General features: G+C 44.3%; 13 protein-coding genes, 1 long non-coding RNA gene and 1 pseudogene across 32 annotated transcripts; 12 read left to right on the top strand and 3 right to left on the bottom strand.

The window, feature by feature from the left end:
• The first annotated feature begins 14,840 nt into the window (after positions 1–14,840).
• On the top strand, positions 14,841–32,033 carry LOC124015658 (acyl-coenzyme A thioesterase 1-like). The gene is made up of 5 exons (XM_046331040.1): positions 14,841–15,377; positions 15,989–16,194; positions 21,842–22,234; positions 25,393–25,613; positions 29,053–32,033. Exons 1-4 carry the CDS (start codon positions 14,843–14,845, stop codon positions 25,603–25,605), a joined length of 1,347 nt encoding a protein of 448 aa, XP_046186996.1. The 5' UTR covers positions 14,841–14,842; the 3' UTR covers positions 25,606–25,613; positions 29,053–32,033.
• A 47,296-nt stretch (positions 32,034–79,329) lies between these two features.
• Positions 79,330–150,175, bottom strand: ntn1b (netrin 1b). The gene is made up of 7 exons (XM_046332068.1): positions 149,938–150,175; positions 148,575–149,619; positions 96,230–96,418; positions 91,069–91,218; positions 89,896–89,949; positions 86,676–86,750; positions 79,330–80,892 (listed from the first exon to the last, which is right to left on the bottom strand). Exons 2-7 carry the CDS (start codon positions 149,587–149,589, stop codon positions 80,573–80,575), a joined length of 1,803 nt encoding a protein of 600 aa, XP_046188024.1. The 5' UTR covers positions 149,590–149,619; positions 149,938–150,175; the 3' UTR covers positions 79,330–80,572.
• Positions 150,176–154,336: 4,161 nt separating this feature from the next.
• Positions 154,337–163,179, top strand: LOC124016003 (phosphoinositide 3-kinase regulatory subunit 5-like). Of its 8 annotated transcripts, none has more exons than XM_046331520.1 (8): positions 154,337–154,501; positions 158,143–158,253; positions 159,034–159,107; positions 159,547–159,615; positions 159,797–159,899; positions 160,235–160,304; positions 160,456–160,633; positions 162,628–163,179. In XM_046331520.1, exons 2-6 carry the CDS (start codon positions 158,214–158,216, stop codon positions 160,240–160,242), a joined length of 294 nt encoding a protein of 97 aa, XP_046187476.1. In that variant the 5' UTR covers positions 154,337–154,501; positions 158,143–158,213; the 3' UTR covers positions 160,243–160,304; positions 160,456–160,633; positions 162,628–163,179. The 8 variants fall into 8 exon arrangements, 2 of the variants coding, with proteins under 2 accessions (XP_046187476.1, XP_046187475.1); XR_006835282.1 differs by lacking the exon at positions 159,034–159,107 and adding an exon at positions 161,443–161,505 and having other exon boundaries at positions 154,340–154,501; positions 159,547–159,687; positions 161,633–163,179; XR_006835283.1 differs by having other exon boundaries at positions 159,547–159,687; positions 160,456–163,179.
• A 2,170-nt stretch (positions 163,180–165,349) lies between these two features.
• On the top strand, positions 165,350–177,770 carry LOC124015712 (phosphoinositide 3-kinase regulatory subunit 6-like). 7 transcript variants are annotated; one of them, XM_046331127.1, is made up of 20 exons: positions 165,350–165,543; positions 167,324–167,408; positions 167,621–167,707; positions 167,867–167,958; positions 168,090–168,158; positions 168,441–168,576; positions 168,706–168,805; positions 169,089–169,266; positions 169,404–169,548; positions 172,531–172,617; positions 172,732–173,095; positions 173,375–173,468; positions 173,590–173,709; positions 173,890–174,000; positions 175,279–175,384; positions 175,497–175,570; positions 175,809–175,899; positions 175,997–176,049; positions 176,351–176,451; positions 176,604–177,770. In XM_046331127.1, exons 2-20 carry the CDS (start codon positions 167,396–167,398, stop codon positions 176,752–176,754), a joined length of 2,172 nt encoding a protein of 723 aa, XP_046187083.1. In that variant the 5' UTR covers positions 165,350–165,543; positions 167,324–167,395; the 3' UTR covers positions 176,755–177,770. The 7 variants fall into 7 exon arrangements, with proteins under 7 accessions (XP_046187083.1, XP_046187079.1, XP_046187082.1 ...); XM_046331123.1 differs by having other exon boundaries at positions 167,324–167,412; XM_046331126.1 differs by having other exon boundaries at positions 165,350–165,547.
• A 2,380-nt stretch (positions 177,771–180,150) lies between these two features.
• mfsd6l (major facilitator superfamily domain containing 6-like) lies at positions 180,151–182,251 on the top strand. The gene is given in 2 exon segments (XM_046330546.1): positions 180,151–180,517; positions 180,805–182,251. Coding segments are annotated over 2 exon segments (1,491 nt in total). The 3' UTR covers positions 181,929–182,251.
• Positions 182,252–183,910: 1,659 nt separating this feature from the next.
• On the top strand, positions 183,911–199,784 carry zgc:171844 (uncharacterized protein LOC100151763 homolog). 2 transcript variants are annotated; one of them, XM_046329945.1, is made up of 6 exons: positions 183,911–184,165; positions 194,038–194,158; positions 196,579–196,652; positions 197,824–197,938; positions 198,939–199,009; positions 199,168–199,784. In XM_046329945.1, the coding sequence occupies exons 1-6, from the start codon at positions 184,087–184,089 to the stop codon at positions 199,287–199,289; spliced, it is 582 nt and encodes a 193-aa protein (XP_046185901.1). In that variant the 5' UTR covers positions 183,911–184,086; the 3' UTR covers positions 199,290–199,784. The 2 variants fall into 2 exon arrangements, with proteins under 2 accessions (XP_046185901.1, XP_046185900.1); XM_046329944.1 differs by having other exon boundaries at positions 194,035–194,158.
• A 7,182-nt stretch (positions 199,785–206,966) lies between these two features.
• Positions 206,967–217,085, top strand: LOC124016322 (target of Myb protein 1-like). Of its 4 annotated transcripts, XM_046331872.1 has the most exons (17): positions 206,967–207,023; positions 207,323–207,450; positions 208,763–208,847; positions 208,949–209,027; positions 209,139–209,288; positions 209,406–209,540; positions 209,693–209,821; positions 210,073–210,189; positions 210,330–210,463; positions 210,547–210,574; positions 210,684–210,807; positions 210,894–210,957; positions 211,527–211,596; positions 211,920–211,988; positions 215,140–215,199; positions 215,439–215,478; positions 215,633–217,081. In XM_046331872.1, the coding sequence occupies exons 2-17, from the start codon at positions 207,399–207,401 to the stop codon at positions 215,728–215,730; spliced, it is 1,434 nt and encodes a 477-aa protein (XP_046187828.1). In that variant the 5' UTR covers positions 206,967–207,023; positions 207,323–207,398; the 3' UTR covers positions 215,731–217,081. The 4 variants fall into 4 exon arrangements, with proteins under 4 accessions (XP_046187828.1, XP_046187830.1, XP_046187829.1 ...); XM_046331874.1 differs by lacking the exon at positions 209,693–209,821 and having other exon boundaries at positions 215,633–217,085; XM_046331873.1 differs by lacking the exon at positions 211,920–211,988 and having other exon boundaries at positions 206,975–207,023; positions 215,633–217,077.
• A 1,590-nt stretch (positions 217,086–218,675) lies between these two features.
• On the top strand, positions 218,676–224,154 carry gcat (glycine C-acetyltransferase). Its single transcript, XM_046330720.1, has 9 exons — positions 218,676–218,971; positions 219,668–219,798; positions 219,906–220,007; positions 220,140–220,286; positions 220,664–220,818; positions 220,970–221,052; positions 222,489–222,660; positions 223,231–223,352; positions 223,785–224,154. The coding sequence occupies exons 1-9, from the start codon at positions 218,752–218,754 to the stop codon at positions 223,934–223,936; spliced, it is 1,284 nt and encodes a 427-aa protein (XP_046186676.1). The 5' UTR covers positions 218,676–218,751; the 3' UTR covers positions 223,937–224,154.
• Positions 224,155–224,482: 328 nt separating this feature from the next.
• LOC124015491 (DNA replication licensing factor mcm5-like) lies at positions 224,483–229,260 on the top strand. Its single transcript, XM_046330718.1, has 14 exons — positions 224,483–224,810; positions 225,126–225,252; positions 225,444–225,572; positions 225,712–225,884; positions 226,025–226,180; positions 226,317–226,486; positions 226,584–226,758; positions 226,853–226,964; positions 227,192–227,335; positions 227,423–227,665; positions 227,782–227,894; positions 228,053–228,181; positions 228,266–228,536; positions 228,729–229,260. Exons 1-14 carry the CDS (start codon positions 224,641–224,643, stop codon positions 228,828–228,830), a joined length of 2,214 nt encoding a protein of 737 aa, XP_046186674.1. The 5' UTR covers positions 224,483–224,640; the 3' UTR covers positions 228,831–229,260.
• Positions 229,251–231,843, bottom strand: LOC124015493 (heme oxygenase-like). The gene is made up of 7 exons (XM_046330721.1): positions 231,695–231,843; positions 231,537–231,588; positions 231,237–231,348; positions 230,857–231,072; positions 230,501–230,773; positions 229,672–229,720; positions 229,251–229,585 (listed from the first exon to the last, which is right to left on the bottom strand). Exons 2-7 carry the CDS (start codon positions 231,584–231,586, stop codon positions 229,470–229,472), a joined length of 816 nt encoding a protein of 271 aa, XP_046186677.1. The 5' UTR covers positions 231,587–231,588; positions 231,695–231,843; the 3' UTR covers positions 229,251–229,469.
• A 2,005-nt stretch (positions 231,844–233,848) lies between these two features.
• Positions 233,849–237,869, top strand: LOC124015376 (annotated as a pseudogene).
• A 3,909-nt stretch (positions 237,870–241,778) lies between these two features.
• Positions 241,779–244,325, top strand: LOC124015768 (ankyrin repeat domain-containing protein 54-like). Of its 2 annotated transcripts, XM_046331230.1 has the most exons (8): positions 241,782–242,427; positions 242,729–242,776; positions 242,890–242,988; positions 243,117–243,188; positions 243,365–243,412; positions 243,500–243,624; positions 243,720–243,827; positions 243,979–244,325. In XM_046331230.1, the coding sequence occupies exons 1-8, from the start codon at positions 242,049–242,051 to the stop codon at positions 244,051–244,053; spliced, it is 954 nt and encodes a 317-aa protein (XP_046187186.1). In that variant the 5' UTR covers positions 241,782–242,048; the 3' UTR covers positions 244,054–244,325. The 2 variants fall into 2 exon arrangements, with proteins under 2 accessions (XP_046187185.1, XP_046187186.1); XM_046331229.1 differs by having other exon boundaries at positions 241,779–242,427; positions 243,365–243,624.
• Positions 244,326–244,565: 240 nt separating this feature from the next.
• On the top strand, positions 244,566–250,458 carry hmgxb4a (HMG box domain containing 4a). The gene is made up of 13 exons (XM_046331121.1): positions 244,566–244,639; positions 245,363–245,444; positions 245,595–245,731; positions 245,823–245,898; positions 246,014–246,607; positions 246,744–246,947; positions 247,080–247,276; positions 247,465–247,546; positions 247,647–247,711; positions 247,853–247,952; positions 249,101–249,276; positions 249,446–249,568; positions 249,740–250,458. Exons 2-13 carry the CDS (start codon positions 245,408–245,410, stop codon positions 249,782–249,784), a joined length of 1,836 nt encoding a protein of 611 aa, XP_046187077.1. The 5' UTR covers positions 244,566–244,639; positions 245,363–245,407; the 3' UTR covers positions 249,785–250,458.
• A 1,808-nt stretch (positions 250,459–252,266) lies between these two features.
• LOC124016358 (GTPase IMAP family member 7-like) lies at positions 252,267–255,043 on the top strand. The gene is given in 4 exon segments (XM_046331918.1): positions 252,267–252,627; positions 253,257–253,384; positions 253,386–253,400; positions 253,505–255,043. Coding segments are annotated over 4 exon segments (1,038 nt in total). The 5' UTR covers positions 252,267–252,602; the 3' UTR covers positions 254,375–255,043.
• Positions 255,044–257,515: 2,472 nt separating this feature from the next.
• LOC124015469 lies at positions 257,516–259,847 on the bottom strand. The gene is made up of 3 exons (XR_006835165.1): positions 259,660–259,847; positions 258,925–259,008; positions 257,516–257,893 (listed from the first exon to the last, which is right to left on the bottom strand). It is a non-coding gene; the product is annotated as an uncharacterized LOC124015469 (long non-coding RNA).
• Positions 259,848–264,442: the final 4,595 nt, after the last annotated feature.

Below are 264,442 nucleotides of genomic sequence, written 5' to 3'. Positions count from 1 at the left end.
ACATACCTAGTCTACTGATGTAAAGAAATGATGCGAGGAAAATGTATATTCTATTTATACACAAAACACTCCCTCAGTGAAAAATAAAGAAAAAAGTGTGTTTCTTTGAAAGTGCTGCAGTTTGATCCAGAGTCCTGAACCTAAAAATCAGGTCCAAACTTCCATCATGAAGACATATGGATTGTACTCATGAAATATTTGATTATAATAATACGAAAACCAAGCCTCAAGAGAAAATGATCTCTGTGGAATACCTCAAAATAACAATATTTTATGTGATGTTAGTGTGCTACTCAATGGATTGCTCTGGTCCACCAGTGAAATATATATGTTTTAAGTTAAACAAGGAGAGATCATTTTCCAATGAGGTTTTTCTGTGAAGAAGTAAACATCATCCTAGATGAAGTGGGTGACAGAGACCATCTGGTTGCCTGAGTCATAGCTATGCCGTCTGCTTTAGGAACAAACAATCCCTTAGCAGAGAATACAATGCATTGTCATTGCATTACGCTACTATGACATCTGGCGCTAAAATATGACCAGTGGCAAGGAGATGGCGTTCACACACAACTCACTCACTGTGCGATCAATCATCCATTGTGTTTCAAAACTCATGGAAATAACTGTAAATAAATACTATGGTAGTCATTAACCCAATCAGAGTTGAATTCTCCCTCTACTTTAGTCTGTGCCACAAATGAGTCTGACCTCAGTAAATGCTCTTCTATATCCTACTGTGGTGGTGGGTGTACCTTTCTGTCTGTGTCACTAGTGATGATCTGGTACTCCTCAGCTGTTTCTGCTGTATCTCTTTGTTTCACTATTTCACTGTTTCACTGTTAGTATTTGATTATATTTGTTAAACTATTAGTCCTTTCTTCATATCAATAGCATTGTAACCAGATTCTGTTATGAATAAACATGAGCCAAGGCATGCAATGCTTGTGGTTTTTGAAAACGTTGTTTATCTGGTAGGCCCTAACACAGTGCAGTGGTTTCATGCCCACTAATTACCTTCTACGGCATAAAGGTATCTATAATAAAATAATTTGGTGGGTGCTTATTGTCCTATTTCATGCATGTGTGTATTAATATGCATGTGTGAATTGGAAATATGTATTTTTGCATATCCCAACCCTCCTCGAGACACCCTCGGAAAGTGGGGTCACGGCCAGGGTTTTCCATTATCTATGGTGAACATATTTGCACTTTGTAATGCTCATGGTTCTTTATCTCCATCATTGTTGTTTATCTTTATCTCCATGGTGCTTTATCTCCATCATTGTTGTTTATCTTTATCTCCATGGTGCTTTATCTCCATCATTGTTGTTTATCTTTATCTCCATGGTGCTTTATCTTCTTGATCTTTACCTGTCCCTCCCCTCCCGCTGGCAATCGTCTTGCATCCTCTGGTGGTGGCAATGGCTGTCACTCACACCCATGCTGTGCACAGTCATCATCAGCCTGCCAGTCTCAGGAGTGAAGCCACAGATCTTACCATCATTCCAGGCTGAAAGAAAACAACACAAAAAGTCAATGACTGGGAGAAATTCAAACATGAATGCGTGACAGAAAGTGTTGCTTTTCTTTCATCCGAGTTAAAAATGGCACAACTGTTGTTGCCCAACTAAATCACCACCAGAGGAGTGAACAGAGGAATGTATTTGCATTTCCAGACAGCAGACGCGGCTGATAATAGAAAGCCCCTGAGTTTCTGCTACTAAGAAATGGAATGGGAAATCCACCACTGATGATGCTCCTGCCATCAATCATGAATTCCACAGTGTTGCAGCCAGGTCATGTTGGGCACATTGATATGTAGCACTTCTTTAGAGGTCTCCGTATGCCACGTCCAGATGTCATTCTCAGAACGTGGCAAAGAGCTCAGATGAGCCACTGTTAGATATACATCAAGATATATATGTTAATTTAAAACACTTATTATCAGCCCATAATGAATTGATCTAGCTATTGACCATGACTATGATAAATATCATAGTCAGGACACAGGACGTGACTTAGAGTAAATGATAGTATAGCCCCCTCTACTGGTGTCATTTAAAAAGGCAAATGGGCTTCAAAATGGACAGCCAGTCAAGCAGAATCAGTTCCCTATTTGTATTCAGTAGGGGACTGAGCCTGCACACAAATGGAATGTGATGCCGTATATTATGTGACCTTTTAGCCTGTTGTGTCACTCACATTGTTCACGGCGCTGTTATGGCTGGTGGTGATCAGGTGATAAACTCCTCTTTGAAGTCAGTGTAGTTGAAACAGTAGATCTGTGTTGTCTCTGTGCCCACGGAGAACTGGTGAACATCACCATGGGGCGCTATGGATGTCACACCTTCTCCTGCTGAACCTTCCTGCCAAAGAGAGTAGAAACCAAAGAATACACGTACAGGAAGTATTCATTGAGTAGTACAGTGGTGTATTAGATGCTTTTAGAAGATGCATACAGTATTCCTGAAGTGAGAGAATAACTATAAAAGTGAATAGAGACCTCCATTCCAGACACTTGACTCACTTGATGTGTTTGAAGTTGGATGAGGCTCCTGAACAGAGGGAACGTGCCATCTCCTGAGCCGACAATATGTTGCCTGTCTTCATCACAGATTGTGTTCACCCCATGTAGACAAGGGAAAATGCATTCTGAGGTTTGTACTGCAGTCTATCTAACTAAGCCAGATATTAAACTCCTCCAACTGTGTTCCTTTTTTGAAGCCACCTTGCTGAACTTCTGCTTCACTGGGCCACGGCCCATTAAGAAGCTTAGTCTTGAGATTGACACTCAGGATATCTCCACTGGTGCCACAGTAGAAATGGTATAGCTGATAGTATAGTATCCCAGCCTTCCTCAGGGATCTGTACCATGAAGCAATTTCAAGTTATTCAGGCTGAAAACATCAGAATGCTGAGGGAATAGCACTCTCGCAAATGTATCAGGGCTCTACAGACTACATTTTTCAACTTAGGTGCTCCTTGTATGAAAGGTCAGCGTAGAGCCCTGTGTATGTGTTAGTGCACTGTATGTTATGATATTATAATTAGTATAGAACAAGAAGGCCCGCACTCTGTTAAAGCTCCCAATTCACAGATTTATTGACAACGTTTCGATCTGAAGCGGATCTTAGCCGATATATGACCTAACGAAGATCTGTTTGGGTTCGAAACGTCAATAAATCGGTGAATTGGGAGCTTTAACAGTGTGCGGGCCTTCTTGTTCAATACTAGTATTCTTTATCAGCCCAGCACCTGTGTTTTTAAGAATGTGGTGGGACCACAAACTCTTCTGATATTGTAATTACCCAAATGTATTTCACAATTGTTTTCAGCTGCCCTGTCTGACATTCAGTGGACCTAATCTTGTGGGTAAGATTACATTCCCAAACGCGTAGTGTTGCTACAAGAAATTATCAATATCCTTATAGGCTTTTAGCTGTGACATTTCATTAGAAGGTGTGCCAAGCCAAAATTATACAAAAATAGCTATTTAAATATACATACTGTTCTGCCTATACAAAGATGTTGTCACTTGTGTTGGAGTATTGCAGAGTAAGGCAGTGACCACCACTGTGGGCTGAGGCCAGGCTTACAGAAATGGATTCTGTTTTCTATATTCCACACCACTATATGGAAATTACAGACACACACAGTTATTCAGTTAAAATGTATGAATATGGTTATTTGTACCTATTATATTATATATATTATATCAAATGTCAGTATTTCACAAAGTTTGACACACTATTGCTATGGCTAGTACCTGCCACCATAGTGACCCCCCCAAGGGTTGGGACTGCTTGGGGGGGGGGGGGGGGGGGGGGGGGGGGGGGGGGGGGGGAGTGCTTACTCCTCCATTGTAAAAAAAGATTTTGGAAGCTATAGAAATGCATTTTTTAATGACTACATTCGTTTTGACACATTTATTTTGTTTACGGACACCTTAATGCACACTTTAAAATTATATTATGTTAGCTAAACATAAAACTACTAAATACAAATAAATATCACAACATTTTCATTAAAGTACTTTTTTTGTACTAATGTTACTATCCCAACTACAACAAGAAAACACTTAAATACATGTAATTTTGTGCTTTAAACATTTAATTGAAATACTATATAATACCATTCATTTCTATGGTGGACTGCTCCTACTGGGTAGTGCCAATGTGGCCAACCGGTGGCTTCAAAGCCTCTCAATGGGCAATACATAGCATTAGCAATTCAGGGTTTATACACACATCATTGGGTCTAACGGTTATCTCGCGCCAAACTGCGCATGTGCATCCGTCAAATCAAAAGGCACTCCTTCGATATAAAGTTGTTTTTGACGAAAATGAAAACGTGTCAGTTTGTCACATTGGCGAGGTTGGAGTAATAACATGTTCACCTACACAATACATTGTCTCGAATCTAGATTGTGCCTTTACATTTCGAGAAAATTAACAATAAGGAAGAATATTTTACATCTCTCATTGACTGCTCAAACCACGGTTTGGTCTGCGGAGCCTGCTTCACAAGCGTTCCCGGAAGTCTTGGGAAATTTAATGGAGTTTTGTAGGATCCACTAACTATGTGATATTATTCTGGATTTTTTTCTGATCGATTGATGAACACAGTAATCAGTTCAGAAGAGATGACTAGCTAGCTAGCAAGGGCGTACCAGTATAACCAATAACTGCATCAAGATCAATAAGTGAAACATTTTGTGTATATCCAACCTACTGGTAAACGTTTACGAAGCACTCTCACTTTTTAGCTTCGACACCGACTGCCAAAAAGGCTTTTTTTCACAGCCCTCCAGGTAGCAACGCTTGGCCCAGGAGCACCTCTGTGCATGCGCGGTCAAAACATTTGACCCATATTTGACCCCGTTGAGGGAGAGATTACAATGTTTCAAACCTTTCAGTGGACTCAACTTTCTCTCATGATTTTGGCCAATATCTCATGCAGCAGCGTGAAATGTGTGATACGTTTGACTGAAACTCTGAAAATAATACATTTAATTTATATAGCGCTTTTCATTGCGTTCCACCATCCAGGCAAGCACACTCTCCTCGCTTCTCCTTCTATGGCTCCTCCAAGACCCAGAACTAAGCAGAATTAAGCATTATATAATAACTTATCCTTATGGCTGAGTTCATACCTATTCTTATATCATCAGTGGAATGCTCTTTTCTCTGTTGGAGTTTTGCATAATGTGTTGTGACTCAGTGCCCCTTGACACCTCAATAAAAGTGGTCATGCAAGAGCAGCCACTGTGCAGTGTAGGGGTCTTCATTGGGGTCACATCTGGCTCTGTGTGGAAGACACCCATTTATGACCATGTGAGCTGGATCGCAGGCTTTTTTGCCATTGATGACAAATGAGGGAAAACGGTAATTATCCTGTCATGGTCATGTATGACCTTTGGCACCTTAATGAAAGAGCGTATTTAGTGAAAAGCTTCAGTTGACCTCTAGAATCGCATCGTCGGGAGAAATATGACTAACATCGAAGATACAAGACTCACTCTTTCTTTAGAATGTCTCACACCAAAGATTAACTTCCTCTGTCCAAGTATTTGGTATCGCCTAATACACACCTCTTTATGCAGACCTTTGCCAAACTGTGTTTATTTCTTTTTTCCCCCCATTTCCTGCAGAGGGCAGTATTTTGAAGGAACTTATGGGTTCACTGAATTGTTTTTCATTATGCAGATTTTGTGACCACAGTGTCAGCACAAATCCTGATGAATGAGCTCCCTGCTTGTTATGACTGACATGGGACTGTGGCCAAAGACAGACACCAGTGGAAGAAGATTGTTGCGGCAGGTAGCCTAGTGGTTAGAGCATTGGGTCAATAACTGAAAGGTTGCTAGATCGCATCCCTGAGCTGACAAGGTAAAAAATATGTCGTTCTGCCACTGACAAGGTAGTTAACCCACTGTTCCTAGGCTGTCATTGTAAATAAGATTTTGTTCTTAAGTGACTTGCCTAGTTAAATTTAAAAAAATGTCCCGCCCAGGACGAATAGGACTAGGTAAAGACACTGACACACCTTCTCACTGATTTTCAATTTCAATTGTCAATTTTAGTGTCCATTGTCTTATTTTGATAGTACTTGCTGTTAAAGAGAAAGCAATGTTGTGCCATGTCATTTTTTGTTGCAACAATGACAATTCAGTCCAGAAGATAAAACCGGAGGACAGCCAGAACACAGCAATTCCTGCAGATGGATGTGTAAAAAGACAGAAGAGGTGTAGGACAATAGGACACCATGTCGTCACTGAAATATCTAGATCAACAAAACATAGCCGGATCTTAAACTGATCCCCATAGAATTGAAAGTGAACAGACAAATCCGTCATATAGAACCCTTCGAAACCTAAACCTAAAAACAGTGAAACCTAAAAATCGCAGTGTTGGGTCTCCGTGTGCAGTGGTGATGTTACAGTATTTACGCTCTAGTAATCTAAGCTTTCCCCCCCTCTGATACCGTTGTTCAAGAACTATTTGAGGAACAGCGTGTTCATTGAAGAATAGCCAGGAAAGAGAGGAGACAGGGCTCCACCCATTCTAAGACATTGTAGTTCCCCCTACATGGGCAGCCCTGAGACCCTCTCCTGGCAGCACTCCAGTGTGACCACAGGCTTTAGATGGGCCTGATTGGCTCAGCAGGTCTCGGCAGGTGGCTAATTGGATAAGCTTTTAATCTTCACACTATCGCCGCCCTGCTGGATCAGAGGCACAGGGAGGCAGAGATCAGTCCTTTGGTTTAATACTTAGTAAACATTTCAGGACTTAGTAAACATTATGGACAACAGAAACATGACTCATTAAAGATAACTAACAAGATGCATTCAAATGATAATGATTTAATCTGATTTGTGAACTGTGGAGTATGTGACCATTTTGACCTCATGTAAGCATATTTTTTAATCATGTTTTGATTGGAATCAGACATAATTAAAATTAAATTAAATTAAGAGATTTAAACAAATCTGAAAGGACAATGTAGACAAGTGTTGAAGTCTCTGTTATTCTACTTGGATTGCCTCAATTTACATAAAGTCCACATACTGTGAAATACAGTTGTGTTTTACCAAACCACAAATAAACTCTTTCTCATCTGGCTTCAATGGCCCTGCACTGCCTGTAGACTGTCATTCCAGCAGCCTTCTCTGAGACAGCACAGAAGTGTTTATAAAGTATACCCACACAGGCCAACAGAGGAATTGATCGCTCCTCCACTCATCCGGGAGCGACTATAGCCATAAATTGTACAGATGTTTCCATATGAATCTGGAGTCCGTTCACACATAGCCTATCACACATACTGTAGCATACAACCATGCATTACTGATAAATGTTAAACTATCAGTGTTACACAGTGGTGGCTGAACATGTTGGCAAAAAGGCATGGCATATACCAGGGAAGAGGACACAGGGGGGTATCTGTGGGTTTCCGTTGGGGTGGTGGTTTGTTGCCGGCTGTTTGACCAAATGTTCAACTTCTCCAGATGGTGGAGATGTCTTTGTGAATGTGTTTCAAATTAAATCAAATTTGATTTGTCACATGCGCCGAATACAACAGGTATTTGTACAACTGGACCTTACAGTGAAATGAATACTTACAAGCCCTTAACCAACAATGCAGTTAAGAAAAAAAGGGTTAAGAAAGTATTTACAAAAAATAAACTGAAGTAAAAAAGAAAGAAAGAAAACAAAAAGAAAAAATAAGGAAAAAAGAAAAATAACAAATAATTAAGGAGCAGCAATAAAATAACAGTAGTGAGGCTATATACAGGGGGTACAGTACAGAGTCAATGTGGAGGCTATATACAGGGGGTACCAGTACAGAGTCAATGTGGAGGCTATATACAGGGGGTACCAGTACAGAGTCAATGTGGAGGCTATATACAGGGGGTACAGTACAGAGTCAATGTGGAGGCTATATACAGGGGGTACAGTACAGAGTCAATGTGGAGGCTATATACAGGGGGTACAGTACAGAGTCAATGTGGAGGCTATATACAGGGGTACAGTACAGAGTCAATGTGGAGGCTATATACAGGGGTACCAGTACAGAGTCAATGTGGAGGCTATATACAGGGGGTACCAGTACAGAGTCAATGTGGAGGCTATATACAGGGGTACAGTACAGAGTCAATGTGGAGGCTATATACAGGGGTACAGTACAGAGTCAATGTGGAGGCTATATACAGGGGTACCAGTACAGAGTCAATGTGGAGGCTATATATAGGGGGTACCAGTACAGAGTCAATGTGGAAGCTATATACAGGGGGTACCAGTACAGAGTCAATGTGGAGGCTATATACAGGGTGTACCAGTACAGAGTCAATGTGCAGGGGCACAGGTTAGTCGAGGTAATTGAGGTAATATGTATATGTAGGTAGAGGTAAAGTGACTATGCATGGATAATAAACAGAGAGTGGCAGCAGCGTAAAAATGGGGGTGGGGGAGCGGACAATGCAAATAGTCCAGGTAGCCATTTGAGTAACAGTTAAGCAGTCTTATGGCTTGGGGGTGGAAGCTGTTAAGGAGCCTTTTGGTCCTAGACTTGGGCGCTATGTTACCGCTTGCTGTGCGATAGCAGAGAGAACAGTCTATGACTTGGGTGGCTGGAGTCTTTGACCATTTTTGGGGCCTTCCTCTGACACCGCCTAGTATATAGGTTCTGGATGTCAGGAAGCTTGGCCCCAGTAATGTACTGGGCTGTACGCACTACTTTCTGTAGCGCCTTACAGTCAGATGCTGAGCAGTTGCCATACCAGGCAATGATGCAACCATGCTCTTGATGGTGCAGCTGTAGAACTTTTCAGTCGTGGGTGAACAGGGAGTACAGGAGGAAACTAAGCAGAGTTGAGGATCAGCGCGACAGACCTGTTGTTGCCTACCCTTACCACCTGGGGGCGGCCTGTCAGGAAGTCCAGGATCCAGTTGCAGAGCGAGGTGTTGAGTCCCAGGGTCCTTAGCATAGTGATAAACTTAGGTGTGCCTTTTGTCCAGGTAGGAAAGGATAGTGTGGAGTGCGATTGAGATTGCGTCATCTGTGGATCTGTTGGGGCGGTATGCGAGTTGGAGTGGGTCTAGGGTTTCTGGCATGATGGTGTTGATGTCAGCCATGACCAGCCTTCCATCAGAAATGAATGTACTTCTGGTGTACCAAAATGCAATGAGGCTGTTGTGCATTGCAGTGCTTTCTGTGTGGTGCATACGTTGGATTTATCAAATGTATGCATGAAATTGTATGTGTAGATTGCTTGACAGAAATGGTAGCAGAAGTTGAATGTTGAACTTCGTTTCACACATATCCAGATGATGTTGCGTACCATTTTGCGCAGTGATGCTGTAGGTGTGATTAAGGCATAACAGAATGATCCCAGTGACCTGGACATCCTCTGATATATGTGTAAGGTGTCCCTTCACAAAACCCTCCATCGTAGTCCTCTGAATCCTGCGCTTCAACGTCTCCTAACTGGGTAAAAGTGCCCAACGTTTAGAGAATTTCATTTACAAAACTCCCCAAGGACTTAAATGATTTATTTCGATAAAGCCGTCCAGGTGAGAATAATGAGAATTCCTCCCAGGCATGATCAATCAGTCACTTGCATGAACCCAGTCGAATAGGGTATTAGAAAAGCAAATATAAAACTTTCCTTCACACATATTCAAGAGAGGAGGATGGCATTGGCATTTCTCTACAAGTAGGGTGAGTCAACATGTTTTGCTACTTGCAAGCATGGACACACGCACAGACACACAGACAGACATCAGTTCCATGGACAGCCACATCATATTTAGCTGATGTTGATTGGACTAAATTGTTTAAGGTATATTTTGATTGGCACTGTATTAGACTAAGCATAGAGGATTTGCTGATTTTGAAATGGTGCTGGACTAGTGTAGGCAGCTCCTATTTTTCTTTGCGACTTGCGGTAACTGTCTGTGGTTCAAAATCAATAGTTGTTTAGTAGTCCAAAAATGTCGGAAACATGAACTTGCTTGACCATGCTGTAGGTCACAGAACTGTTTGTTAGCCTATATGCAATATGCTTTGTGGACTTCACCTGACAGATGTTGCTCCCTGCTCTGCGGTTTTGTGATGAAACACTGGTGTGGTTGAATTTGTTCTGCCACTGTGTCTTTTATTGTCTTGGCCTTAGGCCTATATATTACAGTGGCAAGGCATTTGAACAAGCAGGGTATAGAGCAAACAAAACACAACACACAGTAGGTTGTAATATGGCAATTTTTTCCTGGCTTGGTTTCCCCAGTGGTGTAAAGTACTAAAGTAAAAATATGTTAAAGTACTACTTAAGTAGATTTTGGGGTATCTGTACTTTACTATACTTTTTATATTTTTGCCAACTTTTACTTCACTACATTCCTACAGAAAATGATGTCCTTTTATCTTCATATATTTCCCCAGACACATAAATATCGACAGAAACATGGTAAACGTTGTTTATAATCAATTCTCAAGGTGTTTTTCAAATATCTATTCGATAATATATCCATCGATTCTTAACCGTTATGTCATTCAGCCTCGATAATCACGCAGGGGCGCAGAGTACCGTCCTTCTTTTTAACAAAAAAGAACCCGCCCCGGCCGGAGAAGAAGAAGGCACTATGGCGGCGTCAAGAGAAAGACAAATAATCCTCGAGAGCCCTTACGTTAAGGTCACATCCCGTGAAGGGAGACATGGAATCCAGTCTGAATGCCTTCATGGACACAGACATGAAGACATTCAGGTTCTCTCCTAGACAATTAGTTTTTCAGTAGGACCGATTGGAGTAATGGCTACCTCTGTAGTTTACACTAGAATCTCTCTGGGAGCATAAGGTGACCACTTGCGCAATGTAGCCGCTTACAGGTATTCTTCAACATAAATGTGTAAAACTAGTCACAATGCTGTAGACACCTTCGGGAATATGGAGAAAGAGTAATATGGTTGATAGCCCATTCACTGCTCAATAGGGACTCATTGGAACGCACCGCTTTCAAAACAGGAGGCACTTCCGGATTGGATTTTTCTCAGGCTTTCGCCTGCAACATCAGTTCTGTTATACTCACAGACAATATTTTTACAGTTTTGGAAACTTTAGAGTGTTTTCTATCCTAAGCTGTCAATTATATGCATATTCTAGCATCTTGCCCTGACAAAATATCCCGTTTACCTAGGGAACGTTTTTTTCCCAAAAATGAAAATAGTGCCCCCTAGTCACAACAGGTTAAGTAAAAATATGTTAAAGTACTACTTAAGTAGATTTTGGGGTATCTGTACTATACTTTTTTATATTTTTGCCAACTTTTACTTCACTACATTCCTAAAGAAAATTATGTCCTTTTATCATATATTTCCCCAGACACCCAAAAGTACTCATTACATTTTGACAGGAAAATGGTCCAATTCACGCACTTATCAAGAGAACATCCGTGATCATTCCACCGTCTGGTTTTCTTAAGAGAATGCTGAGAGTGTGCAAAGCTGTCATCAAGGCAAAATGTGGCTACTTTGAAGAATCCAAAATAGAAAATATATTTTCAGTTGTTTAACCCTTTTTTTGGTTACTACATGATTCCATGTGGGTTATTTCATAGTTTTGATTTCTTCACGATTATTCTACAATGTAGAAAATAGTTAAAATAAAGAAAAACCCTTGAATGAGTACTGTAGGTGTGTCCAAACTTTTGACTGGTACAGTAAATATGTATATTTTTTCTCACAAACGTAGAGCACTGGGCCTTTACTAGTAGTAGCGGACAGATATACAGTGAGGGAAGAAAGTATGTGATCCCCTGCTGATTTTTTACGTTTGCCCACTGACAAAGAAATGATCAGTCTATAATTTTAATGGTAGGTTTATTTGAACAGTGAGAGACAGAATAACAAACAAAAAAATCCAGAAAAACGCATGTCAAAAATGTTATACATTTATTTGCATTTTAAAGAGGGAAATAAGTATTTGACCGCCTCTGCAAAACATGACTTAGGTCAGACGTTTCTTGTAGTTGGCCACCAGGTTTGCACACATCTCAGGAGGGATTTTGTCCCACTCCTCTTTGCAGATCTTCTCCAAGTCATTAAGGTTTCGAGGCTGACGTTTGGCAACTCAAACCTTCAGCTCCCTCCACAGATTTTCTATGGGATTAAGGTCTGGAGACTGGCTAGGTCACCTAATGTGCTTCTTCTTGAGCCACTCCTTTGTTGCCTTGGCCATGTGTTTTGGGTCATTGTCATGCTGGAATACCCATCCACGACCCATTTTCAATGCCCTGGCTGAGGGAAGGAGGTTCTCACCCAAGATTTGAAGGTACATGGCCCCGTCCATCATCCCTTTGATGCGGTGAACAACATGGTTGGTTAAGGCATATTGACTAGGGCTAGAGGCTCTACAGTGAAATACGTCAGTAATCACTAACCAGGACAATAATGGACGAGGCATATTGATATTAGAGAGAGGCATGCGTAGCCAAGTGAACATATGGGTCCAGTGAGTGGTTGGGCTGACTGGGGACACGGCGATTCAGACAGTTAGCAGGCCGATGCTAACACGCTAACAGTTAGTAGGCCGGGGCTAAACAAGCTAGCAGTTAGCAGACCGGGGCCAGCAAGCTAGCAGTTAGCAGCCGGGGTTAGCAAGCAAGCAGTTAGCAGGGGCTAGCAGTTAGCAGACCGGGGCAGGCAAGCTAGCAGTTAACAGACCAGGGTAGGCAAGCTAGCAGTTAGCAGACAGGGGCTAGCAAGTTAGCCTTTGGGGGACGTCGCGATGGGGGTAAGTCTGTTTTTGCCTCTTTGTGTTGTGACGTCGATAGACCAGTCGTGGAATTAGTAGGGTTCCAAGTAGCTCTAGGTAGCTAGCAGGCCTAACAGGTTAGCAGAATGGGCCTTCAGCGGGCGTCGCGCCTGAGGGGCCTGTTGGAATCCTCAGGCAGATTATGTCGGTACTCCAGTCGTAGAGGATCGGTGGGGTTCCGTGCCCCGTATCGGCAGGGTCCGGATATTGTAGCCCAGGAGTGGGCATCGGTAGTAGCACAGGAGCCCTGGCCGCACTAGCTTCAGGCTAATTGGTGCTTGCTCCGGGATGGAAACGCTAGCCAGGAGTGGTCACCCAGGATTGCGGTTAGCTAGTTACGAAGATCCAGATGAAAATGTTCAGAGTTTGCGGTAGGAATCCGGGGATATGGAGAGAAATCGGTCCGTTGTGCTCTGGTTTGAGTCATGTTGTTCGAACTGGCGAGAGCTTTTCGAGCTAAAGGTTAGCTGATGACCGCTAGCAATGGTTTGATAACTGATAGCTGGAAGGTAGTTAGCTGGCTAGCTACAGTTGAGGGATTCCAGATCCAAAGTAAATAGAAATACTTTAGAAAAAAGCAGATCCACGCCACATTGGGGGAGGCGGGTTGCAGGAGAGTAGTTAGAAGTTGAGGTTTAGGAAAATATTTTTAAAAGATATGTGAAGAAAAGATGTAAAAAGATATATACAAGGGACATGACAGGACAAAGACGTCTTACTGCTACGTCATCTTGGAAGTCCATGAGATGACAAGCCTATGTTCAATACAGTAATGTACATTTACATTGTGGTTTGTAAGGATGATAAATGAATACTGCATAAAAAGTGGGTGTTTTCCATGTTATTTGATCAAGAAAAATATTGAATTTGATGTGGATGTTTTGTGTCTTTTCACCTTTTCATCTTTTAATGTAAATGTTTGAATGTTCGGTTTTGTCCTTTCTGGATTCCATTAGAATGACAATCACAGCGAAAGGGACAGTGAAAAACAAGGGTAGGTTTTAAAAGAATCGAAGGACCATGAATGTAATAAGAAACCTTAGGTGCTGGCTTAAGGCCGGTTTCAACCACTACAGAATGTCCGGTTAGAACAGGGATGAGGCGGATGTCCAGGTTAAGGGGAGTTTAATGGAAGAAAATGTCCACATTCACACACACACATCTGACCACTCATGGTTCAGATAACTGAGAATCATGTCCAGTGAGAACTGACATGAATTATGTGGTTGTTCAGATGCACGCACAATTAAACATAAATAATTAAAGTGGCAGGTTAGGATAATTCGGTTACGGTTAGGAAAAGGGTTAGGGTTAACTAAAATGCAATTTCTACAAAAGCTTGACTCCTTGCCATGACTGCAAACATACCAAGATCTGATCATGAAGAGAGAGATACAGCTTTTGACAAGTTAACGTCAAAAGTCATTAAAAAAAATCATTTTAGCTAACCCCAAATCGTCTCCTAACCTTAAAGTAATTATCCTAACCTGCTGCGTAAATTCTCATAAACCGCTACGAAAAGTTAAATCTGACGTTAATTTGACAAAAGCTGGATTCCATCTAGCCATATGACCCCAATATCGGTTGAATGGACGAGCTTCGCGTAGGAGTGACACGAAACTGACGTAAGACTATGATCGTGTTCGAGAGGATCAAAACCGCAATGTACCATTGAGTTCTTATGATGCAAGGTGATTTGTAGATCCGGCAGTCAACAGCTGTCATTTTGATGCTCTCGAACACGGCCAACGATACTTCGCCATATTTGGTGGTTCGTGGAAAGGTCATAGCTAGAAGGGATGTAGCGAAGACAGTATGCTGTGGCTACAGCTTTTGTCAAATTAACGTCAAAAGTGCATATTAGCTAACCCTTAACTATATTCCTAACCTGCTATGTTAATTCTCATAACCTACGAAAAGTGAACTATGACAAAAGCTGTTTCCATCTAGTCATAACCGAGTGGAAATTTCAACCGGATGCTTCAGATTTATACATCCGGTGAAACATCTGGCTACTTGTTCTATCTGTGGCCATGTTGCACCAACGGGCTTACGGTGAAGTTATCTCAAAAATATGGTTTACACAGTTTCAAACAACACTGAGGTCGAGTTCGCAACAGGTTTGCGTCCGGCTTCTCCCTAGCCCTCGCTGTTTATTTGACGAACCGGTGCACGTGAAGGTAGATGGACTTTCTCCCCACCAGAAAGTAGAGTTGAGGTCCAAACTCAAGGACGATAAAGGGGTCATCTTCAGAGCTTCCGCTCTGGTCGCTGCAGATGCTAGCGGACAGGTGGACCTGTGTCGCTCTCCTTCTCTGGGCGGAAGCTACACGGGAGTTGAATCCATGGGCTTGTTTTGGGCCATGGTGGCCGAGACTCCACACAGCAAACTGTTTAAAAAAAATGTTTTGGGTTCAATGATGGTTGACATAGAAGTGCTACATGGGGACACAGGTGAGCTCTTGGCCACAGAGACCAACGAGAGGCGGTTCATGACGGAAGGGGTAAGGAGAATACCGTTGGGCATGAATAAAGGGAGAATACGGGGAGTCCTCTTTCTACCACCCGGTTAGTAGGCAATTCAAAATGCCCTGAAGTTGGATATTATATTTTTGTGTCTATGGGACCAGGATTAAGTTCTAAGGAAATAGAAATCCATAGATTTGTATGTACTGTATCCATACCTGTTTAACGAAAGGGTCTATATTATGATTAAAAGTGTCTGAATATTTTGTTGTGAACTCTCCTAAGAAAAGCACAAATTACAGTTTTAGAAGGCCTTTAAAGTTATTCCTTGATCACACGGACAGCGTCATTGCATTGTGCAAAATGGTACTGTGTGTGCAACAAAAGTTCAACATTCACCTTCTGCTACCATTTCTGTCAAGCCCTCTACACATTCAGTTTGATGCATACGTTCAATAAATCCAACGTATGCACCACCCAGAACGCACTGCAACTGCCTCTGCAACACAATGCTGCAAGACAAACTTCAGGTGTACCAAAATCCAATGACTCTGTCGGTATGATCAAGGCATTAGATAACAAAACCTACTTTGCATTGCATAGGTTTTATATTTTTAGGCCAGAAAGCATCTCCACCTGCAGTGAGTGACAACAGTACAGTACATTTTTGTTATTCTTTCTCCTATTCCTCTTTTATTCCCCAAACCTCACAGGGCAGGGTCCATTCCCCGGTGTACTGGATGTGTATACTCTGGGTGGAGGTATATCAGAGGTCCGGGCCAGTCTGCTGGCTAACAAAGGCTTTGTGGTTCTGGCTCTGGCCTACTATGGCTTCCAGGACCTGCCCAGAACCGTGCCCAAATACTTTGACCTGGAGTACTTTGAAGAGGCTATCACTTTCCTGAGGCAACAGCCACAGGTTAGTGGAGGAAGAAGATCAGTGCCCGTACTCATAACCCATCTGAGTATAGGAGTGCTGATCTAGGAACAGGTTCCTCATGTCCATATAATGTCCAGCACTCTTAACTCAGACACATTGTGAATATAGGCCATTTGTTCCATGAGAAGAAAATGTCACCTTGAGGTTCCTCTCACTATGCTTCAATATTTTGTTAGCTGTGGTAAATGCTACTATCTAGTGGCTTCTATTTGCTCTACACCAGGGGTTCTCCAACTTTTGGGGGGCGGGACCCCATTTGTGTTGGCAAATTCATCAGGGACCACCCAACAGAGGTGAGACCAAGTCCCAAGCAAGTCTTATCTTTCGAGTCCCAAGTAATGATGGGGAAGTCTCAAGTAAAGTTCCAAATTGAATAGCTCAGGTCAAGTCACAAGTCCCTAATTTTGGGTTTTGACTCCTTAAGTCGATGGTTAAGAGTTTTATGCCAATTTAATTCCAATTGCAATACATCATTGATATTTGACCCACATGTTTGACAAACTGCATCCCCCCCCCCACCACAAAAATATTTTGGGGGGCTGATGATGCAGAGGTGGCACCACAGGTTCCAGAGTGGTGGGGCAAATTGTTTCCCCTGGGGCTTTTCCTAATCTGGTAACCTAATCAAATTTTATGAGTCATATTCGCCGACTACAACAGGTGTGGTAGACCCTACAGTGAAATGGTTACATTTACATTACATTACATTTAAGTCATTTAGCAGACGCTCTTATCCAGAGCGACTTACAAATTGGTGCATTCACCTTATGACATCCAGTGGAACAGCCACTTTACAATAGTGCATCTAAATATTTTAAGGGGGGTGAGAAGGATTACTTTATCCTATCCTAAGTATTCCTTAAAGAGGTGGGGTTTCAGGTGTCTCCGGAAGGTGGTGATTGACTCCGCTGTCCTGGCGTCGTGAGGGAGTTTGTTCCACCATTGGGGAGCCAGAGCAGCAAACAGTTTTGACTGGGCTGAGCGGGAACTGTACTTCCTCAGTGGTAGGGAGGCGAGCAGGCCAGAGGTGGATGAACGCAGTGCCCTTATTTGGGTGTAGGGCCTGATCAGAGCCTGGAGGTACTGAGGTGCCGTTCCCCTCACAGCTCCGTAGGCAAGCACCATGGTCTTGTAGCGGATGTGAGCTTCAACTGGAAGCCAATGGAGAGAGCGGAGGAGCGGGGTGACGTGAGAGAACTTGGGAAGGTTGAACACTAGACGGGCTGCGGCGTTCTGGATGAGTTGTAGGGGTTTAATGGCACAGGCAGGGAGCCCAGCCAACAGCGAGTTGCAGTAATCCAGACGGGAGATGATAAGTGCCTGGATTAGGACCTGCACCGCTTCCTGTGTGAGGCAGGGTCGTACTCTGCGGATGTTGTAGAGCATGAACCTACAGGAACGGGCCACCGCCTTGATGTTAGTTGAGAACGACAGGGTGTTGTCCAGGATCACGCCAAGGTTCTTAGCGCTCTGGGAGGAGGACACAATGGAGTTGTCAACCGTGATGGCGAGATCATGGAACGGGCAGTCCTTCCCCGGGAGGAAGAGCAGCTCCGTCTTGCCGAAGTTCAGCTTGAGGTGGTTATCCGTCATCCACACTGATATGTCTGCCAGACATGCAGAGATGCGATTCGCCACCTGGTCATCAGAAGGGGGAAAGGAGAAGATTAATTGTGTGTCGTCAGCATAGCAATGATAGGAGAGACCATGTGAGGTTATGACAGAGCCAAGTGACTTGGTGTATAGCGAGAATAGGAGAGGGTCTAGAACAGAGCCCTGGGGGACACCAGTGGTGAGAGCGCGTGGTGAGGAGACAGATTCTCGCCACGCCACCTGGTAGGAGCGACCTGTCAGGTAGGACGCAATCCAAGCGTGGGCCGCGCCGGAGATGCCCAACTCGGAGAGGGTGGAGAGGAGGATCTGATGGTTCACAGTATCGAAGGCAGCCGATAGGTCTAGAAGGATGAGAGCAGAGGAGAGAGAGTTAGCTTTAGCGGTGCGGAGCGCCTCCGTGATACAGAGAAGAGCAGTCTCAGTTGAATGACTAGTCTTGAAACCTGACTGATTTGGATCAAGAAGGTCATTCTGAGAGAGATAGCGGGAGAGCTGACCAAGGACGGCACGTTCAAGAGTTTTGGAGAGAAAAGAAAGAAGGGATACTGGTCTGTAGTTGTTAACATCGGAGTGATCGAGTGTAGGTTTTTTCAGAAGGGGTGCAACTCTCGCTCTCTTGAAGACGGAAGGGACGTAGCCAGCGGTCAGGGATAAGTTGATGAGCGAGGTGAGGTAAGGGTAAGGGTAAGGTCTCCGGAAATGGTCTGGAGAAGAGCGGAGGGGATAGGGTCGAGCGGGCAGGTTGTTGGGCGGCCGGCCGTCACAAGACGCGAGATTTCATCTGGAGAGAGAGGGGAGAAAGAGGTCAGAGCACAGGGTAGGGCAGTGTGAGCAGAACCAGCGGTGTCGTTTGACTTAGCAAACGAGGATCGGATGTCGTCGACCTTCTTTTCAAAATGGTTGACGAAGTCATGGTTACTTACTAGGCCCTAACCAACAATGCAGTTTAAAAATATATAGATAAGAGAAGTAATTAAAGAGCAGCAGTAAAATAACACTAGAGAGACTATTTACAGGGGGTACCGATACAGAGTCAATGTGCGGGGGCACCGGTTATTTGAGATAGTATGTACTTGTAGGTAGAGTTATTAAAGTGACTATGCATAGATGACAACAGAGTAGGAGGGGATGGGGGGGCACTGTAAATAGTCTGGGTAGTCATTTGACTAGATGTTCAGGAGTCGTATGGCTCGGGGGTAGAAGCTGTTTAGAAGCCTCTTGGACCTAGACGCTCCGGTACCGCTTGCCGTGCCGTAGCAGAGAGAACAGTCTATGACTAGGGTGTCTGGAGTCTTTTACAATTTTTAGTGCCTTCCTCTGACACTGCCTGGTATAGAGGTCCTGGATGGCAGGAAGCTTGGCCCCGGTGATGTACGGGGCCGTACACACTACCCAATGTAGTGCCTTGTGGTCCGAGGCCGAGCAGTTGCCATACCAGGCAGTGAGGAAACCAGTCAGGATGGTCCAGCTGTATAACCTTTTGAGGATCTGAGGACCCATGCCAAATCTTTTAGGTTTTGTCGTGCCCTCTTCGCGACTGACTTGGTGTGCTTGGACCATGTTTGTTGGTGATGTGGGTACCTAAGGAACTTGACGCTCTCAAACTGTTCCACTGCAGCCCCATCGATGAGAATGAGTGTGTGCTTGATCCTCTTTTTCCTGTAGTCCACAATCATCTCCTTCGTCTTGATCACGTTGAGAGAGAGGTTGTTGTCCTGGCACCACACGGCCAGGTCTATGAACTCCTCGCTATAGGTTTTCTCGTCGTTGTCGGTGATCACAGTTCTCTCATCAGCAAATATAATGATGGTTTTGTAGTGCCTGGCCGTGCAGTCATGAGTGAACAGGGGGTACAAGAGGGGACTGAGCACGCACCCCTGAGAGGCCCCTGTGTTGAGGATCATAGAACTGGGGAAGGATAACAAAAAATGTCTGCAGCATTGACGTTTCCCAAGAACACAGTGGCCTCCATCATTCTTAAATGGAAGACGTTTGGAAACACCAAGAATCTTCCTAGAGCTGGCAGCTTGCCAAACTGAGCAATCTGGGGAGAAGCTAAAATATCTATACCTCATTATGTGGTATTGTGTGTGGAATTTTTTCTAAACATTTATTCGGCAATATTTCTGGAGGTGGAAATTAGATTTGAGATTTTGTCAGCATTTTTGTTTTCACTCATTTTGGTGTAGAATATACTTTTAAAGTCATAGTAACTGAGCTTCTCAGTCCTTATACATAGAAATTCCCCCGAGGAGAATCCTGGACCCTAAGGGTACTGGAGTTGGTCAAACTCTCAGTTTAATACTTTTATTCAAAATAAAACTGTCACGTTTTATTGGCCACGTACACATATTTAGCAGATGTTATTGCAGGTGTAGCGAAATGCTTGTGTTCTTATCTCCAACAGTGCAGGAGTATCTAAGAATTCACCACGTCAGTGGCACTGTGTTATCCTCAAAGCAGGTGAAGGTGTTTAGCTTGTCTGGGAGCCAGATATTGGTGTCCGTGACGTGGCTGGTTTTACAATTGTAATTGTATAGACTCTGCTACATACGTCTTGTCTGAGCTGTTGAATTGCGACTCCACTTTCTCTGTACTGACGTTTTTCCTGTTTGATTGTCTTGTGGAGGGAATAACTACACTGTTTGTATTCAATCATATTCCTAGTCATGCTAATGCTGCCATCTATCCACAGTTTGTGGTTTGGGTCAGTTTTAAGTCACCATGGGAACATCATCCCCTATACACTTCCTGATGAACTCCGTCACCGTTTCTTTGTATACGTTAATGTTATTTTCAGAGGCTACACGGACCACAGCCCAGTCCACATGATCAAAACAGTCTTGAAGCATGGATTCCTATTGGTCAGACCAGAATTGAATAGACCTTAGCACTGGTACTTCCTGTTTGAGTTTCTGCCTATAGTAAGGGAGGAGCAAAATGGAGTCGTGATTTGATTTTGCAGAAGGGAGGGTGCTGCAGGCAATCATGAAAGGGTGTGTAGCAGTGGTCTAGTGTTTTTCGAGAGCGAGTACTACAGTCAATTTGTTGATAGAAATTAAGTAGTGATTTCCTCATTTGCTTTGTTAAAATCCCCAGCTAAAATAAATGCGGCCTCAGGGTATATGGTTGCCAGTTTGCATATAGTCCAGTGTAGTTCCTTTAGGGCCGTCCTTGGTATCGGCTTGAGGCGGAATATACATGGCTGTGACTATAACCAAAGAGAGTCCTCTTGTGGGGGTAATACGGTCGGCATTTGATTGTGTAGTGTTCTAGTCGGGTGAACAAAAATATTCAACTTTCTGTATGTTATCACAATCACACAAGGAGTAGTTAATCATGAAACCTAAAACACCGCCTTTCTTCTTCGAGGAGATTTCTTTATTCTTGTCTGCGTGATGAACTGAGAACTCAGCTAGCTGTGTGAAAGGGCACAGTATATCCTGAGAGCCATGATTCAGTGAACCAGAGTATGTTACAGTCCCTGATATCTCTGGAAGGAGATCCTTGCCCTGAGCTCGTCTACTTTATTGTCCAGAGACTGAACATTAGTGAGTAATATACTCGGAAGTGGTGGATGGTGTGCTCGCCTCCTGAGTCGGACTAGACGTACACTTGGACAGTCTCTGGGATAAGTTCAATTGCCCTGGGGGGTAAGAACAAAGGCTCCAATTTGGGAAGTTGTAATTCTGGTGAGTTAGCGCTGCTCTGATATCCAAAAGTTATTTCTGGCTGTATGTAATAACACAAAAAACATTCTGGGATAATGTAAGAAATAAAACACAAAATACTGCAAAGTTGCTTAGGAGCTAGAAGCTGAGCTGCCATGTCTGTCGGCCCCATCATACTCTATCATTAACAAAATGATCCTCTTTCCTAAAACCTTGATGGTCATGACTGTCTACATTAAAGGGGAGGTTAACTTGGCCCCAGACAATCGATCTGTTAATGTTTTTTTATGCTTTAACCCCTGTGACAATAAAACATATATTTTGTTATATTGTTTTTATAGGTACAGGGTCCAGGAATAGGAATCCTGTCCATCTCGAAGAGTGGGGATCTTGCTCTGTCCATGGCCTCTTTTCTCTCTGGCATCTCAGCCACAGCCTGGATCAACGGCAGCAACGCTAATACGGTGGTGCCACTGCACTACAAAGACCTCATCATCCCTTCCATCACGCCTATTGTTGAGAACGTCACCTTCTCCCCGTCCGGCATCCTTGACATCCGAGACGCCTTACCGGACCCAGAGACTGAGTTGAACCGCGGTTCCGTGATCCCAATAGAGCGTTCCAGTTCTAGGTTCATCTTCGCCGCCTCTGAGGACGACAGGAACTGGAACAGCTGTCTCTTCGCCCAACAGGCTGCCGCCCGGCTGAGGCATCATGGGAAAGAGAACTTTGAGGTAAGGAAATAAACCTGAACACAAACATTTTGATAGCAAAAAGTTTAATCACGTACTACTAGATAAACACATGTTTTAGCCTAAACTGCCTTTACTCAATAGCAGGGGTTGAAACTGAAACTATTCTTCCAATAGTTTCGTTCTGAACAGAACCTCTATTTATTTTGTTCTGTTCAATTGTTTCGTACCAGAATAATAAAGTTAGTTTACTGAATTATATACTAGCTAGATGCTTATGGAGGATCGGCTAATATGGAGGAACTTTGAGCGTCAGAGTTGTCTCAATGACGTGATAACTGTAGTATTCTTAACTAGCCTAAACTAGCTGGCAGGCAGCCACAAAGGCAGAGACACCCTTTTGATTTGAACGAAACCTTCCATACATACAATGCCTTCAGAAAGTATTTATACCCCTTGTCTTATTCCACATTAAATGTATTTCCCCCCCACCCATTTACAGTTGGGGTAGAATTATTATTATATAATATATATTAATTATATTTTATAGATTGAACTTGAATATGACAACTTTCAGGATGAATCAAAGCATTTTTTTTAAATTAATCAATATATTTAGTGCGTAAAGACACTCCAAACAAGTTTTGGTTTTTATTCATACAAACTTTCCTAACACTAAAATGTGCCTTAAATAATGTATGTTTTAAATCTAATGGAGACAAATATACATACAGTGCATTCGGAAAGTATTCAGGCCTTATTCTAAAATGGATTCAATTTTTTCCCCCTCATCAATCTACACACTACCCCATAAGGACAAAGTAAAAACCGTTCTATTATTGAAAATGTATTTTTTTAAAATTATTACATTTACAGAAGTATTTAAACCTATTACTCAGTACTTTGAAGCACCTTTTGGCAGCGATTACAGCCTCAAGTCTTCTTGGGTATGAGGTTACAAGCTTGGCACATCTGTATTTAGGGAGTTTCTCCCATTCTTCTCTGCAGATCCTCTCAAGCTCTGCCAGGTTGGATGGGGAGTGTCACTGCACAGCTATTTTCAGGTCTCTCCAGAGATGTTCGATCGGGTTCAAGTCCGGGCTCTGGCTGTGCCACTCAAAGACTTGTCCCGAAGCCACTCTTGCGTTTTCTTGGCTGTGTGCGCTTAGGGTCGTTGTCTTGTTGGAAGGTGAACCTTCACCTCAGTCTGAGGTCCTGAGCACGCTGAAGCAGTTTTTCATCAAGGATCTCTCTGTACTTTGCTCCATTCATCTTTCCCTCGATCCTGACTAATCTCCCAGTCCATGCCGTTGAAAAACATCCCCACAGCATGATGCTGCCACGACCATGCTTCACCGTTGGGATGGCGTAAAGCTGCAGAATGCTGTGGTAGCCATGCTGCTTAAGTGTGCCTTGAATTCTAAATAAATCACTGACCGTGTCACCAGCAAAGCACTTTCACACCACCTCCATGTTTCATGGTGGGAACTACACATGCTGAGATCATCCGTTCACCTACTCTGCGTTCCACAAAGACACGGCGGTTGGAACCAAAAATCTCCAATTTGGACTCATCAGACGAAAGGACAGATTTTCACCGGTCTAATGTTCATTGCTCGTGTTTCTTGGTCCAAGCAAGTCTCCTGTTATTGGAGTCCTTTGGTAGTGTTTTCTTTGCAGCAATTCGACCATGATAGCCTGATTCACGCAGTCTCCTCTGAACAGTTGATGTTGATGTCCGTTACTTGAACTCCGAAGCATTTATTTGGGCTGCAATTTCTGAGGTTGGTAACTCCTAATGAACTTATCCTCTGCAGCAGAAGTAACTCTGGGTCTTCCTTTCCTGTGGCGGTCCTCATGAGAGCCAGTTTCCTCATAGTGCTTGATGGTTTTTGCAACTGCCCTTGAAGAAACGTTCAAAGTTCTTAATTCTCCGCATTGACTGACCTTCATATCTTAAAGTAATGATGGACTCATTTCTCTTTGCTTATTTGAGCTGTTCTTGCCATAATATGGACTCTTTTACCAAATAAGGCCCTCTTCTGTATACCACATTTACCTTGTCACAACACAACTGATTGGCTGAAACGCATTAAGAAGGATAGAAATTCCACAAATTAACTTTTAACAAGGCACACCTGTTAATTGAAATGCATTCCAGGTGACTACCTCGAAGCTGGTTGAGAGTGCCTGGAATGTGCAAAGCTGTCAAGGCAAAGGGTAGTTACTTTGAAGATTCTTAAATATAAAATATATTTAGATTTGTTTCACACTTTTGGTTACTACATGATCCCATATGTGTTATTTCATAGTATTGTTATCTTCACTATTCTACAATGTAGAAAATAGTAAAAATAAAGAAACCCTTGAATGAGTAGGTGTCCTGTGGTGGAATTATTGTAATCAAAAAGAGACTTTTAGATTTCTTCAAAACAATCAAACTTTATTATTTAATTACTGCAGTAATGGAGCTGGTCGGTAATCACCCCTGGAGGTGATCACTAGGAACTCAACTAGCTGGTTTGAGCCACAGCATTTTAAAGCAAGGCCCATCCTCCTTTAGTCTACATGACAAAGAACAGTGTGGAATGGGTCACAAGGTTAAGATTTGTATGAAAGACACTTATAATTCACAAATGACTATCTGCTGTAAAAACTGTCCTCATTGTGTAGAGACCAGGGTCTGGCCCCCCAACTCCATACTGGAGCCATCTCCCCCTGGTACCCCAGTACAGAAACATTAACTCATGCTCTGGATGCGGTATCACCCAAAGACATCGTACATCTCCTGTCAATGTTAAATCTCCCAGAGGCCCACTTTCAGTTCACAGACACAATACAGTTATAAGAACCCTCTATTCTGTTGCATAAACATCCATTTGCTGCAGATACAGCATTATAACAATCTTGCATTTTGCTCTCACAGTCCAAACTTCTGACTGGTACTGTACTATATACATATTTACAGACACAGTATATTTTTACAATAGTTATTTTGTTTGTTTTTCGACCCATCCTTCAGCTACCCTCAACCCCTCCCATTGATCTTTGTAGGGCTTCCAGTTTTTTATATTTGCCATATTATTTTTAAACACTGCTGTTTCAGAAACAGCTCGTTGTTGTGTACGTCTTAAATGCTTTTGACTGCACCTTGACTTGGCGTTGGTTGATGTTCTGTCCTCTTGTCATTTCACCACCAGGTGGTGATGTACCCCAGGGCGGGGCATTTTCTGGAAGTACCCTATATGCCCCACTGCCCGTCTGGCTTCCATTCCGCGGTTGGTCAAGTGGTGGTGTTTGGGGGAGAGGCTAAAGCCCACCATCAGGCTCAGCTGGACCTGTGGAGGAGGGTACAGGAGTTCTTCAGGAAACACCTGGAGGGGAACAACACTGGTGAAAAAGCTACGTTATAGACTAGAGGGTAAGACGAGGGTTTCTGTTAGGAACATTTGGCACCGGACAACATAACCGGGACATTTTAGAAATGTACTGGACATTCGTATGCATTCAGATTCGACTACAAAGAGAGGGGGAAAGAAACTGCCCACCTGGCGAGGCAGTGCCATCAATAAACGAGGGATAGCCTATTGGCCAAATGAGCCACATTTGAATTGTCCTTAACAGCCTATGACAAAATACAAAAACACTTCAGTGTTTTAGATGTGTAGCATAAGCAAACATGTATGGCCTATTGTTTTATTTGGTTTTACTTTACTCCTAAAACAATTGTCCACCTCACGGTTCAGCTGTCGGAGATTTGAGCACTAAATGCATCAGGGCATCGCGTGCATATGCCTATAGGCTTAGACGTCCACCGTATGATATGAATATTTTTTTTAAATACATGTAAAATAAGAAACTTATTCCTTGCCCCAGAGACGGAGAGAGGAGATATGCCAGTGGCATGCTGCGACACCTCCTTGCATTTGTCAGATGGTTACAGCGTCTGCAAGATATAGGTGTACAGAAGGAGGCTTATTCATTCATTTTCAATCAGAATATTTTTTATAAAGATACTCTTATAAACAGTATAATGATTAACTCTGGTAGGCCTAAAATTTTCTCCCTCACATGAACTTCAACTTTCAGAGTCGATTGGAGCGTTGATGCGCACTGCTTTCATTGTCCTGCAGCAGCGAGTTTAATAGGCCTAATAGCTGCACCAAACTTTAACAAAAGTTTCTAAACTTTAACAAAAGTTTCTAAACTTTAACAAAAGTTTCTAAACTTTAACAAAAGTTTCTAAACTTTAACAAAAGTTTCTAAACTTTAACAAAAGTTTCTAAACTTTAACAAAAGTTTCTAAACTTTAACAAAAGTTTCTAAACTTTAACAAAAGTTTCTAAACTTTAACAAAAGTTTCTAAACTTTATTAGGGAAATATCAAAAGTCAAGTCATTGTTTGTAGAGAAAATATGAGCAGATTATTATATTGCGGTAAACACACCATTATACAGTTATATAATTATACATTATATAATTTGGCCATTGAAAAAATAAATACAATTTAACAGAATTTAAACACACTTGTGATGCAATTACCAGCAAACGCTAGTGCCTACCGTACCCAACGAATGACAGCAATAGGCTAATAATATTTATTTTACAACAGGCCCACTTTTTAACCTATTTTAAACTAAATAAGAAGCACACACAGATCGGACTTACAATGAAAATGTCTCAACAGAATAATACAAAACACATTTGACATATTTCAAGAACTGGTTTAGATGAATAAATAGGCCTACACTAATAGCCATATACAATAATAGGGTAATGATAAAACAAATTATTATAAATAAGAAAATAAATACAAGTTCCAAAATAGCGAGTTGCACAGGAGCCTGCATTTGGACGCGCCAACGTTCTTCTAATCTTTGTCTACTACAAGATTAAAACTTGGTCACACAGAGGACATTCCTCTTGTAAGCTTTTCATTGTAGACATACTTTTCCCCCTTCTAACTTTAATTTGACTTAATAACCGACGAAGGATAGAAAAAAATATGCGAGGCACAAACATTCGCTTTGCCTAGCAGAGTTCTGCTTGGAACAAACCAAACCTAGTGTCTTAAAGGTTAGGTAAGGGTAGGAACGTCCCAAGGACCCCGGATGGCACTAACCCCCAAGCAATAATGCGAGAAGAGGACATTTACATTACATTTAAGTCATTTAGCAGACTCTCTTATCCAGAGCGACTTACAAATTGGTGCATTCACCTTATGACATCCAGTGGAGCAGTCACTTTACAATAGTGCATCTAAAACTTAAGGGGGGGGGGGGGTGAGAGGGATTACTTATCCTATCCTAGGTATTCCTTAAAGAGGTGGGGTTTCAGGTGTCTCCGGAAGGTGATGATTGACTCCGCTGTCCTGGCGTCGTGAGGGAGTTTGTTCCACCATTGGGGGGCCAGGACAGAGGACCCCACATAAGATAATTATTGTAGTAGGTGTAGGGTTGCACATTTTGGGGAATATTCAGAGGTGGAAACTTTCCGTTGGAATTAACGGAATATATGGGAATAACGGAAATATATGCAAATTGATATTAATACCATTTTAAATGTAGATGTTTTTTGCATTGATTATATTTACCTTATCATAAGTAGACATAATTGCAAATGATTAAATCCTTCCAATAGAAATTACAAAAACAATTTAGTTACAAATTGAACATTAATTAAATTAGTTGACTCTTCACATGGAATGATTTCACTGAACAACAAACGAAAGGGGACATTGAATGATCCCCAATGATCTATAGCATCTCCTAAAAATGTTTTCAACATTCATCTGTAAAATGATAGTCTACAAACTAAAGCTTTGGTTGTCTTCCTCTCATGCTTCCATGTCTTCTTCCTGGACCTCCTCAATGTCCACCACTTGAACATCCGACTCTGAGGGCTCATCTTCACAGTCACTTTCCAACCATGTTGAGGATGGCTCGTTGTCAGGCTCAAATTTGCCCAGATGGCCACCAATTTTCCAATCCTTGCATTGGTCAGCCTATTTCGTGCTTTGGTGTGTGTGTGTTCCCAAACAAGGACCAGTTGCGCTCTGAGACGGCTGATGTTGGTGGGATTTGGAGGATGATGGAGGCAACAGGGGAAAGAGCCTCAGTTCCACAAAGTCCCTTCCACCAGGTGGCTGATGAGATATGTTGGCACGACTGCCATATTGCATCTCCATCCCAAAGCCCTTGCTTGGATGTGGTTCGCCAGACTGCCAAGAACCTTGCCCTTGCCCTCATCCAGGCCAAGGTGGCGAGATACGTTAGTGATGGCACCATAGGCCTTGTTGATCTCTGCACCAGACAGGATGCTCTTGCCAGCATACTTGGGGTCCAACATGTACGCTGCGGCATGTGTGGGCTTCAGGCATAACTGCAGTTTCCTCTGCTTGGAGCAACAGTGAAGTGGGCAGGGCAGTATGGATTTGTTCTTTTACATCTGCAAGTAGTCTGAACATCAGAACATCAATCCGTGCAATGGCTACTGCTATAGGTTTCAGGAGTTTTAGGCTGATTAACAGTCTCTCCCAAAATACATCATCCAGGAGGATCCTCTTGATGGGGCTGTCCATATCGGCAGACTGCGGTATGGCCATTTCTTGGAGAGACTCCTTCCCCTCCAGGAGAATGTCAAACATGACAACACCACCACAACGGGTGTTTCATTGCAGCTTCAATGTTGTGCTACATTTACATTTACATTTAAGTCATTTAGCAGACGCTCTTATCCAGAGCGACTTACAAATTGGTGCATTCACCTTATGACATCCAGTAGAACAGTGCTCTTATTCTTCTGCTGCTCTAACTTGATGACCTTTCACATACCTAACCATTTCCTTGGCTCTCTTGTAGAGTTTCTGTTGTTTTCAGTGCCATGATGTCCCTGAGGAGCAAATTCAATGCATGAGCAGCACAGACAATGGGTGTGATGTGAGGGTAGGACTCCTCCACTTTAGAGCAAGCGGCCTTCATGTTCCCAGCATTGTCTGTCACCAGTGGAAATGCCTCCTGTGGTCCAAGGTCATTGACTGCCTTCAGCTCATCTGCAATCTAGAGACTGGTGTGTTTGTTGTCCTGTGTATCTGTGCTCTTGTAGAATACTGGATAAGGGGTGGAGATGATGTAGTTCATTATTCCTTGCCCACGAACATTCAACCACCCATCCGAGATGATTGCAATAGTCTGCTTTTTCTATGATTTCCTTGACCTTCATTTGAACTCTGTTGAACTCTGCATCCAGCAAATGAGTAGATAAAGAATGTCTGGTTGGAGGGGTGTATGCTGGGTGAAGAACATTCAGAAATCTCTTCCAATACACTTTGCCTGTGAGCATCAGAGGTGAACCAGTTGCATACACAGCTCGAGTAAGACATTCATCAGCATTTCTATGACTACGTTCCTCCATTGAGTCAAACTTCTGATTCCAGGAGGACCATGAGCTGTTGCTATCGATAAGGAGTCTGATTCATAAGTTTCACCTCAAATAGAAGTAGAGGTACTTTTGTCAGAGGTTGCTTGTTGTGAGTGCTGAGGGAACTTTATGCACTTGGCCAGATGATTCTGCATATTTGTTGCATTCTTCACATATGATTTGGCACAGTATTTGCAAATGTACAGAAGGCTGTTTAGAAGTGTGCAATATCTTGAGAATCAGTTGTACATGTGATGGAAGAATGTACTGTGCATGCAGAGAGTTGCAACTCCATTGAAATAGGGATAGTTTAACCAAAATATGCCACAAGACCTAGAATTGCCTTATGTGTATCCCACAAAAAAGTTCACTGTTATAAGCTAACTTTCTTTGATGAATTTAAGCAAAATTCCCCAAATTCCCGGGCTTAACTTCCCATGGAAAATTCCCGACCCTTTGCAACCCTAGGTATGTGTCATCTTAATTCACAAACACTAACAGATACTGAGAGAGTTTGTTATTTGTGTGAAATATTTATATTCTGGGATAGTTGTTCACTGAAATGCTATCATTAGTTGCTTATGCTATTACAATATAAATAAATGTCTTCTGCTCTCCGTTATAATGTTAGGTCAAATTCACAGGGTAAAGTAGAGGATTAGCCAATCAGTGGCTAAAGACCACCCACTTGCCTTGATTTACATATCCCTTTTATTTTGAACAAGACCATGAAATTATGAAATGGATCATGTGATACAGCGCCATTAAAGAAGTGATAAACGTTATAATGAAAAAATAAATTGGGAAATGCAATGTGTCATTATGAAATAAAATATGGTAACATTTATAGAAAAGTGACACTGAAATAAGATTTCATAATAATCCATCCAATAGTTTCCAGAAGCACATGCTCATTATTTTTCAACCAGGATTATAGTATGCAGCGAGTCTTTGACAATGACTATTATTCATTATTTAAACTTTTTAATTAAAACATTTGTGTCAATCTCTCCTCCTGTTTTTAACATTATAAGCAGATGTATCGTGCACACCAGAATTATTTACCAGCCAATAAATTTGGGGGGGATTTTGACCTAAGTCCTTGACTTTATCCTAATGAGTACTTCACAGTATGCAAATGGTCGCCACTACCGTCTATCAAATAGTAACATGCAGTTAACCTATATTTGTGTGTGAGTAAGCAATAATCATCTCTGGGGTTGGCAGCTGTCTCCTTCCAGCTTTGGCCTCCTGTTGCAATTGTTACTTGAAGTTAGATTTAGACCACAAATAACACATGACTTTTTTTAAACGCAGGTGCCTTTCTATTTTATCTGTCATTGCAAAGTTACACAGAATGTGCTCAGGAAGGGGGGGGGGTTTAGATTGTGTATCCTATGTGATTGTTCCTCAACTTTTCATGAAAAAACACATGCTCCTGTACTGTAGAGTGTAGACATACCTAGTCCTTTGATGTAAAGAAATGATGCTAGCAGAAAGTATATTCTATGTATACACAGAACACTCCACCTCAGTTAAAAAGACATGGCAAAGTGGTTCTTTAAAAGTGTTGCAGTTTGATTTACTGGTACTGTAAGGTCAGCTTTGATACTTTTAATATAGGTTTCTGTTAAACCAGCATTATGTACCCAATGTCATCAATACATTATGGACTGTATTCATGAAGGACTCTGATTATCAATCCCCAAGGGAAATGATCTCTGTGGAATATCTCAAATAACAAAAATAGATGTTAGTGTGCTACTCTATGGCTTTCTCTGGTAAAGCAGTGAAAAAAATAAGCTAAACATGGAGAGAGACTTTTCCAATGTGGTTTTCTGTGAAGAAGTAAACATCATCCTAGATGAAGTGGGTGACAGAGATCATCTGGTTGCCTGAGTCATAGCTATGCCGTCTGCTTTAGGAACAAACAATCCCTTAGCAGAGAATACAATGCATTGTCATTGCATTACGCTACTATGACATCTGGCGCTAAAATATGACCAGTGGCAAGGAGATGGCGTTCACACACAACTCACTCACTGTGCGATCAATCATCCATTGTGTTTCAAAACTCATGGAAATAACTGTAAATAAATACTATGGTAGTCATTAACCCAATCAGAGTTGAATTCTCCCTCTACTTTAGTCTGTGGCACAAATGAGTCTGACCTCAGTAAATGCTCTTCTATATCCTACTGTGGTGGTGGGTGTACCTTTCTGTCTGTGTCACTAGTGATGATCTGGTACTCCTCAGGGTGGTAGCAGACACTTCTAACCAGAGTATATCTGCTGTTTCTATTTGTTTCACTATTTCACTGTTTCACTTAGTATTTGATTATATTTGTTAAACAATTAGTCCTTTCTTCATATCAATAGCATTGTAACCAGATTTTGTTATGAATAAACATGAGCCAAGGCATGCAATGTTTGTGGTTTTTGAAAACGTTGTTTATCTGGTAGGCCCTAACACAGTGCATTGGTTTCATGCCCACTAATTACCTTCCGTAATAAAGGTATCTATAATAAAATAATTTGGTGGGTGCTTATTGTCCTATTTCATGCATGTACAAGTGTGTATTAATATTCATGTGTGAATTGGAAATGTGTATTTTTGCATATCCCAACCCTCCTTGAGACACCCTCGGAAAGTGGGGTCACGGCCAGGGTTTGCCATTATCAACGGTGACCCTATATGTACTTTGTAATGCTCATGGTTCTTTATATCCATCATTGTTGTTTATCTTTATGTCCATGGTGCTTTATCTTCTTCTCCCTCCCCTGCAGCCTCTTTCCAGGCTGAAAGAAAACAACACAAAAAGTCAATGACTGGGAGAAATGCAAACATGAATGCGTGACTGTGTTTTTCTTTCATCCGAATTAAAAATGGCACAACTGTTGTTGCCCAACTAAATCACCACCAGAGGAGTGAACAGAGGAATGTATTTGCATTTCCAGACAGCAGACGCGGCTGATAATAGAAAGCCCCTGAGTTTCTGCTGCTAAGAAATGGAATGGGAAATCCACCACTGATGATGCTCCTGCCACAATCATGAATTCCACAGTGTTGCAGCCAGGTCATGTTGGGCACAGTGATATGTAGCACTTCTTTAGAGGTTTCCGTATGCCACGTCCAGATGTCATTCTCAGAACGTGGCGAAGAGCTCAGATGAGCCACTGTTAGATATACAACATAGGTGGGTAAAGCACATATAAGGTAAAGCACTTATCAGTCCATAATGAATCGATCTAGCTATTGACTATGATAAACTTTGGAGGATGTAGTATCTTGCATAGATTGTTGGTACCGGACCTCACAAGTACGTTTTAGAATTGAATTGTAACTTAGAATAACATTACCAGAATGCACCTGGCGTATATTACCCGCAGGATTTTCCGAGCACGGTTATATGGCATACATTTGAAAGGATAGCATAAAGCAAACCCTGTATTGAGTCGATACTGCCATCTATTGGGAAACATAATACTTAACAGAAATATACCAGGTTACTAAATTATTGTATAGCCCCCTCTACTGGTGTCAATTGGCTTCAAAATGAACAGCCAGTCAAGCAGAAACAGTTTCCTATTTGCATTCCGAAGGGGACTGAGCCTGCACACATGGAATGTGATGCCGTGATCTTTTAGCCTGTTGTGGCATTTGCCAAAGAAGGTCCACATTGTTCACAGCACTGTGTTCACACCACTGGCTGGTGGTGATCATGTGATGAACTCCTCTTTGAAGTCAGTATAGTTGAAACAGTAGATTTGTGTTGTCTCTGTGCCCACAGAGAACTGGTGAACATCACCATGGGGCGCTATGGATGTCACACCTTCTCCTGCTGAACCTTCCTGCCAAAGAGAGTAGAAACCAAAGAATACACGTACAGGAAGTATTCATTGAGTAGTACAGTGGTGTATTAGAGGCTTTTAGAAGATGCACACAGTATTCCTGAAGTGAGAAAATAACTATAAAAGTGAATAGAGACCTCCATTCCAGACACTTGACTCACTTGATGTGTTTGAAGTTGGATGAGGCTCCTGAACAGAGGGAACGTGCCATCTCCTGAGCCGACAATATGTTGCCCGTCTTCATCACAGATTGTGTTCACCCCATGTAGACAAGGGGAAATGCATTCTGAGGTTTGTACTGCAGTCTTATCCAACTAAGCCAGATATTAAACTCCTCCAACTGTGTTCCTTTTTTGAAGCCACCTTGCTGAACTTCTGCTTCACTGGGCCACGGCCCATTAAGAAACTATGTCTTGAAACTGACTTTCAGGATATCTTCACTTGTGCCACAGTAGAAATAGCTGCCTTCCTCAGGGATCTGTACCAAGAAGTAACAAGTTGTTTGGGCTGCAAGACTTCCTGCAGTATGCTGAGGGAATGACGCTCTCACAAAGAGTCATACTATTCACGTGTTTAAATGTATCAGGGCTCTACAGTGCGACTTAATATCTTTGTGTGTGCCTACATTTTTCAACTTCGGTGCACACATACTCCTTGTATGAAAGGTCAGCCTAGAGCCCTGTGTATAGCCATATGTTCTGATGTTATAATTACCCAAATGCATTTCACAATTGTTTTCGGCTGCCCTGTCTGACATTGTGTGTGTGTGTGTAATCTTGTGGGGAAGATCAAGTTCCTAAATGCGGAGAGTGTCGCTACAAGAAGATCCAGATCCTTATAGGCCCATAGCTGTGACATTTCATTAGGTGTGCCAAGCCCAAATTATACAAAAATGGATCTATTTAGATATACATACTGTTCTGCCCATATGAAGATGCTGTCACTTGTGTTGGAGTATTGCAGAGTAAGGCAGTGACCACCACTGTGGGCTGAGGCCGGGCTTCCATAAATGGCTTCTCTGTTTTCTATTTTACACCCCACTATCTGGAAATTAGAGACACACACAGTTATTCAGTTAAAATGTATGATTACACCTATTAGTAACTATTATATTATATCAGAGGATCTGAGTCAAATGTCAGTATTTTTCACAAAGTTTGACACAATCTGCCATCATCGTGACTCCCAAGAGTTACCAGGTACTTGACATTGAGGGGAGAAGGCCAACCTTCCACTTAGGCTTTGTGGAGCTGCAGGTGAGCATATATTCCTCTCTTGGTAAAGTCCCATGTTCAAAGAATGATGAAGACCAGCTAATTATCTTTTATCACAGTTTATTCCCATCCATTTTTCTTTCATCTTTGCATTAGTCCATTACCTTGAAGCCCATGAAAGTGACCTGACCATGAGGCAACATACTTTCCACCTTGTGACACAGACGTTGTTGGTGTGGCCATGCATAAACTCCTGTTTCTTTTGAGGATGATATTGCAGCCCAGTGGATAGATAAGGTGCTCTCTGTTAGAGTTGACTTTTACACCAAAGATTACATGACCTGGTAAACAAAAGACACACAGCGTATTTTGGGGAATTTGTTTAACTGAGACTTATTCAACTGAAAATGGTTTTGTTGGCTAGCTGCTGACTTGTTTTATGGTGGCATTTGGGCATGTCGTTTTGGGAAGAAAGAAAAAATGAGACGAGATCTTCCCATTCTAAATCAACTAATATGGTAGCTTTATGACTTAAAATAATGGTAACAAAAATATTTTAACTTTGTGCAACCAGTAGGAGTAGTAACACCAATGATGAGCATTGAGACATTTGAGGTAAATTAGGATTTTCTTAAATGGAGGCCACAAATGCTGAAATCTAAGGTTGTTCATTATTTTAAAATAATGTATCTTTTTGAGGTCAGTTAAATTTCAGGCCAGTCAAGTTCTTCCATGCCTATCTCGACAAAACATTTCTACCTGAACCTCGCTTTGTGCACAGGGGCATTGTCATGCTGAAACAGGAAAGGGCCTTCCCAAAACTGTTGCCACAGAGTTGGAAGCATAGAATTGTCTAGAATGTATGTATGCTGTAGTGTTAAGATTTCCCTTCACTGGATCTAAGGGGCCTAGCCCAAACCATTATTCCCCCCCCCCACCAAACTTTACAGTTGGCACTATGCATTCGGGTAGGTAGCATTCTCCTGGCATCCGCCAAACACAGATTCATCCATCGGACTCCAAGATGCTGAAGCGTGATTCATCACTTCAGAGAATGCATTTCCACTGTTCCATAAGTCCAATGATGGCAAGCTTTACACCACTCCAGCCGATGCTTGGCATTGCGCATGGAGATCTTAGGCTTGTGTGCGGCTGCTCGACCATGGAAACCCATTTCATGAACCTGAACAGATCTTGTGCTGACATTGCTTCCAGAGGCCGTTTGGAACTCGGTCGTGAGTGTTGCAACCGAGGACAGACTATTTTTATGGGCTACATGCTTCATCATTTTGCAGTCTGGTTCTGTGAGCTTGTGTGGCCTACCTCTTTGTGGCTGAGCCGTTGTTGCTCCTAGATGTTTTCACTTCAAAATAACAGCACTTACAGTTGACAAGTTACAGTTGGCAAGAAAAAGTATGTGAACCCTTTGGAATTATCTGGATTTCTGCATAAATTAGTCAGAAAATTAGATCTGATCTTCATCTAAGTCACAACAACAGACAAACACAGTCTGCTTAACTAATAACACACAAAGAATTGTATTCAACTTAGACAAGAAAAATACATAATTTAAACATTCACAGTGTAGGTTGGGAAAAGTATGTGAACCCCTAGACTAAGAACATCTCCAAAGCTAATTGGAGTCAGGAGTCAACTGACCTGGAGTCCAATCAATGAGACGAGATTGGAGATGTTGGTCAGAGCTGCCTTTCCCTATAAAAACACTCACTAAATTTGAGTTTGCTATTCACAAGAAGCATTGCCTTGATGTGAACCATTCCTCGAACAAAACAGATCTCAGAAGACCTAAGATTAAGAATGATTGACTTGTATAAAGTTGGAAAGGGTTACAAAAGTATCTCTAAGAGCCTTGATGTTCATCAGTCCACGGTAAGACAAAGTATTTATAAATGGAGAAAGTTCAGCACTGTTACTACTCTCCCTAGGAGTGGCGGTCCTAACACGATGACTGCAAGAGCACAGTACAGAATGCTCAATGAGGTTAAGAAGAATCCTAGAGTGTCAGCTAAAGACTTACAGAAATCTCTGGAACATGCTAACATCTCTGCTGATGAGTCTACGATTTCTAAAACACTAAACAAGAATGGTGTTCAGGGGAGAACACCACGGAAGAAGCGACTACTGTCCAAAAAACAAACATTGCTGCACATCTGAAGTTCGCAAAAGAGCATCTGGATGTTCCACAGCGCTACTGGCAAAATATTCTGTAGACAGATTAAACAAAAGTTGAGTTATTTGTAAGGAACACACAACACTGTGGAGAAAAAAAGGCAGAGCACACCATCAAAACCTCATCCCAACTGTAAAGTATGGTGGAGGGAGCATCATGGTTTGGAGCTGCTTTGCTGCCTCAGGGCCTGGACAGCTTGCTCTCATCAACAGAAAAAAATAATTCCCAAGTTTATCAAGACATTTTGCAGGAGAATGTAAGGCTATCTGTCCGCCAATTGAAGCTCAACAGAAGTTGGGTGATGCAACAGGACAACGACCCAAAACACAGAAGCAAATCAACAACAGAATGGCTTCAACAGAAGAAAATATGCCTTCTGGAGTGGCAATGTCAGAGTCCTGACCTCAACCTGATTGAGATGCTGTGGCATGACCTCAAGAGAGCAGTTCACACCAGACATCCCAAGAATATTGCTGAACAGAAACAGCTTTGTAAAGAGGAATGGTTCAAAATTCCTCCTGACCTTTCTGCAGGTCTGATCTGCCACAACAGAAAACGTTTGGTTGAGGTTATTGCTGCCAAAGGAGGGTCAACCAGTTATTAAATCCAAGGGTTCACATACATTTCCCACCCTGCATTGTGAATGTTTACATGGTGTGTTCAATAAAGACATGAACATTTATAATTGTTTGTGTGTTATTAGTTTAAGCAGACTATGTTTGTCTATTGCTGTGACTTAGATGAAGATCAGATCACATTTTATGAACAATTGATGCAGAAGTCTAGGTTATTCCAAAGAGTTCACATTCTTTCTCTTACCACTGTATATCAGCAATGGACTAATGAAACAAATACAAAAAGAAAAAGTTAGTTTGGGGTTTAATTTTCCTTTAAGACATTGGCCTCAAGTCTAGGTTGTACCTTTAGACTTAAACAAGTAACAACTAGGAATATATTTCACTTCTCTCATTGACTTCTCAAACCCGGTCTGGTCTGCCGAGTCTGCTTGGTAAGTGTTCCCGGAAGTCTTGTTATGTTGGCCCTCTGGGTGTAGAAAATTGTACTTAAAGCAATATAGGGCAATAAGATCAAGATCAATAAGTGAAACATTTTGTGTACATCCAACCTACTGGTAAACGTTTACGAAGCACTCTCACTTTTTAGCTTCGACACTGATTTCCTACTAAACTTTTTTCATAGCCATCGAGGTAGCCCAGGTTGGCCCAGGAGCCTCTGTGCATGCACAGACAAAACATTTGACCCATATTTGAGTGTTTTCATTACAATGTTTCAAACCTTTCAAGGGACCCGATTTTGTCCAATGACTCATGCTGCAACGTGAATTGTGTGATAAGTTTGTCAGAACCTCTAACAATATTATATTTTCTATTGTGCTTTAGATTACGCTCCACCATCCAGGCAAGCACACTCTCCTCTGCTTCTCCTTCCATGGCTCCTCCAAGAATGAAGCAGGTGGGTACATTGGCTGACTTCATAGCTGTCCCTTTTTGCTTAATGTGTTGTGACTCAATGCCCCTTGAAGCCTCAACAAAAGTGAGGGTCATGCAAGGGCAGCCACCGTTCAGTGTGGGGATCTTTATTGGGGTCACATCCGCTCAGACCACCCAGCTGTGTTGAAGACACCCATTCATGACCATGTGAGCTGGAGTGCAGGCTTGTCTTTGCCATGATGACAAATGAGGGGGAGAAGTCATAATCCTATGACCTTTGGCACCCCTAATGAAAGAGCGTATTTAGTGAAAAGATGCATTTGACCTCTAGACCTGCATCGTCAGGAGAAATACGAAGAACATTGAAGATACAAGAATCACTCCCTCTTTAGAATGTCTCACACCAAAGATGAAGTATTTGGTATAACCTAATACGGACCTCCATATGCATAATAGCCTGAAAGACCTTTTCTGCCAAATGCCGAACTGTCATGATTTCTGTTTAACCCTCATTTCCTGCAGAGGGCAGTGTTTTAAAGGAAACGATGGGTTCACTGAATTGTTTTTCATTATGCAGATTTTGTGACCACAGTGTCAGCACAAATCCTGATGAATGAGCTCCCTGCTTGTTATGACTGACATGGGACTGTGGCCAAAGACAGGACTCAGTGGAAGAAGATTGTTGCGGCTTTATGTCCCACCCAGGACGAAGAGGACTAGGTAGAGACGTATGATTGGTCGTAATGTGTCAGGGACATTCTCACAATGGTCTCACTGATTTTGTGAGTGTCAATTTTAGTGCCAATTGACTCATGTCCTCTATTTATCCTGTCTTTATTTTAATAAAGACAGGTTTGATATTGTTGAGTCATATTGTTGGATGCAACAATGACAATTCAGTCCAGAAGATAAAACCTGAGGACAGTCAGAACACAGCAATTCCTGCAGATGGATGTGTAAAAAGACAGAAGAGGTGTAGGACAATAGGACACCATGTTGTCACTGAAATATCTAGATCAACAAAACATAGCCGGATCTTAAAGTGATCCCCATAGAATTGAAAGTGAACAGACAAATCTGTCACACAGAACCCCTGTTTTAAGTCAGCCTAAACAGTGGTCTAAAAAACACAGTGTGGGGTCTCTGTGTGCAGTGGTGACGTTACTCACGCTCGAGTAATCCAAGCTTTTTCACCCTCTGATATTGTTGTTCAAGAACTATTTGAGGAACAGCGTGTTCATTGAAGATTAGCCAGGAAAGAGAGGAGACAGGGCTCCCCCATTCTAAGACATTGTACTTCCCCCTACATGGGCAGCCCTGAGACATTCTCCTCTGTTTGACCCAGCTGATCTGGGCCTGTCCGGCAGCACTCCAGTGTGACCACAGGCTTTAGATGGGCCTGATTGGCTCAGCAGGTCTCAGCAGGTGGCTAATTGGATAAGCTTTTAATCTTCACACTATCGCCGCCCTGCTGGATCAGAGGCACAGGGAGGCAGAGATCAGTCCTTTGGTTTAATACTTAATAAACATTTCAGTACTTAGTAAACATTATGGACAACAGAAACATGACTCATTAAAGATAACTAACAAGATGCATTCAGATGATAATGGTTTAATCTGATTTGGGGACTGTGGGGTATGTGACCATTTTGACCTCGTAAGCATATTCTTTAATCATGTTTTGATTGGAATCAGACAATTAAATTAAATTAAGAGATTTAAACAAATCTGAAAGGACAATGTAGACAAGTGTTGAAGTCTCTGTTATTCTACTTGGATTGCCTCAATTTACATAAAGTCCACATACTGTGAAATACAGTTGTTTTTTACCAAACCACAAATAAACTCTTTCTCATCTGGCTTCAATGGCCCTGCACTGCCTGTAGACTGTCATTCCAGCAGCCTTCTCTGAGACAGCACAGAAGTGTTTATAAAGTATACCCACACAGGCCAACAGAGGAATTGATCGCTCCTCCACTCATCCGGGAGCGAGTGGTAATCTCCAGTTACTATAGCCATAAGTTGTACAGATGTTTCCATATGAATCTGGAGTCCGTTCACACATAGCCTATCACACATACTGTAGCATACAACCATGCATTACTGATAAATGTTAAACTATCAGTGTTACACAGTGGTGGCTGAACATGTTGGCTAAGGCATTGTATATTCCCTTGGAAGAGGACACAGGGGGGTATCTGTGGGTTCCCGTTGGGGTGGTGGTTTGTTGCCAGCTGTTTGAACCACATGTTCAACTTCTCCAGATGGTGGAGATGTCTTTGTGAATGTGTATACGTCTGTGTGCATCTGAATGAGTTAGTGTGTGTCTAGAGGTCCTCTGTGGTACGACCATCAACTTGTCAACAGTGAGCATCAACAGAGACTATCATTTAGGACATGACAGCAGCCTGGTGTGGTAGAGCATAATTTAGGACACGACAGCAGCCTGGAGTAGTAGAGCATCATTTAGGACATGACAGCAGCCTGGAGTAGTAGGCATCATTTAGGACATGACAGCAGACTGGAGTAGTAGAGCATCATTTAGGATATGACCGCAGCCTGGTGTGGTAGAGCATAATTTAGGACATGACAGCAGACTGGAGTAGTAGAGCATCATATAGGACATGACAGCAGACTGGAGTAGTAGAGCATCATTTAGGACACGACAGCAGACTGGAGTAGTAGAGCATCATTTAGGACATGACAGCAGACTGGAGTAGTAGGCATCATTTAGGACATGACAGCAGACTGGAGTAGTAGAGCATCATTTAGGATATGACCGCAGCCTGGTGTGGTAGAGCATAATTTAGGACATGACAGCAGACTGGAGTAGTAGAGCATCATATAGGACATGACAGCAGACTGGAGTAGTAGAGCATCATTCAGGACATGACAGCAGCCTGGAGTAGTAGAGCATCATTTAGGACATGACACCATCCTACCACAGTGTGCTATTTGAGTGATGAGTAGAACAACAGTGCTCTGTATTTCTTTAGTCTTGTAGGCCTATTCTTTCATATTACATTCCTGATTTACAAAGCCTCAGGATACCAAAAATAAAATGTGTAATCCTGGTATGACTAGGCTGTGATAACAGCATCTGGCATTGTTCACTTTACTGTTGTTTGCACTTCTCTTACCTTTCGTAGAAATAGGATCATTTCAACATTGCTTCATGTTTTTCTTCTCTTTTTTTTTTACTTAAGGAAAGAAAACAGGCTGTTCTAGGAATTTACCATCGACGATGAACAGGCTGTTACTTAGGATAGAGAATGTCGTTATAAAAAGCTGCAGGGTAAACAAAACACAATCCAAATACATCTGTGTGTTGCACTAGTAGGGACAGGGACTTAAAACTAGTCATCCTACAAGTGGAACATTATACTCTGGAATACCTCGGTTGGTCATTAAATCATTTTTTTGATTTACACAATTTGATTGTCTCTACCTAGTCTGTGAATACCAGACAACTTTTACTACAGTAGCTTTTAGAGAAGCATTTAGAAGCTCTGTTGATGAAATAAGACCTCTGGGCTCAGGCTGTAGATTTAGCTGCATTTGGCCTGGAGAAATATGGAGGGGAGGCTGGGCCCCTGAAGAGCAGGACACAGGGAAGAACAGGATATGTCATGTAGAATAAATGCTGGGCAGGAGAAGGTCTTCATGCAGCCAGACCCTGACCCTGGGACCTGCCACAACGTGAGTTACACTCAGTCCCCACCTCTTTAAGGAATACCTAGGATAGGATAAGTATTCCCCCCCCCCTTTAAGATTTAGATGCACTATCGTAAAGTGACTGTTCCACTGGATGTCATAAGGTGAATGCACCAATTTGTAAGTCGCTCTGGATAAGAGCGTCTGCTAAATGACTTAAATGTAAATGTTAAATGTAAATGTCCTGCAGGTCCTGCCTTTAGGGTGGGAAGGGGGTCTTGGTAGGAGTGAGTGATGCTGGACTGGAGGTACTGGAGAAATAAACTGAAACACTGAAGTATCTAAGGAAATTGGTTTGGCTGAACTGGTGAGCAACAGAGCTGTTAACTGTAAGGTCCAATTATTCTGTTATCTGGCTTTTAATTAACAGCCTCTGTGTCTAGCGGAGTCCAAGAGTAAGTCAACTGTGCTATTCTGATTCCACACCACCATTTCATTGTAATGTAAGCTTGAAGCCATTTTAAAACATCACTATCTGTCTCACATAACTCAACTCTGCAGTGGATAAACTCTCCAAAGTGGTTATATCAGTTCAGAAGTGCTTAATTTGCTCTCGTTATTTTTAAACTCCCGTGGTTATATCTATCCATAAATCACCTGACCCACAGTGCCTAAATGTTCCAGCATCAGCCTGCCTGTCTGACAATGGATTTATGACCTGCGGGTGGAGCGGTGAGCGGCGGCCCACTCTCCTCCGGGCCCGCTCCCCTCTCCACGGCACTCGTGTACATAACAGTGTCGGGTTGTGGGTCAGACTCAGTGGTGGGATGCTGCAGTCCCTCAGCACCTCTACTGGCAGCATGATGAGATACTACTGTACTGTAACAGCACAACTCTCTGTGGTCTCTTAGGAGGGAAATACTTTATCTACATGATCAACTCTGGGTCCCTGTCAGCAAGACAGAGACATTTTTCATGATTAAACAGAGAGAGGGCAATTGTAGAGGCAAGAGTACTGTACTGGGAGTCTCGTTTCTGTTTCACATTTATCCATCTTCTCCAACTATGTGCTTTTCGACAAGGTTTGGCAGAGGGGTAAATGGCAATGAAGAAGGCTTGTGTGTAACATCCCTCTTGCCAAGATTTGGCAGAAATCTTTCCTATAATGATTGTCTGGCAAAAGAGCCTGGATCAGTGATGTCATCCACAGGTCCACAGTCTCTGTCTTTTTCATCTCCATTGTGTGGAGTTTCAAAAGAACAGATTTGGGCTCTTTTTTTCTTGCTCCTTGTCCAACTGTTCCTCTGTCACTGAAAACAATCTCTTTGGTTTTTCCTCAACCCATAAGCAATGATCGGATAGGATGATGATGCTTTACTAGTTGGAGGTTGAATCATACCTCTATCCTGATCAGTCATAGACAGATCTGATGGATGAGTATTTTAAAACTTTCCCCCAGTAGAATAGCAGGATAGCAGATGTTTGCACCACCAGGCTATCACCTCCTCTCGCTCCTCTTCTTGGTTACATCCATTATTGGCAGGTTCGGCTCAGTGGAGGGGCCTTCAGTAGTAGCCAGGGGCTCTGGGAGGGCTTTGGCCCTGGGAGGGCTGTGGCCCCAGGGTCTCCATCACAGCGGCTGAGGTCAGGGGTTACGGAGGAGGTAAAATAGTTGTTGGAAAAGAGATGGACACGGAAAAGGGATCATCGGTCCATCTATCATTCTGGGAGACAGAGCATGTCCAGTGTGTCTGTTGGAGGTTTCAATGCCCTCTCCCTACCACTGCCAGAACATCTGCTAGGTGTCATAGGGTGCAAGGTTTGGACCATTGTAAGACACAGCATGTCCAGTGTGTCTGTTGGAGGTTTCAATGCCCTCTCCCTACCACTGCCAGAACATCTGCTAGGTGTCATAGGGTGCAAGGTTTGGACCATTGTAAGACACAGCATGTCCAGTGTGTCTGTTGGAGGTTTCAATGCCCTCTCCCTACCACTGCCAGAACATCTGCTAGGTGTCATAGGGTGCAAGGTTTGGACCATTGTAAGACACAGCATGTCCAGTGTGTCTGTTGGAGGTTTCAATGCCCTCTCCCTACCACTGCCAGAACATCTGCTAGGTGTCATAGGGTGCAAGGTTTGGACCATTGTAAGACACAGCATGTCCAGTGTGTCTGTTGGAGGTTTCAATGCCCTCTCCCTACCACTGCCAGAACATCTGCTAGGTGTCATAGGGTGCAAGGTTTGGACCATTGTAAGACACAGCATGTCCAGTGTGTCTGTTGGAGGTTTCAATGCCCTCTCCCTACCACTGCCAGAACATCTGCTAGGTGTCATAGGGTGCAAGGTTTGGACCATTGTAAGGCAGAGGCATTTCAATAATCAAGTGATGGCAATTCATTTTCAATACTTTTTTTAATGCCCATTCATTAAACATAAATAATTGCTAAGTTATGAATTGTGTGACTGGTTTAGCCATTGAGTCATTTTCACAGTTTTCAGAGAGAGATTTAGAAGTTTAAAATATGAATAGTAAAATAGGCACTATATGTATGTCCTGCCTTGAAATACCTTTCCATCTGAATACATTTGCACCCTTAAAGGTTTAAGAGGAGAAGAGATAATAGTGGCTGCTTGGCTTGTCTTCCTGTGGGTGCCAGTGGCAAATCGTAACTCAGCGTAAGGCAGTTGTTGGCATGGCCGCAACAGGCTGTGTGCTGGCTCAGCGAGGGGACAGTGTCCCCGATTTCACGGCAGATTGAAGAAAGCGTGCTCCCCTGTTTGACTGGGAAGAGGGATGAGAGGCTGAGGCTGTTGGTCACAGCAGGAAGCCTATTGAACACTATCCAATAGCACCACAGGAGCTCCCGTTGTCCCCCAGGAGCAATGGGGATTATTAACCTGTGATCTAGGGGATTGTTCAGACATAGTGGGGAAGTTACTGGAGGAATGTGCGCAACAAGTTGCTCCATAGTGCAATTCATGAGTAATGAGCTATTTTCATATGGTGCAGATTATTTCTGGTCCAAATGAATCATACCCTACCAAGCCAAGAAGATGACGTGAGTTATGTCAGTTATGTCTGTCTGTGTGTGTAAGTACGAGTGTTTCCTATCACTGAAGAGGGATCTCTCTTCCTGTGCTGATGGGAAGTTGTTTCAAGCGCTTTCTACCAAAACATTTGTATTGGCTGCAGAGCTTGTGTTCACCACAAACAACCTCTCCCAGCCAGCCTCGGTGTTTCCTCAGCTGGTGGATAACCTCCAATGCCTCACGCATCTCTTCTCTGCCATCCATTTCCCGCTCTCCATCTCCTCCTTTCCCCCATTTCAACACTTCAAAAGATGGCCAACATGTTAGCCTATACGCTGGCTCGCTCTGTTCCATGATCTCAGGCTGAAGGAAATTAAATGAATATGATATTAAAGGCATTCCTATGTAATCAAGCACATCAAGCAAAATGCTATTTTAACTACGATCCAGCAAGTGCCAGATTACATTAAGACATGCAAAGCTTAGGGTATAGTATCGGCAACAGCAGCCTCCAACTATATGTATGCATTTGTTACACATCAACAAATAGTGGAGTTAAGGACAAATTAGGTACCAGTAATTTCTTTATTGTATATTATATAAAGAAATATATAAAAATAGATACACTTTAATAGACACAGTATGTGGCATATTGAACAGGATCAAACGACAGTCACCTAACTTGTATATAGCATGGGCTTAGAATGTTGGATTTGTCCTGTGGCAAATAGTTAAAGACAGGTCTGACCTTAGAGGGGTGAGGTCATGTGTTCTTTACTGCTAACGATAGTGGCTCACATCTGTACAGCAGGTTTATCTACCACCCACCTCTGACAGCCAATCATATAGGCATCTAGATGTTGATTTACTAAAAATGAATGGGAGCTGACTATTCAAAGGGATATCTGTATCAGTACAGTCATCTCTCAGCCTTTATTCTACTTCAATAGTATCAGGTCACTGATCAACTCCTGGCTCCATGTTACAAGAATGACAGCTTAATTATCACAGTTTTCCTCAAAACGCCTTGATCAACTGGATCAAAACTGATTGACTTTTGTTTACATTGACAATAGAATATGTTAAATGTCTCTCCATATGAATAAGACTGGTAGTATATCTAAGACCAACACTATACAGCATCCTCCAGATGTCCCAATTCACCTTGTGGTCCAATGCTGAAGACCCCCCTCAGCTTCAAAGTGGCCATACTAACACATAGCTCAATGATTCCTGCAATTATTGTTTTTATGTCTCACTACTCGGTTATGAGTAGGAATCAGCTACATGGTGCCGTGAGGAGGGAAGAGAGAGAAAGGCGAGAGGAATGGGGTGACTGGCGGTACTTTGAAGTTCGGCGTTCTCTGAAAGGGTTAGAAATCACCTGCAATAAAGAGGTCCAGAGACATGAGTAAGCACTGAGCTATTTGTTCTGGTGCCCGTGTGGTTATGGGTCTCCAGGGAGGGCTCGCCCTGCCGCCCTGGCCTTTGTGAGATCACATCAGTGTGGATCAGGCAGGCAGGGGTCCAGCCGGAGGTGGAACTAATGACTTCATGTGTTCACAGACACTTCAGAGAGACACCCTGGAGTTTTCACACCACGTCCCCCAGAGAGGAGAGGGGGCGTGGTCAGGCCTCTCACTTGCACATACTGTAGTCACATACAAATCAGTGTATACACACCCATGGACACACACGCACACACTCTCACGCACACAACACACGAGACACTGATCCCTTGTTGCGTCTATGAGGAGAGTGTTTCCAGACAGTTTTTCATTGATGTGGAACGTGCTCTAATAAATAGGATTCTGGCCCACATCTATCTATTCGATATGATCTGCCTGTCCCAGTAAAAGTCACGTACAGGTTCCGGTGCTTGTGGTCTGCAGTCTTATTGATGCTGTCCTGACCTCAAGGATCTGACATCTTATTTAAAGTGGTTAATGATTCCCATCTTTCAGTGTGTTACAGCTGTCATACCAGTAATCCCCCATTGGAAGGATCGCTCCAAGGGAAGTCAATGTCTTGACACTTTGACCTATGATTCTCTTGAGAAAAGTCCATTGAAAGTGGTCAATATTATCAAAATAGTGCATGACTTCTCCTTGATATAGAAGTAAACAGTGACTCAATGATCTACTCAATTTGGTCTTTGGCTCTTGGAAATATCATAATACCTGGGCTGGGCGCTTGTGAGGTGTTGTGATGGCTTAGGTACAATATGAAACATGCTGCTTAAATGAATGCCCAAACCAGATAGGAGACCAATACTGGGTCTCACAGCACTGTGATGTATTTCTTGGGTGTGAAGTATTATGCTTTCATGCAGTTCTTTGTCCACAAAATCCATTGCCTATTATTTTCAAACAAGGCCAGTTTTTCACATATTAGCCTTCAGTTGAATGTTGTTATTTGGGGCTTTGTGTCCAATAAGCGGCGGCTTACGAGAAATACGTGTTAATAGAAACCTTGTAAACTCTAAACAGAAGTGTGAATAACACTGTCTTTAAGCGCTGGGTTTGGTCACACTGTTACAGACACTCAAATATTTAAACGATGGAGGAAAACAAGGTGTTGTGACTGGAGGGCCAACATAGGAGTCCAACCTCTTCCTTTGAGACAATTGCTTCCTGATAGGCATTCAGCAGTGATGCAGTATGTGGTAATGTTGTGAGAATGCCTCTGTGAGTGACCACAGCACACAGAGTTGGAATGTGACTGTCACTAACCCCCATGTTACTCCAAACCAGACCGGAAGGCTGGCAGAGGCCAGAGAACACAGTGATATCACCCTTTCCTTTTCTCTGTATTACATCCTGGTAATACAAAGGATCAAAGAGGAGAGGCATCACATACATCCTCAGTCAGCCCAAGAGGGTGATTCTCATTGGAGCCTGGCCACCTCCAAGATGTAGGCAGGGGGGGAACACCAGTGGAGGCTGGTAACTTGAAAATTGAGGAGGATCCGAGACCCAAGGTATTGGCACGGAACGCACGGAGAAGACAAAGCGTTTCAAAAATCGTCAAAGACTAATTATTTTAACCTAAAGCATTTAATAAAGAAATGTATAGTACAATATTATGGGGAATGGAGATGAGAGGGCTACATACAGTGTTGGAAAGGGATCACAGCAGTGATTGAATGAGGGTATGAGGCATGAGTTGAGGTGTTCAGAGGCTTGACTTCAGTGCAGGAAAGGATTTGACTGGGAAGACAAAAAACAATAACACAACACACTACACAGTTAAGACAGAAATGCTAAGAATGAGTTCAAATCAAATGTTATTTGTCACATGCTCCGAATACAACAGGTGTAGACCTTACAGTAAAATGCTTACTTACAAGCCCTTAAGTGGGACTATAGATACTTAATGTTACCAATTATTTTACCCTTACCAAATGGACAGTGCACATACTGTAGACTGTATGCAGTTGCTCTTATTAGTAGCCTACAGTCGATCAGACTGAACAATTGTCTCGTTTTCATCCCATACAGCATGTCAGATCTCTAATGTTTAGGTGTAGCCTAGGCTGCTGCAACATTTATGTAAGTAGTTTTTGTTTGTGTCTGTATGGAGTGATTGTGTGTTATCATCTTTGCTAAATAAATACCGGAGGAAAGTGGAAAGCCTACTTGAGCGCGCGCAAAAAAATGCGCTGTGTCAACCTCTCTCTTTAATCTAACTTTTAATGGATGATGCGATGGAAGCTATCAAATCATTCTGAATAGATTTCGACATCCCAGAAAAGACAGTCAAAAGTTCCATATGTTCAGCAAGTAAAGCATCGTAACGTGCAATTACCGCTACAAGCTACTTGCATGCCCAAAAACGCAGTGGTGTTGATAAACCGCTTGAGAAAATCCCTGTTTCTTCTTACTTTGTGTTGCGCTGTTTGAGTACGCAAAACCTTCGTCAAGATCGATGCGGCTTTTTCCCAGAAGCTTACATCTGATGTGGGCTTTTGTATGCTCCCTGCTTTTGTTTAGCCGTTTAGCTGAATGATATATGTTCCACAGACGACTGTACTGCCCTTTCACATAAGGCTCAGACTTACCATAAAGCAGGCAAGGCCAGCAATACAGGCTGCTTGATGAAAGTCTCATTGTTAACCAGCTATACTTTTGATACCAGTTGGTATTGAACGCCCTCACCTTTTCCTCCTTCGTGAAACTGATCTCAGGAAGAGGTCGACACTTGGTTTTAATTCGCACCTTTTCCGTGTACCCCAAAGGTATAAATTGCACTAACTGGGCACAAAAAGAAAATTCTAAAATCATGAAAAGATTTATAATCTACCTCCTCCATCTCCTGTAATTTCAAGAAACTAATTTCAATTGAGTAATATCCCCCAAAAATGCTCAACTATCACTTTTCAATCTCTATCCAATAATTTCCCCAACTCTCCAACCTATCACACATATAATCACCCCCCATAACTGTCATGCAGGTGAAAGAGGACCCAAAAGCGACTTAACAGAAACAGAGTTTATTCAAGTCCAAACAGAAAACGACAAATCCTGAATCCTTAACAGGAAATGTCCAAACAGGGAATAACAGAAATCCTCTAGTCTGTAGAGGGGAATAACAGGAGAAGCGGCCACAGACTGCAGGTCGCTTCGGGTAGGCGCAGGCCGTAGCTGACAGAGACACCTGCTCACACGCAGCATCTGATGAAGGCAAAAACACGACAGGACAGGGCGATACACAATCACAGCACGGTGAATTCTAAACAAGGAACCGACAGGACAGGAACGGAACACAAAGGAAGAAATAGGGACTCTAATCAGGGGAAAGGATCGGGAACAGGTGTGGGAAGACTAAATGATGATTAGGGGAATAGGAACAGCTGGGAGCAGGAACGGAACGATAGAGAGAAGAGAGAGCGAGAGAGTGAGAGAGGGAGGGGGAGAGAGGGATAGAAAGAGGGAAAGAACCTAATAAGACCAGCAGAGGGAAACGAATAGAATGGGGAGCACAGGGACAAGACATGATAATAAATGACAAACATGACAGTACCCCCCACTCACCGAGCGCCTCCTGGCGCACTCGAGGAGGAATCCTGGCGGCAACGGAGGAAATCATCGATGAGTGAACGGTCCAGCACGTCCCGAGACGGAACCCAACTCCTCTCCTCAGGACCGTAACCCTCCCAATCCACTAAGTATTGGTGACCCCGTCCCGAGAACGCATGTCCATGATCTTATGTACCTTGTAAATAGGTGCGCTCTCGACAAGGACGGGAGGGGGGAGGGAAGACGAACGGGGTGCGAAGAAAGGGCTTAACACAGGAGACATGGAAGACAGGATGGACGCGACGAAGATGTCGCGGAAGAAGCAGTCGCACAGCGACAGGATTGACGACCTGGGAGACACGGAACGGACCAATGAACCGCGGAGTCAACTTACGAGAAGCTGTCGTAAGAGGAAGGTTGCGAGTGGAAAGCCACACTCTCTGGCCGCAACAATACCTTGGACTCTTAATCCTGCGTTTATTGGCGGCTCTCACCGTCTGTGCCCTGTAACGGCAAAGTGCAGACCTCACCCTCCTCCAGGTGCGCTCACAACGTTGGACAAACGCTTGAGCGGAGGGAACGCTGGACTCGGCAAGCTGGGATGAGAACAGAGGAGGCTGGTAACCCAGACTACTCTGAAACGGAGATAACCCGGTAGCAGACGAAGGAAGCGAATTGTGAGCGTATTCTGCCCAGGGGAGCTGTTCTGCCCAAGACGCAGGGTTTCTGAAAGAAAGGCTGCGTAGTATGCGACCAATCGTCTGATTGGCCCTCTCTGCTTGACCGTTAGACTGGGGATGAAACCCGGAAGAGAGACTGACGGACGCACCAATCAAACGACAGAACTCCCTCCAAAACTGTGACGTGAATTGCGGGCCTCTGTCTGAAACGGCGTCTAACGGGAGGCCATGAATTCTGAATACATTCTCAATAATGATTTGTGCCGTCTCCTTAGCGGAAGGAAGTTTAGCGAGGGGAATGAAATGTGCCGCCTTAGAGAACCTATCGACAACCGTAAGAATCACAGTCTTCCCCGCAGACAAAGGCAGACCGGTAATGAAGTCTAAGGCGATGTGAGACCATGGTCGAGAAGGAATGGGAGCGGTCTGAGACGACCGGCAGGAGGAGAGTTACCCGACTTAGTCTGCGCGCAGTCCGAACAAGCAGCCACGAAACGGCGCGTGTCACGCTCCTGAGTCGGCCACCAAAAGCGCTGGCGAATAGACGCAAGAGTGCCTCGAACACCGGGATGACCAGCTAACTTGGCAGAGTGAGCCCACTGAAGAACAGCCAGACGAGTGGAAACAGGAACGAAAAGGAGGTTACTAGGACAAGCGCGCGGCGACGCAGTGTGCGTGAGTGCTTGCTTAACCTGTCTTTCAATTCCCCAGACTGTTAACCCGACAACACGCCCATAAGGAAGAATCCCCTCGGGATCAGTAGAAGCCACAGAAGAACTAAACAGACGGGATAAGGCATCAGGCTTGGTGTTCTTGCTACCCGGACGGTAAGAAATCACAAACTCGAAACGAGCGAAAAACAACGCCCAACGAGCTTGACGGGCATTAAGTCGTTTGGCAGAACGGATGTACTCAAGGTTCTTATGGTCTGTCCAAACGACAAAAGGAACGGTCGCCCCCTCCAACCACTGTCGCCATTCGCCTAGGGCTAAGCGGATGGCGAGCAGTTCACGGTTACCCACATCATAGTTGCGCTCAGATGGCGACAGGCGATGAGAAAAATAAGCGCAAGGATGAACCTTATCGTCAGACTGGAAGCGCTGGGATAGAATGGCTCCCACGCCTACCTCTGAAGCGTCAACCTCGACAATGAATTGTCTAGTGACGTCAGGAGTAACGAGGATAGGAGCGGACGTAAAACGTTCTTTTAGAAGATCAAAAGCTCCCTGGGCGGAACCGGACCACTTAAAACACGTCTTGACAGAAGTAAGAGCTGTGAGAGGGGCAGCAACTTGACCGAAATTACGAATGAAACGCCGATAGAAATTAGCGAAACCTAAAAAGCGCTGCAACTCGACACGTGACCTTGGAACGGGCCAATCACTGACAGCTTGGACCTTAGCGGAATCCATCTGAATGCCTTCAGCGGAAATAACGGAACCGAGAAAAGTAACGGAGGAGACATGAAAAGAGCACTTCTCAGCCTTTACGTAGAGACAATTCTCTAAAAGGCGCTGTAGAACACGTCGAACGTGCTGAACATGAATCTCGAGTGACGGAGAAAAAATCAGGATATCGTCAAGATAGACAAAAACAAAGATGTTCAGCATGTCTCTCAGAACATCATTAACTAATGCCTGAAAAACAGCTGGCGCATTGGCGAGACCGAACGGCAGAACCCGGTACTCAAAATGCCCTAACGGAGTGTTAAACGCCGTTTTCCACTCGTCCCCCTCTCTGATGCGCACGAGATGGTAAGCGTTACGAAGGTCCAACTTAGTAAAGCACCTGGCTCCCTGCAGAATCTCGAAGGCTGATGACATAAGGGGAAGCGGATAACGATTCTTAACCGTTATGTCATTCAGCCCTCGATAATCACGCAGGGCGCAGAGTACCGTCCTTCTTCTTAACAAAAAAGAACCCCGCCCCGGCCGAAGAGGAAGAAGGCACTATGGTACCGGCGTCAAGAGACACAGACAAATAATCCTCGAGAGCCTTACGTTCGGGAGCCGACAGAGAGTATAGTCTACCTCGAGGAGGAGTGGTCCCCGGAAGGAGATCAATACTACAATCATACGACCGGTGAGGAGGAAGGGAGTTGGCTCGGGACCGACTGAAGACCGTGCGCAGATCATGATATTCCTCCGGCACTCCTGTCAAATCGCCAGGTTCCTCCTGAGAAGTAGGGACAGAAGAAACGGGAGGGATGGCAGACATTAAACACTTCACATGACAAGAAACGTTCCAGGATAGGATAGAATTACTAGACCAATTAATAGAAGGATTATGACATACTAGCCAGGGATGACCCAAAACAACAGGTGTAAACGGTGAACGGAAAATCAAAAAAGAAATAGTCTCACTGTGGTTACCAGATACTGTGAGGGTTAAAGGTAGTGTCTCAAATCTGATACTGGGAAGATGACTACCATCTAAGGCGAACATGGGCGTAGGCTTCTCTAACTCTCTGAAAGGAATGTCATGTTTCCGAACCCATGCTTCGTCCATGAAACAACCCTCAGCCCCAGAGTCTATCAAGGCACTACATGTAGCACCCGAACCGGTCCAGCGTAGATGGACCGACAAAGTAGTACAGGATTTTGATGGAGAGACTTGAGTAGTTGCGCTCACCTGTAGCCCTCCGCTTACAGATGAGCTCTGGCTTTTACTGGACATGAATTAACAAAATGTCCAGCAACTCCGCAATAGAGGCACAGGCGGTTGGTGATCCTCCGTTCCCTCTCCTTAGTCGAGATGCGAATCCCTCCCAGCTGCATGGGCTCAGTCTCAAAGCCAGAGGAGGGAGATGGTTGCGATGCGGAGCAGGGAAACACCGTTGATGCGAGCTCTCTTCCACGAGCCCGGTGACGAAGATCTACCCGTCGTTCTATGCGGATGGCGAGAGCAATCAAAGAGTCCACATCTGAAGGAACCTCCCGGGAGAGAATCTCATCCTTAACCACTGCGTGGAGTCCCTCCAGAAAACGAGCGAGCAGCGCCGGCTCGTTCCACTCACTAGAGGCAGCAAGAGTGCGAAACTCAATAGAATAATCCGTTATGGACCGTTCACCTTGGCATAAGGAAGCCAGGGCCCTAGAAGCCTCCCCACCAAAAACTGAACGGTCAAAAACCCGAATCATCTCCTCTTTAAAGTTCTGGAACTTGTTAGAGCAATCAGCCCTTGCCTCCCAGATAGCTGTGCCCCATTCTCGAGCCCGGCCAGTAAGGAGTGAAATGACGTAAGCAACCCGAGCTCTCTCTCTAGAGTATGTGTTGGGTTGGAGAGAGAACACAATCTCACACTGCGTGAGAAAGGAGCGGCACTCAGTGGGCTGCCCGGAGTAGCAAGGTGGGTTATTAACCCTAGGTTCTGGAGGCTCGGCAGGCCAGGAAGTAACAGGTGGCACGAGACGTAGACTCTGGAACTGTCCAGAGAGGTCGGAAACCTGAGCGGCCAGGTTCTCCACGGCATGGCGAGCAGCAGACAATTCCTGCTCGTGTCTGCCGAGCATGGCTCCTTGGATCTCGACGGCAGTGTAACGAGCGTCTGAAGTCGCTGGGTCCATTCCTTGGTCGGTTCCTTCTGTCATGCAGGTGAAAGAGGACCCAAAAGCGACTTAACAGAAACAGAGTTTATTCAAGTCCAAACAGAAAACGACAAATCCTGAATCCTTAACAGGAAATGTCCAAACAGGGAATAACAGAAATCCTCTAGTCTGTAGAGGGGAATAACAGGAGAAGCGGCCACAGACTGCAGGTCGCTTCGGGTAGGCGCAGGCCGTAGCTGACAGAGACACCTGCTCACACGCAGCATCTGATGAAGGCAAAAACACGACAGGACAGGGCGATACACAATCACAGCACGGTGAATTCTAAACAAGGAACCGACAGGACAGGAACGGAACACAAAGGAAGAAATAGGGACTCTAATCAGGGGAAAGGATCGGGAACAGGTGTGGGAAGACTAAATGATGATTAGGGGAATAGGAACAGCTGGGAGCAGGAACGGAACGATAGAGAGAAGAGAGAGCGAGAGAGTGAGAGAGGGAGGGGGAGAGAGAGGGATAGAAAGAGGGAAAGAACCTAATAAGACCAGCAGAGGGAAACGAATAGAATGGGGAGCACAGGGACAAGACATGATAATAAATGACAAACATGACAATAACGCTCTGCAGCACAACCCCAATACAACATATTAGGTTAATTCTCTGATCCTAATCCTATGATTGGATGGACAACATGTGAGTTCATACTGAAAAAGCTTTGATTGGTTGGAGGTCGTCATAATTAACATGTAGGTCTGTGGAAGGGCCTGAGGCCTACGAGCCTTCAATATTTTGAAATGAAGTCAGTGTACCCAGAGGAGGACAGAAGCTAGCTGTCCTCCGGCTACACCATGATGCTACCCCAGACAGTGCTGTTGAAGTTACAATAGACCTTCATTGCAAAGCAGTGTGTTTTAATCAATTATTTGGTGACATGAATATATTGAGTATAGTTTTATCTAAAAATGATAACTTTTTAATGTTTCACAATTTTTGGAAATTTCACTGAGGAGGTTGGTCCTCCCCTTCCTCCTCTGAGGAGTCTCCACTGGTGAGCACTAATGAATTCTCTGAGTCAGAAAGGATAGCTGGCTGCTGGATGTAATTACAGACTTAAGTGATCAAAGAGAAAACTAGGCTTTAATGGTTGTCACTTAGATACAAACAATGAGGTGAGAATGAGTCAGGAACAGCCCAGGAGACTGACCCTGAAACACAGCCTCTGCATGCAACCCAGCAAAACACGCACGCACACCTTCAATTGACTGAGTCATCACATGCCCTCACTATAATGCAGTATGAGAATGTGTCTAAAGCATGTTAGAAAACGCTCTAAAACACTCCACACCAACTCATATTACATCACAATCTCTTTCTGAATCATGTCTCTGCACTAAAGTTTTTTTTCTCAAATGTCCTTATTTGCATCTTTTTGTTGTTTGTAAACAGTATCATTCAAACATGGATTTAAGGCACAGTGGAAAATGTTTTCAAAAGGTTAGTGCACAGTCATTATTCAGAATGGGATTCTGATGTACACTCGTAGAAGCATTTCGCTACACTCGCATTAACATCTGCTAACCATGTGTATGTGACAAATAAAATTTGATTTGATTTAGAAAAAAAGCTGTCCTCAGAGGAGAACCCATTGAATAACCCCTTTGGTTCCAAGTCGAACCCTATAGGGTTCCATGTAGAACCCTTTCTACAGAGGGTTCTACATGGAACCCAGAAGGGTTTATATGAGTTGGTGTGGCGTGTTTTCTAATGTGTTAGACATATTTGCATATTCCATTATAATGAATGGCAAGTCAGCAAAATGTGACAATCAATTGTCTATTTAATGAAACTGTAAGGGGTGCGTAACTGGTGGCAGGGAAGTCAGACTGAGGAGAGCAGAACTGGGTAACAACCGGAGCAGTTTAATTATCAAAACCAACGGCTTCCAGAACTACAAAATATGGGTACAAAACCCGTCACGCACCAGTGAAAATGTGCACTTACAACAAACAATTTCACACACAGACATTGGGGGAACAGAGGGTTAAATACACGACAAGTAATGAGGGAAATGTAAACCAGGTGTGTGGGAAAAGAAGACAAAACAAATGGAAAATGAAAGGTGGATCGGCGGTGGCTAGAAGACCGGTGACATAGACCGCCGAACGCCGCCCGAACAAGGAGAGGAATCCGACTTCGGCAGAAGTCATGACAGAAACAAAATCTATATTTTTTAAACAACGTTTTGGGGAATCAACTACAAGCACAGAAAGAATGAAAATAAGGCCACATGTATAAATGGGTGAACTTTCCCTTTAGACTTTGAGTTTCTGCATTTCAATCTCAATGTTATGATCAAAAGTAGTTTTCCATTTAGTGGAAGTTGTTTTACCATACATAGGGTAATAATATGATGCAGCGACTCAGGTGGAGACAACTAGACACAGCTTATTAAGATGCTGAAAGATTCACGCCACCCTTTGTGTGATTAGCAGAACATTGGGCTGAGATGCACCGCCACACAACCGTGCCATCAGAGGGCTTCAGTTCATCAGCTTGCCTCTAAATTCAAATGTTCTGGATGTTGAGTGCTTGTTATTTTCTCAACAAAACAAATAGAATACCTGTTGATTTACGTGCTGTGTACAGTAAACAGATAATATACTGCATGGCTTTCTCCATCATTTGTGTGCGGGCTGGCATGCACGTGTGGCAGGTGTCGCACAGTATCACCCCATGCAGAACCATTGAACTGAAAGGGTTTCAGAGCTGTGGTCTTTCACAAGGATGGACGGGCTGGTATCTTTGAGCCGACAAAGGCGGCCATTTCCCAGGCATGTTTATCACACTCTGTCCTCCATCACAATGGAAAGAAGGAGCTATGTCCAGATGGGAGCCATCAGTCTACATCCCGCTCTCTGTCAGGCATCTCAAACATGACATGTCCAGCACTGGGTGGGACCAGGAATCATTGTGTTGGTTTCCTGACCCTCCAATAGCATTGTAATGACAGAGATTGCCCCGACCACAGCTGGCACCACAGGCCTTTCCCTGCATGAGAAGGGATGCTGGCGATCATTGGAGCAAAGCAATAGGCATTTGAGACATTTGTAAAGATTCCATAACCTTTAACTATTGTAAACTCAGCAATAAAAGAAACATCCCTTTTTCAGGACCCTGTCTTTCAAAGATAATTCCTAAAAATCTAAATAACTTCACAGATCTTAATTGTAAAGGGTTTAAACATGGTTTCCCATGCTTGTTCGATGAGCCATAAACAATTAAAGAACATGCACCTGTGGAACTGTCGTTAAGACACTAACAGCTTATAGACAGTAGACAATTAAAGTCACAGTTATGAAAACTTAGGACACTAAAGAAGCCTTTCTACTGACTCTGAAATCCACCAAAAGAAAGGTGCTGAGGGTCCCTGCTCATCTGCGTGAACGTGACTTAGGCATGCTGCAAGGAGGCATAAGGACTGCAGATGTGGCCAGGGCAATAAATTGCAATGTCCGTACTGTGAGATGCCTAAGACAGCACTACAGGGAGACAGGACGGACAGCTGATCGTCCTCGCAGTGGCAGACCACATGTAGCAACACTTGCACAGGATCGGTACATCCAAAAATCACACCCGCGGGACAGGTACAGGATGGCAACAACAACTGCCCGAGTTACACCAGGAATGCACAATCCCTCCATCAGTTCTCAGACTGTCCGCAATAGGCCGAGAGAGGCTGGACTGAGGGCATGTAGGCCTGTTGTATAAGGCAGGTCCTCACCAGACATCACCAGCAACAACATTGCCTATGGGCACAAACCCATCGTTACTGGACCAGACAGGACTGGCAAAAAGTGCTCTTCACTGACGAGTCACGGTTTAGTCTCACCAGGAGTGATGGTCGGATTTCCATTTATCCCTCGAAGGAATGAGCATTACACCGAGGCCTGTACTCTGGAGCGAGATCGATTTGGAGGTGGAGGGTCCGTCGTGGTCTGGGGCGGTGTGTCACAGCATCATCGGACTGAGCTTGTTGTCATTGCAGGCAATCTCAACGCTGTGTGTTACAGGGAAGACATCCTCCTCCCTCATGTGGTACCCTTCCTGCAGGTTCATCCTGACATGACCCTCCAGCATGACAATGCCACCAGCCATACTGTTCGTTCTGTGCGTGATTTCCTGCAAGACAGGAATGTCAGTGTTCTGCCATGGCCAGCGAAGAGCTCGGATCTCAATCCGATTGAGCACATCTGGGACCTGTTGGGTCGGAGGGTTGGCTAAGGCCATTCCCCCCAGAAATGTCCGGGAACTTGCAGGTGCTTTGGTGGAAGAGTTGGGTAACATTCACAGCAAGAACTGGCAAATCTGGTGCAGTCCATGAGGAGGAGATGCACTGTAGTACTTAATGCAGCTGGTGGCCACACCAGATACTGACTGTTGTTTTGATTTGGACCCCCCCCCCTTTGTTTAGGGACACATTATTACATTTTTCAATGTATGTCTCAGTTGTTGACTCTTATGTTCATACAAATATTTACACATGTTAAGTTTGCTGAAAATAAACGCGGTTGACAGTGAGAGGACGTTTCTTTTTTGACTGAGTTTATATTCACACTGCCTTAATACTTCAGGAACACATGAAACATGTTTATTTTTACTAGTAAATACAACAAAAATATTACTCTTATGGCTCTATTTTAACAAACCTAAAGCAATGGTAAATATAAGTGCAGGAGTTAACTCTAGGTTCAGGGGTGTGTCAGATTTATTTTGGCACACTTGCTGGCGTTGGTGCAAAAGGGCTGGGTTTTGATGAATAAACAAGTTGTGGGTGTGTGTAGGCTTGGCCCCTCACTGGCCAATGAGAACGTGTTCCATGCTCGAAATATTTGGTTGCTTCAAATTGTGTATTTACAGTCTTATGTGTTGTCTTGAAATCAACTCCAATTCTAATGTTACTCTGTTATAGTTAAATGGCTTACAGAAACGAAATAACAACATTTAGACATATCTTTGCTAAATATGTTAACTAGCATTCCACATTGTTCTAAGTAATTGCATGGCTTCAAAAGCCTTCAAACTGATATAGGGGCTAGGCCTACTGTAAATTGTATTATGGCTGAGCATGGACATACCAAACATTGTCAATAAGCAAGATTCAATTATTGATAAGGTCTGAAAAGTGAACTAATAATTCAAATGAAATTTTTAACAAAAACGAAGCAACTCTCACGCTGTATAATGATAGGAGACAGGTGCAGGAATACATAATCATTTTTTTTATTTCTACACCCAAAATAAAGTACGTCATGACAATGACCAAGCCCAAAACAAACACGTGAGTGTGTATATTATATATATACACACACACACACACACACACACACACACAGTTGAAGTCAGAAGTTTACATACACCTTAGCCAAATACATTTAAACTCAGTTTCACAATTCCTGACACAATTCTAAGTTAGGATCATCACTTTATTTTAAGAATGTGAAATGTCAGAATAATATTAGAGAGAATGATTTATTTCAGCTTTTATTTCTTTCAGCACATTCCCAGTGGGTCAGAAATGTACATATACGAATTGAGTGTGTGGTAGCATTGCCTTTTCAATTTAAACTTAGGTCAAATGTTTCAGGTAGCCTTCCACAATAAGTCGTGTAAATTTTGGCCCATTCCTCCTGGCAGAGCTGGTGTAACTGAGTCAGGTTTGTAGGCCTCCTTGCTCACACATGCTTTTTCAGTTCTGCCCACAAATGTTCTATGGGATTGAGGTCAGGGCTTTGCGATGGCCACTCCTATACCTTGACTTTGTTGTCCTTAAGCCATTTTGCCCCAACTTTGGAAGTATGCTTGGGGTCATCATCAATTTGGAAGAACCATTTGCGACCAAGCTTTAACTTTAGCTTTAACTGATGTCTTGAGATTTTTTTTGGCATTTTCCTCATGATGCCATCTATTTTGTGAAGTGCACCAGTCCCTCCTGCACCAAAGCACCCGCACAACATGATGCTGCCACTCCCGTGCTTCACATTTGGGATGGTGTTCTTCAGCTTGCAATCCTCACCCTTTTTCCTCCAAACATAACAATGGTCATTATGGCCAAACAGTTATATTTTTGTTTCATCAGACCAGAGGACATTTCTCCAAAAAGTATGATCTTTGTCCCCATGTGCAGTTGCAAACCATAGTCTGGCTTTTTTTTATGGTGGTTTTGGAGCAGTGGCTTCTTCCTTGCTGAGCGGCCTTTCAGGTTATGTCGATATAGGACTCATTTTACTGTGGATATATATACATTTGTACCTGTTTCCTCCAGCATCTTCTTTGCTGTTGTTCTGGGATTGATTTGCACTTTCCACACCAAAGTACGTTCATCTCGTCTCCTTCCTGAGCGGTATGATGGCTGCGTGGTCCCACAGTGTTTATACTTGTGTCCTGTTGTTTGTACAGATGAACGTGGTACCTTCAGGCGTTTGGAAATTGCTCCCAAGGATGAACCAGACTTGTGGAGGTCACATTTTTTTCTGAGGTCTTGGCTGATTTCTTTTGATTTTCCCATGACGTCAAGCAAGAGGCATGGAGTTTGAAGGTAGGCGTTGAAATACATCCACAGGTACACCTCCAATTGACTCAAATGTTGTTAATTAGCCTATCAGAAGCTTCTAAAGCCATGACATCCTTTTCTGGAATTTTCCAAGCTGTTTAAAACTTAGTGTATGTAAACTTCTGACCCACTGGAATTGTGATATAGTGAATTAAGTGAAATAATCTGTCTGTAAACAATTGTTGGAAAAATTACTTTTGTCATGCACAAAGTAGATGTCCTAACCGGCATGCCAACACTATAGTTTGTTAACAAGAAATGTGTGGAGTGGTTGAAGAACGAGTTAATGACTCTAACTTAAGTGTATGTAAACTTCCAACTTCAACTGTGTGTGTGCATGTGTGTATATATATATATATATATATATATATATAAAACAAAAGAGCGAGGTGTAAACCTCTAAATAATACATGGGACGAGACCCGTAATACCAAGTGTGCAAATAACACATTGCACGAAAGCCGATACAACAAGACCAACGGGTAGCCTAGTGGTTAGAGCGTTGGACTAGTAACCGGAAGGTTGCAAGTTCAAACCCCTGAGCTGACAAGGTACAAATCTGTCGTTCTGCCCCTGAACAGGCAGTTAACCCACTGTTCCCAGGCCGTCATTGAAAATAAGAATTTGTTCTTAACTGACTTGCCTAGTTAAATAAAGGTTAAAAAAATAATAATAAATATCGACAAAGACAATAGGGAACAGAGGGCACATATAAATACACATACTAATCAGGGGGAATGGGAACCAGGTGTGTGTAATAAGACAAGATAGTCCCAGGTTGGTGGTAATGAATCCAGTTCAGTGACGCCTCGAAGGCCGGTGACTTAGACCTCCTGAGCTGGTGAACAGAATGAGCAGCAGGACCAGGGATTGTGACAGCAACAACTTGTTTTAATAACTCTTAGAACTACCCATCCCGGATCCGGGAGAATTGTCATCAACTACACTAATTAGCATAGCGCAATGGTCAAACAATATTACTAGAAAGTATTCATATTCATGAAATCACAAGTGAAATATAGTGAAACAGCTTAGCCTTTTGTTAATCACCCTGTCATCTCAGATTTTGACATTATGCTTTACAGCCAAAGCAAGACAAGCGTTTGTGTAAGTTTATCGATAGTCTAGCATAGCATTATGTCCAGCTAGCAGCAGGAAGCTTGGTCACGAAAATCAGAAAAGCAATCAAATTAACCGTTTACCTTTGATGATCTTCGGATTTTTTCACTGACGAGACTCCCAGTTAGACAGCAAATGTTCCTTTTGTTCCATAAAGATTATTTTTATACCCACAATTCCTCAGTTTGCTTGTCACGTTATGTTCAGAAATCCACCGGAAATAGCGGTCACGACAACGCAGAAAAAAAAAATCTAATTATATCAATAATATCGACAGAAACATGGCAAACATTTTTTATAATCAATCCTCAAGGTGTTTTTCAAATATCTATTCGATAATATATCAACCGGGACAATTGGCTTTTCAGTAGGAGTGAGAAGAAAAATGACTACCTCTGTCTTTTACGCAATAATCACTCTGAGAGCCCTCAGCTGGCCACTTACGCAATGTAGTCGTTTACGCTCATTCTTCAACATAAAGGCGTGAAACTACGTCACAATGCTGTAGACACCTTAGGGAATAAGTAGAAAAGGGAATCTGTTTGATATCCCTTTCAGTGGCCAATAGGGGTGCATAGGAAGACAATGGTTTCAAAACATGAGTCACTTCCTGATTGGATTTTTCTTAGGCTTTCGCCTGCAATATCAGTTATGTTATACTCACAGAAAATATTTTGACTGTTTTGGAAACTTTAGAGTTTTTTTCAATCCTAAGCTGTCAATTGTATGCATATTTTAGCATCTGGTCCTGAGAAATAGGCGGTTTACTTTGGGAACGTTATTTTTCCAAAAATGAAAATAGTGCCCCCTAGTTTCAAGAGGTTTTAAATAGGCTATGTCGCACTTACAGGCACCATAGTTTCTCCCCATGTGCATATACAGGTAAAACATTGCAAAATGTGGATGGTTTACGCACATCCAAACTTTTCACAGTAGCTTTACACAGATCCAATATAAATAGAAAGGGAGAATGTCCACTCACCATTACACTGCTCTCAAATAGACCTGTGTTTTATGAACATAATCAGAATCATTTTGCAGATCAGAAAGCATTCACACATCTCCAGAAGTTGCATTGCAAGCGAGCCACAGATATTGTCACCATAATACCAGTATGGTGAATAAAATGTAATGATATCATAAAATCGGCAGTTTAAAAAAGACACTCATTTCTGTTGAACCAGCCTTCGTTATAGTAGGTCTAAGGGAAGTCTTGGGTTTTTAATACCAGGTTCACCGGTGAACGTAAACTTTATTAAACTAGGCAAGTCAGTTAAGAACAGATTCTTATTTACAATAACGGCCTACCGGGGAACAGTGGGTTAATGGCCTTGTTCAGAACATTGAATTATATCGTGTCAGGTCGGGGATTCGATCCAGCAACTTTTCAGTTACTGGGCAAATGCTCTAACCACTAAGCTACCTGCGTCCCCAGGTTCTCATCTCTCATTTCATGATGGGCATGGACACGTAGCCTACACCACGAAGGGGGATTTACGCACATGCATGGCTAAAATAATGAGGGCCTGCCTACTGTGCATAGATATAAAGGGAATGTCAGCTCACTGTTTTACTCCTCTCAAACTTGATATGTTAATAAAGCTTTGGTGATAAATATGTATTTCCAAGCTGTCTCAGGAGCCAAACCATTTATTCACAGTCTTGACTACTTCGCTATTGCATTGGGCAGACAAAAAAAGCATTAATTGAGAGCAGGGGAGGCCATGCTTGGTTTTAATCAAATAAAACAAAATGGGGAATATACAGGCACCAAAAGCACATTGAACTACTGTTGTTCAATGCGAATATGTGCAGTGTGCATCACGGCTGGATAGGCTGCGTTTCCGCTGTCCAAATTCATGCCATAACCAACTGCGTTGGGAACTAGTAAGTTAAAAAAAGGTTCAATTACATTATTATTATATATTTTTTTAAATAAAACCAGCTTTTGGTTGTTCTTAAATATTCCCATCAGCGCTGCCTGATATTGTACTGTGGATCATGTTTTTAGGGACCATATTTCCACCCCGCCTAACTGAGCCCAAGAGAGCTGATATAAGACAAGTAAACTGCCGAACCTGGTGTTCGGGCTGGAAAATGCCAGTGCGCCAGTTTTTACGTGACAAAATTACAAACTAATATGCGTTTGACACTATCGCTGCCTTAACGGCAGCAAAAATAGATGCCTTAAAGTGCACACATACAGTATCAACTTTTTAAAAATGAATTCACAAATCTGGCAACCAGGCAGATCAAAGTTTCTGGTGCCCTGGTAGTCTAAGGTCATTTTCCACAGACGTGTTTGTTGTGCTCTCAGTAAAGGCAGGGGTCTGGAATTGGCCTTCCCCGTGGCTAAGCCTCCTGTCTGACCCAAGCTTTCATTCTCTGATCCCGTGGAAGATTGCCATCTTAGGTGTTTTTGATGTTATATTGATGCTTGGCTTTTGATGTCAATGCTGTTTTGATGCCGATGCTGAACTTGTATTGGAACATCACCCCTTGTTCTTGGAGTAGCTGCATTAGAGTTGATTTCCAAAGTGGAGGAGTCTGTTCCTCTTTGATCCTGATTGCTGATGTGTCACCAAGCTGACTCTTCAGCTAAAAGGTTTAAGGCCTACCGTCGCCACAGAGCTCTGCACTCTGCTCTATTTCTAAGATAAATCTCTCTTTTACATGAACAATCAATGCAGTACCTGATGCTCTATTCGTTACAGGGACTATGAGGCAGTCAAGTAGTAAAGGAGACTGATTTCCTAGTTCTCCATCGGTTCTGCAGGTACAGTTATGTTCCTTTGTGACAGTTTGATGTCTTCCTGTATTAATCCGACAACCAAAAGGCCTGATTTATTAGCATCCTATGAGCAGTTTGCTTTGACTGTGCTTTTAGTAGGAAGGAACTACAGGCAGACAGTAATGGCAAAACCAGACCCATGCCCCTAAACATACTGCAGCATGGTAAGAGTTTTCTTGGTACAGTTTCTAACATTTTCATTGTATAGTGATTCAATGTGTACAAGTTAATTCTCCACACAGACCATCTTTCCAGATGCTGAGACTGATATCTTCAGCAGTGTCTCAACAATATGTATTGTGACACATTTACTTTATGGAAATCGTAGGGCAGCACTTTTGGAGGCTTTACAAGCATGCTAGAAGCACTGAGCATACCAAGTCACCCTGAGAATATAAGGTTGTCTACCTCGCTCTCACTAAATGTATGCCATGAATCAACTTCACTATCATCTTCAGGCCTTTCACACCATATATACCCAGAGTTGTACAGTGGTTTCTTTTGGCTCCTCGGTGGGGCAACAGCAAAAGGGGAAAAGTGATTGTGAAATGTGGGAGCGAGTGTATTTGGCAGAGCTTGGCTTGTTTGCTCAGTAAACCCCAGGCCTGTGTTTTGCTGAGGGAAATGCCCACATTGTTGGGCCTGGAGACCGTGGTTACAGGCCACCATGGGGCCCAGCCAGGCAGGTCTGGAGAAACAACAAGATGAAGGTCAGCTAATATAGCAGTTAATTCCACTTCCTGGTCCCCATGACACCAAGTGAGGGTTTATTTGAAGATCCCAGACCCCAAAGTCACTGAGTCCATGAGTATTTTTCGCCTGAGCCAACACTTGCGGATATTAATGTATTCTGATGAAGTGAGGGGGAAAGAGGGGGATTCTGGTCCAGGAACATTCCAATTTAACCCACTATTTTCTGACCCTCTTCCCTGTTTTATTTCGGAATGGTCACAGCAGAAAAGTTTAGAAAAGTCAATGTAATTTTCACGTCAATCAGGTGTCCAAAATAGTGGCAAAACATTGTTGATAGTTTCTTCCTTGCTTTGTTTGGTCTCTTGGATAGTCTATTTAAACGGTGGAAGACGAGAACAGCGGTTTACTGTGAGGCAGCTGAAAGGCTTTCCTAGTTGAGCAGATCCTTTCACCACCATTGACATGTTATTCCACTCATACCTACTTTGGCCCTGACAGTGTGTGTGAATAGACATTAAAAGAGCTAGTTTATGAGCTGATTGTCTTACCCATAATTCACCTCGGGCCTCTGAGAATCGTGAGGGGGTGGCTGAAAAATATTGTATACACCATCCAAAAGCCAAGTGGCTTAATCCTATATGGGAATGGTCATGAGAAGAATGAAAACCAACCCTCTCTATGTGCTCTTGGGCACCCAGGCAGGAATGTAGGCCTCTAGTGGGGCTTCTCCAAGATGCATGAGAAAAGCCTTTGTGCTCCAATCTAGTAAGCCAGAAATACAGCTTTTGAACCATAGGCGTTGAAAGAAAGAGAGAAATAAAGAGGGAGATGGGGAGAGAGTGATTAAGTGAGTGAAGGGGGGTCTGAGGGTGTTCGTGTCAAATGCTGAGGGTGTAACATGTTTGGAATCCAAGAGGCTATGTGTGTGTGTGTGTGTGTGTGTGTGTTTGTGTGTGTGAGGGATGACATCAAGTGCTTCTTTGAGGCCTCCCTTGATTTAGACTCCATTAAGGTGCTTCGTTCTCTGTTTCATGGAGTCCCATTCTCCCATGCTTAAGCCTCACTGTGAATGAAGGGTGTGAACGATTGAGGGATGGAAGAGGGCCTGGAAAATAGAAACTGGAAAGGTTGTGTATGTGTATTATTTCTAAACTATTGACTGGTGAATAGACTCGTATTACTGTATTGTAGAATTGGAGGCCAGTGTGTCGCAGCATCTTAACCATGTTACTGTATGTTTACGTGACCTGGTGTGCAGAAGTTCATCAAGGAGACCATACTAGCCAGTCTTATTTTATGTCTGTGAGTTGATATCTATAAAACATTTGCGTAAAATTAGTACAGTAATGTATTTGTAATGGCGTTACAGTGGATAGCAGCCGTTTTACATTCCCGACCAATTCCGCTATTTTTTAAATATTTTTAATGCTGATCTTAACTTTCTCTGCCATCCTTTCCTTATCACGGAAACGGCTTCTGGACATCAGCACAGCGGTCACTAACCTCGATTTGGATGAAGATTTCTACTTCAATGAGTCAGCAGCTCTAAACATTCTGCTTACCAGGTACTAATCCCCGGGACTCGAAGGAGGAAGTGGTGGAGAAAAAGAGGCCTCCTGATGAGATTACATCGCCAAACAAATTGATCGCCATTAGCCTCTTTTCTGTTCATGAATGTACAGTCACTGGAGAACAAACTCCAGTGTATGGAGTGTTCTCGTCCTAATATTGATATATTTCTTAATTACATGTATATATTTCTTAATTCCATTCTTTTACTTTTAGATTTGTGTGAATTGTTAGATACTACTGCAAGGGATTCAACACTGAACCATGCATGAGTGGTACCAGCTGTTCAGGATGACTGTGTGATTTCGCTCTCCGTAGCCGATGTGAGTAAGACATTTAAACAGGTTAACATTCACAAGGCAGCAGGGCCAGATGGATTACCAGGAATGCATACTCAGAGCAGCTGGCAAATGTCTTCGCTGACATTTTCAACCTCTCCCTGACCATGTCTTTAATACCTATATGTTTCAACCAGACCAACATAGTCCCTGAATGCCAAGGTAACCTGTCTAAATGACTATCGCCCCGTAGCACTCACATCTGTAGCCATGAAATTCTCTGAAAGGCTGTTCATGACTCACATCAACACCATCATCTCAGGTTGGCAGTGTGGCTCCAGGACAACAACCTTTCCCTCAAAGTCAGCAAGACAAAGGAGCAGATCATGGACTACAGAAAATGGATGGCGGAGCATGCCCCCATCCACATCGATCAGTTTGTAGTGGAGCGGGTTAAGAGCTTCGAGTTCCTCTGTGTCCACTTCACTAAAGAATGAGCATGGTTTTAACTTCCGGCGCCGACTGAGATGGCCGCCTCGCTTCGCGTTCCTAGGAAACTATGCAGTTTTTTGTTTTTTTTACGTGTTATTTCTTACATTAGTACCCCAGGTCATCTTAGGTTTCATTACATACAGTCGAGAAGAACTACTGAATATAAGATCAGCGCCAACTCACCATCAGTACGACCAAGAATATGTTTTCCGCGACGCGGATCCTGTGTTATGCCTTACAAACAGGACAACGGAATGGATCGCATGCAGCGACCCAAGGAAACGACTCTGAAAAAGAGGGAAACGCGGCGGTGTTCTGGTCAGACTCCGAAAAAGGGCACATCGCGCACCACTTCCCAGTATTCTTCTTGCCAATGTCCAGTCTCTCGACAACAAGGTTGATGAAATCCGAGCAAGGGTGGCATTCCAGAGGGACATCAGAGACTGCAACGTTCTCTGCTTTACGGAAACATGGCTTACTGGGAAGACGCTATCCAGGGCGGTGCAGCCAACGGGTTTCTCCACGCATCAAGCGGACAGAAACAAACATCTCTCTGGTAAGAAGAGTGGGGGCGTATGCCTCATGACTAACGGGACATGGTGTGATGAAGGAAACATACAGGAACTCAAATCCTTCTGTTCACCTGATTTAGAATTCCTCACAATCAAATGTAGACCGCATTATCTTCCAAGAGAATTCTCTTCGATTATAATCACAGCCGTATATATCGCCCCCCAAGCAGACACATCGATGGCTCTGAACGAACTTTATTTAACTCTTTGCAAACTGGAAACCATTTATCCGGAGGCTGCATTCATTGTAGCTGGGGATTTTAACAAAGCCAATCTGAAAACAAGACTCCCTAAATTTTATCAGCATATCGATTGCGCAACCAGGGGTGGTAAAACCTTGGATCATTGTTACTCTAACTTCCGCGACGCATATAAGGCCCTGCCCCGCCCCCTTTCGGAAAAGCTGACCACGACTCCATTTTGCTGATCCCTGCCTACAGGCAGAAATTAAAACAAGAGGCTCCCACGCTGAGGTCTGTCCAACGCTGGTCAGACCAAGCTGACTCTACACTCCAAGACTGCTTCCATCACGTGGACTGGGACATGTTTCGTATTGCGTCAGATGGGAATATTGACGAATACGCTGATTCGGTGTGCGAGTTCATTAGAACGTGCGTCGAAGATGTCGTTCCCATAGCAACGATAAAAACATTCCCTAACCAGAAACCGTGGATTGATGGCAGCATTCACGTGAAACTGAAAGCGCGAACCACTGCTTTTAATCAGGGCAAGGTGTCTGGCAACATGACTGAATACAAACAGTGCAGCTATTCCCTCCGCAAGGCTATTAAACAAGCTAAGCGTCAGTACAGAGACAAAGTGGAATCTCAATTCAATGGCTCAGACACAAGAGGCATGTGGCAGGGTCTACAGTCAATCACGGACTACAAGATGAAATCCAGCCCAGTCACGGACCAGGATGTCTTGCTCCCAGGCAGACTAAATAACTTTTTTGCCCGCTTGGAGGACAATACAGTGCCACTGACACGGCCTGCAACGGAAACATGCGGTCTCTCCTTCACTGCAGCCGAGGTGAGTAAGACATTTAAACGTGTTAACCCTCGCAAGGCTGCAGGCCCAGACGGCATCCCCAGCCGCGCCCTCAGAGCATGCGCATACCAGCTGGCCGGTGTGTTTACGGACATATTCAATCAATCCCTATACCAGTCTGCTGTTCCCACATGCTTCAAGAGGGCCACCATTGTTCCTGTTCCCAAGAAAGCTAAGGTAACTGAGCTAAACGACTACCGCCCCGTAGCAATCACTTCCGTCATCATGAAGTGCTTTGAGAGACGAGTCAAGGACCATATCACCTCCACCCTACCTGACACCCTAGACCCACTCCAATTTGCTTACCGCCCAAATAGGTCCACAGACGATGCAATCTCAACCACACTGCACACTGCCCTAACCCACCTGGACAAGAGGAATACCTATGTGAGAATGCTGTTCATCGACTACAGCTCGGCATTCAACACCATAGTACCCTCCAAGCTTGTCATCAAGCTCGAGACCCTGGGTCTCGACCCCGCCCTGTGCAACTGGGTACTGGACTTCCTAACGGGCCGCCCCCAGGTGGTGAGGGTAGGCAACAACATCTCCTCCCCGCTGATCCTCAACACGGGGCCCCACAAGGGTGCGTTCTGAGCCCTCTCCTGTACTCCCTGTTCACCCACGACTGCGTGGCCACGCACGCCTCCAACTCAATCATCAAGTTTGCGGACGACACAACAGTGGTAGGCTTGATTACCAACAACGACGAGACGGCCTACAGGGAGGAGGTGAGGGTCCTCGGAGTGTGGTGTCAGGAAAATAACCTCACACTCAACGTCAACAAAACTAAGGAGATGATTGTGGACTTCAGGAAACAGCAGAGGGAACACCCCCCTATCCACATCGATGGAACAGTAGTGGAGAGGGTAGCTAGTTTTAAGTTCCTCGGCATACACATCACAGACAAACTGAATTGGTCCACTCACACTGACAGCGTCGTGAAGAAGGCGCAGCAGCGCCTATTCAACCTCAGGAGGCTGAAGAAATTCGGCTTGTCACCAAAAGCACTCACAAACTTCTACAGATGCACAATCGAGAGCATCCTGGCGGGCTGTATCACCGCCTGGTACGGCAACTGCTCCGCCCTCAACCGTAAGGCTCTCCAGAGGGTAGTGAGGACTGCACAACGCATCACCGGGGGCAAACTACCTGCCCTCCAGGACACCTACACCACCCGATGTTACAGGAAGGCCATAAAGATCATCAAGGACATCAACCACCCGAACCACTGCCTGTTCACCCCGCTATCATCCAGAAAGCGAGGTCAGTACAGGTGCATCAAAGCTGGGACCGAGAGACTGAAAAACAGCTTCTATCTCAAGGCCATGAGACTGTTAAACAGCCACCACTAACATTGAGTGGCTGCTGCCAACACACTGTCATTGACACTGACCCAACTCCAGCCATTTTAATAATGGGAATTGATGGGAAATGATGTAAATATATCACTAGCCACTTTAAACAATGCTACCTTATCTAATGTTACTTACCCTACATTATTCATCTCATATGCATATGTATATACTGTACTCTACATCATCGACTGCATCCTTATGTAATACATGTATCACTAGCCACTTTAACTATGCCACTTTGTTTACTTTGTCTACACACTCATCTCATATGTATATACTGTACTCGATACCATCTACTGTATGCTGCTCTGTACCATCACTCATTCATATATCCTTATGTACATGTTCCTTATCCCCTTACACTGTGTATAAGACAGTAGTTTTGGAATTGTTAGTTAGATTACTTGTTGGTTATCACTGCATTGTCGGAACTAGAAGCACAAGCATTTCGCTACACTCGCATTAACATCTGCTAACCATGTGTATGTGACAAATAAAATTTGATTTGATTTGATTTTGATTTGGTCCACACCAATGTTCCCTCTAAGCTGTGCATGGGCGTGCAGCTCCCCTGGGAATAAAAATCAGCCCATGCAGAGAAGCACGAGATTCTTCTCTCAACTTTCTAGTTTTCCCCTTTAGTTAACACTATCAAATGTTCAACTACTGTGGGAATTGACAATATTAGCCACTTTCAATGCATACCAATACATACCGAAACAAAACGAACTATGCAAGACTTAGCATGCAAAAAAACTATGCAAGAGATGTTCTTCTAGGCAGAACACACCAGACTAGCATTCTATTACATTGACAGGCATAATTCTACAGACCGTTGTGACCATTGCCTTATATGGATCTGTGCCATTCATTTTGAACTGGACTGTTTTTACAGAATGAGTGGTCGCAAGTAGATGTGCTTGTTTTGAGATCAAGGTGACAGCTGCATGTAGCCATTTGTGCTCATTTGTTCATGTTATTTGCTACTAAGTGAGTTATGAGCCCAGTTGTAGCTCATGTATAGTCAGCAATGGGGAGTGGTTGCTTCCAAAAAGAGCACAAACGTGTACATTTCTAGCCATCTTTGAAAAGCGTGTCAGGTAAACAGCGTGTTTTCTGTCTTAAAGAGGCAATGTTGTATTTTGAGACAGGCTTAAATAAGCTAAGTAGCCAATAGGCAGAGGGTAGCCTACTTGGCCACTGTTATAACTGTAACTAAGCGGGTACATCCTCAGTGTTCACAATAAATGTGCGCTAGAATAACAGAATTTTCACAACGTTCAAGTTTACGCTCAGCAGACCTGTAATTTGCTCAGATGCAGACATTTCTTTGAGCGAACATTGGTCCACACACCCCAACACAGTTGTGAAGAAGGCATGACAACGCTTCTTCCCCCTCAGGAGGTTGAAAATATTTTTTCATGGGCCCTCAGATCCTCAAAAAGTTCTACAGCTACAACATTGAGAGCATCTTGACTGACTACATCGCCGTTTGGTATGGCAACTGATTGGCATCCGACCGCAAGGTGCTACAAAGGGTGGTATGTACGGCCCTGTACCCTACTCTATACTACTCTATACCAGGCGATATCAGAGGAAGGCCCTAAAAATGGTCAAACACTACATCCATAGACTGTTCTCTCTGGTACCGCTTCTGCTACCGCACAGCAAGTCTGGAAACAACAGGACCCTAAACAGCTTCTATCCCCAAATAATAAGCCTGCTAATTAGTTAACCAAACAGCTACCCAGACTATCTACATTAACCCACCCTTTAGCACTAACTTTGACTCATCACGTCGGGGCGGCAGGGTAGCCTAGTTGTTAGAGCATTGGACTAGTAACCGAAAGGTTGCAAGTTCATATCCCCGAGCTGACAAGGTACAAATCTGTTGTTCTGCCCCTGAACAGGCAGTAAACCCACTGTTCCTAGGCCGTCCTTGAAAATAAGAATGTGTTCTTAACTGACTGCAGTCTACTTGCCTAGTTAAATAAAGGTCAAATAAATAATAAAAATACACTGCTGATACTGCACATTATCTATCCTGTTGCCTGGTCACTTTACCCCTACCTATATGTACCTAGCTATCTACCTCAATTTCTTCGTCCCCCTGCACATGGTACCCTGTGTATATAACCAAGTAATCATTATTTATTCCTTGTGTTATTATCGTTCTATTATTTTTCAGTTTTTCTCTCTGCATTGTTGGAAAGGGCCCGTAAGCATTTTATGGTTGGTCTACACCTGTTGTTTGCTAGGCATGTAACAAATACATTTGGATTTGACAGTGTTCCTCACCATCATAAAGCGATTGTGTCCCTATAGCAGTCTTCATACTGACTGACATGATCCTATCCTCAGATGTTCTAAAGAAAATAACGCTTGATAAATAAGTTTGCTGAGGAAACATTGGGATATATTCTTCTTTATTTGGTTGGCTGTTTGGAAGGGTTTTACGGAGTGTTAAAGAAGATGTAGCGGGGGGGGGGGTCCAGAAACAAGGGCATTGATTGCATCTACTTTTCAGAGAGATGGGGATCAGAACCCCATGGCTCTGGTTCTACCTGATTTAAACACACCCTTTCTCTCGAATAAAATGTGGAGACACTCTTCTAAAAAGTTAAATGAAGTCTCTGTTTCACAGAGTCACTTCCCCTCACAGAGTCACTTCCCCTCACAGAGTCACTTCCCCTCAAGAGAGGAGTGGGGCAGAGGGGGAGAAAGGAAGGGCTTTGACCACACAGTCAGTCAGGAAAGCTAAGGCCAGCTTCTTCAGGCAGAAGTTTGCATCCTGTAGCTCCAACTCCAAAAAGTTCTGGGACACTGTGAAGTCCATGGAGAACAAGAGCACCTCCTCCCAGCTGCCCACTGCTCTGAGGCTAGGAAACACGGTCTCCACCGATAAATCCATGATTAAACTTCAATAAACACTTCTCAACGGCTGGCCAGCCTGCTACTCCAACCTCGGCCAACAGCTCCGCCCCCCCGTAGCTCCTCACCCAAGCCTCTCCAGGTTCTCCTTTACCCAAATCCAGATAGCAGATGTTCTGAAAGAGCTGCAAAACCTGGACCCGTACAAATCAGCTGGGCTTGACAATCTGGACCCGCTATTTCTGAAACTATCTGCCGCCATTGTCGCAACCCCTATTACCAGCCTGTTCAACCTCTCTTTCATATCTTCTGAGATCCCCAAGGATTGGAAAGCTGCCGCAGTCATCCCTCTCTTCAAAGGGGAGACACCCTGGACCCAAACTGTTACAGACCTATATCCATCCTGCCCTGCCTATCTAAGGTCTTGAAAGCCAAGTCAACAAACAGGTCACTGACCATCTCGAATCCCACCGTACCTTCTGCTGTGCAATCTGGTTTCCGAGCCGGGGGTGCACCTCAGCCACACTCAAGGTTCGATATCATAACCGCCATCGATAAAAGACAGTAAGCCGTCTTCATCGTTCTTAACTGACTCTGTCAATCACCATATTCTTATCGGCAGACTCTACAGCCTCGGTTTTCGGAACTGCCTTGCCTGGTTCAAATAACTTTGCAGACAGAGTTCAGTGTGTCAAATCGGAGGGCATGCTGTCCGGTCCTCTGGCAGTCTCTATGGGGGTGCCACAGGGTTCAATTTTGTCCCCCTGCACACTTCTCGGGCCGACTCTTTTCTCTGTGTATATCAATGATGTTGCTCTTGCTGCGGGCGATTCCTGATCCACCTCTACGCAGACGACACCATTCTATATATCGGCCCGTCATTGGACACTGTGCTATCTAACCTCCAAACGAGTCAATGCCATACAGCACTCCTTTATGGCCTCCAACTGCTCTTAAATGCGAGTAAAACCAAATGCATGCTTTTCAAGATCGCTGCCTGCACCCGCATGCATTAGCATCACCACCCTGGATGGGACCTTGAATATGTGGACATTTATGGTACCTAGGTGTCTGGCAGACTGCAAACTGTTTCCAGACCCACATCAAACATCTCCAATCAAATCAAATTTGGCTTTCTACGCAACAAAGCCTCCTTCACTCACGCTGCCAAGCTTACCCTAGTTAAACTGACTATCCTACCGATCCTCCTCAGATGTCATCTACAAAATGGCTTCCAACACTCTACTCAGCAAACTGGATGCAGTCTATCACAGTGCCATCCGTTTTGTCACTAAAGCACCTTATACCACCCACCACTAATGCTCTAGTCGGCTGGCCCTCACTACAAGTTGGCTCAGGTCATCTACAAGTCCATGCTAGGTAAAGCTCCGCCTATCTCAGTTCACTGGTTGATGGCAACACCCAAGGGTTTAGCAGGTGTATCTCACTGATCATTAAAGCCAACACATCATTTGGCCGGGGGTTCCAGTACTCTGCTGCCTGTGACTGGAAACAAGGGCATCGCTGAAGTTGAGACTTTTATCTCCTCATCAACTTCAAACATCAGCTATCCGAGCAGCTAATGATTGCTGCATCAGAACCCCATAGTCTCTGGTAGCCCACCCATTTTCTACCTCATTCCCATACTTTTTTTATACTGTTTTTATTTATTTATTTTTCTGCTCTTTTGCACACCAATATCTCTACCTGTACATGATCATCTGATCATTTATCACTCCAGTGTTAATCTGCAAAACTGTATTATTCGCCTACCTCCTCATGCCTTTTGCACACATTGTATATAGACTGCCCATTTTTTTCTACTGTGTTATTGACTTGTTAATTGTTTATTCCATGTGTAACTCTGTGTTGTCTGTTCACACTGCTATGCTTTTATCTTGGCCAGGTCGCAGTTGCAAATGAGAACTTGTTCTCAACTAGCCTACCTGGTTAAATAAAGGTGAAATAAATAAAAAATAAAATAAAAAATGGTGGCGCTAGAGGCCCTAGTGCCTGCTGAGGACCCTGGTTGTATTGGGTCTGAGAGTTTCTCACGGCACCTCTTCTCTCCAGGCTAATCCACTCTCCAAGCCTCAGACCTCCCCTCAGCCCTTCACCATCCACCCAACCCCATAGCATTCCCGTCGATGGTTTGCATCTCAAACAGCCTCCGAACGGTGTGCAATGGTGTTGGGTGGTGTAGGTGGGAGGCTGGAGTGTGTATGTGAGTCAGAGTTGTATGGTAGTTAATCATGACAGTGAAGTGGTGCTTCACAAGAGGTGTGAACCAGGAGAATGGGGGTTGGAATCTATTCCTGCATATGATGTGAAAAGTTCAACAGCAATGTGCTCAGACCTTATTTCTACTACCTTCTACTAATAGCAGGTGGAGGGGTCCTTTGCTTCATTTAAAACTTTGTTTTAATTTGACCTTCGAACATCACTGTCTCCACAATAACAGAGAAAGGGGAAGCAGATGGTAATTCTATGCACCTCAAATGTTTCAGAGTGAAGCCAGGGAGTAAAGAGTTGAATAGAGATTTCAGAGTTTGAAGCATTTGAATATCTGATTGTGACAAAAAATATGGTCTTAAGAACACAGTCCTCTGGCACTAAAACAACCGACTGGGAACTGAAAACATGGATGGTCATGTGATGGGAGGCTCCCCATTTCCTGTCAGTGGCTGTAGACCAGTGGGGGGCATAGGGACACTGTCCAGCCCTGTCCTGTCATGCTGTTAGTTTGGTCCCTGTCAGACGTGCTGGCGGTAGCCTTTGTTTTCAGAGGAGTCTGCAGCCTGTTAACAGGGAAACAATGGCAGGAGTGTGCCTGGCCCTGGGCTGGATGTTTATGGAATGTACAGGGCTAAAGGCGGGAATCCCACCCTGCTGCAGTCTACTGGAGACTGCCTGCATGCGAGCTGAAATCATTCCACCTCCCAATGTCACTCCACAGCCCTCTCTCTCTGCATCCTGGAGTAGAGCCATGTGTTGCTCCAGATCCTCCTGTTCTCACACTGAGAGTGAGGCTCACACACACCCAGATCCCCTTTCACCTCATTTCCCATCCCTCCCTATTACACAGTGAATAGAGGGAGAGCACATCATAAAACAGTCTGAACTTTTTAGTCTGAAGTGAAAGAGTTGTTTTGGGTGTTCAGGACTGAACTGTGTTTTTCTGGAGGAGGCCTGGAGTTTGGATAGCAAGGACAGTCATCCTGGCAGCCAGCAAAACCAATAGAAACCAATAGCAGCACATAGAGAAAGTAGCAAGAGGCTTGTGCAACTCCAGACACATCACATCTTTTGTGTGTCTGAATGAGCGTTATGAGTTTACACTCATCCATAGTGACCTCATCCTCTGTCTTCCTCTCCTCCACCTTTAAGGCTTGTTAGTTGTGATATTTTTACGGCCATGTTGGCTAGTCATGTTATTGGTTGTGGTCCCTTTCACTAATGAAGAGCACAGCCTTTTATAAAGGGGCGGTTGGTTGGATCCTTGGGAGTATTTTGGATTGTGTTTCCCTTGAGAAGGCCTAGCCTATGACCAATCAATCCTACTGTAGTGTTGGTACAAACTCCCATAACAGACAAAAAACGAACTAAGGACTTGAGTTGGGGATGGGTCATTTGTATGATGATTAAAGCAGGGCTACTTTTGGCCATGAACACGTTGTTGAGAATGAAGTTCAGGATGACTGGAGCTCTTGGGCGGTAATGTCTAATAAATGTTAAATACATTTACTCAGTGAACAACTCTTAGTATTGCTGTTTTCTGTAGTCACCCTCTGTGCTGACTGTACTGAAATGACCTCTTTAACTAGGAACTTGGTGCTGTTTAGATTATTATTGTATATATTTTTTTCAATCTTTATTTAACTAGGTAAGTCAGTTAAGAACACATTCTTGTTTAGAATGACGGCCTCCACCGGCCAAACCCGGACGACGCTGGGCCAATTGTGCGCCGCCCTATGGGACTCCCGATCACGGCCGGTTGTGATACAGCCTGGATTTGAACCAGGGTGTCTATAGTGCCCTAGTCCGCTGCACCACACGTAACGTTTCATTTCATTTTCCCAACTGTAATTCACTGTTATTGCAGGAGGAAAACAGACAAAGGCTGATGCAGTCTCATAGGGTAATGACAGACTGTGGTCTTATTGGGCCACACCATTTAGCCCATAACATTTAGCCCACACCATTTAGCCCATAACATTTAGCCCACACCATTTAGCCCACACCATTTAGCCCACACCATTTAGCCCACACCATTTAGCCCACACCATTTAGCCCACACCATTTAGCCCACAACATTTAGCCCACACCATTTAGCCCACACCATTTAGCCCATAACATTTAGCCCACACCATTTAGACCATAACATTTAGCCCACACCATTTAGCCCACACCATTTAGCCCACACCATTTAGCCCACACCATTTAGCCCACAACATTTAGCCCACACCATTTAGCCCACACCATTTAGCCCATGTCAATCCCAAATGACTCACTGAAGTACAGAACTACCAATGAGACACAGATGAGATGACGAGAAACAGTTGAAAGTCCACAAGTACTTTTACAGAGCTTTATTTCAGATTTACTAGGCTGTTCAATAGCTACAGTCTTTTACTTTTTCATTACAGCCGTCTATTATCCAAAGCAAACAGTAACCAAAAATAAAAACAGGCAAAAACAAAAGCCACATTGTTTCATGTGTCATTAAATATATTCATTTGTGACAAACATAATATATTAGTACGCATTACAGGACATTACACAGACTTTTGCAATGGACAAAGCTAAACAACATTTACAAGCCCAAGTATGAACACAAGCAACATTCAGATATATTTTTGTAGCAGATATCTGGTCATGACTGAGTATCATTCTCCAAATGTGTGGAAAACTGGTCTAACTTTACACACTGGACCCACTGACAGCTTTGATATGTGTAGATCCAGAGATGGATGCACTGGCACAAGAACATTTGAAATGGATTGCAATAAAAATGTCCATACAAATATGTTTTTTTTTAAGTGTGTGTGTATGTGTGTGCGCAGGTGTGCATCTGCTTGCATTTATGTGTGTTATGCATTTCCCAAATATTTTGGGGACTGTTTATTACAGGTTGTAGATAAGCCTCTCTCTGCTGAAATACACCCCTGGGTATGCATAACTTGTAAACAAGAGAAATCTACCTCTTTCTCATTTATTTGTCTACCAATTTATTAAGCCTATGGTATTTAAAACTGGTTAATAACACATGGACATACATCTAGTAAATGTGTAACAAAAAATAGTAACAAACTATACAGCTATATAACATTTAAACAGCCGGTCACCCCTTTTGCTGAGTACCAAGTAACGTCTTGAAAATGGAATGTCTGCCAGGTGTGAAGTGAGAATCAGATGCTGACACAGTGTGTTGATCACACAGCTTGACTCCTGTGATATTTCATCACCCCACAGGTTTTCTTTTACAACATAATGCTTGTATCTTTATACAGCATATACATACTGTACATACTGCCATCCACAATTTGGTTAGCTTAGTCAGCTAAGTAGTCAGCATGCATCTATTATTTTAACAAAACGTAGGTTCATTTTGATAGGTCTTATCAAACTACATGAGGTGATTCACTGTTGAAGACATCAGAATGCCCCCCCCCCATGATCAGTCCTTTACCAGCAGAAACAGGTCAATGCTCAGTGGGATGTTCAAGCAGTACTTCGTATTTTAACAAACGTGAACAGGATAGCAAACCAGATGCATCAATCAATGACACAGAGTCAGTGGACATTAGGTTCCAGGACCAAAGGCCAAAGGCAGCACATAATCAGTGACATGTGTGGTCTCAGTTTGAACAATCATGAATGGACATACATTAGTTCTTTGATGATGTTTCTAAAACCATACAGTATGTTAGTTTGTATCCTGCATGGTGCCATTAAACACTGAACATATCTTATATGTTCTGAATACTGTTGAATACTAAAGGACTAAACATTAAGTGCATGGTCAACTCATCTATTTTAGTTCTTCTAGTTGAGAACAGAGTGCTGTCTAAATACAAATATATTGTATAATTATATCGTGCCTACTGGTACTTTTATTTTGCTGAGGTCACAACCACACTGTCAGGATGGCAAGGAAATGTATGTATCTGAGGAGCAACTTCTTCATGGTACTTTCATTTTGATGACATAGTTAGCAGTAATAATGAGGTAACAACCACATGAGGAGCTCTTAAAGAAGAAAGGTAACTGGCAATAGCTGGCTTGTTTTTGTTTCTGTTTTTTCTCTCCCATTTTTACAAGTATATTCCGAAACCACAGTAAAACCTAGTTTAAATGATCAATTTTAACGTGTTAACACTCTTAGCAGTTTACACAGTTTATCTTGACAAGGCCTGGCAAACAGGAGCCTCTCATTAAACATGAGAGAGATTCCCCTTAAGCCATGCCGTGCCACCTCAGCTTGCTAGAAAAAACTTTAAACAATATATATATATATGTATATATATATATATATTTTTTTTAACACAGAAATGTGATACAGTAGATTTTTTTCTGATGTTCTGTAGAAATGAACTGGAAATATAAAAATAACGGTATCATGAATAAAACAAAAAATAAGTAACTTATCTGAAATATTAGGTGCAAACTCTGCAATTCCACAATGAAACAAACCTTGAAGGACAAACAGAACAGCAACTGTAAAAAGAGCTCCTTCACTCTTTTTTCTTCTACTCAAAGCAGCAGCACTCAGTCACTTCCTCTCTCTCTCTCTCTCTCTCTCTCTGTTCACTTCACCTCTCCCTCTTTCCTCTCTCCCTCTGGTGTTTCCCCTTTCTTTCTCCTCCTCCTGTGTTCCTCAGACTCGAGGTGAGCCCCCTCTCTCTCCTCTCTGGCTCCTCTTAACACTTGCCCCTCTTGTCGCGCTGTTGGAACTTCCTCAGTCTCCGGCCCCACAGGTCCTTCCAGGGGATGAGCAGGCTGCCCTTGTCCGCCACCACGCCACTCTGCCCGGGGGAGTCGTCATCCGTGCCCAGCAGCAGGTACTTCCTGCCAAGCTTGATCTTGGGGCACTTGCAGGCCACGTCCTTGGCACGCACCCACAGGAGCTGGTCACCGCGCCGGATGCGTTGTTCACCTTGCTTGTAGATGGAGATGATGTTCACGGTAAACTTCCACCACTCCCCTGCCTTGTCTCCTTTGAGGACGTGCACTTGGACAGCTGGATGACCAATGAGAAGAAGGAGTGAAGGGGGAATAAGAAAATGTCACAATAAAGCAAGCAACTTTCGAGTATAAGAGATCCAGTTAAAAGTTAATGTACAGTAAAACATAGATCCACTTAATAACACACAGGGTAACTAAGCAGGGAATCCATAGCAGCCTGTGGGTGTCTGTTCCTGGGGTCCAGACTGGCCTGGGGGTGAGCCCTCAGCTGTAAATGTCCTGTTTTACTATAGCTCCAATAACTGCTCCAATGTTTGATTATGATTCAGGAATTGCTGACCCAGTGTGTGGATTGTTCCCCTGGTCCCTCCCCTCAGCCATGACCCCTGACCTCTCCTTGTTGTGTTGGCTAGCATGCTCCGTATTACAGCAACAGTTGCCATAGTGCTCCCCAGGATAAAGACAATGGGTGCCCGCTAGAGTACATTTGAATGAGCACCTCCCTGAGACTGGCTGTAATGTTTGACTGCTGTGGACGTATCCTTAGAAACGCTTTCCTTTCCTCAACTGACAAGCCTGGAGAAAAAGAAGTGGCTGGTATACTGGGTTCAACTCAGAAAGTCCAACAGTGAAAGTGCAGCATTCAACCTTTACTAAAAAAATACCACATCTGTTTGAGGTAAAAGCTCTGAAGCAAAGCCATTCCTGTGCTTTTGATAGAATGGCCTTTCAGCTGTTAAGCAGGACGCTGCACATCTTAAGAACCCTGGGCTAGAGCAACCTGGACCTGGTAGCCATTGATCCTTTCTCCCAAGAATTTGACCACTTAGAGCAGACAGAAATACAGCCCCCCCTTACAGCAGCTCCCCTGTATGGATTCCTCTGTCACATAAATCTACCATTACTTCATCACTCTGATTGCAAAAACGCCTCAGTCATCGCAACAAGGGGGAAACAACTGAACCCACTGGGGTAGGAGATAATCTGTGCTTGAGGTGAAGTGGTTTAGTTGGGAATGTGCTATTTACGATTGGACTAAAGTAGGGGGGAAATGAACCAACCTGAATAGTTTCCACTCACAATTGTTCAAATTGACCCAATTTGGGAAACAGTGTGTGGATGGTGTGAAATGTTTCAAACACACTAATAAATACACACACACAAATTGCATACATGCACCCGCAGACACACAAGTGCACACATACACACACGCACTTGTGTGTGGACTAATGTTAAAAAAATATAGGTGGCTGAAAATAGCACAGGAAGTATTTTTTCTCCTTGTCTCTCTCTCTGAATGCCAACGCTCTCTATTGCGAGCCGCATCGATTGTCCCCCATAACAGCCTGGAACGTTCTAAGAGAACAGGAAGGGAGGCCCTGCTAGTGTGAGCAAATTGTACACAATTTCAGAAGAAAGGAGGCCTGTTGGGCTGAGTAGAGCACGCTCTCACAGTCCTGCCATTCATTAACAATGTGTCTCTGGGCTGGAGCCTACTCCTTCATCCAAACACATAAAGGGTGTGTGGGGGGGTGGAGTGGGCCACTATTTATCTTCCCAGCCACAGAGAGGCTTCCAGAAGAATCGGGATGTGTTCCGACCTCATGAGCTATCCGGGTTCTGCTCCCAGAGCCCCATCCAAGAGCAGCGTGAGAATCCAGCAGAGATAGCCCTCTTCTCTCTGGGTCGCTCTTACTGACCGACTGGCTATCGAGCTCCCCAGGTGAATGGACCAGACTCAGCTCTCTGCTGTCTGACACCAATGCAGAACCTTCTGTCACTCTATGGGCCGCTCAAGAAATTGGTAGTTCTCTAAGCAGATAGTAAAATACTGTTATACTGGACTGAGATTCCAGCACATGACGGGAGCAAAGTAAGTAGTACTAGTCATGGATGTTAGCTGGAAAGACCAAGCAGCTGAGTCCTCAAACCTCTGCACAATGCTTCAGTCCTGCTCCTCACCCAATGAAGTCCAAAGCGCCCATGGGGCTGGTGTTGAGTTGAGCTCATGAATGGAGATCTAGGAAACTAAACTTCTGTTTTTCTGTTAGCAGACAATATGGTATATCAGTACTACTTGGACCATCTTAGCAGGGTAGCACAGAGGAGGAGAGGAGAGAGGAAGAGGGAGAAAGAGAGAGGTTTAATAAACACAATGGCAGCCAAGCCTCCCGCTGGGTCCCCTCTCTGAGTAGTGTGCTGGGGCTTGACCCGCACACCGCCGACAAGGGGGCTCTAATCAAATTAGAGCGTGTTTAATTTCAATACTGAGGCCCCTGTCCCATCTGGTTATCAGCTGAGTGACTGATCTGGGCCCTGCTGCCCCCAGGGTGAGCTAACAGGGACCGCCGGGTGACGGGGCTGTGTGACCCTTCCTTTCACCACTGGCCCTGAACGTCTGCAAAAGCTCTTTGATTCATTGTCCTCCCCGCTGGAGGGGTGTCAGCCCAGAATATAACCCTTTGTGGCTGCCGTCGCCGTAGCTACGGCCACGATGGAAAACAAAAATGAATAAACACAACATATTTCTTTCTCTCCGGGTGGCAATCCGTCAGCGTCGGCCTAATTTACCACCTGTTTGGGCCCTGTGGAATGCTCCGAGCCGGCAGAGTGCACCACTGTGTTTAAACAGGGGGCCTCTTCCCGCGACCCCGGGAGGCCCGCAGCACCACTCACCCAGGGGGGTCATGGCCCCAAAGAACAGAGACACTGTGAACCCCACAAAGGCCCAGGGACAGCCCTGAGAAATGAATTAGATTGAGGCAGAGGAAAAGCCCCCTGAGGATTGGTCTCTTCATAAAGCCCCAGCTCAGCCAAAGGAGAATCATCTGCACTCAGCTGTTTTGATGAACTCTTGAAAAACCAACCTTCTGCTTTTCATGAATCAGTCTTGTGATTTATAGATTTGTCCGTTCTTTTATTGATGACAAGCAAGATTAAAAGAATGAAAATATGGATTCTGATGGCATTTCAGTTTTCTGGTGAACTGAAACAAGGAGCTCACATTATTGTCTCTCTCTGTGTTGCACAATATTGATTGAGAAAAGATGAACATTTAGCCATTTATGCATTGAATTATGCATTGAAACTTTGTTAAAAGTCTCGGATGTGTCGCTCTGTTTGATTGATGAACTATGATTGATGATGAGGCTTTTTGGACATGTGACAGCTATGAAGCGGAGCAGTGTGGCCAATGAAGCTGGATGTGTTTCATTAGAGAGAACACTGAACTAAGTATTAAAGGGATAGTTTGCCAAAATAAAAAAAATGACACAGTGGTTTCCTTACCCTGTAAGCAGTCTATGGACAAGGTATCACAGCAATCCATGCTTTGGTTTTGTTGACTTGAATGGGATTTGTGTCACAAATTGCTAAAACATTGTCATGTGAACAGTGAAAGTAGAAAACAGTGCCAGGGAAACTACATCAAATCATGGACTGTCGTCATTCCTTGTCAATAGACTGCTTACAGGGTAAGGAAACCAATATGTCATTTTGTAATATGGGTGAGCTATCCCCAAACCCTGATTATAGCAGATACGGTCTTGTATGAACAAATCTATTCTATCAAGCAAAGGCTTAACAATTTGAACACCAATTTAATGGGTATAACTACAGAGGAATTGGTGACCAAAATATTCAATATGATATAGGCCCACTGTACAGTTAGGTCTCATGCCAGGAGTCTAAGAGATCTTGCATTGTCTTTTATAAAGGAAACTTATGTGGGTATTTGGCTATACGGAGTACGATCTGTTCTTAAATGCTGGCAGAGTGCTGGACGTGCCTCAGGGTTTGTGCTGCTGCTGCTGCTGCTGCTGCTGCGGTTGGGGAGATTTGTACGGTGGTTAGCAGACATGAATCTGCTGATAGAAGATCTGCACCATAATACTACTGTGATTAATGGAATGGAAAACCCTCTGAGGCGAGGGAATCACTCTCCATATGGAGATATGGAGGCTACACAGTGGGACAGCACAATGAAACACTATATAGGAGGCCAATGATAGGATCCATGGACTGTCCCTAATAATACTACTGTCTCTCTACTGTCTCTCTTATTACCCCCCACCCTTCTCATTCTTTTTTGTCTGTTTTTAGATCTAGTGGTGCTGATTCAGAATATAATGATACAAGTCCAGCATCATCCATCATCAAACTCAAATGTCCTTTTAGCTTCAAGTTACAGAAGTTATTTCATTTGTGAAACTGTTCTAAAATATCAAGCTATGTAAATACCTGTATTTGGCTGGAACATGAATGTTTTCATATTACTCACTTTGATATCTACAGTGATTGGCACATTTGATCAGAAGTTTTTTAAGATGCAGATGAACTCCTGTGGAGTCATTGATGACAGAGTATATTTGTTGTGTGATTTGGCTCATTTTATTCATATGGGGCTTGCTGACAATTCCTAAGGGCCAACTCTGACCAAAGCCTCATGCTCCCAGGGTGCACCAGCCTTTCACCATGGAGCAATAAAACTGGACCCCACTGAGGCTGGCGGCTGAGAGCAGGGATTGCCAGAGACCATGGACAGGGGCCAGGGTGAGCAGATCCACAGGGCTTAGAGGGAGGTGGAAGGGGAGAGGAAATTGTCCGTTAGCTGTAATTGAGAGGGACTGTGAGAGGACGCAGTGGGAGCTTGTTCTGCGGCCCTCTGAAGCCCAGAGGCCTCTCTTTATGAGGTACAACTCCCCTAAGACACACTCTCACACACACACATCCGTCAAGGTGGGACAACAAATCCAAATCGTTCCAGCTAAACCCTGGCAGAGCGGAGCTTTGCAGCTCTCCAAACCAATAGGAGGGCTGGCTCGTCCCACAACCTATCTCTGAAGACAGTTTCAGCTGGAGTGGAGGAACTGATATGAGCTCAAGATGTAGAGGGAAGAGTTGAATAATCCCTTTGTTTCTCTGCCCAGACACTGATGCCACTGATCTCTATCTTTGGTGATAAAAGAAGAGGCCCTGCGGTGACGATGCCCCCAGCAAACACTCTTCTCTCTGTCCAGCTCCCCCCACCTCCAGTGAATCTCACATAGTAATGAGTGTATGTCAGTGCAGGGATGTTAGGATATGTGAGACATAGGTTTTGTGTGTCTAGCTTACAGATGATAGATTAGTAATATGTATATGTTTTCCATGCTAACTAATCAAAGTGTAAGTAGACTGGATTTACTTATTTTATTTTTATTTCACCTTTATTTAACCAGGTAGGCTAGTTGAGTACAAGTTCTCATTTGCAACTGCGACCTGGCCAAGATAAAGCAAAGCAGTTCGACACATACAACAACACAGAGTTACACATGGAATAAACAAACATACAGTCAATAATACACTAGAAAAAAAAGGAAAACAAAAAATCTATATACAATGTGAGCAAATGAGGTAAGATAAGGGAGGTAAAAGCAATAAATGGGCCATGGTGGCGAAGTAAATAAATACAGCAATTAACTACTGGAATGGTAGATGAAGACACATCTGGATACATCTGTTAATGTGCTTTACACCGTCATTGCCCAAACACAGTCGAAAGCTGTCTGGTTTTGTAACACAACCTTCAAGAAATATATAGATTTTTAAAATTCCATCATGTCTTATTTCCCAGAAAGCAGCACTCCTCAGTCTAATACTGGCTGGCCTGTCCATCAGCGGGATCCCCTGGGCTCAGTTCCGAGACCATTTCCCTTTGATGCAATGACTCTAATCCTGGGAGCGTGAATAAGCCACAGAGAGGGGCTTGGGAGTGGACATGCCTGTGATTAATAAATACATCTGACCCTCGACCGCTGGCCGACGACTGGGCATATAATTCCTGCACAGTGGACTCACCATAGTCTTTCTTGCAGTACTTCTTCATGTTGATCTTCAGCTTGCCCTTGGATGCCTTGCAGTGAGAATCACAGTCTGTGGAAGTGAGTGACAAAATGGGTGGATTAGGTTACAGCACAGCCTACATTTCACAAACATCTAGATTTGAATTATTCTCTCTCTCCCATGGTTTATGGACTGACCTCAATTATGTTATCTAATAAAAGCCTTTTAGGTACATCCAAGGGTCTACACTCTACCCCACTGTAAGGGATTGAAAGCTTACATCTATTGCCAGGCCATTGTAGTGTACTTATGGTATACTGTCTCATGTTATGCTGTTATGATGTCCTTGTGGAGCTGGTGGAGGCTTAAGGCTTCCGCATGCTTCGGTTCGGCTGGCACCTAGTAGGCGAACCGAACGAGTGTGCTCACATACTCCCTTGTAAGACCTTCACTTGAAAAATGAGAAAAAGCGGCAATATTACTGTTTGTCCATCTTGAGGCGCCGTAGCCAGTATCCACTTCCTCAAAATAGTTTGAATAAATCTAAGATAACTCAAGAAATCTGTCATTCATTTTGACGTTTTTGCAGAGAAGATCTGAGTCACAAAATCTTCCATCTAACTAAGATGTTTGGTTTAGTATTTCTCAAGTGAACAAAATGTGCATGAAAATTAGTCATCTATCGTTTGATGAATCCCTATTGTTGACCAAAGACCGAAGAAGGGGCGTAGACTTCGGCTAAAAAATGCCTCGAGAAAAAATGTGGTGTGAACGAATAGCCGGAATAAAAACCTTGCCGAAGACCAAAACAAACAAAAACATCACAAAATGTCATAATACACTGAGTGCACAAAAACTGATTGGAAGTGGATTTAACAGGTGACATCAATAAGGGATCATAGCTTTCACCTGGATTCAACTGGTCAGCCTATGGTTTTGTACACTATATACTCACAAACTGTTTGGAGCAGTTTAGGATGGGAAGCATGCGGGCGCCTTTACACAGATCCTATTGTCAGCTCACTCCCACTCTCTTCCTCCAACCTCTCCACACAGAATCTCTAGTCTGTCAGAGTCCTGGCATCCATTGTGTCAGCACTCAGGGTTGGGAGGGTCACTCACAAAAGGAGGTCACTGAGGGAAATTAGCTAGTAGCCTAACAAAAATTAGCAGGGGCCTAAACAGTACCCAACCCACTTGAGGCAAGAAAGCGAATACTCTCACGTTGGCCGGGGCCGATCTCTCTGTGGCCAATCTCTCTGTGGCCTCTGAGAGGAGCCTGTTACAAACCAGTGGCCAGGAAGAGCTCATAGTTATGATGAATTGCTTTCGGGTCTGGTGCTCTCCCTTTGACACCAGGCTGTGTTGACCTGGGCTTGCAGGCGTGCCAAGAGGCTTTATCGATGTCCGCCGACCGTCGTGTTGTCAGGGTGCCAGGCACCTTTTGTAATGGGGAGATGGGTCTGGGACGAGAGGCCAAACTGAAAATGGAAATGGTTTGTTCCCACTTTTCCACTGACTGACACAAATTGGAACCAGAACATCTCCTTGTTTTGCTCCCCCTCCCAGTGTAATAAGCCCCATGCTCTTTTATGGGGGGGCTGGTCGGCCAGGGGGGAATGGGGGAGCAGTTAGGAGAGAGGGGACCTTTCAGCTTGCCTGAATATGGACAAACTTCATTATTTCTTCCAGCCCTCTGTCCAGTCCTCCCCTTTCTTTCCCTTTATACTCTGTGTGAATAAGGTTGCCCGGGTAACAGCGGAGCGAGAAAAAAACGCACTCCCCCCAAAAAGGCGGATTGGGGCGGAGGCAGGGGGATGGGGAGAAAGTGCATGTATGTGGAGAAAACATTTCTAGTGAAACGCCTGGCAGCTTTCGGGGGGGTGTAGAAATGAAAAAGTGAAGGGAAATCCCAAAGTAAAATAATCCATATCGACCACGCCTGATTTCCATTTAAATGTGGCTAGGGCGGGGGGGGGGGGGAGGCCTTCATCGTACCTCCCTTTGATAGCTGGCATTGCCCATTAGCCCAGCAGCACAATCCCAGGACTGGCCATCAAACCCACAGCTCTCATTAAGGCCCCGGCCCCCACTGGGAGGACAAACGTCCCCTTTGTGTGGTCTCTCTAGCGGGGCCACCGCCATTCTCCAGGGTCCCTGGGGACCACACCACTCTTAATTTGGAGGGTGGTGTCTGTGTGGGGTTCCTGACAAGACTCCAAACCCCATTGCAGCTGGTCGCCAACATATGTAGCAGGTTGGCCATTAAGCTCAGTGAAATATGTGGAGCCACACTGTTAGTCCCATGTTAATTATCAAAAGTGACAGAACCTATATGTTTTAGATGCATGGCAATTTAAAGGAATACTTCGGGATTTGGGCAAGGAGGCCCTTTTTCTACTTCCCCAGAGTCAAACGATGTCTCTGTGTCCAGTAAGAAGGAAGTTAGAGGCAGTTTTGCGAGCCATTGCTAACTAGCATTAGAGCAATGACTGTCAGTCTATGGGAATCTGCTGGCATGCTAGTATCCACTTAAGTAGAAGTTGGACCAAAAACAAGTTGGCTTAGGCAACAGGTTTTAGAGACCAATATTTTGCTCCAGGCCTCTCCTTTTCTCCTCATAAGCATGCCAGGGGATCTACCTCACAAGCTTGGACTGAGCATTGACTGAAAGTATGAGCTAAATGTTACAGTGGTATGTCACTTCAAATCAGTGTTGCACTATAGCAAGCAGACTCAGAGCTGTGCATTTCAACAATAGGGCTGTAAATAAGTGAGCAAGGGAAGGGTTCTCTTCCCTCTCAGCGCAGCGAGAGATGATTGGAAAAAAACTGGTGCAAATGAGGCATACAATCAGATTATGGGCTGGAGGCTGAGTGGGAATACATAATGGGAGGCTGGGGGGAGAGAGCTGACCAAAAACTTGGATTTAACATCTCCTGACACAGAGACATCCACTTAAATACTGCAATTATGGAAGGTGAACCTTAAAATACTACAATTATGAAGGTGACCCTTAAAATACTACAATTATGAAGGTGGCCCTTAAAGTACTACAATTATGAAGGTGGCCTTGAACCCAAATAATATGTAGAAATAGAAAAACATAAAAAATAGAAACTGTGGAATGATATGAAATGAGCTCGTACTAAAATACAATACATGTGTTATGCTATGCTTTAATAATTGCCATACCCTGTGGATACCACATGGCTCAGCAGTGTCACAAACTCACCTAAGGGCTCTTCAGAGCTGGTATAGGTGGAGGTGGGCGATGCAACTGGAATCTCTGTAACAGAGAAACCACAGCACAAACATAATGACATTTCACATCACTTCACAGTTTGACAGCTTCATATGTGGAAAAGAGAGCAAAGTTGTTAGAACTTCTTAGTTCAATTTCCTGCTCGCCTTCCTTGGGGCTTAAATGAACCTCAGAGCATTGGTGATATACTCTCAGGTATGCCTTAATAGGTTGTCATGTTATTGATTGATGATTAGGACACAGAGATTGTACTTGGAATACACATTAATAGCCAGTTTCCCATTTGAGTTTCACTCTCTTGTATTCGTGACATGCTGTATTGTAAGGTACAAAGAGCCAGGGCCCCTGGCCTTGTTAAATTTGAAGTTGTCAGGAAGTTTGATATTACAAAAATGTAATATTAAGCTATTAAACCTAAAACATATTAGCTCGAAAATATACGAGAAACCAAATATTTTTAGCTCAATTTTCAAGTCCCCCATGTCCTCCATCTTTTTACACAACATTTGTTACTTTCCAAACGAAATGAAGGAAATCCTATTCTAGTGGGTTCACAGATTGATTTTATCGCTGTGGATCCTGGCCAAGCACACTGATTCCTTTTCCACAATGGCTTTGTTGAATTTCCAAATACAACTTTATCGGAAATGTCACCAATTGAAACTGTATAAATGGTGGCCAATTGTAAATGTCTATGTGTCCCAGCCATCCGAGGTATCTTATCTGGTCATGCCAGCTGTGTTGGCGGTGCTAGCCACCCATTAGCCCATCTCGTGTATGAGGTGTCGTTTATCGCCGAGAGGCTGGAATCTGTGGGCTGCTGATACTGCCAATAAACATATCAGTCATCATTACCCTGGTCTGGCTGGGTGGATTTACAGGGAGATGGGCTGTTAACGGTGCTGCGACTCACAAGGCCATGTTAGCTTAGACATTATGCCCTGTTTACTTAAGCTCTGGTCTAACTGTAAAATATCCATCCAAAGAAATAAAGCAACAGGGGGAAATTACCAGGCCATGAATTCCTACATAACAAGCATGGGGTTTTGGTGCGATAGAGTTCTTGTCAGCGACTACTCCTATTGATGGGGCCTTGTGTGGTCTGTCTGAGGACATTTCTCTTAGTACTGAGGCAAGTCATACTTATGCAGGGGGCGATAGGAGAGCGGCTCTGCTGGTAGCCCTTGGCACAGCGGTTGCAGGTGATGCCGGTCACGCCGTCCTTGCAGGGACACTGGCCGGTGGTTTGGTTGCAGGTCTTGCCGGCTGCGCCAACTGGATGACAATCACACGCTGTCAGGAGGAAAGAGCAGGAGAAAACTGAGATGAGATGACATCAACAAAATGTAGATGAAATCTGTTCGGTCTTCACTAGTATTGGTTTAAAACCAATTAGGCATAAGGCATCCTTTTCAATTCACTCTGCCTCTCGTTCCTCCAATGTTGACTCTCTGAACTTCAAAGTAAGCTTTGAACAAGCTCAAAGTGACTCACAGGCCACCACAGATGGGGACTGGGACCTCAAACAAGTTACAATTACTCCCTTTTTCCTTAACGATTGTAGGCCTTGCCATCAGGCATGAGTATTGAGGAACAGTATATTACATTATCAAATAATATCACATTTACAATTCACTGCACAGTTCCTCTGCCTGGTCTGTTAGCACTTTGAGACTGCACCAGTGTGTGTGTGTGTGTGTGTGTGTGTGTGTGTGTGTGTGTGTGTGTGTGTGTGTGTGTGTGTGTGTGTGTGTGTGTGTGTGTGTGTGTGTGTGTGTGTGTGTGTGTGTGTGTGTGTGTGTGTGAGCTGTGTGTGTGCGTGTGAGCCGTGTGTGTGTGTGTGTGAGCCGTGTGTGTGTGTGTGTGTGTGTGTGTGTGTGAGCCGTGTGTGTGTGTGTGTGTGTGTGTGTGTGTGTGTGTGTGTGTGTGTGTGTGTGTGTGTGTGTGTGTGTGTGTGTGTGTGTGTGTGTGTGTGTGTGTGTGTGTGTGTGTGTGTGTGTGTGTGTGTGTGTGTGTGTGAGCCGTGTGTGTGCGTGTGAGTGTGTGTGTGTGTGAGCCGTGTGTGTGTGTGTGTGAGTGTGTGTGTGTGTGTGTGTGTGTGTGTGTGTGTGTGTGTGTGTGTGTGTGTGTGTGTGTGTGTGTGTGTGTGTGTGTGTGTGTGTGTGTGTGTGTGTGTGTGTGTGTGTGTGTGTGTGCTGTGTGTGGTGTGTGTGTGTGTGTGTGTGTGTGTGTGTGTGTGTGTGTGTGTGTGTGTGTGTGTGTGTGTGTGTGTGTGTGTGTGTGTGTGTGTGTGTGTGTGTGTGTGTGTGTGTGAGAGAGCCGTGTGTGTGAGCCGTGTGTGTGTGTGTGAGCCGTGTGTGTGTGTGTTTAAGCCGTGTGTGACCAGTCTTTCTTTTTTCTCTGTGGAGGGTTGTGATCCACGGCGGGCAGAGCAGAGCCTGTGCTCCTCTCAGATTGAGTTTACAATCTAAAGCTTTTTGGCAAAGAGCTCCTCGCAAATATATCCTGAATAATGTTCCCCATTAATGGGAGAGTGGAACACACTTCAAAGCCGTCTGTTTAAGTTGTTAGTCGGGAAGATCGCACATTAAATGTGAGAATTTAGTTTTGTGCATGTGCTCTGCCAAACGTTTACCATAAAGCCTGTGTTTGAAGTGGAAGCCCAGCTCTCTCCATTAGAGTTGTATGAGTTTTATGTAGCTGAAGAGTCATTTGAAAATAGCTTTAAGTGGTCCAACCAACAGAGGCTGGAGTTGGGTGTTATAAGCTGGGATTCAACGGGTTTCATCAATATTAGAAGTCACTTGTTAAATAAAAAAACTAAAACTTTTCTGTCCTCTTTCTCCTCAATTTGCAGTATAAGTACATCTTGCCAAGTTTGTTTGACACATTTTATTGAGGTATAATAAAATCAGCAAAAAATAATCTTGCCAAAAAAAAAATGAATGAAAAGTCATGTTTCTAATCAAGTCCTCCATCTTTCCCAGCCAGAATGTTATTGTGGTTCGTACGTCAGGAATACAATAAATATGCCCATTGATTTAGAGACAGGATTCTAAACTGTACGGTATATGGACTGAAACTGTAGGCTTGCTCTTGCTTTCTGTTGATTTCATGGGCATTATCTTCTAAAGCAATTCCAAATGACTTTTTAATGCAGGGTGGAACCAACAACAAAAAAACAAAAAACATGAGGTCACTCTTGTCCCTCCCGATGGCATGTGGGTAACATCCATGTGTATTCTAAAGATGTGTGTCTATTTCTTAAGGGGTTTTAAGGGATTGTATTTGAAAGCCACAGTAAAATAACTGTTGTTTTTGTATTGCTTTATATTACTTCTAGAGATGCCACTAACCACAAATCACAATAGAGATGCACCACTGCGTCTCCACTCAATCCGTCCGCCACCATCTAGTCCTCTTCCTCTGAGCTCACACCACTGAATTGTGCTCTTAATGTTCTGATTGCTACACTGGGAACTCACTGGAAACGTTCATTCATTTCCCTGTGCGTGTGTGTAGCTCCCTGCGGTGTGGAGGTAAAGAGTTGCTGAGTGGTTGAGGGGGAGTGTAATTCAGTGGACCGTGTGGCTGCTCCACTGCTGTGGGCTCCCTGGGCCTGGTGAACGGCTTATACGGCGGAGTGGATGAGAGGACTGGGAATAAAACAAACCGTTAGAGCAGGGGGCCGCTGGGGGCCGCTGGGGGCCGCGCTGCGCTCCGAGACCCGTGTTTACACTGCGCTTGATGAGGGATGAAGTCGTTCATCTGGGAAATAAAACATGAGGCATTCCACAACGCTGGTGTTTCGGCCTTTATGGCGGAGGGGTCTATTCTGTAACCTCCACCTTTCAGAGAGTGGTGATCCTCCATTTTGGGGGTTCAGGTTGGAGAATGAAAGCAGACTTCCTCCTGGCTGTGTTGGCACAGCATTGTGTTTCCTGTCCAAAAACAGCAGAGCGAGATGGTTGGCTGAGTTGAACAATAACTACCATGGGCCCTAACTGATGTCACAAAGCGCTGAGTTTGTCACCTGAGGAGAGCACAGCAATCAGGCTGTTTGGGTTTGATCCCAGAGTATGGAACAGAGTAAATGTTGGGACAGATCTGGAAGCCTTCAGGTTACTGATACAGCCCTCTAGAAAGCCTAAGACAGGTTGCTGTATGTGGTTAGCTCATTAGGGAAGGAGAGAACCTCTGTAACACTAACCTGCCCATAGCTTCCTCCTCTGCCCGCCCCTGACTGCATCCCAAATATAGACGTAAAAATGTTTGGACTGGCAGCGTGCAGTGAAACAATGATGCTCCCAACCATTAGTCACTTTCAAGAAGTGCAAAAGATCCATGAAATGTGTTAAGAACAACAGCACAACATGACCTGCATTTGCCCTGAACTCCAATTCGGTGTGAACTCTGACTGCCACCACTGTGAAACGACCCCAAAACAGTCTGAGTAAGTGGCTGACTTTTATATATGATGGTGGACTGTGTTGATACGTTCACTCCGTGAGACTTGGAATAGTCAGTAAGAGTTAAGAGTGAAGGTCCCTTGTGGTCTGCAGTAGGAAATGTAATATGTTGCAGTTCCTGTGACTAATTAGTGGTGGACCAGGCTGAAGGGCACTGGAGAATAGGTACTCTGAGAACCCGCTCTGAGCCAATAGGAATGCAGCCACGGCCGTGGTTGGAGACCACAATATGCGGGTCTGCACAGAGTCACTCACTTGTCACTGAAGCGCAAGCTGGGTCCCAGTGTAATACAGCACATTGAGATGTTGTAATCGGACCGGAAAACAAACTTGAAAACAGACTTGAAACAATATTCTGTCTTTCATACAAGGAGGATATTACACTCTTAGAAAAAAAGGTGCTACTGTATCAAGAACATGAAACGATTTTTCGGCTGTCCCCATAGGAGAAACCTTTGAAGAACGCTTTTTGGTTCCAGGTAGAACCCTTTTGGTTCCAGGTAGAACCCTTTCCACAGAGGGTTCTACCTGTAACCAAAAAGGGTTCACCTATTGGGACAGCCAAATAACTTTTTTTCCCTAAGAGTGTAGGATATTGTAGTATTATATCTCTTTGGAAAGACTAGTCATCCAGTTCAGGGTAATGTGGGATGTTGGTGGATCTGATGCTGAGGTGAAATGGTTGGCTGGTTCAAAGAGACTGTTTGAATCAACTCCTGCACTCCTGAATTCCATGACAGACCTCACTTCTATTGTTAGCCACTCGTCTTGTTTCCCAGAGAAATCCTCTGAGTTCTCCACCTCCCCAGTTACAATTCACAGAAATGTAGGGCGATTCATTATAGCTCTCCATGTTAAGCAAATAAAGTCTAATAAAATGTGGTCACTAGGGACCGAGTGTTGGGATCCTCCCCTGCTTTAGTGATAAAGGTACTTCAACTACATTGTTTCAAAGGCTCTGTCCACAGAAATGCTGTTATTACTGTAACCTGTAACCTCTATTTGAGAGAGATAACTTAAGACGTGGAAAAGAAACAGAGGTAGAAGTTAAAGCATTTGAGGTAAATGCGCAAAATATGCTTTTTATTAATCCACTCACTCAAACATGCCTCAGCTTGTGCTGGTGTTTGTGTGATTGCATGTGTGTCTGTGTGTGCGTGCATGTGTGTGTGTGTGCATGTGTGTGTGTGGACACGTGTGTGTGTGTGCGCATGTAAGTGTGTGTGAGTGACAGGGGCTTGTTTGCTCAGTGCCTCAGCCTGGCTTCTCTCCCCACGGTGCAGGGAGACAGAGGGAGTGAAGCTTTCCTCTCCTCACACACTAATCCTGAACAGCATGGACTCAAACCTGGTTTAGGTGCTCACACCTGTGAGTGTGTGTGTGTGTGTGGGGATGGGGGATGATAGCGAGATCTGTTTCCACTCAACTATACAGCGGATCAGCTCACACATTGTTTTGCTTGTGTTGTCATGGAAATCCCACTAGACTCCAAATACCATAGTCACACAGGTCAGCAACACTCACACTGGCACAAGTGGGAGCTTTTGTCTTTACAACTATCTTTCACCTGTCTCACATAATAATAAATAGTAGTGAAGTAGTGGAAAGTAATACGCAATGAAGTTATCAAAAGATTGTTGGAAGACTTGTTTCGTGCTGATAATTTGTTGAATTTGATGATATGATGGCGGAACAATTCAACTCGTTTTCAAACAACATACAGGTACGTCAAGAAAGTCCCAAACCGAAGCAGAATATCAAACAGCGTGAGGTTTGGATGTCATGCAGCCATTTTGAGTAGCCCACCCAGCAGACACCCAGCCCAGGTACTCTACCTTTGCAGGCCCTCCTGTGGGAGATGGCCTTGGACATGTCCCGGAAGAAGCCCTCCTTGCAGTAGTGGCAGTGGCGTCCGGCCGTGTTGTGACGGCAGTTGAGACAGACTCCTCCGCTCCTCCGCCCAGACAGCTTGTACAGCTCCATGTTGAAGCGACAGCGCCGGGCGTGCAGGTTACAGTGGCAGGCTGCAGAAAGATGGAGAGAGGGGGAGAGAAAGAGAGGCGATGGGGAGAATAACACAGAGGTCAGTGCGTTCGCATGCTTTTTACACAGGTGTTGAGTAATGAAGACTTTGGTCACCTTTGGCCTCCACTTACTGAAGACTTTGGCCTCCTGAACCTCTACACTCAACACGAAAAAACTCCCACCATGCAACCTTGCAGTTTAGCTAGTGCTTCATAAGCTGGAACTGAAAACTGATGAACTTAGCAATTTCATTCACATGTACAGTATATCACGGTAGGGTGTTGGTAGTGGAGGGGAACCAAATAACAGCCAGTGAACTGTAGTGTATGGAGACCCTGAGAAAGTTACTGTTACTTTAATGACATCAGTGGGTCAAAGTCCTCTGGTCAGACATGTCATTTGGAGACAATGAGTTATGAAAACAGATGGATTGGCCAGGCCGTGAGCGATCCAGTTTCTATGAGTAAATTGGTGTGGTCCGACTCCACGCTCTCCTTTCCCCTCCACCTGCTTATAGATTTGACCTCTGACCGATACTGATGTTAGGAGAGAGATTTCCTTTCCCACAGATCTCGCAGCCTTCACTAACTCTCTTAGTTGTTTTATTGTCATAACATTATGAGGGATAACTTCCCAATTAAATCGGGTGATTCATTCATCAGTTCATCAGTTCTCTCTGTGCGTTAGAGCCAGGGTGGACTTTCCACCTCTGTTCTAGTGATATTCTCTTCCAAAGCACTGTGAAAGAACTTCCATTTTTTGGGCTTGCATTTGAGCTTTTCTGTTTTAGTCTCATCCAGGCACGTACTGCTGTGATAGAGCTGGAGGAGGAGAAGCCTGCATGGTTTCTTATTTGTGGATAATCTCTCCATCAGTGCACCCTGCCTTAAGGTTATAGCCACAAGATCTGAGCGATAAGGGCACATATGCTACACGTTCATCAGCGCTCCCAATCACGTACCAACCAACTCACACCTGCCATTGGGGACCAGGGTTGCCAGGTGGGTGGGATTCAGAGCCGCTTCCTCTAAATTGGGGCTTAAATGCACACAGTCACACACAAACCGAGGTGTTTGGCAGCTGTCATGGGCTTATCACACCTCAAATCCCAGGGCCGATCAGCACACTCAGAGAACACCAGATCCCCGGAGCTTTGAAGCGTGCTCCCTCCCTCCTTCTCTATCCCCCCTCCCTTCCATCTCTCTCCCCATTGCTCTTTGCCGCCTTCTTATCCCAGATGTTATCTCCACTTTGGGTGGACGTGTGAGTACAAATGTAATGGGATTTTTTATGAATGGGAAATGGAATGGAATGCTCTTAGTGTTCTAACCAGAGGAAAACATCCTACAGATAAATGCCCAAATAAAGGAAACACCAACATAAAGTGTCAAGGGCATTGAGCCACCAGAACAGATAGATATTCTACAAGTGTCTGGAACTCTATTGGAGGGATGCTACACTATTCTTCCACCAAAAATTCCATCCTTTGGGTTTCTGTTGACGGTGGTGGAAAACGCATCTCAGACGCCTCTCCAGAATCGCCCGTAAGTGTTCAATTGGGTTGAGATCTGGTGACTGAGAGACACACACACACCCTTTAGAAGCCCCATGCTTCTTTGGGACCCCTCTTTTAAAGTCACTGACATCTCTTCTTCTAGCCATGGTAACCAAAATAATGGGTAAGTGGGCTTTTTAAACATGAGCATGAGACGTTATGCATGAGACATTAATTGCTTAATAAACTCAGGGACCACACCTGTGTGGAAGCACCTGCTTTCAATATACTTTGTACCCCTCATTTACTGAAGTGTTTCCTTTATTTTGTCAGTTACCTGTATGCTGGTACTGTAACTTTAATCTTCACAGTGAGCCAGATGAAAGTTGAGAGATAATAAATACCAGGTAAGTATCTGGGCACATGCATTCTGCATGCAATATAGGCCAAATCTCCTATTGCTTTGACAAGCAGCACGTCTTCGGTCTGTGTGTATACTATACTGCTTCAGCCTGTGTGTGACCCACTGTGTGTGGTGTCTGTGTGTGTGAGAGAATGTCTGCATCATGTGATTAATAAGCGTTATCTCCTTGGCTTTCCCCAGCCTCTCCTAATGAGCGCTGTGCTATCTCATACTCACTTCCCTGGCCGGCTCTCCAATCACTCCTCTAATTGTCCCTCAGTGCCAAGGCCTCTAGTACCGAGAAGCTATATTTAGACCAGCTGGCCCAAAATATCCCTCACAGCATCTATCACACACACACTGTTGTGTTTACAACTGGGAAGCCTGACAACAAAACAACAAGTGAAGAAACAAACAAAAATATCCCTAGTTTTCGAATATGTGTTCAATAAGAACGTGCATTTTGTCCAATTACGGGAGGAAATGTGATTTCTGTAGTTTCACATCAATAATAGAGTTCGTAACAGTGGCTACATACCTGGCAGTGTAGCCTATACGTAGGGCCTTTTTGTTGTTATCCGAAGGTACACCATTTCAATCTATTTATTTTCAAGTGTTGTAATACTGCATAGTGAGACGCTGACATGATGAATCATCCCACAGTTTGCTGTAGGTGGATTAATATTCTGTGATAGAATCTCAAGGCCATACATGCCCTGTATTCATAGCAGGTTCTGGATTGTTGCAGGGACTCAGCACCTCGCTGCCACAGACACACATAACCTACCTGTCACCAGGTGTCTGATGTTAACCAAACACTCTGTGTACACGGCTGCCTGTGTTCCTAGGCCGCAGACAGAGGAGTTGTGTGATTTGTATTGAGAGGAATGCTGCGCTTGTTCAAGGATGAAGAGGAAAGGAATTCCAGTGAATTATTGTTTATCCGGGATCAATTAGTCCCTCAGTAAGTGAAGGCCCATAATGATAGTGGCCCATATTATGAGAGGATGCTGTGTGCCAAGCCAAACAAGCCTCTCATCCTCACCCTGTCAGTGATCTGAGGAAAATACAACATCAGTGCCCTGAGCAGATTCATATACCTGTCACATTCTCTCCAAGGTATCCAAATCAAATCAAACTTTATTTGTCACCTGTGCCGAAAACAACAAGTGTAGACCTTACCGTGAAATGCTTACTTACAGGCCCTTAACTAACAGTGCAGTTCAAGAAAGAGTTAAGAGGGTGTGTCATTGTAAATAGTCCAGAAGCCATTTGATTAATTGTTATGTCTTATGGCTTGGGTGTAGAAGCTATTAAGGAGTCTTTTGGTCCTAGACTTGGTGCTCCGGTACCGCTTGCCGTGTGGTAGCAGAGAAAACAGTCTATGACTTGGGTGACTGGAGTCTATGATAATTAATTTGGGCTTTCCTCTGACACCTCCTAGTATACAGATCCCGGATGGCAGGAAGCTTGGCCCCAGTGATGTACTGGCCTGTACGTACTACCCTCTGCAACTCCTTACGTTCAGATGCCGAGCAGTTGCCTTACCAGGCGGTGATGCAACCGGTCAGGATGCTCTCGATGGTGCAGCTCTAGAACTGTTTGAGGATATGGGGACCCATGCCAAATATTTACAGTCTCCTACGGGGGAATAGGTTTTGTCGTGCCCTCTTCACCACTGTCTTGGTGTGTTTGGACCATGATAGTTTGTTGGTGATGTGGACACCAAGGAACTTGAAACTCTCGACCCGCTCCACTACAGCCCTGTTGATGTTAATGGGGGCCTGTTCGGCCCGCCTTTTCCTGTAGTTCACGATCAGCTCCTTTGTCTTGCTCACGTTGAGGGAGAGGTTGTTGTCCTGTCAACACACTGCTAGTTCTCTGACCTCCTCCCTATAGGCTGTCTCATCGTTGTCGGTGATCAGGCCACTGTTGTGTCGTTAGCAAACTTAATGATGGTGTTGGAGTTGTGTTTGGCCACGCAGTTGTGGGTGAACAGGGAGTACAGGAGGGGACTAAGTACACACCCCTGAGGGGCCCCAGTGTTGAGGATCAGCGCGGCAGACGTGTTGTTGCCTATCTTTACCACCTGGGGCTGGCCTGTCAGGAAGTCCAGGATCCAGTTGCAGAGGGAGGTGTTTAATCCCAGGGTCCATAGCTTATTGATGAGCTGTGTGGGCACTATGGTCTTGAATGCTGAGCTGTAGTCAATGAACAGCATTCTCACATAGGTGTTCCTTTTGTCTAGGAATGCCGTATTTCCATGACAGCACTTGATTTTAATAGGTTGATATTTCTGAGCGCTGGGTTTGGCTGTGCATCAGCTCTAACTGTGAGAGACTCCCACATTGATTACTGTAAACCTCCCGGTGCGGTGGCTGTGCATCAGCTCTAACTGTGAGGGACTCCCACATTGATTACTGTAAACCTCCCGGTGCGGTGGCTGTGCATCAGGTCGAATTGTGAGAAACTACCACATTGGTTACTGTAAACCTCCCGGTGCGGTGGCTGTGCATCAGGTCGAATTGTGAGAAACTCCCACATTGGTTACTGTAAACCTCCCGGTGCGGTGGCTGGGCATCAGGTCGAATTGTGAGAAACTACCACATTGGTTACTGTAAACCTCCCGGTGCGGTGGCTGGGCATCAGGTCTAACTGTGAGAAACTACCACATTGGTTACTGTAAACCTCCCGGTGCGGTGGCTGGGCATCAGCTCTAACTGTGAGAGACTCCCACATTGATTACTGTAAACCTCCCGGTGCGGTGGCTGGGCATCAGGTCTAACTGTGCGAGACAACAGACTCAGAGATTTAAGTCTTGTTTATTGAAGTCTAGTTTATTGAAGTCTTGTTTGGCCATGACCCCAGGAACCTAGTGATTTCCCAATTAGAATAGGTGTATACTTTGCACATGTTTATAGGACATTTTATGAGCTATGCAGTTTGTTAAACAGCATTTGTTTCAATGTGCTGGTAAAAACAAATCCTGGCATCATGTGAAGTTAGACCAATAAATGGTTTTAGCTGAAATTAGAGTAAAATAAACTTGTGACATTTAATTCAAAGTGCTTGTTACAGAGCCTACATGATGCCTGCATAATACTTGCATAACACCTGCCTGGTGTGTGGGTGAAGCTTCAGAAAATGAGTCACAATTATTTATTAACATTTATAAAGCACTTATGAAATCAGTGTTCCCACTCATTCCCCCCAAAATATCCAAATCGCAATGTAATATATGAAATCATAGTTAAGTCAAGTAACTATTTAACTAAATCAATAAAAATGACAAGTGACTAAAAGCATGCCTGACTTATGAAAGCATAATGAATCAATGATTATGTTTTATTAAGGATGAGAACCTATAGTATTACAGTATATCAGCATCAATGTGAGGGACATGGAAGTCACTGTTTGGCTCATTAAGAATTATAGCAAAAGCTTTAAGTGGATGATACAATATGTTGCCATCACAACCGGCTCACTCCTACATTACTCTTATGAAGTTCTAATACATCATTGTCACAAATATCTGGTTTAATAGAGAAACGCATATATTATACATTTTGGTGCCAAAAACATGCAAAAATCAGCAGACATGCCTCGAAACACTACTTGTAATTTGCCTCCCTTTCTGTGGACCAAGGGATTTGTCACAGAATTAAGATCCAACTGTGCATCTGGGCTGTTGATACATACTGCGTGACTTTAGTGATACAAACGCCCCTGAACGTCTTCTGTGGGGCACTCCCATTAGATCAGTCACCCTTATGCTCTTAGCTTCAAGCCCCAGACATACTCAACATTTTCCTACAATAAATATTTCGATTGCACATTGCTGGAGCAGCTGCTATTTTGATGAGGGAGAAAAAACAACAAAGGCCTTTTGGAACGAGCTATCCAGATGATGAATCATTTTACGAGTTTCCGGAATGCTTTTGATGACTTGAGCTGGGGTGAAAAGACAGAAACAGTAAGGAAAAAAATGGAACCGTCTCATATTGGGAGGACTGATTCCGCCAACGGCCCTGGTGTTCTTCCATAGCAACCCGTCACCTCGGCGTAATGCTAACAAATAAATAAACAAGCGAGAGTGCAGATAAAGAGCGTATAAAGACTCCGTCTGAGCAGAGCTGACCGGTTGAGACAGACAACTGTTTCAACACGAGGACTTTTAGCATGTGTGATTCGTTATTATTGAGACACACATTGGAGGCGGTGAGGGAGGAGGTTTAAACAGGATGCAGTGATGAACAACCCTGGGGCTGGGGTTCATCTGCAGTGGAAGCAGCACCTGTCTCAGTTCCTTCCTCGGCTATAGGAACTGAATGGAAACTCTGACCTCTCTACGCTGGAAGGTCCAACATCTGCATCGTCCCCCTTAGTGGCCCCTCACACCATACCACTGACACTCGGCATTCAGTAGCTCTCTCTTTTAGAAGGAATGCACACAGGCATTGATGGAAATATTGCTCATCCATGAAGAACATGGAAGAAGTGAACAAGAGGGTCTGCCACAGTGACAGTTAATGGTCAGTTCCTGGAAATACTGCATATTGACCAACACAGTCAATTTTTCACACTTTGACATGGTTGGCTTAAAGGGTAGAGATGATGGAAGCAGATGTGCCCAGGTGGCCTGATTTTACTACAGAGATGTTATCAAACTAAAGTCATTAGGATGGCCAATTAGTGGCAATATGTCTAATCCCTGGGGGGCTATGGCTTGTGCTTGATTATCATGGCAGCACTGAGTGAGACATGATGATCAATCACTCAGCTCACCTTTAACCTTTAAAGACCTGCCAAAGCACACAAGAGTGCACTTTGTGCCCTGAGATGGAAGATGGAAGAGATAAGCCAAGCTAATGAAATGTATTTCTGTGTTATGAAATGGTGTTTGATTCTGATGCTTTTCCATTCGACCCAAGGACCCAAGCATCCTCTTATGTCAAAGGCCAATGCATGGGTCAAAACGCTTAGCCCATTTGAGTCTTCAGAAAGGTAAATGCTGATTTTATCAGTAACTGCTTGCCTTAAACCAAGTCAGAGTGTAAGCTTATAGGGAAAACTCCCAAGGATAACCTTCCAGCTTTAAGCTATCACTCTTGTCTAGAGAATACAACACAAAGAATGTTAAAGACATGCTACTGAAGGTAAACGTAAACTTCAGGAGCCGCTACATGGTCATGTTCCAGAAAACTCATTTGTAAAGGCCCTTTGGCCTGGTAATTTCTATGTTCCAGAAAACTCATTTATAAAGGCCCTTTGGCCTGGTAATTTCTATGTTCCAGAAAACTCCTTTGTAAAGGCCCTTTGACCTGGTAATTTCTATGTTCCAGAAAACTCCTTTATAAAGGCCCTTTGGCCTGGTAATTTCTATGTTCCAGAAAATTCCTTTGTAAAGGCCCTTTGGCCTGGCAGCAAAATGTCAGAAGTGAAGTATGTTGAGCAGCACTGTGTGCCTGAGGACTAATAGGACCTCCTTTACACCACAACCCCTGTGGCCGTGTTTAGCAACAACAAAGCCTCCCTAATGGGCTCCCATTTCCCACTACTAACGCAGGTTTAATAGCAGTGTGTGTGTTCTCTCCCTGCTCCCCATCTCAGTGGGACACCCTACCCCTCTCTCCCTGTGGGCTCTCTCTCACACAGAGGCAGTCTGGGAAGGCATCTCCCCTCCGCCTCGCTACGCAGTGATGTCATGGGGAGCGCTCTCTTTTTACGAGCGCAGCTCTGTGATCTCTGGCGGAGATCAATTAGCTGAGCAATCAGGCCTCCCCTGCTTTTGTGTGAGTAACTCCTCGTAAAACAGAGCGGTTGCCTGGCGACCGGGCACGTGGCATCTCAACAAAAACAGCCACCCAATGTCAGGCCAAGCCGTGCTCTAAGAACGAAGGCAGAGTTAAACCGTGGTTCTCCTGTTCTGAGCATAACATTAGCTAATCTAATGTAACATTAGCGAAAGCTAATGTATCCAGTGTGATGGTTGGTGACTGGTGCCACTGTCAAAACCAGTTGTTAATTGGCCTAAACGATGCCAGTCTACTGCACACAAGATGTCATAACCATTGAGAAGTTGGGGTTGGATCCATGTTGTCTGAGAGTTCATTGGAAGCCTCTCAAAAACCATTGTTGATCTCAATGACAATGTTTGTGTTAGCCATCTTTCCCAAGTACTCCTTTGCTCGTGTTATCAGTTAAAAAGGCATAGCTACTGAATGGTATGCCGCCTTGTCCTTTTAGAATAGCTCAGGTGGAACCGCACATCATCTACACATGAACCCACAGAGACTGCTCTGTATAAAGCCGGATAAAGCACTAAATAAACTTCAGTTAGTGCTAAATACGGCTGCTAGAATCCTGACGAGAACCAAAAAATTTGATCATATTACTCCAGTGCTAGCCTCCCTACACTGGCTTCCTGTCAAGACAAGGGCTGATTTCAAGGTTTTACTGCTAACCTACAAAGCTTGCTCCTACCTATCTCTCTGATTTGGTCCTTCCGTACATACCTACACGTACGCTACGGTCACAAGATGCAGGCCTCCTAATTGTCCCTTGAATTTCTAAGCAAACAGCTGGAGGCAGGGCTTTCTCCTATAGAGCTCAATTTTTATGGAATGGTCTGCCTACCCATGTGAGAGACGCAAACTCGGTCTCAACCTTTAAGTCTTTACTGAAGACTCATCTCTTCAGTGGGTCATATGATTGAGTGTAGTCTGGCCCAGGAGTGTGAAGGTGAACGGAAAGGCTCTGGAGCAACGAACCGCCCTTGCTGTCTCTGCCTGGACCGGTTCCCCTCTTTCCACTGGAATTCTCTGCCTCTAACCCTATTACAGGGGCTGAGTCACTGGCTTACTAGGGCTCTTTCATACCGTCCCTAGGAGGGGTGTGTCACTTGAGTGGGTTGAGTCACTGATGTGATCTTCCTGTCTGGGTTGCCACCCCCCTTGGGTTGTGCCGTGGCGGAGATCTTTGTGGGCTATACTCGGCCTTGTCTCAGGATGGTAAGTTGGTGGTTGAAAATATCCCTCTAGTGGTGTGGGGGCTGTGCTTTGGCAAAGTGGGTGGGGTTATATCCTTCCTGTTTGGCCCTGTCCGGGGGTGTCATCGGATGGGGCCACAGTGTCTCCTGACCCCTCCTGTCTCAGCTTCCAGTATTTATGCTGCAGTAGTTTATGTGTCGGGGGCTAGGGTCAGTTTGTTATATCTGGAGTACTTCTCCTGTCCTATCTGGTGTCCTGTGTGAATTTAAGTATGCTCTCTCTAATTCTCTCTTTCTTTCTCTCTCTCGGAGGACCATGCCTCAGGACTACTCTGCATGATGACTCCTTGCTGTCCCCAGTCCACCTGGCCGTGCTGCTGCTCCAGTTTCAACTGTTCTGCCTGTGATTATTATTATTTGACCATGCTGGTCATTTATGAACATTTGAACATCTTGGCCATGTTCTGTTATAATCTCCACCCGGCACAGCCAGAAGAGGACTGGCCACCCCACATAGCCTGGTTCCTCTCTAGGTTTCTTCCTAGGTTTTGGCCTTTCTAGGGAGTTTTTCCTAGCCACCGTGCTTCTACACCTGCATTGCTTGCTGTTTGGGGTTTTCGGCTGGGTTTCTGTACAGCACTTTGAGATATTAGCTGATGTACGAAGGGCTATATAAATACAATTGATTTGATTTGATTTGTATCACAACCCTTAACCCTTAACTCCAAGAAAAAAAGACCTGACACTATGGAACAGCAAAATGATATAATTGTGCAATCAGTAATAGCCAGAGAGCTCTGCTCCCTCTCCTCAACAACTAGTTGTGGTGCCAATGATAATACACCATGTCTTGTGAATAATAATATATAATGAGCAACATATCTCAGTCCATTTATCCTGCCTGCACAGGGCTGGGAACAGGACGACAGCAGGCAGGAGAACACCTCAGTGGAAATGATCTCGCTATCAAACAGAGCCCAATCAAACTGCTACTCTCCCAATCCACAGACCTGTTCTCATGGCCTCTGGTCTGAATGAGTCACGCTTTATTTAAACACTCCAGGTCCCCACAGTCAGGAGTCCTCATCACCTCCGGGGAGCTACTTATGAATGATAAAGGTTGCTAAGACTTAGCGTGTGCATTAGATGTTAGCAACCGCACTAAGGGTAATTGTGACTTATGTGAACTCTGCTGCTGCCTGGGCGGTCAATGTGGGAAAACATTGGCCTTATAACATTTCCAATGAAAGTATCAGGCTGACGTGCTAGTGGCAGAGCATCCTGTGGTGTCATGAGCTGCTGGGCGGTGGGAGAAAATAAACAAGTGTATATGGGGGGGGGGGTCGGTTTGACGGGTCGTCTGGGGTGCATTTCCTCTTTAGCCTATGTACTGTACAGCACCGGTGAGGAAACACGCCAGCATGAAATATACCTCAGTGCTGGCGCAGCGGTCTAAGGCACTGCATCTCAGTGCTAAGGCACTGCATCTCAGTGCTAGGGGTGTCACTGCAGACCCTGGTTCAATTCCAGGCTGTATCGCAACCGGATGTGATTGGGAGTCCCATAGGGCCGTGCACAATTGGCCCAGCATCGTCCGGGTTTGGCCGGGGTAGGCCGTCATTGTAAATAAGAATTTGCTCTTAACCGACTTGCCTAGTCAAATAAAATATAGGTGATGTAATCATCTTATGAATAATGTCTGGTTTATTTGTCTATATTATGTCTGCGTAGGTGTTTATTTTCATAACTGTACTGTATTACATCCAGTGTGTAAGTGAAGAAACCATCTGACAGGGAGGCTGTTCCTTTCCTTCCCCAGGTTTATTTCTTGGAGTTTATGAGAGAGGTGATGTAAAATCCTTGCTTACTAAGCTCAATAAGCAAAGTTTACACTCTTCCTGAACTTTCACAATGGTCAGTTGATGAGAGGTACGGCTCAAGTTCTTCTTGATTTACTCTAAATGTGTATAGCAACATCCACTACACCAGGCCCAATGCAGCACAATATATATATATATATATATATATACACTGTGACCATATATATATATATATATACTGTGACCATATATATATATATATATCTATCTATCTATATATATATATATATATATATATATATATATATATATATATGGTCACAAGTCAGTCACATAATTTAGTTAATTTACTATTACTGAGTCAAGATCATGAAATGATTAGTGCAATGCTGACGATACACAGGTTTTAGACAGGCAGTTCAACAGATGTGCGGCATTATAGCTCATCCACTCCTCATCTCATCTCTGAGACTTTCCTTCTGAGATCCATGCGGTCATGGTCCAGGGAGAGACCCTCTCCTGGTGCAGATGTCATCATCCTTCATTGCCTTCCATTCCTCTCCCTATGATTTCCCTGTCCTTGGTGGATGTTAACAAGCCTCCACGATGCTTTATTGGAATGCAGCAGCTCCACAGTGGGGACCTTTCGTCAGGGTCATTTACTGGGCGTGAAAATAACTTCAGTTGGTGGTGAGACGGGCATGACATAGAGGGGGGCAAAGAATGTCCACAACAGCCAATGCAGATCAGGAGATTAATGAATTCTGCATATCCATGAACACAACATCTACACACAGCCTCTGTCATACCCTGGCTTAGGTCCCTTTCACCTTTCTTCTTCTTCTTCTTCCATGTCCTGAGGCTGGAGGTGTCAGCGATCAGAATGTAAACAGGCGCTGGTGTGGTGAAGTGTGTGGTCAGAGGGGAGTCTCTCATTCATTCAGTCTCTAGACCAGAGGAGATATACTGGAAAGCTTGCAGTGAACATCTCCTGCCCTGGGCACTCTGGGATTTTGAGGGGCTGCGGTGCGGTGGGCTCCAGGCCAGATTTTTTTAGCGTTCTGCCACACGCGCCCTCCACACTGTCTCCCCCGTGGTGGGTAGCGAGCGAGCAGAAATCCACTGTGCTGTAAATCATAAACGATGATCCATCGTAACCCTGACATGTTTATTGGGCTTTTCTCCCCTTCTCTCCAAGGGCTCATTTATAACCAGTCAAACTCCCGATGTTAAAATCTCTCTCAAATATGTTTTGTGTTTTCGATTGTGTCAGGCCAGCCATTTTATTTCTCAATAATCCGAGGATCATTAAAGGTCCTTATCCCAGTGTTGTTGGAGGCTTTCCTTTTCATGGCTTGTTATCAAAACAGGTGGAAAGCTCATAATGTGAGATAAATGAGGAAATGTTTTAGCACTTTTCACAGCTTGCCTTGGGAAAAGGGACTGAGCAGTTCCATTCTGGCGAGAGAAAAGAAAATGTTATGGAATAATTGTTAATGATTGTTTTCATGGAAACACTGAGAAGTCATTGTGAGTTGTGTTATTTCATACTAATTTCACCCAAGTCCCAAAGTTTGTTCTGGCTGCTAGGTGGCTTTCAGGAGATGGAATTGGGCTGGAGAGGAAAAGGCAGGGTTCCTCCTTCTGCACGCCAGCGTATTGTTATCGTAGGGAACCCAATGAACCTACAGTAACTACGTCCTGAGCCAGATAGAAAATACACCAATCTAACCTGTACGTTTGAAAACCGTCTGGTTCCAATCACTGTCAGATCCAGTTTAATCCAATACATTTCACATAGATTTACATCACATTGATGTCTGTCATTTCTGTCACTTTCACTTAGGTCAGAATTATCAACTTGTCTCCAGATAAGATATCACAGAACTGTCTGGCTTTTCACAATGACTCATTCAGATCAGACAGTTACAATATGTCTATCACTGTAACACTATATGCTACAGGCTTGTTATGTTGATTTGTCTGTCGGTTGTGAGTGATTGGAGAACAAGACAAACTTAGCGTTATTAAAGAAACTGCTCTTCGGCGAGAAGCCAAACCTAGAATGAAACAATAAAATAAGCTTAAAAGTCCACCAGGGCTAGTTAAGGATCATTGCGGGGTTTGGTGTAATTTATGCAATTCCCTGAGATACGGAGAGGAAACCCTTCTGAAGCTACTGGCCACTGTTTTATTTACTGTGTTCATTGTGATTTGAACATGGACATTGAGGTTGTGGCCTGGAAGTTGCTGTGACCTATGAGGTCATTAAAATGGTGGTGTCTCCTTTGAATCATCTCCATCTGTTGATGGGATGGGTCAGGTCCACCATTTTGGGTTTGATACGTGTTGAGGAAATGTCACTCTTGAAGTTCAAAACATTGTGTTACAGAGCCAAGACTCTGCCATTGTTACATCACAGTGTAATCTAACTTGGGCTTTGGTCTCTGTTTGTTATTGGGCCTCTTAGCTCATTCCATTTCCCACCCGTCTATGAGGAAACCAGATACCCTATCTCAAACTCACTATCCTGAAGAAACGAAGCTCAATATCTTGGAAAATAAACCATTTTGCATAAAGAAAAGTGTTGTGAAAAGAGGGCCAATGATCCCCACCACCTCACCAACCCCATGCACACACATTATATGCACACACAAACACGCACACGTGTACACTCAGTGTTCACCACCCAAGACATCAGCAAGGCAGGGAGGATGTTATCTCTGCCTGTGGGTTTGGACCAGCAGGAGTGGGAGGAAGTAACGCCTGAGGGTTTGGGGTGTGTGGAATGACCTTGACCCCAGGCAAGTGCTGGTTCCCTGGCCAGAGTATATGACAGCCTCCCTGGTTTTCATCCATCTTCTCCTTGACTGGAAGACGTATGAAAGACTGCGTAATCCTCTGCCTGTGCAGGGTTCCATGCTCCAGGAGCCAACAGAACAGAGATCTGCTCCACACAGCACAGCAGCAGGAGGAGGAGGAGGAATGCGATTGATGAATCCCCAGGTTTTTACTTCCTGCAGCAGATGGAACTCTGGGATATTTACAGTTCTGTGGGGAAGGAGGGGGGTCTGGTAGCCATTGTCCTCAAGACCTACTGATTATATCCTACTGCTATTTATCCCCCTGGATTTCCCCCTAAATCCACTAAGTGGTTCCTTATTCGGAGAAAGGAATTGGTCACTGGGGTATGGGAGAAAGACATGTTGTGTCGGGGGTGACTGAAATCAATTTAAAAGTACTGAAGACCCCTGGAGAGGCCCAAGCAGAAGTTATTTGGACAAATAAATAAAAGTGGGAACAACTCCATTTCCTTATCACGGCGGTGATTGGGTCTTCTGTTTGTTTGTTTTACAATGTTCTGGAGAGAACTGGTTTTTAATGAGGACGACGAGAAGAGTCGCTGAAGTTGTTCTGAGAAGTAGTTTCTAATGAAGAGGACGAGAAGAGCCGCTGAAGTCGTTCTGGAGAGAAGTGTTTTTGAATGAGGAAGACGAGAAGTGTTGCTGAAGTCTGCACATGTAAACTGAACAGAGATGCGTTTTACAATTAGAAGCTACACAAGCTTTGTTGTATCGGAAGATACGTTTTCCAGCGGATATTATTTGCGTGTTGATACAGCACTACCATGCAACAGTATGGATCAGTCAAACATTTTTACTTTGACTTGTTGGTCCAGTTTGTTGGTGTAAAAGCAACAGTTGCTGTAAAACTCTTTAGCTCTGACACAAACTACATGGTGAAAAGGAAAAGTCTCCTGCTGACTGTCTCAGATTCTAATGAGTCAAGCCTTCGTTCAGCCATAATAGAGCTAGTTGCCATTTGTTGTTTTTGTCTTTTAGTTTAAAAGGTCCTGTATCCACATAACAACAGGGAGGATGGCATCACCCAAGGGCCGTTAGCACGGCTTCTACTGGGAGTTTCTATCCACATAACAACAGGGAGGATGGCATCACCCAAGGGCCGTTAGCTCGGCTTCTACTGGGAGTTTCTATCCACATAACAACAGGGAGGATGGCATCACCCAAGGGCCGTTAGCACGGCTTCTACTGGGAGTTTCTATCCACATAACAACAGGGAGGATGGCATCACCCAAGGGCCGTTAGCTCGGCTTCTACTGGGAGTTTCTATCCACATAACAACAGGGAGGATGGCATCACCCAAGGGCCGTTAGCTCGGCTTCTACTGGGAGTTTCTATCCACATAACAACAGCGAGGATGGCATCACCCAAGGGCCGTTAGCTCGGCTTCTACTGGGAGTTTCTATCCACATAACAACAGGGAGGATGGCATCACCCAAGGGCCGTTAGCTCGGCTTCTACTGGGAGTTTCTATCCACATAACAACAGGGAGGATGGCATCACCCAAGGGCCGTTAGCTCGGCTTCTACTGGGAGTTTCTATCCACATAACAACAGGGAGGATGGCATCACCCAAGGGCCGTTAGCTCGGCTTCTACTGGGAGTTTCTATCCACATAACAACAAGGAGGATGGCATCACCCAAGGGCCGTTAGCTCGGCTTCTACTGGGAGTTTCTATCCACATAACAACAGGGAGGATGGCATCACCCAAGAGCTGTTAGCTCAGCTTCTACTGGGAGTTTCTATCCACATAACAACAAGGAGGATGGCATCACCCAAGGGCCGTTAACACGGCTTCTACTGGGAGTTTCTATCCACATAACAGCAGGGAGGATGGCATCAGCCAAGGGCCGTTAGCTCGGCTTCTACTGGGAGTTTCTATCCACATAACAACAGGGAGGATGGCATCACCCAAGGGCTGTTAGCTCAGCTTCTACTGGGAGTTTCTATCCACATAACAACAAGGAGGATGGCATCACCCAAGGGCCGTTAACACGGCTTCTACTGGGAGTTTCTATCCACATAACAGCAGGGAGGATGGCATCAGCCAAGGGCCGTTAGCTCGGCTTCTACTGGGAGTTTCTATCCACATAACAGCAGGGAGGATGGCATCAGCCAATAGCCGTTAGCTCGGCTTCTACTGGGAGTTTCACAATGCTGAGGTAATAGGGTAATTGCGATAACCAGCCATGCCATTACACAGGGAAGTGCGTGTGGGTGTGTGCGTGTGTGCGTGTGTGGGTGGGCAGGGGGTGGTAACGTCCCAGCACTGGCTGTGTTGGGTGGCAGCACAGTGGGGGAGCTGGTGGGGGGTATGTAGCTGAGCGGTGGTGCGCGGAGCGTGTCATTTCACTGGGCCATTAATCATTCCCAGACTCCCCAGCTCCAGCGCCGCGCAGGGGCTCCATGCGCTCACACTCAAACTAGGTGGTCCTGTTGCCACTGCCGTGGCAGCCCAGGCGGGCAGAGGGTGGCGGAGGTTAAACCCATGTAGGTTAAACGCGCAAACGCAAACACACATCAGGTTCCCATGCCTATGTCAACAGATACACCCAAACAACACACACAGATAAGCAAACTAATACATATTCATTCCATCACACACGGTTAAATATTGTATATTTGCTTGTTTTGACAGAAGTGGCAATCTCTTCCTCGGCTTCTCTTCAGACACTAGAAGATAATACCATCTAGCAAACAGTGTAACACTATGTAACCCCTCTCCATCCGCCACATCCCCCTGCTCTCTACTTTGGAATTACAAGACTGCAGATGTTATTCTGGTGGACAGTTTATATGCCAACACAGGATGGATATATAGTAGACAGGCTCCCAGCTCTACCTGTGTGCTTCCCTCTCCTCTGTTGACCATTGAGAACCCTTGTATATTTAAGCCTGTATTTATTTAAGCCACCCCCCAGCATCACTAATGTACCGCATCATGGTTACCCCATAGAGACAATGAGGTCACAGATTAGCAACGTGTGCAGCTGTTCCATTTAGTTGCCAGACCCACCTGTCTCCGTTTTCACTGTGAGATCTGTGAATTATACAGTCTCTACAATTTCCTCTTGGCTTGTGATACAGCACCTCAAGCATTCATAATGTGACCTGTGATATGTATATTGCAACACTTGTCAGCAGTTATCACGTATTAGTAACACTAGACAATGCCTTGACGGTTTCAGGTCCTGAAGAGAGGACAGTGCCCACCCAGATAAACAGAGACTGGACCTGTATGTCCTCTGACACACTGAAGCAGTGTGAAATGACCCCTCATGGTCCTCTGACACACTGAAGCAGTGTGAAATGACCCCTCATGGTCCTCTGACACACTGAAGCAGTGTGAAATGACCCCTCATGGTCCTCTGACACACTGAAGCAGTGTGAAATGACCCCTCATGGTCCTCTGACACACTGAAGCAGTGTGAAATGACCCCTCATGGTCCTCTGACACACTGAAGCAGTGTGAAATGACCCCTCATGGTCCTCTGACGTCAGAGTCAAGAGAAAAGGAATCCTAAACCAAAGCTACCATTTCCTTCCAAAGGAAGGGCCACCACTACAAACCGCCGTCCACAACATAGCCATAGAATATTTTCTCTATTGTCTTAAAAGGCAGAGTAAAGCCTCTTCGGCTCTACGTTCATGTCTGTCTTGAATTATAAGCTCAACAAAACAAAATCTCAAGAAACATGAAGCATTTGCCCAGAGGACACTGGATTCCACCAGAGCTTGGATTTTGAGATCTCAGTAATATACGTCTTTGTTTTTTAGTCTCCCTGTATACAGTGAAACCTCCCAGCTCACCACAGCCACACAGGCTGATGTGCCAAAAGGACTGTCCTGCAGGCCCACCATATGGAGATACATTGTAGTTTCCACTTCAGTTACGGAACAGAATTAGTCTGGGGATATTTTGGAATGAGTAACAGCCCAAATGTACTGCTATTCATTACCTTGTTAGCATAGAGGTCCATCGTGAGGCCCTTTAGAACTCCTGATATTGACCGCAGGTTCTTTAACAGTTTTTTAAATATACAGTGTGTCTCTACAAACGCGCAGATCATCATTTTTCCTTGAAGAATCACAGAGGCCAAACAATGTACATATTTCCCCCCTGGCACTGTGCTCTATACTCATGGTTTCACATGGGCCTAATGATATGATTTTAGTCTAAGTGCAGTCTAACTGACCTTCTATTCCCAGTGTGGTGTTTAAAGGTGTCTGAGTTTTCATCTGTCTGTTGAGAGACTCCCAATACTGACCTGGCTGCAACCCACCTGCTTCCGATTAACTGCTCAAAAAGCAGACAAAATGAGGGGGAAAAAATTCAGAAAATCACATTGTAGGATTTTTAATGAATTTATTTGCAAATGATGGTGGAAAATAAGTATTTGGTCACCTACAAACAAACAAGCCATTTTCTTTCTCATTTTGTCTGTCATAGTTGAAGTGTACCTATGATGACAATTACAGGCCTCATCTTTTTAAGTGGGAGAACTTGCACAATTGGTGGCTGACTAAATACTTTTTTGCCCCACTGTACTTGTTTTCTTTTATTGGTTATTTTTCTCTTTCATTCAAAAAACATTTATTTAAAGGTCTGCATGGCAAATTTCCTGTTGCTTGGTACCCATAATTGAATGGTGCATTCTTTCAGCCCATGAGACCTTTCTTTGGATGCTGTGTTGACGAATATACACTGTATACTATGAAAACAAGTAACTATTCATACAAAACAAGTAACTATCCATACAAAACAAGTAACTATCCATACATAACAAGTAATTATCCATACAAAACAAGTAACTATCCATACAAAACAAATAGCTATTCATAAAAAACAAGTAAACTATCCATACAAAACAAGTAACTATCCATACAAAACAAGTAATTATCCATACAAAACAAGTAACTATCCATACAAAACAAGTAACTATCCATACAAAACAAGTAATTATCCATACAAAACAAGTAACTATCCATACAAAACAAGTAATTATCCATACAAAACAAGTAACTATCCATACAAAACAAGTAACTATCCATACAAAACAAGTAACTATCCATACAAAACAAGTAACTATCCATACAAAACAAGTAACTATCCATACAAAACAAATAGCTATTCATAAAAAACAAGTAAACTATCCATACAAAACAAGTAACTATCCATACAAAACAAGTAATTATCCATACAAAACAAGTAACTATCCATACAAAACAAGTAATTATCCATACAAAAAAAGTAACTATCCATACAAAACAAGTAACTATCCATACAAAACAAGTAACTATCCATACAAAACAAGTAACTATCCATACAAAACAAGTAACTATCCATACAAAACAAGTAACTATCCATACAAAACAAGTAACTATCCATACAAAACAAGTAACTATCCATACAAAACAAGTAACTATCCATACAAAACAAATAGCTATTCATAAAAAACAAGTAAACTATTCATACAAAACAAGTAACTATCCATACAAAACAAGTAATTATCCATACAAAACAAGTAATTATCCATACAAAACAAGTAACTATCCATACAAAACAAGTAACTATCCATACAAAACAAGTAACTATCCATACAAAACAAGTAACTATCCATACAAAACAAGTAACTATCCATACAAAACAAATAGCTATTCATAAAAAACAAGTAAACTATCCATACAAAACAAGTAACTATCCATACAAAACAAGTAATTATCCATACAAAACAAGTAACTATCCATACAAAACAAGTAACTATCCATACAAAACAAATAGCTATTCATAAAAAACAAGTAAACTATCCATACAAAACAAGTAACTATCCATACAAAACAAGTAATTATCCATACAAAACAAGTAACTATCCATACAAAACAAGTAACTATCCATACAAAACAAGTAACTATCCATACAAAACAAGTAATTAAATAAAGTGAAAGCATTTCAGTGGTTATTTGCTCCCAATATACTTTCACTTAATATGCTATATTCCTTAACCAACAAAGAATTTGTTAAAACAGACAAAATAAAGGTTATTAACATAATAGAAATAACAATCATATACAACTATTGAAAATAGGGATTAATAACTTGAAAAATCAAAACCTACAAACATGTCACCAAATCCAGATGGACCTAACCCCTGGCAGTAGATGATGGCTGCTTGGGGCCGAAGAGTTCCTCTACAAGAACATCTATGACATCATCTTTTCAAGAAGTTATTTTTCCTGTCACATGGGCTACAAAGGAAGCGGAATGAGACCCAGATGGTGAGCAGCCCCGGCCTCGACCCAGCCTGGCAGCCCAGGGGAAGACAGCCCCGGCCTCGACCCAGCCTGGCAGCCCAGGGGAAGACAGCCCCGGCCTCGACCCAGCCTGGCAGCCCAGGGGAAGACAGCCGGACTGGAGTCAGCAGAAACAATGTCAATGGTCCCAGTCAGCCACATGGAGAAAGAACTGAGCTGTCAATGTCAATGGTCCTAGTCAGCCACATGGAAAACGAACTGAGCTGTCAATGTCAATGGTCCCAGTCAGCCACATGGAGAAAGAACTGAGCTGTCAATGTCAATGGTCCCAGTCAGCCACATGGAGAAAGAACTGAGCTGTCAATGTCAATGGTCCCAGTCAGCCACATGGAGAAAGAACAGGCCTGCAGAGAGACTCACTGAGCTGCTGCACACGTAGTGAAGGCCTCGTCAACATGCGGTCAAAGCAGAGGTCTGGGATTTGTTAGAGCCTGTCTCCTCTTCACTTTTTACCAGACAGGTGGGATAGCTCAACCAGAGATATCACAGTTTAAAAACAAAGCTCTGTGTTCTATAACAGGGTCTTTTGACTGAACAACCTCTGCAGTAGAACATGAACTTCTACTTTAAAAATGCTCTCTCTAAACTGTTCCCTTTGAGACATAGTGAACGCAATCCAGTGGGCTTTCGGGGTGATTTAAGAGCTCACGTAAAGATTCAGCACACTTTGACACTATTTTTAGTGTTGGTCCAACACAAGTATGTGCTGGACCGCCCGGGAGGAGAACCTGTGGGATATTGATAATAATCACATCTAATTCAACATCCCTGTAGGTGGTAGACGTGTCAGTCCAAACCAAGAATGACTTCTGTTTCTGTTCGATAGCTGCCAAATACTTTCAACAGCGTACAAAACATGCTGATAACAATTAGAGGGGGAAAGAGAATCTTGTGAGAGAGTGTGTATCCTCTTTCAATCGACATGTAAATTCACTTTTGTCCTTTCCTGTAATACAGTATGTACTATAAACCATAGGGTTGGACAGTTTCTTTTCAATTGCTTTCTCTCTCTGGTTCTTTGTGACAGGCTCTTTGTTATGTTGATAGTTTAGGGGGGTTAGACACATGCAGAGATCTGTGTAAGGCAACAGGTCAAACATGGCGGAGGAGCCAGTGGCAAGTGACTGATACTACCCCTCTGCCAGAGAATCCCAGCTCAGAGAGAAAAGAAGGCTCTGCTGAATTACCAGGCCTTGGCAGGAACTCTCCCTCTACATCAGTGGGCCAAAAGCCTATAACATACAATAAATAGGAGAACATGAAATCAAGAACTAGGCTTGGATGCACAAATGCTCCACAACTGTAAAAGCCCGGTAAGGTCAAAGCCCCATCTCAATGAAATAATAGCGTTGCATTTAACCTCTGTTCAAAACAAAGTTCAAATTGAACAAGTGCAAAATGACACGTATGAGTGACTAAGGCTACCATTTTCAACTAGCCTCAAAAGCCACTTGGCAGGCAAGTCTTTCCCACAGTTTCCTTCACACCCCATCAGTCAACGAAGTGAGGAGAGTAGGTCTGACGCGAAAGGGTCAATGCTACGCTGTGCATGTTTGGAATACAAAGCAGCTGGGATGAATTTAAGAGATGTGCCTCTTCTGGAAGAGAAAACCTGATGGTCAGGGGAGGAGCCAATTCTCTGTGTTTATTTATCTCCTTCATTTATCTCTTCAATGATAAACCAATCACTGGCCTTTGGGGGTGTGGTGGCAACAGATTAAGCTGATCATGGAGATGTATTTTCTCATAGCATCTAAGACGCAAAATGAAAGGCAAATCAAATCAGGAAGATTTTAATTTGGTTTAAATGAACTAACTTGCTTTGCATGCCACATCATTGGATGGGAATGCAATGAGAGGGTAACGGCTGCCAATAAGAATGTCTTTCCACTAAATATGATGGCCTCCCCGCATGCAAAGCCACATGGGAAATGGATATTGTTTTACTTCCCCAGTGCAGCACCTGCAGTGTAGCCAACTACTCACCCATATCCACATCTCTCTCTTTCTCTCCACTCCTCTATTTACACCTCTCTCTCTCCATCTCTCTGTCTCTCCATCACTGTCTGTCTATCTTTCTAGCTCTATCTTTACACTTCTCTCTCTCTCAACTTTCTCTCTCTCCACCTCACTCTCTGTCTCTCCACCTCTCTCTGTCTCTCCACCTCTCTTTCTGTCTCTCCACCTCTCTCTGTCTCTCCACCTCTCTGTCTCTCCACCTCTCTCTGTCTCTCCACTTCTCTCTGTCTCTCCACTTATTTCTTTCTGTCTCTCCACCTCTCTTTCTGTCTTTCCACTTCTCTCTGTCTCTCCATCTCTCTCTCTGTCTCTCCACCTCTCTTTCTGTCTCTCCACTTCTCTCTGTCTCTCCACCTCTCTTTCTGTCTCTCCACTTCTCTCTCTCTCCACCTCTCTCTGTCTCTCCACCTCTCTCTGTCTCTCCACCTCTCTTTCTGTCTCTCCACTTCTCTCTGTCTCTCCACTTCTCTCTGTCTCTCCACTTCTTTCTCTCTGTCTCTCCACTTCTCTCTGTCTCTCCACTTCTCTCTGTCTCTCCACTTTTCTCTGTCTCTCCACTTCTCTCTGTCTCTCCACTTCTCTCTGTCTCTCCACCTCTCTTTCTGTCTCTCCACTTCTCTTTGTCTCTCCACCTTTCTCTGTCTCTCCACTTCTCTCTGTGTCTCCACCTCTCTCTCTGTCTCTCCACTTCTCTTTCTGTCTCTCCACTTCTCTCTGTCTCTCCACCTCTCTTTCTGTCTCTCCACTTCTCTCTGTCTCTCCACCTCTCTCTGTCTCTCCACCTCTCTCTGTCTCTCCACTCTCTTTCTGTCTCTCCACTTCTCTCTGTCTCTCCACTCTCTCTCTGTCTCTCCACTTCGCTCTGTCTCTCCACTTCTCTCTGTCTCTCCACTTCGCTCTGTCTCTCCACTTCTCTCTGTCTCTCCACTTCTCTCTGTCTCTCCACTTCTCTCTGTCTCTCCACTTCTTTCTTTCTGTCTCTCCACTTCTCTCTGTCTCTCCACTTCGCTCTGTCTCTCCACTTCTCTCTGTCTCTCCACTTCTCTCTGTCTCTCCACTTCTTTCTTTCTGTCTCTCCACTTCGCTCTGTCTCTCCACTTCTCTCTGTCTCTCCACTTCTTTCTTTCTGTCTCTCCACCTCTCTCTGTCTCTCCACTTCTCTCTGTCCACTTTTTTCTGTCTCTCCACTTCTCTCTGTCTCTCCACTTCTCTCTGTCTCTCCACCTCTCTTTCTGTCTCTCCACTTCTCTTTGTCTCTCCACCTTTCTCTGTCTCTCCACTTCTCTCTGTGTCTCCACCTCTCTCTCTGTCTCTCCACTTCTCTCTGTCTCTCCACCTCTTTCTGTCTCTCCACTTCTCTCTGTCTCTCCACTTCTCTCTGTCTCTCCACTTCTCTCTGTCTCTCCACCTCTCTCTGTCTCTCCACTTCACTCTGTCTCTCCACCTCTTTCTCTCTCCACTTCTCTCTGTCTCTCCACCTCTCTCTGTCTCTCCACCTCACTTTCTGTCTCTCCACCTCTTTCTGTCTCCCCACTTCTCTCTGTCTCTCCACCTCTTTCTGTCTCTCCACTTCTCTCTGTCTCTCCACCTCTCTCTGTCTCTCCACCTCTCTCTGTCTCTCCACCTCTCTTTCTGTCTCTCCACTTCTCTCTGTCTCTCCACCTCTTTCTGTCTCTCCACCTCTCTCTGTCTCTCCACCTCTCTTTCTGTCTCTCCACTTCTCTCTGTCTCTCCACTTCTTTCTGTCTCTCCACCTCTCTTTCTGTCTCTCCACTTCTCTCTGTCTCTCCACTTCTTTCTGTCTCTCCACCTCTCTTTCTGTCTCTCCACTTATCTCTGTCTCTCCACCTCTCTTTCTGTCTCTCCACCTCTTTCTGTCTCTCCACCTCTTTCTGTCTCTCCACTTCTCTCTGTCTCTCCACCTCTCTTTCTGTCTCTCCACCTCTCTTTCTGTCTCTCCACCTCTCTTTCTGTCTCTCCACTTCTCTCTGTTCTGTCTGTCTCCACTTCTCTCTGTCTCTCCACTTCTCTCTGTCTCTCCACTTCTTTCTGTCTCTCCACTTCTCTCTGTCTCTCCACTCTCTCTGTCTCTCCACTTCTCTTTCTGTCTCTCCACTCTCTCTGTCTCTCCACTTCTCTCTGTCTCTCCACTTCTTTCTGTCTCTCCACTCTCTTTCTGTCTCTCCACCTCTCTTTCTGTCTCTCCACTCTCTCTGTCTCTCCACCTCTCTCTCTGTCTCTCCACTTCTCTCTGTCTCTCCACCTCTCTCTGTCTCTCCACTTCTCTCTGTCTCTCCACCTCTTTCTGTCTCTCCACTTCTCTCTGTCTCTCCACTTCTCTCTGTCTCTCCACTTCTCTCTGTCTCTCCACCTCTCTCTGTCTCTCCACTTCACTCTGTCTCTCCACCTCTTTCTCTCTCCACTTCTCTCTCTCCACCTCTCTGTCTCTCCACCTCACTTTCTGTCTCTCCACCTCTTTCTGTCTCCCCACTTCTCACTGTCTCTCCACCTCTTTCTGTCTTCCACTTCTCTCTGTCTCTCCACCTCTTTCTGTCTCTCCACCTCTCTCTGTCTCTCCACCTCTCTCTGTCTCTCCACCTCTCTTTCTGTCTCTCCACTTCTCTCTGTCTCTCCACCTCTTTCTGTCTCTCCACCTCTCTCTGTCTCTCCACCTCTCTTTCTGTCTCTCCACTTCTCTCTGTCTCTCCACTTCTTTCTGTCTCTCCACCTCTCTTTCTGTCTCTCCACTTCTCTCTGTCTCTCCACTTCTTTCTGTCTCTCCACCTCTCTTTCTGTCTCTCCACTTATCTCTGTCTCTCCACCTCTCTTTCTGTCTCTCCACCTCTTTCTGTCTCTCCACCTCTTTCTGTCTCTCCACCTCTCTCTGTCTCTCCACTCTCTTTCTGTCTCTCCACCTCTCTTTCTGTCTCTCCATCTCTCTCTGTCTCTCCACCTCTCTTTCTGTCTCTCCACTTCTCTCTGTCTCTCCACCTCTCTCTGTCTCTGTCTCTGTCTCTCCACTTCTCTCTGTCTCTCCACCTCTCTCTGTCTCTCCACTCTCTCTGTCTCTCCACCTCTCTCTGTCTCTCCACCTCTTTCTGTCTCTCCACTTCTTTCTGTCTCTCCACTCTCTTTCTGTCTCTCCACCTCTCTTTCTGTCTCTCCACTTCTCTCTGTCTCTCCACCTCTCTTTCTGTCTCTCCACTTCTCTCTGTCTCTCCACCTCTCTCTGTCTCTCCACTTCTCTCTGTCTCTCCACCTCACTTTCTGTCTCTCCACCTCTGTTTCTGTCTCTGTCCACTTCTCACTGTCTCTCCACCTCTTTCTGTCTCTCCACTTCTCTCTGTCTCTCCACCTCTTTCTGTCTCTCCACCTCTCTCTGTCTCTCCACCTTCTCTCTGTCTCTCCACCTCTCTTTCTGTCTCTCCACTTCTCTCTGTCTCTCCACCTCTTTCTGTCTCTCCACCTCTCTCTGTCTCTCCACCTCTCTTTCTGTCTCTCCACTTCTCTCTGTCTCTCCACTTCTTTCTGTCTCTCCACCTCTCTTTCTGTCTCTCCACTTCTCTCTGTCTCTCCACTTCTTTCTGTCTCTCCATCTCTCTTTCTGTCTCTCCACTTATCTCTGTCTCTCCACCTCTCTTTCTGTCTCTCCACCTCTTTCTGTCTCTCCACCTCTTTCTGTCTCTCCACTCTCTCTGTCTCTCCACTCCACCTCTTTCTGTCTCTCCACCTTCTTCTGTCTCTCCACCTCTCTCTGTCTCTCCATCTCTCTCTCTGTCTCTCCACCTCTCTTTCTGTCTCTCCACTTCTCTCTGTCTCTCCACCTCTCTCTGTCTCTCCACTTCTTTCTGTCTCTCCACTTCTCTCTGTCTCTCCACCTCTCTCTGTCTCTCCACCTCTCTCTGTCTCTCCACCTCTCTCTGTCTCTCCACCTCTCTTTCTGTCTCTCCACTTCTTTCTGTCTCTCCACCTCTCTTTCTGTCTCTCCACCTCTCTTTCTGTCTCTCCACTTCTATCTGTCTCTCCACCTCTCTTTCTGTCTCTCCACTTCTCTCTGTCTCTCCACCTCTCTCTGTCTCTCCACCTCTCTCTGTCTCTCCACCTCTCTTTCTGTCTCTCCACTTCTCTCTGTCTCTCCACTTCGCTCTGTCTCTCCACTTCTCTCTGTCTCTCCACTTCTTTCTTTCTGTCTCTCCACTTCTCTCTGTCGCTCCACTTCGCTCTGTCTCTCCACTTCTCTCTGTCTCTCCACTTCGCTCTGTCTCTCCACTTCTCTCTGTCTCTCCACTTCTTTCTTTCTGTCTCTCCACTTCTCTCTGTCTCTCCACTTCTTTCTTTCTGTCTCTCCACTTCTCTCTGTCCACTTTTTTCTGTCTCTCCACTTCTCTCTGTCTCTCCACTTCTCTCTGTCTCTCCACCTCTCTTTCTGTCTCTCCACTTCTCTTTGTCTCTCCACCTTTCTCTGTCTCTCCACCTCTCTCTGTCTCTCCACTTCTCTCTGTGTCTCCACCTCTCTCTCTGTCTCTCCACTTCTCTCTGTCTCTCCACCTCTTTCTGTCTCTCCACTTCTCTCTGTCTCTCCACTTCTCTCTGTCTCTCCACTTCTCTCTGTCTCTCCACCTCTCTCTGTCTCTCCACTTCACTCTGTCTCTCCACCTCTTTCTCTCTCCACTTCTCTCTCTCCACCTCTCTGTCTCTCCACCTCACTTTCTGTCTCTCCACCTCTTTCTGTCTCCCCACTTCTCACTGTCTCTCCACCTCTTTCTGTCTCCCACTTCTCTCTGTCTCTCCACCTCTTTCTGTCTCTCCACCTCTCTCTGTCTCTCCACCTCTCTTTCTGTCTCTCCACTTCTCTCTGTCTCTCCACCTCTCTCTGTCTCTCCACCTCTCTCTGTCTCTCCACTTCTCTCTGTCTCTCCACCTCTCTCTGTCTCTCCACTTCTTTCTGTCTCTCCACCTCTCTTTCTGTCTCTCCACTTCTCTCTGTCTCTCCACTTCTTTCTGTCTCTCCACCTCTCTTTCTGTCTCTCCACTTATCTCTGTCTCTCCACCTCTCTTTCTGTCTCTCCACCTCTTTCTGTCTCTCCACCTCTTTCTGTCTCTCCACTTCTCTCTGTCTCTCCACCTCTCTTTCTGTCTCTCCACCTCTTTCTGTCTCTCTACCTCTCTTTCTGTCTCTCCATCTCTCTCTGTCTCTCCACCTCTCTTTCTGTCTCTCCACTTCTCTCTGTCTCTCCACCTCTCTCTGTCTCTCCACTTCTTTCTGTCTCTCCACTTCTCTCTGTCTCTCCACCTCTCTCTGTCTCTCCACCTCTCTTTCTGTCTCTCCACTTCTTTCTGTCTCTCCACCTCTCTCTGTCTCTCCACCTCTCTCTGTCTCTCCACCTCTCTCTGTCTCTCCACCTCTCTTTCTGTCTCTCCACTTCTTTCTGTCTCTCCACCTCTCTTTCTGTCTCTCCACCTCTCTTTCTGTCTCTCCACTTCTCTCTGTCTCTCCACCTCTCTTTCTGTCTCTCCACTTCTCTCTGTCTCTCCACCTCTCTCTGTCTCTCCACCTCTCTCTGTCTCTCCACCTCTCTTTCTGTCTCTCCACTTCTCTCTGTCTCTCCACTTCTCTCTGTCTCTCCACTTCGCTCTGTCTCTCCACTTCTCTCTGTCTCTCCACTTCTTTCTTTCTGTCTCTCCACTTCTCTCTGTCGCTCCACTTCACTCTGTCTCTCCACTTCTCTCTGTCTCTCCACTTCTTTCTTTCTGTCTCTCCACTTCTCTCTGTCTCTCCACTTCTTTCTTTCTGTCTCTCCACTTCTCTCTGTCTCTCCACTTCTTTCTTTCTGTCTCTCCACTTCTCTCTGTCCACTTTTTTCTGTCTCTCCACTTCTCTCTGTCTCTCCACTTCTCTCTGTCTCTCCACCTCTCTTTCTGTCTCTCCACTTCTCTTTGTCTCTCCACCTTTCTCTGTCTCTCCACTTCTCTCTGTCTCTCCACTTCTCTCTGTCTCTCCACCTCTTTCTGTCTCTCCACTTCTCTCTGTCTCTCCACTTCTCTCTGTCTCTCCACTTCTCTCTGTCTCTCCACTTCTCTCTGTCTCTCCACTTCTCTCTGTCTCTCCACCTCTCTTTCTGTCTCTCCACTTCTCTCTGTCTCTCCATCTCTCTCTCTGTCTCTCCACCTCTCTTTCTGTCTCTCCACTTCTCTCTGTCTCTCCACCTCTCTTTCTGTCTCTCCACTTCTCTCTGTCTCTCCACCTCTCTCTGTCTCTCCACCTCTCTCTGTCTCTCCACCTCTCTTTCTGTCTCTCCACTTCTCTCTGTCTCTCCACTTCTCTCTGTCTCTCCACTTCTCTCTGTCTCTCCACTTCTCTCTGTCTCTCCACTTCTCTTTCTGTCTCTCCACTTCTCTCTGTCTCTCCACCTCTCTCTGTCTCTCCACTTCTCTCTGTCTCTCCACTTCTCTCTGTCTCTCCACTTCTCTTCTGTCTCTCCACTTCTCTCTGTCTCTCCACTTCTCTCTGTCTCTCCACCTCTCTTTCTGTCTCTCCACTCTGTCTCTCTCTCTGTCTCTCCACTTCTCTCTGTCTCTCCACCTCTCTTCTGTCTCTCCACTTCTCTCTGTCTCTCCACCTCTTTCTGTCTCTCCACTTCTCTCTGTCTCTCCTCTGTCTCTCTTTCTGTCTCTCCACTCTCTCTGTCTCTCCACTTCTCTCTGTCTCTCCACCTCTTTCTGTCTCTCCACTCTCTCTCTGTCTCTCCACTCTCTTTCTGTCTCTCCTCTCTTCTGTCTCTCTCTTCTGTCTCTCTCTTTCTGTCTCTCCACCTCTCTCTGTCTCTCCACCTCTCTTTCTGTCTGTCTCCACCTCTCTCTTTCTGTCTCTCCTTTCTCTCTGTCTCTCTTCTTTCTGTCTCTCCACCTCTCTTTCTGTCTCTCCACTTCTCTCTGTCTCTCCACCTCTCTCTGTCTCTCCACTTCTTTCTGTCTCTCCACTTCTCTCTGTCTCTCCACCTCTCTCTGTCTCTCCACCTCTCTCTGTCTCTCCACCTCTCTCTGTCTCTCCACCTCTCTCTGTCTCTCCACCTCTCTTTCTGTCTCTCCACCTCTTTCTGTCTCTCCACCTCTTTCTGTCTCTCCACTCTCTCTCTGTCTCTCCACCTCTCTTTCTGTCTCTCCACCTCTCTCTGTCTCTCCACTCTTTCTGTCTCTCCACTTCTCTCTGTCTCTCCACCTCTCTCTGTCTCTCCACTCTCTCTCTGTCTCTCCACCTCTCTCTGTCTCTCCACCTCTTTCTGTCTCTCCACCTCTTTCTGTCTCTCCACTTCTCTCTGTCTCTCCACTCTCTTTCTGTCTCTCCACCTCTTTCTGTCTCTCCACCTCTTCTGTCTCTCCACTTCTCTTCTTTCTGTCTCTCCACTTCTCTCTGTCTCTCCACTCTCTCTCTGTCTCTCCACCTCTCTTTCTGTCTCTCCACTTCTCTCTGTCTCTCCACTTCTCTCTCTGTCTCTGTCTCTTTCTGTCTCTCTCTCTCTGTCTCTCCACTTCTTCTTTCTGTCTCTCCACTTCTCTCTGTCTCTCCACTTCTTCTCTGTCTCTCTCTCTCTGTCTCTCCACCTCTCTTTCTGTCTCTCCACTTCTCTCTGTCTCTCCACTCTTTCTGTCTCTCCACCTCTCTCTGTCTCTCCACCTCTCTCTGTCTCTCCACTTCTCTCTGTCTCTCCACCTCTCTCTGTCTCTCCACCTCTTTCTGTCTCTCCACCTCTCTCTGTCTCTCCACTTCTCTCTGTCTCTCTCTCTCTGTCTCTCCATCTCTCTCTGTCTCTTCTCTCTGTCTCTCCACTTCTCTCTGTCTCTCCACTGTCTCTCTCTGTCTCTCCACTCTGTCTCTCTGTCTCTCCACTTCTCTCTGTCTCTCCACCTCTCTCTTTCTGTCTCTCCACTTCTTCTCTGTCTCTCCACTCTCTCTCTGTCTCTCCCACTCTCTTCTGTCTCTCTCCCTCTCTTCTGTCTCTCCACTTCTCTCTGTCTCTCCACTCTCTTCTGTCTCTCCACTCTCTCTCTGTCTCTCCACTCTCTTTCTGTCTCTCCACTTCTCTCTGTCTCTCCACTCTCTCTCTGTCTCTCCACTTCTCTCTGTCTGTCTCTCCACTTCTCTCTGTCTCTCCACTCTCTCTGTCTCTCCACCTCTCTCTGTCTCTCCACTTCTCTCTGTCTCTCCTCTGTCTCTCTTTCTGTCTCTCCACTTCTCTCTGTCTCTCCACTTCTCTCTGTCTCTCCTCTCCACTTCTCTCTGTCTCTCCACTCTCTCTGTCTCTCCACTTCTCTCTGTCTCTTCTGTCTTTCTGTCTCTCCACTTCTCTCTGTCTCTCCACTCTCTTTCTGTCTCTCCACTTCTCTCTCTTTTTCTGTCTCTCCACTTCTCTCTGTCTCTCCACTTCTCTCTGTCTCTCCACTCTCTTTCTGTCTCTCCACTTCTCTCTGTCTCTCCACCTCTCTCTGTCTCTCCACTCTCTCTCTGTCTCTCCACTTCTCTCTGTCTCTCCACTTCTCTCTGTCTCTCCACTCTTCTGTCTCTCCACTTCTCTCTGTCTCTCCACCTCTCTCTGTCTCTCCACTTCTCTCTGTCTCTCCACTTCTCTCTGTCTCTCTCTGTCTCTCCACTCTCTCTCTGTCTCTCCACCTCTCTTTCTGTCTCTCCACCTCTCTCTGTCTCTCCACTTCTCTCTGTCTCTCCACCTTCTTTCTGTCTCTCCACTTCTCTCTGTCTCTCCACTTCTCTCTGTCTCTCCACCTCTTTCTGTCTCTCCACCTCTCTTTCTGTCTCTCCACTTCTCTCTCTGTCTCTCCACTCTCTCTCTGTCTCTCTCTCTCTGTCTCTCCACTTCTCTCTGTCTCTCTCTCTCTGTCTCTCCACTTCTCTCTGTCTCTCCACCTCTCTTTCTGTCTCTCCACTTCTCTCTCTGTCTCTCCACTTCTTTCTGTCTCTCCACTTCTCTCTGTCTCTCCACTTCTCTCTGTCTCTCCACCTCTCTTTCTGTCTCTCCACCTCTTTCTGTCTCTCCACCTCTTTCTGTCTCTCCACTTCTCTCTGTCTCTCCACCTCTCTTTCTGTCTCTCCACCTCTTTCTGTCTCTCCACCTCTCTTTCTGTCTCTCCACTTCTCTCTGTCTCTCCACCTCTCTTTCTGTCTCTCCACTTCTCTCTGTCTCTCCACCTCTCTCTGTCTCTCCACTTCTTTCTGTCTCTCCACTTCTCTCTGTCTCTCCACCTCTCTCTGTCTCTCCACCTCTCTCTGTCTCTCCACCTCTTTCTGTCTCTCCACCTCTCTCTGTCTCTCCACTTCTCTCTGTCTCTCCACCTCTCTCTGTCTCTCCACCTCTCTCTCTGTCTCTCCACCTCTTTCTGTCTCTCCACTTCTTTCTGTCTCTCCACCTCTTTCTGTCTCTCCACTTCTCTTTCTGTCTCTCCACTTCTCTCTGTCTCTCTGTCTGTCTCTCCACTTCTCTCTGTCTCTCCACCTCCTCTGTCTCTCTTTCTGTCTCTCCACTTCTCTCTGTCTCTCCACTTCTCTCTGTCTCTCCACTTCTCTCTGTCTCTCCACTTCGCTCTGTCTCTCCACTTCTCTCTGTCTCTCCACTTCTTTCTTTCTGTCTCTCCACTTCTCTCTGTCTCTCCACTTCTCTCTGTCTCTCCACTTCTCTCTGTCTCTCCACTTCTCTTTCTGTCTCTCCACTTCTCTCTGTCTCTCCACTTCTCTCTGTCTCTCCACCTCTCTTTCTGTCTCTCCACTTCTCTCTGTCTCTCCACTTCTTTCTTTCTGTCTCTCCACTTCTCTCTGTCTCTCCACCTCTCTTTCTGTCTCTCCACTTCTCTTTGTCTCTCCATCTTTCTCTGTCTCTCCACTTCTCTCTGTCTCTCCACTTCTCTCTGTCTCTCCACCTCTTTCTGTCTCTCCACTTCTCTCTGTCTCTCCACTTCTCTCTGTCTCTCCACTTCTCTCTGTCTCTCCACTTCTCTCTGTCTCTCCACTTCTTTCTTTCTGTCTCTCCACCTCTCTTTCTGTCTCTCCACTTCTCTCTGTCTCTCCATCTCTCTCTCTGTCTCTCCACCTCTCTTTCTGTCTCTCCACTTCTCTCTGTCTCTCCACCTCTCTTTCTGTCTCTCCACTTCTCTCTGTCTCTCCACCTCTCTCTGTCTCTCCACCTCTCTCTGTCTCTCCACCTCTCTTTCTGTCTCTCCACTTCTCTCTGTCTCTCCACTTCTCTCTGTCTCTCCACTGTCTGTCTCTCCACTTCTCTCTGTCTCTCCACTCTTTCTGTCTGTCTCTCCACTTCTTTCTCTGTCTCTCCACTTCTCTCTGTCTCTCTTTTTCTGTCTCTCCACTTCTCTCTGTCTCTCCACTTCTCTCTGTCTCTCCACCTCTCTTTCTGTCTCTCCACTTCTCTTTGTCTCTCCACCTTTCTCTGTCTCTCCACTTCTCTCTGTGTCTCCACCTCTCTCTCTGTCTCTCCACTTCTCTCTGTCTCTCCACCTCTCTTTCTGTCTCTCCACTTCTCTTTGTCTCTCCACCTTTCTCTGTCTCTCCACTTCTCTCTGTGTCTCCACCTCTCTCTCTGTCTCTCCACTTCTCTCTGTCTCTCCACCTCTTTCTGTCTCTCCACTTCTCTCTGTCTCTCCACTTCTCTCTGTCTCTCCACTTCTCTCTGTCTCTCCACCTCTCTCTGTCTCTCCACTTCACTCTGTCTCTCCACCTCTTTCTCTCTCCACTTCTCTCTCTCCACCTCTCTGTCTCTCCACCTCACTTTCTGTCTCTCCACCTCTTTCTGTCTCCCACTTCTCTCTGTCTCTCCACCTCTTTCTGTCTCTCCACCTCTCTCTGTCTCTCCACCTCTCTTTCTGTCTCTCCACTTCTCTCTGTCTCTTCTCTCTGTCTCTCTGTCTCTCCACTTCTCTGTCTCTCCACCTCTCTCTGTCTCTCCACTTCTCTCTGTCTCTCCACCTCTCTTTCTGTCTCTCCACTTCTCTCTGTCTCTCCACTTCTTTCTGTCTCTCCACTTCTTTCTGTCTCTCCACTTCTCTCTGTCTCTCCACTCTCTTTCTGTCTCTCCACTCTCTTTCTGTCTCTCCACCTCTTTCTGTCTCTCCACCTCTCTTTCTGTCTCTCCACCTCTTTCTGTCTCTCCACTCTCTTTCTGTCTCTCCACCTCTTTCTGTCTCTCCACCTCTCTCTGTCTCTCCACTCTCTCTTTCTGTCTCTCCACCTCTCTTTCTGTCTCTCCACCTCTCTTTCTGTCTCTCCACTCTCTCTGTCTCTCCACCTCTCTTTCTGTCTCTCCACTCTCTTTCTGTCTCTCCACTTCTCTCTGTCTCTCCACCTCTCTTTCTGTCTCTCCACTCTCTCTCTGTCTCTCCACCTCTCTTTCTGTCTCTCCACTTCTCTCTGTCTCTCTCTTTCTGTCTCTCCACCTCTTTCTGTCTCTCCACCTCTTCTGTCTCTCCACTTCTCTCTGTCTCTCCACCTCTCTCTGTCTCTCCACTCTCTTTCTGTCTCTCCACTTCTCTTTCTGTCTCTCCACTTCTCTCTGTCTCTCCACTTCTCTCTCTCTTTCTGTCTCTCCACTTCTCTCTGTCTCTCTCTCTGTCTCTCCACTCTCTCTGTCTCTCCACTCTCTCTGTCTCTCCACTTCTCTCTGTCTCTCCACCTCTCTTTCTGTCTCTCCACTCTCTCTGTCTCTCCACCTCTCTTTCTGTCTCTCCACTTCTCTCTGTCTCTCCTGTCTTCTCTCTGTCTCTCCACCTCTCTTTCTGTCTCTCCACTTCTCTCTGTCTCTCCACCTCTCTCTGTCTCTCCACTCTCTCTCTGTCTCTCCACCTCTTTCTGTCTCTCCACTTCTCTCTGTCTCTCCACCTCTCTTTCTGTCTCTCCACTTCTCTCTGTCTCTCCACTTCTCTCTGTCTCTCCACTTCTCTCTGTCTCTTCTCTCTGTCTCTCCACTTCTCTTTCTGTCTCTCCACTCTCTCTGTCTCTCCACTTCTCTCTGTCTCTCCACCTCTCTCTGTCTCTCCACTTCTCTTTCTGTCTCTCCACTTCTTTCTGTCTCTCCACTTCTTTCTGTCTCTCCACTCTTTCTGTCTCTCCACTTCTCTCTGTCTCTCCACCTCTCTCTGTCTCTCCACTCTCTCTCCACTTCTCTTTCTGTCTCTCCACTCTCTCTGTCTCTCCACCTCTCTCTGTCTCTCCACTCTCTCTGTCTCTCCACTTCTCTCTGTCTCTCCACTTCTCTCTGTCTCTCTTCTCTCTGTCTCTCCACTTCTCTCTGTCTCTCCACTTCTCTCTGTCTCTCCACTTCTCTGTCTCTCCACTTCTCTCTGTCTCTCCACTTCTCTCTGTCTCTCCACCTCTCTCTGTCTCTCCACTTCTTCTCTGTCTCTCCACTTCTCTCTGTCTCTCCACTTCTTTCTGTCTCTCCACTTCTCTCTGTCTCTCCACTTCTCTGTCTCTCCACTTCTCTCTGTCTCTCCACTCTCTTTCTGTCTCTCCACTTCTCTCTGTCTCTCCACTTCTCTCTGTCTCTCCACTTCTCTCTGTCTCTCCACTTCTTTCTGTCTCTCCACTTCTTCTGTCTCTGTCTCTCCACTTCTCTCTGTCTCTCCACTCTCTCTCTGTCTCTCCACTTCTCTCTGTCTCTCCACTTTCTCTCTGTCTCTCTCTGTCTCTCCACTTGTCTCTCCTCTTCTCTCTGTCTCTCCACTCTCTCTGTCTCTCCACTTCTTTCTGTCTCTCCACTCTCTCTTTCTGTCTCTCCACTTCTCTCTGTCTCTCCACTTCTTCTGTCTCTCCACTCTCTCTCTGTCTCTCCACTTCTCTCTGTCTCTCCACCTCTCTCTGTCTCTCCACTTCTCTCTGTCTCTCCACTCTCTTTCTGTCTCTCCACTTCTCTCTGTCTCTCCACCTCTCTTTCTGTCTCTCCACTTCTCTCTGTCTCTCCACCTCTTCTGTCTCTCTCTCTGTCTCTCCACCTCTCTTTCTGTCTCTCCACTTCTCTCTGTCTCTCCACCTCTCTCTGTCTCTCCACTTCTCTCTGTCTCTCCACTTCTCTCTGTCTCTCTCTGTCTCTGTCTCTCCACCTTCTTTCTGTCTCTCCCCTCTCTCTCTTCTGTCTCTCCACTTCTTTCTGTCTCTCCACTTCTCTCTGTCTCTCCACTTCTCTCTGTCTCTCCACCTCTCTTTCTGTCTCTCCACTTCTCTCTGTCTCTCCACCTCTTTCTGTCTCTCCACTTCTCTCTGTCTCTCCACCTCTCTTCTGTCTCTCCACTCTCTCTGTCTCTCCACTCTCTCTCTGTCTCTCCACTTCTCTCTGTCTCTCTCTTTCTGTCTCTCCACTTCTCTCTGTCTCTCCACTTCTCTCTGTCTCTCTCTCTGTCTCTCCACTTCTCTCTGTCTCTCCACCTCTTTCTGTCTCTCCACCTCTTCTGTCTCTCCACTCTCTCTGTCTCTCCACCTCTCTTTCTGTCTCTCCACCTCTTTCTGTCTCTCCACTCTCTCTGTCTCTCCACCTCTCTTTCTGTCTCTCCACTTCTCTTCTGTCTCTCCACCTCTCTCTGTCTCTCCACTCTCTTCTCTCTGTCTCTCCACTTCTCTCTGTCTCTCCACCTCTCTCTGTCTCTCCACTGTCTCTCTCTGTCTCTCCACCTCTCTCTCTGTCTCTCCACTTCTTTCTGTCTCTCCACCTCTCTTTCTGTCTCTCCACTCTCTTTCTGTCTCTCCACTTCTCTTCTGTCTCTCCACCTCTCTTTCTGTCTCTCCACCTCTTTCTGTCTCTCCTCTTTCTGTCTCTCCACCTCTCTCTGTCTCTCCACCTCTCTTTCTGTCTCTCCACCTCTCTTTCTGTCTCTCCACCTCTCTTTCTGTCTCTCCACCTTCTCTCTGTCTCTCCACTTCTCTCTGTCTCTCCACTTCTCTCTGTCTCTCCACCTCTCTTTCTGTCTCTCCACTTCTCTCTGTCTCTCCACTTCTCTGTCTCTCTGTCTCTGTCCACCTCTTTCTGTCTCTCCACCTCTCTCTGTCTCTCCACCTCTCTTTCTGTCTCTCCACTTCTCTCTGTCTCTCTCTCTCTTTCTGTCTCTCCACTTCTCTCTGTCTCTCCACCTTCTTTCTGTCTCTCCACTTCTCTCTGTCTCTCCACTCTCTTTCTGTCTCTCCACTTCTCTCTGTCTCTCCACCTCTCTCTGTCTCTCCACTTCTCTCTGTCTCTCCTCTCTCTGTCTCTCCACTCTTCTGTCTCTCCACTTCTCTCTGTCTCTCCACCTCTCTTTCTGTCTCTCCACTTCTCTCTGTCTCTCCACCTCTTTCTGTCTCTCTCTCTGTCTCTCTCTTTCTGTCTCTCTCTCTCTGTCTCTCCACTGTCTCTCTCTCTCTGTCTCTCCACCTCTCTTTCTGTCTCTCCACTCTCTGTCTGTCTCTCCACTCTCTCTCTTTCTGTCTCTCCACTTCTCTCTGTCTCTCCACTCTCTTTCTGTCTCTCCACTTCTCTCTGTCTCTCCACCTCTCTTTCTGTCTCTCCCTTCTCTCTGTCTCTCCACTCTCTTTCTGTCTCTCCACTTCTCTCTGTCTCTCCACTTCTCTCTGTCTCTCCACCTCTCTCTGTCTCTCCACTTCTCTCTGTCTCTCTTTCTGTCTCTCCACCTCTCTTTCTGTCTCTCCACTTCTTTCTGTCTCTCCACCTCTCTTTCTGTCTCTCCACCTCTCTTTCTGTCTCTCCACTTCTCTCTGTCTCTCCACTGTCTCTCTTTCTGTCTCTCCACTTCTCTCTGTCTCTCCACTCTCTCTGTCTCTCCACCTCTCTCTGTCTCTCCACCTCTCTTTCTGTCTCTCCACTTCTCTCTGTCTCTCCACCTTCTCTCTGTCTCTCCACTTCTCTCTGTCTCTCTGTCTCTCCACTTCTTTCTTTCTGTCTCTCCACTTCTTTCTTTCTGTCTCTCCACTTCTCTCTGTCTCTCCACTTCTTCTCTGTCTCTCCACTCTCTTTCTGTCTCTCCACTTCTCTCTGTCTCTCCACCTCTTTCTGTCTCTCCACTTCTCTCTGTCTCTCCACTTCTCTCTGTCTCTCCACCTCTCTTTCTGTCTCTCCACCTCTCTTTCTGTCTCTCCACTTCTCTCTGTCTCTCCACTTCTCTCTGTCTCTCCACTTCTCTCTGTCTCTCCACTTCTTTCTGTCTCTCCACTTTCTCTGTCTCTCCACTTCTTCTCTCTGTCTCTCCACTTCTCTCTGTCTCTCCACTTCTCTCTGTCTCTCCACTTCTTTCTCTGTCTCTTTCTGTCTCTCCACTTCTCTCTGTCTCTCCACTCTCTCTGTCTCTCCACTTCTCTCTGTCTCTCCACTTCTCTCTGTCTCTCCACTTCTCTCTGTCTTTCTGTCTCTCCACTTCTCTCTGTCTCTCCACTTCTCTCTGTCTCTCCACTTCTTTCTGTCTCTCCACTTCTCTCTGTCTCTCTCTTTCTGTCTCTCCACTTCTCTCTGTCTCTCCACCTCTCTCTGTCTCTCCACTTCTCTCTGTCTCTCCACTTCTCTCTGTCTCTCCACTTCTTTCTGTCTCTCCACTTCTCTCTGTCTCTCCACTTCTCTCTGTCTCTCCACTCTGTCTTCTCTCTGTCTCTCCACTTCTCTCTGTCTCTCCACTTCTCTCCACTTCTTTTTCTTCTCTCTCCACTTCTCTCTGTCTCTCTCTCCACTTCTGTCTGTCTCCACTTCTCTCTGTCTTCTTCTCTCTGTCTCTCCACCTCTCTTTCTGTCTCTCCACTTCTCTCTGTCTCTCCACTTCTCTCTGTCTCTCCACTTCTCTCTGTCTCTCCACCTCTCTCTGTCTCTCCACTTCTCTCTGTCTCTCCACTTCTTTCTGTCTCTCCACTTCTCTCTGTCTCTCCACTTCTCTCTGTCTCTCCACTCTCTTTCTCTGTCTCTCCACTCTCTCTGTCTCTCCACTTCTCTCCTCTCTTCTCTCTGTCTCTCCACTTCTTCTGTCTCTCCACTCTCTTTCTGTCTCTCCACTTCTTCTGTCTCTCCACTTCTCTCTGTCTCTCCACTTCTTTCTGTCTCTCCACTTCTCTCTCTGTCTCCACCTTCTCTGTCTCTCCACTTCTCTCTGTCTCTCCACCTCTCTTTCTGTCTCTCCACTTCTCTCTGTCTCTCCACTTCTCTCTGTCTCTCCACTTCTCTCTGTCTCTCCACCTCTCTTTCTGTCTCTCCACCTCTCTCTGTCTCTCCACCTCTCTTTCTGTCTGTCTCTCCACTTCTCTCTGTCTCTCTCTCTCTGTCTCTCCACTTCTCTCTGTCTCTCCACTTCTCTCTGTCTCTCCACTTCTCTCTGTCTCTCCACTTCTTTCTTTCTGTCTCTCCACTTCTCTCTGTCTCTCCACCTCTTTCTGTCTCTCCACTCTCTCTCTGTCTCCACTTCTCTTTCTCTGTCTCTCCACTTCTTTCTGTCTCTCCACTTCTCTCTGTCTCTCCACTCTCTTTCTGTCTCTCCACTTCTTTCTGTCTCTCCACTTCTCTCTCTGTCTCTCCACTTCTCTCTCTGTCTCCACTCTCTCTCTGTCTCTCCACTCTCTCTCTGTCTCTCCACTCTGTCTCTTTCTGTCTCTCCACTTCTCTTTGTCTCTCCACCTTTCTCTGTCTCTCCACTTCTCTCTGTGTCTCCACCTCTCTCTCTGTCTCTCCACTTCTCTCTGTCTCTCCACCTCTTTCTGTCTCTCCACTTCTCTCTGTCTCTCCACTTCTCTCTGTCTCTCCACTTCTCTCTGTCTCTCCACCTCTCTCTGTCTCTCCACTTCTCTCTGTCTCTCCACCTCTTTCTGTCTCTCCACTTCTCTCTCTCTCCACCTCTCTGTCTCTCCACCTCTCTTTCTGTCTCTCCACCTCTTTCTGTCTCTCCACCTTCTTTCTGTCTCTCCACCTCTTTCTGTCTCTCCACTCTCTCTGTCTCTCCACTCTCTTTCTGTCTCTCCACTTCTCTCTGTCTCTCCACCTCTCTCTGTCTCTCCACTTCTCTCTGTCTCTCCACCTCTCTCTGTCTCTCCACTTCTCTCTGTCTCTCCACCTCTCTCTGTCTCTCCACTCTCTCTGTCTCTCCACTTCTTTCTGTCTCTCCACCTCTCTTTCTGTCTCTCCACTTCTCTCTGTCTCTCCACCTCTCTCTCTGTCTCTCCACCTCTCTTTCTGTCTCTCCACCTCTTTCTGTCTCTCCACTTCTCTCTGTCTCTCCACCTCTCTTTCTGTCTCTCCACCTCTTTCTGTCTCTCCACCTCTCTTTCTGTCTCTCCATCTCTCTCTCTGTCTCTCCACCTCTCTTTCTGTCTCTCCACTTCTCTCTGTCTCTCCACCTCTCTCTGTCTCTCCACTTCTTTCTGTCTCTCCACCTCTCTTTCTGTCTCTCCACCTCTCTTTCTGTCTCTCCACTTATCTCTGTCTCTCCACCTCTCTTTCTGTCTCTCCACCTCTTTCTGTCTCTCCACCTCTTTCTGTCTCTCCACTTCTCTCTGTCTCTCCACCTCTCTTTCTGTCTCTCCACCTCTCTCTGTCTCTCCACTCTCTCTCTGTCTCTCCACTCTCTCTCTGTCTCTCCACCTCTCTTTCTGTCTCTCCACTTCTCTCTGTCTCTCCACTTCTCTCTGTCTCTCCACTTCTTTCTGTCTCTCCACTTCTCTCTGTCTCTCCACCTCTCTCTGTCTCTCCACCTCTCTCTGTCTCTCTCTCTGTCTCTCCACCTCTTTCTGTCTCTCCACCTCTTTCTGTCTCTCCACCTCTCTTTCTGTCTCTCCACCTCTTTCTGTCTCTCCACTTCTCTCTGTCTCTCCACTCTCTCTCTTTCTGTCTCTCCACTTCTCTCTGTCTCTCCACTTCTCTCTGTCTCTCCACCTCTCTCTGTCTCTCCACTTCTTTCTGTCTCTCCACTTCTCTCTGTCTCTCCACTCTCTGTCTCTCCACTTCTCTCTGTCTCTCCACTTCTCTCTGTCTCTCCACTTCTCTCTGTCTCTCCACTTCTCTCTGTCTCTCCACTTCTCTCTGTCTCTCCACTTCTCTCTGTCTCTCCACCTCTCTCTGTCTCTCCACCTCTCTTTCTGTCTCTCCACTTCTCTCTGTCTCTCCACCTTTCTTTCTGTCTCTCCACTTCTCTCTGTCTCTCCACTTCTCTCTGTCTCTCCACCTCTCTCTGTCTCTCTCTCTTTCTGTCTCTCCACTTCTCTCTGTCTCTCCACTTCTCTCTGTCTCTCCACTTCTCTCTGTCTCTCCACTTCTCTCTGTCTCTCCACTTCTCTCTGTCTCTCCACTTCTCTCTGTCTCTCCACTTCTCTCTGTCTCTCCACTTCTCTCTGTCTCTCCACTTCTCTCTGTCTCTCCACTCTCTCTGTCTCTCCATCTTCTTCTCTGTCTCTCCACTTCTCTCTGTCTCTGTCTCTCTGTCTCTCTCTTCTCTCTGTCTCTCCACCTTCTCTCTGTCTCTCCACTTCTCTCTGTCTCTCCACCTTCTCTCTGTCTCTCCACTTCTCTCTGTCTCTCCACTCTCTCTCTGTCTCTCCACTTCTCTCTGTCTCTCCCCTTCTCTCTGTCTCTCCACTTCTCTTTCTGTCTCTCCACTTCTCTCTGTCTCTCCACCTCTCTCTGTCTCTCCACTTCTCTCTGTCTCTCCACCTCTCTCTGTCTCTCCACTCTCTCTCTCTCTCCACTCTCTTTCTGTCTCTCCACTTCTCTCTGTCTCTCCACTCTTCTCTGTCTCTCCACTTCTCTCTGTCTCTCCACTTCTCTCTGTCTCTCCACTTCTCTCTGTCTCTCCACTTCTCTTTCTGTCTCTCCCACTTCTCTCTGTCTCTCCACCTCTCTTTCTGTCTCTCCACTTCTCTCTGTCTCTCCACTTCTCTCTGTCTCTCCACCTCTCTTTCTGTCTCTCCACTTCTCTCTGTCTCTCCACCTTCTCTGTCTCTCCACTTCTCTCTGTCTCTCCACCTCTCTCTCTGTCTCTCCACTTCTCTCTGTCTCTCCACTTCTCTTTCTGTCTCTCCACTTCTCTCTGTCTCTCCACTTCTCTCTGTCTCTCCACTTCTCTCTGTCTCTCCACCTCTCTCTGTCTCTCCACCTCTTTCTGTCTCTCCACTCTTTCTGTCTCTCTCTCTCCACTTCTCTGTCTCTCCACCTCTCTGTCTCTCCACTTCTTTCTGTCTCTCCACCTCTTTCTGTCTCCCCACTTCTCTGTCTCTCCACTCTCTTTCTGTCTCTCCACTTCTCTCTGTCTCTCCACCTCTTTCTGTCTCTCCACTCTCTCTGTCTCTCCACCTCTCTTTCTGTCTCTCCACCTTCTTTCTGTCTCTCCACTTCTCTCTGTCTCTCCACCTCTTTCTGTCTCTCCACTTCTCTCTGTCTCTCCACCTCTCTCTCTGTCTCTCCACTTCTCTCTGTCTCTCCACCTTCTCTCTGTCTCTTCTTTCTGTCTCTCCACCTCTCTTTCTGTCTCTCCACTTCTCTCTGTCTCTCCACTTCTTTCTGTCTCTCCACTCTCTTTCTGTCTCTCCACTTCTCTCTGTCTCTCCACTTCTCTCTCTTTCTGTCTCTCCACCTCTTTCTGTCTCTCCACCTCTTTCTGTCTCTCCACTTCTCTCTCTGTCTCTCCACTTCTTTCTGTCTCTCCACCTCTTTCTGTCTCTCCACTCTCTTTCTGTCTCTCCACTTCTCTCTGTCTCTCCACCTCTCTTTCTGTCTCTCCACTTCTCTCTGTCTCTCCACCTCTCTCTGTCTCTCCACTTCTTCTGTCTCTCCACTTCTCTCTGTCTCTCCACCTCTTCTGTCTGTCTCTCCACTGTCTCTCTCTCTCTGTCTCTCCACCTCTCTTTCTGTCTCTCCACTTCTTTCTGTCTCTCTTCTGTCTCTCTCCACTTCTCTCTGTCTCTCCACTCTCTCTCTGTCTCTCCCACTTCTCTTTCTGTCTCTCCACTCTCTCTGTCTCTCTTCTTTCTGTCTCTCCACTTCTTTCTGTCTCTCCACTTCTCTCTGTCTCTCCACTTCTCTCTGTCTCTCCACCTCTCTTTCTGTCTCTCCACTTCTTTCTGTCTCTCCACCTCTTCTCTGTCTCTCCATCTCTCTCTGTCTCTCCACTCTCTCTCTGTCTCTCCACTTCTCTCTGTCTCTCCACCTCTCTCTGTCTCTCCACTTCTCTCTGTCTCTCCACTTCTCTCTGTCTCTCCACTTCTCTCTGTCTCTCCACCTCTCTCTGTCTCTCCACTTATCTCTGTCTCTCCACCTCTCTTTCTGTCTCTCCACCTCTTTCTGTCTCTCCACCTTCTTTCTGTCTCTCCACTCTCTTTCTGTCTCTCCACTTCTCTCTGTCTCTCCACCTCTTTCTGTCTCTCCACTTCTCTCTGTCTCTCCACTCTCTTTCTGTCTCTCCACCTCTCTCTGTCTCTCCACTTCTCTCTGTCTCTCCACCTCTCTCTGTCTCTCCACTTCTCTCTGTCTCTCCACTTCTCTCTGTCTCTCCACCTCTCTCTGTCTCTCCACCTCTCTCTGTCTCTCCACTTCTCTCTGTCTCTCCACTTCTCTCTGTCTCTCCACCTCTCTCTCTGTCTCTCCACTTCTCTCTGTCTCTCTCTTTCTGTCTCTCTTCTTTCTGTCTCTCCACTTCTCTCTGTCTCTCCACTCTCTTTCTGTCTCTCCACTCTCTTTCTGTCTCTCTCTCTGTCTCTCCACTTCTCTCTGTCTCTCCACTCTCTTTCTGTCTCTCCACTTCTCTCTGTCTCTCCACTTCTCTTTCTGTCTCTCCACTTCTCTCTGTCTCTCCACTTCTCTCTGTCTCTCCACTTCTCTCTGTCTCTCCACTTCTCTTTCTGTCTCTCCACTTCTCTCTGTCTCTCCACTTCTCTCTGTCTCTCCACTTCTCTCTGTCTCTCCACTTCTCTTTCTGTCTCTCCACTTCTCTCTGTCTCTCCACTCTCTCTTTCTGTCTCTCCACTTCTCTCTGTCTCTCCACTCTCTTTCTGTCTCTCCACTCTCTCTGTCTCTCCACTTCTCTCTGTCTCTCCACTCTCTTTCTGTCTCTCCACTTCTCTCTGTCTCTCCACTTCTCTCTGTCTCTCCACCTCTCTCTGTCTCTCCACTCTCTTTCTGTCTCTCCACTTCTCTCTGTCTCTCCACTTCTCTCTGTCTCTCCACTTCTCTCTGTCTCTCCACCTCTCTTTCTGTCTCTCCACTTCTCTCTGTCTCTCCACTTCTCTCTGTCTCTCCACTTCTCTCTGTCTCTCCACTTCTCTCTGTCTCTCCACTTCTCTCTGTCTCTCCACTTCTTTCTCTGTCTCTCCACTTCTCTCTGTCTCTCCACTTCTCTTTCTGTCTCTCCACTTCTCTCTTCCACTTTTTTTCTGTCTCTCCACTTCTCTCTGTCTCTCCACTTCTCTCTGTCTCTCCACCTCTCTTTCTGTCTCTCCACTTCTCTCTGTCTCTCCACCTCTCCACTTTCTCTGTCTCTCCACTTCTCTCTGTCTCTCCACTTCTCTCTGTCTCTCCACCTCTCTCTGTCTCTCCACTTCTCTCTGTCTCTCCACCTCTCTCTGTCTCTCCACTTCTCTCTGTCTCTCCACTTCTCTTTCTGTCTCTCCACTTCTCTCTGTCTCTCCACTTCTCTCTGTCTCTCCACTTCTCTCTGTCTCTCCACTCTCTCTGTCTCTCCACCTCTCTCTGTCTCTCCACTCTCTTTCTGTCTCTCTCTCTGTCTCTCTCTTTCTGTCTCTCCACTTCTCTCTGTCTCTCCACTTCTCTCTGTCTCTCCACTTCTCTCTGTCTCTCCACCTCTCTTTCTGTCTCTCCACCTCTCTCTGTCTCTCCACTTCTCTCTGTCTCTCCACCTCTCTCTTCTGTCTCTCCACCTCTCTCTGTCTCTCCACTTCTCTCTGTCTCTCCACTTCTCTCTGTCTCTCCACTTCTCTCTGTCTCTCCACCTCTCTCTGTCTCTCCACTTCTTTCTGTCTCTCCACCTCTCTTTCTGTCTCTCCACTTCTCTCTGTCTCTCCACCTCTCTTTCTGTCTCTCCACCTCTTTCTGTCTCTCCACTTCTCTCTGTCTCTCCACCTCTCTTTCTGTCTCTCCACTTCTCTCTGTCTCTCCACCTCTCTCTCTGTCTCTCCACCTCTCTCTGTCTCTCCACTCTCTCTCTGTCTCTCCACTTCTCTCTGTCTCTCCACTTCTCTCTGTCTCTCCACTTCTTTCTGTCTCTCCACTTCTCTCTGTCTCTCCACTTCTCTCTGTCTCTCCACTTCTTTCTGTCTCTCCACTTCTCTTTCTGTCTCTCCACTTCTCTCTGTCTCTCCACCTCTCTTTCTGTCTCTCCACCTCTTTCTGTCTCTCCACTTCTCTCTCTCTCTTTCTGTCTCTCCACTTCTCTCTGTCTCTCCTCTCTCTGTCCACCTCTTTCTGTCTCTCCACCTCTCTCTGTCTCTCCACTCTCTCTCTGTCTCTCCACTCTCTTTCTGTCTCTCCACTTCTCTCTGTCTCTCCACTCTCTTTCTGTCTCTCCACTTCTCTCTGTCTCTCCACCTCTTTCTGTCTCTCCACTTCTCTTTCTGTCTCTCCACTTCTCTCTGTCTCTCCACCTCTTTCTGTCTCTCCACTTCTCTCTGTCTCTCCACTTCTCTCTGTCTCTCCACCTCTCTCTGTCTCTCCACCTCTCTTTCTGTCTCTCCACTCTCTTTCTGTCTCTCCACTTCTCTCTGTCTCTCCACTTCTCTCTGTCTCTCCACTTCTCTCTGTCTCTCCACTTTCTCTGTCTCTCCACTTCTCTCTGTCTCTCCACTTCTGTCTCTCTTTCTGTCTCTCCACCTCTCTCTGTCTCTCCACTTCTCTCTGTCCACTTTTTCTGTCTCTCCACTCTCTCTGTCTCTCCACTTCTCTCTGTCTCTCCACCTCTCTTTCTGTCTCTCCACTTCTCTTTGTCTCTCCACTTCTCTGTCTCTCCACTTCTCTGTCTCTCCACTTCTCTTCTGTCTCTCCACTCTCTCTTCTGTCTCTCCACTTCTCTCTGTCTCTCCACTTCTCTCTGTCTCTCCACTTCTCTCTGTCTCTCCACTTCTCTCTGTCTCTTCTTCTCTCTGTCTCTCCACCTCTCTCTGTCTCTCCACTTCACTCTGTCTCTCCACCTCTTTCTCTCTCCACTTCTCTCTCTCCACCTCTCTGTCTCTCCACCTCACTTTCTGTCTCTCCACCTCTTTCTGTCTCCCCACTTCTCACTGTCTCTCCACCTCTTTCTGTCTCCCACTTCTCTCTGTCTCTCCACCTCTTTCTGTCTCTCCACCTCTCTCTGTCTCTCCACCTCTCTCTGTCTCCCCACCTCTCTTTCTGTCTCTACACCTCTCTCTGTCTCTCCACTTCTCTCTGTCTCTCCACCTCTCTCTGTCTCTCCACCTCTCTCTGTCTCTCCACTTATTTCTGTCTCTCCACCTCTCTTTCTGTCTCTCCACTTCTCTCTGTCTCTCCACCTCTCTCTGTCTCTCCACTTCTTTCTGTCTCTCCACCTCTCTTTCTGTCTCTCCACTTCTCTCTGTCTCTCCACCTCTCTTTCTGTCTCTCCACCTCTTTCTGTCTCTCCACTCTTTCTGTCTCTCCACTTCTCTCTGTCTCTCCACCTCTCTTTCTGTCTCTCCACCTCTCTTTCTGTCTCTCCACCTCTCTCTGTCTTTCCACCTCTTTCTGTCTCTCCACTTCTCTCTGTCTCTCCACTTCTCTCTGTCTCTCCACTTCTCTCTGTCTCTCCACTTCTCTCTGTCTCTCCACCTCTCTCTGTCTCTCCACTTCACTCTGTCTCTCCACTTCTTTCTGTCTCTCCACCTCTCTCTGTCTCTCCACCTATTTCTGTCTCCCCACTTCTCTCTGTCTCTCCACCTCACTTTCTGTCTCTCCACCTCTTTCTGTCTCCCCACTTCTCTCTGTCTCTCCACCTCTTTCTGTCTCCCACTTCTCTCTGTTTCTCCACCTCTTTCTGTCTCCCCACTTCTCTCTGTCTCTCCACCTCACTTTCTGTCTCTCCACCTCTTTCTGTCTCCCCACTTCTCTCTGTCTCTCCACCTATTTCTGCCTCCCCACTTCTCTCTGTCTCTCCACCTATTTCTGTCTCCCACTTCTCTCTGTCTCTCTACCTCACTTTCTGTCTCTCCACCTCTTTCTGTCTCCCCACTTCTCTCTGTCTCTCCACCTATTTCTGCCTCCCCACTTCTCTCTGTCTCTCCACCTATTTCTGTCTCCCCACGTCTCTCTGTCTCTCCACCGTTTTCTGTCTCCCACTTCTCTCTGTCTCTCCACCTCTTTCTCTCTCTCCACTTCTCTCTGTCTCTCCACCTCTTTCTCTCTCTCCACATCTCTCACTCCACCTCTAACTCCACTTCTCCCTGTCTCTACTTCTCTCTCTCCACCTCTCTCTCTGTCTCTCCACTTCTCTCTGTCTCTACTTCTCTCTCTCTCCCTCTCTCTCTTTCTCTCCACTTCTCTCTCTCTCTACTCTCTCTCTCTCTCTCTCTCTCTCTCTCTCTCTCTCTCCACCTCTCTCTCTCTCTCCACCTCTCTCTCTCTCTCTCCACCTCTCTCTCTCTGTCTCTCCACTTCTCTCTCTCAACTTCTCTGTCTCTCCACTTCTCTCTGTTTCTCCTCCTCTCGCTCTGTCTTTCCATCTCTCTGTCTCTCCATCTCTCTGTCTCTCCACCTCTCTCTCTGTTTTTCTACCTCTCTGTCTCTCCACTTCTCTCTCTGTCTTTCTGATAGTACTCAAAGTCAGGGGCCAACCGGAATCCCAGAAAGATCATTAGCAGCAGCCATTCTGAGCCCCTTTAGCCAGACCACTGAGCTGGGCTGTAGCCCAGCGAATAACAGCCTCCCTCGCCCATTCCACACAACGAGGTGTCAAGCAACCCTTATTATTCCCTTCCCTTCCCTTGGACTGCGTGCTTATTCTGCCTGTTCTGATGCTTTATCTAATGACACTGCTGACATAGAAAGCGAGGTGGTGAAAGGGGCCTCATTCTGACAGCATGATGGATGCCACAAGTGACAACCTTTTGTTTCAGTAAAACACACTGACATGCCGGCCCTGCACAGGCTAAATGCAGAGGGCAAAGGGGAACAACTTGTTCACTTGTTCTGTGTCATTGAACCAACAATGGCAGTGCCAGAACTTGTTTCTTTTCCAGGTTTTGTTTCACTGTAGATGAGGTTTGTTTTGTGAGGTTCTGTGTATATACTGTGTGGTACTGTTGATAGAAGCGCCCAGATCTGTTGAAAAATATACTCTACTGATGGAATTAAACTTAGTTCTGGTTTCAAAGTACCTCATGTTTTGTCCCTCTCTGAATAGTTGACTTGGCCCAAAGTGGCAGTTTATTCTCTATGTGCCAAAAATGCCAATAAAACCAGCTTAATCGCCCATCCAATCTGGTAAAAGCACCTGCTTACGGAAACACAACATAACTCTGCGGTCTGTCTCTGCAGGGCAATGTTTCCTATTGAACTGCTACTACAGTCAGAAACACAACATAACTCTGTGGTCTGTCTCTGCAGGGGCAATGTTTCCTTCCTATTGAACTGCTACTACAGTCAGAAACACAACATAACTCTGTGGTCTGTCTCTGCAGGGGCAATGTTTCCTTCCTATTGAACTGCTACTACAGTCAGAAACACAACATAACTCTGCGGTCTGTCTCTGCAGGGGCAATGTTTCCTTCCTATTGAACTGCTACTACAGTCAGAAACACAACATAACTCTGCGGTCTGTCTCTGCAGGGGCAATGTTTCCTTCCTATTGAACTGCTACTACAGTCAGAAACACAACATAACTCTGCGGTCTGTCTCTGCAGGGGCAATGTTTCCTTCCTATTGAACTGCTACTACAGTCAGAAACACAACATAACTCTGCGGTCTGTCTCTGCAGGGGCAATGTTTCCTATTGAACTGCTACTACAGTCAGAAACACAACATAACTCTGCGGTCTGTCTCTGCAGGGGCAATGTTTCCTATTGAACTGCTACTACAGTCAGAAACACAACATAACTCTGCGGTCTGTCTCTGCAGGGGCAATGTTTCCTATTGAACTGCTACTACAGTCAGAAACACAACATAACTCTGCGGTCTGTCTCTGCAGGGGCAATGTTTCCTTCCTATTGAACTGCTACTACAGTCAGAAACACAACATAACTCTGCGGTCTGTCTCTGCAGGGGCAATGTTTCCTTCCTATTGAACTGCTACTACAGTCAGAAACACAACATAACTCTGCGGTCTGTCTCTGCAGGGGCAATGTTTTTCCTATTGAACTGCTACTACAGTCAGAAACACAACATAACTCTGTGGTCTGTCTCTGCAGGAGCAATGTTTCCTATTGAACTGCTACTACAGTCAGAAACACAACATAACTCTGCGGTCTGTCTCTGCAGGGGCAATGTTTCCTATTGAACTGCTACTACAGTCAGAAACACAACATAACTCTGCGGTCTGTCTCTGCAGGGGCAATGTTTCCTATTGAACTGCTACTACAGTCAGAAACACAACATAACTCTGTGGTCTGTCTCTGCAGGGGCAATGTTTCCTATTGAACTGCTACTACAGTCAGAAACACAACATAACTCTGCGGTCTGTCTCTGCAGGGGCAATGTTTCCTTCCTATTGAACTGCTACTACAGTCAGAAACACAACATAACTCTGCGGTCTGTCTCTGCAGGGGCAATGTTTCCTTCCTATTGAACTGCTACTACAGTCAGAAACACAACATAACTCTGCGGTCTGTCTCTGCAGGGGCAATGTTTCCTTCCTATTGAACTGCTACTACAGTCAGAAACACAACATAACTCTGCGGTCTGTCTCTGCAGGGGCAATGTTTCCTATTGAACTGCTACTACAGTCAGAAACACAACATAACTCTGCGGTCTGTCTCTGCAGGGGCAATGTTTCCTTCCTATTGAACTGCTACTACAGTCAGAAACACAACATAACTCTGCGGTCTGTCTCTGCAGGGGCAATGTTTCCTATTGAACTGCTACTACAGTCAGAAACACAACATAACTCTGCGGTCTGTCTCTGCAGGGGCAATGTTTCCTTCCTATTGAACTGCTACTACAGTCAGAAACACAACATAACTCTGCAGTCTGTCTCTGCAGGGGCAATGTTTCCTTCCTATTGAACTGCTACTACAGTCAGAAACACAACATAACTCTGCGGTCTGTCTCTGCAGGGGCAATGTTTCCTTCCTATTGAACTGCTACTACAGTCAGAAACACAACATAACTCTGCGGTCTGTCTCTGCAGGGGCAATGTTTCCTTCCTATTGAACTGCTACTACAGTCAGAAACACAACATAACTCTGTGGTCTGTCTCTGCAGAGGCAATGTTTCCTTCCTATTGAACTGCTACTACAGTCGGAAACACAACATAACTCTGCGGTCTGTCTCTGCAGGGGCAATGTTTCCTTCCTATTGAACTGCTACTACAGTCAGAAACACAACATAACTCTGCGGTCTGTCTCTGCAGGGGCAATGTTTCCTTCCTATTGAACTGCTACTACAGTCAGAAACACAACATAACTCTGCGGTCTGTCTCTGCAGGGGCAATGTTTCCTTCCTATTGAACTGCTACTACAGTCAGAAACACAACATAACTCTGCGGTCTGTCTCTGCAGGGGCAATGTTTCCTTCCCATTGAACTGCTACTACAGTCAGAAACACAACATAACTCTGCGGTCTGTCTCTGCAGGGGCAATGTTTCCTTCCTATTGAACTGCTACTACAGTCAGAAACACAACATAACTCTGTGGTCTGTCTCTGCAGGGGCAATGTTTCCTATTGAACTGCTACTACAGTCAGAAACACAACATAACTCTGCAGTCTGTCTCTGCAGGGGCAATGTTTCCTATTGAACTGCTACTACAGTCAGAAACACAACATAACTCTGCAGTCTGTCTCTGCAGGGGCAATGTTTCCTTCCTATTGAACTGCTACTACAGTCAGAAACACAACATAACTCTGCGGTCTGTCTCTGCAGGGGCAATGTTTCCTTCCTATTCAACTGCTACTAGTCGGAAACACAACATAACTCTGCGGTCTGTCTCTGCAGGGGCAATGTTTCCTTCCTATTCAACTGCTACTAGTCGGAAACACAACATAACTCTGCGGTCTGTCTCTGCAGGGGCAATGTTTCCTTCCTATTGAACTGCTACTACAGTCAGAAACACAACATAACTCTGCGGTCTGTCTCTGCAGGGGCAATGTTTCCTTCCTATTGAACTGCTACTACAGTCAGAAACACAACATAACTCTGCGGTCTGTCTCTGCAGGGGCAATGTTTCCTTCCTATTGAACTGCTACTACAGTCAGAAACACAACATAACTCTGCGGTCTGTCTCTGCAGGGGCAATGTTTCCTTCCTATTGAACTGCTACTACAGTCAGAAACACAACATAACTCTGCGATCTGTCTCAGCAGCGGCAATGTTTCCTTCCTATTGAACTGCTACTACAGTCAGAAACACAACATAACTCTGCGGTCTGTCTCTGCAGGGGCAATGTTTCCTTCCTATTGAACTGCTACTACAGTCAGAAACACAACATAACTCTGCGGTCTGTCTCTGCAGGGGCAATGTTTCCTTCCTATTGAACTGCTACTACAGTCAGAAACACAACATAACTCTACAGTCTGTCTCTGCAGGGGCAATGTTTCCTATTGAACTGCTACTACAGTCAGAAACACAACATAACTCTGCGATCTGTCTCAGCAGGGGCAATGTTTCCTTCCTATTGAACTGCTACTACAGTCAGAAACACAACATAACTCTGCGAGTCTGTCTCTGCAGCGGCAATGTTTCCTTCCTATTGAACTGCTACTACAGTCAGAAACACAACATAACTCTACGGTCTGTCTCTGCAGGGGCAATGTTTCCTTCCTATTGAACTGCTACTACAGTCGGAAACGCTGCTCAAACTGCAATTCGGCACTTGGGCACCCGCACTTCCTTTCGGGGAACTCATTTCTTGCCTTTTCTTTCAGGGATAATTTCTGAGAGTTAAATAGAAACCTCGTTAAAGCACTTAAACTACACAGTAATCATGTGTTTTTCATGTCCTCCAAAATGCAAAATGGATAGTGTGCAAAGATGACATGTTAAAAATATAAAAAAAGGAGGGGGGTTCCATTTGTTGATATCAATATCTAACAATTTTACTCTCCAATGATTTCTGTGGTTACATACTTATATCTATGATGAGTTGTTCTAAAGAATCCAAACATGTCATTGGCATGGTTGGTGTCAACTCAGTCAATTCAGGAGATGAAATACTATTCAATTCATGAATTGAACATTGTACATTATTTTTAAAGGGGGATGAAGATAAAGGAAGAGATTTAAATGTTAATTAATTCAAGGCTAGTCAAAAGTTGATGAGTATTACAGTGCATTTTGACATGAGTGTAACATATTATATCACAAAACAACGTTTAAAAAAAATGTAATTAGGCCAACACATTGTGGTTACATTTTTTCAAAATATCTGTATTTTGGTTTTGATTTACGTTTTGCATAAATCATTGCCATGTGTAGCTAATCAGCGTTGCCATGTGTAGCTAACTATGCCATTCCATTTTTGTATGGTGGTTTGAGTTATAAAAACAAAGTTTGAAACACGGACCAGGCCTCACTTTATTCAATTCAAAGCATTTAATTAATTAATTTTTAACAAAATCCATTTTTTACATTAACACAATAAGATGGTTATTGGCGACAACATTTGATATACATTATGCTGACTTTTTCAAATTGGTTGATATACCTGAATAAAATCCCCTCCTCACAATTAATGTGGTTTTGCCATTTTGATTCGTTATCAAATAGGGCATATTTGAACAGGGTAATTCATTTACTGGTGTAATTTACGAATGCGCGGTGCATTAGTTTTATTTGACACAATTAAACGATTTAAATAAAACGAATTAGCCAAAACAATCGGTGGTTTACAAAGCCTAATTCATATTGGATCAATGTGAGATGCTTAAATTGAATTTGAATTTAAGAAACGGAATCATGAACAAATCAGGTCTGCGTTAGACTATGCGTAAATGCGTTTTTATAGGCATAATGAGAAACCTGCGCAATCACACAAAATACTTTAGATCATTATGAGTCTTGCAATTTAGAAAGTATATTTAAATCTCGAAAAAAATACGTTACAGCGCAAAGCTTTGAGTTATTAAGGTAAATAGCTGACTTACCAACACATTCGTTTGCCTCTCTTGCGGTTGCGCGCTGCCAAGGACGGTCATAGTGGAAAGGTTTGCACCTGTCACATTCCGGCCCCGCGGTGTTGTGCTTGCACTCGCATACCAGGTTTCCTTCCCTTTCTTTAACGCACTTTGAAGCGTGACCGCTGCACTTGCACCGCCCGCCAACCTGCAGGTCTGATACCGCGTAAAAGTAGGAATCTCTAGCCAGCTCCGAGTCGTCCTCGTTCTCATCCCCAAACGTGTGCAGTCGGCTGAACGTAACCTTGATGTCGGTGGCTGTCACCCAGTCCTGCAGCACCGGAGAGTTGTCGAAGTCGTGCGCCGAGGGTCTGCCATCCAAGGTGCTGAACGCAATGAGCCCACCTGTCAGCGGGTGCATGTCCGTGTGAGAATCTGTGCAAATCGCCTCTTGTTCATTCTGCTTGGTAATTGCCGCCTTATTCTGCTTGTTATACATCTTCTTACACTGGGTAGAGTAGAATTGGAAAGGAACCCAGGATTTGCCATAGTCCATGGACTTAAAGATAGCCATAGATTCGGGTCGGGGTGAACAGAACTGCAAGCTCACATAGGTGACCTCAAATTTTTTACCCAATGACAAAGTGAACGTGACGTTCTGAGGATACTGGACATAGTTTTCTGACTGCCAGCAGGTGAGGTTATGAGGGTTGTTCAAATCAGTTAAATACGCAGGTGGATGAGTTTTCTTTGGGTCCCCTGAATCGCAGGTGTGGCAATCCCTAGTCCTCTCCTCACCCTTCTCGGTCACGGCGCAGTACCTTGAGGCCGGGGTTCCACAGGTGCTGGAGACGCGCACGTCCTTCCCGAAAGCCGAGTTCACGAAATCGGGGATGCACCTCCGGGGGTTGCCGTTCTCATCATAGCATGGGTCTGGAGGGGACGACTGGGCAGCAAACATACTCATCCCATAACCTCCAAGAGCCCCCTTAACCAGCAGAGAAATGGCCACCGAGGTGACCCAAACCTCTAAAATCCTTATCATTGTAATCCGTGCTCTTTAGTGTCACTTGCGCTGAAATGTAGTCGTAGAAAAAGAAAGACATATTTAAGATGTTTGTTACATAGATTTAGAGGAACATTATCATATCATGCATTACACAATGAATAGCCAATAATATATATATATTTGTGTGTGTGTGTGTGACCATTTATATTTAAATGCTATTTAGCCTACATCTGAAAGTATCCATGGTGAAGACAAACAAGCATAATATTCACACATGTTAATATTAAATCAATAGCCTATGTACATTTCTGTGTTTTGTTCTCCACACATAAACAAATGAAACACAAACAGTCATGCACATGTATGTGAATGAAATCATCTTACGAGACAAAGAAAACTCCACAGAGGACACTACCTCCGAATAACTGTTCAGCCTGGAAGAGAAGTGTTGTAAAACTTAAGAATATAGAGGGCAGCCTACTCTCTTTTTTACGCACGAAAATCTACCGCTAGTTTGCCTTTTCTGGGTTTCTAGACATAAATTGGAAGGACCAGCTCGCTATTAGCTTCCCTGACTCTGTCTTCCACTCAGTCACACCTCCGTCTACCTCTGTCTCTTGTCTGTCCCATTCCCTTTCTGACGCTCTCACTGTTTGAACAGAGAAGTGAGACCCTGTAATCCAGCAGAGCTTGAGGTCATATGGAGATGCTCGCAGAGCTAAAAGAGAGAACAACGACATCCACTGGTGTGTAACAATAAATTATAAATATACCTCCCCTCAAATGTATTTGAAATATGTTTGTATTCAGCTTATTACATCGTCTTATTAAAACAACAATGATATTAGGATGTTTTTTCATCTTATTTGAATTATTCAAAGATCACATAGCTGGCAGGTCCAATGACTAACTTCAGTGTTCTTCTCAAGTTACCACCTGTAACCGGTAAGACCATATAACTGATAAATAATCATACAAAGAAAACGTTTACATTGAATCTCACAAAAGTGCCAATCCAACAGATTTCATCTCAGCCTTAACCGTATTATTGAAGTACATCTGTAGGATACGTTGGAATCAGATTTGCCTCCAATTTTAACGATAGTCGTCCCGCCAAACTTCAGTAAATTACACGCAAGCAGCGACATCGTGCGGTGGCGGGAAGTACTGTTACGATAAAGGAATTCATTTGAATCCATCCTTGAGACAGAACTGCTGACTTTGCCCGCGTTTGTTTGTTGTTTACTCTGAAGCTCAGTAAACGCTTGATTGGGAAAATGGAAAATAATCAGCCAAAAGCAAACCAATGTCACATCCCTGTTCCACACATTTTCCCATATTGAAAAAGTTTTGTGTGTCAAAAATTTTCATTCATTAAAACAGCGAAAAGATGTCGCCACAAGCAGATATGTGGTCATGGCTAGAAGGATTACAACTTTTGTCAAATACATTTTTTAGCTAACCGTACCCTTTTCCTAACCTTAACATAATTATCCTACGTTAATTATCCTAACCTTTCGCGTAAATTCTCCTAACCTGCTATGAAAAGTCAAATCTGAGAAAAGCGGCATCCCATCTAGTTAAAAGCCAGATATTGAGAGGAACGAGGTGCAAGACTTCACTCTCCAACAATTTACATTTACATTTAAGTCATTTAGCAGACGCTCTTATCCAGAGCGACTTACAAATTGGTGCATTCACCTTATGACATCCAGTGGAACAGTCACTTTACAATAGTGCATCTAAATCTTTGGGATTACTTAATCCTAGGTATTCCTTAAAGAGGTGGGGTTTCAGGTGTCTCCGGAAGGTGGTGATTGACTCCGCTGTCCTGGCGTCGTGAGGGAGTTTGTTCCACCATTGGGGGGCCAGGGCAGCGAACAGTTTTGACTGGGCTGAGCGGGAGCTGTACTTCCTCAGTGGTAGGGAGGCGAGCAGGCCAGAGGTGGATGAACGCAGTGCCCTTGTTTGGGTGTAGGGCCTGATCAGAGCCTGGAGGTACATTCCGTAGGCAAGCACCATGGTCTTTAAAACAGCTTCAACTGGAAGCCAGTGGAGAGAACGGAGGAGCGGGGTGACGTGAGAGAACTTGGGAAGGTTGAACACCAGAAGGCTGCGGCGTTCTGGATGAGTTGAAGGGGTTTAAAAGTTGCAGTAATCCAGACGGGAGATGACAAGTGCCTGGATTAGGACCTGCGCCGCTTCCTGTGTGAGGTCACTCTGCGGATGTTGTAGAGCATGAAACTTGATGTTGGTTGAGAACGACAGGGTGTTGTCCAGGATCACGCCAAGGTTCTTGGCGCTCTGGGAAGGAGGACACAATGGAGTTGTCAACCGTGATGGCGAGATCATGGAACGGGCAGTTTTAGTTCATTGAGGTGGTGATCCGTCATCCACACTGATATGTCTGCCAGACATGCAGAGATGCGATTCGCCACCTGGTCATCAGAAGGGGAAAGGAGAAGATTAATTGTGTGTCGTCTGCATAGCAATGATAGGAGAGACCATGTGAGGTTATGACAGAGCCAAGTTAGGGCCAAGAACAGAGCCCTGGGGGACACCAGTGGTGAGAGCGCGTGGTGAGGAGACAGATTCTCGCCACGCCACCTGGTAGGAGCGACCTGTCAGGTAGGACGCAATCCAAGTATCGAAGGCAGCCGATAGATCTAGAAGGATGAGAGCAGAGGAGAGAGAGTTAGCTTTAGCAGTGCGGAGCGCCTCCGTGATACAGAGGAGAGCAGTCTCAGTTGAATGACTAGTCTTACATTTACATTTACATTTAAGTCATTTAGCAACTTACAAATTGGTGCATTCACCTTATGACATCCAGTGGAACAGTCACTTTACAATAGTGCATCTAAAACTTAAGGGGGGTGAGAGGGATTACTTATCCTATCCTAGGTATTCCTTAAAGAGGTGGGGTTTCAGGTGTCTCCGGAAGGTGGTGATTGACTCCGCTGTCCTGGCGTCGTGAGGGAGTTTGTTCCACCATTGGGGGGCCAGGGCAGCGAACAGTTTTGACTGGGCTGAGCGGGAGCTGTACTTCCTCAGTGGTAGGGAGGCGAGCAGGCCAGAGGTGGATGAACGCAGTGCCCTTGTTTGGGTGTAGGGCCTGATCAGAGCCTGGAGGTACTGAGTGCCGTTCCCCTCACAGCTCCAGTAGGCAAAAGCACCATGGTCTTGTAGCGGATCGAACTTCAACTGGAAGCCAGTGGAGAGAACGGAGGAGCGGGGTGACGTGAGAGAACTTGGGAAGGTTGAACACCAGACGGGCTGCGGCGTTCTGGATGAGTTGAAGGGGTTTAATGGCACAGGCAGGGAGCCCAGCCAACAGCGAGTTGCAGTAATCCAGACGGGAGATGACAAGTGCCTGGATTAGGACCTGCGCCACTTCCTGTGTGAGGCAGGGTCGTACTGCGGATGTTGTAGAGCATGAACCTACAGGAACGGGCCACCGCCTTGATGTTGGTTGAGAACGACAGGGTGTTGTCCAGGATCACGCCAAGGTTCTTGGCGCTCTGGGGAGGAGGACACAATGGAGTTGTCAACCGTGATGGCGAGATCATGGAACGGGCAGTCCTTCCCCGGGAGGAAGAGCAGCTCCGTCTTGCCGAGGTTCAGCTTGAGGTGGTGATCCGTCATCCACACTGATATGTCTGCCAGACATGCAGAGATGCGATTCGCCACCTGGTCATCAGAAGGGGGAAAGGAGAAGATTAATTGTGTGTCGTCTGCATAGCAATGATAAGAGAGACCATGTGAGGTTATGACAGAGCCAAGTGACTTGGTGTATAGCGAGAATAGGAGAGGGCCAAGAACAGAGCCCTGGGGGACACCAGTGGTGAGAGCGCGTGGTGAGGAGACAGATTCTCGCCACGCCACCTGGTAGGAGCGACCTGTCAGGTAGGACGCAATCCAAGCGTGGGCCGTCTTGAAATCACACACAGCGCATGTGCATTGGGTTCGCTTCACGCTGTTCACGGCGTATTAGCCAGCGCACCAAAACAGCAGTGCAATTGAGCCTCGCACTTCAACGCTCATAGTTGTTGCGAAAATTGACCCACTGCTGGTCATCACGAGTTACCACAGCCACAAAGTCATAATTATGGCTAAAACACCTCCTATTTTAAATTTTTTTATTATTTAACTAGGCAAGTCAGTTAAGAACAAATTCTTATTTTCAATGATGGCCAAGGAACAGTGGGTTAACTGCCTGTTCAGGGGCAGAATGACAGATTTGTACCTTGTCAGCTCAGGGATTTGAACTTGCAACCTTCCGGTTACTAGTCCAATGCTCTAACCACTGCCGCCCCAAACCTTACCATAACGTTAACCCTAACCTTAACCACACTGCTAATGTTATGACTAACCCTAAACTTAAATTAAGACCGAAAAGCACATTTGTTTTCATGAATTTGTATGATAAAGACCATTTTGACTTTGCTGTGCTAATCTTGTGGACACCCACTATGCTGTTGATTTTCTGCATCTACTTCATATGTCATATCGCTGGGTCTAACTGTAAGACTTCAAATATGCTTTACAGTTTCAGTTGACCAGAAGTTCTCAATGTTATGCAATTTTTCAGACATTATAATCTGTCCAATACTTAGATAGAAGTAGGCCTACTTAATTACTTTGACAAGCTGTCAATCTCTTGACAATATGTTAAATTAGGTAAATGAATTTGAAATGCCTCTGCCCTCATACCACCACAATGCCAACTACCTCCTCAACATGGCTTTCATTCAGTTCCTGTTTAGCTACACATGCTCACTTGACTTTGCATTTGGATCATCTATTTTCGTTGGGCTGTGGCAGCACACACACTGAAGGATGTGGTCACTGTATTCGTGTCCCTTCCACTGGTGAGCCACAGCTGGATGGAAGAAAAAAACTCTGGGATATAAAGCACTACTGAATGACACACCCTTCAGGACAGCTGCAGGTAAGATTTAACAATCTTCACTCAGTGTCTGGTCTACTGCTTTGATGAAATGTCAACAGGTCCTTTCTCCTAGAATAATTTAGACACTGTGCAGGAACTTGTTGGTGTGTGTCGTGACTCAAAGACTTGGGAAAGGAAAATAATTGAAACTTAAGATTTGAGTTAAAACTGCAGTTGAGTGTGTGTGCAGTGTTGATACCCTCTGTACCCAACAACAACACTGATCTCACCTCTGGTGCAAGCCAGGATCAGTCACTTAGATGCCTTAGAAAACGGGCCCATTTAGCAGAAGTGTGACATTTCTAAAACTTCAAAAAAATGTTGCTGCAAAGGCAACGTTTTGCTAAAGCCTTCGTTTCCTGTTCCTCTTTCAACATACCATCCACACATTCTGTCAACAACAGTCTTAACCAAGTCACAAAATGATCGTTGTGGTGTTGCTTCATGTATTCCAACACACTCAGTTATTTTTGCTCCCAGTACAATATTGTTGTCCCTGTGTTATATGGGAGTCCTCCGGCCGGCACCATGGATCACAGGAACAATGTCACAGGGTGACACCTGCTTCCTCTGCTGAGGTTGGAAGTCTGGCCAGGGCCAGTACAGTAATGTCAAGTAGAAAATTGTCAGTAGAATAACCTTACGGAAGAACTCAGAGACTTTCAACGTGGCACCGTCATTGGATGCCCCGTTTCCAACAAATCAGTTAATCAAATTTCTGCCCAGCTAGAGCTGCCCGGGTAAACTGTAAGTGCTGTTATTGTGTGTGTGAAGTGGAAACGTCTAGGAGCAACAACGGCTCAGCCACAAAGTGGTAGGCCACACAAGCTCATAGAATGAGACCTTTGAGTACTGAAGCGCATAGTGTGTAAAAATCGTCTGTCCTCGGGTTGCAACACTCACTACTGAGTTCCAAACTGCCTCTAGAAGCAACCTCACCACAATAACTGTTAGTCGGGAGCTTCATGAAATGGGTTTCCATGGCCGAGCAGCCGCACACAAGCCTAAGATCACCATGCGTAATGCCAAGAGTCGGCTGGAGTGGTGTAAAGCTCACTGTCATTAGACTCTGGAGCAGTGGAAACGCGTTATCTGGCGTTATGAATCACTCTTCACCATCTGGCAGCCGACGGACTAATCTGGCTTGGCGGATGGCAGGAGAACACTACCTTCCCCAATGCACGATGCAAACAGTAAAGTTTGGTGGAGGAAGAAAAATGGTCTGGGACTGTTTTTCATGGTTCGGGATAGGCCCCTTAGTGCCAATGAAGGGAAATCTTAATGCTACAGCATACAATGACATTCTAGATTATTATTTGCTTCCAACTTTGTGGCAACAGTTTGGGGAAGGTCCTTTCCAGTTTCAGCATGACAATTCCCCCGTGCACAAAATGAGGTCCATACAGAAATGTTTTGTCGACATCGGTGTGGAAGAACTTGACTGGCCTGCACAGAGCCCTGACCTCACCCCATCGAACACCTAATCGCCCTATAGCAGTGCTAGATCTCACTAATGCTCTTGTAGCTGAATGGAAGAAATTCCCCGCAGCAATGTTCCAACATCTAGTGGAAAGCCTTCGCAGAAGAGTGGAGGCTGTTATAGCAGCAGAGGGGGGTCCAACTCTATATTAAGGCCCATGATTTTTGAATGAGATGTTTGATGAGCAGGTGGCCACATACATTTGGTGATGTAGTGTACGTGAAAGCTACCATCAAGTTCACACAACACAACTGTAAATATGGTACGTGTGCACAGGAAAGGTTTCGGTGAAAGGGGCAATGTAATTTTATTATTCCATGTCATCACATTCCTGCCTTAAAGAAGCACTTCTGGGATCTTAAGCACAACAAATATGTAACATATTGCGCAAATTGGATTTGTAACACATCACAGAAATTGCTAAATTCGTATGATACTGTATCATACAAATTGCACAATTCCTAACATCACACGAAATAGATGATGTCGTACACAATTCGATGACATAGTACACAAAAAACAGGGACCCGTTTTGGTTCGTGAGCATTATTTTCAAAACTACTGGCTGAAATGATATACAACAGTTTCAGAGTGATCTTTAACTGCCATTACATCTAAATATCTCCTTATCTCATGTAGGGTATGAACTTTACCCTCGGAGTGCTTCCTTAGTCACGTTCCAAGTAGTCATAATAGGGAGGCTCTTTTTCTGTTTGCTCTGCCACAGGTGACCCTCAGTTTCCTATTGACATCTCAGTCCCTGTTGCATGGCAACAGTGGCAGGGCTGTCTTTGGACCCCAGCTGTACTTCACAATGACATCTTCCTGTCTGCACACATTAAGAAAGAGACCCTCCAGGCTAAATATAGGGCCCCATGGGGACCCAGGTCTGTGTGGGAGGTCACAGCAGCTTTACTTATTCAATATACAGTGCCTTGCGAAAGAATTCGGCCCCCTTGAACTTTGCGACCTTTTGCCACATTTCAGGCTTCAAACATAAAGATATAAAACTGTATTCTTTTGTGAAGAATCAACAACAGCCTTTATGGAAGAGTGGCAAGAAGAAAGCCATTTCTTAAAGATATCCATAAAAAGTGTTTTTTAAAGTTTGTCACAAGCCACCTGGGAGACACACCAAACATGTGGCAGAAGGTGCTCTGGTCAGATGAAACCAAAATTGAACTTTTTGGCAACGATGCAAAACGTTATGTTTGGCGTAAAAGCAACACAGCTCATCACCCTGAACCCACCATCCCCACTGTCAAACATGGTGGTGGCAGCATCATGGTTTGGGCCTGCTTTTCTTCAGCAGGGACAGGGAAGATGGTTAAAATTGATGGGAAGATGGATGGAGCCAAATACAGGACCATTCTGGAAGAAAACCTGATGGAGTCTGCAAAAGACCTGAGACTGGGACGGAGATTTGTCTTCCAACAAGACAATGATCCAAAACATAAAGCAAAATCTACAATGGAATGGTTCAAAAATAAACATATCCAGGTGTTAGAATGGCCAAGTCAAAGTCCAGACCTGAATTCAATCGAGAATCTGTGGGAAGAACTGAAAACTGCTGTTCACAAATGCTCTCCATCCAACCTCACTGAGCTCGAGCTGTTTTGCAAGGAGGAATGGGAAAAAAATTCAGTCTCTCGATGTGCAAAACTGATAGAGACATACCCCAAGCGACTTACAGCTGTAATCGCAGCAAAAGGTGGCGCTACAAAGTATTAACTTAAGGGGGCTGAATAATTTTGCACATCCAATTTTTCAGTTTTTGATTTGTTAAAAAAGTTTGAAATATGCAATAAATCTCGTTCCACTTCATGATTGTGTCCCACTTGTTGTTGATTCTTCACAAAAAAATACAGTTTTATATCTTTATGTTTGAAGCCTGAAATGTGGCAAAAGGTCGCAAAGTTCAAGGGGCCGAATACTTTCGCACGTCACTGTATGCCCAATCTGATCATCAGTCTGTGGATTAACAAAGAGCCAGGGGAGTTCACACTGCTGAAACATGGAAGTGTTCTTTTCTGATAGACTTCTCCATCACCATTTATTGCAGCTTTTAGTCATCCACAGAACAAACACTTGTGGTTGCAAGTAATTAAGTAAAAAACGCCAATGTTGTTCAACTACTGAAAATCCTGTGATGCTTCTGCAGGAGATTATCTAAAATGGAGCACACCTCGTGCACAGAGGACCATTTGCACCACGCCCTGGACAGGTGCCTTTATGGCCTGGGCCACAGCTCTCCCAACACAGCCCTGGAACGGTAAGCCTCATCACTTAGATTTACTGATCTAATGGTCTTTGAAAAGCACATCTCTTAAGAAGGAAGTTCAATCATCTCAAAATCCAAATGTAATCTCTGGATATAATTAATCCGTGTGAAATTTCACCACTTTCACGTCTGAATGGTAATGAATGGGGTGCATTGGTTATGTAGTCAATCATCTGTATTTTCATTCATAAAAAATACTCCCATTGTTGTGAAACAGTGTTAAAACGTTGGGTCATCTAGTTTCGCCATGAGTCAAACGGGAAAGGAAAGAGGTGACACATAGGTCACACGTCAAACAGGAAATTTAGATGATTTCTAGGAAATTTCTAGGGCCTAAGTCACTCAAAATGAACAAATCTATGAAGTATCAGGCTCTATCATAGCACTCCTGAGTGACAATCAAGCAATAAGGCACGAGGGGGTGTGGTACAGTGCCTTGCAAAAGTATTCACCCCCCTTGGTGTTTTTCCTATTTTGTTGCATTACAACCTGTAATTTAAATGGATTTTTATTTGGATTCCATGCAATGGACATACACAAAATAGTCCAAATTGGTGAAGTGAAATAAAAAAATAAAAAATAATTAAAATGGAAAAGTGGTTTGTGCATATGTGTTCACCCCCTTTGCTAAGTAGCCCAAAAATAAGATCTGGTACAACCAATTAACTGCAGAAGTCACATAATTAGTTAAATAAAGTCCACTTGTGTGCAATCTAAGTGTCACATGATCTGTCACATGATCTCAGTCCATATATACACCTGTTCTGAAAGGCCCCAGAGTCTGCAACACCATGAAGCACCACCAGGCAAGCAGCACCATGAAGATCAAGGAGCTCTCTGAACAGGTCAGGGACAAAGTTGTGGATAAGTACAGATCAGGGTTGGGTTATAAAAAAATATCAGAAACTTTGAACATCCTAAGGAGCACCATTAAATCCATTATAAAAAATTGAAAGAATATGGCACTACAACAAGCCTGCCAAGAGAGGGCCACCCACCAAAACCCATAGAGCAGGCAAGGAGGGCATTAATCAGAGGCAACAAAGAGACAAAATATAACCCTGAAAAAGCTGCAAACGCTCCACAGCGGAGATTGGATTATCTGTCCATAGGACCACTTTAAGCCGTACACTCCACAGAGCTGGGCTTTATGGAAGAATTATCTGTGTAATTTACTGTAACTGTAATGTAGCTATAATGGAGCAGTAATGTAACTATAATGGAGCAGTAATGTAGCTGTAATGTAACTGTAATGGAGCTGTAATGTAATTCTATATTCTGTAGGTTCTTGAACAGTCCCAGGATGTGCTGGTGGTCCCACTGGCTCTCCTGTTCTCTTCCACTGTTCTGCAGGTGAGCACAGATACAGTAGACCGCCACACCACAGAAACTCATCCTCACCACCAACCGTGACCGGAAACCCACGTGAGGACAGACTCAGTCCAGTCCAATGTACCGTAGTTCTCAGATGATCCAGTAAGTATCTCTCCTGTTTCAGACCCCTCACTTCTCCTCTGACTCTGGGGTGCTGCAGGATGCCTGTGAGGTGTTCCACTGTTTCCTGTCCTGGCCAGAGCCCTGCTGCAGCGCCAGCCGACACCTGCTCTCCCTCATCCAGCAGGAGCTCAGGGTGCCAGGTATTGAACCCTAGACTATACAGCCTTCCTGTTTGTCTGGGTCTCATTTCATCTGTCACTTGTCACTGTCCTGATTCAAGTTCCATTTTCTTCCACATGGAGGCACTATTGTTTAAACCAGGGCTCTCCAACACTACCATCCTGTAGGTTTTCACTCCAACTCTAATCTAGCACACCTGATTATAATAATCAGCTGGTTGATAAACTGAATCAGGATAGTTACTGGAGTTGGATCAAAAACCTACAGGAAGGTAGTTCTCCAGGGACAGGGTTGGAGAGCCCTGGTTTAAACAATACAAAAGGTAACACCATCACTTATACTGTATTTCCACCAGGTATCTAATTTCACAGACTAGTGAGAGAAGAACAGGGCTTGACCACCACCACCAATCACTGCAAAACTATGTACGTCAACACAGACCATCCATGATTAAATCATTCAACATCGCTCCAACTTGAAACATTTAAACACAAACCACTGTTCTCCTCTTTGTTGTGTGTGTGCTCATAATGTATGTGTGTGTTCATAATGTGTGTGTGTGTGTGACTGTATTAGGATGGTATTGTTAATGAGCCTAGGCGAGGATGTCCCTCCCGAGCTCATGTCTGTCTCTGAGCAGCTGAGTGGTGTCTGTCACTCCCAGAGGGACACCTCCATCACCCTGATCAAACATGCCTTCCAGGCTGCCCTGAGGACCAAGTACCCCCTCCAGACACTGCATCATGCACTGCAGGTATGTCCTATTATATGTGATTCCTAAATGATGTGTTCACAGTGTCACGTCTGGGAGAATTTGCATACCCCCTGCAGACTGCCATATAGGCCCTGGTGAGAGAATTTGCATACCCCCTCCAGACTGCCATACAGGCCCTGGTGAGAGAATTTGCATACCCCCTCCAGACTGCCATACAGGCCCTGGTGAGAGAATTTGCATACCCCCTCCAGACTGCCATACAGGCCCTGGTGAGAGAATTTGCATACCCCCTCCAGACTGCCATACAGGCCTTGGTGAGAGAATTTGCATACCCCCTCCAGACTGCCACACAGGCCCTGGTGAGAGAATTTGCATACCCCCTCCAGACTGCCATACAGGCCCTGGTGAGAGAATTTGCATACCCCCTCCAGACTGCCATACAGGCCCTGGTGAGAGAATTTGCATATCCCCTCCAGACTGCCATACAGGCCCTGGTGAGAGAATTTGCATACCCCCTCCAGACTGCCATACAGGCCCTGGTGAGAGAATTTGCATACCCCCTCCAGACTGCCATACAGGCCCTGGTGGAGAGAATTTGCATACCCCCTCCAGACTGCCATACAGGCCCTGGTGAGAGAATTTTACTACATGCGTCATCATAATCTCACCATCTGAGGGGTTCCTGGAACAGATAAGCTGGTCAACTTTGGGCAAACAGGACGGACTGGAGATGATTAGAGAGAGACAGATGAGGAAGTCAAATGTTGAGTAATGAGAAACTCAGTGGCACATACAATGCTTGATCCTACTTGATCTGATTTAGTCTTGGTTCTTTCTCTTATTATTAGGAAATGTCCATGCACTGCCCTTAGCCAAATGTCACATGTACTCCTGGGATAAGGACAACTTCGGTAATGAGCTTTTCCCATTGCTTCTTTCTCCATATCCAAGACAGTAAATTTCAAACCCATACTGTAAAATCTGTATAGCCTTTGTGTCTGTGGATTGTCAATGATGTAATTCTGTGTATTCGTTCAGACATTTTAAAAGACATTCTTCAGAGTGAGCTGGACCGGCTCCCAGTCTTTAACCTTTACAGAGACAAGGAAGAGGAGGATGAGGAAACAAGAAAGAACCGATACAGACCACCGGATCTCCACTGTGTCCACCTGCTCCAAATACTATGTTCTCCGGGACTCCCTGACCTCCAGCTTGTCTGTGCCCTCCACCCTGTCTGTATGTGTGAAAAACATCAGTCATGTGGACTCAATCATCCATTTACTGGTGTAGACAGATGTGCCTGTATTGAATTTCCTTGTATCCTACAATGTTTCACAGTGTATCTGAATGCAGTGTTGAGATGTAGTACCAGTCAAAAGTTGACACACCTACACATTCAAAGGTTTTTCTTCATTTTTACTATTTCATACATTGTAGAATAATAGTGAAGACATCACAACTATGAAATAACACATCATCGAACCCTGGAATGAGTAGGCGTGTCCAAACTTAGAATACACAAGGTGCAATACCGAAATTTGGTTGTGCATCAGCTATTTTTCTTGGTACTGTATATCAGTCACTCAATTTGATTGATCATTTAGTCTAGCCATCTATCTAAACTTGTAGTAATCATGGTCGAATTCCGACCCTTTACTCAGGGGCCCCCATTGGTTCTGACTTAGCATATGTGGACAACTACAAATACCTAGGTGTCTGGCTAGACTATAAATTCTCCTTCCAGACTCATATTAAGCATCTCCAATCCAAAATTAAATCTAGAGTCGGCTTCCTATTTCGCAATAAAGCCTCCTTCACTCACGTTGCCAAACATACCCTCGTAAAACTGACTATCCTACCGATCCTCGACTTCAGCGATGTCATTTACAACATAGCCTCCAACACTCTGCTCAGAAAACTGGATGCAATCTATCGCAGTGCCATCCGTTTTGTCACCAAAGCCCCATATACCACCCACCACTACTAACAAATTGATGTCGTTAGTCACTCTAACTCAGATATCATATTAACAGGTGAGTGGGGGCAGTGGGACCACCTTCCCTGTGTGTCTGGACCAGGATGAGAAGAAGATCACCCAATGTGTCATCAGATACAGTATCAATTAAACCAACCACAGGCATGATCATGTGCTGCCAATATACAGTATATTACAGAATTATTTTACATGACATGTTGCTGACCCAATAATTATTTTGTTGTGTGTAGGTGTGAGGTGTCATTGTGCTGCAAACCAGGCAGCGGTTCTGACTGGAGGTCTCACAGGAGACGGCCTGGTCAGGTCCAGCCACTGCACCCCTCCTTCTGCTCCCTGCTCTGCCTGCCCATCACCTCCTGTGGCTCTCAACTGTCATAAAACACTGGACTAGGCTACTCTCTCTCCTAAACCACTCAGACATAAACACCCACATGTCCTAATAATAATGTATTCCATTGAGCATGAAGCTTTTATCCAAAGCAACATACAGTCATGTATACATACAGTTGAAGTTGGAAATTGACATACACCTTAGCCAAATACATTTCAACTCAGTTTTTCAAAATTCCTGACATTTAATCCTAGTAAAAATGCCCTGTCTTAGGTCAGTTAGGATCACCACTTTATTTTAAGAATGTGAAAAGTCAGAATAATAGTAGAGAGAATGACTTATTTCAGGCTTTATTCCTTTCATCACATTCCCAGTGGGTCAAAAGTGTACATACACTCAATTAGTATTTGGTAGCATTGCCTTTAAAATGTTTAACTTGGGTCAAATGTTTTGGGTAGCCTTCCACATGCATTTTGGCCCATTCCTCCTGACAGAGCTGGTGTAACTGAGTCAGGTTTGTAGGCCTCCTTGCTCCCACATGCTTTTACAGTTCTGCCCACACATTTTAAATAGGATTGAGGTCAGGGCTTTGTGATGGCCACTCCAATACCTTGACATTTTGTTGTCCTTAAGCAATTTTACCACAACTTATGAAGTATGCATAGGGTCATTGTCCATTTGGAAGACCCATTTGCGACCAGGCTTTAACTTCCTGACTGATATCATGAGATGTTACTTCAATATATCCACATAATTTTCCTTCCTCATGAGGCCATGTATTTTGTGAAGTGCCCCAGTGCCTCCTGCAGCAAGCACCCCCTCAACATGATGCTGCCACCCCCATGCTTCACGGTTGGGATGGTGTTCTTTAGCTTGCAAGCCTTCCCTTTTTCCTCCAAACATAACGATGGTCATTATGGCCAAACAGTTCTATTTTTGATTCATCAGGCCAGAGGACATTTCTCCAAAAAGTACGATCTTTGACCCCATGTGCAGTTGCAAACCGTTGTCTGGCTTTTTATTTATGGCGGTTTTGGAGCAGTGGCTTCTTCCTTGCTGAGTGGCCTTTCAGGTTATGTAAATATAGGACTCGTTTTACTGTTGATATAGATACTTTGTACCTGTTTCCTCCAGAATCTTCACAAGGTCCTTTGCTGTTGTTCTGGAAATGATTTGCACTTTTCGCACCAAAGTACGTTCATCTCTAGGAGACAGAACATGTCTCCTTCCTGAGAGGTATAATGGCTGCATGGTCCCATGGTGTTTATACTTGCGTACTATTGTTTGTACAGATGAACATGGTACCTTCAGGCATTTGGAAATTGCTCCCAAGGATGAACCAGACTTGTGGAGGTCTATCATTTTTTATTCTGAGGTCTTGGCTGATTTCTTTTGATTTTCCCATGATGTCAAGCAAAGAGGTACTGAGTTTGAAGGTTGACCTTGAAATACATCCACATGTACACCTCCAATTGACTCAAATGATGTCAATTAGCCTATCAGAAGCTTCTAAAGCCATGACATAATGTTCTGTAATGTTCCAAGCTGTTTAAAGGCACAGTAAAGTTAGTGTATGTAAACTTCTGACCCACAGGAATTGTGACACAATGAATTATAAGTGAAATAATCTGTAAACAATTGTTGGAAAAATTACTTCTGTCATGCACAAAGTAGATGTCCTAACCGACTTTCCAAAACTATAGTTTGTTAACAAGAAATTTCTGAAGTGGTTGGAAAACAAGTTTTAATGACTCCAACCTAAGTGTATGCAAACTTCTGACTTCAACTGTACATCTTATGTATGGTCCTGGGAATCAAACCCACTACCCTGGCGTTACAAGTGCCCTGCTCTACCAACAGAGCTACAGAGGAAGTTGTATTGTTTTGCACATCTGGTGTTCTGTGTACTGTAATAGTCAACTCAGTCAAAAAATATTTTGGCTGCATGATCTTTTCTCCTGTTTTATTTTTTGACAACCTTGAGTGGATGCCTTGTGATGCATTGTACTTGTGTGATGATGTCTAGACTAGACAAAGGGAATTTTACTGTTGTCGTTCTGTGAGAAAATGTGTTTCACTCAAGATATTGTTCAGTCCTCATGGGCTTCCATGGGCATTGCTAGCAGTGCACTGTACATTTCTTATCATGTCTGAAGATTCATTAATTGAAATGTTCTCTATGCTATAGTGTCAACATTTAATTTTTCAACTATGAATGGCCCTGTAGACTCCTCAGTCCTCATTGACAAGTGTACAACTTGAATGAATGCATATATTTAAATAAAGAAATCATATTTAACAGGATTCCATACTGTTTAATTATATTTCAGCTAAGCAATAACATAAAGGAAGTGAACATTGTGTCGCGCGTCAACCTGCCTACATATTACAAAGAAGGTGTGGCCAAATATATTGTTTTAAGTTTCTGTAGCCTACTCGATTAGTCAGGAGGGCTGACGTGCGACCCACGTACCTAGAGGGGCTACTTGATAGAATGTGGTTAGTGAATGCTCTTTTTTACCAAACGTCCATCTACGAAAACAACGGTGTACCATGTAGCTGCTGCTGTTCATCAGTCAATTCGTCTACATCCAGTGTCAGCGTACAGTGACAAAATGCAAGGCAGGTGCGTCTCTGTAGGATTGCTACTGTATCATTGTATTATAGGCTATGCTGTAATATTAAAGTGTATTTGCACCTGTAAAGCAGACTTTTGCGATGGTGTTGTAATAGTGTTTGCTGCAATGTAGAGTTTGCTGTTTTTACATCTAGAACTCTAATACATATATGTTACTTTTAATGATCTCAGTCATAGATCACTGCACATTGATATCAATGTCACTGTTAATTATGACACGTTTTTTGTAAATAGCCTAGGTCAGCAATAGTTTACATGTAGGGTTTGAAAGTTCACTTCAGTGACAAATTACTTCAAAGTTATATACAATTAGACTAGGATGAATTGAAAGGAACAGAACTTTGAGTCTACTTTGAAAGTAGGAAGCATTACTAGCGCAATGACAGTGAATGACACTAAACTTGTATCGGGAATTTGGTGGAAGGAGGACTGATTGATTGTAATTTCTCATGCGTTCAGCATTCACATGTGCATTGTGTCAATTGTCAATTGTTCTGAAAATATTTGTCATAGCAGAAGAGGAAGTCTCGCATTAATCCAGAAATCATTCTGATCTGTGTAGTTAATAATTTTTTTCATTATTGGTCTTTCTGGCTTTCAATTTGTCAGAGAGTACTTCTCAGTTTATAACTAGTCGTAATGCTCTCTACACCCACACATGTCTGTAGACAGGAAACAGGTTAATTCTGGCCTCGGAAGTGTGAGCTGAGGAGGCTAACTGTACTGTACTGTGTGTTGATGCGGAACTGCAGCATTAGACCGTTTGAGTTTCTATGAATGTAATAGGATTTTCATGTAGGTTTGTAAATTCCATCAATTCATCCATTAAAATGTGTTTATATAATTTCTCCCAAACTTTCCCTATATGTATCGACTTTGGTGTCTGATAGGTTAGGTGTCTCTTATCAAGTGAATTATCAGAAAGTATTCATGTTTTTATGAGTTGAGGAGAAGTCCCCCCACCTTGGTTGTCTTAGAGTGCATTTGGAAAATATTCAGACCCCTTGACTTTTTTCCACATTTTGTTACATTACAGCCTTATTCTAAAATGGATTAAATTGAGTTTTCCCTCATCAATCTACACACAATATCCCAGAATGACAAAGCAAAAATAGTTTTTAAAAAATGTTTGCAAATGTATTGTAAATGTGAAATATCACATTTACACAAGATCCTTTACTCAGTCATTTTTTTGTTGCCTTTACCTCCCTTATCTCACCTGATTTGCTCACATCATATATATACTTATTTTTCTACTGTATTATTGACTGTATGTTTGTTTTACTCCATGTGTAACTCTGTGTTGTTGTATGTGTCGAACTGCTTTGCTTTATCTTGGCCAGGTCGCAATTGTAAATGAGAACTTGTTCTCAACTAGCCTACCTGGTTAAATAAAGGTGAAATAAATAAAAAATAACATTTTTGTTGAAGCACCTTTGGCAGCGATTACAGCATCATGTCTTCTTGGGTGTGACGTTACAAACTTGGCACATCTATATTTGGGATCCTCTCAAGCTCTGTCAGGTTGGATGGGGAGCGTCGCGGCACAGCTATTTTCAGGTCTTTCCAGAGATGTTCAATCGTGTTCAAGTCCGGGCTCTGGCTGGGCCACTCAAGGACATTCAGAGACTTGTCCCAAAGCCACTCCTGCATTGTCTTGGCTGTGTGCAATTTTAGTCAAGGGGTCTGAATACTTTCCAAAAGTACTGTAAATCCACTGTATACAGTACATGTGGTGTCATCAACCTCTGCTCCATTATCTAGGTGGGAACCCATGATGCTGAAATGTGATGTTTGACCTCCAAATTCTCTTGGGATGAATAAGAAAACAACCCCATGGAACCCTCCAGTAGGTAAACGCTCACTTACTCAGTCTTTGAACTCATACAGTATTTAAATGATTCATATATACTTAGCTCTTTACTGTTTGTCCCTTTTAATTACTTGGGTAGACTGACATCTAGTAGTAAGAATCCCCACACAGAGGACCATTGTGTTTTTAAACAGAGCTGCTATCTTGTCAAAATATGACATTTGATGTTAATAACTCTATTATTGTAGCTGACAGTATGTCGTCAGCAGTGGAGGCCAGTATGTACAACAGTATTCAGGCCATCCTCAGACAGGCTGCCTCCTCATGCAACAAAGGTACATTATCAGTGCATACAACAATAAAAAGTCAACGATTATCCCATTCATCATTATGTGGCATAATTATCTATTATACAATATTAATAGTATTACACAATTGAATAGACTTGAGGACATTATGTGGTCAATTCAGCAGCCTTGTATGACTTCCTGAAGGTATGCTGAGGTGGACTCTTCATAAGAAGGTGGAGACCCATCCATCTAACAGTGTCTCACTGGTCAGGGTTCTGGTCAAAGAGCTAGAGAAGGTTGGTCTGACACTACCAGAGTATTCTGTTCTTGCAGAATGACACATGGCATGCCCTTTGTCTTCAGAAGTACAATTGGCCATTTTAATTGTCAGTTTGATGATGAACGCTTCCTTCATTTGTTGATTCAGGTGGAGAGGCTTGACTATAAGATGCATGTCATTCCATTGCTTCACACTCTCAACTACGTTATTATTCAGGTCAGATTCATTTATCCTACCTTCATCTGAAATCACCTTGATCAGAGAGTAGCTGTCCTGTATTACTGACGTCTTGTTTACTGTGTTATTTCCACGTATCATATTTCTTGTGTTGATTTCCTGGTTATCTTTATCCTGCTTAGAATAATTGTATTGTTCCTTGTTTGTTTTATCTTTGGATGCCCTATTCAAACTACGTGATGTTTGTTTTTACTTTCCAATCAGCTCTGATGTTTGTATCTGATTGTGAAGGCTGCTCTTTTTATTCCTGTGTATCGGCAGCAGTCTAGCCACATTCCGTGCAACCTGTTTCAGAGAGTGTATGAGTGCTTCAAACGGCTCCTAACACTTCCAGAGCCCTACTGTACTATCGCACTGAGATACATGAGAGGCATAAAGATGGAGCAGATCACACCAGGTACTCATCACAAGCACTTTACACTTTACACAGTGGCATGTACTGTAGCACAAGCACATTTGAATCATATGAATACAGTATACAGTTCTCCCAACATGTATTTACCTTACTCCATTTGTTCTGCTAAAGCTCCCTCCCCGACAATAACTTCCTCCACAGGAGCTTTGTATCAGAGAAGGGTAATTGCTGAGCAGAGCCTAAGGAACATACATTTTCCCCATCAGGAAAAGTGAGTTTAAAACACCCACGAACACGTCTGCCATCAGAAGATATTTTACACTTCCCACTGAAGTCAGTTTGTAGTCACCAGCAACAGCTGACTAATTTAGTCATGGTCATTTCTCATAAGGTGAGGGTGGGGGGTTGTTAGCTTATGTGTGAGCTGTGGTGTCACTTTCCCTTTCACAAACTGATGCTTGTAAATGAGGACTTTCCCGTCAGCTACTCTGAGGTTGTGCTGTATCCACAATAGCTGTGCTTACTGGCTGCCCCTCTGACTGTGTCCCCTGTAGGGTATTTGTGTTTGCAGACCCGGCTGTGTTCTCAGGGTCCCTGTGGCAGGCGGTGAGGGCAGACCTGGTGCTGGCCGGCCCCCAAAGTGACACACTGGCAAGACGGGTGTTACTGCACACTCTGCAGGCTGGACTGGGGAAGGCCTGTCATGGTCCCATACTGACTCAAGCTCTGGAGGTGAGGGAGGTCAATGGGCTTTGATGATATAAGACGTTAATTGATTTCCTATCTTGGTATTTGTGTGCATCAGATGAATAATGAAATCACGTGTGTGCCTGCGTGTGTGCGGGCGTGCATGTGTGTGTGTGCTGCAGGATCTAGGAGAAGATGTGGAAAAGTACTTCCAGGAGGTGGTGTTAGCTGTAGAGCAGAGTATAGAGAACGGCGAGGCAGGCCGTGACCAGTACCTAACCAGGCTACAGCACATCTACAGGGACATCCCGACCTCTGCTAACCAAGGTGTGTGTAAAGGAAGATAGTGTTGGGCGTATCCAGATTTTCCTATCAGCATACCGTCCTTACGGTATTACAGGTTTAGTACACAAGGGGGCACCAGAAAACCCATTGGGCGTCTATTACCATAATGCTAACTAAATTAGCACAAGTTATAGTGAATTTCCATGAAGGCTGCTAGCTAAATATGCTAACAAACGCACAAATTGCAAAGACAGGCAATCCAGCTCATAAAGTTATACATACACTACCAGTCAAAAGTTTGGACACCTGCTTATTCCAGGGTTTTTCTTTATTTTTACTATTTTCTACATTGTAGAATAGCAGTAAAGACCTCAGAACTATGAAATAGCACATATGGAATCATGTAATAACCAAAAAAGTGTTAAACAAATCTCAATGTATTTTATATTTGAGATTCTTCAAAGTAGCCATCCTTTGCCTTGATGACAGCTTTGCACACTTTTGGCATTCTCTCAACCAGCTTCATGAGGTAGTCACCTGGAATGCATTTCAATTAACAGGTGTGCCTTGTTAAAAGTTCATTTGTGGAATTTCTTTCCTTCTTAATGCATTTGAGCCAATCAGTTGTGTTGTGAAAAGGTAGGGTTGGTATACAGAAGTTAGCCCTGTTTGCTAAAAGACCAAATAAGGCAAGAACAGCTCAAATAAGCAAAGAGAAAAGACAGTCCATAATTACTTTAAGAGTCAATCCGGAAAATGTCAAGAACTTTGAAAGTTTCTTCAAGTGCAGTTGCAAAAACCATCAAGCACTATGATGAAACTGGCTCTCATGAGGACCGCCACAGGAAAGGAAGACCCAGAGTTACCTCTGCTGTGAAGGATAAGCCCAAATAAATGCTTCACAGAGTTCAAGTAACAGACACATCTCAACATCAACTGTTCCAAGGAGACTGCGTGAATCAGGCCTTCATGGTCAAATGCCTGCAAAGAAACCACCACTAAAGGACACCAATAAGAAAGAAGAGACTTGCTTGGGCCAAGAAACACGAGCATTGGACATTAGACCAGTGGAAATCTGTCCTTTGGTCTGATTAGTCCTAATTTGAGAGCTTTGTTTCCAACCGACGTGTCTTTGTGAGACACAGAGTAGGTGAACAGATGATCTCTGCATGTGTAGTTCACACCGTGAAGCATGGAGGAGGAGGTGTGAAGGTGAGGGGGTGCTTTGCTGGTGATACTGTCAATGATTAATTTAGAATTCAAGGCACACTTAACCAGCATGGCTACCACAGCATTCTGCAACAATACGCCATCCCATCTGGTTTTAACTTAGTGGGACTATCATTTGTTTTTCAACAGGACAATGACCAAACTCTCCTCCAAGCTGTGTAAGGCCTATTTGACCAAGAAGGAGAGTGATGGAATGCTGTATCAGATGACATGCCCTCCACAATCACCCAACCTCAACCCAATTGAGATGGTTTGGGATGAGTTGGACCGCAGAGTGAAGGAAAAGCATAGAGTGGCTACTTCGAATAATCTCAAATATAAAATATATATTGATTTGTTTAACACTTCTTTGGTTACTACATGATTCCATATGTGTTATTTCATAGTTTTGATGTCTTCACCGTTATTCTATAATGTAGAAAATAGTAAAAAATAAAGAAAAACCCTTGAATGAGTAGGTGTGTCCAAACTTTTGACTAGTACTGTATATAAGTAGGAGCTACCGAATGTCATTTTCGTGAGTCTGGACATTTTACAAGTGAATGTGAATGAGAGACAAAAGAACAAAGTTTTGATGTATGCTTGTTTGAAGGAAGAACAGTTCTGGCTCTGGAGTAGCATGTGTACACACTGTGTCTGTGTGGAGTCTGGAATCGCTAGGGCAATGGGCCTGCCTGCTCTGAGAAGAGGGAAGGAGTAGTAGACAGCCAAGACCATAGAGGAGAAAAAACACAAGGAAATCACGATAGCATTGGCAGCTGTACAGGTTTCTCAAACACGGCAGAAAGCTAACACCATATGATGCCCCGTCACCTTATTAATTCAGCCACTTACTTAGATAACTAGAAAGTTAAACTTAGGGGTCGGGTTAACGAAGGATTCTGCTTTTTTCACGAAGAAAATAAACAACGCATGAGAAATACCTTGATAAGGTTTATAAACACAGATATAAAATGCCTTTTAATGTCATTTCTGCTCGGCATCAGACTAATTTTGTGCTTCAGTTGCACTTCTCCACTCAGATGAGAATTCACAAAAGGGCATTCTATCAGCAGACAACCTGGTACTTTTCATTTTAGCCTACATTCCTCAGGCAAAACGCTAGATTAACTTTAATCAGAACATTAGGAAATGTAGCTGGCTACATTCTTTCTATGATAAACATTAGAAATATGTTTTAAAAGACCTTGATTTTTCATAGTAAGCTCATTTAGTTGTGTGGCTGCCAGCCAAATAGTGTTGCACTTCCATTGTCATTTGATAAAAAATTCACCTATTTTCTTACACTAATTTTTCTGTGAAGGAAAACTATAGTTGCACACCCCTGATCACTATTTTGAAGCAAAAACACTGTTGCCTTTCAAAGTGAAATATAATACCCTTGTCAATACACAGATGGACTCACCTGCTCCCTATTACACCCTTTGTGCTATTTACAAACAACCACGTGACTGGCTTAACTGTTCTGGGGAACTACAGTAAGCTTCATAATGTAAAATAGTGTGACAAGTGAAATGAAGAACGCGATCTGCTTTATCTCCTAAGGTATTGCACAAGTTTACTGCAGGTATTTACTTAAAGAATAGCTACAAATATTAAAATGTATTGAAAACCTTCAAAGAAACAGTTTTGACAGTATTGAAAAACCATCCCGTGGCCATTTCTAAATACCCGGCATACAGTGTTTATTGTATACCACCGAAGGCTAAAGGAGAATAATGAAAGAGATTTGCTGACTGTAACAAACAAGATATTCACTGTTTATTGTGTTATGTTCACTCTCTCTCTGTTCAGACCCAAAGGCCTGTGGCTCTCTTTCTAACACTCCATTGCCCTCGCCAGAGATTCACTTCCACCTGTGGACAAACGAAGAGGAGCTGTGTGAGTCAACATTAGAGAACCTTAGTTTCTAGGGTATTCGAAAGACTTAAAAATTCTGTCAAATCAGACTAATAGATAGTGTGGCAATCTTGAATCTTTCATATTTTTCTATAGGGAATGAGCTGGTGAACTTCACCCTCAACGTTTCCACCTCTGAGCGGAACTCTATGTACCAGGAGGAGGAAGAGGAGGATGTTTCTAAGAGGGTTTCCCTCCTGTCTGTTGATAGTGGAATAGAGAAGGACCTGTCTGACATGGAGGAGCGGGAACAGAGGAATCCATTCACTCGGTCACGGTCACCGTGTTTCAGAGGGAGAATGAAGCCAGAAGACAAAATGGCTCTGGTACAGGAAAACATCAAGGGGCCCACCTGTAGCACCCCTCTCCCTAAAGAGGAGGGGAACCATACCGCACGCATAGTGATGATGGGAGACGACAGGGTGCTGGGGAGACTGGCCAAGGCGTATCACTCCATCCGGTAGGAAGTACTTCTACTGTCCCTTAATGTCCCTTAATACCGAGTTTCATCCTCATACATGTGAAATTCAGTTTTTATCCAAAGTGACTTACAGTCATGCGTGCATACATTTTTATGTATAGGTAGTGCTGGAAGTTGAACCCACTATCCTGGCGTTGCAAACACCATGCTCTACCAACTGAGAGACAGAGGACTACTGTACACTGTAATTACACTGTAATTCTGTTATTTAGAAATGTGTGTGAACTGTTTTACAATGTGCATTGCTTTTGTGTGCAGAAAAAGGGAGGCAAAACATCTCATCTTGACCAAGAGAGTGAACCTACAGATATACTACATCCCTGTCACTGATGAGCCTATCGTCAATTCACCTGTGAGCAATAATCCATTCCAATAATACCAATCATGTAAAATAAACATCCATCTCATGCTGCACATGTACAGTAACCGGTATGATTTGCTAGGTTATGGAACCAGTCTTTTCTCTTTTTCAGGAAAGCACATCACAAGTCGGAGACAGGTTGTCTCTAGCCTCGTTCTTAGGAAGGGTCGATCCCTGGTACGAAAGCAACATCAACAGTTTGGGAGCCATGATTCCAAAGCTGGCAGGAACGGTAATGAGTCCTAATACATGCATTGTTTTATAAAGTCATCTCATTCTGATCATGATTGTCCAGAAAGATCCATCAAATGGGTTCAAGGCAACCTAAATAGAAATGATTTTTAAGAGAGAAATAGACATCCAGTCATGTCACGGTGAGACCTAATACTGTGTCTACTATGTGCCATTGCAGCAGTCCAGGCACAGCAGGTCATCAGAACCCAACCACTTCCTTGTGGATGTCCTCTCCTACTACCTTCGCTGTGGCCTACAGCCTGTCCACTTCACACTCTACTCTGTCAAGGTCAGCTCCCTGAGATACATCCACATGTCATAGTCACGTGTGTGCGTGTGTGATAGCAGCAAGATGATACACAAACATATGGCAGCCCATGAATAGTTCATACCGAAGAGTTCATAGCCCAGTATAACATAATGATTACGGTTATCATCAGGGGTTAAATTGGGAATTTGGAGGTTGGAAAGCCCTACTTGATGAAGGGGGGAGTTGAAGTTAGGGTTACAGCTAGAGCTAGGGTTAAGTTTGTGGTTGGGGCTAGGTTTAGGGTTGAACCGGGATGTGGACATGAAGCTAGCATTATGGTTAGGGTTGAGGCTAGGTTAAGGTTTGAACCGGGATGTGGACATGAAGCTAGCATTATGGTTAGGGTTGAGGCTAGGTTAAGGGTTGAACCGGGATGTGGACATGAAGCTAGCATTATGGTTAGGGTTGAGGCTAGGTTTAGGGTTGACCCGGGATGTGGACATGAAGCTAGCATTATGGTTAGGGTTGAGGCTAGGTTAAGGTTTGAACCGGGATGTGGACATGAAGCTAGCATTATGGTTAGGGTTGAGGCTAGGTTAAGGGTTGAACTGGAATGTGGACATGAATCTAGGGTTAGGGTTGTGGTTGAGGGTTAGGGTTTAACAAGGATGTGGACACGAAGCTAGGGTTAGGGTTGTGGTTGAGGGTTAGGGTTTAACAAGGATGTGGACACGAAGCTAGGGTTAGGGTTGTGGTTGAGGGTTAGGGTTTAACAAGGATGTGGACATGAAGCTAGGGTTAGGGTTGTGGTTGAGGGTTAGGGTTTAACAAGGATGTGGACATAAAGCTAGGGTTAGTGTTGTGGTTGAGGGTTAGGGTTTAACAAGGATGTGGACATGAAGCTAGGGTTAGGGTTGTGGTTGAGGGTTAGGGTTTAACAAGGATGTGGACATGAAGCTAGGGTTAGGGTTGTGGTTGAGGGTTAGGGTTTAACAAGGATGTGGACATGAAGCTAGGGTTAGTGTTGTGGTTGAGGGTTAGGGTTTAACAAGGATGTGGACATGAAGCTAGGGTTAGGGATGCTGTCATCCTAGGGTACCCAAGCCTTTATCCTAACCTTCTTTTATCATACGTTTTATCCTACCTTCTTCTTTGGACCTGTAAATTGCTGGAGCTTGGCTTTCCCTGTGACCCAAGGTGCAAGAGCCCTGCTTCGAGTAGCTCCGGCTCAATTTAAACACTTGTAATCATTAAGGAAAAAACAACACAATTTCTCCCTAATTTGAGCTTGTTCTTGTTGCCCTGTTGTGTTTTTAGATCTCTGTCTCTGGCCAGACTGGCAGCCCTGTGAACGAGGTGTTTGTGTCCCACCTGGATGCTGAGTTCCCGGAGTTTAAAACACTCAGAGAAAATCTAAAACAAGGTACTGTTGTCACAACTGTGAATGCAGCATGAACCGTGTTGTCAGGACAGGGACAGAAACTAGATTGTCCTGTTACTGAATCTGTTGGTGATTGCATAATGTCTCTCTGCAGAGAGATCTAGTCTGCGACGAACAAGGAAGACACATGGTACCTGTGGAGCGGTGGTTTCTATGAATTACACTAAGGTACTTTCTGAAGGCTTTCTTTCCTATGTGTGTTATAGAGTATTTGATTAGTGGTTAGTGGATGTGTTCATACTTGGTTAGTGTAGTCACAGTATCATTGTAATACTTTTGGAACAAGTAGTACACATTTAAAAGAAAAGTAACAACTATGGAAATATCTAGATATCCTTTAAATCCGTATGGCATAATGTCTTAACTACAGTACCAAATGTGTCTGTGTCTCAAATGCTTTCTGCAGGTCTCCTTGAGCAAACAAGAGGTTGTCCAGGGAATGTCAGTCATGACATGTGGAGTGGTCATCAGTGCAATATCACCTAATGAAACAGAAGGTTTGCATTAAAACATGCAGTAACTACCTAGCGGTTCTCAATAACAACTTGGTTTCATTACCTCAAATCAGCAATTTGTCATCCCTACTTTCCCTAGGTCTTGATTCCCTAACTGTCCATTTTGACAGTACAAATCCAAGATGCTGCACGGTAAGGATATTTCTGAATGAATGATAATAAATCATTGAGACCCCAGTAATACCATATGGAAAGTACTAAAACTGTCAGTCGGGCAACACACTGCCAGGTGTGGTTTCTTGATCTTATCCTCATGTCTCACCTCCAAAGTAGATTATTGATTAAGGCAATTATATATAATGGTAGAGGTTTGATTTGAGCCCATAAATGCAAAGTGGGTAGACATACAGTACTGCAGTTTGGAGTCACATCCCACAATGATTTTTGCTCCTAACCTATCAGGATATTTAATTTGACCATGCTGTGTTCACAGGAGATCAGAACCCAAAACATTAAAATCAGAATCCTGGAGGATAAGACCTTCACTGTCTGTCTGGACAAAGACGGTCGCAGGAAATACACACATGTGCAAAGGTCAGAGATCATACTCATCAGCAATATAATGCCATGATGCTCTACCATCTCTACTATTGATGAATGCTATACAGTAGTTACTTAGTTGTCTTTTACAGAGAATTTCCCTGGGCTCACACTGTAATAACTAAGTAACTAACACTCCTCTACAGCATTGAGATCTCTCCATGTTTGGATCCAGGGTATTGCCTCCAGACAAGTTCCAAGTTCAGTGTGGGAGAGGAGAGGGAGGCGGGGCTGAGCAAATACATGTGCAAGATCCTGCCTCTGCCAATCAACACCTTCGCTGGCATCAACCACTGAGGGGATTTGATTATTTAGCCCGGGCTCTGTCCCAGGCGTGAGCCAGGTGCTCCGCTCTGGCCAAAGGCGAAGTAAGCTCAAAACAAAAGTGACATCGGTTATGCCCGTGGAGTAATGAGTAGGATTCTGTGTTTTCACATGCGAAAGGGATTTATTTTGATTAAAAAAAGTGTTTTATCTGCCTTCCCAATGAAATCTAGTTTGAAAATTCTAACATATATTTTATGAAAAGAGCTGTTGTATGTATTTTTAAAATATTTTTTATTATGATCCCCATTAGCTGTTGCAAAAGCAGTAGCTACTTTTCCTGGGTTCCACTCAAAACATGAAACATGATATGATACAGAATATTAATAGACAAAAACAGCTCAAGCACAGAACTACATAAAAAAAAATTTTTGAATACACATGTAGCCTACATATCAGTACATACACGCAAACTATCTAGGTGAAATAGGGGGGAGGTGTTGTGCTGTGAGGGGTTACTTTATCTGTTTTTTTAAAACCAGGTTTGCTGTTTATTTGAGCAGTATAAGATAATGGCTCAATATAATACTGTACGCTTTCTCTAATTTGTTCTGGGTTTGAAGAAAAGACCCCTGGTGGCATGTCTGGTGGGGTACGTGTGTGTGTGTCAGTTGTGTGTAGATTGACGATGCAAACAATTTGGGATTTTCAACACAATGTTTCTTATAAAAAGAAGAAGTGATGCAGTCGGTCTCTCTTTTATATCAGCCCTCTGTGTCACGCCTGCGCCCACTCTTACCCCCTGGCACTCGAAGGTGCCAGGCTCTCCAGCAAAGCACACTCCTGCCATCATCATTACACACACCTGCCTTTCCCCCGTCATGCGCGTCAGAGATTTTTGGATTCACCTGGACTCAATCACCTCTGTCATTACCTTCCCTATATTTGTCTGGTTCCCCGCTCTGTTCCCTGCTTCTGCATTAATTGTTGTTTGTCTTTGTTTACCCGTGTGCTGACACTGTTCCTGATTAAATGTTTGACTCCCCGTACCTGCTTCTCATCTCCAGCATTGGTCATTACACTCTGACTACAATGATAAGTAAGACGTGCCGCTGTGTTCTGGGCCATATGTTTTGACCATGACAGTTGACAATCTAAGATGACGCCAAGTAATTTAGTCTCCTCAACTTGTTCAAAAGCCACACCATTCATTACCAGAGGTTTAGAACTTAGGGAATGATTTGTACCAAATACAATGCTCTTAGTTTTAAACAACAGTTTATTACTGGCCACCCAACAGACTGCAGCTCTTTGTTTCAGTCACTTCATTAGCTGTGGTTGCTGATGTGTATATGGTTGAATCATCAGCATGGACACACATGCTTTGCTTAATGCCAGTGGCAGGTCATTGGTAAAAAATAGAAAAGAGTGGAGAGCCTAGAGAGCTGCCCTGCGGTACAACACACTTTTACATATTTGACATTAGAGAAGCGTCCATTAAAGAAACCCCTTTGAGTTATATTAGATAGATAGCTCTGAATCCACAATATGGCAGAGGTTGAAAAGCCATAACACATGTTTTTTTTCAACAACAGGTTATGGTCAATAATATCAAAGGCTGCACTGAAATCTAACAGTACAGCTCCCACAATCTTCTTATTCATTTCTTTCAACCAATCATCTGTAATTTGTGTCAGTGCAGTACATGTTGAGTGCCCTTCTCTATAAGCATGCTGCTTGTCTGTTGTTAATTTGTTTACAGAGAAATAGCATTGTATTTGGTCAAACCCATTTCCCCCCAACAGTTTGCTAAGAGCTGGTAGCAAGTTTATAAGTCTGCTGTTAGAACCAGTAAAGGCCACTTTACCACTCTTGGGTATCTGAATGACCTTGGCTTCCCTCCAAGCCTGAGGACAAAGAATTTCCTCTAGGCTCAGATTAAAGAGATGAAAGTGGCTATAGAGTCAGCTACCATCCTCAGTAGCTTTCCATCTAAGTTGTTATTGCCAGGAGGTTTGTCATTATTGATCGCTAAAAATTATTTCCCCACCTCCCCCACACTAACTTTACAAAATTCAAACTTCCAATGCTTTTCATTCATTATTTTTTATTTTTTATGCATGAATATGATGGCTCACTGTTCATTGCTGGCATTTCCTGCCTAAGTTTGCCCACTTTGCCAATGAAGTAATCATTAAAATAATTACCAACATCGAATGGTTTTGTGCTGAATAAGCCATCTGATTCAATGAAAGATGGGGTTGAATTTGTCTTTCTGCCCATAATTTCATTTGAAGTCCTAAAAAATGTTTCATATAATTGATCTTGGCTTCATAATACAGTTTATTCTTCTTTTTGATGCGTTTAGTCACATCATTTCTCAGTTTGCATTAAGTCAGCCAGTCAGATGTGCAGCCAGACTTATTAGCCACTCCTTTTGCCCCATCTCTTTCAACCATACAGTTTTTCAATTCTTCATCAATCCATGGAGCCTTAACAGTTCTAACAGTCAGTTTCTTAATTAACAGGGACATGTTTATCAATAATTGGAAGAAGCAGTATCATAAATTCATCAAGTGCAATGTCATTAACCATATAAGACCAAAAATTATTTTTTTGCATCATCCACATTAAAGTCACAGCAAAATATTTTGTATTGTCTCTTATATGCTATTTTAGGCCCAGCTTTTGGGACTTTAACTTTCCTGGATTTAGCCACTATATTGTGATCACTACATCCAATGGGTACGGATACAGCTTTAGAACAAAGTTGTACAGTATTAGTAAAAGTGTGATCATTAAAGTGGATGATCTTGTTCCTGTAGTGTTTGTAAACCCCCTGGTTGTTTGTTTCTGAGTGATGCAACATGTGTCTAGTAGACAACATGACGGAGCAGATTACTGTTCAATTTGAGAATTGCGCTCATTCCCTCACCACTTTTGTCCATTCACGTCATGGGCCATAGACAGGTGACTAGCCTCTAACACACCAGCTGCGCTGAAAATTTGATTCATCGTTTTGACGGTTAACCATTGTAGCCTACTGATGTTAGTGGTTGTTTTTGGCTCTATTGAATTAGCTTACAGTTTTTTATTGAAGGTTTGATTGGGGGCATATGGCCCATTATATCTTTATTTTCAGTGATTTCAGTAATTCTTCGAATATAGGCATTCATTAGTTAATAAATAAAAACAAATATGATTACATCCTCAATGTTAAATATTATTGCTATTTACCTATTCTTGATTTTAAGCTATATTGCATTATTTACCAGGTATTTAAACATTAACCAAATAGTAAATGTACATGTTAGCTACTGTTTGAAATATGTTTATAAGGATTTCTATACATATTATTTGTATGTATTCACAGTGCGTGCTCTGTATGAAGATAGTCTGTGAGACTGCGAGTTCACTTGGCTGGCAGCCATGAAGAGGAACAAGCAGATCAACATTAAGGGTGCTCTAGCCCTCGCCAGCACCTTCCACTTCCTGTATTCTTGTGCCAGAGCTTGCGTCCATCCCTTCCTCACCCTGTACCTCAGATACCTGGGCCTCACTCCCTCCACGACGGGCCTTCTCATGAGCACCAAGCATCTCATCTCCCTGGTCTGGAGCCCTCTGGCCAGCTTTCTGTCCAAACAATACAACAAGAGGAGGGCAGTGATTACAGGGTCTCTGGTCTGTTCAGCAGGGGCAGCCCTCATCCTCCTGCTTATCCCATCCACAGGCGTCGAGACGCTGACCAGTCACTGCAACATCTCTCACCTCAGTGTGAGCTCCACTGAAGAGCTGAGTGACTATGTGTGTGTTGTTGGCAGTGTAATGTCTACCACCCACACTGCCATTGTGTCCCAGTCAGCAACACATGAATCTTCACCTACAGAGACAACCATTGACACTGTGTCTTCCGCTGTTTCAATGAGCAAAGCCACAACCTACACACTTCAGCTGCAACATTCCAACAATGTGACTTCTCAGTGGTCACACGTGAATGTATCTGTGGCAAACCACAGTAAATGAGGGAAGAGAAATGTCAGAGTCCCACCAAGGTGCCTCCAAGACTTTGCCCACAGTGAGGAGGTTTCAGCAGGTCAGCAGAAAAGGAGAAGCAGAGGGAGAAGGATGAGGCCCGCTTCGAGTTCCTGGACAGCCTCAAAGTTATGGACGTCCAGCACAAGCTCTTCTTCATGCTCCTCATCGTGGTGTCGATATGGGAGCTGATGGCCGCCCCTCTGGAATGGACAGTGGACGTCTGGCTCTATGAGTATTTGGATTTTGTGGATGCGTCTGATCGCTATAGTAGTACAGGAGTGTGGGGGTTGCTTGGGGCTGTGAGTGGGGTGAGTGGTGCAGGACTGCTGGTGAGCCACCTGGACTGCCTCATTGGCTCACACACACCCAGGGAAGCTGTCCATGTCTACTCCTATGCAGCTGTGACAACACTGGCCGTGCCTGTGGTGGCCTTCCTGCCCCTCTACCTAAACAAGAAGTGTAGTCGCTCCACTGGGCTCTTCAAAGCTTTACAGCTGGTGCGTGGGGACCTCCGTGCCCTGCTGTGTGCTGCCACTGCCTTCCTAATGGGGCTGACGGGGTCTGCGGTGGATGACTTACTGCTGTGGCAGATGCAGGACCATGGGAGCAGCGAGTTGCACATGGGCCTCTCTTTAGCCGTAGCGTTGCTCTCCTGGGCCGCCTTCCCTCTGCTGATTGGTCAGGTGTCGAAGCTCCTGAGCCCAGGCAGGGTGCTGCTGGTGGGGACGGCCTGCCTGGCCCTGTAGTGCCTCTACTACTCCTTCCTGTGGGGCCCATGGACTGCAATACCTGTCCAGGTGCTGAGCTGCTTCAGCAGTGGCGCCCTCTGGTGGGCAGTGCAAGTGCAGTGCGAGGACGTGACCACGCCGGGCACAGAGAGGAGCGTGAGGAGGGTCTACCAGGCCCTCTCTCTGGACCTGGGGGCAGGGCTGGGCAGCATGGCCCGGGGGTTTGTTGTCCACAGGTTTGGGGTATATGTGCTATTCAGAGGGGTAGAGGTGATGCTGCTCCTGTGGTGCCTGTTTCTACTCCTGCTCCAGTGAAAAGCCCCACCCCAACGCAGGATCAACTACTCCCGCCTCCTCGCTTCTGACACCAGTGAAGTGAGCGAATCAGAGTCGGAGCAGGAGACAGACTGGCTGGAGAAAGCCATGGAGGATGACGAGCAATAATGACATGGGTTGGAGTATAAATCATTAGACCTAAGGAACAATATGCAACATAATGGAAGGATGACAGTATAAATTCTGCTCCTGGAGGATTCCACCACCACTTACGGACATGTCACTGTTCATTTAGTCTGCCTTCTTGCAGCTCAACAAACTGCTAAGTGAATCTGTCGCAGGCTGGTTTAATTGAAAACTCAGTATTGCTTTTTAATTATCTTTACTGCAGCTTTATTAATTTAGTGCTAATGCTCTAGCATTCCCCACCTGCCCAGAAGGCGTTTAGCCTTCTTCAGTTAAACTAAACACATGGACTGCAGGCCTCACTATTGCACTGGAGGTAGATCCACTGTGAATGCAGAGTGATGATAAACTGTCATTTGCATAAGTTATCAAGAAACTCTGGATAGCAGATAACGGAGAAGAATTAGGTGTGGGCAGGTAACTGTGCGAGTGCTTATGAGTGTTACTACGGTCCACGTTAGGCAGCTTTACTGTCTCTAACATATGGCCTCTTGAGTGCAGGTGTGGTCTTTGGGCGAGACAAAACCCTGGACTAACAGACTCCTCCTGTATGTGTGGTTTAGCCTGCTCTCACATGACAATGATACTTACTGTCTTGAGTCCACTGTGAAAATGTTATGTTTTGTTCAACTGTAGTAGAACTCACCCCTTGGGTCAGTTTCCCAACTAAACATGAAGTGCCTCTTGTGTGGGGGAAGTATTAGAAGCTATCTGTGGTTGGTTGCTGAACTTGTAGGTTAGATGGTGTTTGCTAAACCTGTATTTCAAAGGATGTTTGCCAAACTTACCACAGGTGACTTGGCCCATTTTGACCTGACTGTTATTTCAGCATATCCGCCAGAGACACTAATATAGTTTAGCACCTCTCCCTGAAACATTTGTCTAATTTAATGTGCTTGGAGTGGATATAACAGTACATTATATACAGTGGTTGATATACATGTCCAATGAATAGTAGTATATCAATAAAAAGATTAGTATTATTGTGCCTTGAAGACATTCTCAAATATTGATGCCTGGCATTACAATACATTTTGTTTATCTGATGTTTATTGATACATTGTAAGTCAATGCAGTGGACAGTATATGTCAATACCTCACAACAGCATAGTGTCAAACATCAGAAAATGTCTTGTAGTGTTTTTAAAGAACACAAGCAGGAAACCCAATGCCTCTTGTGTCAATATCAATACGCCTTAATGTAACAAAGCAAAGGTCAGCAGTATGTGGAACTCCTCTTGAATCGTTGTATTTGGCCTTGTCTGTCATGACTCATGACTGTGGAGAACAGTCAGTTGAGTGAAAAGGAGCTGTCAGCCCGAGCAGGCGCCGGACGGTGGTCCTCCTGTTCACGTCCACCTCATTCTGTTGACTTACTCACGCACTATCCTCACCTTATCAGCCAGAGATTTTAAAAAATGGGGGGGGGGGGTGTGACATGTCACCTCATGAAATTGACTGAACTCTTTTATATGTTTTATCTGTCTGTGTACTGTAGACCTATAGGATACTGCTCTCTACTGATGACTTTAGTCTGAAGTCCCTGTGTGTACACAGCTGCTGGATCAGTTTATAGGGTAAGTGATGTTGCCCTGGGCTTGGAGTGCTTCCACCTACTGGCCAGAGGCAGCACCTGCTACCAGCCCAGTCTCTCCAGACCAGACAGCCCCATTCAGTGAACACCGATGAGGCTTCCAATACAGCAGCATCTGCTCCCTCCTCACCAGTCAGTCCTCAAGGGCCCTGCAGGATGAAATCATGTCAGCTCCAGCATAAACTCAATCCGGCATGTAAATGAATGGTGGAAACTGTGAATGTTATTCATTCTTTCATTTTTTTGAGGTGGGGGAATATTGATCCCCTCCTAACCTTACCTTTGCAAGTCACAAGGTGGCGCTTCACGTTCAACTTCAGTCATTTGACTCGAGCTGTGTCCGTGGTGCTGAAATCACACTATTCTGCAAATACATAGCCGACGTTCAACATGTATTCTCCACGTGGTGATGGTGTTTCCTTATGGCCACGTAAATAAATAGGCTGCGCCGTGTAATTACATTTTCAAATAGGCTAAAGTAGGCTACGGGTATTTATCTGCTACTGATTTATCATTATCAAGCCTGAAGTCGTTCAAACCGAAGAAATGGAAAAGGAGCGAAAATCCTCCAAACAATATGGGTCTTTGGAACGAAGCAAATTGGATGGAAAAGCTGATAAGAAGGGTGAGCCTTTGAAAAATGCTTAATTATATACAGTACATAGCATAGAAAGTTGTATATATGCGGGCCGCCTTTTTATCTATTCTACTCTGAGTTTGTTTTGCATGAGGATAAATTGAGTTTGATAGAACGTGGTGCTGAAATCTTAACGTTTAATAAGTCTATTTTCTTTACAAAAAATCTCATATGTTTTGTGATTTGAAGACTTTATGAAGATTATATTTGATACTCAAAATGAGCTCCAAGTATACATTGAATACTTGCATTCAATTCAGATGAGATACACTTGTTGTCATATTCGTAATGGCTATAAGGCTCAAAATCTTACCCTGGTCCGTGTGCTGATCATAAAATGAAACACTTGATTGGGTTAATGACACTCATGGGTGAGTGGAATGGAGTAGTGATCTGATATTCTTGTGTAATGTCTGTTTTCTTCTTCTGTACTAGTAGAATCATTACATGAACATAGACCATGGATACTGTTACTGCATTTAGGAGTGAAAGCCATAACGGGAAGACAGATAGATAGATAGATAGATAGATAGATAGATAGATAGATAGATAGATAGATAGATAGATAGATAGATAGATAGATAGATAGATAGATAGATAGATAGATAGATGGACGGACGGACGGACGGACGGACGGACGGACGGACGGACGGACGGACGGACGGACGGACGGACGGACAGATCGATCTGAGAGTGAGAATTATTTTCTGAAAGAGAACTTGGTGCAACAAGGTATAGAACAGAGCGTGCAGGAGGCAGGGAGTACACTTTAAAATGACATCTGGAGGCTGGGGGCAGCAAGGCGAACTAAAGAGCTACTTTGCTTGGAATTAGTAGGCAAAATGATGGAAATTCAGGGTGTTTGAACTGAGGCTGAGGAAGTCTTTGTTTTACTTCCTCTTAGTGTTTTCGGTATGCAGAGGGGCTCAGTAGAGTGGACTGGTATCCTAAAAGAAGACGTGAAACTGCTGTTCTGACTCATTGTGTTACTCTGTCTGTACAGGTGCAGTGTGAGGATATGACTCACCTTTGCCTCTAGCTGTGACTCTTCACAGGCGACACAGGGCGAGACAGTGATGAGTCTCTAAAAAGGTGAACAGGAACGGAGTATAGCCAGCCACACACAGAGCCCTGGTAAAGCTCTGGTAATCCAAAATGACATTTTGAAATCCAATTGTGAGAAACAATTTTCACAATAGGGGCAGAATAGTGCCTCCGGGGAAAGGCACACACAGCAGGCAACCCACGATCAAAACACAGACGTCAAGCTTGAACTGAGGATTTCTTCAAAATGCGTAATTAGTGAAGATCCATTGGGGGAAAAAACTAGCAGGAGCTGCTAAAACGTAAATGATGATATGTGTGTGTTAGATGGCATTAGCCTTGTTATCCCTGGTCATTTGGCCTCTGTTTTCACCTAATGTTGTCTTTTCTGACAAGGTGAAGTAATTAAGAGCCAATTGCAGCACTGTTGGAGGAGTTATAACTGGTCTGTGAGGAGGCTGCAGGATGAACAGCAATGATGCATTACTGGGCTGCAGGATTACATAGTGGTGAGGAGTCTACCTGGACGCCTGGAGGTCAGAGGGAGTTGTTGACTCTTCAGGGCAGTTCACTATGGGAGGTGTCCTGAGTTGTCTCATTAAACTAATGTTAACTAAGAACACAATAGCATTGGATCAGAAAAGCCCCTCTGTAACATTTACATTTAAGTCATTTAGCAGACGCTCTTATCCAGAGCGACTTACAAATTGGTGCATTCACCTAGACTAAAGAAGGACATCTCAGCCTTTTAATCCAAAACTGAGATCCGAGTCATTTGTCATCATCAAGCTGCCTCAAATTCCCCTCACCATCATGCTCAGTTCTTTCACTCATCCCCAGCCAGTGTAGCTGTCATGTTTTGTCAGTGGTCCTTCTGTAGCTCAGTTGGTAGAGCATGGCGCTTGTAACGCCAGGGTAGTGGGTTCGATCCCCGGGACCACCCATACGTAGAATGTATGCACACATGACTCTAAGTCGCTTTGGATAAAAGCGTCTGCTAAATGGCATATATTATATTATTATTATTGTCTTATATTGTCTTGTCATTTTGCTTTCCCTTCTGTTCGTTTTCCCCCTGCTGGTCTTTTTAGGTTCGTTCCCTTTTTTCTCTCTCCCTCCCTCTCTCTCATCTCTCTATCGTTCCGTTCCTGCTCCCAGCTGTTCCTATTCCCCTAATCAATCATCTAATCTTTTCACACCTGTTCCGTATCTTGCCCTCTGATTAGAGTCCCTATTTCTCCCCTTGTCTTCCGTTTCTGTCCTGTCGGATCCTTGTATATTGTTCACCGTGCTGTGTCCTTGTCTCGCCCTGTCGTGTCGTGTTTCCCTCAGATGCTGCGTGGTGAGCAGGTGTCTGAGTCTGCTACGGTCAGTGCCTTCCCGAGGCAACCTACAGTTTATGGTCGAGTCTCCAGTCTGTCCTCGTCATTACGAGTGGAATTGTTTTTTATGCTTTGTTTACCGCTCCGATTTGTCTAGGAGTATTGCATATTTCCTTTACTGGAATAAAGACTCTGTTTTCGCCAAGTCGCTTTTGGGTCCTCATTCACCTGCATAACAGAAGGATCCGACAAAAGAATGGACCCAGCGACTACAGACGCTCGTAACACTGCCGTCGAGATCCAAGGAGCCATGCTCGGCAGACACGAGCAGGAATTGTCTGCTGCTCGTCATGCCGTGGAGAACCTGGCCGCTCAGGTTTCCGACCTCTCTGGACAGTTCCAGAGTCTTCGTCTCGTGCCACCTGTTACTTCCTGGTCTGCCGAGCCTCCGGAACCTAGGGTTAATAACCCACCTTGTTACTCCGGGCAGCCCACAGAGTGCCGCTCCTTTCTCACCCAGTGTGATATTGTGTTCTCTCTCCAACCCAACACATACTCTAGAGAGAGAGCTCGGGTTGCTTACGTCATATCACTCCTTACTGGCCGGGCTCGAGAGTGGGGCACAGCTATCTGGGAGGCAAGGGCTGATTGTTCTAACAATTACCAGAACTTTAAAGAGGAGATGATTCGGGTTTTTGACCGTTCAGTTTTTGGTAGGGAGGCTTCTAGGGCCCTGGCTTCCCTATGCCAAGGTGATCGATCCATAACGGATTACTCTATAGAGTTTCGCACTCTTGCTGCCTCTAGTGACTGGAACGAGCCGGCGCTGCTCACTCGTTTTCTGGAGGGACTCCACGCAGTGGTTAAAGATGAGATTCTCTCCCGGGAGGTTCCTTCCAGTGTGGACTCTTTGATTGCTCTCGCCATCCGCATAGAACGACGGGTAGATCTTCGTCACCAAGCTCGTGGAAGAGAGCTCGCGTTAACGGTGTTTCCCTGCTCCGCATCGCAACCATCTCCCTCCTCTGGCTCAGAGACTGAGCCCATGCAGCTGGGAGGTATTCGCATCTCGACTAAGGAGAGGAACGGAGGATCACCAACCGCCTGTGCCTCTATTGCGGACTTGCTGGACATTTTGTCAATTCATGTCCAGTAAAAGCCAGAGCTCATCAGTAAGCGGAGGGCTACTGGTGAGCGCTACTACTCAGGTCTCTCCATCTAGATCCTGTACTACTATGTCGGTCCATCTACGCTGGACCGGTTCGGGTGCTACATGCAGTGCCTTGATAGACTCTGGGGCTGAGGGTTGTTTTATGGATGAAGCATGGGCTCGGAAACATGACATTCCTTTCAGACAGTTAGACAAGCCTACGCCCATGTTCGCCTTAGATGGTAGTCATCTCCCCAGTATCAGATATGAGACACTACCTTTAACCCTCACAGTATCTGGTAACCACAGTGAGACTATTTCTTTTTTGATTTTTCGTTCACCTTTTACACCTGTTGTTTTGGGTCATCCCTGGCTAGTATGTCATAATCCTTCTATTAATTGGTCTAGTAATTCTATCCTATCCTGGAACGTTTCTTGTCATGTGAAGTGTTTAATGTCTGCTATCCCTCCCGTTTCTTCTGTCCCCACTTCTCAGGAGGAACCTGGCGATTTGACAGGAGTGCCGGAGGAATATCATGATCTGCGCACGGTCTTCTGTCGGTCCCGAGCCAACTCCCTTCCTCCTCACCGGTCGTATGATTGTAGTATTGATCTCCTTCCGGGGACCACTCCTCCTCGGGGTAGACTATACTCTCTGTCGGCTCCCGAACGTAAGGCTCTCGAGGATTATTTGTCTGTGTCTCTTGACGCCGGTACCGTAGTGCCTTCTTCCTCTCCGGCCGGGGCGGGGTTTTTTTTTGTTAAGAAGAAGGACGGTACTCTGCGCCCCTGCGTGGATTATCGAGGGCTGAATGACATAACGGTTAAGAATCGTTATCCGCTTCCCCTTATGTCATCAGCCTTCGAGATTCTGCAGGGAGCCAGGTGCTTTACTAAGTTGGACCTTCGTAACGCTTACCATCTTGTGCGCATCAGAGAGGGGGACGAGTGGAAAACGGCGTTTAACACTCCGTTAGGGCATTTTGAGTACCGGGTTCTGCCGTTTGGTCTCGCCAATGCGCCAGCTGTTTTTCAGGCATTAGTTAATGATGTTCTGAGAGACATGCTGAACATCTTTGTTTTTGTCTACCTTGACGATATCCTGATTTTTTCACCGTCACTCGAGATTCATGTTCAGCACGTTCGACGTGTACTCCAGTGCCTGTGTAGCTCAGTTGGTAGAGCATGGCGCTTGTAACGCCAGGGTAGTGGGTTCGATCCCCGGGACCACCCATACGTAGAATGTATGCACACATGACTGTAAGTCGCTTTGGATAAAAGCGTCTGCTAAATGGCATATATTATTATTATATTATAAGTGCTCTTTTCATGTCTCCTCCGTTACTTTTCTCGGTTCTGTTATTTCCGCTGAAGGCATTCAGATGGATTCCGCTAAGGTCCAAGCTGTCAGTGAGTGGCCCGTTCCAAGGTCACGTGTCGAGTTGCAGCGCTTTCTAGGTTTCGCTAATTTCTATCGGCGTTTCATTCGTAATTTCGGTCAAGTTGCTGCCCCTCTCACAGCTCTTACTTCTGTCAAGACGTGTTTTAAGTGGTCCGGTTCCGCCCAGGGAGCTTTTGATCTTCTAAAAGAACGTTTTACGTCCGCTCCTATCCTCGTTACTCCTGACGTCACTAGACAATTTATTGTCGAGGTTGACGCTTCAGAGGTAGGCGTGGGAGCCATTCTATCCCAGCGCTTCCAGTCTGACGATAAGGTTCATCCTTGCGCTTATTTTTCTCATCGCCTGTCGCCATCTGAACGCAACTATGATGTGGGTAACCGCGAACTGCTCGCCATCCGCTTAGCCCTAGGCGAATGGCGACAGTGGTTGGAGGGGGCGACCGTTCCTTTTGTTGTTTGGACAGACCATAAGAACCTTGAGTACATCCGTTCTGCCAAACGACTTAATGCTCGTCAAGCTCGTTGGGCGTTGTTTTTCGCTCGTTTCGAGTTTGTGATTTCTTACCGTCCGGGTAGTAAGAACACCAAGCCTGATGCCTTATCCCGTCTTTTTAGTTCTTCTGTGGCTTCTACTGATCCCGAGGGGATTCTTCCTTATGGGCGTGTTGTCGGGTTGACAGTCTGGGGAATTGAAAGACAGGTTAAGCAAGCACTCACGCACACTGCGTCGCCGCGCGCTTGTCCTAGTAACCTTCTTTTCGTTCCTGTTTCTCCTCGTCTGGCTGTTCTTCAGTGGGCTCACTCTGCCAAGTTAGCTGGTCATCCCGGCGTTCGAGGTACTCTTGCTTCTATTCGCCAGCGCTTTTGGTGGCCTACTCAGGAGCGTGACACGCGCCGTTTCGTGGCTGCTTGTTCGGACTGCGCGCAGACTAAGTCAGGTAACTCTCCTCCTGCCGGTCGTCTCAGACCGCTTCCCATTCCTTCTCGACCATGGTCTCACATCGCCCTAGACTTCATTACCGGTCTGCCTTTGTCTGCGGGGAAGACTGTGATTCTTACGGTTGTTGATAGGTTCTCTAAGGCGGCACATTTCATTCCCCTCGCTAAACTTCCTTCCGCTAAGGGAGACGGCACAAATCATCATCGAGAATGTGTTCAGAATTCATGGCCTCCCGTTAGACGCCGTTTCAGACAGAGGCCCGCAATTCACGTCACAGTTTTGGAGGGAGTTCTGTCGTTTGATTGGTGCATCCGTCAGTCTCTCTTCCGGGTTTCATCCCCAGTCTAACGGTCAAGCAGAGAGGGCCAATCAGACGATTGGTCGCATACTACGCAGCCTTTCTTTCAGAAACCCTGCGTCTTGGGCAGAACAGCTCCCCTGGGCAGAATACGCTCACAACTCGCTTCCTTCGTCTGCTACCGGGTTATCTCCGTTTCAGAGTAGTCTGGGTTACCAGCCTCCTCTGTTCTCATCCCAGCTTGCCGAGTCCAGCGTTCCCTCCGCTCAAGCGTTTGTCCAACGTTGTGAGCGCACCTGGAGGAGGGTGAGGTCTGCACTTTGCCGTTACAGGGCACAGACTGTGAGAGCCGCCAATAAACGTAGGATTAAGAGTCCTAGGTATTGTTGCGGCCAGAGAGTGTGGCTTTCCACTCGCAACCTTCCTCTTACGACAGCTTCTCGTAAGTTGACTCCGCGGTTCATTGGTCCGTTCCGTGTCTCCCAGGTCGTCAATCCTGTCGCTGTGCGACTGCTTCTTCCGCGACATCTTCGTCGCGTCCATCCTGTCTTCCATGTCTCCTGTGTCAAGCCCTTTCTTCGCACCCCCGTTCGTCTTCCCTCCCCCCCTCCCGTCCTTGTCGAGAGCGCACCTATTTACAAGGTACGTAGGATCATGGACATGCGTTCTCGGGGACGGGGTCACCAATACTTAGTGGATTGGGAGGGTTACGGTCCTGAGGAGAGGAGTTGGGTCCCGTCTCGGGACGTGCTGGACCGTTCGCTGATTGATGATTTCCTCCGTTGCCGCCAGGATTCCTCCTCGAGTGCGCCAGGAGGCGCTCGGTGAGTGGGGGGGGTACTGTCATGTTTTGTCTTATATTGTCTTGTCATTTTGCTTTCCCTTCTGTTCGTTTTCCCCCTGCTGGTCTTTTTAGGTTCGTTCCCTTTTTTCTCTCTCCCTCCCTCTCTCTCTTCTCTCTATCGTTCCGTTCCTGCTCCCAGCTGTTCCTATTCCCCTAATCAATCATCTAATCTTTTCACACCTGTTCCGTATCTTGCCCTCTGATTAGAGTCCCTATTTCTCCCCTTGTCTTCCGTTTCTGTCCTGTCGGATCCTTGTATATTGTTCACCGTGCTGTGTCCTTGTCTCGCCCTGTCGTGTCGTGTTTCCCTCAGATGCTGCGTGGTGAGCAGGTGTCTGAGTCTGCTACGGTCAGTGCCTTCCCGAGGCAACCTACAGTTTATGGTCGAGTCTCCAGTCTGTCCTCGTCATTACGAGTGGAATTGTTTTTTATGCTTTGTTTACCGCTCCGATTTGTCTAGGAGTATTGCATATTTCCTTTACTGGAATAAAGACTCCGTTTTCGCCAAGTCGCTTTTGGGTCCTCATTCACCTGCATAACAGTAGCGCACGTCTGTAGAGCTTTACACTGAGCAATGGATGGTTTATTCCAATTATCCAACCCATCGTCTGTTGTAGGATGGAGCATTTCTAGACCAAATGAAGAGGATCTACATGATTATCAGTTATTGTAAACTAGTCCTAATTCCAAATGATTTATTGTTGTAGTTGCCCAATATACGTTCATGCACCAGTTGGTTATGCATTGTTTACGTATGTATAGTGTTTGACAGTTCTAAGCCACTGCAGGTTGAGATGACTATAATGGAAATTATATTCCGTGTGTCATATCATCTTGGGAAACTAGGATCTCCTCACGGATAGCAATCACAGAGCTTCACAGACTATGACCAATGAAACAGACCGGCCCCCTCCTGGCACCACTGCCAAATTAGGAAATGTTAATGAGACTGCACGAGTACTGACTACTCAACTGATGACCTTAACCAGTTCATTATAGATTCTAGAAATGTACTAGTTCATGGGTGCTCAGCATCTCTTTCCTACTTTAATTGTCACTGATTCTGTCTTCTTTCTCATTGTCTGAGATTATTTCTCATTGTTCATGAAACTCAGACATGTATCAATATCCCGAATTCAACTGTTTAGCGAGAGCTGCCGTCATGCCATCCCAATCTCAGCACCACTGAGTCTCTGCCCAGCCTGGCAGTGTGCCACTCAGAAAGGCACGTTCCCTCCATGCTGTCCCACTGGGGGAGGAAACCCAGGAAGCGTGCTGCACACATGCTGTAATTAAGGCAGGCTGAAGACACACTCACCACCATGCACCCACCCACCCACCACTTATGTTGCTGCCATACTTTTTACTATTGTTGTTGTTATTATTATTATTATTTACCCTGGTCACCAGTCACTTTCTCATAATCTCTGCCTACATGTACATATCTACCTCAATACTCCAGTATCCCTGTACATTGTACATTTGGTGCTGGCACTGACCTTGTATATAGCTTTTTTTTCTCATGTTTTGATTGAGTTTTTTCTTAGTTATACTATTTTGATATTGAATACTTCACTGTTGGGTAGGGTTTGCAAGTTAAGCATCTCACTGTACTTGTGCATGTGACAAATGAAACTTCTATGACACGATCATGTTGTGTTAGGATAGGTGGCGCAAGCAGAATAAGCAGTCATTTGTTCCCATTTTTGTGCTGATGCACAGTACTATGTCAATGTAGCAGTAGAATAACTTGCTAATACACTAAATGACCAAAAGTATGTGGACAGCTGGTCGACATCTCATTCCATTCCATCTCATTAATATGGAGTTGGTCCCCCTTTGCTGCTATAACAGCCTCCACTATTCTGGGAAGGCTTTCCACTAGATGTTGGAACACTGTTGCAGGGTCTTGCTTCCATTCAGCCACAAGAGCATTAGTGAGGTCGAGCACTGATTTTTGGCTGATTAGGCCTGTTTGATGGGGTTGAGGTCAGGGCTCTGTGTAGGCCAGTCAAGTTCTTCCACACCTCAACAAACCATTTCTGTATGGACATCACTCTGAAACAGGAAAGGGTCTTCCCCAAACTGTTGCCATAAAGTTGAAAGCACAGAATCATCGATAATGTCATTGTATGCTGTAGCATTAAGATTTCCCTTCACTGGAACTAAGGAGCTTAGCTGAACCATGAAGAAACAGCCACAGACACATTATTCCACCTCCACCAAAGTTTACAGTTGGAACTATGCATTGGAGCAGGTAGCGTTCTCCTGGCATCCGCCAAACCCAGTTTTGTCCGTCAGACTACCAGATGGTGAAGCGTGATTCATCACTTCCGAGAACTCGTTTCCACTGCTCCAGAGTCCAATGGCAGCGAGCTTTACACCACTCCAGCCGATGCTTGGCATTGCACACGGTGATCTTAGGCTTGTGTGCGGCTGCTCAGCCATGAAACCCCATATCATGAAGATCCCAACGAACAGTTATTGTGCTGACGTTGTTTCCAGAGGCAGTTTGGAACTCGGTAGTGAGTGTTGCAACCGAGGGCAGACGATTTCTGCGCGTTATGAGCTTCAGCACTCGCCGGTCCTGTTCTGTAAGCCTGTGTGGCCTACCACTTCGCGGCTGAGGCGTTGTTGCTCCTAGACGTTTCCACTTCACAATAACAGCACTTACAGTTGACCGGAGCAGCTCTAGCAGGGCAGAAATTTGACGAACTGACTTGTTGGAAACTTGTTGGAAAAGTGGCATCCTATGACGGTGCCACGTTGTAAGTCACTGAGCACTGAGCTCACTGGGCCATTCTACTGCCAATGTTTTTATATACAGTGTATCTTTGTTTTCTTGTTTCCCTTCCAGCAGAGGAAGACATTGTCTCAATGGCGGACTCCACCATCACAATAGATCACATCGAAGGGGAGCTTTTCAGAATCGAGAGGATACGTGATGTTCTAGTACGGAGGGAATCCGAACTAAGATACATGTGAGCATTTTTTTAAATAACTATCCAATCATACCAACACTCAGTTTCGGACTCTTTTGGTGATTTATCAAAGCCCTCTAGTATGAGGTAGAAGAACAGGATACTCATGTTGGGCCTTTTCAGTCACACATAACATCCATGCCCTGGCTCCTTGTGGAATGGGTTGGTGTTGAACTGTAGCAGGTTTTCACAGGGCTCATTTAGGGTTGATCCCCTCAGACTTGGTGACGCTCCACATATGACAGCATCGAGAGATTGTGCATGAAGGCGAATACTGTGTAGAGGACAGCAGCTTGCTGTCCTATTAGTCTACCAGCTCAGCTCGTACACTTGTCTCAACACTGCACATGCACTTTGTTCTAAGAACAGACGGTTTTATACTCCTCTCTGTCCGATCCCCTTGTCTGTAATGTTTCTTCTTCATTATTGTGACATGTGCAGGGGAAAGAGGGGAGAGACTCAGAGAAAAGATAATGATGCTGGGTATGGGAAGGTCCAGTTTCTGGGGAGATGTGCACCGATGCGTACAGTAGGCTACATTCTCACTGTTCCTCCTCAAGACCTTAACTTTCTGGGTTGGAGCTTACATATAGGAAACCCTTTAATCAAAGTAAAACATCCTATTGGATTTCTGTGAGAATCAGTATGATTACTGAACACTAACCCTGCTCTACACTAACAATAATCACTATTGGCCTGGTAAACAAGCGCACTTCCGCTCCCCATTAAGTAGATGAGCACAGCGGCACAGAGAGCTTTTCTCACTTCTTACTGTATCTGTGATTCCTCGTCTTTCATCTCCAGGGACAGGAGCATATTGACGCCAGTCGCTGCAGAGCTCAAGGTCTTTTCAAGGCTGACCACAGCTCTAACAGAGAGAAACTGAACAGTGATAGCATAATACCTTTGTTCATGTGGAAAGGTAATTACTGTTAGGTTTCTGATGTGTAAAGTAGCTTGTTTCCTTATCTACTTAGGTGGAAGTGAAATTAAAAACTAACAACATGACACGGTTTACATATGGAATTAAATGAGAACTCTCATTTGCATGCAGTGCATTCGGTGTATGCAGTTCAGTGTGTATTCTTTAATGCTGTAGGCCCCACGAGGTGCTTTATTGTGAACGTGTAATGTTGGGATGCAGCTTCAGACACAATGACAGAGCAATACAAAGGGAATCCATATTAAAGCACGTACACAATATCTATGCAAATAAGCTGTGATGCAGGTACTGTATTGGTCACTCCTATGAAGTGGCTTGAAAATAATAACACATTTCCTGTGTTTAAAGGGCTTGGGGCATGTTTATCTAGGAGTTCATTTTCCTCTTATTGTCTGATGGAAAAGCCCAGTTATCCAGAGCCTCAGTGTCTGACCAGTGTATTGTTTACTTAAACCTCCCTACCTGAGTCAATTAGTGAAATGAGATATGATGCAGCTGCAGCTCAGATAGATGGGGAGTGACTCATTCTCAGAGGCCCTGTGGCATCCGAGTTAATTCAGCTAATAAACCCTCAGGCAACAATAATTTCAGTCCACCTGGGAAGAGGAGAAAGCTAATTTAGTTTGCCATTTCCACTGAAGTGGTTTCTGTCTGTAGGATAGGCTAATATGGTTATTGCTATCATGTCTATGTTTACCAATCTGAAATGGGAAATCGCTTAAATTCTATAGCGTTACATTCTACTATGTATTTGTCCATTTAAATGTACTATGTTCAAATCGCTTGTGGAGTCACAAAATTGTATTTTTAAATCAAAGTAATTATCTCCACACTCATCGAGAGTATCTCTCCCAGTCTCCTAGCTCTGCCTGTCAGGCAGTTTTTTCAGTCGGCAGCAATTCTTTTTTAATCGCTATAATTCGCTGTTGTTATATTCACCACGTTCTAATGGAGGAGTCATTGCAGAAGCTGAGAGCTTCAGGAAAGTTATGCCTCAGTAGACAGGACAACTCCAGGGTTGTCTGGCACATTGTGGTCCCAGGGGAAGGGTGATCACATCAGAAGGTCCTCTATGTCACAACCCTTATTACTTATTAAGTGTTAACCCTCGTGTGGGTTATACATGCAAGCCACAGTGTCTTCAGAGAGACCACTCAACACTGGAGCCAGCATCATTGTATCTTTAAGACTACAATCTCTCCGTCCTCTGTATTGTAGCATTCTATATGGGCTTCAATTGTTCTGTCAATAAGAGCAATTAGGATTGATTGCTGAGTGTCAGACTAAGTGTAGTACAGGGAGAAGAACAGCCACTGTATTGACAGTCGATATGTGACAGGATCCGATTCTCACCTCGTCCTGGGTTCTCTTCCTCTGGGTCATACTAAACGGCTGTGAAGAAAGATTGCCTTTGAAGTATATCAATGTGGTTTATGATTGAGAATGAAATAGATTCCTCCATTTTTTCCCCCCTCAGGATGGACGACATTCAGCTTTGCAAGGAAATCACACGGCTGAAAAAAGAACTTCAGAAGCTGGTGTCTGTTTCAGGTAGGCTACTCTTAGAAGAAAGTGTTCCAAAAAGGTTCTTTGACTGTTCCCTTAAGAGAACCCTTTTTGGTTCCAGGTAGAAGCCTTTTTGGTTCCAGGTATAACCGTTTTGATTTCCAAGTAGAACCCTCTGTGGAAAATGTTCTACATGGAACACAAAAGGGTTATTACACCTGTGACCAAAAGGGTTCTATCTGGAACCAAAAAGGGTTCTTCAAACCCTTTTGGTTTCTAGATGGCATATTTTTTATGTGAGGTGACTCTCTCTCTGTGTGAGGTGAGGTGTTCAATTCACATTATAGAGAGCACACACTCGCTTTGCCAGAAAATGAGGAAATATCTGCATCAAAAGGGCTTATGGTCCAGCTAGTGCTCTAGGAAAACTAATAATAAAAGATTTGCAGGACAGACAAGCAGAAGATTTGGAGCACAACGTCCTCATTATCTCAGCTTATCATTTCAATGTTTCAGCCCCAGCCTCTCTCTGGTTTATCTCACATTTGGTAGGTTAGATCCAGTGGTAATGCTATCCACGCCACTTTCTCAGTATTATAACAGGAACACCATGCACAGTCATCTGGTGGTTACAGATCCATCAGCCTAAGATTCATTTGCCTGTGTAACGGCGTTCGTCTGTTGAAGAAAGAGAGTCGGACCGAAATGCAGCGTGTTGGTTACTCATGACTTTAATGAAATGAATCGCGGTACATGAAATAACTTAAACTAAATACAAAAACAACAGAACGGAACGTGAAACTAATTACAGCCTATCTGGTGACTACAACACAGAGACAGGTACAAACACCCATGAAATACAAAGCGAAACTATGGCTCCCTAAATACGGTTCCCAATCAGAGACAACGAGGATCACCTGACTCTGATTGAGAATCGCCTCAGGCAGCCAAGCCTATACAACACCCCTAATTAGCCGCGATCCCAAATACTACAAACCCCAATACGAAAACAACATATAAACCCATGTCACACCCTGGCCACCCAAACATATAACAAAAACACAAAATACAATGACCAAGGCGTGACAGCCTGGTTCTTAATCTTGAACTGGAGCTGTATCAATGCTTAATGTTTCCTAACATCTATGATTACTATATGAACTGTCTGTGACTGCTGTATGACCACTCCATGACTAGACTGTCTGTATGACTCCAGACACAGACAAATCCAACGAGGACCGGCAGAGGGAGGAGGAGTTGCTGCAGCAGATCCACAAGCTGGTGGAGACCAGGGACTTCCTGGTGGATGACGTGGAGTTTGAGAGGCTCAGGTGAGTGCTGCCATGATCTTAAAGGCAAGGAGGTTTGGGCCATCATGTTCTGAAAGGCAAGGGCTACCGTAGCTATCCATGTTGCCGAAGTAGCATCTAGTGACTATTAATATTGGTGACACAGTCATTGTCACCTCTGAGCCATACTGTATCTGAGCCAGTTGGGGAACATTCTTCCATGTCGCTGTCAATGTGAATTAAACCCACACGATCGATCTGTTGAGGTGGATTTAAAAGGGTATTTTTCACTTCTGTGGTTTATAGAGTATTGTATTCTCTCTAGAAGCTGGGCTGAGCGTTGTGTGTTGCTCAGTGTATATTTAGTGTAAATAACAGTGAGTCACACGGAGGAAGCAAGCCCCTTCCACATTGCATGTGTTTACAGCGCTAAATTAGCTGTCTTGCATGTCAGGCATCCCTGCTTCTCTGACTACAAGTCTGAGTGACACTTTTGACAGCTCTCAGAAAGGTGGGTGATACGTGGGAAGCAGATACTTAATAATTTACAGTAAAGTGATGTTGACAGTAGAAAATCATGAAGAGAAAATGATGCATTGTTAAAGTGAATTCACACCATCCACACATATGAACAAATGTCAGAGGTGTTCTTTTATGCCTCTGTCTCTATCCAGTTGTTTGGTTGGTTATTTGTTGTGTTTGTGTGTGTGTGTGTGTGTGTGCGTGCGTGCGTGCGTGCGTGCGTGCGTGCGTGCGTGCGTGCGTGCGTGCGTGCGTGCGTGCGTGTGTGTGTGTGTGTGTGTGTGTGTGTGTGTGTGTGTGTGTGTGTGTGTGTGTGTGTGTGTGTGTGTGTGTGTGTGTGTGTGTGTGTGTGTGTGTGTGCGTGCTTATGTATGACTGTGTTTTATGGCAACAGGGGCTGTGAAAGTCGCTCTGGATAAGAGCGTCTGCTAAATGACTTAAATGTAAATGTAAATGTAAAGCTATAGGAAGATTTTACCCTTTGTTAACTGTGCTCATACCACTAAATCTCCTTCAACAGGGAGATAGAGGAGGACAAAGAAATGGCTGATTTCTTGCAGTCTAAATTCTCAAAGACCTCAAAGAAAAAAGGTATGTGCAAATGTGTTACCATAGTGCTGTTAGTCAAGGCTCTAATATGAAGCTTCCTTATGTGCAGTTAGTCCAAGACGCATTGAATGAACCAAGTTCAAATATGATAACATTAACAATGGTGATGATGATGATAATGATGTCTCTTTTTTCCCCAGATGTCACAGAGGACCTAAGGATGACCTCCAAAGCCCAGCAGACTTCGTCCACTCCCTTCGTCACCAAAACTGGTCTCACCCTTCTGAAGGAGTGCTGCGGCTTCACATGCTCTGTCATGTAGACTCCCAGCCCTGTGGAGAGACGGAGAGACGTTGTTGGTTTCTGGATGGGGTTATTTGTGTTGAGTGGGCAGACAGAGCTCTCATACTTTGACTATAACCCTAAACATATGTACAGTGACGGTTGGGACTGTGTTCCCATCAATTAATGTATTGCTGGGTCATTGCACCAATTTAGTGCATTTTGAGAATTGTAAAAAAACAACTTTAGATTTCAGCAAATTTTTACATTCTGTAATATATATATGTCATATATATGACTGAGTCAAATAGGCTATAGATATGTCATATATATGACTGAGTCAAATAGGCTATAGATATGTCATATATATGACTGAGTCAAATAGGCTATAGATATGTCATATATATGACTGAGTCAAATAGGCTATAGATATGTCATATATATGACTGAGTCAAATAGGCTATAGATATGTCATATATATGACTGAGTCAAATAGGCTATAGATATGTCATATATATGACTGAGTCAAATAGGCTATAGATATGTCAAATATATATGACTGATGTCATATATATGACTGAGTCAAATAGGCTATAGATATGTCATATATATGACTGAGTCAAATAGGCTATAGATATGTCATATATATGACTGAGTCAAATAGGCTATAGATATGTCATATATATATGACTGAGTCAAATAGGCCATATATATGTCATATATATGACTGAGTCAAATAGGCCATATATATGTCATATATATGACTGAGTCAAATAGGCTATAGATATGTCATATATATGACTGAGTCAAATAGGTTATAGATATGTCATATATATGACTAAGTCAAATAGGCTATAGATATGTCATATATATGACTGAGTCAAATAGGCTATAGATATGTCATATATATATGACTTGACTCAGCCAAGTCCCTAAATCAACACATATCTTCTTCATCGCCATGGTCAAAATAAGTATTCTGGTCTGTGACCATGTTTCAATGAACAAAAAGAGGTACTATCATTTAGACAGAATGAAAATGACAACGGAACGTTTCCATTCGGATACATTCTTTTAATCTGTAGCAAATGGAAATGGAAATGACTATCTGGCCACCCTTGGATGGTTGGTGTATATTTGTGGACGTACAAATGAGGAAAGCTGTCTGTAAAACCTGTAGTGTGATTTGACACGGTGAGTGACTACGTTTAAAAGCTCTGCAGCAGGAGAGTCATTGAGCACCAGGTTAATGGCAATTATCTTATTCAAATGGACCCTGTCCAATTAAAGTAATTAGACAGTATTAGGTGTTGCTATGACTGCAATTATCTCTCTTTAATGCATTAGAGCTTGACACTTCATTCCCATGGGCATTGTCTACACAGCTATGACTAGCAAACCTCACTCTGTCTCATGGTGACATTTTACATGGTCACGACTAACTATGACACTGCGTAACCTTGCTAAAGGCCACTGCTTGCTTGGCTTCCATGCCAGGTGAAAAAAGGAGCTAAAATAGATCCTCCTCGCAACTCTTTGGTATCTCCCCTCTGGACTAGCTGCTTTACTTTGGTACCTACCCTGTCATTAGCTGTGTCTGATTCCTGGAAAGTCACCAGAATTACATTCAGCTCTCTGCTTTCACAATTCGAATATTGTTTCAATTTCAGTTTCAAATGCCATGTTTTGCTTTTTTTGTTCCCCATGACCTTCTAGTACGCTGATTGGTCTGACAGGGATTGCTGTTGTTGCCAATTTGCGATACTTGTAATTTTTTTGTGACAGTAGAGATAAATGTGTGATAGTGAAAACCATGTACTGTGAATCTGGCTTTGACAAATATCTCAGAGTATCAAGGACAACTTTCCAAGCATAATGGAGATCAGAATGTCTCCCCTTTGAATGAGACAATATGCCTTGAAATACACTGTCTGCTGCTTATTCTATTACAAAACACTCTTTAACCTGACATCTATCAATGAGCGCAGTCTGCTCAATGTATCAGCTCATTCACAATGCTCTGTATGTTTATGTTTCATTCTCTACAATGGTTTAATCCAAACTAACTGGTAGTAGCACATTATCTGGGTGGAATATGGAACATGTATTTTCACATTTATGATCCTAATGGCCATGGGAGTTGATTCTGATTGGGCTACTTGTTATTATGTTTTGTGGCTTAGAATGTCAGAACTTCTGATTGTACATATTGTATCGGTTTAGCGTGCTTGTCTAATTAAAGAGTTGTAATGTAGGTTTATTCTCCATTATTAAAACATTATTATTAAATAACTGTTTCAATCTGGACTGTTTTACCACCAAACCAGGTAAAAGCTTGTGCAAGGATATTGTAAGCTGGTTATAAGGAGCTAAATTGATTTATTTCAATATCATGTACATCTTTACCCTAATTGAATGTTATGATTTCTATACTCCCATCTCTATGAATCACTGCGCCAACAAATGCTTTGTGTTATCAAGTGAGTGTGATAATCAGGCAGTTTTCTTCCTCCTCTTCCACGCTCACATCTCAGAGACATGGGTGGGTGTCGAGAGCATGGGAAACAAAGACTCAGGAGCCAGTGGAGGCTGCTGAGGGGAGAACGGCTCATAATAATGGCCGGAACAGAGCAAATGGAATGGCATCAAACACTTGGAAACCATGTGTTTGATGTATTTGATGCCATCCCACTGATTGAGCTCCAGTTATTACCACTAACCCATTCTCCCCCGTTAAGGTGCCACCAACCTCCTGTGACAGGAGCGTTACTGAACTGTCACCACAAAGCAAATGTAATGTGTGGGGTTTTGGCTTTAACATCTAACCTATTACAAAGAGCATTCTGCCACATGCGTGTGCAACTGTCATGACAACGGCCCATGATGGGAGTGATGGTGTTGCTCTACACTGGTAAGAACCAACTGTTTGTATTTTCGCCCCAGAGCCCGTTTCTCCTCACCTCAGCCCCCCTGCGCTGCTCACACAGATGACTCATCCAAGGATTGTGATCACTGGCTTTTTCTTTCTCTGAAATCCTTCACTCCATAGCAAGTCCACCCCTGGGGGACCATCTGCAAAGGAAAGCTGATCCTAACAAATAATAATACACACTGCTTCAGAATGGAAAACTGTCAATTGACAACACAGTAGCCTATACCCTGTTCAAGAGTTTGGTTTACTGGACCTAATAATATGGGTGTTTTAGATGCAATTATTGTTTTGCAAGATATTGTTGTGGATTGAAGATACTTGAAGACTCAAATCATTTCTGTGGCATTTACCTGACAGCTGAGAGAAAGGCACAGCGGGTTGCAAATTACCAGACTCTGCGTCAGTGAAGACACCTCACTGCATTTCATTTGCAGGCCAAAAAAAACCATAGAATCTAGCAGCTGCACAGAGAGAATTCAGACACATTACTTCCAACCCACCCTAATTGGAAGCTGCTGATTCTCAGCTAGCTCGTTCTCATATGCGGCGTGGGCCGAGACATTAAACAATCCCTGCACAGAAGATAACACGCCTCACCAATTAGGGACCATTTCTGGCAAACACATTTTTCTCTTTTTCTTTCCTCCTCCTGCCCTCCTCTCTCCACCTGGACTTCCCCTCTGGTTGTGAGTTGTTATGACCGAAAAGCTCAAAGCAGGTTCAGACAAATCAATTCCTTGTAAATACAACCCCATAGTCAGGGCTGTATGCTGCCCTGCTGTATGTATTATGTTCCCTTGACAAATGAGTTTGACATTTACACCAGTGAAACTAAAGAAGAGATCTCAGTGTGCATGTCAGATATGAAGAGAGGTGGCACATTGGGAGGGATCAGGAAGCTGCCCACTGGAAGCTGTTGGTGGAGTGGAGGAATATCTCAGGCCTCTCACAGAGGGCCAGAAGAATAACCCAGCATGCCTTAATAACATGCGTTCTACTCCAACTGGATGCAGCCACTCTTCACAGTTTTGTTCCCTAGCAACATGTCACTTTGCCTTTCAATGTAATGTTGTTGTTATTGACGAATGTAGAAATGGAGGCTGTGAGATGATTATTTATTTATAATTGAAAGCATGGGGTTAGAGAGAGCATGCTGAGGTGAGGGGGTTTAAGTTAACAATAGAGGTGTTAGAATCTATGGCAACATTTAATCCATTAATAACCATTAATAACCATTAATAATGCTTTGCAACATTAATCCATTAATAACTTAAGCACTGTGCATTTAGTGACATGAAATAAATTAAGTATAGGTTCATAATGGCATCTCAATTATACATAAAGGAAATTTAAATCATGTGGTTTTGCAAATTTGCCTAGGAAGCATAGGTGAACACAAGTTGCAAGAGATGGCCTTTCCAACCTTGCATGTTCCTGCCTGTCTTTCTACTGGGTCTCCATTGACCTGTGCTCTGTGACTGTGACTGGTCTAATTGAATTCATTAGTGGAGGATTAGAAAACTGTTGAAGTGTGACAATGAGAGATTGAATCAATACTGGTTGATAGAGCTGTAAAATAATACTTCTATGGAATTGTGTTATCTGACTCAGAGGAAGAGTTGATGAGAGTTGAGACCCTTTCCTCCATCACATTCTATGCATTTCTGCAACCTTTTCTTGATCAACATGAACAGTATTTACATTTATAACACAGTGTATTCTGAAAAGAATCTAACAATTGGATGATCTAGTGTACAGCAGCTAAATAATGATATTCAATGTATCAAGTTACTGTCGATTATGTCTCAGTTCCCAGTTCAATATGTGATATGCAAGATCTTGTAAACCATTGGCTCAATAACCGGAGATAGGAGAAATTGACATTGACTTGTTTCCAAATTGCATGGAATCTGTTTATATTTTCTATTCATCTTTATCACATTGACAGTGATGATGTGACCGAATTTTATGTGACATTTCTGTCTATTGGCTCAGAGCTGGGCTCAGTATTGGTGACCACTGGCATTTTGCAGTCCCTATATTGAACCCATGAGCTTCCTCTGAGAGAACAAATCACGCTGTGCCAGCGACTGTCTTTCAGTTGTGGATTGGACAGGTCCATGTAGGCTGGCTATTGGTTCACTGCAGTGGTCACCAAGACTTTGCATTGGAACACACTGGTACCCTTCCTTACCAGAAAGACCATTTCTCACACCCATTGTTCAACATAAGATAGAATGGGCCACCCTGATTCAAGGGCTTATCACTCCCCAAACATTTTTATACCAACATTTCCTAATAAGAATTCCCCATTGCATTATGACTATGGTATACATAGGCCAGAATGGTTCATTCTCTCTGTAATCATCCAGATTGTTTTTGCTAGTGTTAATTTCATGGGTACAGATCAGTGGAGGCTGCTGGGGGGGGGGCTCATAATAATGGCTGGACAGCAAATGGAATGGCATCAAACACATGGAAACCATGTATTTAATGTATGTGATACCATTCCACTCATTCCGCTCAAGTTCTTACCAGGAGCATGTCCGCCCCAATTAAGGTGATACTACCAACCTCCTTTGCTACAGTTGAAAAACACTTGGAATCAGATGGACAATTGAATGCCATTGAAATACACATCCTGTACGTGGAGCAAAATGTCACAGTGAATGGCCAGTGCCTTTTCAGTCTCTGTGCTGTGGAACCCAGTTGTGTCAGAAAGCCCCTGGGTGTGACAGGCCAGCAGCAGAGAAGAGCACAGTGATGGTTACCCTGATTCTCTCTTTACTCCCAGACTCATGAGACCCTTAATGAACAAAACAAACATTCCAGGTGCAACACAGCAACTCACATCTGATGACCACAGACAGTGGCCATCTCTCAAACACTATCTTCTGCATGTTCAATATTCACACTCACACATGCAGTGACCGGCTCTGAAACACTCTCGCAACCTCAAAGCACCTGCAACCAAATCAGTCACACACAGGAAGATATGACATTTTTATTAGTGATATTATGGAATCATATCTGTGAGGTACAGAACAGTAAAGGCAGAGACGGTGAGAGTAACACCTCTAAAGTGTTTTCATTTTCGTCTCACGTGAGTCATTCTGAGTCACTCAACTTTGCGGCAAAACAAGTCAATTATTGGGCTTTTCTCCTGTATATCTCAGCCTCTTTGAGGAAGAAAACAACATTTAAGGAATGTAATTAGCAGGTTATTTAGTTTAAATGCACAAACTATTCAATATTTTAGCTATGCTATGACATTACAATGTCATGGCATCCACAGTACATAGTATTTGTTCTTTTGTTGCACATAATGTCATTACTATCTAAAAATACTGTAATAAAATAATATAGACGTGTCTATAACTCCTTATAGTGCACAGTAAATGAAGTGAAATAGCCTATATGAAATAGAAACCATATAATGACATAACTAGTGACTAAATCTAACATCTCTGCCATAACCCTAACATGTACATTTACATTTACATTTACATTTAAGTCATTTAGCAGACGCTCTTATCCAGAGCGACTTACAAATTGGTACATGATCTATAAAGAAACAGTGCGACCTGGTGGCAGAAAACTGAATTAGTTGAAATTGCTGTAAAGCACAGAGCCGACAATATTGTTACTTCAATATTGTTACTTTAAAGTTTACGTGACTCAAGAAAACAATAACACATTTAGTAGATTCGGATATTTCAGCCACACCCGTTGCTGACAGGTGTATAAAATTGAGCACACAGCCATGCAATCTCCATAGACAAACATTGGCAGTAGAAAGGCCTTAAAGAAGAACTCAGTGACTTTCAACATGGCACCATCAATGTATGCCACCTTTCCAACAAGTCAGTTTGTTACATTTCTGCCCTGCTAGAGCTGCCCCGATCAACTGTAAGTGCTGTTATTGTGAAGTGGAAATGTCTAGGAGCAACAACGGCTCAGCCGCAAAGTGGTAGACCACATAAGTTCACAGAACAGGACCAAGGAGTGTTGAAGCGCGTAACGTGTAAAAATGTTCTGTTCTCGGTTGCAACACTCACTACATAGTTCCAAACTGCCTCTGGAAGCAATGTCAGCACAAGAACTGTTCATCGGGAACTTCATGAAATAGGTTTACATGACCGAGCAGCAGCACATAAGCCTATGATCATTATGCGCAATGCCAAGCGTTGCCGCCAATGGACTCAGGAGAAGTCGAAACGCGTTCTCTGTAGTGATGAATCACGTTTCACCATCTGGCAGTCCGACGGACGAATCTGGGTTTGGTGGGTGCCAGTAGAACGTTACCTGCCCCAATGCATACTGTCAATTGTAAAGTTTGGTGGAGGAGGAATAATGGTCTGGGGCTGTTTTTCATGGTTCAGGCTAGGCCCCTTTAGTTCCAGTGAAGGGAAATCTTAACGCTACAGGATACAATGACATCCTGGACAATTCTGTGCTTCCAACTTTTTGGCAACAATTTGGGGATGGTTCTTTGCTGTTTCAGCATGACAATGCCCCCGTGCACAAAGCGAGGTCCATAGAGAAATGGTTTCTCAAGGTCGGTGTGGAAGAACTTGACTGGCCTGCACAGCACCCTGACCTCAACCCATTGAACACATTTGGAATGAATTGGAAAGCCGACTGTGAGCCAGGCCTAATTGCCCAACATCAGTGCCTGACCTCACTAATGCTCTTGTGCCTGAATGGAAGCAAGTTCCAGCAGCAATGTTCCAACATCTAGTGGAAAGCCTTTCCAGAAGAGTGGAGGCTGTTATAGCAGGAAAGGGGGGACCAACTCCACATTAATGCCCATGATTTTGGAACGAGATGTTCGACGAACAGGTGTCCACATACTTTTTGTCATGTAGTGTAGTTTCCTAGTCCACATATTTTGATGGCTGGGGTAGAATGTGAAGAAGGTTTATCGTTTTGTCCATAGCTAAATAGTTGTTGTTTTTTGTCCATTTCTGTGCAAATGTTCTGGTGGCCCTATTGTAGGCTACCCTATCATTCTGAATGTGTTAATATTGTCTTATTTTATGCAATGTATAAATTCCCAATTAGTAGACAATAGTCCAGTGAATGTAACTTTCACTTTAACAGATGACGTACCTAATTTAATTTAATTTGTGCTGCTTCAGTTTTTGCGAGAACTCCTCTGCTGTGGAAACGACGGAAGCGCAGTTCTGGGTTTTGGTTTGACTGGAAGAAAGAAGGATGGAGTTTCTGACAGGGAACCCGTTTACTACACCGGTGGGCCAGCGAATAGGTAATTGTTACATTTTAACTAATAAAGTAGGTTTATAGTGGTTTGGCAGGTGAGTTTGTAGATAATTTACATTGTTGCATCGGACATGACTCGCTTCAAGACATTGGTAGGCTACTGTTGGAAAACAGACACTATCACCCCATAAAACACCACTAGATAATCCGTAGTCTATCGAAAGGGAAATTGGCGTTATTGGTTATGTATTTAATAAGAAACGAAACTGACAATTGCTTGTTTTATAGTTAGTTAATTGATCAAGATTGACAGTGGAAGAAGAGATTAGATTATGCTATTACTTGACTGACACTTGCACCGCACAATAATACCCTAGAGGCGGGTTTACAGTGTTTTAATCCTCAATTTAATTGGCCAGTTTGGGTATTCTTGGTGGTCTATAGACCAATCGTTTGGCAAGCTCTGGGTGGGGCGGTGAAAAGTTGTTCCTTTCCTTCGTGACCTAATTTTAAGAAACGGGAATTTAATAAAGTTCCAATGCAGCCATTTTTATCTCGATATCAAATCATTTCTGTGTAACCATGCAGTACCTTACTGTGAATGTTTTTATATTACAATTGTCAAAAATAAACAATTTACTTCTTAACAAAGAGCAATTTCTCAATCAATAATTTTGCTAGGACTGTGAGTGGGAGAGGAAAACTGAAAACTAGCTGTTATTTGCAGAGGTTTGGAACTCTTTCTTATTGATATATTAACTAATTTACTAGGTAGACCAAAACGCCATCCCACCAAAACAGGCAACTATTTCAGTTAGACTTTTTAAACATCTCTTACACTAAAAGGTCATTACCATTTTCACAATAGTACACTGTATTATTTCCACCTAATAGTGTAAAAATATATATCAAACACAGAAAAATCACATTTTTGACTGCCCTGGCCCTTTAAGAAATAATAGAATAACATGCATACTGTCGATGTTTCACAGTGAGTAACATTGCTGATTTAATAATTAATCTGCTTGCCAACTTGTAAGTCTACATAAAAACAAGTGGCCTACTATTTTATCTTTTAACCTTAAACGCCCCCGTAATGTAATTATAGATGTAAAAACAATCTGCCTATTTTAATGTATATGACCACAATGAGACAGTACAAGTAGGAGAGGTTGTTCTACTTTCTCGACTGAGCTAAATCCTGTTTCTATCCCCTCCTATTCAGAGGAATGAAGACAGAACATTTAAATGGTTTAATAAGTGTCTGCCAAGGAACCTAATGCTGGTCACAGTGACTATGTCTTCCAGGTAATTTCATGCAAAATAAAGTGCAATGTCTCAATTGTTTTTGTTCTCAGAATATGCAACCAGCTCCAGTCTCCAGTCGGAGGACTGGGCCCTCAACATGGACATCTGTGACATCATCAACGAGACAGAGGAGGGGTGTGTATCCTCAGACATAATGGACCATTTTTTTCCTTTGACAGCTTACTGTATTGTGTTCTTGTTGTTTGAAGTTGATTGTTTACCTACAATGATTACAGGCCTAGAGATGCATACAAAGCAATAAAGAAGAGGATTATTGGAAACAAGAACTTCAGAGAGGTCATGCTGGCATTGACTGTGAGTGTCACATTTACCCCTCTCATTCACCATACTTTTTCCTTTTCTTCATGAACTTGTAACCTAACGTTCTTTCTCTCGCCATCTCTCTTATGTCATGTTGGTTCTCAGGTGCTGGAAGCGTGTGTGAAGAACTGTGGCCACAGGTTCCATGTGCTAGTCTCAACCAGGGAGTTTGTTGAGGGGGTTCTTGTCAGGTCCATCTTACCCAAGAACAATCCCCCTCTGGTCCTGCATGACAGGGTGCTCAGCCTTATACAGGTGAGAGATAGCATTGGTACTCATACCTTCAGTAAGTCACAGAGCTGTGTTGCAATTGACCGCTAGCTATTGTCGGGTGTGTGCTGTTTATGATGTGTGTCTCTGTCTATTGTTCAGGCATGGGCAGATGCATTCCGCAGCTCGCCAGCTCTGACGGGCGTGGTCTATGTGTACGAGGACCTGAGACGGAAAGGACTGGAGTTCCCCATGACTGAACTAGACGGATACTCCCCCATTCACACTCCAAATAGGGTATACCTTCAAACAATGACTGGTGAAAATGCATGCATTTCCTCACTGACAAATGAGTACAACTTTCTGCTAAACCTCTCTAAAGTTGTTTTAACTCCCTACTCCCTAACACTAGTCTCTAACTCAAATGGTCCCTGTGCTCTGTCCACCAGACTATGCCTGATAACGGGCCTGTCACTGTATCTGCTGCACCCTCATCCCCCAGGCCTGTCCCCATATCACCACAGCTTCCTGCATCCCAACAGAGCGAACAGGGACCCCTCACCTTCACACCTTATCAGGTGATTGGAATTCTCCCGTCATACGCCTCTAAAATGGCACAGCTTTTCTTTTAGTAACACTACAATCTTTTGCATGCAGGCTGAATTCACTCTAGGGCATTACTTTAAAATCCAATTACCTTGTGCACTGTGGATGTTTCACAGTTACGTTTCACATTCAGAATGTATAATAAAAGTTGATGCTTTACAGTATTATGCCAACCCAACACAATTTAGCATATGAGTGCTGATGCCATTGACTCCTATTCCAGGTTAAAAAGTTGAAGACCGACCTGGGAGTGGTTCGAGGTAACCTGACAGTGATGTCAGATATGATGTCTCAACTAGATCCAGCAACAGCCAAGCATTCAGACACAGAGCTGCTTCAGGTTAGTTGGTTCACTCGCTGGGCTCTCACTATGGCTGTCCATCCATGGCTGTGACACATGTCATCTGTTTGCATCCATCTCTCTTTTGTCCATTGCTGTCTTTTTGCTGACTCTCTGTCTCTCTGTCTCTCTGTCTGTAGGAGTTGTATGTAGCATGTAAAGACATGCAGGATAAGATAATGGAGCTAGTCCCAAGACTCAGTGAGGAGAAACTGACCGAAGAGCTGCTGGTTGCCAATGACGAAATCAATGCCACATTCACTCGCTACCAGAGGTATTGTCCTAAATTATCAACATCAGATACAGTCAATAATTCCTGCTATGATAGCAGTATGATTTTCATTATTTCCTTTCCAGGTTTCAGAGACAAAGAGCTACACAGCAGGTAAGTGCTTTTTCTTAAGCATCTGTGGTCCTTTACCCTTATCACAAATGCATGTTTGGATGAGAAATATGTACTGTTCAAGTTCTTCACATTTTTCCCAATCGCCTAGAGCCCAACCTACGTCAACCTTATTGACCTCAGCGCAGCAATCAAGCCTGTTGTTACAGCTCCCACCCACAGCCATCTCAGCCGATCAACAGTGGACACAGTGTCTAGTCAGATGACAGGACTCAGTAAGTAACTACAGTGTTCCTCTGATAGAGGTTCTCAATGTGTCTCTATAGTACAATTCATTCTCTTACCCTGTTTTCCCCCATAGGTATGAGGGAATTCGATGAATTTGCACAGAACAGGAGCATCTCACAGACACAACTGAGACCGAGGTAATGGACAGCTCCAACAAACATTTACATTTAAGTCATTTAGCAGACGCTCTTATCCAGAGCGACTTACGTCCAGGTTTAGTTTTCATGGTAGAATGGATTGTTCAGACTTATAGCAAGAGTGAGAGGGAGCTTACTAAAGCAGGTCTCAAGACTTTCTCCTGTCTTAGTACTGTATAACAAATGGACTAGTGCTGTGGTTGTCTTGTCACTCCCCTAGCTTGTTTACGTTATAACAGTCCTGCTCCAGCTAAGGTGGTGCACTAGTCTAGACCGGAAGTGAACCTGCCTGGCTCAGGATGGCTGCTTATCTCTCTCAAGATATTTGTGCCCTTCATTCTGTCAATAAGGATTATGAATGGAGTCTGACATGAACTGCAAGCTTACATGGCTAGAGAATTGCAAACATTTTCAATCCAGATGTTGAAGGAATGTTCCTCTGTATTTGGTTTTCCAATAAAGTTGTTCATACTTTGGCCAATGGTTACTTGTGGAGATGGCTATTATTCTACTACTGTATGTACACTGTAAACTGCATCATTTTCTAAGCAGTGAAATATGTGTTTCAGTGAGCGGAATGAAGGTGTTGCCGACAGTCTGGCTCATGCACAGAACACCAGATTACAGAACACTGCAACGGTCAGTAACCCCAGAATTATTTAACCCAGTACAGATTTGAAAGGATGTTTGTTTAGGAAGGGCATTGCTTGTGTCCATGGAGTCCTTATGCCCTGTGGAGTGTTACTAAGTGTCACTAATATGTACAATAACCCTGTGTCTTAGTTAATGTGTTGGTCTGCTATGTGTAAACAATATTCTCTGTGTCCTGCCGCAATTTTGTTAGTGCTATAAGATTCTGTCTCTGTTTTGTCTCCTTGTTCATAACCCAATGGTTTTGTGTTATGGCATGCATGTCTACCGGTATTTTTGTTCATTAAATAAAAATGTCTATCTGTGTAAAGGGTGACAGCCCAGACATCACCCCCCTCAGCTCCTCGACACAGTTTGATTGGATGATGGAAAAGGGAATGGTGGGTCTGATTGGCTGGCACAGTGCCATTCCATTTGCATTCTACCCCTGGTGCTTATGCTGGGATGTTTTGCATTCAAGCATGTTTAGTGTGTATTTTAATGAATGATTGTTTCCTTCCGTCTTCGTACTGAGATGGTTGTATGATCTTTTATCTTTAGCTTACTTTGATTTTTGCATTCATGTGTTGAGTGTAATAAGTGTTCATTTCTGAAACTGATAGATGGTGTGCATTGGCACATCTTAAAGCACGGGTGTCAAACTCTGGCCCGTGGGCCAAATTTGGCCCGCGGGGTAATTATATTTGGCCCGCGAGACAATACCAAATTACTACTAGTGCTGGCCCGCCGGTATTATACAGCGCATTCACCACTAATACTACGAATCCCATAATGCTCTGCTGTTTTCGCGCGCCAATCGGGACAGGACCCAGAAACGCTCTCTCCTCTGTGACAGTAGTCATAGCAACATAGACGCTACAACTGTCAGTGAGCTAACCCTTCCCAAAAATGGCGAAAAGAAAGGCAGAAAACAGGAGCTTTCTGGACAAGTGGGAGGCAGAATATCTGTTTACATATGTAAAAGACAAACCTGTTTGTCTTGTTTGTGGAGTCAACGTGGCTGTAAGTAAGGAGTACAACATTAGACGACACTATGAAACGAAACACCATGACAAATACAAGGACCTGGACATGACTCAAAGGAGCCAGAAAGTAGAGGAGATGAAAATAAGTTTGGTTTCACAACAGAATATGTTTAAAAAAGCCACATCACAAAGCGAGGCTGCTGTAAAGGCTAGTTATATAGTGGCAGCAGAGATCGCAAAATCAGCCCAGCCCTTTAATGAGGGAGAGTTCATGAAAAAGTGCATGATGAAGGTTTGTGACCTCTTATGCCCAGAGAAAAAACAAGCATTTTCAAACGTGAGCCTGAGCAGGAACACAGTAGCTGATCGCACATGTGATCTTGCCACCAATCTGTATGACCAGCTGATGGAAAAGGGAAAATATTTTGTTGCGTTCTCCCTCGCTGTGGATGAGAGCTGTGACGCATCTGATACTGCTCAGCTGTCAGTCTTCATCCGTGGAGTGGACTCAAATCTGTGTGTTACGGAGGAGCTATTAGGATTCAAATCAATGCATGGCACAACCACAGGAAAGGAAATCTTTGAAGAGGTTTCCAAATGTGTAACTGAAATAAAGCTGCCGTGGGATAAACTCGTTGGATTAACGACGGATGGTGCGCCAGCGATGTGCGGTAAAAAGAGTGGACTGGTGGGCATGGTTCGGGAGAAGATGCGGGAAGAGAACTGTGCAGGTGAGCTAACTGTTTACCACTGCATCATACATCAGGAAGCACTGTGTGCCAAAGCCCTAAAGATGGAACATGTTATGACCACAGTAACACAGGTAGTTAACTTTATAAGAGCCAAAGGTCTAAATCACCGCCAGTTTAAATCTTTTCTGGAGGAGTGTGGTTCGGAATACGCAGACGTGCCGTATCACACAGAGGTGAGATGGCTAAGCAGAGGAAAAGTACTGAACAGATGTTTCGAGCTGTGTGAGGAAATATGTCAATTCCTGGAAACCAAAGGGAAGGATACAGCAGAGCTCCGGGAGCAGGAGCAAAAGTTCCTGTGTGAGCTGGTCTTACTCTGTGACATCTCGAGCCATCTCGATGCGCTGAACCTGCAGCTTCAGGGGCGGGGGCGCATCATCACAGACATGTACGCTGCAGTGAGGGCCTTCAAAACTAAACTGTGCCTGTGGGAGAATCAGATGCTGCAAGGAAACCCTTGCCATATTCCCTGCTGCCAATCCATAAAAGCGCAGATCTCTACCACCGTGTTCCCATGCGCACAGTTTGCTGAAAAACTCAGTGTTCTCGTCGCTGAGTTTAGCCAGCGATTTGCCGACTTCGATGCCCAGAAATGCAAGTTTGAACTGCTTAGTAATCCCTTCGCAGTTGATGTGGAAAATGCACCAACCAACACCCAAATGGAGCTGATTGAACTCCAGTGCAACGACACGCTGAAGTCCAAGTATGATGCTGTGGGCGCCGCACAGTTTCCACGGTTCATCCCTGACACAATGCCTCAGCTCCACACCCAAGCTGCTCAGATGCTCTCCATGTTCGGCAGCACTTATCTATGCGAGCAACTTTTCTCCTCGATGAAGATGACCAAAACAACTCACAGGAGACGTCTGACTGAACATCTTCGCGCGATACTGAGGATTTCTTCAGCTCAGAGCTTGAGCCCAGACATTGATGAACTAGCATCCAAGAAGAGATGCCAGGTATCTGGCTTGGGCACATCAGATTAGACCAGTGTGCAATAATTAACGTTTTCTTTATGCACTTTTTCTTGCTACAAGGCATGGGCTTGAATGGTTGGTTGATTTATTATCATTTTATTTGTAAAATTATTAGCCAGTGGAAAAAGTTTATTTTGGTATTTAAATCAGAAGGCTGCAAATAGAAAAGAGGCATACCATTTTTATTTAAATTGTATTTATTTAATAAATGAATGCCATGTGTTTTTTCATTTGAAATTCGATTTTGCATGTCTCCACTATTAAATTATATATTGTATGGTAATAAGCGATGCTTGTTCCATATTCAATGTTAAAGCAAAACTTGTTTGGGTCCATATTAAAAGGTTAATTTGTTCAATGTTGGCCCGTGACTTTGTTCAGGTTTTACATTTTGGCCCACTGGGTATTTGAGTTTGACACCCCTGTCTTAAAGGGATACTTCTGGATTTTGTCAATGAGGCCCTTTATCTACTTCCCCAGAGCCATATGAACTCACAAACACCATTTTTGTCTGTGTGCAAAATGGCCTCATTGCCAAAATCTCCAAGTATCCCTTTTTAAATCATCTCTTCTGAATCATTACTATACTTGCTAATTTACTCCCACTCTCTTCTGTTTTCCCTGCCGTAACTTTGGTGTGGTGGATGGATCCCTTGTTTCCCCTGTCTAAAATAAACTGGTTTCAATCAGAATACTAGGGGTCAGCATGCTTGAATGGTGGTTGTGTAGATCGCCAAAGAAAAATGTAACGGTAATGGTACTCTAGAGTCTGGCAGTCACAAGAAAACAGTGGCTTACAGTATATCCTGACAGTAACCTCTTGCCTAACTCCCCCAGATCCCTGTGAGTCAGACGTCTGTGATGGATGACATTGAGAAGTGGCTGGATGTGGACGAGGTGGGTCATTGTTAGCATTCACTCAATGTCATGGTATACAAGCAGAGTCCAACTTGGTTCCATGTTATACCAGTGCCAGTCCTTGCACCCCCTCTCTAATTTGGTTTTATGGACTTTATGCTTTACCCCAGCAAATGTAACATTCCTGAATTCTCGAACATATTCAATTTTGTTTGGACATGTGACTTTTGACGTGAACACAACAGTCGTGGCTTTCATGTGTGTCATGTGTATCACAGGAGGACGACATGGCTGATTCAGAGGGTGTGACAAGTGAGGGTGAGCGTCTATTTCTCATCCACTCCCTGGGTATCGCTATGTAGATACAACAACAGTTTAGTTTGCTTCCTTGTGCTATTACAAAGTCCTGAGTAATCCCTCTGAGACCAACAAAGCCCGCCTAAGGCAACTTCTCCTTCTCCCTCCTTTTTAGAGTTTGACAGGTTTCTGGCAGAAAGAGTGAGAGCAGCGGAGCGACTCCCGTCCCTGAAAGCTTTTTCTCGTGACGACAACAACCACTCAGATAAATAGGCCAAGCCGCAACCTGTCACCTAACCAATGCCATTTTCCCAAATAGTGTGAGAGGACTGAACTGGCTGAATGTATGATTGGCACATACAGTGAGTAAATGACTGGTGGGAACAACAACTCCTGACAATAGGGTTGTGCTACTGACACTCTGGTGAACTACTTTATGTTCAACTCTCCTGGGTTAAGGTCTTCATCTAGTATGTTTAATGTATATTTTTATGTTAAGGCTTGGACCAAGTGTTTTTAACTTACACTAAGAGTGTTTTATGATAAGAACTTAAGTCGTCCAGTGCCACTAAATATGGATATCCAGTTGAGGAGGCTGGTGGGAGGAGCTATAGGAGGATTGGCTTATTATAATGAATGGAATGTAGTCAAACATGTGGTTTCCTTATGTTTGGTACGGTTCCATTTATTCCATTCTAGACATTATAATGAGCCTGTCCTCCTATAGCTCCTCCCACCAGCCTCTGGTATGGCTGTGGATACAAACATTTGCACAATTATTAAGTTGAATTCCTGTTATGTTTCTTAGAAGAGAATGGAATATGCCCAATATTTTCAGATGAACATTGAATGATGTGCATTCCAGAAAATGCAGGCATGATAAACACAATGTTAGTAGATTGCTATAAGATATAATTAGGGGAAATGTATTATGTGATGCTCATGATGAATCCCATTTGTAATACAGAACACTTTTGGGAAGAGCAATACAAACCTAATTGTTTCTGGAGTACTTGAAGTTTATCAAATGTTACACAATGTCAGTCAAGAACTTGTTCTCAACTGGCCTACCTGGTTAAATAAAGGTGAAATAAAATATGTTAACATTAAACACAGATGAAGTCTTAAAGCTAGTTTGCTTTTATTCACACTGGGAGATGAGAAGCTCAGCATGTGGTCTTATTTCATGGTTCTGCAAATATGACTGATTTCTGTGTATTGTAAAATTGGTATACCGTCTGTGACTGTGAATAACACAGGTTTTGCAGTTTCCAATGTCATTTAGAAAAGCATGTTGAATCTGTCAAGTACTTACAGGAGTGATAATGCTTTTGTCATATCAACTTTAAAGGTGTCTGAAGAAACTGGGATGCCATAACTTTTACAAGGAACAGCGAAGGGCTGAGAGGAGTTCCAAACAGCTGGGGCAAGGGGAAGTTGAGCTATGTATTTTTTCCTGATATAAGGAACGTGCTTAAAACCAAAGTATGGAAGAGGCCATATAGAAATGCGTTGTGAAGCATAAACTAGGCCACTGTTTGGTTCTCTGAAATACTGCATTTTTATCTGTAAATCTCTATTCTGCATGGTATTTTTTTTTTTTTATTATTTTTTTTTTACCTTTATTTAACCAGGCAAGTCAGTTAAGAACATATTCTTATTTTCAATGACGGCCTGGGAACAGTGGGTTAACTGCCTGTTCAGGGGCAGAACGACAGATTTGTTCCTTGTCAGCTCGGGGTTTGAACTCGAGGTTATTAGTCCAACGCTCTAACCACTAGGCTACGCTGCCGCCCCCGGTATCTAAACTATACTGAACTAAAATATAAATTAAAATTTCAATGATTTTACTGAGTTACAATTCATATGGAAATCAGTAAATTGAATGCAATGTTATCAGGCCCTAATCTATGGATATCACTTGAATGGGCAGGGTTGCAATCATGGGTGGGCCTGGGAAATGGGTGGGCCTGGGAAGGCATAGGTCCACCCACTTGGGAGGACCTATGCCCCCCCCCCCCCACACACACACACACACACACACACAAAAGGTCTTGATTACAGACAGAAATACTCCTCAGTTTCATCAGGTGGCTGGTGTCAGACAATCCCACAGGTGAAGACAACTGATGTGGAGGTTCTGGGCTGGCGTGGTTACACTTGTCTGCAGTTGTGAGGTACTGCCAAATTCTCTCAAATTATGTTAGAAGTGTCTTATGGTAGTGAAATTATCTGGCAACAGCTCTGGTGAACATTCCTGCAGTCAGCATGCTGATTGCATGTCCCCTCAACTGGAGACCTCTGTGGCCTTATGTTGTGACAAAACTGCACATTTTTGTGTCCTTTTGTCCCCAGCCAAGGAAAAATGCTAACTAATAGGGATGCGAACCAATTTGTGCTTTTATTTCAGTTCATGGGACCAATACCTTAGTCGTATTTATATTTTTGTTCAGTATAAATCAAATTGCTGTCTTGGCCTTTTTTAAGAATAAGCTGTATACCTCCATCTCTGTATCCTATTTACAAGTAGTTTTATTTATTTCACCGTTATTTAACTAGGCAAGTTAAGAAATTCTTATCTACAATGACGTCCTACTCTGGCCAAACCTGAATGACACTGGGCCAATTGTGCGCTGCCCTATGGGACTCCCAATCACGGACTTAGACACTGCTTTGTTTATTTGGTTGCTAATCTTTCATATCAGTGGTTTGGTTTTCTACAGGTTTAATTGAAAATGTAAATGTTTTATTTGAAGTAGGTTACTTTCTGTTACTTGCAAATTAAATGTGCGAACCCCACTTAACGGACAACTGGCCATGTGAAACGAACTCGCCCAGAGTGTGGTTACACCACGGAGTTTCTAAACCCAGAAGTGAAACATCGCGATACTTCCAGCCCGGGATTTGGGTTTTGAGAAGTAAAACATTATTCCTTAGTTGTACATTTTCTCGAAATCTAAAGTCAACCTAGATTCGAGCCAATGTCTTAAGTAGTTTAACATGTTATTACTCCAACCTTGTGAAAATGACAAACTGAACGTCGCCTACAAGTGTGATCAGGGATAGGATAAACTATCTTCATACTGTACTGTTTTTGGCTATATGTTTTGAGACGTGGTTAGATTCAGAAAGCATCTCTATACTCCCATTGCTTCTGATTGGTGCTCCATGATACGCCCAAGTGCGTTACATACCACTGACGTCACTCACAGTATTTTTGGCCACGCCTTACGTTGTTATCCTGTCTCGTCTCAACCTGTTAACTGCTTGGAAATATTTTGACAGAAATTCATCATGCCTATTCGAACAGCTGTCCGTTATATTAGTGCCCCAATAAGATATATTTTGAGACCCTCAACTACCACCTCAAACCGGGGCTATGCAGCTATCGCCGAGGCTAGAACGGTGCTGGAGCATGAACTTGAAACGATCCGAACTGGTGGAACGTGGAAAGGAGAAAGAATAATCACGTCCAAGCAGGGTCCTCATATAAACGTGGACGGCAGTCATGGCGGTGAGTAGCCTGACGTTATAGTTAGGGGTCAGCTCACCAACTTTCAATTATATTGATTTGCCTACCTATGCTTTGCTGTCCTCAAGTGACATGAAAAACATGGCAGAAGTTGGCACCGTGGAATTTAAGTCTAGCCTACCCACGTTGTCTAACCAGGTCGAATTTGTTGCATACAGCTAAGAGTTGTACCAAGCTAAGTTAGCTAGCAAGTTTACCTACTCGCTTAGTCTTGTTCACACCCATCTGAAGTTCGCGGAAATTCATCTCAGCCTGGTGGTGTTGGGGTAGCTAGCTACATGGCCGAGACTTGCCCTACTTGTTACGTGTGCTTAGTGTTATCGTGATTTGTGATGGCTGCTGGTGTTGTTAAACCCATATTTCTGCCACCAACGTAACTACTAAATTGTTACTGTTCACTTTTGTGTACCAGAGAAAGACTGACCCCTAGTGCTGATTTATGAATGGCTTATGGCTTTCGTGTACAGCTGGCACTCTTCTGTTTTTGCCAGTAAGTACACAATGGTAGAAATCCCTCACTCATACTCCCTCCAGCAGTCATGCAAGGTCACTGTGGTAATTGTTACTGGTAAATCGAGCTTTCTCTGGCAGTTGGGTCAGTATTGTTATGGTGTGCATGTCCTCTGGAGAACCTGGCTTATATATGCTTAGTTATTGGTTCTCTCTCTCCCCATACAGACATATTGAATTTCTGCGCAAACAACTATCTGGGCCTCTCCAGCCATCCCCAGGTAGTGGAGGCAGGGATTGAGGCCTTGAATAAGTATGGTGCTGGGCTGAGCTCAGTGAGATTCATCTGTGGCACACAGGTAACCTAAAGCCTGCTTGCTCAAGTTGATTCTGGTGGTTCTGTGTGAGTCCACATGACTCTGTGATTGTGTCTCCTCTCATTCTCGTATTACCATATGATCCACAGGACATTCACAAAGATCTGGAGCAGAAGCTGGCTCAGTTCCATGAGCGTGAGGACTGCATCCTATATGCCAGCTGTTTTGACGCCAACGCAGGGCTATTTGAGGTTTGTGATTCTTGAATACATTAACATGTGATTAACTGTCTTATACATTCTGTTGCATGGTCTGTCTTTACAGTTGCTGTGCCACTGTATTAAACAATCGTAAAGTAGTAATGCACTCTTTTTCTACGCCAGGTTCTGTTGGGCCCTGACGATGCAGTTCTTTCTGATGAGCTGAATCATGCCTCTATTATTGATGGGATCAGATTGTGTCGGGCCAAGAGGTTCAGATATAAACACATGGACCTGAATGACTTGGAGACCCAGCTGAAAGAGTCCCAGGTAAAGAGAGTGCTATACACTCATTGAAATAATAATCTCCTTGAGGTGATCATGTGGCATAATGACAGTGGGGTAAGGAACAAGACAGGCATCATCTGCTGTCCATCTTTCAGCGAGAGGATTTCTAAACTCTGTCTTCCCCATCATAAGTACCTGCACTACCTTCAGCCATTACACATATTTCTTAGAATATGATTGCACAGTATCTTTTTTTAAATTAAGGGCTCCACCTTTCATGAAGCTTATTATGCTGAATCCTCTTGAAATCCATGAAGCTTGAAACCATAGTGATGGGTAAATAAAGGTTGCTGAATTGATTTTAGAGTTAATGGGCTGTGTTTGCGTCACTGGTCATCATGGCTCCTTGTCCTCCTCAGTCATCTCGTCTACGCCTTGTTGTCACGGATGGTGTGTTCTCCATGGATGGTGACATGGCTCCATTGAAGGGGATCTGTGACCTGGCAGAGCAGTATGGAGCCATGGTCTTCATTGACGAATGCCATGCTACAGGCTTCATGGGCCCACGAGGCAGGTGAGTGAAGGTCCGGGTGGAGAGAAAAAAGGACAGATGGAGAAATTATGCTAGAACTTTACTGATGTAATTATGTCTAGGTAAACTAAAAAGCATGATGGTTTCTTTGCCAATTATGTCGACCAATAGTGTTATTACATTTTGTTTGCAGAGGCACAGATGAGCTCCTGGGAGTGATGGACAGGGTTCACATTGTCAACTCTACTTTGGGAAAAGCACTGGGAGGTGCAGCTGGTAGGTTTCCCTCTGTTTCAAGTCATATATGGAGTTGCATAACGGTACTGTATGTTCTCAATAGTTATGAAATGTCACTATTGACAATGTAGGCTGTGTTATTGAACTCCATAAATGGATGACAAAATTAACTTGAAAATGTACATTGATACAGGACATTTGGAAAGTATTCAGACCCCTTGACTTTTCCCATATTTTGTTGTTACAGCCTTATTCTAAAATGTTTTTTTTTTTTTAACTAGTAAATTAATTTGATTGGACATGATTTGGAAAGGCACACACCTCTCTATATAAGGTCCCACAGTTGACATTGAATGTCAGAGCAAAAACGAAACCTTGCGGTCGAAGGAATTGTCTGTAGAGCTCAGAGACCGGATTATGTCGAGGCACAGATCTGGGGAAGGCTACCAAAAAATGTCTGCAGCATTTAAGGTCCCCAAGAACTCAGTGGCCTCCATCATTCTTAAATAGAAAACGTTTAGAACCATCAAGACTCTTCCTAGAGCTGGTCTCCTGTCCAAACTGAGCAATCAGGGGAGAAGGGCCTTGGTCAGGGAGGTGATCAAGAACCTGATGGTCACTCTGACAGAGCTCCAGAGTTCCTCTGTGGAGATGGGAAAACCTTCCAGAAGGACAACCATCTCTGCTGCTCTCCACCAATCAGGTCTTTATGGTAGAGTGGCCAGACGGAAGCCACTCCTCAGTAAAAGGCGCATGACAGCTCGCTTGGAGTTTGCCAAAAGGCACCTAAAGACTCTCAGACCATGAGAAACAAGATTCTCTGGTCTGATGACACCAAGATGGCCTGAATGCCAAGTGTCACGTCTGGAGGAAACCTGTCACCATCCCTACGGTGAAGCATGGTGGTGGCAGCATCATGCTGTGGGGATGTTTTTCAGAGGCAGAGACTAGTCAGGATCGAGGGAAAGGTGAACGGAGCAAAGTACAGTGAGATCCTTGATGAAAACCTGCTCCAGAGCGCTCAGGACCTCCGACTGGACAACGACCCAAAGCACACAGCCAAGACAATGCAGGAGTGGCTTTGGGACAAGTCTCTAAATGTCCTTGAGTGGCCCAGCCAGAGCCCGGACTTGAACCCGATCAAACATCTCTGGAGAGACCTGAAAATAGCTGTGCAGCGACCCTCCCCTGACAGAGCTTGAGAGCGTCCTGCAGAGAAGAATGGGAGAAACTCCCCAAATACAGGTGTGCCAAGTTTGTAGCATCATACCCAAGAAGACTCAATGCTGTAATCGCTGCCAAATATGCTTCAAGAGTACTGAGAGAAGGGTCTGAATACTTATGCCGATATGATATTTCAGTCTTTGGGGGGGGGGGCTGTAACGTAACAAAATGTGGAAAAGGTCAAGGGGTCTGAATACTTTCCGAATGCACTGTATAAGGTGGATATGGGTTTTCTATCTGTTTTTTCTCAGGTGGGTACACAGTGGGTCCTAAACCTCTGATTGACTTGCTGAGGCAGCGCTCTCGTCCGTACCTGTTCTCCAACTCCCTACCCCCTCCTGTCGTGGGCTGCGCTACTCGGGCTGTCGAGCTGCTCCTCGCTTCCAATGAGATTGCCCAGAGTGTCGGGGACAAAACCATGAGGTGGGAATCGGGGAAGGGACTTGGGCCTCTGTTTTGGTGAATGTGGTAGACCCCATCTAAGCTTATGGAATGGTTAACATAGGAGCACGGACAAAAACAGATAAGTCTTTTTGTGTTGGTCTTTGTGAAAAATACGTATGAGCTGAATCATGAATGGGACATGTTTGAAAAGCGCAATTGAATGACCATGAGAGGGACTAGTCTTGTGCTGAAAAAGTGACAAGATTTGTGTTTATTCTGCATTCAACACTTTTGCTTATTTCGTCTCTCATCTGTACTGTATCCTTCACAGGAGGTTGGTGGCACATTTAATTGGGGAGGATGGGCTCGTAGTAATGGCTGGAGTGGAATAGTATCAACCATTCCGTTTGCTCCGTTCCAGACATTATTATGAGCTGTCCTCTGCTTAGCAGCCTCCACTGGTGTCCTTCCACACATGTTTACAGTTTCAAGAGCACTACATGTTTCCCAGAGAACCCAGTTAGCAACCATGACAGTTGGAAGGCATTGATACTGTATAAGGAACGATGGCTATTTCTGTAATGTCTTTATTCACTCCCCCTTTCGTAGGTTCAGAAACAAAATGACAGAGGCTGGGTTCACCATCTCAGGCTCTGACCACCCTATCTGTCCTGTGATGCTGGGGGATGCCAGACTAGCCTCTCTGATGGCTGATGACATGCTAAAACTAGGTGAGGCAACTGTTCAGGCTGAATATGAATGGAGCACAAGCACATTTCAAGCATTATCAAACATTACAACAATCTGTATATTCGTTGGAAATACTCTGGATTTTTTGTCCACTCATTTTATAGAACTGAACTATTTTTGAAAAGCTTGATCCAAAAGATTTCTGTGGAATTACAAATGAATGGACACATGTCAACCTGTAGAGGGAGACAGAGATATTCTCATTGGTATTTTGTATTCAACAATTTTGTCTCACAAAATGGGAGCTGACAACAATCAGAGACCTAATAGTTTATTAGCTGCAAACTACACTGCTTGAATTCTAGGGCTGGAAAAAAATACTAATTTGAATCAGTCTGGCCTTTTCTTGAAGAACCGTAGTCTTCAGTGTTATGTCTATCTACTACAAGTACCCATTATTCTGTCTCCCACAGGAGTGTATGTGATTGGGTTCTCCTACCCAGTGGTACCAAAGGGCAAAGCCAGAATCCGGGTCCAGATCTCAGCGGCCCACACTGACCAGGACATTGACCGAGCTGTGAATGCTTTCATACAGACAGGCAGGAAGCATGGAGTTGTATCTTAAATAGAAGAACTTGTGGATCATTTTGCTGCCAATAAGCAAGTTAAAAAGACAAGCAGCTTGCAGAGTTTGGTCTGTGGTTACAGGTTACACAGGAGGCCTATGAATGACAGTGTGACAAAGATAATTTATTACATACAGGGTAATGTATTACAGATTATGCTCAATGCTATTTGTGTTGCTTGTGTTGAAGTTGAATGAATAAAATACTTTTAACAAAACGTTGGTATTTTCCAATGGCGCTAGCTAGATATGGTTGTAATACTGGGTAAGCTAGAAGATATATTAAAGTCTTTTCTTTATTTAGAGCAATAAACGTGTGCTTGCATCAACAGTAACTTTGTAAACACAACGAACAGGGTTGTTGTTCCAGTTTGTTGTAGCACCACAATGTCCCTGGCTTGGTCATATATATATATATTTTTTTAATCCTTATTTTCCCGCCACAAACTCTTGCAAGTCCCACCCTTCTATCAGGACACGCCTCCTGCAATGTATTCAGCCAATCATTATCACTCGTTGATCATATCTCCCAATGGCAAAGCGTCACTGTTCGACTTCGCGGGAAAGTGACGATTTTATTTGCCGCGAAAGAGTCAACGTGGAATTCATTGTCCGCAGAAGATCATTGGCGTCAATCACCAAAAACTGTTGCTTTTAGGATTATTAAACAATCTATAGCACTTTGTAGATATAATCGGTGCATTATGTCTGGTTTCGACGACCCTGGAGTTTATTACAGTGACAGCTTCGGCGGTGGAGATGGACCCGGGGATGAAGGTGGAGTGAAACGGAGCCAGATCAAGAAACGATTCCGTGAATTTCTTCGGCAGTTCAGAGTTGGGACCGATCGCACCGGTTTCACCTATAAATACAGGTAAACTAGAGGTTGTATTAAGTGCCACGAAGTCATTTGTCGATGGCTACTGCCGGTTGGTATGATGTTCCACAGATGCCCAACGTTAAGTTAGCTAGCCAGTTAGCTAACAGTTAGTTAGCTAACGTTACAGTAACTGGCTAACTACCACTGATCACCACAATGGTCTTGAAGGAATAAAGTTAGATTCTTCAAGGTCCTGTGATTGAATTTGTATTTCGTTTGTTTTACCCTATGATTATATTCGCATTCTGTTTTAAGCTATTTATATATCTTATTGTTCATGTTGTATTGTTGACATTCTCTGCTGTGTAGAGATGACCTTAAGAGACACTACACCCTGGGGGAGTACTGGGTGGAGGTGGAGATGGAAGACCTGGCCAGCTTTGACGAGGACCTGTCAGACTGCCTGTACAAGCTGCCCTCTGAGAACCTGCCGCTGGTGAGAAGATTGAATAGACTAATAACAGACAAATAATTTGAGGAGTTTTAATTGGAGAAATTGCAGCTTGAATAATTCCTGGATTTGATGGATTCCTATATTTTCTGTTGCTGATCTTATCATGCTGATCTTGTATTCTATTTGGCAATAAATTATCCCTTTAAACTGAGCCCTGACATTATGATTGACAGCTGGAGGAGGCTGCCCAGGAGGTGGCTGATGAGGTGACCCGTCCCAGGCCCCTGGGAGAGGAGACAGTGCAGGAAATCCAGGTCATGCTGAAGAGTGATGGCCATCCTGCCTCCATCCGCAACCTCAAGGTAGGTCTCTGAGGATGCAATGCTGGGCCTTTCATCTTTCAGTTGGTTCATGTAGAAGGTGGCATGAAAAATGTCCCTCAATTTCCCATCCATGTAAAATGACATGACTCTGAACTCTTCATCTCTTTCTCTCTGGTAGTCAGAGCAGGTGTCCAGGCTGGTGAAGGTCCCTGGGATTGTCATCTCTGCCACGGCTGTGCGGGCCAAGGCCACCAGGGTGTGTTTGCAGTGTCGTGGCTGTCGTTCTGTCATCAGTAACATCTCCCTGCCCCCAGGCCTGCAGGGCTATGCTCTTCCCCGAAAGTGCAACACGTGAGTGCAACCCTCTGAGTTGGGTGTTTGTGTACACTCCAGTGCATGAAAAAATGCAATAAGTCATTGTGTGTGTGTGAAATCATCTGCTTTATCATCGTGTGTGATTTCATTATTTAACATCTCTCTCTCTCTCTCAGTGAGCAGGCAGGCAGGGTGAGGTGTCCTATAGATCCCTACTTCATCATTCCAGACCGTTGTGTCTGTGTGGACTTCCAGACCCTCCGTCTGCAGGAATCTCCAGATGCTGTGCCACACGGAGAGATGCCCCGCCACCTGCAGCTCTACTGTGACAGGTAACACACACAGCATTGTCTGTGTGCCTCAATATTCTCAATTAAATACAATTAACACATGCCCAATATACACAGAGTGCAAAGTGAGATTGACGAGTACATACCACATTACAGCTCATGTTCTGCCTCCCCTCAGGTACCTGTGTGACCGTGTGGTTCCTGGGAACAGAGTGACCATTATGGGGATCTACTCCATCAAGAAGGTGGCCCAAGCTAAGGGCAAGGGCAGAGATAAAAGTGCAGGTGTGGGCATCCGCTCCTCCTACCTCCGTGTGGTGGGCATTCAGCAGGACACTGAGGGAGCAGGTAGGCACGATAAGGCTAGTAGAGGTTAGATTACTTATCCAACATTATGTCCTATGTGGGATAGTACTATAGTTAGCATTATATCTTTGTCTCTCAGGTCGTGGGGCCACAGGGTCGTCAGTCTCCCCTCAGGAAGAGGAGGAGCTGAGAGCGTTGGCCTCCTCCCCCGACGTCTACGGCTCCCTCGCCCGTTCCCTCGCTCCTTCCATCTACGGCAGTGATGACCTGAAAAGGGCCATCGCCTGCCTGCTGTTCGGCGGCTCCAGGAAGAGGTGAGTCATGACCATTGGAAATGGCATTTGGAATTCGAATAGATTTTTGATGTTTCTCTCCAGTGTGTATGTATAATTACCTTTCCTGTCTCAGGCTGCCTGATGGGCTGACCCGTAGAGGAGACATCAACTTGCTAATGCTGGGAGACCCTGGTACTGCTAAGTCTCAGCTGCTCAAGTTTGTGGAGAGGTGCTCTCCCATTGGGGTAAGGATGGGCTTGATGAATGATTATATGTATATTCCAAGATTAATTGAGAATTTAAAAAATATATATATTTCAGAGCAATCATGACACTCCCTCAACCTAGATTTAAACAAGAATTACAAAGATGAATTCCAAAAATGTAATTTGCTGACAATTAATCAGCATGCTAGTGACCCCTATAGAAAGCGCTAACCCGTATCTTCCCGCTCTCTCTCTTCCTCTGTCAGGTGTATACCTCAGGTAAAGGCAGCAGTGCTGCTGGTCTGACGGCCTCTGTCCTGAGAGACCCCGTCACCCGTGGCTTCATCATGGAGGGAGGAGCCATGGTGCTGGCTGATGGTGGGGTGGTGTGCATCGATGAGTTTGACAAGGTAAGGAAACATGGACAGAAGTACACCAATTGCTGAATACTTGACTAGTTTGTTTGCAGACTCTTAACTGTCTCTCTTTCCTCTCAGATGAGAGAGGATGACCGAGTAGCCATCCATGAAGCCATGGAGCAACAGACCATCTCCATTGCCAAGGCTGGCATCACCACCACCCTGAACTCCCGCTGCTCGGTGCTGGCCGCTGCTAACTCTGTGTTTGGCCGTTGGGACGACACCAAGGGAGAGGACAACATCGACTTCATGCCTACCATCTTGTCCCGTTTTGACATGATCTTTATCATCAAGGACATCCACGACCATCAGAGAGACATGGTGAGGGAACACACTTTAGTGTGTGTGTGTGTTTGGGGAAGGTTTATGCACACGGATTGTGAGCACGGCCCAGGCTAGCACAGTGTTAACACTATTGACCTTCTTTTCTCTCTCAGACTCTGGCCCGCCACGTGATGAACGTCCATCTCAGTGCTCATACTCAGACGGAGGGTGTGGAGGGAGAGATCACACTGGCCACACTGAAGAAGTACATCGCCTATGCCAGAACGTGAGTCTTAAACTCCTTTATATCAGCAGGTTTATTCTGTGTATGTTAGATTCTGTTTAGATGGAGTTCATGAACTCTACTTGCAGAGAAACAATACTACACACTAGTATGTACACATTGAGGGATTTGGTTTGTAACGGTCAAATGTGCCCTGACAGGAAATGCGGCCCGCGCCTGTCTGCGGCTGCAGCTGAAAAGCTGAAGAACAGATACGTGGTGATGAGGAGTGGAGCGAGGGAACATGAGAGGGAGAGTGACAGGAGAGCCTCCATCCCCATCACTGTCCGGTACTTCACATGCCAACGTCATTACCAGTCAGGATACTGTCCATCTTCGGTGTCATAATTCTTGGTTCTCGTGGTCCCCTGCAGGCAGCTGGAGGCGGTGGTGCGCATCTCTGAGTCCCTGGCCAAGATGAAGCTGCAGGCCGTGGCTGGAGAGGAGGAGGTGGACGAGGCCCTGCGGCTCTTCCAGGTGTCCACACTGGACGCTGCGCTGTCCGGCAGCCTCTCGGGTGTGGAGGGCTTCACCACTCAGGAGGACCAGGAGATGATTTCCCGTGTTGAGAAGCAGCTGAAGAGACGCTTTGCCATTGGCTCCCAGGTGTCCGAGCACAGCATCGTCCAGGACTTCACCAAGCAGGTCAGTTACACTCGTCTACTTTGAACAGAGACGGGACCACTTGGTCAATTACATAAAAGTTCTTTGGGCATTGGAATGTTTGGCCCTTTGTCTATATGATTCAGTGCTGTCCTCAGTTGGCCTACGTGTTGCCCTGTAGCCTGTTTACCTGTCCACTGATCAGAATCTCTCTCTACCCTCTCCCATATACAGAAGTATCCAGAGCAGGCCATCTACAAGGTCCTTCACCTGATGATGAGGAGGGGAGAGCTTCAGCACCGCATGCAGAGGAAGGTGCTCTACAGAGTCAAGTAGTCTCTCAAAAAAATGCATACGCACAAAGATTAAGTCACGTTGGGCTTTGTAAATAGTAGAAGGGACAGGCGTCTCCTCAATTCACTCTTCCTCACAAGCCAGTGGACGTCTTCATGAAGTCACGTCGATACGTCTTCTTCATCTTAGACCACAGAGCCACTATAGAGCCACTGATGTCTACCTTTCCCTGTGTTGCTTTTCCAAGTTATGCCAACAACAGTTATTTACTGTTCTATTGCTCTCATAAGTATTTTGGGGTCTATTCTTTTTAGTCTAAACAAATTATGGAGGCAATTTGGATGAACTGTATTGTTGAATTGTTTGGGGCAAGAGAAGTGTTATGAGACTGTCCTAAAGATTGTTAATGTTAAATCATTACTTGTGGAAGTTATTTTGTATTGAAAATAAATGGCAAACTTCTTTATTTAGACATTTGTTGAAATGGTGTGCATAATCTTTAATGAAACATACTATGTACACAGAATTGCAATTAATACAGCATGTCGATTGTCATTTTAAGATTGCCTTCAGCATGTAAAAGTACAGTCAGGACAAGTGCTGTAAATGCACACACCCGTAGGTGGTTATGATTAGTCAAGTGATTCTGTCAACTACATTAAAAATACTTATTTCAAGGCTTTAGAATACATAGATACCCATTCCGACTGTTGCTAAAGCAACACAAATACCCAGTGACAACTGCACGATGGACAAAGAGGGGATGGTAGCTGGCGTCTCGGCCTTTTCTTGGTCCCCTGCAAAAGCAAAGGAATACTTTCTTATAACTCAAAAGGAAGGTGAAGGATCACATTTCCAATCAGCATATGAGCTTGTACTTTACCATAAGCTTCCTCTGTGACACTCAACATTTTCTGTAGATCATTGAAGACCTGTACGAGAAAGAACACAGGGCGTCTTCATTGAACAAGACGTACACAATCCTCAGCAATATGTGATGGCACCCAGTAACATGTTTACACTGCGTCGTCCACTAGACCTTCCCAGTTTCACTTCCTCTGCACAGTCATGTTTAGCTAGTTTTAATGTCACGTGCACAAGCACAGTGAAATGCCTATCTTGTAAGGTCTAAACCCAACAATGCAGTAATAAATAAGAATGTAATACTAAAAATAAAGTAGAACAAAAACACAAGAGAAAAAAAACAAGAACACGAGAAAACATACTATATACAGGATCAGTCGGTTCCAGAACCATATCTAAAATGTGCATGGATACTGGAGTGATATCGGTAGATATGTGTAGGTATATATGATAAACAGAGTAGCAGCAGTGTATATGATTGCATTTGAGTGCGTGTGTGTGTAGAGTCAATATAAAAGTATGTGCATATTATTTGTGTGAGCAAATTATGGAGTGAGTGTTTGTGTCTGTGTTGGAGTGTCAGTGTGTGCATAGAGATGGTGCAAAAATTAAATACAAGGGTCAACTCGGTCTGTGTATCCATTTTATTAGCTATTTAGTTAGCTGTTTAGCACTCTTAAGGCTTGGGGTTAGAAGCTGTTCAGGAGCCTGTTGGTGTCAAACTGGATGCACTGGTACCGCTTGCAGTGCAGAAGCAGAGAGAACAGTATATGACTTGGGTGGCTGGAGTCTAACAATTTTCTATATTCTTACCCAGTTTGCTTCCACTCTTCTTCCCTTTCACTCACCTGGATGTTGAGTTCGAAGGCCATGATAGCTTCCTCCAGCACCCCATCCCTCTCCTCCTTGGTCAGCTCGATGCTGTTCATTCTGCTCCTGTACAGCTGCTTGAAGCGGTTAGGGCTTGACACTCCGGGGAAGGAGAAAAACGACAGTCCCTCTCCACTGCTTAACCCAATTGACTTCTGGGTAATCTTCCCCAAAATTTGTCCTCCTGACAGGTCACCGAGGTAACGGGTGTAGGCGTGGGCCACCAGCAATTTAGGATTGCCTTCACCAATCTGAAGAGGGAAACAAATAAATTGTTATTACTAAGCAGGTACACAATTAAGATAGTGTGCCTACCCTGCATGTTGGCCTGTACCTTGCGAAGTCTCTGTGTATATCTGTGTGTTGCAGCAGGAATGATGACTCTCTTTCGCCACTCCTGTCCAAAGAAGTGTTCCAGATCTCTCTCTAGTGTCTCCAGTCGGGCCAGTTCCTGGGGAAAGTATATCGGTGCAACACCTGGGTGGGAAGCATTTCTATCCATCTCCCCTTCCAGGGCTTTATAGATCTCGTAGAGGGAACACAGAAGAAGCTGCCATGGAAAAGAGGGGTTAGAGATGAATACTTAGTACACAGTGAGTGCTCATTTTCCATGACTATGTAGAAAGGCATTCTAGGTAGTTCATATTATGAAAACCACTGTAAATTATTTTTGGCAAGTGGTTTTTAATTCACTCTCAGATTGGCTTTTCTCACCTTGTACTGCGGAAGAGTTATCTGTCCCTTCTGATAGCTCAGCATCAGTTGGGTGTTTTCTGCCCTGACATGGATCTCTTTAGTCGCTGCTTTTATCTCTTCTGACAAATCCCTGAGGAGAGATGGAGAACATTAGGAGGACATCCTGATTTACCTGAGTACAGTCAATGTGAGCACAGAGTTTGCAGTTAGTAAATGTGTTCTGTATGTTCAATACCTTTACCATATATCAGCCCTGACCTGGTCTGAAATACAATAATCTAGTTAACATATCGACCATTCATTACAAAATGACTGTACCTGCCAGGGTTCTGCATATCATCTTTCTGTCCCGAGTTGACTGTCTCCATGTCTGTATTCCAGAATTTTTTATATGGTGGTTATAACATTATTACCCAAATGTGACCATCTGTTACAGTTTATTAAAAAACAAGTCAGTGAAAGAGGTGATCATTTACCTGTGGGGTATTTCCTTGTTGATGTCTTGTTATACAGCTGGTAAATGAAAGCTGCCTCCTTCTCAAACGAGTTTAGAGTTGCTGTGTCCTCTTTGACCTGTGTCCCAGTCTTTATATTTTACTCCCTTGCCTTCTCTCCCAATGTTTGTCAGCTAAATCAAATGGGAAGTGAGAGTGTTGACTCATTTCCCTTATGCTGAAGCTTAACATGACAGGGCAGATTTACCAGTGAGGGGAGAGCATGAGTGAGCAGATGGGATGGTAGAAATCATTAAACACAGAGTCACATGAACTACAGGAAGTGAATGTGTTCCTTCTGCTATTGAGGGAGAGTATGTTGACTACAGGTGAGAACAAAGTTATAAACACTGAGTGTACAAAACATTAGGAACACCTTCCTACTATTGAGTTGCACCCCCTTTGCCCTCAGAACAGCCTCAATTCTACAAGGTGTTGAAAGCGTTCCACAGGGATGCTGGCCCATGTTGATTCCAATGCTTCCCACAGTTGTGTCAAGTTGGCTGGATGTCCTTTGGGTGGAGGACCATTCTTGAAACACACAGGAAACTGTTGAGTGTGAAAAACCCAGCAGTGTTACAGTTCTTGACACACTCAAATCGGTGCGCCTGGCACCTACTACCATACTCCGTTCAAAGGCACTTAAAACTTTTGTCTTGCCCATTCCCCCTCTGAATGGTGTACATAAACAATCTATGTCTCAATTGTTTCAAGGATTGAAAATCCTTCTTTAACCTGTCTCCTCCCCTTCATCTACACAGATTGAAGTGGATTTAACAGGTATTATCAATAAGCGATCATAACTTTCACCTGGAATGTCATGTTTCTAATGTTTTGTGCTCTTGTTGTATGTACCTTTTAGTTTTCTGAAGATGAATTAGAATAACAAGAGTGATTCAATATGCTGACTTAACTGCAGGCAGGACTCAATGGTTAAATGAATCCAATTTAATCCAATTCTCTCTCCCAATGTGTTCATTGAACTTTGTGTTGGTACAAAGTTTCAGCCACAAATGACTAACTGCAGGTCAAAATTCATTTCAGGGGATTACATTGTAAACTCTTGTCCTCAACATTCAATTAGTATGATGTACCTTACATTTGGCTATTATACATCTATTGATCTATTACCAATCTATAGATAACCTGATTCAACAGGTTTCAACAAAATAGAGAAGGGAGATACCATGACTCAACAGAAATGTATGTTGCAGCTGTAGAAGGCAAAAATAAGAGCAATTTCTAGGCATGAGAACTTTATGAATAGTTAATTGTGTTTATGATATTATACTAATATGCATGCTATGTTTCACTTAATTAAAATTGTATAATGATTAGTATGTCTTTCACCAAAACATTATCAAACTACTACAATTATCTCAAAATCTCAAAAATGTCAACATTACAAAGTTTATAGCATTGTAATAAAGAATGTAAAATGTGTTACTTTGGCTACATGATACTTTTGTATCAAAAGTATGGAACATTTCTTTTTCCATCACTTTAAATTTTATCACGCTCTGTATTTTACACACAAGCTCTTATTGGCCAGAATAGAGCAGCGTTTATTGGTCAGAGTACTGTGGTATGCTGGAGTGTCGTATCAAGGGATGGGGCTCCTTTATGAAATTCAGACAATAGGTTGTTGGAGAGTTTTATTTACAGACCAAATGCAAAATTATATGGGATTAGATGAGAGGGAACCACTGCAGTGAAAGGTAAAACATCCTACTTTAATAGATATGCTGTGTGTTTTGTGCTCGTGGAGCGCTTCTCAACCAGCGGTCTAGTGCAGCATGTCGAGTTATGATGTCGGGCCAGAGTTTCAAGGCAAGCACCGGGATACACCCCATGAAGGCCCGCTATTGTCGTAGTTTCTCTGTTCTTCCACTCACTTGAACAATGCTATCTGATATGTTATTTCAATTGACCTTCTTATGTTGGTAAGTCCATGGAAAAGAGTTGCATGACTTTGACAATAATATGGTTGCTGCTTGCCAGTGGATATTTTCAGATTGCAGCTTTCAAAACTTAAATTTGCCGTTGATTATTGTCACCAGGGTATTGCAATGACCTTCACTAAACCCACTCTCCCACCATTAAATGCCTTCATTGCCTTTTACTCATTCATAGGCAATGGATTCCTCTATCCTTCTTCTCCTAGCCCTCCTGGTCGCCCTGGTCCAATGTTTTCCTGATGACTACTACAGTCACAACAGCACCCGTCACCATGACTACTGTGTGCTTGGAGCCGGGCCTGCGGGCCTTCAGATGGGTCACTTTCTCTCCAAGAGTCAGAGAGAATACATCATCTTGGAGAGGAACTCTGGGCCAGGGAGCTTCTTCAATATGTGAGTGCCTCTGTAGTAATGGGGGTCGACAATATCGGGTATTGCACTTGCTGAATCAATTTTCCAACTCGGCAAGGTATTTTGTGAGAGTACAACAATGATGCAACTTTCTCTATTGCCCTGCTCATAGAAATATGTCCTGATCTACACCATGTACATGAACATGTGTTGTATCTCATGGATGTTTTTTCTCCCTTTAAAGATACCCTCGACACAGGAAACTCATCAGCATCAATAAGAACTACACAGGAAGGCGGAACCGCGAGTTCAACCTTCGTCACGATTGGAACTCCCTCCTGAGTGACAGGCCCGACCTGCTGCTTCAGCGAGTCAGCCGGGGAGCTCTACCCAGACGCAGACTCATTCCCCCGCTACCTCTCCATGTATGTGAAGGAGCTGGGGCTGAAGGTCCAGTATGGGGTGGACATCGGGAAGATCAGGGCCTCGGAGTCTGAATCACCTAGAGGCAGGGGATACATACTGACTGACCAGCGTGGACTGGACTATACATGCAGGTACTGTGTTATATCTATACACATATCTAATGTAAAAGGTTGGAAATATGGAACAATTCTCCACTATGCATACCATTAAAGAGATGATTCTCTAACTATCTTTCTTTCCTACCCACAGAGTCCTCCTGGTGTCCACAGGACTGTGGGATCCTCAGAAAGGTCCAGTTTGAGGGCTCAGACCTGGTAGAGGGCTATGAGTCCATCCCTGTGGACCCAGAGGAGTATAAGGACCAGGCCGTGCTGATCCTGGGTAAGGGGAACTCAGCATTTGAAACAGCTCAGAGCATCCTGGGTCGGGCCAGCCGGATCCATCTCTACAGCCCGAGCCCGGTCCGCCTAGCCTGGCAGACACACTACGTCGGAGACCTCAGGTACTGAGAGGCATCATCAGGTTTTGACTCCCATATTGTCCTCTCCTACCAATTGTTCTTTCTTTTGTTTTACTGATTTAGTACTCCTGCAGCAGTGTTTTAGATCGGAGTATGTTGCTATTCCCTTTAGCATAATCTGTTCATATCAAAGTGACCTATTTCCTCTCTTCCACAGAGCTGTGAACAATGAGCTGCTAGACACGTACCAGCTAAAGTCCCTTGATGGGCTGGTGGAGGGAGGCCTTGAGGACATTGCTATCGTCAGAAATGGAGAGGATGAAAAGAAGCGCTCAGGCAGAAAGAAGAAGTGCAGATCCATTGGGAAGGAAAAGCGTGGCAAGTTGTTCCTTACTCTATCTGAGCTTCTGGACAGTTTGGATGGGAAGAACAGTTCAAAGGTCACAGCGACAAACCTGCCTGTTTACCACAATGACAACTTCTCTCTCCGCCAGCCATATGATCGTGTGATCCGCTGCCTGGGGTTCCGGTTCAACTTCAGCATCTTTGATGGGTATGTAAATGATCATTTTACAGTGGCATGTCTTTACATAATGCGAAAAGAGTTCTGTTAAAATTATTGTTTTCTATGGAAGTAGTGGATCTTCTATTTTGTCATTTTCATTGGAAAAGCCATGCTGTTTCAGGCAGTCTGTCCTAATGATACCGTTAATCTCTCCAGCTCGGCCCGCCCACCAAGCAGTGAGGGTGCCAGGGGGCGGTTGCCAGGGGTGACAGCCTGGTACGAGGGGCGGGGAACCCCAGACCTTTTTGTTCTGGGGACGGCAGCCCACTCAAGAGACTATCGCTCTTCTGCAGGGGGGTTCATCCATGGCTTCCGATACACAGGTAACCATTCAAACTGCTGGTATTACAACGTAGACAAGAGTACAACTACACTCTGTATAGTTAGTAACTGCCTGTAAAGGGGGGGGGCTTTGAAATTACAAATTTGTCTATAAAATAATGTTTTTATAGACAAAATGTGTTTGTTTTTTCACTATTTATTGTTGTAACTTTGTTATGTGTTCCACCCTAGTGCGTGCTGTACATAGAGTCCTTGAGCTGCGTTACCATAGCAACTCCTGGCCAGCAATCAAACTATCAAGCAGTCAGCTGCAGTCCTGGCTGTTGAGGAGGGTCAATGAGGCCTCCGGACCATACCAAATGTTTGGGGTACTTGGAGACATCATTTTACTGAGGGTAAGTAGTGCTGAACCACTGTGCACATTTTTCTTCATGATTATTGTCCCTCATGGTAATTTACCTTTCTCTACCAATGAATCTCACATTGATTGATTGCCTATAGATATCCCGATTTATGTTCACTAAGGCGTGTGTTTACACAGGCAGCCAAATTCTGATATTTTTTTCACCAATCTGTATTTTGACCAATCTGAGCAGCTCTGAAAAACGATCTGATGTGAAAAGATCTGATGTAATTGGTAAAAAATACCAATTAGTGTAAAAAAGGTCAGAATTGGGATGCCTGTGTAAACGCAGCCTAAATTAATCCATTTGTGAACCAGTTTAACTTTGAATAATCTTCTCCTTTCCTGTCAGCTCTCACTGTGAGTACCTGGAGGAGTTTCCCCTCCAGGCCCTGCCCCAGTTCTCTTCTCTGGCTGGCCACCAGCTCTCCAAGCATGGGCTGCTGGTTCTGGTTCTACAGTACGGGCTGAACCGCACAGACTCACTGGGCCCTGGCAGGGCAGAGTCAGAGTGGACACGTGCTTGGAGGTCCAACTTCCTCCACCCTGTTCTATACTACTACGACAAACTTCTCACTGGTGAGTGTGAGAATGTTCGAAACCTTATGAAGAGTACGAAACAGTTTGGCCTTATGGTTGTATTAAAAACTAAGTTAAGTAATGACATTCAAATTAAGAGTATGTCTGTGTATAGTACAAGGCATCTTTGTGGTATGACGTCAGCATTCAAACGTACGTATGTATGCAAAATCAAATACATGTTATTCTTTAATTTGTCTGCCATCCTAAACAGAGAGGGACATGAGACACCGTCCTGTTGGCTGGCCACTGCCACGGCCCAAGGCAGTGCATCACATGATCGAGGACTTCTTGACTGAGTGGGATGGGCCCATCTCCCACAGCCAGCCACTGCGGCGCTTCCTGGAACACTGTCTCCACACTGACCTCAGGGCCTTCTATGCAGGTAGAGCATGTCCTTACCTGATCCCTCATTACAACACCTTATTATACTAGGGTAGATATGCTCTTAGTATGCTCTTAGGATATGTCCTTTATATTTCCATATACAGTGCCTCCTACTCATCTATTTATATCACACAGGATTTGTTCGTTCACTTGTGACATACTGTCATACAGGATCTGTGTTATTACGGTTTTATTATGGTTCTGCACACTCAATTACTTGATTACTGTTTTACAATGTGTAAAACTGAACTTGTTTCTTCTCCCCACAGAGTCATGTTTCCGCTTATCTCTTACCAATCGAAAGCCACCCCTGTTTTGTCGTCAGGGATACCTGAGGAAGCATGGGATTGTTAGGAATAGTCAGCTGTGGCAGCATGCCCATGAAGCTGTGCTAATGCCTGGAGGACAGGACTCTGCATCCACAGACACAGACCCAGCGTTCCCTGATTACCTTACACGAGCTGGAGCCTCAGTGTCCTCTGCAATAAACCTCGACTTCTGATTGTTTACCCAAGGATCCCAAAACTAAGCCTATGACAGTTTTGATGTCCCAAGACATTCTCTACCTCCCATTATAATGTCCATGAATATATACAGAGTCTACAAAACATTTAGAACACCTTCCTTATATTGAGTTCCACTCCCACTCCCTCTTTTGCCCTCAGGACAGCCTCAATTTGTCGGGGCATGGACTATAAGGTGTCGAAAGCGTTCCACAGGGATGCTGGCCCATGTTGACTCCAATGCTTCCCACAGTTGTGTCAAGTTGGCTAGATATCCTTTGGGTGGTGGACCATTCTTGATACACACGGGAAACTGTTGAGTGTGAAAAACCCAGCAGTGTTGCAGTCATTGACACAAACCGGTGCGCCTGGCACGTACTACCATACTCTGTTCAAAGGCACTTAGATATTTTGTCTTGCCCATTCAGCCTCTGAATGGTACACATACACCATCCATGTCTCAATGCTTAAAAATCCTTCTTTAACCTGTCTCCTCCCCTTCATCTACACTGATTAAAGTGGGTTTAACAAGTGACACCAATAAGTGTGTCATGGAAAGAGCAGGTGTTCTTAATGTTTTGTACACTCAGTTTGTATATACAGTACCAGTCAAAAGTTTGGACCACCTACTCATTCCAGGGTTATTCGTAATTTTTTACTATTTTCTAAATTGTACGATAATAGTGAAGACATCAAAACTATGAAATAACACATAGAATCATGTAGTAACCCAAAAATTGTTAAACAAATCAAAATATATTTTATATTTCAGAATCTTCAAAGTAGCCACCCTTTGCCTTGATGACAGCTTTGCCACTCTTGGCATTCTCTCAACCAGCTTCATGAGGTAGTTACCTGGAATGCATTTCAAAAAGTTAATTTGTGGAATTTTTTTGCTTAATGCATTTTAGCCAATCAGTTGTGTTGTGACAAGGTAGGGTTGGTATAGAAATAGCCCTATTTGGCAAAAGACCACGTCCATATTATGGCAAGAACAGGTTAAATAAGCAAATGACAGTCCATCATTACTTTAAGACATGAAGGTCAGTCAATATGGAACATATCAAGAACTCTGAAAGTTTCTTGAAGTGCAGTCGCAAAAACCAAGAGCTATGATGAAACTGACTCTCATGAGGACCACCACATAGAAGGAAGACCCAGAGTTACCTCTGAACTCTGCTGCAGAGGATAAGTTAATTCGATTTACCATCCTCAGAAATCGGCAATTAACTGCACTTCAGATTGCAGCCCAAGTAAATGCTTCACAGAGTTCAAGTAACAGACACATCTCAACATCAACTGTTCAGAGGAGACTGCATGAATCAGGCCATTGTCGAATTGCTGCAAAGAAACCACTACTAAAGGACACCAATAGGAAGAGGAGACTTGCTTGGACCAAGAAACATGAGCAATGGATGTTAGACTGGTGGAAATCTGTCCTTTGGTCTGATGAGTCAAATTGGAGATTTTTAGTTCCAACTGCCGTGTCTTTGTGAGACGCAGAGTAGGTGAACGGATGATCTCCGCATGTGTGTTTCCCACCATGAAGCATGGAGGAGGAGGTATGATGGTGTGGGCGTGCTTTGCTGGTGACACTGTCAGTGATTTATTTTGAATTCAAGGCACACGTAACCAGCATGGCTACCACAGCATTCTGCAGCAATACACCATCCCATCTGGTTTGCACTTGGTGGCACTATCATTTGTTTTTCAACAGGACAATAACCAAAAACACACCTCCAGGCTGTGTAAGGGCTATTTGACCTAGAAGGAAAGTGATGGAGTGCTGCATAAGATGACCTGGCCTCCACAATCAGCCGACCTCAACCCAATTGAGATGGTTTGGGATGAGTTAGACCGGAGAGTGAAGGAAAAGCAGCCAACAAGTACTCAGAATATGTGTTAACTCCTTAAAAACTGTTGGAAAAGCATTCCAGGTGACTACCTCATGAAGCTGGTTGAGAGAATGCCCAGAGTGTGCAAAGCTGTCATCAAGGCAAAGGGTGGCTACTTTGAAGAATCTAAAATCTAAAATATGTTTTTATATTTGTAACACTTTTGGTTACTACATGACTCCGTATGTGTTATTTCATAGTCTTGATGTCTTCACTATTATTGTACGATGTAGAAAACAGTAAAAATAAAGAAAAACCCTTGAATGAGTAGGTGTGTTCAAACTGACTGTATATTCCAAATACTTTGGTTGAACAACATTTACATTTACATTTAAGTCATTTAGCAGACGCTCTTATCCAGAGCGACTTACAAATTGGTGCATTCACCTTATGACATCCAGTGGAACAGCCACTTTACAATAGTGCATCTAAATATTTTAAGGGGGTGGGGGGTGAGAAGGATTACTTTATCCTATCCTAAGTATTCCTTAAAGAGGTGGGGTTTCAGGTGTCTCCGGAAGGTGGTGATTGTTTCCGCTGTCCTGGCGTCGTGAGGGAGTTTGTTCCACCATTGGGGAGCCAGAGCAGCGAACAGTTTTGACTGGGCTGAGCGGGAGCTGTACTTCCTCAGTGGTAGGGAGACGAGCAGGCCAGAGGTGGATGAACGCAGTGCCCTTATTTGGGTGTAGGGCCTGATCAGAGCCTGGAGGTACTGAGGTGCCGTTCCCCTCACAGCTCCGTAGGCAAGCACCATGGTCTTGTAGCGGATGCGAGCTTCAACTGGAAGCCAGTGGAGAGAGCGGAGGAGCGGGGTGACGTGAGAGAACTTGGGAAGGTTGAACACTAGACGGGCTGCGGCGTTCTGGATGAGTTGTAGGGGTTTAATGGCACAGGCAGGGAGCCCAGCCAACAGCGAGTTGCAGTAATCCAGACGGGAGATGACAAGTGCCTGGATTAGGACCTGCGCCGCTTCCTGTGTGAGGCAAGGTCGTACTCTGCGGATGTTGTAGAGCATGAACCTACAGGAACGGGCCACCGCCTTGATGTTAGTTGAGAACGACAGGGTGTTGTCCAGGATCACGCCAAGGTTCTTAGCACTCTGGGAGGAGGACACAATGGAGTTGTCAACCGTGATGGCGAGATCATGGAACGGGCAGTCCTTCCCCGGGAGGAAGAGCAGCTCCGTCTTGCCGAAGTTCAGCTTGAGATGGTGATCCGTCATCCACACTGATATGTCTGCTAGACATGCAGAGATGCGATTCGCCACCTGGTCATCAGAAGGGGGAAAGGAGAAGATTAATTGTGTGTCGTCTGCATAGCAATGATAGAACAACCATCCTGATTCCTCTTGAGAGTTGACAGCTTATCCCATTTTATTCCTTAAATCATATTTATATATTACACTAAATTGTGGCATGTTTTATATGATGGAACTTTAGATTTGAATGTGTGTACAAACAGTATGGGTGATGTTGGGTTTTAATTGCATTGTGATCTATGAATTATGCTTTTTTTTTATATACTATTTGTGTAGGCCTACTACTGTTATTTATCTGCTTAGGGTAGCCTAGTGGTTAGAGCATTGGACTAGTAACTGAAAGGTTGCAAGTTCAAATCCCCGAGCTGACAAGGTACAAAATATGTCGTTCTGCCCTTGAACAGGCAGTTAACCCACTGTTCCTAGGCCGTCATTGAACATAAGAATTTGTTCTTAACTGACTTGCCTAGTTAAATAAAGGTCAAATGAAATTTTTTTTTGTTGCAACAGATGTAAGACATTAAAGAGAGAGAACATAATGCTCAGATGTTTCCATGTTTTTGTAGTATTATACAGCGTACATGGTTATGGGCAAATAATATTTCTTGAATTTCTTCACTCTAAATTGTATCTGTTTTCAAGATTTATTGAGTGCAACAGCATCCATGATTTTATTCATAATATCAAATTTGATTAAAGATATTCAATGTTCCTTGCTATCTGGGACACCCCCCATTGAAGTTGAAACGCATAATGATTAGGATAAGGTTTAACATTATGGTCCCGAGGAGCTCATATAGAACTAACCAGATATAGAATACTGTAGTACACATCTCGCCTGTCCTGCTTGCTCATTTGCTTATTTTGCACGGGGGTGGGTGCTTTGTTTGGAGAGAACGAACAACGTAGGCTCTGATTGGTAATAGTCATTGTCAACGTTTCTCTTTACAATAGGACCGCCTTTTACGGCTTGTTCTCGTGATAATTGAAATTATGAAACAGGAGACATTTTGGTTCTTGTAATAGGGACGTATCTTGAATTCGAAGCATGAACATATGAGCCACAATGGGAGATATGCATAGAATCGTTTCTGTATTGATGTTCTAGAGCCAGCGATGGCAACGGAGAAAATAAACGACGTATTCAAAGTTGCAAGTGAGTTCATCAACATAAATGACTATTTTTGTAGCTCCTAGTACTGGCTTGCGAACGAGGATCATTTTGAAGAGCGAAACACCCAAATAAATCTTCCACATGAGTCGTTGAACATGGACGGGTGGAGTCCAATTGTTGCAAGAGCTTCTGACGATGAACGTTCAAGCTCCGAGGGTGAATACACGGTGGAGACTGGACCAAAAGAAGCGGAGGAGAAAGGGGGTGAACTAAAGATACACGATGAGAGGGTGGATGGTGGTGCTGCTGAGGGATTTGGGATAACTGGCTTTGGAGAGGGCACCGTGAGATTGAGTCGTACAGGACAGACCGCTGAACAAGAACTTCGGTACCTCCACTTGCTATGGGAACCCAGTCGAGTTGGGCCAGGGGCGGGTGTGGCGAGCAGCAAACCCGGGAAGGTGACAGGGTGTAGAGCGAGGCGACAAGGGAGAGCCCGGCGAAATGTGGGGCCCATTGGAAAAGATATTTATGGTACAGAAATTCCACACACTCAAAATTGCAGAGAAAAAAAATGTTGTTGATGGAGAGAGCCGTGAATTCCACACCCAATCACGAGGTGTGAATAGTGTAAAGCTGTGTAAAGCTGTGTGAATGTTGCGGAGGGATGGGATGTCATGCAAGGCATCTGCCTATGGCTCCTGAACTTTGACAAAAGTATCATCAGTATGCATTATACTAGCCTAACACATCAGACGGTGATAGGCATGTCAACACTCAAAGCACTCAAACCTGATGTTTACCTAAACTTTAGCTTGTTTTTCATTCTCTCTAGCGGTGAAGAGGTTTCGAGAGGCTGCCAATGGCAACGACATTGATACAGGTAGGCACTGAAAATAACTATTGGAACATCAACTATTGTGAGACTTAACAAGACTAAGTAATATATGGTATCTCTTTCAGGTGTTTAACGTTTCTGTCTCTTTTTTTATCCAGTGCGCAGGCTTCTTCAAGAAGACGTAGACCCTTGTGCAGCAGATGACAAAGGAAGAACAGCCCTCCACTTCTCCTCCTGTAATGGCAACGAGAGCATTGGTAAGTCAAAGTGAGAAGTGCAAGGGGCTCATGATTCATTACTCAACAGTAATGACATTGTTATGAACTAATAATAGTCACAGCAGCATTACTGTGAACAAATGATTAACTCGTCCCCTTCCTTCCAGTGCAACTTCTTCTGAGCTACGGCGCTGACCCTAACCAGCGGGATGGCCTTGGGAACACCCCTCTCCATCTGGGTGAGAACAACACGTCACCGAAAGTATAGCATTTAGTTCAGGGGTGTACAACATTTCTACTTTAGGTCCCAATGGTAGAAACGTAAAAGATGAACATTTTATTTTGATTGAACTTTTCCATGTCTGAAAAATGTATATTTTCCACAATCTTTCCACTTCTGCACCTGTCTCTGCAGCAGCCTGTACCAACCACGTGCCTGTAATCACCACATTGCTGAGAGGAGGTGAGAAGCCATACGGTATGAAGGCACATGGACATACATACTGTACACCTGCTAATAATAACTTGTTAATGTTGTGTTTCTGTTCAGGCGCACGTGTGGATGCCCTAGACCGAGCAGGAAGGACCCCCCTGCACCTGGCACGCTCCAAACTCAACATCCTGCAGGAAGGAGACTCGAGGAGTATAGAAACTCTTAGAGGGGAGGTCACACAGGTAGTAAGGGGTTATTACTACAGCACTATGTAAACATTAGTATACCAACATTTATTTGGTGCAGTCTGAAATTCTCTCTCTCCATGGCTCTGTAGATCATTCAGATGCTGAGGGAGTACCTGAATGTGATGGGACAGAGTGAGGCCAGAGAGAGACTGGATCATATCTCAACACAGCTGCAGCACACACGCACCAAAGAACAGGTAAGACACATTTGTGTTTAACTCACTCTCTCTCACACACACATGTTTTTTGGCATTGAACCAAATGGTAACACAACCAATTGGTATCATTTTTTTTACAAGACTGAATGAGTCTTCATAGGTGACAATTATGGCTTCTCTTCTGTTTCAGGTTGATGAGGTAACCGACTTGCTGGCCAGCTTCACGTCACTCAGTCTACAGAAGCAGAATTTGGGGGATAGGTAGAGGGGGCTCTCTTTGTGGATACATTCTTCTGTTTATGGCGGAGTAATGGGCATACTTCTGTGATAAAGTAAATAAAAAAGATCTTTATGAACTCATTACCCTTGACTGTTGTTTTGGTCTTCCTCTCAGCATCTTTATGTCACTGCCTTTTTTCTGTTGCCTTGCATGTGTTGTACATGAATGTTTACTGTAAAAAAAATAAAAAAATCATGGTCATTGTTGTAAATGTTTGTAACAATCTGAATTAATGGATTAAAAAAAATATTTGGAAATATTTGTTGCCTCTGCTTTATAAGAAAATACGGTGTAACATTAATATGCATTGTCAGTTAATGTAGTTATCATGATCCATTCATAGAATTACTACATGAAAAGTAATGGTTACAAATTGGTTACAATATCTCCAAATTAACAGACGCAATGTATATTTCCAGCCAATTGACATTGTGCACTACAATAACGTACACGATTTCATTGTTCTGATTCGCTACATCACAGTCAAGTCCCTCCCCCTGCCGATACGCATCGTTGTAGACTGATATCAAAGATGGCGACTGGAACCGCGTAAATTGGTGATTCCGGAGAGGTAGTAAAATTACATATAATTGTACATTTCTTCTCACTTTGCGACAGTAAAATTCACATATTCTCACCTCAGCATGCTAAACAGAATTTCTGAACCAAATGCATGAAAATTACTTTCTTTGTCCGTTTAGACTGACATAGGCCTAGCTGCAAAAGAAGCCACGGACTGCTATTGCAGTACCTTCCGGATAACCCAGCACATAGTCAGCAATACGAGTTAGAAGAGGTTCCAAACGTTGGGAGTTAGGGACTCTCAGCTAATGAAAGGGGGTGTGTTTGTGTATTTTTTCGAAAGTAGGCGGGAATTTATCCTTCAATTGCCTAAACACACTTCAGTTTTGTAATGTATCTATTATTACTATAGGCTCAAGCATGCCATTTATCAATGTGTATAGTGTTATCCAAACTTTAAGGAGAGACATCAATTACAGAAATTGAATGTCCTCTCTCATCAACCATATGTGGTGGCGAGTTGTAAACAAGGCACTTCTTGCTTTTTGAAGGGGTTTACTCAGTTTGATCAATTTGGTGTTAAAATACTTCTTTATTGTTGTCTGTCTCTTATTTTTTTACATCCTTCCATTCACAGTGCAATGTAAATATCCTGTATTTTGCAGTAAAACTGCTCCAAGTCAAAGTTGCTTGTCTGTTATATTGGCTGAGTCAGTGGCTGATGTTTCCTCCATATCCCTATGACTGTGTTCTAATATCTTGTTATTGTTAGTGACACAGAGAGACGAGCAAGCCTGTTGAGGAGAAAAAAGAGATCATGGCTTTTGAGGAGATCAAGAAGAAAGGAGTAGTTGGTAATTTGTGCCAGTTCTTTCCTCTAGTACCTCTTATGTTCTTTTGAAGAAATCTGTCAATAATATAGTTATTAAAAGTCATCATCATCATTCCAATTGTCATGCAATGCCTGAAGTTCCCAGTGTGCATTACAACTCCCTCTTTCTCAGAGGTAGGGATGGAAGGGGAAGTGGGCCTTGTGGCTGGTCGCAGTCAGAGAGAGAAGAGGAGATCATACAAGGACCTGCTCAGAGAGGAGGAGGAGATTGCTGCACAGGTCCGCAAGTCCTCCAAGAAACGGCCCAAGGTAACAGCAGAACACTGGTTTCAAAATGAAGTGCTATGTAGTTTCTGTTGGCTGTAAGTAAATTTAGTCAAATCCTGACTTTTTCATTTAGGACTCAGAACCTTTCTTATTGGGAGGGGACTCTCACAAGAAGAAGAAAAAGCACAGTGAAGACTACTATTACAGAGGTAAAGGAGGAAGGAATTCTGCTCTGTCAATAAAAAAGATTGAATTATTTGCGTGAATTTTTTGCTGAACCGATTCATTATGTTCTCAATCTCCCTTCACGATGTTCTTTACCAGACCAGCAAGGCTCAGGCCCACCTCCCCACAAGAAGAAGCGAAAGTCGTCGGACCACTCCCCTTCCCTGTCCTCCTCGTCTTCCTCCCATCCCACAGACACAGCCATGGGGCTCCTACAGGCCATCACCTCCCCTATGGCCACCGGCTCAGACCCGAGCCCACACCTGCACAAGAAGCCCTCCTACCCCTCCTTCTCTTCCTCCCACTTCTCCAAAGACCGCAAACGTGATGGGAGCATCGGAGGAAGCAAAGGCAGCCACTCCTCTCATTCCCGCCCTATGTCCTCATCCTCCTCTTCCAAAAAGCACTCCTCCTCCAAGTCGTCGTCTCTGTTCCATGGTGGTACCGGTACCCCTAAAGGAGATGTCCTGAACATACGTGAGCCGGATGGGCTGATGATGAAGCTCATGGTCTCACCTAAGGAGAAGGCCGAAGGAGAGGGCTTTCCCTTCCCTCCCCACTCCTCCTCATCCTCAAAAGGGGGGATAAAAAAGGAGAAGGACAGAGAACGGAAGCAGCTCTCTAAAGTCCCCAAGAAGGTGCAGCAGAGCCGAGATCCACTGCCTGTTGTGGGGAAGGAAGTGGAGGTGGAGGGTAAGAGGGCCTTTGGCTAAATTTATAGCTATGAGAGACATTATTAGAAACTCGTTTGTATGTGCACTTAACCACTTTTCCTGTATTTGTGTTGATTCCTGCATGAACCCTATGTCCCCTCTCTCTTGTATGTCAGGGCACTACGGTGGGGGTATGGGGGGAGACAGCTCCTCCTCGGGGGGCGAACTGGAGGCAGGAGAGCTGGTGATAGACGACTCGTACAAGCATCTGTCAAAGAAAAAGAAGAAGAGCAAGAAAAGCAAGAAGAAAAAGGAGAAAGAGAAGGACAGGGAGAAAGACAAAGGCGGGAGAGAGAAGAAGCACAGCAAAGGATCAGGAGGTGATTAGAAACTTTTGGAACGCTGCCGCTAGTCTGCCTTAGTCCTATTGCAGAACGATGTTTAACATTGGTTACTTCAACAGTTACTTGAATTATGCATTCTAATATGTGCTCCTTGTATGCTTTCTCCAGGGGATCCATCGAGAGGCCACACCCATACCCATGGCTCAGCCAATCACTCTGCAGCTGGTGGAATGTATGCCATGGGGGCCCCCATCCCTACTCCCATCCTTACTCACCATCATCAAAGTAATGAAGTAGCAATGATGGAGAAGAAGAAAAAGAAGGAGGAGAGGGAAAGGGAGAAGCACGAGAAGGAGAAAGATAAGGTAAGAACCCAAAACAAATGGGTAGTTTAGGCTTTTAGACAGTGGTTCCTGCATTTTGTACAGTGTGTGTATATATAATATATCAAATCAAATTTGATTGGTCACATACAAAGATTTAGCAAATGTTATTGCTGTTGGAGCGAAATGCTTTATATATATATATACACTTCACCTCCTTTCTCTCTCAGCCCAAGAAGAAGAACACAACAGCGTACCAGGTGTTCTGTAAAGAGTACAGGGTCAACATCAATGCAGAGCAGCCAGGACTAGGTGGGCAGAGTTATCCCTTTTTAGAATTACATTGTAACTATTAATGATTGTTGTACATATGTTATACAAAATTTAGAGAAAGGCTTTACTGTGTTTGCAGTGTTCGGGGAGCTGAGCAAAAGGTTGGCAGAGGTGTGGAAACAGCTCCCAGAAAAAGATAAACTGGTAAGTTTCACTTGAAATGACCAATTTAAGAAGAGAGTTGATTGATAATTCTGATAAAAATTTGAAATCAATTTAAGAATAGCGCGCCAGCACTATGCTATGAGTCATGATTCATGGCCTAAATTGCTTCTATATACACAGGTGTGGAAGCAGAAAGCTCAGTACCTGCAGCACAAGCAGAACAAAGCTGAGGCCACCACAGTCAAACGCAAGAGCTCCACAGATGGAGTCAAAAGCAAAGGTAAGAGCTAGGGATGCACGGTAAATCGGTGAGCATATCGGAATCAAACGATATTAGCTAAAAATGCCAACATCGGCATCGGCCCAATGTCTAGTTTAACACCAATGTGCAAAACCGGTGTCAAAGCTGACGTGCATACGTATATAATGTAAGTAGATGACTACAGCGGTACACAGAACAAAAGCAGAAAAATACTAAGCGCACTTCCAACAACTTAACATGTTCAAGTTGAGCAGTCATTTGAATGAGTAAGAACATTTCAGCGAGACAACGCAAAGGCAAAATCCATTAACGCCAAGAAAATGGAATTCATTATGCTACTTGCTATGGGCGTCACGACTGACATTATTATGACCAGCGAGTCTGACAGCACAGTGTGTCAACGTGGAATTGCATGCTCGAGAATGTGCTGGTTCTCATACCGCTGCTTCCATTTAAGAAATGTTTGAAACTTGGAAACATGAACACACTTCTAGTGTCATTCGAACAACTGACTGGAGAAATAAGATAATCAACTTCGTCTGCAGCAGACACCCTCTGTCATGGCATCGAAACGTCTGCTCAACAAAACTGCCCACACCGACCGTGGGGTTATAACTTAGGCCGTGAACAAGCGATTCTCTCTGAGCCTCTTTACTGTGTCACCACCATGCTCGATGCTAGCTACAAGGACCGCTACTTCGATGCAGACAAACAGGATTTACGTGAAATGTTACAACGCTGGGCCAATTGTGCGCTGCCCTATGGGACTCCCAATCACAGCCGGATGTGATACAGTCTGGATTCGAACCAGGGACTGTAGTGACGCCTCTTGCACTGAGATGCAGTGCCTTAGACCACTGCATCTATGTGTGTGCGTTAACTATTTAACCTCACTAGAATGCTTAAAAGGCTGCTACAATGTCAAATATCGGTATCGTTTTTTTGGAGCAAGGAAAATATCGGTATCGGCCAAAAATGTGATATCGGCGCATCCCTAGTAAGAATCCACCCTGCAGCCACATTGGCCTTGCAGCTCTATCAGCTTTGACAGTGATTACAAGTCAATCGGTAGTCCTGTCCCTTCTCTATGCTGCTTTATCTCTCAGTAGCCCACAGGACTCATGGTCAGTTGGTCACTGCATGTGTTGTATTTGTATGCATCTCAGGCTCTATGAAGGGCATGGGGCTGGGAGCAGGGCTGGTGTCCCCCAACCGGGCGTCTGTGGGTGTGTCCCTGTCACCAGCACGGGTCCCTGATGTCGACCCCATCGATGCGGCCGCCCACCTGCAGTTACTGGGAGAGTCCCTGTCCCTCATCGGCCACCGATTACAGGAGACAGAGGTACACACACACCAACCAACTATTCCCTGTATCTTTTAACTTAGCTGTTGTGTCCAAACTTACTCTCTTCACCTACAACTGAAATGTGTCATCATTCATATGAGTAAAGATTGAACAAAGATTTGTGTGTGACCACTAGACTAACTGCCTCTGCTCTCACCTCACTCAGGGGATGGTGGCGGTGTCAGGCAGTCTCTCTGTACTGCTGGACTCCATCTTGTGTGCCCTTGGACCCCTGACCTGCCTCACAGCACAGATCCCCCAGCTCAACGGATGTCCCCGCCAAGTCTTGGTAAATCACTCACACCTTGCCATCTATTTGAAATGTTGTTCTGAAAGGTTTCATCTCCCACTTGGGCTGTAAAGTAAAAATATGTGGCTGTAGTGACAGCACATTGTGTGATAGCAAGTGTGTTGCATAAGGCCAGCCTGAAACATTTCTCTCCTTTTATGTCTCTTTCAGTCCAACACCTTGGACAATATTGCCTACATCATGCCAGGGCTGTGAAGCCAACAGAAACATTCCTTTCCCGTCTGAGTGTCCTCGCCATGAAGTAAAACATTTGGAGTGAGAGTGCCCATTATAGAAGCGTGGCTTGGGATGCAGACAATTATTTATGCAGCAAGGCATTGGAAAACGTTGATATTAATACTTTCAACATGTTTTTAAAATGTGTTAATTTCCTTATTTTTTTACTGAAACCTATTTTAATGAACACTCTTTTCTTTCCCTCTGGCATGTCTGTTAGCGTCTTCAGATGTAACTGTATGTTCTTGTGTGAATGTGTGCGGGCGTGTGTGTTTTCTATGTGTATACAGTATCTCCAGAGGCTAGTTTTTACTCAAAAGGACAAGCCAGGGCCCAAGTCCACCATTGTTCCTCTTCCATCAACATACCATGAAAATAATATATTTGACAACTGTTCATGTTTGTTTTACCAGGTAATTACATAATGACTTGTTCTTTTGTATATATGCTATTTTACTGAGTTAAGGTTTAGATTTTGATTGTAAAATGACATTTGTATACGGTAGAAACATTTTGAGGCAACTGCAATCAAACTACTGTGGGTTTTGCAGCTTTTGAAGCACAAAGCTGTAAGCCACATTTTCATGAATACATTTCTTCCTCTGAGTATACAGTATGGAAATGTTGACAATAAAAATGACAGTGTCAACATGCAGACTTATGACTGGTATGTACCCCACCACCTTTTTTCAACTACAGCTGTTGTTCCGACTCCTAAACGCAAACCAATGAATGAATAATGCTTGTATTTATTGTAACAAACCATTGTAGTGTATCAAGATCATTTACATTTTAAGGCCAGTTATACCTACAACTGAAATTGCTATTTTTGAGTAAATGAATTGTACATAAACTGCAGCAGCTACCTGTGAATCCTCAGGATCCTTGTCAGACTGAGGATGATATGCTTTTCTCTACACATACAATAGAACTAGAACACTGTCTGTGCTTCCACATGCCTCTATTCCCCAGCCAGGGAGGAATGCAAAACCTTCCCTAATGACCTGCTTTGGATTTTTGTTAATCTCTGTAAACCGAGAAGTAAAATCTAGTGTAATTTGGTCAGCTACGTGATTAATTCCTACGTGTTAGAAATTGAGAGAACGTTTGGTGATACTGATGATTTGTCGCCACAGATGGTTTATTTAAATGGAAAGTTAAGCAAACTAACATGACTGGTTAGTATAATAAACGTGTCAGGTTAGGAGAACGAGGTCAAGGTTACGCCTCGATCACACTGGTATTGTTTTGCATTTTGGTTCACCAGAAGTACATTTCCAATGGAACTCTGCGTTTGACTTGCAACATTGCGTTGCTGTGCATTATATGTGGAGCAAACATTGGATTGATTGAACGTAGACGGCTTGACAGAAATGGTAGAAGAAGGTGAATGTTTAACTTTTGTGGCACGCATATCCAGATGATGCTGCGCCATTTTGCGCTTGACTGTTGGTGTCATCGAGGCGTTATGAAAATCGCTCAGTTACAACGTTACGTTGTCAACAACAGTTGTCCCCGACGCGACCACTAGATAGAGCTGTAGGCCTACTCCATTTAGCCAAACCGGTAGAAACGTAAACAAACTTTTTGGCGACCAATCACTGTATGTGTATATGAAGATGGCGACAAATAATAAGTATCGACATAACACAATGGTCTTCAACCTGTTCTTCCCAAGGGACCGCTTTCCAGGCAAATCGGTGTTCCAGGGACCCCCATTCTATATTAGCACCAAAAAAAAAGTCTTATCAGGTGAATGAAGTAATCAACATTTTAAAATGAATATATTTGGTCAATCGTTTTTCATTATTTTGACCCCACATAATTTGGAAGAGGAAGTGTAAACTCTAGCATATCATATTAGGTAGAACGGTAACACGTTTTCGCTAAGAGCATCTGTTTAACTGGTTAAACAAAGGTTAGCCATGAGTTGTCAAACATTTGTCCAAATCAAAAAAGCTTACCAGAAAGCCAGTGGCACTTCTGCACTGGTGGCCTATTTGCAAGTGCTTTTTCAAAGCCTATGTCAGACACTCGAGTGAGTGTCATTTTGTATAATTTTGACCTGCACTATTGGAGCTTGAAGTTTAAGAATTTCACTGTACCCTGCGTAGCTCAGTTGGTAGAGCATGGCGCTTGTAACGCCAGGGTAGTGGGTTCGATCCCCGGGACCACCCATACGTAGAATGTATGCACACATGACTGTAAGTCGCTTTGGATAAAAGCGTCTGCTAAATGGCATATATTATTATTATATTATTATTATGTCATTGTGATGAATAAACTGAGAAATAACACTGACGTCATTGTATGTCATTCAAAATTAGTTTATTCTGTTGTTGCTAGCAGTAGTCATTAAAAACATTGAAATACAAATATTTATATTCGCGGACCTCCGGTTGAATGCCCCTGACATAATATAATGCACATCCCTTTCAATTCTGGCAGATTATCAGTATACACAGAGAATGTGCTCACGTGAGATTCGATTTTTTGGAAGCTCGAGCAAGTATGCCATGAACATATTGATTCGAATGTTGATGCATAATTCGCATTTTAAGAAGTCAGCCTACTTTACTTTTTGTTTCACTGCATCAAAAGACACTACAAAAACGTAGCAGGCTAAAACCGGCTTGTCTTGAAGAGCATTGACTGTACGGCTACGCCCTGAAGACTGCAGAAGCACACAGCACAGACTGGTCCTTCTTCTAATGAGTCAGGACGTAGGCACGAGGAAGTTGACTAGCGTTCATACTAAATACGGCAATAATATCTGGCAATATCTCACAATCAAGAGATGGCATCAGGTCCCCCACAAACAGGTACATGTAGCCTACCAATTATTCACGCAGGTTCCAGGAAGTGTAGGCTTTGACTTCGCGTTTGTTTACGACTATTTCATACTCGCGTGTGCGCTGTTAACTCGCCACACACGCACTTTTCGGCCTGTCAGTTTTTAGAACGTGGGGTAGGCTGTCTCCGCATTTCGCTTGAGCTGTCTCTTTGGACAGTAGATAAAACGTGTTTACATCTTGTGCTACATTTTATGTGGCACTTTTTTTTGTTGCCCTAACACTATACAGATGATTCAAATAATCAAAGCTCGATAATGAGTTTGTTATTTGAATCAGCTGTGTAGTGCTAGGGCAACAAACAAAAAAACGGACCGAGTGTGGGAAACCCTGGTATAGCCTATGAGATGTTTCGTGGTTCGAGTTCGTTCTATTTATATAATTTTTTCTCTCACAGGAAAAATATGTACAATGTCTCCATTGTTACAATACATATTTTGGCAGAAATTTCAGAGATACAAAAGTCGTTGCTTATTGAACAGTACTAATGTTAACGGAAACTAAAAGCAGAGATCAGATGACAGAACTTGTGATGTGTGCGGGCTACTAAATCCTCCCTTTCTAAGAAAACTCCATCTCCTCGGCTTGTCCCAATGCAGAGCTGAGGCTGGTTCTGCTCGGCGGGACAAGAGCAGGACAGAGTGCAGCTGGAAACGCCATACTGGGCCGCCAGGCTTTCATTACCCAGACTGCCAGTGAGCCAGCTGTCACTCAAGAATGTGAGAAGCACTGCAGGGAGATGGGTAAGATACTTTGTTGATTCTTTAAGGACAGTAGCCTACACACTGATTAAATTACTTAAATGTCAACCAGAGGTTCTAACATTACACACTGTTTTTGCCTGCAGGTATCAGTAGTAGTCGCCCAAGACTGGTTCTGCTCAGAGCGCCCCCCGGAGGAGGTGAGGCACCATGTCTCCTCTTGCGTGGCCCTGTCGGCCCCGGGGCCTCATGCCTTCCTGCTGTGTGTCCCTGTGGACCGGCCGGCTGACATGGAGCTGCGGGCCCTGGAGGCCCTGGAGAAAGTTTTTGGCCCCACTGCAGTCAGTGGACACACTCTGGTCCTCTTTACCCACACAGACCAGATGGTTCTGGGACAACAGCTGGACGAGTACATCGCCACCAGACGCAAAGACCTACTGGAGCTGGTGGTGACGTGTGGAGACCGCTATCACTCTCTGGAGAGGAGGAGTAGAGGAGAGAAGGATGAGAGGAAGAGTGTGGAAGAGCTGCTGGAGAAGGTTGAACAGACTGTAAAAGAGAGCGGGGTGGAGTTCTACAGCTGCCCCCTCTACCAGGAGGCTGAGGCCAGGGTGAGAGAGAAGCAGGCAGAGATAGTGTGGCAGAGAAGAGGGGAAGAGGAGCTAAATGAAGAGGTGCCCTCCTCAGCCTCACCTCCAGAGGAAGAGCTAGACGATGAAGAGATGGCAAGAGTTAGGGAGGAGGCAGAGAGGAGTGTGCACAACCTGAACATAGACACCGAGGGTATTGCCTCTCTTTCTCCTGCCTCCTCTCCCTCATTTCTCTTGTCCTTGTGGCAGGGATTGACAGGGTGGCTGAGGAGGCTGCCCAAGATGCTGAGGATGGAGTCTCTGCTGGGGGCTTTCGTTGGCCTGTTCGTAGGTGGGCCCGTTGGGCGGATGCTGGGGGCCACTGTGGGCTCAGTAGCCACTGAAGTGGGGAGAAGGAAGACTCTGAAGACAGAAAAAAACAAATAATGGCAATGGGATACATATCTCCAGTTATTAACATTTCACAATGTTTCAACTCCATATTCATCATCTCCAGCACCAACCCAATATCAACATATGTGTAAGTTGCGTATTTCTGTTTTGTAGTAAAAAAATATTGAGAAAGATGTTTCCAATGACATCATCAACCATTTTGTATTTAATGCCTACTCACAAGTAGTCAGAATCATCTTCCTCTTTATTTTTTACTTCAAAACAACACACCATTTTCACAAATGTTGATGTTGAGGTGGTGCTGGAAATGGTAAATATGAAGTAGAACAATTTTAGTTTCCATTTGTTATTTCACTGCACTTATATTTTATTGAGCTTTGTGCAATTGACTTGTATTTGACCAACGTACAGTCCTCACAATACTTGTTATAATATTTGTTGTTTGGCTGGTCATATTTTCACCAATTATTATAGAAGGTTTACTAAAAACTACAAGTAATGGGGAAATTACATACACAATCCACTTGGTGGAGACATTGACCAAAACATTGAAGTTGAACATTAAATATTTGAGCTCAACTGGAAACACATACCTTACTGCTAACTGAAGGAAATATAATACCATTTCTAAGGCAGTTTGTTCTGTCCTGTATATGTCACACAGTTGATACTTTTAAAGCATACAATTACACATTTCCCTCACTGAATTTAGTCATTTATTGGCCAACATTTTCAAGCACTATATTTAGGAGTTCAGTATAGGCTACATCTCGAAAATAAGACTTTCACATGATGCATGATAGATAATGGAGACCTCCGCTATAGACGGACCATCTGCAGCAGTGTGTGTTAGCTGAGGACAATTGCTGGAGCGTATAGAGGGCGTTAATAATAGTGGTGTGGAGTCCTAAGTGAAAGTGCCTCTGATTTTGGAAAACACTGAAGCACTGCTCTCAAAGCTTCCTCTTTTTTCTTTATGCAAAACGGTAGGTTACGGGTTTGAAATTGATGTAATTGATACTCTGTTAAAACCATCAGTCAAACCCATCTTTACATCTCTCTCTTTAAGGTTCTCTCCCTCTCTCTAAGCTGACAGAGACCCTGCCTGTGGAACAGCTAGGCGTTTCCGAATGTGGGTGGTCCGCCGGGGGAGGGAGGGAGAGAATTAGTCCAGCTCTCATGTTTCCTGAGAAGAGAGGGAGGAAAGGAATGAGAAAGAGAGAGTGGGGAGAGAGCAAGAAAGAGGAGAGAGTGAATGTGTGTGCGCGAGAGAAAGAGAGAGAACATGCTCAGGGATTACATCTGTCTTCCAGATGTGGCCTCCACAGTTGTCTGAAACAGGGAAAAAAAGAAAGTTTAAAAGTAAAGGAAAATTGGTGCTAAACAGTTTTTTATTGTTAAGGATTACGCATACAGTACAGTGCGGACTACAGTATGGCGGTCGACAGTGAACCAGGGTATGATGCCAGTTCATTCCTTATGAAACTGCAATGAAATGACGTGGTGCACCCGTCCAGTAGACCCCTTAAAGATGATGCATATAAAAAAGAACACCTGTCCAAATATTGTCCTGTCTTATTGGATAAGCATCAGTGAGAGGACAGTGAGTAATGATCGAGGGAGGTAAGAAGAAGGGATGAGAGAAGGGTGGAAAGTAGGGAGATGTATTTCTATACTCAGACACTGTGAGTAGAGGCAACCATGCCGTTAGGCCTAAATCAGAGGGAGGCTGTATCTCGTCTGTGTAGACAGTTGTGGCCCAGGGTTGGTCCTCAGAGGCTGAAGCCTCATCAGGACGGCAAAGGATGCAGAGTTGATTTGTGCCTGTATGCATAACCAAAGCCAAAAATCTGAACGAACAGTTCATGGAATCACTAGTGACCCATCATTAACACAACGGCTGTAACTTATGAAGCTCTCCCTCTGAGCAAAAATGTTGTTCTAAGGACCTTGTGGTCCTCCATTGAAGTGGGGGCAGCTCGCTGTGAGTCGTGGACACCGCAATATTTTTTTGTTATCATCGCGCAAACCAAAGGAAAATAAACAGGATGACACACTTTTTCCTCCACCGCAAGACAAGGCCTCTCCCTTTGCTAGCTCACACAGCACTCACCGTAAACTGCTCAAAATATCAACCGGACAGGACTGATTACCACCACAGCATACCCTCTAATACACATCAAATACTGTATGGTCTCTTTGTGGTTTGTTGAGAAGAACATCTGAATAAAAATACAGCAGGCTACAAAGACATTGGCTGAAGGAATCTGGACCACGTAAAAAGAGAGTGTTTTATCCCTGGAGGTAATCACAGAGGAAATAACAAATACTACACGTGCCAACCAGAATGAACAAAAATACGTTTTGAGAAAGGTAGACAGAAACCTTTGTTAATAATGTGGTGATATGGTGTGTCTGGATATTAGAAAGGCCTTTTGATGGTGGCTCGCCTACTGGGTGTGTAGCAAGTGATATGCCAACTTGGAAATTCAAGGTTGATTGTTACTTTGCGTCATAGATTTTTTTGCTTTGCATATAGCGAGGCATACTGTAATAATTATATCACAGCCCATGCTGTTCCCCTTCCAACAGAGCAAGGCCTAAAAAGTTAGGTCCAGCGGCCTGCCTGCCTGCTCTCCTCTCTCCTCACCAAGTGTTCTCCACGGCACAGGCTCTAAGTCCACTCATCTTTTTCCTATTATTGCTGTTTTCATGTTCCTCCCTGTAGCGTGAGCGTGTGTGTGTGTCTGAAATTGTTTATGGAGCACTGTGAGGAGCTAACATTTGCCCTGTCCATGTGTGGGTTGGTGCGACAACTCATAAAGCCAAGATGAAAGCTTCGGCCAAGTTAGCAAATAATAATGCAAGGAAGATGTGTCCATTGTAAAGGCGCATTGAAGGGTTTGAAGATGTTTATAGCTGGCTGGCAATATTAAAGTAGTTGACGTTGAATGGTAGTGTCAGGTTATTGCTTCATGAGGTGATATGTCATGCCAAACACATGATTTACTATTATGGCTTTTGACATTTTTTACCTTAGAAGGGGTAAGACTACCTCTGTCAATAACCACATGGAACAGTCAACATAGAACTTCCAAATTAATCCGTTTATTTCAGTTATCCAGACCATTTGACATTGCTTTGATTGGTAAAGCATGCAATACATATTCTGTAGCTATTAACAAAATGTTTTATAATGCACAACTGAAAACAAGGACAGCACTAATTTTCTTAGAGTACAATTACGGCATGCTTTCACGCGAATCAATGTAAGTGTCAGGACAAAGAAGAGACCACTGCCAACATGACTGTAGGCCTACAATCACGTACATCTGCCGAGGTTAGGGGAGCTAGCACGATCCAGTGAACGGACGGACGCACGCACGCACACAGCCAGCCTCACATGCACCAACAGCTGGACTGATGTTTAAGGATGGGAGAAGCATGACTGGGTGGAAGTGGACTGGTGCAGTCAGCCAATATGAGAGTCACCATTCATCCTTTCACACATCGCTGGACTGCCTTGGACCTGAGCCAGATGTGGAGAGGAAGCTAGCGGAGAGGGACGGAGATGGAGACAGAAGAGGAGGAGTGTAGCGAAAGAGAAATTAAGAGAATTAGGAAGTTCTTTTGGAACTTTTGTGAGTGTAATGTTTACTGTTTTTTATTGTTTATTATCTATTTCACTGGCTTTGGAAATGTAAACATGTTTCCAATGTCAATGAAGCCCCTTGAATTGAATTGATTTGAATGAGAGAGAGAGAGAGAGAGAGAGAGATATGGTATGCATCTCTGTCAGGAGGAGTGTACAGTACTTGGTCCTACTATGAGATGTTTTATGTGTGTGAGAGCGGTACCACAGGAGGGGAAGAGGGGTGTGGATGGACAAGAGGCAATTATACAATTACATAAAGAGGAGGAGGAGGCAACACTGAGCCATCTTAAAAAGACATCCAAGCCAAATTTCCCAACAGCTTTGGAAAGAGTTTTAAAAAGAGTTATCTGTGCTGCGGTGAACGTTTTAGAACTTGGGATAAAGGGCTGGGAGGGCTGGGTTGTTGTTGGTGTGACAGTTCTTAAGGGTTTGTGGTTTTACACCACACCTCCTACAAAAGCCAGTGCTTGAGAATTTACAGGAGGGAAGGGGCCTGACTCCGGACTAATGACGACTCACTATGGGCTGTGGGTGTTGGATGGCCCCAGAGCTGGCCATAACTGATGAATAGTGTGGTCCACACTAACTGACATGCGCCGTTGGCTATAAGTGGGTGCGGTGCACAGAGCCTTTTGAAGCTGGGGCCGTGGGCTGCGTTTGAATCATCAGCAGAGACCCTACTCTCTGTAATGGACACCGACCTGTGGTTTGATCAGGGGCTCCGGCAGGCCAACACAAGCACACACTTTCCTCCAATTGTATTACTGGGCTTGGGGGAGGTGATGGTATTATTTCTGCTACAACACTGGTTTAATTCAAGGCAGATTTGACCCCAGCCTCACTTCTCCAGTTCAACTCATTGGATCAAGTCATAATCCTGCCTCGACCACATGAATAAGACACAGAGGGGCGATGCACTCGTTCTTACCGCATACGTCAAATGTCACTCTGGTCCACATGCAAGTCATGATGATACCATTTCATCCGAAAGTTGAGGGAGCTTAACTGAGATCTACAGAGACGAGAGGAGAAGACAGACAAGTAGGACGAATGGTGCCACGCCACATTAACACAGAATCAACTTGGAGCTCTGTGGCTCTGCTGTTTGCACAGATCCACAACCCAGCCCAAGATTCAGTAGATTGCACTCTGTCCATGCCTTTTTACAATGCTGAAGTTACTTGGTGGCAAGTTGATGTATTAACATGGCAAGTACTTGTCCACCAGAGGCAATGTGAGAGCCTGTTAACATCTAGTAAACCATGAGCTATGGTTTGACATGTCGTACTTGGTTCGACAGGGGTATTTATATTTGACTGTTTAGAAACGGGGGACCATTATGCTGGAGAAATTCTGAAGGTTGCGTTGCCACAACCACACATAGGCCCACTGTAGGCCTACACTGCACCAGATAAACTAGTGGCTGACCCATCACACCTCTTCACAGGAATAATGCGCCAAACCGTCCCTAAACAGCAGAGCCTTATGAGGCATTTACTGTACTGTGAGCTATGACTAAACCAAGGCATCTTCGAGCGCTCTGCGAAACATCCAAATTCCATCCCAGAAATACAGGCTTTTCTCCAAAACACATAATAACTCCTGTTCAAAGGCCCTATCTTGTATTATCGTTTCAAAGGGGTCAAACACAAAACATACTCACACTCAACCTTGAGCTAGCTAATGAGAACGGGGCCCGGGCGAGGCCTGCTTTTCCAGGCACTGCGCAGCAGGCAGCGTATAGCGGCGGTTGTGGTTGCGGTTGGTTGCAGTTTGGTGTGTGACTCGGTCCGGCTCCCACACAGTTGAAACCATGGGTCCCGGAGCGGCGGATGCTACTGAGGCCCCTGATCCTCGCGCGGGGGGCTTTAATCTGAGTTTGAAATGAGAGACAGGCCGTCGGCACTCAGGGACGGCCCTCTGATTTGTTCTGTGGTTCCTTTGATAGCATGCATCCTACAGAAGAGAGGGAAACAAAAAAAGATGACAGAGACAGGTCTTGGGGAAAACAGGTTTTAATCCATGGAGCTTCAATTGCTGCACTTCGGTCACAGCCTCCCCAGAGAGGGCAAGGGAGCCAAGCTGAGAGTGATAAGCTAATATAACGTACAATTAAAACACAATAACGTACAGTTTCTGAAAGCAATTAGAATAGAATGAAGGGGCTCTTAAGCACTTACAATTCGTAACATATTGTACGAATTGGAATTCGTAACACATCATATAAATTGCATTTACAGTGGGGAGAACAAGTATTTGATACATTGCCGATTTTGCAGGTTTTCCTACTTACAAAGCATATAGAGGTCTGTACTTTTTTATCATAGCCTAGTGGTTAGAGCATTGGACTAGTAACCGGAAGGTTGTAAGTTCAAATCCCAAAGCTGACAAGGTACAAATCTGTCGTTCTGCCCCTGAACAGGCAGTTAATCCATTGTTCCTAGGCCGTCATTGAAAATAAGAATTTGTTTTTAACTGACTTGCCTAGTAAAATAAAGGTAAAACATAGGTACACTTCAACTGTGAGAGACGAAAGCTAAAGAAAATCACATTGTATGATTTTTAAGTAATTCATTGGCTTTTTATTGCATGACATAAGTATTTGATCACCTACCAACCAGTAAGAATTCCGGCTCTCACAGACCTGTTAGTTTTTCTTTAAGAAGCCCTCCTGTTCTCCTCTCATTACCTGTATTAACTGCACCTGTTTGAACTCGTTACCTGTATAAAAGACACCTGTCCACACACTCAATCAAACAGACTCCAACCGCTCCGCAATGGCCAAGACTAGACAGCTGTGTAAGGACATCAGGGATAAAATTTGGTCTGGGGCTCCATGCAAGATCTCACCTTGTGGGGCATCAATGATCCTGAGGAAGGTGAGGGATCATCCCAGAACTACATGGCAGGACCTGGTCAATGACCTGAAGAGAGGGACCACAGTCTCAAAGACAACCATTAGTAACACACTACGCAATCATGGATTAAAATCCTGCAGCGCACGCAAGGTCCCCCTGCTCAAGCCAGCGCATGTCCAGGCCCGTCTGAAATTTTCCAATGTCTGGATGATCCAGAGGAGGAATGGGAAAAGGTCATTTGGTCTGATGAGACAACAATAGAGCTTTTTGGTCTAAACTCCACTCGCCGTGTTTGGAGGAAGAGGAAGGATGAGTACAACCCCAAAAACACCATCCCAACTGTGAAGCATGGAGGTGGAAACATCATTCTTTGGGGATGGTTTTCTGCAAAGGCAACAGGATGACTGCACTGTATTGAGGGGAGGATGGAAGGGGCCATGTATCGTGAGATCTTGGCCAACAACCTCCTTCCCTCCGTTTTATTTTATCTTTATTTTACTAGGCAAGTCAGTTAAGAACAAATTCTTATTTTCAATGACAGCCTAGGAACAGTGGGTTAACTGTCTGTTCAGGGGCAGAACAACAGATTTGTACCTTGTCAGCTCGTTTACTAGTAGAAAGCTCTAACCACTAGGCTACCCTGCTGCCCCGGTAAGTAAGAGCATTGAAGATGGGTCTTGGCTGGGTCTTCCAGCATGACAACAACCCGAAACACACAGCCAGGGCAACTAAGGAGTGGCTCCGTAAGAAGCATCTCAAGGTCCTGGAGTGGCCTAGCCAGTCTCCAGACTTGAACCCAATAGAACATCTTTGGAGGAAGCTGAAAGTCCGTATTGTCCAGCGACAGCCCCGAAACCTGAGGGACCTGGAGAAGTTCTGTATGGAGGAGTGGGCCAAAATCCCTGCTGCAGTGTGTGCAAACCTGGTCAAGAACTACAGGAAATGTATGATCTCTGTAATTGCAAACAGAGGTTTCTGTACCAAATATTAAGTTCTGCTTTTCTGATGTATGAAATACTTATGTCATGCAATAAAATGCAAATTAATTACTTAAAAATCATACAATGTGATTTTCTGGATTTTTGTTTTAGATTGCTCGAATTTTTGAGCAGGTGGTGTTATCAAGATACAGCCTTTTTTGTTTCAATCAAAACACATATTTAGCCTTGTGGTGCATGCTGTTGAGTTATGAGATTCTTTATTTTGATGCTTTACAGATGGACTATCCAGTCTATCCAAATAAAGTGTCACCCTATTCATCCTAAAATAAATGAATTGGTGTTTTTGGTCTAACAGTAACTTTATACTATGCTATTATGTTCGCTATGTTAGGCAAATGTAGAATACTTCTTAAATCGTTAAGTGATCTTGCGAGACACTCAATCAAATTTTGTCACGTTCTGACCTTTATTTCCTTTTGTTTTGTCATTATTTAGTATGGTCAAGGCGTGAGTTGGGGTGGGCAGTCTATGTTTGTTTTTCTATGATTTGGGTATTTCTATGTTTCAGCCTAGTATGGTTGGTTCTCAATCAGAGGAAGGTGTCATTAGTTGTCTCTGATTGAGAATCATACTTAGGTAGCCTGGGTTTCACTGTGTGTTTGTTTCCGTGTCTGTGTTTTTCACCACACGGTACTCTTTTGGGGTTCGTTCATTCCACGTTTATTGTTTTTGTATTCAGTTGTTCATGTGTACTATTTCGTATTAAAAGAACCATGGACACTTACCACACCGCATATTGGTCCTCCGATCCTTTTCGCCTCTCCTCTTCGGAAGAAGAGGAGGAAATCCCTTACAGCTTTGATCTAAACTTTCTGAGAAGTGCCAGAGCTGAAACAATGGTAGAGGAAAGCGTAATCATTACAACAAATTCAACATTATTGGTGATAGTCAATAATCAATATGGTAGTAATCTGTCATTCCTGATTTTGTCAAATAGAATTTTACCCTGATGTCCATGCTTTGGCACGTTCATTTTGGTCACATTTAAATCAATGTGTCAGTCTGAGATAAAGCTTTTGCCAGAGTGCCATGAAAATATGAAAATATAACCTAAACATCTAAAGAAAATGTTTAATCCCTAATATAGCATATTCCTAAACAAATGTGTTTCAGTTTGTGCATGGTTTTTTTAAAGGCATGGGCTTGAGAGAGAAATCAGAGTGTGAGAGACAAACCGTGTGAGAAACAGACAGATCGGGGCTACTTTGATGTGCTTCGGTGCTGGGTGCTGCTAGGAATAGATGCTAGATAGAAAAAAAGCACACATCGCAGATTCAATGGACAAATGTCTGTCTACAGACCACTACAGTAGAACTGTGTGTGTGTGTCACAATAATTCACAAGAGACTCACACTCATCCATGTGTGCAGACTCAAGTTGTCAATCACGTGAACTGGGGAAAAGAAGAAAAAAAAACATTTTCTCCAAAATATCCTCAAGTGAGGCAGACAACCGACACGCCTTTAAAGGGAATCAAAACAGCCTCCACCACATTTCAATCTTTGTTGTATTATGTTCCCTCCAGAAGGAGAAGGAAAAGTAGTATTTGTGTGATCAGAAATCTGCGACCAATATGCTCCCCATATGTCTGACTTCAGCGTTGTGTCTTTCAACTCCGGTCTTGTTTTTGTTTTGGAGGAATTTGGCTTTTCTGCACATATCTAGTTATCTATTCTTCGCTCCAGTGTATTAAGTGAAGCCTGTCTTTGTGTGGATGCTGACAGCCCATCACTTAGCAGTGACTGTATGGTTTGCTTGATCAATAGCACATATAGCAGTATTAGGAAAATGGGCCTAAATGGGGCCATAGGCCCACATTAGACACAGACAGAGCCCTGTAAACAGATCATGTAGAACTGCAGTTCAGATATGAAGCACATCAAGAAACGTCAATGTTTTGTCAATCTACATTCCAAGATTACTTCATTTCCATCACACCGCCAGACTACTTGCAGCCAACATCTGAACACTTCATCATTCATTGAAATATTACAGACACTAAGCTCAGTAACTCACAGCCATAATTTGAAAAATGAATCTGTGTATTCACGTTTATTGCCATGACTCAACATGGTTCAACATGGCCTCTGTACAACAGTAATTATCTATGGAGGCTGTCATATTTATTTGCCTAGTAATTTTAGACTGCTGAAGTCGGTTGGTCGGTGAGCTCATTGCGTCGTGTAGATTGTTAGATCGTGTCAGATTGAAGAAGTAACAGATTGTCGATTTTTCCTTATTTGAGGCAGGGTGGTCCCTCTACAGCCTAGTGTCTGGGACTGTCACAACAAAGTGACCCCCTGAACATTTCCAACACACACGCACCCCTGTCCGATCTATAGGGCGAGGATGCAATCCTCCCCAATAACAAAGCTGCCATTGACACTGACCCTAACCTCCTTCCTCCACCTCTCCATCCCCCTGGTCCTCATCACCCTCCCACGTTGCCCGCCCGGGCCCAGTGCTGGGCTGGTCATAGGGCCCCGGAATGCGGTTCAGGTGGAGAGCTGTGCTGTTTCCAATTAGCAGGGTATAAATTAGCATTGCTCTCTCCTGTCTCCTCTCCAAACATTGCTGTCTCCCCATT

This window comes from Oncorhynchus gorbuscha, linkage group LG26 (genome assembly GCF_021184085.1).
Source record: "Oncorhynchus gorbuscha isolate QuinsamMale2020 ecotype Even-year linkage group LG26, OgorEven_v1.0, whole genome shotgun sequence".
In the NCBI taxonomy this organism is placed as follows: domain Eukaryota; kingdom Metazoa; phylum Chordata; class Actinopteri; order Salmoniformes; family Salmonidae; genus Oncorhynchus; species Oncorhynchus gorbuscha.
This window is presented reverse-complemented; position numbering and strand designations above follow the sequence as displayed.

What these genes read in the sequence shown, in the direction of transcription:
- LOC124015658 (XM_046331040.1), top strand. Translation starts at nt 14,843, where the DNA reads ATGTTGCACCAACGGGCTTACGGTGAAGTTATCTCAAAAATATGGTTT. An exon ending in TCCTGAGGCAACAGCCACAG is followed by an intron (nt 16,195 to 21,841) that starts GTTAGTGGAGGA and finishes TTGTTTTTATAG; the next exon opens with GTACAGGGTCCAGGAATAGG. An exon ending in ATGGGAAAGAGAACTTTGAG is followed by an intron (nt 22,235 to 25,392) that starts GTAAGGAAATAA and finishes TTTCACCACCAG; the next exon opens with GTGGTGATGTACCCCAGGGC.
- ntn1b (XM_046332068.1), bottom strand. Translation starts at nt 149,589, where the DNA reads ATGATAAGGATTTTAGAGGTTTGGGTCACCTCGGTGGCCATTTCTCTG. An exon ending in TCCTATCGCCCCCTGCATAA is followed by an intron (nt 89,950 to 91,068) that starts GTATGACTTGCC and finishes TCTCTGTTACAG; the next exon opens with AGATTCCAGTTGCATCGCCC. An exon ending in CAGCTCTGAAGAGCCCTTAG is followed by an intron (nt 86,751 to 89,895) that starts GTGAGTTTGTGA and finishes TCACTTCCACAG; the next exon opens with ACTGTGATTCTCACTGCAAG.
- LOC124016003 (XM_046331520.1), top strand. Translation starts at nt 158,214, where the DNA reads ATGGCCTGGGCCACAGCTCTCCCAACACAGCCCTGGAACG. An exon ending in TCAAGGAGCTCTCTGAACAG is followed by an intron (nt 159,108 to 159,546) that starts GTCAGGGACAAA and finishes TATATTCTGTAG; the next exon opens with GTTCTTGAACAGTCCCAGGA. An exon ending in TCTCTTCCACTGTTCTGCAG is followed by an intron (nt 159,616 to 159,796) that starts GTGAGCACAGAT and finishes GGGGTGCTGCAG; the next exon opens with GATGCCTGTGAGGTGTTCCA.
- LOC124015712 (XM_046331123.1), top strand. Translation starts at nt 167,376, where the DNA reads ATGAATAAGAAAACAACCCCATGGAACCCTCCAGTAG. An exon ending in AAGGCGTATCACTCCATCCG is followed by an intron (nt 173,096 to 173,374) that starts GTAGGAAGTACT and finishes TTTTGTGTGCAG; the next exon opens with AAAAAGGGAGGCAAAACATC. An exon ending in TTTCTATGAATTACACTAAG is followed by an intron (nt 175,571 to 175,808) that starts GTACTTTCTGAA and finishes TGCTTTCTGCAG; the next exon opens with GTCTCCTTGAGCAAACAAGA.
- zgc:171844 (XM_046329944.1), top strand. Translation starts at nt 184,087, where the DNA reads ATGGAAAAGGAGCGAAAATCCTCCAAACAATATGGGTCTTTGGAACGA. An exon ending in TGGAAAAGCTGATAAGAAGG is followed by an intron (nt 184,166 to 194,034) that starts GTGAGCCTTTGA and finishes TTTCCCTTCCAG; the next exon opens with CAGAGGAAGACATTGTCTCA. An exon ending in GAAGCTGGTGTCTGTTTCAG is followed by an intron (nt 196,653 to 197,823) that starts GTAGGCTACTCT and finishes GTATGACTCCAG; the next exon opens with ACACAGACAAATCCAACGAG.
- LOC124016322 (XM_046331875.1), top strand. Translation starts at nt 207,399, where the DNA reads ATGGAGTTTCTGACAGGGAACCCGTTTACTACACCGGTGGGCCAGCGA. An exon ending in TCACCTTCACACCTTATCAG is followed by an intron (nt 209,822 to 210,072) that starts GTGATTGGAATT and finishes CTCCTATTCCAG; the next exon opens with GTTAAAAAGTTGAAGACCGA. An exon ending in GATTACAGAACACTGCAACG is followed by an intron (nt 211,597 to 211,919) that starts GTCAGTAACCCC and finishes ATCTGTGTAAAG; the next exon opens with GGTGACAGCCCAGACATCAC.
- gcat (XM_046330720.1), top strand. Translation starts at nt 218,752, where the DNA reads ATGCCTATTCGAACAGCTGTCCGTTATATTAGTGCCCCAATAAGATAT. An exon ending in GATTCATCTGTGGCACACAG is followed by an intron (nt 219,799 to 219,905) that starts GTAACCTAAAGC and finishes TATGATCCACAG; the next exon opens with GACATTCACAAAGATCTGGA. An exon ending in AGCACTGGGAGGTGCAGCTG is followed by an intron (nt 221,053 to 222,488) that starts GTAGGTTTCCCT and finishes GTTTTTTCTCAG; the next exon opens with GTGGGTACACAGTGGGTCCT.
- LOC124015491 (XM_046330718.1), top strand. Translation starts at nt 224,641, where the DNA reads ATGTCTGGTTTCGACGACCCTGGAGTTTATTACAGTGACAGCTTCGGC. An exon ending in CTTCCCCGAAAGTGCAACAC is followed by an intron (nt 225,885 to 226,024) that starts GTGAGTGCAACC and finishes TCTCTCTCTCAG; the next exon opens with TGAGCAGGCAGGCAGGGTGA. An exon ending in ACGACCATCAGAGAGACATG is followed by an intron (nt 227,666 to 227,781) that starts GTGAGGGAACAC and finishes TTTCTCTCTCAG; the next exon opens with ACTCTGGCCCGCCACGTGAT.
- LOC124015493 (XM_046330721.1), bottom strand. Translation starts at nt 231,586, where the DNA reads ATGGAGACAGTCAACTCGGGACAGAAAGATGATATGCAGAACCCTGGC. An exon ending in CCTTCGAACTCAACATCCAG is followed by an intron (nt 229,721 to 230,500) that starts GTGAGTGAAAGG and finishes TTTCTCGTACAG; the next exon opens with GTCTTCAATGATCTACAGAA. An exon ending in TGTCACAGAGGAAGCTTATG is followed by an intron (nt 229,586 to 229,671) that starts GTAAAGTACAAG and finishes TTGCTTTTGCAG; the next exon opens with GGGACCAAGAAAAGGCCGAG.
- LOC124015768 (XM_046331229.1), top strand. Translation starts at nt 242,049, where the DNA reads ATGGACGGGTGGAGTCCAATTGTTGCAAGAGCTTCTGACGATGAACGT. An exon ending in TGGCAACGACATTGATACAG is followed by an intron (nt 242,777 to 242,889) that starts GTAGGCACTGAA and finishes TTTTTTATCCAG; the next exon opens with TGCGCAGGCTTCTTCAAGAA. An exon ending in TTAGAGGGGAGGTCACACAG is followed by an intron (nt 243,625 to 243,719) that starts GTAGTAAGGGGT and finishes ATGGCTCTGTAG; the next exon opens with ATCATTCAGATGCTGAGGGA.
- hmgxb4a (XM_046331121.1), top strand. Translation starts at nt 245,408, where the DNA reads ATGGCTTTTGAGGAGATCAAGAAGAAAGGAGTAGTTG. An exon ending in CAAGAAGAAAGGAGTAGTTG is followed by an intron (nt 245,445 to 245,594) that starts GTAATTTGTGCC and finishes CCTCTTTCTCAG; the next exon opens with AGGTAGGGATGGAAGGGGAA. An exon ending in GAAGGAAGTGGAGGTGGAGG is followed by an intron (nt 246,608 to 246,743) that starts GTAAGAGGGCCT and finishes CTTGTATGTCAG; the next exon opens with GGCACTACGGTGGGGGTATG.